The sequence below is a fragment of the Meleagris gallopavo genome, chromosome 28 (assembly GCF_905368555.1).
Source record: "Meleagris gallopavo chromosome 28, MGAL_WU_HG_1.1, whole genome shotgun sequence".
Taxonomy (NCBI): domain Eukaryota; kingdom Metazoa; phylum Chordata; class Aves; order Galliformes; family Phasianidae; genus Meleagris; species Meleagris gallopavo.
In genome coordinates, this window is record NC_139431.1 from 4,073,761 (window position 1) to 4,351,406 (window position 277,646).

At 50.6% G+C, this 277,646-nt stretch overlaps 13 protein-coding genes and 1 long non-coding RNA gene across 37 annotated transcripts; 5 read left to right on the plus strand and 9 right to left on the minus strand.

Moving 5' to 3' along the window:
* Window positions 1-9,735: 9,735 nt before the first annotated feature.
* Window positions 9,736-14,155, minus strand: FANCE (FA complementation group E). Of its 4 annotated transcripts, XM_085210301.1 has the most exons (12): window positions 13,659-14,155; window positions 13,325-13,518; window positions 12,444-13,056; window positions 12,009-12,104; window positions 11,699-11,758; window positions 11,481-11,624; window positions 11,273-11,396; window positions 10,557-10,632; window positions 10,416-10,482; window positions 10,219-10,344; window positions 10,050-10,138; window positions 9,736-9,972 (listed from the first exon to the last, which is right to left on the minus strand). In XM_085210301.1, exons 1-12 carry the CDS (start codon window positions 14,085-14,087, stop codon window positions 9,969-9,971), a joined length of 2,022 nt encoding a protein of 673 aa, XP_085066427.1. In that variant the 5' UTR covers window positions 14,088-14,155; the 3' UTR covers window positions 9,736-9,968. The 4 variants fall into 4 exon arrangements, with proteins under 4 accessions (XP_085066427.1, XP_010722658.1, XP_010722659.1 ...); XM_010724356.3 differs by having other exon boundaries at window positions 10,219-10,364; window positions 10,574-10,632; window positions 12,009-12,053; window positions 13,325-13,795; XM_010724357.3 differs by having other exon boundaries at window positions 12,009-12,053; window positions 13,325-13,795.
* Window positions 14,156-14,238: 83 nt separating this feature from the next.
* Window positions 14,239-17,147, minus strand: LOC104914541 (uncharacterized). The gene is made up of 7 exons (XM_085210306.1): window positions 16,232-17,147; window positions 15,882-16,147; window positions 15,563-15,648; window positions 15,263-15,483; window positions 14,775-14,885; window positions 14,573-14,705; window positions 14,239-14,499 (listed from the first exon to the last, which is right to left on the minus strand). The coding sequence occupies exons 1-7, from the start codon at window positions 16,342-16,344 to the stop codon at window positions 14,344-14,346; spliced, it is 1,086 nt and encodes a 361-aa protein (XP_085066432.1). The 5' UTR covers window positions 16,345-17,147; the 3' UTR covers window positions 14,239-14,343.
* A 112-nt stretch (window positions 17,148-17,259) lies between these two features.
* PPARD (peroxisome proliferator activated receptor delta) lies at window positions 17,260-35,439 on the minus strand. Of its 5 annotated transcripts, none has more exons than XM_019623314.3 (8): window positions 35,280-35,439; window positions 31,958-32,043; window positions 22,652-22,881; window positions 21,931-22,049; window positions 21,274-21,412; window positions 20,366-20,568; window positions 19,606-20,059; window positions 17,260-19,183 (listed from the first exon to the last, which is right to left on the minus strand). In XM_019623314.3, the coding sequence occupies exons 3-8, from the start codon at window positions 22,785-22,787 to the stop codon at window positions 18,936-18,938; spliced, it is 1,299 nt and encodes a 432-aa protein (XP_019478859.1). In that variant the 5' UTR covers window positions 22,788-22,881; window positions 31,958-32,043; window positions 35,280-35,439; the 3' UTR covers window positions 17,260-18,935. The 5 variants fall into 5 exon arrangements, with proteins under 5 accessions (XP_019478859.1, XP_010722654.1, XP_019478857.1 ...); XM_010724352.4 differs by having other exon boundaries at window positions 19,606-20,056; window positions 21,931-22,082; XM_019623312.3 differs by having other exon boundaries at window positions 21,931-22,082.
* Window positions 35,440-37,848: 2,409 nt separating this feature from the next.
* DEF6 (DEF6 guanine nucleotide exchange factor) lies at window positions 37,849-49,552 on the minus strand. The gene is made up of 11 exons (XM_003212963.5): window positions 49,082-49,552; window positions 45,084-45,224; window positions 43,494-43,679; window positions 41,351-41,578; window positions 41,041-41,187; window positions 40,805-40,913; window positions 40,428-40,726; window positions 39,849-40,015; window positions 39,452-39,650; window positions 38,800-38,890; window positions 37,849-38,660 (listed from the first exon to the last, which is right to left on the minus strand). Exons 1-11 carry the CDS (start codon window positions 49,175-49,177, stop codon window positions 38,446-38,448), a joined length of 1,878 nt encoding a protein of 625 aa, XP_003213011.3. The 5' UTR covers window positions 49,178-49,552; the 3' UTR covers window positions 37,849-38,445.
* A 982-nt stretch (window positions 49,553-50,534) lies between these two features.
* On the minus strand, window positions 50,535-59,610 carry ZNF76 (zinc finger protein 76). The gene is given in 12 exon segments (XM_085210292.1): window positions 50,535-51,415; window positions 51,760-51,873; window positions 51,983-52,064; window positions 52,066-52,124; window positions 52,974-53,114; window positions 54,023-54,202; window positions 55,484-55,600; window positions 56,161-56,348; window positions 56,500-56,568; window positions 57,309-57,389; window positions 58,988-59,145; window positions 59,383-59,610. Coding segments are annotated over 9 exon segments (1,005 nt in total). The 5' UTR covers window positions 56,519-56,568; window positions 57,309-57,389; window positions 58,988-59,145; window positions 59,383-59,610; the 3' UTR covers window positions 50,535-51,310.
* Window positions 59,611-59,623: 13 nt separating this feature from the next.
* RPL10A (ribosomal protein L10a) lies at window positions 59,624-63,299 on the plus strand. Its single transcript, XM_085210293.1, has 6 exons — window positions 59,624-59,699; window positions 59,924-59,998; window positions 60,073-60,153; window positions 60,472-60,620; window positions 61,629-61,801; window positions 63,098-63,299. The coding sequence occupies exons 1-6, from the start codon at window positions 59,695-59,697 to the stop codon at window positions 63,266-63,268; spliced, it is 654 nt and encodes a 217-aa protein (XP_085066419.1). The 5' UTR covers window positions 59,624-59,694; the 3' UTR covers window positions 63,269-63,299.
* An 875-nt stretch (window positions 63,300-64,174) lies between these two features.
* On the minus strand, window positions 64,175-94,698 carry SCUBE3 (signal peptide, CUB domain and EGF like domain containing 3). Of its 6 annotated transcripts, none has more exons than XM_085210287.1 (23): window positions 94,144-94,698; window positions 86,009-86,131; window positions 85,307-85,432; window positions 82,335-82,469; window positions 80,741-80,866; window positions 79,849-79,965; window positions 76,588-76,635; window positions 73,851-73,967; window positions 72,943-73,065; window positions 72,098-72,214; window positions 71,375-71,497; window positions 70,618-70,734; window positions 70,289-70,381; window positions 70,093-70,209; window positions 69,862-70,023; window positions 69,473-69,676; window positions 69,212-69,373; window positions 68,831-68,998; window positions 68,583-68,744; window positions 67,575-67,772; window positions 67,010-67,162; window positions 66,770-66,849; window positions 64,175-66,613 (listed from the first exon to the last, which is right to left on the minus strand). In XM_085210287.1, the coding sequence occupies exons 1-23, from the start codon at window positions 94,226-94,228 to the stop codon at window positions 66,464-66,466; spliced, it is 3,006 nt and encodes a 1,001-aa protein (XP_085066413.1). In that variant the 5' UTR covers window positions 94,229-94,698; the 3' UTR covers window positions 64,175-66,463. The 6 variants fall into 6 exon arrangements, with proteins under 6 accessions (XP_085066413.1, XP_085066414.1, XP_019478856.2 ...); XM_085210288.1 differs by having other exon boundaries at window positions 70,618-70,713; window positions 94,144-94,697; XM_019623311.3 differs by having other exon boundaries at window positions 70,618-70,752; window positions 94,144-94,697.
* Window positions 94,699-102,299: 7,601 nt separating this feature from the next.
* TCP11 (t-complex 11) lies at window positions 102,300-116,840 on the plus strand. Its single transcript, XM_085210153.1, has 9 exons — window positions 102,300-102,306; window positions 108,597-108,729; window positions 109,338-109,458; window positions 110,129-110,349; window positions 110,693-110,829; window positions 111,493-111,713; window positions 112,009-112,193; window positions 112,648-112,811; window positions 114,329-116,840. The coding sequence occupies exons 1-9, from the start codon at window positions 102,300-102,302 to the stop codon at window positions 114,559-114,561; spliced, it is 1,422 nt and encodes a 473-aa protein (XP_085066279.1). The 3' UTR covers window positions 114,562-116,840.
* Window positions 115,896-201,511, minus strand: ANKS1A (ankyrin repeat and sterile alpha motif domain containing 1A). 9 transcript variants are annotated; one of them, XR_014879969.1, is made up of 27 exons: window positions 201,238-201,511; window positions 181,579-181,659; window positions 180,689-180,845; window positions 178,894-178,956; window positions 173,174-173,470; window positions 172,526-172,601; window positions 172,136-172,237; window positions 170,755-170,850; window positions 170,454-170,650; window positions 168,509-168,598; window positions 164,666-164,783; window positions 157,659-158,236; window positions 145,316-145,382; window positions 137,036-137,142; window positions 128,728-128,826; window positions 128,432-128,584; window positions 127,672-127,779; window positions 125,474-125,638; window positions 125,046-125,171; window positions 124,768-124,839; window positions 124,292-124,378; window positions 123,798-123,935; window positions 123,142-123,312; window positions 122,632-122,730; window positions 121,887-121,984; window positions 121,652-121,778; window positions 115,896-119,016 (listed from the first exon to the last, which is right to left on the minus strand). XR_014879969.1 is itself a non-coding variant. In XM_085210722.1 (26 exons), the coding sequence occupies exons 1-26, from the start codon at window positions 201,453-201,455 to the stop codon at window positions 119,013-119,015; spliced, it is 3,567 nt and encodes a 1,188-aa protein (XP_085066848.1). In that variant the 5' UTR covers window positions 201,456-201,510; the 3' UTR covers window positions 115,896-119,012. The 9 variants fall into 9 exon arrangements, 7 of the variants coding, with proteins under 7 accessions (XP_085066848.1, XP_085066851.1, XP_085066847.1 ...); XR_014879970.1 differs by lacking the exon at window positions 122,632-122,730 and having other exon boundaries at window positions 201,238-201,509; XM_085210722.1 differs by lacking the exon at window positions 121,652-121,778 and having other exon boundaries at window positions 201,238-201,510.
* Window positions 201,512-202,058: 547 nt separating this feature from the next.
* TAF11 (TATA-box binding protein associated factor 11) lies at window positions 202,059-205,527 on the plus strand. Its single transcript, XM_085210285.1, has 5 exons — window positions 202,059-202,297; window positions 202,385-202,524; window positions 202,931-203,018; window positions 203,527-203,623; window positions 204,782-205,527. The coding sequence occupies exons 1-5, from the start codon at window positions 202,100-202,102 to the stop codon at window positions 204,910-204,912; spliced, it is 654 nt and encodes a 217-aa protein (XP_085066411.1). The 5' UTR covers window positions 202,059-202,099; the 3' UTR covers window positions 204,913-205,527.
* A 268-nt stretch (window positions 205,528-205,795) lies between these two features.
* Window positions 205,796-233,405, minus strand: BLTP3A (bridge-like lipid transfer protein family member 3A). Of its 3 annotated transcripts, XM_085210282.1 has the most exons (21): window positions 233,251-233,405; window positions 223,879-224,041; window positions 222,621-222,659; window positions 222,103-222,194; window positions 221,752-221,941; window positions 221,423-221,563; window positions 220,678-220,848; window positions 220,110-220,287; window positions 219,658-219,744; window positions 218,978-219,142; window positions 218,335-218,477; window positions 217,073-217,214; window positions 216,438-216,631; window positions 214,109-215,682; window positions 213,681-213,874; window positions 213,019-213,170; window positions 212,772-212,919; window positions 211,566-211,831; window positions 210,686-210,794; window positions 210,005-210,120; window positions 205,796-209,556 (listed from the first exon to the last, which is right to left on the minus strand). In XM_085210282.1, exons 1-21 carry the CDS (start codon window positions 233,292-233,294, stop codon window positions 209,431-209,433), a joined length of 4,434 nt encoding a protein of 1,477 aa, XP_085066408.1. In that variant the 5' UTR covers window positions 233,295-233,405; the 3' UTR covers window positions 205,796-209,430. The 3 variants fall into 3 exon arrangements, with proteins under 3 accessions (XP_085066408.1, XP_085066409.1, XP_085066410.1); XM_085210283.1 differs by lacking the exons at window positions 222,621-222,659; window positions 223,879-224,041; window positions 233,251-233,405 and having other exon boundaries at window positions 222,061-222,184; XM_085210284.1 differs by lacking the exons at window positions 205,796-209,556; window positions 210,005-210,120; window positions 210,686-210,794; window positions 211,566-211,831 and having other exon boundaries at window positions 212,773-212,919; window positions 213,700-213,874.
* LOC146542635 (uncharacterized) lies at window positions 224,036-233,213 on the plus strand. The gene is made up of 2 exons (XR_014879911.1): window positions 224,036-232,736; window positions 233,084-233,213. It is a non-coding gene; the product is annotated as an uncharacterized LOC146542635 (long non-coding RNA).
* A 4,240-nt stretch (window positions 233,406-237,645) lies between the features above and the next one.
* On the minus strand, window positions 237,646-241,685 carry SNRPC (small nuclear ribonucleoprotein polypeptide C). The gene is made up of 6 exons (XM_003212968.4): window positions 241,573-241,685; window positions 241,259-241,301; window positions 240,760-240,868; window positions 239,616-239,705; window positions 238,949-239,053; window positions 237,646-238,004 (listed from the first exon to the last, which is right to left on the minus strand). The coding sequence occupies exons 1-6, from the start codon at window positions 241,578-241,580 to the stop codon at window positions 237,880-237,882; spliced, it is 480 nt and encodes a 159-aa protein (XP_003213016.3). The 5' UTR covers window positions 241,581-241,685; the 3' UTR covers window positions 237,646-237,879.
* A 1,634-nt stretch (window positions 241,686-243,319) lies between these two features.
* Window positions 243,320-274,941, plus strand: ILRUN (inflammation and lipid regulator with UBA-like and NBR1-like domains). Of its 2 annotated transcripts, none has more exons than XM_085210155.1 (5): window positions 243,320-243,596; window positions 255,174-255,328; window positions 259,694-259,891; window positions 262,276-262,604; window positions 271,331-274,941. In XM_085210155.1, exons 1-5 carry the CDS (start codon window positions 243,439-243,441, stop codon window positions 271,364-271,366), a joined length of 876 nt encoding a protein of 291 aa, XP_085066281.1. In that variant the 5' UTR covers window positions 243,320-243,438; the 3' UTR covers window positions 271,367-274,941. The 2 variants fall into 2 exon arrangements, with proteins under 2 accessions (XP_085066281.1, XP_085066282.1); XM_085210156.1 differs by lacking the exon at window positions 243,320-243,596 and adding an exon at window positions 247,003-247,046.
* Window positions 274,942-277,646: the final 2,705 nt, after the last annotated feature.

The window sequence follows — 277,646 nt, forward strand, 5'->3', positions numbered from 1 at the left end:
TTTGGATGTAGATATTGAAACCAAAGGGAAGTTTACTTATTATGCTTGCAATATAAGGGAAATTGCTTGCTATGTGTCTTATAAAATAAAGAAGTTTCTTGCAAGGCTTAGCAATGAGCTCACATCTACCCTTTATGCACACGCACGCATAAGTGAAAACAATTTGGGCATAATAATCAGTTTCCTGCACCATGACTCAGTATCCTTTTAAACAGCTTAGTTCTTGCTCTTTCAGGTTTTGGTAGCACTTTGGTTCACAACAAAGGGCAAAGTTTTTGATGAATTAAAATGAGGGCCTCTCTGTTTGGTCCCTGTAACCAACAGGCATAACTAATCACCAGGTGACAGTTTTACGTACAGAAACATTTGGATCAGTATCTTCCAAATGTTCATCCCAGCTGTCATGAAGAAAGAAAAACGGTGTTGTCTTTTGCCGTCTGACATCTGGCTGCTTGTTGTCTTTCTTTTGAGTCATCCACTGATTTCCAGCAGGGAATCATCAGGCCGATGAAACTGTACAACAGAGGCGCTTTTGTACTCTAGAACATACAGCTCAACCTGTTTAGATAGCAACAAATAATTTGTACTAAGCAAAAGTCCCAATGGATGGTAAGATAGTATTTATTTTCTTCAGAAGTTGAAATAAATTTGAATTTCGCATCAATTTCCATCCCCTTAAAAGAAGATTCTTTGCTTTCTTACTTCTTAGGCATATGGGCTATTTTAATTTCATTAATAAAAGTGACATTTTTCTAGCTCTGTGTCTAAACTGACTAAACCAAATTCTGAATCTTGAGGGGGGGGGAGATCAAAAATAATTTCAGACTAGAGTTGGATGTCGTACAACACAGCAGCCAGAATCTTCCTGTTTGAGTTCAGGGTTTTAGTTTGGTCGGTCAGAGGAACTATGTGTGTAATTACTCACAATTACCAAGGGCTCCAATACTTCAGAAAGTTATTCTGGAAAGTCTTCTTCTAGGTGGGTTATCTGACATGGATGGAGCCTCTTTAGAATAGAGCTAGCATTAGGTGATTAACTAATAGCTGATCTCATGCTTTGGTAATAAGGAACTGGATTATTAAACATGGGCAGGTAGATAGAAGATGGAGAGAAAAGAAGTTTGTTTAGTTTCATCACTAGAACCGGTGCTGGCTATGACCAAATTAATATAACATCTTTCCCACTCTTAAGAATTTATGTTGCAACTCTTTAAAACACAGTCTGTCATGTTCTCTTTAAAATAAAGAAAAAAAAAAATTACTTTTTTTTTTTTTTTAAGAATTGTACATCTGGATAGATTTTCCATTTTTCAGATAACATGCAATGTCCCATGGAAGTCAAACTACAGAGTAGCACTGGTCCTTTTCTAAATGTTAGGTTTTGGATATTTATTTTTCCTCATATGTCCTTCTCTTGAACACTGCATGCAGTAATAATGGGCAGACCATCTTAACAGCAAAACTTCAGAACAACTAATGTTGTATTATGATCAGAGGCGTAAGAAAGGGACTGTTAAGTCAGCGAACACGAGGAAGGTAAGTGGGGAACTATTATTTCTCTTACTTTTGCCATGCAAGAAATGCAAGGTCTCATCTAAATCAACTAGTAGATGATTAAAACAAGGAAATGAAAGTATAAAATGTATTCCATTGACAGAGAGTACTGCAAAAGGTAAATGTAACAGCTGAGACAAAGAAGAGTTAGGGTAGTTCTTGGTGTATTAGGATAGTGTATGTTCTTGAGCACAGCTCACAGAAGAGAAAAAGCTCCATGGTTTTGTGACTGCGTTACTCTCTGCAAGCTGTGCTGCCCATCCATGCCAGAGAGGAATTCAGTCCAGTGTTGGTGTGGTTTTGGTTGTATTTTTCCAAATAACACGGAGCAGAATGAGATGAGTGAGCTCTTCCTCCTGTTACTATCAACTTCATAATAGAAAACTATATAAATCTCTTAAATAGCTGGTCAAACAACTGCTAACTGTTGGAGTCCCCCAAAATCTCTGCACCTACTTTGACAAACTGTGCTCCTTCATCTGACTCTGAAATAGCTACTTGGAAGAGATGCAGCACTTTCTAATCTAAGGTCCTTCATTTTCAGTTTGGCCATACGATGTGTCATCTCACCAGCCTGTGGTGGGACAGCTGGTTTGCAGTGAACTCGAAGATAAAGATAATTACAGCGTCTGCAATTTGTCCAATTCACTTTCTCTGATTTCCTGTTTGCTGGTGCTCAAAACAACAAGTGCATTCCATCATGAAAGGAATGAGCCTACTGACAGGGAATGAGATGGAGTGGAAAGCAGCTGTGCTGTTGTTACAAACAAACTTCGTTCCAAAAACTCACAGCATTGATTATACGTATCAGAGCAGTGATTCCATGTGCAAAAAAAAAAAGAAAAGAAAAATGAGAAGAGCAGCTTCCTACTTCTATAAACTAAGGATGCAACAGAACATGTCCCTTTGGTGCTTTGGATTCTCTCATTCAGGGTCTCAAATTGTAGCCTTAGGGATGCTTAGCAAAAGGGAACTTATACAAAGTAGGCAGGTTTTCACCTTATTTCCAAAACCACTGACTTTGAAGTTCAAAATCAAATAACTTTTTATTTATTAGCAACACACAGTGAGCCAGTGTTTAAAAATGGCATCTGGCTGTAGTCACCGCCTGTGCCCCAAACCATATTTTCAGCTGACAGTGAGCCATGATGCCCACTGATGGTAGGTGACCCATTTTTCTCCGTGCATTCAGTTTGACTTTCTCTCCTTCATGCTGATTCAGCCATCTGGTAATTGTATTATAGTGAGTTTCCTGATGTGAGATGTACGTATCCAGGAGCAGGGGAGATTGCTATGACTCTTTGGAAGTTTTGGACTGATTATAGAGTGCCAATTGCTTGTTTTTCCTTACACTTAGAAGCACAGTCCATGCTGCCAAATCAAAGTGAAGTTAGGGCAGCTGCTTCTGCAGGGACACTTGTTTTTAATCACTGTTTCTACTGTACTCAGGTCAAGGGACTCAAAGTAAAAAGGAAATGATCACAGGAAAACAGAGGTAAAATAATAAGTTACTTAATATCTCAACATTTACCCCAGTGCAGGATCTGTTTATTCCTGTGTCACTTCTGCATTTAAAAACAAATAAATAACACTAGCACAGTGTGTGATAATGAAAAGTGAGCATGAAGAAGCATGATACTTAGATGTCCTTTTCTACAAGCGAATGAAGGAAAAGACACTTCTAGTTACAGAGGTCTTTCAGAAGTATCTAATTAACCAAAGTTACTCTAATTGATTAGCTTGTACCAATGCTCTGTAAGCAAAACGTGCAGCAAACAACTCACTCTTCTCCCTTGATCCATGTAGCTCAATCTCGTCTCCTCTCATCTAAGACACCTCTTTCTCACATTTCTTCCACACTCCAATGAAAAGCATCTGAAATGTATAGAAACGTCAAGAAAGACTTTATATCAGGTTTGGTTTGCTCTGAAATTCTCCTTCATGCAAGGGAGAACAAAGAAACACCACTGGCAATGTCCTTGACAGTAATGTGGCAAGAAGCCTCACATTTACTTGTAGTGCTACAAAATACACCAAGTCCTTTAAAACTTCAAAATGCAACAGGAGTGTAAGCAAAGAGCTTCAGATACCTGTCTAACATCAGAGATGGGAGAACTGAAGAAGCTTCCTAAGACACATTCATCCTGATCACTTTGCCTTGGGCTCACTGAATCACAAGTTAATTTATGAAACCTTTTTCTTTTTTTTTTTTTTTTTTTTTTCATGCCAGAACCACCTTTTGTAATTAATTCTAGATGTAACTCTGGAAATATTCAGAAGCAGAAACGTGACCTATTGACAAACAGCTCTCATTTTGCATTGAAAGCTGTGATGATTTAGAGAATCGATCTTACACAGTATCTAACCTAATTAATTTTATGATGTGGATTCTGTAGTTTGAGGGCCATGTCACAGCTGGTTTGGAGCAGAAAGAAGTGGTTAACTTAGAACTATTACTTCTATAGCTGGGAGAACTGTTCTGTACCAATCTCACCAGAGCTTTGCATGGAAAACATCCTCAGTGCAGAACAGTGAAATGAAGCTATCAACACTGACCTTTAGGAACTAAAAAACTTCTGTGCCTCAGAGTGCCTCAAGAGTGTTTCTGTATGATGGACACTTGGATGCAGCCAGTGGCATCTGGACGTGTCACAACTGTGTATTTACTTTGTAATTACTGATAGAATAGCTACTTCAGATTGACACAGGCATTTGTGTACAGCCTGCAGAAAAGTTACTATGGGCAGCGTTCAGAAAAGTGCTCTTACACTGCTATTCAATGAGACTTGCATGCCTGCAAAATGTCACATTATCTTCCTGATTCCTTTTTGCCTTCTGTCATGAATGAGGCACTCTCCCCATTAGTCTCAATGAAGGCTTTGTTTTTGTCTTCAACACTTGGAACAAACTTTCTGGCCAGCAGAATGAAAATGGCTAACACAAAGGATATTTTTCTTCTCTAATTGCCATAAGACTGGGAATATTGCTTGCTGTCAGACTGAGCTGAGAGCCTATTGAAAAAGACAGGATAAACTGGCAAGCTTTTTCTCCGTAAGCCCTGAAGTGTGTGTCCTTATCTCTTGGAAACTGAGCTCTGTCAGGGAAGAGGACCATCTTAACGTTGTCATATTTAGCATTATAACCTATCACACTGATATCCTATATGGGATTACATGTTCAGAGATCGAGAAGACCTAATAGGGAAGTGCTAAACTCCCTGTTCCTGGTAGTTCAGACTCAGCAGAAAAACACACAAGGGACTCCCTGCAAACACCCCTCAAAAGCAGATTTTAATAAGAAAATAACATGGATGACTGTTCCTAGAGCCTATACTGATGTGCTGAGATGTCTAATTGTCTGCAGATGTGGTCCACATAGATAATAATGACCACTTAAAGAGGTTTCTTCTACTAACTTTGAGGCAGTACGGATTCAGCTTCAAAAAAGCTGCGCCTTTTGATGGTAAATAATCAGTCGTGAGAATACTGCCCGAAATTAATTTGTGGAGTAAAACTTGGTCACTTCAGGGGAAAAAAAAAAAAAAAAAAAAAAAAAAAGTAAAGGCAAAGGTCGTATGATTATTTGATGGATCTGCTATAAGATGTGGAACACGTTGCACAGGACTGCATCCACGCAGGTTTTGGGTATCCCCAGACGAGGCGCAACCTGCTTCGCTGTTCTGTCATCTTTATTCTGATAAAGAATAGCGCCTCATTGTGCTAACCGCTCTGCGCCGCAAGCCCGCAAATCTCTATGATATTTGGTCCTCCAGGCGGTAACACGCATGCGCACAGAAGTAGTATCTCTTCCGCACCCGAACCGCTCTGCGCTGCGAGTCCGCCAACGTCTACGGTCTTTGGACCTCCAACGCATGCACCCTCACACATTAGACTCGCTCCACTTCGCTCTGGCTGCTCATTGAGACAAACCTCCCACCCACAACTCCTGGCGTCCCTACCTCACCACTTCTACACCCACACTCACTTTCTCCACACGCTTCCACAACAAAAACACCGACAACGCCAATCCCCACACCCACCATCCTTTTCCCACCCCATCACACCACACTGTGGACCGCCCCTAATTGCGCACCCTGGTCACAAGCCACGTACTCTAAAGACAGGGCGAGAACTCACTAGTCCTATTAGCAGTTCCCGGTCTGTGTCCTCCATTAATTCCGTGCTGCCTCTCACACCTACACCCCCTACGTGCCCGAGCGAGTCCATAAACACGCCGTTTTAACTCACAGCTGCCTCCGCGCGGCCACTGATTGGCTCAGCGCATCGCTAATTTGCATATAACCGCTCTGCGCCTCGAGTCCGCCAACTTCTATGGTGTTTGAGCCTCCAGGAAGTAAGACGCATGTGCACAGAAAGCCGGAAGTCACTTGTCTAAATTCTAGCTGCTCTGCGCAGAGAAACCAACACTATGGTGACTGATCCTCCGGCAGTAGTGCGCATGCGCCAAAGCAAGCGGCACTTGCGTGGATTTACGCTCACTACTCAGACCGGGGGAGCAGTCAGCCTCACTGCTCCTATCGCGGCATCCGATTGGCTCAGCGCCGGGGCTGATTGACAGGTACCCGCCCCAGTTCCGCGCATGCGCACTAGCTCTAAGGCGCTCCCTGTTGCCTCATATTGACTACAATTTGGTACTGCAGGTGCTGCTCCGGGCTGAGGGTCTCACTTAGAGCGTGGATGGCAGAACCGTGCGGTGGGCTGAGTGCGACCTGTAGAACCCCGGGGGTCTCTGGGAGTACTCTATAAGCGAATTTGTTGTGGCAGAACAAAAGAGGCATCATTGCTGCAGGAAGCTTCATATATTGGATTAAAACGCTGAGATTCATTTTATACAATGCACTTTAGGGTGTGCTCGAGTCCACTGGGGTGTCATTGGAAGCCTCTAGGGCACAATGCGAGACTTCTACAGCATCCTAGTGGACACCGAGGAGCACTGGGAGTACTCTAGGGTTCCTCAGATTATGCTGGGGGCATTTTGGAGGCATCTAGGGCACACTTAGAAGCCTCTAGGATACCTCAGAACACATAGAGGAGCTCTGGAAGCACACTAATTTTTCTCCAAGCACACAGAGTGGCTCCTGGGAGGCCTGGAGGATGCTCTGAGAAGCATCTAGGGCAACCTGAAGCACAGTGAGGAGCCCTGGGAGAACTCACTGGACATCTCCAGGAATCCAGCAGGACAAGGGGAAATTATTTTAAGTTGAGGGAGGGAAGATTTAGGTTGGATGTCAGGGAGAAGTTCTTTACTATGAGACTGATGAGGTGCTGGAACAGCTGCCCAGAGAGGCTGTGGAAGCCCCGTCCATCCCTGGAGGTGTTTGAGGCCAGGTTGGATGGTATCCTGGGCAGCCTGGGCTGGTATTAAATGGGGCGGTTGGTGGTCCTGCATGTGGCAGAGGGTTGGAGATTCATGATCCTTGAGGTCTCTTCCAACCCTGGCCATTCCGTGAATCTTCCGCGGTGCCTGGAACACGCTGGGGACTCTTACTCGGGGCAGTGCCTGCAGTACCCACCGGCGTCCAGCAGGTGGCAGCAGAGAGCCGCGGCGCTGTCGGGAGGTGCGAGAGCCGCTCCGTGGCGTTTCCAGCAGCGCCCCGGAACCCGACTTTGCTGTCCGGCTGCTGGTTGCCCAAACAAGCAAGGACAAATGTTTATCCACTACATAGTGTGGCACAATATAGAGCTTCCAGAGCCCGTTACTGCGCTGTAGGGCGCCCTGCAGGCTGCCTGTCCTTTTCCTCTTGCCTTTCCCTCACTTTCCCCAGGTGCTCTCCTTGCTTTGCTTTATATTCCCATTGCCTTCCTCTACATTGCTCAGAAATTCCACTTTCTTCATGAATATAAATCCTAAAGCACTGCCATTCCATTAGAGTTATCCAGTTGGGTTGTATTGCATCACATTTTGCCTTGGATCTCACTCTAGGGCACCAGAGCATAGAAGCAGATTGTAATGTTGAGGTCTGATTGGGGGAAGGCAATTCTCTTGGTGGGGTCAGCATGGAGGGGCCAGAGCCCTAACCACAATAACCCCAACCCTAATGGAGCCCCAACCCCAAAGCAATACTAATCATAAGCCTAACAACCTTGAAGATAGCTGTAATAACCTCCCAAAGTAATTCTAATTCTTACCCCTAAACCCAGCACTAAAATTTTCTCTAATATTAATAACATGGCGAAGGCTGGCAAAGCTGAACAGAACCCAAGGGGACCTCAGCAAATCCCAGCACAGAGCAGCGAACCCAAATCCACTTGAAACTACTAGACAGAACAGGGAAATCCCCTCCTTACAATGAAAGAGGTAATTCTCTAGAGAAGAGGAAGCAGATAGGGAGCAGCTGTCGAGTATCCCATTAATCAACAGAACATTATAGACACCTCCATGTATTGCAGCCTAGGAAACATCTAACAATACTTCAGACTGTCAGTACCACCAGGAAATAAGACAAACAGCAGCCCAGCCTGGTTCTCCCTCATTCCAGGATAAGTTTCTACAAAGCCTGACTGATGCTCTATGGCACTTCCACCTCTTTTCTCTGCTCAGGCTGATTTTAAAGCTCCTGGGAGGGTCAAGCAGAGTCAAAACCACAGAACCAAGCAGCCTTCCCCCAGCACACCCTGCATTTCCAGGGTTTGCTTCCAGCCTCTCATGGTTTATCTTGCATGTACACCTCACAGGAACCCAGGGTACATGATAAGCTGCAGCCAATTGCAAAACCACAGCTAACAAGGCTCTTTGCAGAAACCAGCATCATGCTATTTCAGAGTTTCATTTCTTTGGCTGGCACTAAACATTAATGAACAAACTCGAAGCAGTAGCATGCTGCACATTTGTGGTTTAATTCCTCTTCTCCTTGCATGGATGCTGGTGTTCATGACTTTTTAAACAGCTGATGAAGTGCTTCATAAACAAAATGCACCATTGCAAACTCCAGTGGTGGTTATCCTCAGAAATCCACCTACACTCATCTTTTCAGTTCTCTGGTCAGAATGTGTCCAGCTCAGGTTTCCAGTGGGTGTTTTCATGGGTACAGAAGAGTAATCTGGGCACATTGATGCTATGGCGGTACTTTCTATTAGTCACAGAATTGTTAAAGTTGGAAAAGGCCTCTAAGGACATCAAGTCCAACCATCAACCCATCCCCACCATGCTGCTTACTGCACCCTGAGCACCTCACCAAAGGAAGGGCAATTATCACTCTTTGCAGTACAGGAACATGTCACAGAGAGGCTGCTCCCAAAATCCATGAAGACAAAAAAAAAAAAAAAAGAAAAGAAAAAAAGAATGAAAGAAAGGCTGATTTCAAGTTTACCTCAACCCCATTCTCCTGCGTCTCCCCTCATGAGCCAACAGGCTCCGACCTCCTGCACAGATCCCTGAGCTGTGCCAGCTCCTCACTGGTGCAGCCCCTCAAAGGACAGCAACTGGACAAAGTCCCTCAGCACAAAATATGCCAAATGTGGAAATAACACAGAGCCCAGCCTGGAAGAAGAGGGATTTGTAAATCCCAGCAGATCTGTAGACCCAGCAGTGCCCAGAAATGGGCTGAGCTGTTGGACAGGAAGGCTGATGTGCACAACCACTCGTGCCTTAAAAAATACAAACCCAATACAAAACTGTGATGGCCAATTAAGCCTCAACGAGAGCAGTCATTGTTGTAACAGCACAGACATGGACAAGGTTGGCCATCAGGTCTCACCTCTGCCTGGACGCCAACAGCAGGACAAGCTATGGGACCCAAGGCGGTGCATCTCACCCAAAACCACATTATCTGTGTGATGGAAATAAATAGTGTATCCCAGTTTGTAACCCCAAAGCCACTTTTGGCGTTACAATCACCTTTATGCCACAACTCCCCTCTCACAGGCGCTGCCTTCAGTCCTACAACTCCTGCCCCTCCCCAGCCGCCATCTTGGGCGCGGCAGAACCGGAAGGCAAGGGGGAGACGCCATCTTGATTGCTCGATTTGGCACTGCGAGAGGCGCCATCTTGAACGCTTGAATTGGCACAGCGGGAGAGGCCATCTTGAGAGTGGCAGAATAGGAACGGGGGCAGCCATTTTGAGTGTGGCATAGCGCGTGGGTGAGACTCCATCTTGAGTGTGGCAGAACCCGTTCCTCCCCACTCCTCCACTCCCCTCAAGTTTAAATGAGACAGACAAAGGAAGCTGGAAGCTTTTATCTGAGGAAATCGTTATCTGCACAGCTCTGCGCACCCAAATGGGAGGGTGCTGTGCAGCCACAGCCCAGCTCCCACACCCCCACAGCCCTCCCTAGCTTTTATTTTTTTTTTATTTTTTTATTCCCCAACCATGCATTGTGGTCCCATTGTGCTAGCAAGAGAAACACAGCCATCCTCCCCTCCATCCATGGAAGCCTCCAGCTCCTCCTCACTGCTCACCTGAAGGAGAAAAAAAAAGAGAAGAGAAATGAGAGATTTCCCAAGGAAGGGACAGCCCACCCAGCAGCAGGTCGCACCTGCCCAGCACCGCCTGCATGGATCTCCTCAGGGCTGCGTTGCTGCCATCCAGAGCTGCTGCCAGCCGGCTGCGGTGGGACGGGCTGAGCTGCAGGGAGAACAGATGTGGAACTGCAGAACAGGTTGAAGGGAGCCGTGAAGGGTCGGTGGCTGCAAGGCCACACTCACCTGGCTGCTGTACGTGGTCAGCACGGCTGTCACCAGCTTGGCGTAGCTCAGCGATGTGGCAAAGGCCGGAGCCTGCTGGCACAGGGTGAGCACCAGGAGTTCAAAGAGCTCGGAGGGCAGCGGCTCCTGCAAGAGAGCGGGGAGCACTGCAGGCCTTCAGCCCGGCGCTGCTGGAGCTGCACAGGATGCAGCCTCACCTGCCTGCCCAGCACCGCCAGCACCACCGGCAGCAGCTTCTCGGTCAGAGGGACTGCCAGCACCTGGCTGCAAAACACAGGAGATGTCTGTGCTGCTCACATGGCCTCGCTGGCTGCACACTGCAGCTCGTTGTCTCTCACCCCAACACCATTCTCACGTAGTCGGGCTCCAGGCACTCCTCTACGAGGTCACACACCAACTTGGTCTGCTCTGCGCCTGCAGGGGTAAAGCAGAGGCTGCCAAACCCACGTGGGTGTGCTGACCCTTCCTGCTGCCCCTCCGGCCAAAGGCATATCCCAGTCAGGACACCCAGAAATCAAGTGGTGCCTCCTTATGCTGTTTGGAGAACTCAGCATCCTTCATTCAGCTGCAAAAGCTGAACTGCCAACAGCTCCCAGCAGTGGGGGACGCTGCCCTGCTGAGGGTTTAGAATCATTAAAGTTGGAAAAGATCACTAAGATCAAGTTCAACCATCACTAGACCGTGTCCCCAAGTGCCACATCTCTGCATCTGTGCAGAGCAATGCCTCCCTTGGGCAGTTTCAGCACAGCATTAGGAACTGTCAGGAACCCCCAAGTCCATAGAGGGATGACAGCTTTCCTCCAAGAAAGCTGATGCTGGAAGCCAGTGTCACTTCCCTCCCTGTCAATATCAGGCATCCTTGCACTCCTCTCCCATCCCAGCTTAACTTGCTCAGACTCTACCAGCACTGTTGGTCCCTAACACACATTTAACATAATATAACATACATATAACATAAATGCCCTCAAAAAGACAGCACCCTGCAGTCAGGGCTTTCCCACAGCTCTCCCTTCAGCTGCCCCCTGCACCACCCACCCCTCCCGTCAGAGCACACCTTGCCCTGGCTCCTGCAGGATGGGAGCCACCAGGACCTGACAGAAGGGCTCTGAGTACTTGGAGCAGAATGAGGTGAGGGCAGCCATGAGGTGGCGGGAGGGTGGCTGTGCGAGGGACAGGACCTATGGGCAGAAAAGGCAGAAGTGAGGATGCAGAGAAGGAAACAGGGTGCACTCAGGCTGGAAAAGCTCTGCCAGAGCACTTACTCGTGTGAGGAAGAGCTGCTCAGCCAGAACAGCTGCACTGGCATAGCTGAGGTCAGGTGTGAGAGCCAGCAACCAGCTACAGAACTGCACCAGGAGCTGCTCTGAGCACGTGGAGAGCTGGAGGAAGGAGCACAGTCCCTCAAGCTGGGGACAGCAGAAAAGACACAGCTGTCAGGGGCAGCAGCAGCACCGCCAGCTGCGAGGATACCAGTTCTCACCTGGCTTGGAGAGCAGCTGTTGAGGATGTGCAGCTCAGGTGGGATGCTCTGCTCTGTGCGCTGCAGGGAAACACCATCCTTGGTTAATGCACCAATCAAACCAAGCCACAAAATGCTGCTCTAGGGCTTTTCTTCTCCCTACTGCCTCCCAGCCCGATCCACATGCTGTAGAGGAGGTGACACCGCTGGCCTGTTTTCTCCTGCCAGTCACCCTACAAAACCCATCTCCTCTCCCACTCCTTCTGGAGGCCCTGGGATGAGCCCATTCAGCCCATCTGCACCAAGGATGAAGGCAAAAGCAACCACTTACGTTGGCTTCTTGCAGCAGAAGCATTTTCAGCCTTGGCCCATGCATCTGGGGAAAGTGAGGTGAAAGAACAGAAGTCAGACTCTGAAAGTTCACCAGCTGAAAGAGGGGAGCAAAACCTTCAGGCGGGGAGCTGCTGGCTCAGTTTGCTTCCTGATTTCTAGGAGAAGCACTTTGAGAAGCAGCATCCTCAAGAGTCATAAGTCCCAAACTAGAGTCTCTCAGATGCCCATGCCATACACATAACAGCAGTCTGAAGGCACCCAGGAGACTTTTTCCACAGCAGGGAAGCTGCAAAGGTGTCCCCAGGAGACACAGGGATGCTGCAAGAACATCCCCCACCTTGCCACAAGGCAGGGAAAGCTTGGCAAAGGGCGTGCAGAGAGATAGCATGTAGGAGGATTGAAACTCAGAGAAAGCTGAAGCCCTCCCCAGTACCTGGATAAAGGACTGGACCTCCACTGCAACCTCCAGCCCCAAAATCTTCCTGGGTTCCTTGTCTGCATCCTGCTGGGGGCTTTCCAAGGCAGCCCCAGCCGGGCTCTGTGCGGATCCGTCCCCCGATGTCTCCCCAGGCACCTCTTCTCCCACCCCAGCTGTGCCATCCAGACCTCCCTGCAGCTCAAATATCGCATCCTCCAACAGTGGCCTCTTCCCCTCCCTCTCCTCACTCAGCTCCAGGCTTTCTTCCAGTGCCTTCTTGCGCTTCCCCCCTGGATGCACAGAACCAGCCGCATCCCCATCCTGTTTGCTGAAGCACCACTTCAGTTTTCTCCTCCCCTCTGCTTTGCTCTGGGCAATTTTCTGGCACAGACACTTGAGCTGCTGTTGGCAGGAAGCCGTCAGGGCAGGGGGAGGTGGAGAGGAACGCTCCTCTCCCCGCAGCAGCAGCACCCCCAGTGCGTGCACCCAGGGGTCCGGCTGGGGGTCCTGCCCTGCAGCATGCAGCAGCTGGTGGAGGCAGTCTGTGGGCACCATCGCTGCTACTGCATGCAGCAGGGAGAAGAGGTTCCTCTGGCAGAGGATGGGGAGCAGCAGCAGCCGTGGTTTGCTGGAAAAGGGGAGAAAAAAAAGAGGAGGCTGCATCACTGCAAAGCACTGCACAGCTCTTATGTGCTCTCCTGAGCTGCGGGGAGAGGAGTAATAGGGGGAGGACGTTGGAGAGAACAGCAAACACCTCCAGTAGGTTTTGCAGAAAAGCAGTGGGACCGTTATCACAGCATTACACATGGACCACTGCACCGACTGCACAGGAATTGGGAACTTGATGAACCCGACCTCCCACTGAGCCCCGAGTTTTGGGATCGCAGCTGACTCACACAGCCAGGGCTCCATCCGGCCCGTCCAGCGTGGGCTCCTCCGCACACAGCGCGCCCACAAAGCTCCGCCAGGGGAACGCGTGTCCCGGTCCTTCCTGGGCCTGCAGCCGTTGCAGCGCACGGAGGGCAGCCAGCGTCCCAGCGGGGCCGGAGGAGAGCGCGTGCAGCAGCAGGCGGCAGGGCTTGGCAAGGAGCTGCAGCCAGGGAAGCTCCATTTGCCCGCAGGGAAACAGGGAGCGGAGCAGCGCCTGCAGTGACCCGCTGGATGCTCCCAGAGCCCCGCAGCAGGGCTGGGGGGAAGTTATGGGGAGGACCCCCAGAAAGGCCGCGTTACCCGGCCGAGGGACACAGCTGCGCTATGGGGCACCTCCACACCCCGTCCTCCGGAGGCAGCCGCAGCTCCAGGCGGAACGCAGGGCGCTGCTCCCCTCCCTGCCCATCCGTGCTGGGGAAGATGAGGCGCTCGGAGCCCCCTGGAGCCGCGCGCGCCACTTCCGCACCCGGCCCGGCAAAAAAAAAAAAAAAAACACAAAAGCGCGCGCTGTATGCAAATGATCCCACGTGCCAAGTGCAAAGGAGCCCTTAAAGGCGAACGCGCACCGCTCGCGCCGACCCGCTCGGACGGGAGGTCTGAAGGCAGCGTCAGCGTGTGTTTTATTTCGTTATTCCCAGATTTCGCTAAAAACAGTTTAAAACCGCGCCCAAGGGCAGCCCGGCTCCCCATTCCTCTCAGCACTCTGTGCGTTAAAACCTCCCTCCCCATCCCGGTTTCTGCGGAGTCTCCCAGAGGTGCAACAGGAGGGGCTGAACCCCAGCGCCCCGCACTCCTCACCTCATCACCCGGCTCCACGGGCTCCAGCCAGCACGCAGCAGCCGGATCATCCCATTCCCCCACCCCACAGGTATCCCTCCCACCCCCATACCAAAGCCAGGAACAGCTCAAAGCATTTAAAGTGGATTAATTCCATTCCCGGAAGATGCTTCCTTGGAGCTAAGAGCACCCAGCAAGTACCCAGGGTTCAGTCTGAATCACTGCTGTCCTCAAAGAGCATCTCATGGCTATAACTTGTGTACAGCAACTCCAAGTCCAGCAGAGCGCTGGTGACAGCCCATTCAAGCAGGTGGAATTCATCTTCTTCCTCATCAGAGCTTTCCAAGGGAGAGGGGCTGCGCTCCTGCAGCACAGGACAGAGGGTGAGCCCCGGCCCCGCGGTGCCCCTACCCCAAATGATGCATTGCCCCACTCACAGCGTGCATCCTCAGGTGCTGCCGGCTGTGCCGCAGTGCTGGCCGCCCACTGGGCAGCTCGTGCAGGTAGATGCAGTCAGAGCCGAACGGGCAGCGGCCGCGGTTCCGGGTGAAGAATTTGCACCTGATTTGCCTGCAGGGTTCAAACAGCAGCTGTGAGCACTGCTGGAGCGCTGCAGAGCCCACGGTGCTGTGCACTCACCCTGTCCGTGCCTTGAACCTTTCGATGAGCTGCTGCTTCTCACCTCCATCTGAGAGCCAGAACTTGTGGGGGATGTAGTAGGTGGAGGTGAGCCGGCACTCTGGGCAGGCTCTGAGTGAATGTAATAGAACCATTAAGGTTGGAAGACCTCTGAGATCCTTAAGTCCAACGCCACCCCAACCCACCATGCCCACAGACTACATCCCTCAGTACCACATCTCGAACCCCTCCAGGGATGGTGACACCACCGCTCCCTGGGTATCCCGTGCCAATGCCTGACCATCTTCCTGGTAAGATTTTTTTCCTAATAGCCAACCTGAGATGGGTCCTAAAAAGCCCTGGCAGAGCTCAGTACCCACGTGGGAGCACCCAGCATCCTCATCCCATCCCCATCACAGCTCCCACTCTCAAGGAAAGACTTCAGAGCACGGAGCAGTGAGGCAGTGACCCCATCCCTGCACCGTCCCGTGTGTCCCTACAACACTCACTTGATGACCGTGTTTGGGAAGTCCCGGCTGCGTCTCCACGTGCGGATGCAGCCCAGACAGAAGGCGTGGTTGCAGTTGGGGAGGATCCCAAAGAGCCGCTCCTCCGGCAGCGCCTTCTCATAGACCCGCTCCATGCAAATACCGCACACCACGGCCTCACTGCGTGCCCTCAGATCTGCGACGGATACCGGAGCTGCGGCAGCACCGTGCTCTGTGGGATCCTGCGAACAGAGCAGCACAGCACTGCAGCCCATGGCCTCACACCTGAGGGTCAAGCGGGGTGACTGGGACTGAACCCACCTCCGAGCACTGAGCCCACGCTGTCTCCCTTGCTTTGCTGGGGGCTGGGGAACTGGGATCTGATCTCAGCCCCTTCAGGCGGGAGCCTGAGGACAGAGGAACTGTTAGAAAAGCACATGCCACCCCACCGTCGGGTCCAGCTGCCCACAGAACACAGGCTCAGCACTCAGTGCCCCCCTCCGTTACAAAGAGACCAGGAGAGTTTCCCACAGCCCCAGCATGGCTTTGGAGGGAAAAGATTTGGAACAAGGGCAGACACACGCAGGATGCTCCACAGCCACCCGCAGCCCTGCTGGTCCTGGGGCAGCCCGGCACCCACCTGCGGCAGTCCGAGCTCTCGCAGAGCCGAATCCTCCACGGACAGCCCATCCGGGGGGGTCACGGCGTGCGGGGATGTTCTCATGGCCATCCTCTTCCTCTACCCGTGGCAGTCCGAAGGCTGCCCGCGCTGTGCTGGGAGCAGAGCTGTGCCCCGCTTCCCACCGCCTCCGGACCACCGCCCCCGGCTCTGACCCCCCCCGGCGGGGGTGAGCCAGGCTGCGGCCGTTCACTGCGGGCGGCGGCTGCTCAGGGTCGTGCTGGGAGCTGGAGGAGCACGGGGACACACAAAGAGGAGTCACCCCCCCGCTGCCAGCCGCCTGCCCTCCCCGTCCCCATTCATTCACTCACTCGCAGCGCTCTCCCGGAGCCAGGGGAACCTTCGTGCCGTGTAAGAATCGGCAGCGCTGCCCAAACCTGCACGAACCGCGGGCAAAATTCCTGCAGAAAGGGAGAAACTCCATGGCCGGGGTGGCCCCAAAACGCAGGGATGGAGCATCATCCCCCGGCAGTGGCTTTCAGGGATGCGACCACGTTTTGTCCCCGGCGGAGCTCCCGACTCAGCCTTATCTCCCTGCTAATTGCAAGGCAAACGAAGCCCGAGGCTGAGCTGGAGGGGGAACCTGAACTGCACAACCCTGAGGTACCCCCCCAGCTCCCCATAGGGGGGCAGAAGGCAGCAGGGACTCCTCAACACGGGGCCCCCACCCTGGACCGAGCTGGGGCTCGGAGGAGAGCCGGGCGCTTTTCTGTTCACCCCAACGCTCTCCGGGGGAAACGCTGGGGGGCAGAGAAGGGAATTCTCAGAGGCACGACTCTGCCCTCCAACGGGGCTCTGCTCAAAGCCCGTTCTCCCCCCAAAGCCTTTCCAGCAGCCCCTCTCCCCGAGCCCTACCTGCACAGGGGTCTCACAGAGGCCCCCCGGCCCCGTAGTGCCCCCGGTGCCACCAGTGAGCCCGGCTCCATCTCCTCCGGCAGTGCAGAGGATGAAAGGTACCTCCGGGGCTTTTATGACCTTGGTGGGGTGGGCACACCCTCATCTTAACTGCGTTAACCCTTGCCCTGCTGTTCCTCATGCTGGTGGGAGGTGTGGGGGAGGTCTCTGTCCCCAAATTGCCATAAATCAGGCATGGGAAATGCAAAGGGATGCGGTGTAACTTCCCCTAGAGTACCTGAGCAGGTTCACTATGCTGGTTCACTTTAGATCTGGGGCAGGGAGCACTTAAATGAAGCTGAGACCACACTGACAACACGCTCCCACTGCCTTTTGGTCCCGTTGGAAATGCAGGATGCAGGCAGGAATGGAAATGCATCCCATCCCCTGTGCTGGAAACAACCCAAGTGCTCAACCCTGCACAGAAGGGCTGGGTGCTAAAAGGTGCTTAAATATTTAGTTCAGATTTATTTAAAGTCAAGTCAGTTTGCAGACACTATTTATATTATTAAAAACACTTGGAGGTTTGTACTTCTAGCAAAAATATACATTTCACTTTGAGGGTTGTTACACTGAAGGGAAGAGCAAAAAGTCCCCCAGGTGACCAACACAGGGGTCCATGTGCCCTGGGGGTGCCACCGAGCTCTGGGGGACAGTGGGGGCTTTGGGGACAGACCCCCATGCTGGGAGCAGCACACATCTCCGGTGCCTTCCCCAGAGGACTTCAAAGTGCTTTAGAAATGGTAACTCCTTAACAGCCCTGTGAGGTACGGCTGGGAGGTGAGGGTGGGGAAACTGAGGCACAGTGAGGAGGCAGAGGGCAGCAGCAGGTATGGGACTGCCAGCCCAGCAGCATGGAAGGGAAGGCCAGAACCCAAAGCTGTCCCCAAGCTCAGGGCATGGTGTGGAGCAGGGCAGGGGAAACTCCCAACCAGTTTGGGGTGAGCATCCCCCCCCCTTATGAATACTTGGTGTTTATATTGTGTTTTACAGCTGCAAAGCTCTTTGCAACCAGCGCACTGATCTTCATTTCCCCCTTCTGAGAAAAGGGCAGCCTGGCTTCTGTTCCTGCAGGGGGAAACTGAGGCACAGCCATAAGCAGAGGGGCGAATCCACGCACACTTTGGTGGTAGCAACACCAGGTTGGGGTGCAGTGATCTCCTGCACTCCCCAGTGCTGCTGTTCCCCTGTCAGGGCTGCTCTGCTGGTGCTGTGGATCACCAGATCTCTTCTGCAGAACCTTCCAGCCCGGGATGTGCTCCCTCCCCACAACCCCACAAATGCCCTGTCAGCACCCTGGGCTCTGTGGGCTGGCCGTAACTTTCCCCATGCTGGTGTTGCTGAAGGCTTTGCGTGCTCTGGTGCTTGCAAGGAGCTTGCACAGCCACCTCATCCCACACCTGCCCTGTGCAGACCTTTCTGGAACTCCTATCTGCTCAGAACTGCCTGGGGAAGCAAAAGGATTGTGGGCCTCTGCTCCAAAGGTGAATTCTTGAGTCAACCCCTTCCCTGCCCTCTTTGACACAGAGGTGCTAAGGGACAGGTTCCTCTGAAGTGGAGGCACTGGGAGCAGAGAGAGGGGGGTTGCAGCCAAGGCTCTTTGCTAGGACAGCCATACAGGTCTTCAAATATGCCAGCTTTTCCTTGGGGAAGAGAAATACTTCCTTTTGTGCCACTGTCCTAAACTTCACAGCTCAGGACTACATCTTTAGAGTGCAATATGATAAAGACACACCCTAAGTGCTGCTGCTGCCCATGAGGAAACCACACCACACTTGGGGCTCTGAACAACTGGAACAGCCCCCGCTAGCCCCAAGCTGCTGCAGGAATCCCCCGTCCATGCCATGCAAACCACCCAGCTGCTCTGGAGGCCCCACAGTAATGGAAACAGTAGCTTATGATTTGCCTTTGTAAATTCGTTAGTGTGTTAATGGAAGTCCCAAGCTACCAGGAGGTGACTGCAAAACCTTCTGGCACCTTGCCCTATGTACCGTACATTGGAGTCGTGTAGAAAAGAGTTTCCAGTAGAAGAAATGGAAGACATGGGGAAAGGTTTTCTTTGTTTTTGTACAAAGAGTCTCGCTTGGAATCCATGGCTTCATTCTCATAAATAAGAGGTCCTTAGTACATGTCCTTGTAGATCTCTTGTAGGAGCGGGTGCAGGGAGGTCTCTGTCTCTGTCTTCTTGATCTTCTGCACCAGCTGGGCGTGCTCTGTCACCAGCTGCCGCAGGTCAGCCATCTTCTGCAGCAGCTTGGGGAAGAGGTACTGGGCGTCCGGGTGGTTGGACTGCAGGTGGAACTCCAGCGCTCGGAGGATGTTGTCTTGGATCTCCTCCACCTGCTTCACGTTCATCAGGCCGGGACGGTCTGTAGGGAGGAAGCACGGTAGTTGGTGTTATGGTGTAGCCCATGCTGCTCGTGAAGGTATGGAGATAGGGAGTGGAACCCGCCCATAGTGACTCCAATCTGGTCAACCAGGAAAAGGGGGAAACTGCATGCCCTCAGACTGCATGTCCCACAGCAGCTGATGAGAAAGGGATGGTACTTTATCTAATCTTTGGGGTCAGATCTGTTCAGTTCTTCTCTCACCTTTCTAAGACTAGCAACCCATGGCATGGGGGTTAAACCAGATGAAACTTAAAGAGCTCTTCCAACATAAACCATTCTGTGATACTATGATAAGACACCCGTGGCTGATCTCTGCCAGCAAAGGCCCTGCTGAAGCACTGGTTAGCTGCAGCCTGGCCCCTCCAGTCCCCATACCCCTGTGGGATTCTGTATCTGCTCACCTCCGCACAGGATAATGGCAGCCACAAACAGAGACAGGTCGCTGTCATCCAGCTCCAGTGCATTGAACTTCACAGCAAACTCAAACTTGGGCTCCATGATCTCGTTGAAGGGCTTGCGCAAGCTACGCAGGAACTCGCGGGTCACAAAGCCATTCCCGTTGGCCACCAGCAGCCCATCCTTGTTCATGATAGAAGCCAGCATGGCAAAGATGGCCTCGTGCACCCCATATTTCAGCAGAGTCACTTGGTCATTCAAGTAGAGGCCTATGAAGCTGGGGATGCTCTTGGCGAACTCAGTAAGCTCCCGCACAGTTTCTACTGTGGTGCACTGGCAGCGGTAGAAGACGTGCACCCCAATCTCCTTGTAGGGGGGGATCCCATTCACCAGCTGTTTCCAGACCAGCCCCTTTTCTGCTTGCCACAGGGTGTCCATGTCATGGATCACAAAAGGCTGCTTGAAAAAGAAAAGAGTGGTCAGGAACTTGCTGCACTCATGCTCTGCCCAGGACACTCGTCTTTGCCTGTCCATTTGCTGCTCTCTCCTGCCAGTGCTAAGGGAGCACTGGCAAACAGCACCCACACACACATGCACAAGTCTGAGGAGAGGTGGGAATTTTCTCAGCAAGTAGCAAGACATGTAAAGACCACGTAGCTGGGAACTGCTGCACGTGCAGTAGTTATAGCAGGAGGAAGATGAGCCCAGAGAACAGCCCCCCACACAGGCTGCAGCCAGCCCTGCCTGCCACTGGAGGGAACTTACTGGGGTGCTGCTGGCCTTCCCGGTCAAGATACCTCTCGCTTTCTTTTTGGTCATGTTGAAGTTTTTCAGGTAGGCGTTGTAGATGTGCTTGGAGAAAGCTTTCAGGTCGGCCACCTGTGGGTTCTGGCAGCTTATCTCGCTCGCCGTCAGCCCCGCTACCAGCTTCCTCTTCTCTGCCTCTGGCATGCGGCCAAAGCGGATCGCTGCGAGGAGCAACACCAGAGAATCAGACAACACAGCCTCACATCTCCATCATATGGGCTCTACCACAAGCCCCGCTTCCCACATAAACACTTTGGCTGGGCCAGAAACAAGATGGTTCCACCTGAAGCTCAAAAATCCCAGCAAGCTGTGTGTCTAGTTCCCACTGGGCCAACACAAAAGGGAGAGCCATGTGCCAGCAGCCAGCCTGCATGGCAGGATGAAAAAGCCCATTCTGGTAAGGAAGAAATGGAAGACAAGGCCCAACGCCCTGCTGGGTTTGAAAGAAGCTGATTCCTTGGCAAAAAAAAGCCACAGTGTAATGCAAGCTATATATGGCCTCTCCAGGTGAATCACAGAACCATGGAACGGTTGGGTTAGAAGAGACCTTACAGCCCCCCCAGATCAGCCCTGCTGCAGGCTGGGACCCCCCACCAGCTCAGGCTGCCCAAGGCCCCTTCCTGGCCTCAGGCATCTCCAGGGTTGGGGCACCCACAACTTTGAGCAGCAGTGCCAGAGCCTTGCTGCCCTCTGAGTAAAGGATTTCTTCCTAACATCTAACCTAAATCTCTCCTCTTTTAGTTTAAAACTGTTTCCCCTTGTCCTATTACTACCTGCCTGTGAATCCTTGGGATGAAGAATTGCTCATGGGGCAGATGGACCCAGGGCACCTCACCAGCAGGCCCAGGAACAACAGTGACACTCACCATTATGTGACATGCCCAACGAGAGGCATTTCTGGAAGCGGCAGTACTGGCACTTATTCCGGTTCTTCTTCTGAATCTTGCAGCTTCTCTCACACTTTTCATATTCCAGCTTCATGCGGATCGTCCGGCGGAAGAAACCCTGCACAGAGTGGGATGAGGAGCAGGGGGACAAGGGAACAGCAGCGTTAGCACCCACACTTTAGGATCAGGCCAGTTTGTTATCCACAGCAGTTTCACAGAGGTTCATCCTCCACTGGGTGTTTTCAGCACAAACAGAGCCACAAGGAGTGGGAAAAGGGGTAGAGTGGGACTGGGTGTGTGATACTGCATGCAGCCAGCAGGGAGGGATGGAGGAACAGGCTGTGGGCCTCAGCCTGCAGGAAAGTCTGGCAGGGCCTCACTGCTAATGCCGTCCCGCTGGCATCTGGTGCGGGGGAAGGAATTTTAGAGGTGCGGCCAAGCTGTGGCCAGCGATCCCAGTGGGATAAACACGCAGCTCATGGCTGATCTGCAGCACAGACAGCATCTTTAAAAGCAAAGCCAAGGTCCCCATTGGGGTAGAAGGATTTGCTTTACAAAATAAAGCGTAACAAGCTAAGAAGTGGGACATGTTTGTCTGACCCAGGCTGAACCCCACGCTCCCCAGGGAGGACGCACCTTGCAGCCCTCGCAGGCGTGCACACCGTAGTGGAAGCCCGAGGCTTTGTCTCCACAGACTCTGCACTCCACGTTCAGTGCCCCCGAGGCCGTCTCCTCACAGCCCATCTGCAGTTGGTCTGACAGGGAGGGAGAGGAGCTCTGTGAAAGGTCTGCAAACACACAACAGAATCTGTCCTGAGCAGCACAGCGTTGCTCCCAACCCCACCAGAACCGGACTGATGAGGCATTTCCAGCCCTGCCTCCAGAGCTGTGTTTGGGTGGTTAACCTCTGAGATTAGGCACTGGCCACAGGCTGATGCCATGTATGGAGCCACAGTGCTGCCAGAAGCTAAAAGGCTCCACATAGTGTTGAGTTCGGAAGGACTCTGGAGCTTAATTTTAGGCAGTGAAACCTCTCCACAAGCTTTGCAAAGTAGCTAGCATAACTCATAAGATCAGTTTGCACTGAGGATTTCAAGAAGCAGACAAAGAATGATTCTCAGCACCCTGGGAGCCCTCCCCTCTTCAGTGTACACACTCTGGGGCACAGCCTTCCCCCCTTCCTGGCTCTATTTCCATCTCCCAAGCCACTGCCATCAGGTGTGTGGTGACTGCAGAGGAAGAAATAGATCCCTCCATGCTTTGGCCCTCAAGAATTATTGCATGAGCCCATTAGAAGCCCAGCTCCATTCATGTGCAGGCCCTTCTCTGTGACTGTGGGGGATGTGGCTCCACTCACCGGTGTAGCTGCTCGAGGGCAGTGAGCTTTCTGGTCCTACACTTGGGTCCGATGCTCCGCTGGGCACTGTCACTGCCTCTTCCTCTTCCTCCTCCTCTTCCCTGACCTCAGGTACTTCCTCCTGTAGTTGTTCCATAACTGATCACCCCTCAGTGCAAGGACTGCAATCCCTGTCATAGCTCTGGCATCATCTGCATCTATCCGAGATGGACCCTGCCAGTTGCACTAGCCTGCAGACAGAAGGAGAGGCATGTCAGTTCCATGGGCGCAGCCCCGCCATCCTGCTTTGCTTCGTGTCCTTATCCATGGAGACAAGCAGACCCTGGGTCTCCTTAAAGGCTGCTTTGCTGGAATCATGTTTAAAGCTCAGCAGACTGATCCCAGGACACCAACCAGCCCACATCCCACAACGCAGGGACCAGAGGCCGGACTCCCCACCCTGCAGATCCCACAGCAGAGGCGCTGCACTGGGCAACATCCCCTGCAGCCATCAGCACCCCGTGCTGTCACAGTGGCAGCCAAGGACGGGGGTTTGGCACAGCCAGGACTACCGGAAGGGTTCAGATAGCAAACACTGCAGCTGCCAGCACAGAGCTGAGCTCCACACTGTCCTCAGCCCAGTGGCTGCAGGGGGCACAAGCAGGGCTCTGGGTCTGCAAGCCCCAGCCCCACACTGGGAGAGTGACAGCTTCCTGCCAGCTCCTGCGCTCCCACTCCTTCCCGTTACAGCAGTGGTGTTTATTTTCACTCCTTGTGTTGTAACCAGCCCCGGCTCCTCTGCCAAAAGCCATTCAGCTGAGCGTGCTGCTGCTGCTCATACAGCTGCGGGGCTGTGCTCAGCCATGGGTCTGGCTGCACAACCCAGCCCATGTCCTAATCCGAGGTTTCCTGTGGGAGGATCAGTGTGGGCCCCTTCTCCCCGTGTTTCCTCTCCCTGTTTGTAGTCATCCATCCCATCCCTGCTGGGCTGGTGCTGTTCCCAGTGCCCAGCTCAGTGCCCACATCCCAGCCTCCAGATCTCAACCCCTGCACTGAGTCCTGCTGCAGCAATTAATGCCTGAAGCCTGTTCTACATAGAGTGCAGCCGTTTCCATAAAGGAGTTATTTTAAGGTAGAGAAACCAGATGCTCTATTTCCATCAAACAAGCCACTGACATCCAGCTTTCCCCAGGACAGCCCCAATTTGCAGACTCCAGTTAAACTGCTAGCATCTTCATGCACTAAAGTGTGCACCTTGCTTGCAGGGGACTTGCACAAGGGCAACCCATGAGCAAACTGGTCCTGGTGGCACAGGGCTCCCCGGGCTACTTCGCCCTCCTGCAGCATCCTCCCCTCCTCTGTTCCCAGCAACTGGCACTTGTGCTGCAGCCAGCTTCTTGGGAAGCTGTCAGCATTGAGCAAGGTCAGATCAACCAGCAGCAGCCGGTGCCAAGGGGAAGGACAAAACCTGCAGAGGGGAAGCTGAATGTCAGCATGCTGCAAAGCCAGCAGCCAGGCACCCCCAAGAGCCGGTGCCAGAACACAACCTGGGTTTGCTGCTCGCTTCTCCCCTGCGTACCAGGAGTTCAGAGCAGTGGGGACAGCACTGTGTCAAGGAACTGGGACTGTGGTGTTACCCACAGCTCTGTCGGGAGCAGCAAAGGGGCACAGGGCTTGCAGAAGTGCTGTGCTCCCTGCCTGTGCCTCCTGGGCAGCACTGAGCAACCATTCAGGGCTGTGTTGTCCTTGGCCTCCACTAGCGCAGTGGGGCACACACGCAGGCAGGAAAACCTATTTGCTGGAGATGGAGGATAACAAGCTGGATCTGTTTAAAGTCTATATATAAATAAATGCACGCACATCAGGAAAATGCTTTTTGTCTGGAACAGCAGTCAGTAGGGGAGGACGGCAGAAGGAGGTCTATGCAGGACCTTGCACTCCTGGGCAGCAGCAAGCTTTCCAGACCCACCAAAGCAACTCCAAGGCTGTGTTCAGAGTTGATCTAATTGCAGATGGCTGTGCAAACCCCAGGGGTGTGGGAGAATAGAGGGCAGGACACATCTGACAGCAACGGCGGACTCCAGCAGAGGTGTCCCATGTCAGCGAGGGCAGGACAAAGATATGTATCCCACCCATGGAGAGAGAAAAGCTTTTACCAGAAAGCTCTGAATGCATTGTTTTAATATCTTGCAGGCCAAGAGCAGAGGGAGCTGCGGGAGCTGTTTGCACACCTGCCTTTCCCTGAGCCCTTCCCCTGTTTTCCAAACAAGGGAAATAGAGAGAGGGGGAGGCATTAATTTCAGCCAAGCTTTCAGCAGATGAAAGGCAGCAGGGATTGTGCCCACACAGCAAGGTGCTGGGCATGGCCCTGTATTGCTGCAGGGGATGTGCAGACCCCAGACCCTCCGACTTTGGGAGTGGAGGCAGCAGCCAAACACAGAGACCTCCAAGCCCTTACTTGCTTTCAGCTGAAGGATTGAGTCGAGTGTAAAGAACAAGCCAGCACTGGCTTGATTAAAATCAGTGCAACAGCTTCTTTGACTCCATTTAGTGCTGGATTCTTCCGGCACATGCAGAGAGAACAGAGAACTATGCCACCTCCAGGATGCTTCATTCAGTCCCAGGCACTGGGGAGATCCCCTCCTGCCAGCCCCAACAAAGGCGTGCCTCTGAGGGCAGAAAGTTTTTGCAGAGGATCACACAGCAGCAGCCATGAGCACAAAGGGGACGTGCTGCCTCTCTGCAGGCCCCCTGGTTCAGAGTGGGGTGGCTGAGCTCCATCCCACTGAGAGGACAGAGGGACAGTGGGGGACCCTGCAAATCTCCAAGGGGTGACAGCAGGGAATGGCTGCGTGGAGGGCAGAGGATGCCCAAAGGATCCTTCTCATCTCCAGGAGCTCCTTCCCCACTTGATGCCTGCAGCCCAAGCATTTTATGGTGTGAGAAGTGCCCACTGCCCTGGGTGTGCAGGAGGACTGCAAGGGATGTGACAGAGCAGCCCAGTTCCTCATCACTACTACAGCACTGCACACTGCACACAGAGCACTGCACACCAGGAGCAGACGTGCATTCCTGCACAGGCACTGAGGGGCTGGCAGCCACCAAATTAAAACAAAGTGCTCATAATTAGAAGGACTTCATCTTTAAAGCAGAGGGTGTTTTGCTGAGGGTGAGCTCCAAAAAGAAGCAACCTCAGTGTGCTCACTGTGGTGGAGAGAACTCTCCCACCTCTATCCCCCTCACAATTGTTTCTTACACAGACAGGGTTGGAGGCAGCTCCATGTCCAGTCCCACCGCATGCTGCATTGTCACCACGTGTGTCTCCTCCTTGGAAGATGGAAGCTTCCAGGCAAAGGAAAGTGCCAGAAATGGCCCAGGCCTCCCGAGGGACAGCTCACAATGTCCACCTGCTCCAACAGTTGTTTGAGTTACCGTAAAGGAGGTCACAGGGAGCCATGAAAGGAAACCAATTCACCATGGAAGCACCTCGTTGTGCTCATTTGGACAAAAATATTAAAACAAATTCATCCAAATGCACATCCTGTTGATTGTGCATTCAGTACTGTACGGGAGCGTTTTCTCAGATGGAGTGCATACTGAATATACACACCAAAAACTGAACTGATTTCCATTAAAAAAAAACAAAACAAAACTGGTTGTCTCTTATTGGCCATTATTTGCAGACATCCCTTCGATTGTGTCACCACTTCCGAAATCTGATGATCAAATACCAGTTTCTGTTCCTCCTCCTTCACGTCATCTACTGCTAATAAAAGCCAAATAATAGCTAAGCAGATGCTGCAACACAGGAAAGGTAACCAAGTGCAGAAAACCAGGAGACGCAACCATTGAAAACATGTTTGTTTTTTGTTCCTGAAAGATCAGCACACCTCCTCATTAGCTAATGAGATCCCAGAAGCACTTTACTTAAGTGTTTCCTCCCTCACTCAGAAGCCTTGGCTGCAAGGCAGACTCCGTGCAGGAATAAACGACTGGAGCTGGAGAGGCAGAGAAAGCATCTCTGCCCCAACACCATGGATGTCCACTCCTTGTCCTTTCCTCCACTGCTGCTGCCTGCTTTTCACCAAGTATAACCCAGCCAGCTAAGCATCAGGTGCTGCCTGAGTTGCTATTACTGTGTTGCTGCTAATTACTCAACAACATGACAAAGGAGTACAGGAGATTCCCCTGCTTGCCTCAAGCAGCCTGGCTTGCCAGTGAATCACACATCAGCCACATGCTACAACTCATCCACTTCCTGGATACTGAGGAAGAGAAATAAGTCAAAGAGTTGTGAAACTCACTGGATTCTTCTCTTTTTGCATTACAGCTGTCCCCAAAACCAGGTCAATGCACTCCAAAAGGAACTTCCTGCTTTCTCACTAGTGCTGGGTTTTTTTGGAGGGCAGGACCTGCAGGAGGGGCTGCTCTTCCCTTTCAATTCACCTTTCAGAAGCTGCAAAGATACCTCTGGCTCCAGGAGCTCCAGGACATATCTGACATGCTGCAAAACCTGTAGATGGCACATACTGGATGAGTGTTCATGCTTCTGCAGAAATCATCCCTACACAGCTCACCTGCTTTCCAGAAAGAGGCTCCCTGCCTGCTTCAGCCTTGGAGCTCCACAGTTCCCTTTTGCAAAAGGGGTGGCAGTAGGATGGGCAGCAAAGAGCTGAACGCTCACCAGTTCTTATCCAAAGTTCTGCTTTGTGACCTGCAGCAAATCCTATCAACCCCCATACCTCCATTTCCTCCATCATCAAAAATAATAATAATTGAGTTTTGTAGTGCTTCCTTCCTTGTCCTTTCCTTGCTGCATTAGCTCACAGAGACGTCATGTTTTGGACCTCAATGCCAAGTGTCATTGTTTGTTCCCATATTATGGCTTTGGACACCTGTTCCCAGTCACGCTCGCAAGCCTCGCCTGCCCCAGGTCAGTACACCATGCTGCTCGTGACTGTCTCCTCTGGCTGCACATTCCCATATGAAATGTTTCCAGGATTACTTTCAGCAAGTAAACTGCCAAGTCTCACGCTGGAAACTGCCAACTGATGTTTTTGTTTTGCTGTCAACTCAGGACAGCCCAGAGTGGGCAGGGGATGTGTGTGGCTGAGTGATGGGACGAGGAGCACAGCCAGGAAACAAGCAGCTACCAGAAAGGTGACACCTTCTCAGTGCTGGAAACTGCATAGATGTGTTGTCATTTGAGAAGATCGTTAAGTCTGGTAATGAGAGAGGACCATCCCCAGTCACACTAGGGCACAGCAGAGGTGATGTGACCTGTCCTGTGATGCTGGGCAGTGCGTTGCCCGGCTGTCTGTGGGCATGTTGGCCGTGGGATGGCGTGCTGCTCTCAGCTTGGCTGCAGCATGCCTATACAAGCACTGCAAAACAAGCTTGCTCCACGCTGCATGAACAGGCTGCCAGGGAAGATGACTCTGCTGTCCTCTTGAGGCCGTGTGCTGCAGGAGGACAATGCTTTGGGCACACTGCATTGAGTTCAAACCGCTTCTAGTATTGGCAGAGACACAAGGCAGCTTGTGAGGCTGTGTGGTATCCTGACCCCACATGCCCACCCTGCTGTCAGTGGAGAGCCAGTGCCCAGCATCAGGCTTGCTTTTACATCCCTGCTTCCTCTCTGGAAGTGCCCAAGAAGCTGCCTGGAAACACTCTCCTTTACCATCCCAAAGGGAGATAAAGTCATCACTCCCTGAACCTCCAAGTTCTGCTGCACATTGCTCCAAGGTGCTGGCTTTGCTTACAGACCCTTGTCCACCGATCCACAGCAGGCCACGTGGAAGGATCTGGTTTCAAGAACACCAGTAATTATAGAACAGAGCTGACGGGAGGAGCTCACAGGAACAGCGAGGTTCCCAAGGCAAACAACAGGCACAAGCTCAGAACTGCACTTAAAGGGAAAACCAGGAAAGCAGTAAGTGCAGCAAGTTGCCACTGCAAACTCCAGAGTCAAGGAGCACTGTGAGAGCACTGGGTGACAGTGAGTGTGGCTGCCCTGCAGCAGCATTACTATCAGAACACGGCATGGTTTCCCTCAAAGCCTCTGTGTCACTGGGACACCAGTGAGTGTCCTCACAGGGCGATCAGCCCCTGGAAAAGCAACGGGAAAACAGAGAAACACAGCAGCAGGCCACTGCTCTGAGTCACTGGAGCCAAATGTGGCTGGAGTCAAGTACCCAGCAAGTCAGCAAGACCTAAAACCAGGCAGCCAGTACTCCCAAATCCAGGAAACCAGCCACAAAAATATTATCAAACCTTTCCGCAGTGACTGAGATCCCCTGTGCTAGAACTACCAGCCTGTAAGCTTGCTATGCTTACACTCGGACTCCCAGCAATGCACTACATATTTTGTAGACCGTAGCAAAATATCCTGAGCGCTCGGCATGCAGCCCTGATCCCAGGACACAGCTGACAGTGAGCGATTATGCCCAGGCACGGGTTCAGATGATTCAGCACAGCCTGGGAACGTCCGCACCGAAATGGTTGGAACAAATTGCCACGCTCACTTCATCTCCCCTTCAACCACAAAAAGGGAGAGAGAGAGAGAGAGCAAATCTGAGTTTGACTGCATCCAGAGAGCATTAAAATAACTTTGTTGCACAAAGTAGTTCAACACCCTCTCAGAGATCTGGAAGAGAGATGTTTCCTTACTATTTTTGGCTACGCTCTGTGTAGCAAGAGGGAGGAGCAGAAGTTTCTCTGTTTTCAGCCAGGATAGGATCAGTGACCCCTGCCAAGGAGAGGATCTCAGCATGCTCCTGACTGCTTGGACTTCTGCCTGGGCCCCTAGAGAACAAAACACTGTAGCAAAGCATCAGCACCTTTCATAATACCCTCACCTCTTGGGCACCACCGTGAGCCCAATACAGTGAGCTCCCCGGACCTCCAAGACCTCCCAGCTCCAACCCCACACTTATGCATGCACACCATCAGCTCTTTTCTGATGTCCCTAAGTCACGCAGAATAACCTCTCCTCATAGACATGAGAACCCACAGACTTTTTGCATCAGCCTCACAAGGTTGACAGCTTCCATGGTCCCACAGCTCTGGTAAAATCCATAAAAATCAGCATAGTGTTAAGAACAATTTTAGGTACTTTAAGGCATATTTCAGATTTGCATTTAAGATGAAATTGAGACTTGCATTAAAAACAAAAACATCAGACAGGATAGAGACTTGAGCACCACTGAAGTGATGCACCTGTTCCCTCTTTAGCCTGACAATACCTTTCCTAGAGAGACATTTACTACCAGCAGTATGATTCAGAGCAAAGTTTGTCTTAACAGATCACCAGGAAAACCCCAAAACTTCCCTATCAACTTAGATAAGAAAGGTCATCTGCCCTTATAAACCATCATATCCATTCCCTATCTCCATTTCATATGTCATTGGGTTGAACTTGCATGTTCTGTTTTTTCCTATGCAGTTCCAATTCACAGACGGGGGCAAACCAGAAAAACACAGCATGAGGGCACTGTTTCTGGTTAACACAAGCATCATCTGGCTGTTGCTATCCACAAGCCAGAAAGATGCCCTGGTAAGAACCCAGCAACAGGAGCAACGTGTTTCTGACTTGTGTTTTCATCTTGACACCTCTGTCAGGTCAGGATTCCCTGCAAACTGCAGCCTCAGATTTGCCTTTTGAGCAGGATCTGTTGGGGGGGGATCCCCAGGGTAGCACCCCAGCACATACCTGACCCCTTGTGATGTTCATGTTCACAAGCTCTTGAAGGACACAGACATGTGTCAGACAATGTGATTACAAAGTAATTTTAGAGCATTACTGGAAACTAAGACCCATCTCAAATCAGTTTTGCTCCATACAGTTCTCGCAGTCAGGCAGCAGTCCATTGAAAACCATTCGTTCCTGGATCTACAGGGTTCATGCTGGCATCAATTGCCATACTCTATGAAAAGTAACTTCCTAGGCATTCTGCCAATGCAAATGTGTTCTAGAGTATAAGATTAAAGAAATAAAATAGCTCTTCTACTGAAGAATCCCATTTGTACTCACTACATCTATAAAAATCATTTATCTTGACTTTGCCAGAGTCTCAAAAATTTCTGCAACAGTGAAAATTAGCATCTCTGAACAGTGATAATTCTAAAAAAAAAAAAAACCAAAAAACAAAAACCTTCTCTTCTCTGCAGCGCCTTACACAAAAGCATCTATGGAGCTTGACAGACCCATGGCAGCCAACACAAACCACAAAACAAGCCCACACCCCTGAAATTCCATAGTGAGGGCAAACCTCAGTGTGTTCCAGCAGCAAATAATCTCTTAGCCATAAGCACTCGAACAGCATCGCACCTGATTAAAAATCACTTGCCTGTCAGCTCCTGCTGCCTGAAGGAAGCCGTGAGCCCCTTACTGTGCCAATCTCTTAGTCTCCAAGACCACAGTAGACTTGCAGTTCATAATTGAGAAGCCACAGCAGAAACATTCCCCCAAACACAACAAGATGTACTGTACAAAAATACAGATTTGTCAACAGACAACACTCTTGAGAGAAGGAGACCATTAACATCAGCAAGCAATTCTGCACAACAATGCTTCCCTGATCAACACAGCCTCATGTGGCTCATTACAAAATCCTCTCCATACACTGCAAAGTTCCTTGGAAGTCCATGTTCCAAATGCCAGGACTGAGAGAGCAGAACAGTTGCATAAACTTGAAGAGACATTTTATAACTTAGCCCCATCTCCATCCAGCAGAATACATCAGATGTGCGCTGTGGCAGAAATAAACCCATCCCCTCAGCACAGACAGCAGCTACATGCAGGCGACCATCCTGAGGAACTTGAGCATCACCACGGGCAGGACTGGAGTCTGAGCCACGTCCTCTACTGCAGGGCTGAAACAGTAATAACCTGCTCAGTTTTGCCTGGGTAAGGCAGTCATGTAGTAATAGATGTTGTCAACATCGGTGCCAGATTGCGTGAGCGATAGGTAGGTGATCATCTACCTAAGTACAGTCCTCTCCAATTTAGAAGAGGCAACTTCAGTTGTAAAACCCATGAAATAACCAAAACTCTTATACTTCGAAAGCAGCTGTTGGCTCAGAGGAACATGGTTAGACCACAATACTTAAAGCACACGCCTCAGCAGAATCCAGAAAGATCACATTCAGAAACTGAGCAAAAAGTAAGGCACAGGATTTAGAATTAAGAAGCAACTTAAGAATGTCTCTGCTCACGGGGAGAAGTGAAACTTGCTGAAAGCTCTTCCTCGTCTCTTCCCTACCCCAAGTTTTAATAAAAATAAGCAGTGTGCTTTCACAGATCTGAAGGCAGAAGGGAAAAGTTACCTCTCCGCAGCTGTCCCTGCCTGCCCGCCGCTGAGAGCCGCCGTTCCGTTACCATGTCAGCATGGAGAGCTGGGGACCAAAGCGATCTGCAAGAGAACACAACACGGACTTCCACAGCTGTGCTGAAGGCCAGATATTTATGCCGCTGGGAGAACTGGGACAGATCCAGCGACGTCTCTGAAATTTAAACACACACTCCCTCTGCTGCGCGCCGCAGCCACTTGCTGGGGCGAGTTCCTCCCAGCCAGTACGTTGCCTTCCCCTTGTGCTGGCCACATTTGCAGCTCCATTACCCCCAGTTTTTGTGACCGCGTGCAAAGCTGATGTTAAAACACAGAGCTCATTGAAAAGGTCTGCTATGGCCATGAGGTGGTTTGCTTTCTTGACCTCCTTGGGAGGCTGCCTGAGAGTTACTGCAACTTTAATGGACCTCTCCAGTTCTTGAAACTTAAGGGTTTACCAGAGTTCACCCCTCTTGGTTTTCCTGATAATGTTGCAAATAACTGCAGGCACAGGAGAGCAGTAAGAGACCACTGCTGGGAAAAAAAAAAAAAAAGAAAAAAAAAGAGTCTTGGAGACTTTGAACGAGAGGACTTACAGAAAATACGCTCTATTTTTAGACACAGTTATGCAGACTAACTGGACTAACATTAAACAAAGATGCTGTGAACATGATGCTACTTGAACCTACCCTGACATTGCACAGGCTTAGCTGCTCCTCCCACCCTGATGGAAAAGCCCCGTTCTGCAGCACTGCCCCTTGCAGCAGCAGCAGGCTCCCGAGGCAGCCCAGCACTGATCCCACACCCACAGCCTGCTGCAATTGCTGGGCAGGGAGCAGATCTCACCTCAGGCTGCAGCCTCTCATGCACCTACCTCCCAGCTCCAACAGGCACCAGGAGTTACAGATACCCAGGACAACGCCAAGGAAGAAGCAAATCTGTCCCAACGCAACAATTTGTTGTGCTCTCGGAGAGGCTTACAGGTTGGGCATGGAGCAGGCTGATCAGCACCAGGCACATCTAGGGGAGGGCACGAATAATCCCTGTCCCTTGGAGGAGAGCGTCAGTCCCAACACAATCTCTCTTCCTTGCAGTGATGTAAAAGCAGAGATAATACAAAGATCAGCCCCTTCGAAGCAAGCAATTGCCCCTCCTCTGCAGGGAGAGGCTGTGGCACAGTGGTGCTGCACACATGCAGATGTCACCAAGGGAAGGGCACAGGTCCAGCAGCCAGCCCTCTGCTCCAGCAGGGCTGTCAAGCACCCACCACAGCTCCACGGTCACAGCAGAATGCTATGGCTGCAGCAGGCTTCAAATCCCACCCCAAAAACAGAAGGTGGTTTTTCCCACCAAACATCAAGACAATGTTCATTAACTTCCTGATGAGGAAAGCCAATAAAGTTATTACATCCCCACTGGCACATCAGGAACTGGCTTACTTCATTTCCACCAGCAGTAAAACCCATCCCCGACTCGGTAACAAAATTGACAGTGTTAACCAACACATGAATCATGTACAGAGTGCACGAATCACGCCCTGGGCTTGCCCCCAGCACAGGGCAGAGCGCTCACTGCTGCTGCCAGAGATCTGAGCATTAAGACTAAATCACCAGCTCACCTTGTGCGGCTCACAGGTAAGTGCCAGGGCATGCCCAGCACTGCGGGCACAATGCACTACTTGCACCAGCTCAGAAGGGTGCAGAGGGAGCTGCCAGCACATCGATCCCGAAAGCTTCCTCCTGCAGTTTTGGCTGATAAATCACAAGGAAAACTCACACCCAACATGTTTCTGTCAGCCAGGGAAAGGGATTCTCTGAAGGCAGCAAGGGAGTGTGCACATATGAGACTTCTGAGGAGAGCAAAAACTAGAAGTACAACATGGGCTGATGTACGAGGGTGACCAACTTGCACCTTCAGTCCTCCTGCACTGTAAATCTTCAGTCCCTCACACAGGGCTGTCCTAGCATGTGAGTGAGCACAAGGCCTCCTGGCCCAGCTGCTGGAGGCAAGAGGGCCGCCGCTGCCTGAAAGGAGGAAACCACACTGGGTTTGAAGTTCCCAGACACAATGCAGCTGATGACCAGCAGATGTTGTGAGCATCACTGCACAGGGTTGGTCTGCTCTCTGCTCCAAGCCACTGAGCCTCTCTGTGCCCTGATTTCCCATCCAGGGGCACTACAGCACAACACACCTACCTCATAAATATTTTGTGAGGCCTAATTCATTGCCTTGTGTAAATAAGCTGGAGTCCCATAAACAAATCAGGCAGTTAAGCATCATCTGTGGTGGAGTCAGCACACAGAAACCTTTGAAAGTATAATAAGGCCAGGAGGCATTTTGACCACAAAAAAATAGGAGAGGTCAAAACAGTTCAATGCAAAAGCAGGATCCTCGTTGCTTGTGATGACAGCCCTTGGAGGCGGCCAACAAAGAGGGAAAAAACACAACAGGTTGGAAATAAAAAACAAAAGAGGGAAGCGGGAGGTGAAAGAAAACCAAGTCTTGTTCAGAGGCCCTGCCACCTACTTCTGCACACTGCTTTACCTTTCACCTGGGACTTTTTACAAGTGCTTCTCAAGCTCGTTAAAAGCTCCAGTCCACCCAGTCAGCAGAGCTGGTGCCACCACAGGGCAGAGCCCGCCTGGGGGAGGGTGCAGCCCAGCAGGGACTGCCTGGTCTACAGCCAGCGTGGATAAAGGTGGCAGCCCTTTACCCTATCACTGCAGGAAATCACAGGGAGCAGCAGGAAGGATGGCACCCCTGCTTCCCTACCTCAGTGGCCAACAAAGCTGCCCTGGGGAAGGCCATCCACAGAATCACCAAGGTTGGAAAAGACCTTCAAGATCATCCAGTCCAACCATCCACCCATCACCAACAATCCTCACTAAACCACATCCCTCAACACAAAATCCAAATGTTCTTCAATCCCCATCCTTTTACTTCTCCTTCCTGCCCACACCCCAGCAGAGCACCTCAGGGGTCCCCTGAAGCCACACGCTTTAGGGACACGCCTGTCCCTAACCCCCAGCCTGGCCACCTCCCCACTGCAAGGAGCACCTGCACCTCATTAACGCCTTCAACCCACTGCCCCACCCCTAAAAAGCCCCCACCCCTCAGGAAGCCCTCAGCAAGCCGTCCCAGCCCCTCACGTAGCTCTCAGGATCCCCCCTTGGGCACACACCCCCCACCGACAGCCCCGCTCCCCTCGCCACCCTACAGCCCCCCAACCCCACGTGCTCACAGCACCCCACACCACAACCCTACTCCCCTCCGTGCTGCTCCTGTCCCACGTCCCCTCGCGACCCCCGCCCTGTTCTCACCTCCCGTGACGGCCCCGCTCCCGTCCCGCAGCTCTACCGCCACCGCCGCTGCTGCCCCCCGCAGCCTCACGTCACCGCGCCCGCCCTGACGCCACCGCATTCCCAGCGTCCCGCAGCCAATCGGAGCCGCCCGGAAGTGAGTACCGCGTCACCACGGCAACGGCCCAAGCCCGTTCCGCCCCTCTCTGTCGCACGGCGCCCCCTGGCGGGCTCAGGACGCATATCTCCTTCTCGCGTGAAGGCGCGGGGCATCATGGGAAATGTAGGCGCTGCCCGCGGGGCGCGCTAAATTAAGAGGGAGGGGTGGAGGCACAAAATGGCGGCGGCGTGGGACCCTGGCGTGCGGAGCTGTGGGGCTTCCCCTACGCTCCTCGGCACCTCTCTCTCGTTCTGCTTTTATACTGTGCTCAAAGGTCTTGGACTGGGCTGAGCTTACACCCTCATGCGTTGGGTAAACCACAGTGCTGGTTGATGGAATCAGTGGTGGTGTGTTTTAAAGCACAAGCCCCGATTCTGCTGAGGTTGATGATGCCCCTCATTAATGAGATGTAACCGCAATCAAAAACAGGCCTGGCACTGCTTTCAAGGAGTTACAGAGAGCCATACCGTCTTTCCTGAGCTTCTTCCAGACTAAATCCCAATTCCCTCAGCCACTTGTAAGATTTGTGCTCCAGACCCTTCACAGCCTTGCCCTTCTCTGGACGTGCTCCAGGGCTTTGATGTCTTTCTTGTAGTGAGGACCTCCTTGCAACCTTTCTGCGGGAGTTTATCCTTAGGGTGAGGTGCTGGTGCACACCCCCAACGCTGCACGCCCGCTGCTGACTCAAGCAGGTTGCTGCTCCTGAAGGATGGGACAGGCCTGGCTGCTCACAGTTTGGCAGCCGACCAAAGGCAATGCTGACCTTGGAGCCTGACGTTCCCTCCACGCCTGTCCTCGTAGCATTAATTTTGCTGCACAGGAACTAGGCTGTTCAGAGCAGAAGCGATGTTCTGATGAGTTGCTTTTAAAGAAAGTTGGTGCAGCCCTAAAACTGGTGAGAGGTGATGGCAGGGTCACCCTCGCATGCCTCCTAGGGTCATAGAGCCCTTCTGACAAAGCTGAGGTTGTGTGGAGGTGGCTCTTTTCCTCCTGGCATAGGTGTGGCATGGCACCAATCCCAACACCAATCAGGGAAAAGGTTGAGCTAATGGGCTGATGAAGGATGGTGCTGCCTCCCATCAGCACATTTCCACCCAGCCCATTTCCTTCCCAGCTGCACACTCCTGGTTCCTCCCTCTACCTGAGGTCTCATGGGGCTACAACTGCTGTGCTGGGGTTACCTGGGGAGCTGCAGGGATCAGTGCTACACCTTGACACAAGAAATGGTGTTGTACCCAGAGGTATGATGTGTTGTGAAGGTCCTGCTCTACCAGAAAGCATGTGGAGTGGAGAGACCCTGTGCTCACATGGGATGCTGGAGTGGCACATTGTCATATCAGAGCCAGGCAGAGACTCCACTGGAGACTGTGTAGGGTTGTCACGGCCGTACAGCACTGCTCAACATTCCAGCTCCTTACAATATCCCGCAGTACCCAGCACAGTGAGGAGGAGGAAGAGAGGTGACACATTTGACCTGCCACAGCCCCTGGCTGCCAGGACAGGTCCCCGAGGCCGTCACCACAAAAGCTGCAGCCACCCATGCCTCCTCCGTGGTGCGTGGGACTGGGGCACGGGGCCACTGGGCACCCCGACAGACACACAGAGCTGCTTTGTATGGGGGCAGCCACGTCATGCACATGGGCCTGCAAACACAGCCTCTCTGTGAAAATAACCATAAGAAAAGGGCACTGTAAAAACCAGGGGGAGGAAGAGCTCTGTGAGCAACCGCTCAAAGCCGCGCCAGTAGGAAATAGATTGCAATCTCCCTAACGAACTGCAGTTAAACTGCATCATGAGCTACTGTGAACCTCAGTTTGGTGCAGGGCTTGCTAACGGTGTGTTTTCAGAAGGGGCCTTATGGTTCTCAGTGCCCAGACAATAAAGTGCCCAAAGTCATAAACAGGACTGTATTTAACAGAGGGGCTTGAAAATGAAACTCCATATTTGTGGGGTTTTTGTGTGCAAGGAGGTTGGCCAGAAGACTTTCGGCTTTTGTTCTCATCTTTTAGGGAACAAATTAATTGAAGGAGGCAGGACGTCACTGAAGGGAGCTGACACAGCCACCTACTGCCAGAGCAGAACCAGCCCTGCTGCCTTGGGAATTCTTTCTACTGCCTTCTGCAGGCCTTGGACTGGACCTGAAGTGGGACTCTGAAAAGGGACTCCTGCAATTCAAGGGTGAGGACATTAGTCCAGAGCACGGTTCCCTTCCTATAAATTAATTATAAGGAAGTGCTGGCACTCCCAGAGGATACCCCTTGCAATTCATCATCTACAGACACTTCTCTGTCCCTCTTGGCCCTCCTAGACCAAACCACACTCCACTGGGTCAGTTTTCATTGGTTGGGCTCTTTTCTATGGTGGGAATCCAAACTGCACACTGCACACGAAGCAAATTGGGTTCCTGCAGGGCCACAGATGTGCAGGGAATAAGGTTTATGGGCCAGTGGCTCCAAAAGCTTTATTACTTCTTGGTTTATATTGACATCTATGTGACTCCAGTGACTTAACAACCACCTTCAGGGAAGCACGTGTAGTTAAGGACATATTGGTCCACCTGGTCATTGCCAAAAGTGCCCTTTGTGTAGGGGTAGTGAGAAGGCACCGCTCAGTCCCTAAAGCTGCCCTGGAGGCCCCTTTTGAGGACAACGTGTCCAAGGGCACAGTGGATGATGCTGCTGGCACAGCCAGTAGAAATCAAGGGGGAATGGCAGTCCTGGGCCACACAGTCCAGACCCACTGGTGGCATCTTAAGGCAGTGTTGAAACCAGCGTCTGGTGTGCAGGGAGCTGAATCCAGACCCCACACCTGGGCAGCCCAGAGGAGGAAATGGCCCTGCTGCGTTCTCCTGACGTTGGGCTGTCTGAGTTCTTGGCATGTTGTGGCTGCAGCATGGAGCACCTCTGCTCTACATGTAGTCAGTCACCTATAGGCTTGGTGCTGGTCTCTGCTGATCTCCAACCTGAGATGACCATGCTGACCAGGCCTGCTGGGCCCTGCAGCTCCCCGCTGGGCTCTGCCATCCTGCTACTGGTTGGAGGGCTCTGTGGCCATGGTGTCTGCATCTGAAGACGGCAGTGGGCTGCTGCTCCCGCCATTGCTCACGTTCTCTTTGCTGCTTTCCCTCATGGGGTCACTGCCTTTATCCTCTACTTTCTGCCTGAGTTTGAGGGAGGAATCTCTCCGGCACATGAGGGGTGGGTAGCCAGCAAAGCCTCCTCCACTCATGTTTGTACGTTTGTCTGGAAACAGATTAAAAAAACAAAAAAAACAAAAAAACAAAAAACTATTGTCTGTCTTCTCTGAGTATCCCAAAGAAGAGGACAGGGCAGGAGAACCAGCAGCAGCACTGAGCTGCTTGCCATGGGGAAAGTCTCCTACCTCCTGGCTCGATTGGATGCATCAGGCGGTTCATCTGCACGTTCCAGTGCTTGACGTTGGTGCTGGCCTGCCTCAGCTTCCGCTGGGCTGCCTGCAAAGAGACAGAGCAGAGTTGGACCCAGCATCACTGGCAGGAGTTTCTCTTCCCTGAACCCGGGCTGGAGGCTCCCTCTAAGATGGAGGTCTTCTGCGCCTCCTGCTCCCAGCCCTCCCTGCTCCACACGTCCCCAGGGCTGACATTGCTGCCCTCTTAGGGACACGCCAAGGGGCAACAAATCACCCTATGGCACCGCTCAGAAAAACCCAGAGCTGTGCAGTGAGGAAATGCCAGCACCCACCCATCAGCAGACTTCTCAAAATAGCATCTGCCAGTGCAGCAAACTGGAGTCAGAGCGGCCACAGCCTCTTCCCTGCTTCAGTGGCTTTGTGAGCTGATCACCAGACTGGCACAGCTCTGCAAACCTTCAGGAGCAAACCTCAGATCTCCTCTCCCCGCTGCAGCTGATGTAACCCTGAAGCCCAGCCTGGCTGCAGGAGGTTGTGTGACAGCAGGTCCCCAGGTTCTCTCCAGCATGGAAGTGACTCAGGGGAGGCCTGGAAAGTCCCCTGGGTCTTGCAGTGTGATAGGAAGAGGCACTATGGTGATGCTCACCATGACGTCTTGGTCCACCCGCTGCCTGTTCACTCTCACTTCTTCCAGCTGCTTCTGGGCTTCTTCCAGACACTTGTTCTTGTTCTCCATCTCCTGTTTGAGGACTTGCTTCTCCAGCTGAGTTTTGATGATGTATTCCTCCTGCTCCTCCTTCAGTTTCATCAGCTGCTTCAGCTTCTCCTCTTCCTCAGCCAATAGCCTGCCAAGAAAGCGCACAAGGTGAGGACATCCCTCTGCCACTTCATCCATCAGCTCCCCACATTCCTTCTGGCATCAGAAGCACGCTGGCTCCCCAGGGAGCAATTGAAGACAGCTAATCACCCTGGGGAGCATCTCTGACAGCCCTGCCCCTGGGAGGAGGGCCGGTGGAAAAGATGCAGGGAGGCTCTGCTCCTACCTGGCCTGTGCGTATCTCACGGACTCCTCGTCGTGCCGTGCTTTCACCTCCTGTTGCAGGGCCTCCTGGAGCCGCTCCTGCATCTCCTCCAGTTCCATGATGCGCTTACGCTGACGCTCAGCCTCCTCTTCCTTCAGGACCATCTCTGCCTGCATGGAGGCACGTGCCTGTGGCGGGGAGAGGAGCTGTCAGGGTGCCTGACATGCTACAGCCCATGGGGAGAGCTCCAGGGCAAGGCTGTTTCCCTGCTTAGAGGAACGCTTCTTGAGGAGCCAGCATCAGCTGCAAGAATGGAAATAGGCTCCCTAGGCAGCCCAGCAGTCTCTCAGCTTCGTGCACCCTCAAGCAGTTTGTCCGCATCTTGTTCCTTGGGTATCATGTGCTGACCCTCTGTCCCTTGTCCCCATGTCACACACCACTTGCATACCACCACCACCAGAGTTACCAGCAGTGTTATTGCAAGAGGAGAACATGCTCCTAAAAGCTCTGTCAACCCTCCCCAAGCTGACCAGGCCAAGGGACAGAGATGGGACAAGCAACGCAGCCCCACTGCAGGACCTGCTTTAGGTTTACCCCCACCTGCTCGGCTTCCCGCAGCTGGATCTCCAGGGTCCTTTGCATCTCCTCGTGCTGCTGCCTCCGCCTCTGCTCCTCCTCCTGCAGCAGTATCTCTGCCTGCCGCTGGGCCTCCTTCAGCAGCTCCAGCTCCTGCAGTTTCCGCTCCTTCTCCTCCTGGAGCTGCTTGAGCCGCTGTGTTTCCTCCTCCTTGGCCGCCTTGCGCTGCTCCCGTTGCTCGCGCTGCTCCCGTCGCTTCTGCTTCAGGTCTTTGTGCAGGGACTTCTTGCCTTCAGCCTGCAGTCGAATGGCAGTCTGGATGGCTGCAGAGGGAAAAGGAGGATGTCAGGAGGGACGTGGGATGCTGGGGACAGGGCACAGAGTGGGCATGGTGTACGAACCTAGCGTCCATTCCTGGCGCTGCCGGGTGTCAGAAGCACTCATCTCATACGTGCGGGATGAGGTCTTCACACAGAACATGCACCTCTTCCCATCCCGGTCAGGCAGCACCTACAGGGAGAGGACATGGGATGGCATCACTTCCATGTGGATGGGGGACAACCAGTGGGATGAGAACCAAGAAAAGCCTCCAGACGCATGTGGGAGGTGTTGCTCCTGCTGTGAGCCCAGGCTGTACCTCCACACAGCAGTGCTTGTCCAAGGTGATGCTCCCCTTCTTTTCCTTCCGTTCCTCACTCACGTAGTAGGACAAGGCACTGGGCTTTAGCATGAACCACCGCTCCGACCAGTTCCTCCTCAGCTGGCCCTTCTTCCAGAGGTAGCCCTGCACCCAGGAGACACAGGGTTCAAAAACGACGTGGGGGCAGGATGAGTGGTTGTGTAATGACATGGAAACCACATCCTTAACAACTGGGAGAAGACCAGAAACATCCCCCAGAGGGGGACCAGCTCTCTCAGCCATGCCCCAGGACACGTGGGCTCCTTGCCTGTTTGAGCACGTCCTCAATGACCTCTTGGTACACCTCCTCCACTGCCATGCTGATGGCTTCCTGCTCGATGCCCCGCAGGAGCCGCCCCGAGTTCACCATGTCCAGGAACTGCCAGACTGTCAGGCCGCCCTGCCCCTGTGGTTCCTGGGACAGGCAGTCGTCCAGCTCACAGGAATTCAGCTCCACATTCATGGCTGTGCAGATCTTCTTTAGCAAGTACTCCACCTGTGGAGACAGGGAGCTCAGCATCGTGGAGAAGTGAGAATCATCACATTACCACCGACTTGGACCAACAAAACCCATTCTGGAGGACCTAAAACCACATCCCTTTCCAGCCTGGAGATACAGGAACCTTATCACAAAGGTGTCACCGCTTGGGACGGTTGATGGAAATGGGCAAGCTTTTCCAGGCTCAGGACATTGATTTTGGGTCAGAGCTTGACCATCGCATGGAGGATTCTCCTTTTAATCAAAAGGCCTACACGCTTTTGGTTTGTTTGTCTAAAGAGAGAGAAGTCATGCTTTAGGTAGGACTTCCAAGCACTGCTGTCCCCACATAGAGCAGGGATCAGACCACAGCCCTGACCACAGCACTGCTCTGGTTTCCAACTGACCTCATAAAAAAGGAACAGGGAAGGGGTCCCTGCAAGGGAAGTGAACATCATTTCAAAACTATCAATTGCTGATAGTTTTGAATTGCTGATGATAACGTAGAATCATAGAACCATGGGATGGCTGGGTTGGAGGGAACCTTAAAGATCATAGAACCATAGAATGGTTGGGTTTGAAGGGCCTTTAAGGCCCCCTGCCATGGGCTGGGTGCCCCCACCAGCTCTGCTGCTCAGGACCCCATCCTCGGCCTTGGGCACTTCCAGGGATGGGGCATCACCACTTCCCTGGGCAGCCTGTGCCAGGGCCTTACCACCCTCACAGAAAACAATTTTTTCCTCGTATCTCATCTAAACATTTAGTTTAAAGCCACTTCCCTTTGTCCTATCTTCCCAACATAATGTTGGGACAACTTATTTTGGTATCCACAGAACTTGAGAGCAAGGAGGGCAGGTGACTGAGGTGTGACACAGCAATGTCCCCTACCCCAGTGGGATTTCCCTCTCTCCTCATCCATCTAGGGAGAGGATAATAATTCAACTTGTTTTATTTATTTTTTTTTTTTTCCTTTTTTTTTTTCAGTTCAGCTCAGCGAGTAGAAGGATGATTCATTTGGTCTGAGGAACAGGAAACACCTCTCCTAGGGCACAGGAAGTGCGGTTGCCTTTGTACATCTGCACACCACTGCACTTCTTTTCAGTTCTTGGTGCCTTTTCTTGTTTGTTGGGGTGTTTTGTTTTTTTTTTTCCATTTGTTTGCCTGTTGATGCTTTGGGGCTGCTCACCCATCTGAGCTCCATCCTCGATTGTTACAGTGGGACCTGGTGAGGCTGCTGTTGGCTATGGTGCTCCCCACCTCTACCAGCCAGCTCATGAGGCTTCCACGTGATCCCTGGACAAGGGAACGCCTCCTCCTCCAAATACTGCCTGGAATTTGGGGATTACCACCAGTGGCCCCAGGTGCTCGCACTTAATTCCCTGGGTATTGCTCAGGGGCTGAGCTCTTGGTGGCAGTGGCACAGATAGGGATAGCTGGATCTGCTCTGCCACTGCCTTTATGGGGAGAGATATGGGCTGAGCAACTCATCACCATCACAACAACAGATTTAAATTGTTCCTCATTATCTTTTGTTTCTCCCCACGAATATTAGGAGGAGCCCTCCAACACCATGCCAATGCAACTGCTGGGTGAGCTACAAGGGCTTCAGTAGCAGAGACAGATGGAGCTGAGCTTTGGATGCTCCTTGGTTGACAGTCTGAAGGTTGGCACAGTTGTTTCCCAGCTACCTAAATTCAACCATGGAGGAATGCTGTGGATCAGCACACACCACATCCTCCAAGACATCTTTCCTCTAGAGGCTTCAGCATCTCAGAGGGTTCCTCCAGTCACACCCACTCCATGGGCATGGCTGCTCCCCCCACCCCGAGGCACCACATCTTACAGGATGTGATGAGGCAGCTCAGGAAGGACGTGCTGGGTTGCGATAGTGGGACATGTCAGCCAAAGCGAGCCCAGGAGAGGCGGCTCCTACCTCATCTGGCACCATGATGAGAGGATATTTGTCTTCAGACAGAAAGTTGAAGAGACACCAGAGCTTGAAGGCATCCTGGTGGGATACAACGCTATTCCCGTTCCGGTCAGGCTTGTAATTTTTCTTCGCTGTCAAAGTCCAGCAGAGCTCATCAAAATTTTCTTTGACAAAAGCACCTTCCTCCACCTGCAGACAGGACCCAGGCTGGTGAATGTGCTGTAGGATTGTAAGGGGAAGGCTGCAGGGAGGGCAAAAGCTCCACACCGGAGGCCTCCTGTCCCTGCCAGCACTGCTGATTTGCACAAGTGGTGGGGCACTGGCATGTGGTGCCAGGACAATTCCTCAACACAGATCCCTTACACAGATGATTTTAGGCATGGCAACCAGTAGAGAAGGTGCTAGAGGCACCTGGGCATCACAACACACCATATGCCTGGTAGCTCAGCCAAGGGTGCTGCACATGTGGCACTCATCAATCATAGAATGCTTGGGTTGGAAGCGACCTTAAAGATCATAGAGCTATGGGATGGTTGGGTCGGAAGGGGTCTTAAAGATCATAGAACCATGAAATACTTGGGTTGGAAGCGACCTTAAAGACCATGAAGCCACAGGACGGATGGGTTGGAAGTGACCTTACAGCCCCCCGTGCCCCACTCATGATACGGGCTGGGTGCCTCCATTAGCTCAGGCTGCCCAGAGTCCCACCTATATCTATGGCCTTGGGCACCTCCAGGGATGGGACTGCAGAGCACCAGCAGAAAACATACCTCAAAGCATAGCCAACACCACTGGGCTTCCCCAAACCCATATGACAAATGTCTGGGTGGCTTTGGGTCACTTTCCTTATCCCATTTGAACGAAAACAGGAACTGAGGTTCGGTGAAGGAAGTGCTATGCCACAAGCAGGCAGCCCGAGAGGAAGGGATGATGCCTCCATTGGCCCTGCTGCCCGTCCACAGGTTTCAGAGGTCACCAAAAGCCTTCGTCACGTCTGTGCATGATGCATCACTGCTGTGCTGTGTCACTGGAAGGTGGGGATCAGACCCTTGGCCGTGTCTGGCCCAGCACTTTCCCAGCCATGCAGCAGCACGTGAGCAAACCACAGTCTGCAGCAGCAGAGCCGGAACAAAACCTCGGGGTGCTGGGTACCAGGAACAGCTGAGAGCCCCACTTACCAGGAAAAACCGCTTCCCCTCTCAGTCTGCCTATGGGATTTTATTAGTTTGACCAGAAGGCGGTTTAAAGGTCACCTCCCAAAGAACCACATGCAACGGTTTGGGCCACTCTGCAATGGGAGGAATGGGGTGTGCTGGGCTCCCTAATGCAGAGCCCTTTTGGGAGGCAGCAGGGAGGGAAGGGTTATGGCCCCCTGTGCTGGGCCCCAGTGTATTTAGAGCATGCAGTGGAAGAAAGCTGTCAGCCCTCACGTGCCTGGAGGAAACAAGCACTGAGCCGCACCGCATGAAACAAAGGTGCTTTTGAGCCACGGAAAAAGAGAGAAACCCCCTGAGCTTCCAACCTGTCCTCCTCCATCTCCTCCTTGCTCACCAAACCCCCTGCCCTGCAAACCAGGGGGGGGACATGGCTCACCTTGTCCAGGATGTATTTGTTGAGGTAGGGCATGTAGCCCTGGCTGGACACCGGCCCGTCGTCATCATCTCGGAAATGTTCCTCCAGTGCCACGGGGTCGTGGGGGATGCACAGCACCGTGTACAGGTTGTGGGACAGCACCTGGTGGGGCACGAGGGGGAGAGCAGGGTGAAGCCTTGGGATGGCATCCCCAAAAACCAGCCTTAAAAGTCAGCTGGAGACAGCCAAGAGCGAGGATTTTCTAATGTTCAATTCTTTCCTATGCTGGCACGTGGATAATTTTTTTTTTTTTTTTTTCAGACATTACAGAGCAAACAGGACATGCTTTGATCAAGATAAGCAGCCCCGAGCCAGGCTGCTTGGCAGCTGCTCTGGGCAATGTCTTAAAAAAAGAATGAATGCACCCAACCCGCTGCTGTGCTTAATGCTGTGCTGTAATGCTGTGCTGCTTTCTGCAAGCGTATCACCAGAAGACATAAAAACGAAAATAAGATAAAGTTTAAAACAAACGAAGATGAAATGTTGTTGGCAGGGAATGCGGCCAGCAGTGATCTGCACACACACCAACTCCAGAAACACCACAGGTACTGGGTTTAGAACAGATCCCCCCAAACAAAGCTCACTTTGCAGCACGTGAATTTTCCACATGTTGGGAATTTGGATGCTGTCACTATGCTTGAGCTGCCAGCAAGCAGGAGGTGCTCCACGGAGATGCCCAAGGTGGTACAACACGGCTTGGATGGACGGCTCGCATCAAAGCGATGGGGCTGGAGATTTCCTCCCAAAGGAGAGGAGCTGCCAGGGGCCGCACAGCTGGAGATGGTTCTTGCTCAACCGGATTTTCTTTCTCATTTTTCCCCTTCGGAGCGATGCTATCAGCAGGGCTCCACCCGGTGTGCAGACACCACGAGGGCTGTAGCCCCGAGCGCTGTGCTGCACCCTTTGGGGTTTGGCACTGCCCTAGGGGCTGCTGCGCAGGGGTGGGAGAGATGGAAACGCCCTAAGAATCCAGAACAAGAACAGGGAACCATAGCTATGCCCTCCCCTTTCCATGCAGGGCTCTCATCCACAGCCCTCAACGCTCCAAAGCCACTGTCCTGCTGAGCGCTGCCCCATGAGCCATAGGGATGCGCTGTGGGGATGAGCCCACCCAAGCATGCTGTGAGCCACAGGGGGGTCTCACGTGTGCACCCAGCCATGGCTGGCACCCTGAGCCCCCCATATGCTCCCACACACTGCAAAGCACGTTCTGCTTCTTGCTGGAACGCTCACTTAAATATTAAAAACAAGACAAGATGGGGAGGAAACCCCCAGCCAGGGATGCAGGATGCGTGAGGTCAGGGCTACCCCAACACTATGGGGACAGAGGAGGGAGGAAAACACCCCGCAGCCCTGACAGGGGAAAAATCTAGAGGGGCTGACAGGGGAAGGGATGCTCTGACCACTGAAGTGCAGCCCGCAGAGTGCTTTGGTGACGCTGCCTTTCTGCACTGCGCAGGGGTGGAGGGAGCAGCTGCGGTCAGCCCAGCACCACGAGCACCCTATATCCCTCCCCACCACCATGGGGGTGGAACACGTCACAGCACCAAGAATGGCAGCCTCTCATCTTCTCCCCCGTGGGAGATGCAGTGGGCGATGCCAAGACTGGGGGTGAACTTTGGGATCAGAGCTCAGCTCTGCGTAACGGGCACAAATCCCACATGGATGGGTTTCTGGCGTAGCACAGGGAGCTGTGCTGCTGCCTCAGTTTCTCCCCTTTGCTCAAAGCACAGCATCCCCAGAGGTGCTGCAGGGAGCCCAGCCCAGGCAGATGCTTCCAGAAACCTCTGCCAGCAGCGATAGAAATGTGAGCGGGGTCTGCATGCCCCCATGGTTCAAGCACAGCCCTATGGGCTCCCCCTCAGAGGAGATTTTCACCCAGCTGAGCTGCTCTCAGCCCTCTTGTTGGCCAAACTGTCAGCACCAGCCCGTGCCAAGAGCCCTTTGTGCATTCAACAAGCACAGGAGCTGCAGTCCAAGCCATGCGGCTCCATCCCGCCTGCCCCAGGGCATTGTAGCAGCCTGCACTGAGCCTGTCTGGTCCCCAGGGCACCCGCCATACCCAGAGACCTTCAGGATGGGGCTTCTGCCTCCCAAAAGGCACAGGATGTGCGCCCCAGTCCCTCCCCCCAACACACAGCCTTAGGACCACCATCTCCCAACCACGTTTTCTTGAGAAGCCAAGCCTGGAGTATGACCAAGCCCAGTTGGGACTGCCCCAAATTTGGGTTTTTCAAAGTTTTCCAGCAGCATTTCCAACCCCAAGCAGCGTGCAGCTTGTAGGCAGAGCTCATGGCAGCATCAGGAAGCGCAATGCTGGGAACAGAACACCCCACATCTCTCAGCTCATAGCACTTAACCACAAAACTGTCCTTCCTTCCTCTGCAGATACCCACCTATGTCACACAGATGTACACACACAGTTTCTCCCACAGAAGCAAGTATGTGTACAGCACCCAAGTAGTAGGAGTGCATGTAAAGAACTCAACTGCTGAACCCAACGTGGGGTGGGCAGCCCTAAATTCTACAGCAAGCAAAGACTGGCGATGATGGGCAATGGAAATGAGGGGTGGAAAGCTGCTGAGCTTTGAAACACAGTGGAACAAACACTGCTTGGGTGTTCCCAGCACCGTGTGGGTGTGCAGAGCCTCTCCTGCAGCCACATTCCCATTTCGGGCCGGGTGGGAGAACAGCGTGGGGTGAATCTGTGCTCAGCTCTGGATTAAGTCACCATGGGGATGCAGTGCTCAGCCTTTGCATGAGGGGCTCGCAGCTGCATGGGCTCTCTAGGAAACTGCTGTGAAACTCGGTGTCTTCATGAGCTCAGCACCACCATCCCGACACAGAGCTTGTGAGATGAGTGCTGCACGTGGTGACATCGGTGCTTTTGGAGCAAGGTGTGCTCCATTGGGGCAGGGATTCAGGCTCAGCACCTGTCCTTGGTTTGCTTTGGGATTTTCCTGGATTTCTTCAGCCATTTCTACACTTCCAGGTGTCTTAAAAAGAAAATGGCCCCACACAGCCCTCTGCTCTGAAAGCCTTCAAGAGGAACCCAGCCCCACTGGGGTCCTGCAGCCAGGCTACAGGGGGTGCCATGCAGGTCCCCAGCTCCCCATTATCTGCCCTGGGGGAAGCCCTTGAAAGCAGGAGGAAAAAAAGAGGAGAAGAGGTTTCTCTGTAGGGTTTCACAACGCATCTCCCAGGCTCCTGATGCAACACTTTACCGTGTTTTGCACGTTTCTAACTCAGGTCCCTTCTCTGCACTGCAGCCCCAAAACAGCACATCCATCCCCATGAGAACCGGGCCAAGACTTTAAGCAACCAAAAATAATTGCAGCGTTTGCAAAAGAAAAAAAAAAAATTAAAATAATTGCTGCCTGTTAGCGAAACCTGGTGGATTTCACCAGTCCTGGAGATGATAAATGAGCTTTATGAGTCTTTCTGAGGACGGACTGAGCTCAGAGCCTTCTAAAAGGTGCTGAGGGGATGGAGGGAAGGGGAGGTCGGCATTTTGGAGCAGAGATGTGTTACTGCTGGCCCTGAGCACAGAGCAGCCATCGTATTTAGAACCTTCTCCCTCCACCTTCCGACCCTGTGCTGCACAGGAAGAGGCACCATGGGTGCATCGGGGTGAGAAAACAGCCCGAGTTTGGGCTGATAGGTGGGCACAGACAGCATAAGAAACCAAAGCCACGAAAAAAGATCCAATTTCTCCCCCATTTTCACACTGAAAACAGATTTGAATGTTGATTCTTTGCTACTTTCCCCCCCTACGCACAGTTTTTAATGCTTAAAATGGAGGTGAGACACAGAAGGAGAACTTCAGGGCACCGCATGTGGCACAACAGCGCAGCCCTCCACCCCTCAGCACTGAACCTCTCCGGGACCCCACGGACTTGCAGAGCATCTCTGGAACCCCACAGCCTCCCCGAACCCCCCCGGCTCCCCCGGTTACTCACTTTGAGCTGAGATTTGGACACTTTGCCGCTCTTCTCCACATCCAGAGCGGTGAAGGCGTACCAAATGGACTTGAGCAGCTCAGCTCTCAGGTCCATGGCTACAAGCGGCGGTGACAGCGGCCGTTCTGTCAACGTTGTGAATCCGGTTTCAGGAAACCGATTGCACCGAGAGCCCCGAGCGGCTCCGGCCGTGCGCGGAGCAGCAGCGCCATCTGCGTGGGGCTGCGCTGCGCTCCGGGCACCGCTTTGCTCCCACCGCCGCCCCGCAGGAACCCAGAGATGGCGAGGAGCGCAGTGAGAGCGCACGGAGAAGGGATTGGCAGGGATTCGCGACCCTTTGCTGGTTCAGCTTCAGCGTTTGTGCGAAAGAAAAGTTTCCTCCTTGCCTAAAATAGCAGCTTCCTCTTCTTGGGGTGAGATGGAGAGCTTCCCTCCTCCCCCCCCCGCAGCAGCAGGGGCTGTTTGGAGAGGACGAGGCCCAAGGAAGGGGAGCAGGGCTGCAATGCGTTGCAGGTGGTGGGGGTGGTTTGACACGGCCCACCCGTCCCTTTTCCTCTGCAGAAGCGAACTTCCGAAGTACGTGGGGCAAATAAACACGTGATGGTTCGCAGCCTCTGCCGCTGCTCTGTGCCGGCTTTGCCCACGGACTCCTATGGGCTCAGGTGCTGCCGTTACCCCTGCTGGGCAGCGGATGCCAGCCTAGGTCTGTCCCGAGCAAAGAGACGCTCACAGATGTATTTTCTTGTAGTGAGTGGCATCATTCCCTAACCTGAAGTTTACAGGAGCCCTCAGAGGTGCCAAGCCCTGATGTGGGGCTCACAGCACTGCTTTTAAGTACCTGGGAAGCCACTTCTCACAGCCCTCAGCACAGTCCTGGGATGATCACAGCTTTGGGAGAGCACCTGGTCTGCACTGCCTTAACCCTGACATCTGCAAAATAATAGAAGCCAACTCACCCTGCCATCCCCTGCTGCTCCACAGCACTGGGTCTGCCAACACAGTTTGCTTTGAGAGTGGTATTAGATGGGAGAATTCCTGCCACACGCTCAGTGTGCATCCATGGGGACACTGGCTTCCAGCATCAGAACATTGCTGCCGTTCCACCACCCAGCCCAGGGCCACCCTCTGATTGGGCTTTATTGCTTTGCTGCCCACTTGCTTTTTAGACAGAGGATTTGGCAGAAATGGGGAACGCTGGACCATTTTTAGAGGGAGGGGACAGAAAGTGCCTCTCAAAAAAAATTCTGCATTCCTAGAGTTGAAATCTTTGTAGCGCCGTATCTGCTTCATTAGACCAGCAGTCTTGGAAATCTTAGGCATGAAGTAAACAGAAGATACTCTGCCATCTCCTCCAGACTAATGGGGTGGGGGGCTCCACAGACCAACACCTCAGGAGAGGGGGAAGGTAGAAAAGGGGAAAAAAACGTAGGAAGATAGGCCTGACAAAGCCAACAGTGGCAATTAGCCAAGGGAGAAAAACTGATTTACTAAATATGATATTGTAATGCAAGATAATACGATATAATACAATATAATTGGAATTGAGGGTAAGAAATCAAATAAAACTAGAAAGTGTGTCCAAAACCAAAGGCCTTACTCCAATGCTGAAGGCGAGACAGCCAGGGAGCATACACTGCAGAGATAAACAGTAAAAGGGGAGGTGTCTCGACCTGCAAACAGTTTTATCTTTCCCTCTAAATGGAAAATGGAAACAGAACAGTGAAAGTCTTCTAGGAGATGATCTTCTGAGATGTTCTCTGGGCGATGTTCTTCTCTTCTGAGAACCAGGTACCTGGAAATATCAGCAGTCCATGGAACAGGAACATTAACTTTAACTCCCAGCACACTACATGATATTACGATGTGGAATTCCGATAATTTAAATCATAAAACAATGACAAATGTCCACAGCAAGGGGCAGGAAAGCTGCTGCTCTGAGCCAAGGAAAACAGCAGAGCCTCCAGCAGAAGGTAGCAGCTGTCATAGACTCTGCTCATGGAGAGAAGAACCCTTCTGGCACGGTCACCCTGGCAGCCCAACACTGCCAGCACTGGCTCTCACCGCCTGTTTGCTGCACATCACAAGCCAGCTGCTCTCAGACTCCTTCCCTCACTCCTCTACTGCACATCTTCCACGTGCCTGCTGGCCCAGGTCCTGCAGATCCTGATGCACCCATGGAGGAACGGGCTCGGCTGCCTGCTCTTCCTGCCTGGGAGGCTCTGCAGGGTCTCAGCAGCCATTCTCGGCCATGGCTGTGTCCAGTGTTACAGGTTCATGCTGGATTGCTGCTGCCGTCATACTGATGGTGTTCTCCAGGCTCTGCTGCTCTTCAAGCTAGGGGAGAAAAGTCAGAGATAACATTGCCCTCCCAAAAAGTGTGCTCAGGAGGGTTGGCCTTGCCCCAGAGGACAGAGGTGTGAGGGACTGACTGGCAGCAGAGCAGCAAAGCAGAGAGACACTGCTGTGATGGGGAAAGGCTGCTTATGAAGGAACATTCTGCAACCCAAGCAGGGCATCCCTGTTCCCCTCCACACGCAAGGGATATGGGAGTTAAGGAGCAAGCAATCTAGGCAGGAGGAGATGCAAAGCAAGAGACTGAAGTCGGTGAGTAGGTGGGGATGTACACAGTGAAGGTGGCAGGAGCAATGCTCAGGCTTGCTCAGGGCGCCGTGTGGTACCTGCACTGCAATGTGGGCACCACTGGGGGTTGCCAACAATGCCACCTGCCGATGACAGAGGGATGCAATGGCTGACTCTTCAGACATGACTGGCCCAGAGGTGACTATGGTAACCTAGGAAAAGTTAAGACACAAGACAACTGTGTCATAAAAGAAAGTGGGATTCCCTCCCAGTAGGCAGTTCTTCTGCAGGGAAGAGGGAAGGCCTTGCTTCTGCCCATACCGGCTGTATCTCAGTGCTATCAGTGTTGATCACAGTCATGGTGTGCATGTCACCACCCACAAACTCTTCCTCGGGCACTGATTTGTATCACCACGCTGACTGCACTGCCCAGGGCCTGCAGGTCTTCCTGTGACAAGCTGATCTGGCAGGACAAAAACAGACGCTCTCATCAAGGCTGGCTTCTCAGGAAGCCTTATACAACACCTGATTTTAGCAAGAGAAAGGCTAAAATATTCTCTCCTCCCTCATAGAATCATAGAATTGTGCAAGACCTAAGGCACAGAGAACTCCAAGGACTTTGCCCAGGATCACAGACAGAATCAATGGAGCCCTCACAGATCCCTGGTCTCCAGCTCACTCCCTTCAACAAGACCTCCCTTTCCATTTAGCATCTTCTCTCTGGGCACAGCTCACGCAAGCAGCTCCTCATGCTAAGAGGAAACAAACCGCACTCCTGGCAGCTGCTTCCTCTGCCCCGAGCCACAGAAGGTCTTCTCAATCAGCAGACAGGCAGCTCGTGCAGGGAAGTATGTGCAAGAAAAGCACTGCTGTTTACAAACTACGGAAAAACAATCTCCAAATCCAGCCTGTGTCAGCAAAGAGTGGGAGCTGCTTTCTGACAGCTGTGCAGGAGGCGAGGGCTGGCAGGCGCAGCACATAAGCCCAGACAAATGCCTGCAAGACCCTGTCCAGCAAGGCAAGTGGTGACCAGAAGCCTGTGAGTTACCCTTCACATCAAGGCTGCAGCAGTGGGATAGGACTATAAGGGGGGAACCATCATGACAGACAGAGCCCCAGGGTCCCAGGGTCTGTTTTACACAGAAAAAAAAGCCTTATAGAGAAGACCAAGCTGAGATCCGGCCCCCGAGGGGACATCCTGTTTAGTGGCTTCAGGAAGTGCCTAAAGGGATGCAGAACAAGCTAGGGAGAGGCAGAACCTCACTTGGGTAACTGCTCTCCCTCAAGTACTGGAGGCTGTTAATGTTCATACCTGCTCTGTCTCATCCTGAGAGATAAGTGAGACCTGTGTAGGCATACCATCATCATATTCCTCCTCATCCTTGTCTTTCTCCATCTCTGATAGGAAAGCAACATGCTGCCTCTTCATGGGGGGAGCCTCCTTCAATAGCAACTAAGTCAGGGAAAGCAAAGAGTAAAATGGGAGAGAGCAGGAAAGTGCATATCTGACCCTGGGACCTGCCTGGTCATTGAAGGGCCAACAAAGAGGAGCAAAAGATCATAACAATAGCCCAGTGCTAGCGTGGAGAGAAGGACCTTTATCTCTCCCTGTACACAGCTGGATACAGTCCACTCTCAGCTGATGACATATAGCTAGGACCACAGGGAGAACTTTGCTCTTGGCTGTGACGTGAATCTGGGCTTTATGAGTGAGGTGGACAGCCACAACACCAATTCAGGTCTGAAGAAGGACAGCAGATGCAGACCCCTGCTCCCTTGCTGCCATCTGTCTCCCCTCTGCCACAGGGCATGACACACCGCAAGTGATGTGGAAGTGACTGCTCACCCTCCAGCTGCTGCTGGACTTCTTCGCTCTCCTCTGTGGCCTCCAGTTCTCTGCGGCCGCTGCACCTGTGTGGACCCAGCGTAGATTTCTGGCTGTAGGCCTTCCCACAGATCTTGCAGGAGTAGGGCCTGCTGCGTGTGTGCACCACCTGGTGCTTGTAGAGGCTGGAGTACTCTGTGAAGCACTTCCCACAGCCCGGCACAGGGCAGGCATATGGCTTCTCCCCTAGGGCAGAGGCCACAGTGCAGAGCTTAACCCACTCGGCCTCATCATGCCCTGCTAAGAGATTCCCTAACAAAAGAGAATAGCTGAAGGCAGACCACTGGAACGAGTGGAACAATCAGCCCAATAAAGCACTTCCTATTTCTTTTAATTACCTGGCTACCCTGAAACTGCAATGCCTGTCCCAGAAACGATCGTTTCAGTCCCGAAGATTTCCCAGCTGCCACACATCATCAGTGCAGGCAGCTGACTGGGGAGGAGCCGTCTGTCTTTTCACCCCCTTCCCTGCTTACCTGTGTGAATTCTTGTGTGGTTCTTGTAATTGGTGACGCTGGTGAAGCTCCTTCCACACATGGGCTCTGGACAGCTGTAGGGACGCTCGCCTGTGTGCGTTCGGATGTGAACCCTGAGGATGTGGGAGGTGGTAAAAGAGCGGTCGCAGTACTCAAACGGGCACTTGAAGGGATGCACCCCTGCAGTGACAGAGTAATGCTGGTGAGAGCCCTGCCAGACTGCAGCTCTCTGAGCTCCCCACACACCTCCACAGTATGACACCAATGAGATCTCAGGTCAGTCCCAACCAAATGCTCATTTCCCCCAGTAAAACCGGCATCCTTATCTCTTTCGCTGAGCTGTTAGCAACTGAGTTGAGGATCCCAAGTGCTTCTTCTGCTGCCCAGCTACTTCCATCTGACAACTTCAGCTCTTCCTTGCTTCACCCCAGATACAAGAGGCTGAAGCAGTACTTGATCTTGAAGCCCTCTCGATAGGCAGCTCAGTTCTCTTATAGTGCCACCTGTGTTTCTGTAGATCGCCAGAAGCTCTGAAGGCTTTGCTACATGAGTCTTCTGGGCACTTGAATGGTTTCTCACTAGTATGTATTTTCATGTGGGTCTTCTGCCCGTACGCTGCCCAGTAAAGAAACCACAAAATTAATTTTACAATGAGAAGGAACTAAGATTGCAAGCTGTGTAACAGCTCTCAGTGCGTGTCTGTCCTGTGTTCACAAAGCTGAAGGGGAAGAAATATCCAAAGAGCCTCACAACACCCCTGACTACTCAGTTTCTTCTTTTAACTTCTTTAAGCTGCCTGTAATCAGTTCAGTCCTGAGCAGCCTCCCGTATTGCAATTCCTTATCAGAAGGCGTTAAGAGCTGTGCTTATTGTGGTCTGCTGGAAAGAAGGGCTGATATTCTCAAGGTGATTTTGATAAGACTGAAGACAGAATTTTCACATGAGAGAAACTGTTAACTGTTGTAAATGTCTTCCCACAACTTGGGAAGTGACATGCATATGGCCAGTCACCTGTATGAGAACGTTCATGTACCTGGAATAGAAAGCATGGGTCCTCTACGGTCCATGACAAAGGGGTAAGGAAAACAGCATGGGGAAATGTAGCAGCTGGAGAGAATCCGAAGTTCTCTGCTGGATTTCGTATTGACCGGTTAACAAACCTGTCTCTTTCATGGGACAAAGCCTCTTCTCAATGATACATTCCCGTTTGATTTATTCCAAATTACGGATACTTTTTCCTGGCTCTTCAAGGTTAAAAGCACCTCCTTAAAGTCCTCAGAGAAAAACTTACTGCAGAATGATGTGTCAGTGCCAAAGGGCATCCTGACCTTTCCCCTGAAACACCTGACCTTTTCCAATGGAGCATTTCCTTCTTCCTTTGTATAGGAACACTCTGATCTGGCACTAGAACATGGGGGCATATTTGGTCTGCAGTCTGCAACTGCATGTTAGCTGCTTTACCTTCAGATGTTGGACAGTGGTGTAGATGCGACCACAGCCTGTGTACCCACAGCGGTGTGCTTTATGGGCAGCTCGTATCCTCTTCTCATTGCTGTGCACTTCCTGCTCCTGCAAATGCTGTCAAGCCAATGAGTGGAAATTAATTCAGACAGCCACCACAGCAGCTGCCACCAAAGCCCATTTGGATTATTTGTTTCCTTACCATACATACACAGTCCTTCAATTGTCCCCACAAAAGTGTTTTTCTACAAACACAGCTTGCACACTTATGGTGCAACACAGGTTACAGAACAGGGCTCTAGAAACCAGCATTTCCCATTCCTAGTTCACATTTCCTACCTTGGAAAAAATCTGAGCTGTATCATAGCAGCTCTGCTTTCTCAAATCTGTGCCTGCAGAGTAAAAGGCCCAGCACTCTGTGGGTACTGGGTAGGTGCTGCAGAAAGAACCTGCCACCATTCCAGGTCCTTGTCAGCCACCTGTCAGTGGTGACACCACAGAAGTCCTGACCAGCTTATCTTCCCAAAGTTGGCACTACTCTGTGTACTACTTTGTGCACTTCTAATTTGTACATAAGTGCAACTTAAAGGAGACAACTTAAACTCCAGGTCAAATGTGAAATACCACAGTCCCTCAGTGCTGCTGGAAGACCATTAAGGAAACAATTGCATCTTCACCTTGTTGGCATACTGCTTTAATGCATTAATGGTCCTGACATCAAAGGCATCGTCTTTCTCCTCTTGCCCAGTTTCTGCCTGCATTTCCATGATGGGGCTGTCAGGGAGCACGATGGCAGGAGAATGGCTGTTGGTGGTGGAGCCATCCTCTGGCTGGACAGACTCTGAAGTGCTGGAATCAAAACCTTCTGCAAGACAAATAGACAAAATCAAATGTAGAAGGGCTGCTGAGTGTAAACCACTCTTCACCTCCCCAGGCTACCTCCAGCCTTGGAAATCTGCAACACTTCAGCAGCTTTTGCCCCAGCTGCCAAGGAAAGAATGGGGAATATTCTTTACCTTTAGGTATGTAGGCCATACGCCTGTCTTCCAAAACTACTGGCTGTCCATCTTCAAAAGCTACAAAATCTGAAAGAAGGAGAAAAAAAATTCCAAGCACATTACTGGAAGACTCAGATGGGATGGAGGGGGTAGCACATTAGTTCCCGAGCACTGCAGTATTCATACCCAGAGAAGCACATGGGGCAGGGCTGCCTGCTTGTGTTGAAAGTCAACCACAACTATAGTTTTAAGACACCACCTGAGCCCCTCATCCCTAAACTTCAAGGTTTTTAATGTTTTGTGAATAATTTTATGGCACCTCTTTGGCTCTTTGAGGTAATGCTCACCACTTACATCATGTCTCAGATGTACAACCATGGTGACATGGCTTCCAACAATCCCTACCCTCCCTCTCAAAACATCTTCCCCCTCAAACATCTAATCCAGGAATAATATATTATCTTACAGTTCACAGAAACTCCTGTCCAACTGCTCCTAGGTGAAACAAAATTTGTTTGGGCTCTGCAGTTAGCAAAACCACAGCACACAGATTACTGGTCTCGCTTGTAGATTTGTTATCTATCGAACTCACAATATGTGTGAGGTGAAACATGTAACACGTTTTGCTTGCTGCACCAGCAAATTTAGCTTCTTGTCAAATTGCTAAGAACCCTGCAGGAAACCACATGTCCTTTGTTCTTGTTCATTCAGCTGGACAAGAAAACCCTACCTCAGATGGGCTCAGAGCTACAGCACAACTGTCAGGACACAGATGGTTTCAGTCACACCAGCACCCTTCTAAACAAAGGTGAATGCATGGTTCTCACCTTTCTGAACTATCACGGGATGGATGTACACTGTGTTTTCATCTTCAGTTTCAGTGACTTGCTCTTCAATTACCTTTTCTCCTGAAACAGTTAAAAAGAATGATGCTATTAGCACTGCCTCAAAGTCCACACTGGTCTAACGAGCTGTCCCCTTCCTTTGTTGCACCTTCTCAAGGAATATAGCCATGCAGAAGGCAGAACTGTCACTTGAATGTTGCTACTAATCAAGCTTTCCCTCAAACAGCCATAGAAGCACTTATCTTCCCAGAAAAGCTGGATCCTCCCTTTCCTAAACAGGAGGGTAAAAGGCAAAGAATCTCAGTTATCACTTGTTTACAATCACTTGTTTGAAACAGAAAGAACAAAGTGTGCAAAGTACTTTGGCTTTAAAATAGAAAGCAATTACACTTCTGCTGGAGAAAACTCAATTGGGAGCTTTTAATGGCACCAGCAGAGCCTGAAAATATATTTTCTTCTACATTGGTTTGGGATCAACACTTGAAAAAAAAGTTTTGGCTTGAAGAGAACTAAAGCATTACTCTCTTTGATGAGTTGTGAAAAGTGAACTCTTAAAAATAGCGAAAGTATGACTTACTCTGCAACAATATTTTAGTTACTTAATTATTTGATGCAGAGAGGACATCGCTCATCCTACTCAAAGTTAAATTGCTTTCAACTCATGCAAAGTGTTTGCTGGGAGAAGTCACAAAACGTAGTGGTTTTCAGCTTCACAAATTTAATAAACTTGCAGTGAGTTTACACAGAAAAGTAAGTGAAACATCAACGACCAGGAGATGGAACTCTTGCAAATCCCATTCTGTAGGCTGGGAGATAGCACACTGCTTTCCTTGGGAACAGCAGGCAATGAAGAAAGGAGCACACCCCTCAGCACACCCCAGAAAAAGGACAGGAATTTGGCACTGATATTGCATTTTAACCAACACTGAGCTCAGCAGCCTTTTGAGTGAGAAAAGCTTTATTGGGAACCAAACGCTACGCACTTCAGTGAGGTCAAACACAAACATTCTGCTTAGCTTCAGGGGAAGTTTTGGATACAGAACATACAGGGAACTCCATTTTTCCAGTCTGAACAGAACTTTCATTTTCTACTGCAACAGCTCTTCTATCTCCAAAGCTTTATTTCTGAAGCAGAGACGTTTTATTCATGGATGCATCCCCTTTGATAGGAAAGGCTGAGAGACCTGGGGCCGTTCAACCTGGAGAAGACGGAGAGGTGACCTCAATGTTTGCAAAGATCTTAAGTGCAGAAGTCAGATGGATAGGGCCAGGCTCTTTTCAGCAGTATGCAGCAACAGGACGAGGAGCAATGGGCAAAAACTGCAATACAGAAAGTTCCGTACAAACATGCGAAAGAACTTCTTCACTGGGAGGGCGATGGAGCACTGGAACAGGCTGTGAAGTCATCTTCTCTGCAGATGTTTTGAGACCTGCCTGGATGCTTTCCTGTGCAACCTGCTGTCAGGAACCTCCTTTAACAGAGACGTTGGACTCAATCTCCAGAGGCCCCTTCCAACCTCTCTGATTCCCGCAGTCTTCTATGCCAAGCTAAGACAGTCGCAAGCATCCTATACAAGATCCACGGCGATCTGCATGCCTATCTCCAACCTCATGGGGTTGTGAAGAGACTTTGAGACCTCACAGCCCAAAGACTCGGTTACCTTTGTCAGCCTGCTGCTCGGAGGCTGTTGTCCCATCGCTAAAGGTCGCTGCCTGCAAGCTCTCCGTCACGTCCTGGCAGCCTCACACACGACCCTCACTTTGCTGTGTGCTCCCAGCAAGGCGTGCAGCACGGCAAGCTGTCTTCTTTGCTACAGACCTTAAACAAAAGGAACAATCCCCCTTTCAATCCTTCCTCGAAGTCTGCATGCTTACTTCAGAACGCCGGCTGGAAGTCAATAAGGACAGCTCTGTGTCCACCTCCCGCAGGGGCGGCACAGCTCACTACCGGGCCGAGGGGAGGAGGAGCGGTCAGGCCCAGCCCGGCTCGGTGCAGCGCTCCCCGGGCCCGGCCGCTCCTCCCCGCTCTCCCTTCAGCCCCCCGCAAAGCACCGACCTGAACGGACCCTGCGAACCCGAGTCCGCCGCCTGCCCGCCGCGGCCCCGCAACCCGCATAGCGACATAACGCGCCGCCGCGCCTCAGCCGCTCCCCGCGCAATATCCAGGTTCCGGGGCCTCTTTCCGGAAGTGGGTTGTGGAGCGGCCGGGTTCAGGCACGCGAGCTCTCCCGGCTCCCTTCCGCCACTTCCTGACCTCACTGCCACACCGCGCCACTCCCAGCATGGCGCCGAGAAAGCTCGCGAGATCTCAGCCTTACTTATACCGCGCGGGTCGCCCCGCCCCGCCCTCTCCGCCTGAACCGCCGCCATGAGGTGGGTGCGGGAGCGCGGCGTTATCCATCGCCATCCGCGGCCCGGCCGCCGGGCAGGGCTTGGGTCACCGGGTCCGATGGTGGAGAGGGGTGGGCGGTGGGGGAGGGCGCGGATGGGGCTCGGGCCGGGCTGGGTTTTGGGGCGGACTGAGGTTCGGGCCCAGTCCCCGCTCCGCGGCCTGCGCCGGGCCCGCGCCTGAGCCTGTCTTATCTTTCCCCCCGCAGCAGCAAAGTGTCCCGCGACACGCTGTACGAGGCGGTGAAGGAGGTGCTGCAGGGCAGCAAGACCAAGAAGCGCAAGTACGAACCCTGCCCTGTGCCCGGCTGAGGCCTCGCGCCCCGTTGAGGGCCTTGACCTGGAGCTCTTCCCTCAGGTTTGTGGAGACGGTGGAGCTGCAGATCAGCCTGAAGAATTACGACCCGCAGAAAGACAAGCGATTCTCCGGCACCGTCAGGTTCGGCATCCTCTTGCTCACACCCAGCCTTCAGCCCGCGGCCCTCAGCCGAGGGCGGCGTCCCTGCTGCAGGCCGTGCTGCTGAACGCCCCGGGTAGTTCAGACCGTCGCCCCCGAGCGGGTGCGGCTGGACGGACCCCCACCCTGGGTCTTAAAACAAGAGGGGAGGTGTGGGGTGCTGCCCCCGCCGCCCTGCCCCAGAGGCAGGTTCTGAGCGTGGAGGAAGATGTGAGGAGCTGCGGTAAGGTATCTGCACGTGGGTCCCTCTGAGCTGCGTGGCATCCATGGCACACCGGGTAATTTGGGCTCTGTCTGCAGGCTGAAGTCGACCCCACGGCCCAAATTCTCTGTCTGCTTGCTGGGAGACCAGCAGCACTGCGATGAGGCCAAAGCAGTGGAAATCCCTCACATGGACATAGAGGCTCTGAAGAAGCTCAACAAAAATAAGAAGCTGGTGAAGAAGCTGGGTGAGTGGGGTGTGGGTCGGTCTCTGGGTGCCATGGCTGAACTTGTGACAGCACGTTTCCCCATGCTCACGTTCCCATGTCAGAATTAGCTGCAGAGAACAGAAAACTGATTACCCTTCAAGAGTACAATTCTGTCTAGGAGCTACCCAGCAAACCTTAGAGCCTCTTACAGTGTGGAATGCATGGCAGATCAGTGCAGTGATTGCCCCCTTCCAGGAGGAAGGGATACAGGAGAGCTGTTCAATCTCCCTAAGAAGTTATCTCCCTCCCTCAGTGTGCCAAAACTTTCAAGGAAAGGAAGTGCAACAAAGCCACGTAGAACTGGAGGTAAAACTTGCTCTAATCCTGCTATACTGCAGAATGGAGTTGTGTTATTTTTACTTATAGCAGATAAAACCTTTCCTTTCCTACAAAATGAAAGTCATTTTGATAAGTATCTTGAGCAGACAAGGAAAGCTTACCATTCAGTTCTTGGAAACATAGGAGGTTGGAAAACAATGTAGGATATGGTTACTGTAACCTAAGTCTCTCTCAGGTCTGTGGCATCATAGAATCATCATCATAGAATGGCCTGGGTTGAAAAGGACCACAATGATCACCTCATTTCAACCCCCTGCTATGTGCAGGGTCACCAGCCACCAAACCAGGCTGCCCAGAGCCACATCCAACCTGGCCTTGAATGCCTCTAGGGATGGGGCATCCAACACTCCTCACATATGCACAGAATACAGAAGGAGAATCCTAGCAGAGCTCCAAGCGTCCATAATGTGGCTGGATAAATGCTGTGCATTTCAGGGAAGTCCTCTGTGTAAAGTTATTGTCAGGATGTCAGGCTCGGAGTCCTGGCGGGTTTGCCTGGTGTGACAAGAATGGCTTATAATGCAGTATGAGGAAAAAGGCAGGGCTTTGGGAATGTGGAAATGCAGCAGTACTGTCTCACCTGAGCTGTTGGTTTCAAGCTCTGGGTTAGAGCTGAGAGTACTTCCTTACCTTCTTTTGTTCTCACAGCTAAGAAGTACGATGCCTTCCTGGCTTCAGAGTCCTTGATCAAGCAGATCCCTCGAATCCTGGGACCAGGTCTGAACAAAGCTGGCAAATTCCCTTCTCTCCTCACTCACAATGAGAACCTGGTGGCCAAGGTTGATGAGGTCAAATCTACCATCAAGTTTCAGATGAAGAAGGTAAAGAGCTCAGGGCTTCCAGTTGGCAGCTGCTCACCTGGGGGTGGTGGGTGGTCACTTGGTTGTGGCTGCGATCCCTGGTCTGGTCTGTAGGTGTCCCTCCAGTGTCTTCAGCAGCTCCTGGTGAGGAGCATCCAGCATTCTGCTGGGCAGCAGAGGAACGCGGTCACCAGAGCATTCAGCTGCTAACTGGAAAAGAACAATTGATCTGCGGTTAGAGGAGCTTAGAAAAGTGATTAGGAGATGATCCTGATTGAGCGCTGAGCACAATTGGTCATAATTAACACTTCCAGTAAGTGGGGGACATGTGCAGGGTGCGGCTCTGGAGCCAGGCGTGTCCCAGTGGGTTTGTGCATGCTGCTGTGCTTTGGCAGAAGCAAGTTTGGAACTTGACTCTGCAAGTGAACTTTGCAGCAGCTCTGTGGATGTCTGCGCCTGTCAAGAGATGTCAAGGCAAGCCAGCTCCCTAAAACCAAAATAACCCTGCTCAGGCGTTTTAATCTCGTGACAGTGGTCTAAATGTGACTCCTGGGTATTATTCAGAATTAGCAGCTCTGCTAGCTGAGGTGCATCCTCAGACTCCAGCTGATGTGAGCCTGAAGGCACAGCTGGAAGGACACAATAAATGCAATAGTTTGCAAATGCTTCAGCATTTAAAGTAACAGAGCTAATGATGTCCTGACGCTTCTCTTGTCAGTTTGCTCGTAAATCCTTTTGTCTTCAGCCTGTGGGGAACATTGACTTAGAAGCTCCTCTGCAAGGCTGGCAGGCAGAGGCTTGGCCTCTGTGTGTGTTATGTGCAGAAAGAAAGGGCTGGCGACTGGTGCCAAAACAAAAAGTGAAGCTGGCGCCATGCGTAGCAGTGAAGTTTGGAGCTGATGCTGTGCTGGGTTAGCAGTTTGCAGGAAACGTGCCAGCGCTGCCTGGTGAGTCAGGCATGGCATTAGTTACATGAGAGGTCTGCTCCTGCTTCCCTACCAGTTCAGAGCAGCGCTTTGCATGTCCCTCCCAGCTTCCCCAGCTTCAGGAGGTGGCTGCTTGCTGCCTTCAGTGAGCCGCCTTTGCACTCTGAGGAAGCCAGACCTGTGCCAGCTGTTACTCAGATTGCATCCAGATGCTGCCAGACATATTCCTGGGAGCCACGTGCCAGACACAGTGAGCTCTGTAGCAGCACTCTGCCACGGATAGGCTGGAGAAGTTAGATGCAGCGATGGACCATGGGGTGGTTTGATCCCTCGGTGCTCTGGGTTGTTCTGTCAGCCAGTGCATAGGTGACCGTGGTGTCCTTGTCCCCAGGTGCTCTGTCTGGCTGTGGCTGTTGGTCACGTGAAGATGACAGAGGATGAACTTGTCTACAACATCCACCTGGCCATCAACTTCCTGGTGTCCTTGCTGAAGAAGAACTGGCAGAACGTGCGTGCTTTGTATATCAAGAGCACCATGGGGAAGCCCCAGCGTCTGTACTAGCTGGGTGGCAATAAACTTTTAGGACATCTTACAGCTGTGTGGTTGCATTCCTCCAAAGCTTATTGGGCAAGACCTTCTGAAGAGCTGCTCGCTTCCTTACAGTGAGAAAGGTTTTGAATGCTGTTAAATTGAAAGCAGCGTGAATTCAGGGGAAGCATCAGCCTTAAATTTGCATTTGTGCTTCCTAAGTCACACAAGCTGATTTCTTGTGAAAAAGACAAGCTTGTCACCCTGCATTCAGAGCAGGAGGAGTGGGAAACGACTAAGTTAGCAGCTAGCACAAGCAAAATTGGGGTGGTTACCTCAAAACTAAGGAAGGGCTCAGTGCCCAAAACAGCTCCTGCACACAGTAGTCACATTACAGCACCAGGGCTCCCCAGCTCACCCTCAGAGGACTCCCTTACCTTCTGCCATCCCAGAAACAGCATCCTGCCAGCTCTCAGAGTGGGGGCTTATGGGGCACTCACATTTTATAGGATTCTGCTGCCCTTGCAGTGACCAATGGCTGGATCAGGGGCTGCACAGCAGCAGCTCATGAAGACTTGATGGGGCTTCCAGCTGTCTCCAGTTACATTAGGATTTGGAAGGTGCTGGGGGTAAGAGATGGGAGTTCCAGCTCAGCGAGGGGTTCCTCATTGGCTCTGCTTTGCTCTGCAGAGAAGTATGTAGTAGTTCCTGTTCAACTCAATGTTCTGGGCTAAAAAAGATATGTTGCATCTAATTAATGTATATAAATAAATGTATTGTGTAATGACTGCAGAGCCTATGGAAATCTGTAGGATTTAAGCTGGAAGAAAAGCTCTATGCCCTCAAAAAGAGCTTGTCTGAGCATCTGAAGAACAAAACAATGAAAACAGCTTTGGACCCCGCTGTTAGAAACCTTTTAAAACAAGCACCAGAGCCAGCTTCTGAAAGATCAACACAACACCAAGAAATTCCATTTAATAATTAAAAAAAGACAATACAAAATGCAAACATTTCTTTTTACAAAGTTCAGATACATTTTTTCTTTTTAATCAAGTGCAAATAACTTTATGAACTACATCTTTCTCATCAATCACTTTGCTGGAGATGGTAAGTCACGGCCTGCTGCAAAAGGCAGATATAAATATTCCAACATGAAAAAAAGAACACCCCCCCAAAAAATACACACAACAACCCTTATTTTTATGTTCACCTCCTTGAAACATTCAATACATCCCAGAGGTGGCTGATGGTTTTCAGCCCTTCAAACCTTTTCTGAGTCATCTGATGGGTGCAGGTAAAAGAAAGGGCTGCTTCTTTCTGGTGGGCTTTTCTGGGGGATTCTTTGAGGATACTGGTGGGAGGGGGAGGATGTGTCACCAGATCTCCTTGTCCTTTACAGGAGGACGTGCAGCCCAGCTCGCCTTCCAGCACAGCCCTGGGGGAGCAGAGGTGCCCAGCTGGGGGTGTGTGGCACCCAGGACATCCCCCAGTTCCCAGATCCACCCTCACAGGCTCAGAGCAGCAGCAGCAGCTCCGAAATTCAATCACAGAATTAAAGAGCTCCGCGTCGCACCGGGGCCACCACAGTGTGCATTTCTGGGCTGCCTTTTTCTTTTCTTTTTCCTTCTAAATACGAAAGACCCTTTTGGTGGTCATTGCTCTGCTGTGGCTGCCCCAGAGCGATTAAAAAAACACAACAAAAAACCAACCCTCCGAATCCCTACAACGGCTTTTGTGCATCAAAGCAGCTGCTCTCAGACACCAAACCGAGCGACAAACAGCTCAGCCCCCAGCTGCTTCCAGCCAGGCTGCGAGCCGGGCGGCAGGAAGGAGAAACCCACAGCTGTGATGAATCAGTGCAGCCTTTTCCAACCCCCCACATCTCGGGGACGCATCCCTGCACATTAGAACCCGTCCCAACAGAGCCCAGTTGTTGGGGTGAGAGAGCAGCACAGATCGAGGGGGGCATGGACCAACCCAGGGCTCTGCCTGGGCCATTGGGGGGATACATGGAGCAATTTCTCTCCCAGGATGGGAGGAGTGGGACGGAGCAGCACAAGCCAAGGAGCTCAACCAGCCTGAAACCGTACAGCACCGACCCTACCCAGCATTACAGACAGCCCCAGTAAAGGTGATGGACCCACTGTGAGTGGACAGAAGTGCCTTAAAACCCAGTAAAACTCACCCCATCATGGCCAAGCCCTGCTTTCCTGCAGAGGAGATGTGCAGCCTTCCACCAAAGCAGGTTGCTACAGGGAACACATGCAGCAGAAAAGGTTCCAAGGCCAGAAAACACCATTGCATTTGTCACCAGCAACCCAGGGCTGGGCTTGGTTTGTTGTTCTGTTGTTTTGTTCTTTTTTGTGACAGACACACATTCTCATTTCTCAGGCAGGTATAAATATTGTAGTTTCTAGTAGAAAAAAAACAAAAAAACCAAAAAACTTCCCTCTAAATAATATAAAGAAGACTCAAATGATTGCACTTAATACATATGAAAAAGGTAGAAAGGAGGATATCCTAGTGCACAAACGTTGACTCCTGCTCTTCACAAAGCTTGCTTTCTGTCGACGAGTTACTCTTTGGCAGAGCTTGGAAGGAAGTCTGGTTCCTTGGCACAAATGTCCGCGGGGGGGGGAAGAAGGCGCCCGGCTGAAGTCCTCCTTGGTCGCTCCATCTCTCCCATGCAGCCACACGTTGTTCTCCATGCCTTCCTCCAGTGCCAGGTGCCAGCACGGCTCTCCAGCAGGACGGCCACCAGTGCCACCGTGCTGTCCCATTCTGTCCTTTCTTTTTTCCTTACCGTGGTTATTTTTAACAAAGTAGGCATTACGGTTGGTTTCGTTTTCTTCCCCCCACCCCCAGGCTCCTCTGCAAAGCTGTGCTGATAGCTGAGCTCCGAGCGCTGCGCAAAACGCGGCGTCACCTCCGGTGCTGCCCTGGGATGGGGCAGGAGATGTGCCCTGGGGGGGCTGCTGGTGCCTGGATGGCATCAAGGGATGGGACAGAGCCGGCACAGAGGTGGGAAGGAAACGGATGGGGTGAAGAAGCTGCTGCAGAAGAGAGGAATGGCATCGCTGGGTGAGATCAAGGTGAGACCGGAGCTGTGTGTGGGACGGGAGGCGGCGGTCCTGCCGGAGCCAGGCAGGAGGAAGGAGGAAAACTGAAATAAGAAGAGAGGGAGGAGAGGGTTTCCTTGGTGGCCGGGCGGCCCGGGGTGTCAGGGCGCTATTTGTAGGGCCGCAGGAAGCTGGAGACTTTGGAGCGGAGCAGCTTGATGAAGGAGCGGGGCAGCATCTCCTTGTGCTTCTCCGTGTACTTGAAGTAGTTCTGGGGGTGTGCCAGCACGTCGAAGAACGCTTTGATCAGCTTCTTGTCCTGGAGTTAAGCAAAGCTGATGTCAGCCCCAATGCCGGGCACAGCACACAGCTGCTCCAGTCCCACAACACCCCCAGCACAGCTCCAAACCCGAGCCATGCACCGTGCTCACCCCAGCAGCACCAGGCGGTGGAGGTGATCAGGGGCAGTGCTCACCTTGAGGATCTCCTGGTGGTTTTCGGAGGCGTACAGCCTGCCGTCCCGCACGATGTCCTCCACCAGCTGCTCATAGTCCTCTGCAACAGCCAAGTGAGAAACCGGCTCGGGACATGCCTCCCCAAACCCAGAGTCCCAATCTCTGGCACCGAGCTCCCCAGTGCATGGGAGATGTGACCCGGGCTCCTGGGAGAGCAGAGCAGGCAGCACCAGGCTGGGATGCTGCGGCTCCATTCTTACCATCATAGGTGACATAGGGGATCTGGAAGCCCCGGGCGCTGTTGGCCTCGCTGGTTTTGAAGTTGATCCAGAGTTTGCGAGAGCGGGCGGTGAAGGCGATGGGTCTCTCATAGGTCTGGCACGTCTCATAGGTGGTGATGGAAGATGGGGAGGCTGTGGGGGAACAGCGAGGGACTGAGTGATGACCCCCACCTCACCGTGCTGGAATGCTTAAAGGGGACACCAGGGATGGGGCTCGTCTGCGGGCAGTGAGGCTGACCCCCCCAGTCCCTGTTTAATAGCAGGGACAGTGACATTCCCTCCTCGGAATGGAAGCACTTCCTTCCTTCCAAGGTTTTGCTGAAAAACTTCTAAACGGCCCTCATTCCATGCACATCCCTGCAAAGCAGCAAGGCAGCACAGCAGCAGCATGATGCTGACATCCCTCCAACAACCTTCCCATCGCATAAACCCACCCCACTGTCTCGCAAGGACCGGCCATTCCCCCTTGGCATTCATCAGCTCTGCTCTGCTCTGCTCTCCCCCAGCTCCTCCCATAAGCACCGCACCATGCTCTGTTACCTACAGTTTTTCCGCATCACCAAGACGTCCCCGCACTCATCCTCAGAGGGCAGGAAGATCTCTGGCACCACGATGAGGATCTTTCTCTTGGGCGGTGGGTTGATGTTCCACGTGCACTCGACGTTGGCAGGGTAATTCCCCGGGTAGTTGGGGGACTCGATGTAACCCGTGTACTCGCCCAGCTCGCCTCCACACTGGCGATCTGCAAGGCAGGAGAGGGACAGGTGGACTGGAAACTGGTGGTACAGAGAGATAAAAAACTGGTAGCACAGAGGAGACAGATGGGCTGGAAATCGATGGCAAAGGATTGGAAAATGTGGCACAGAGGGATTGGAAATTGGTGGCGTGGAAGGACTGGAAAATATGGCACAGAGGGACTGGAAGCTGGTGGCACAGAGAGATGGGAAACTGGTGGCACAGAGGGACTGGAAACGTGTGGCAGAGAGGGCACAGAAGGATTGAAAACTGTTGGCTCAGAAGGACTGGAAACTGATGGCAAAGAGAGTCAAGAAACTGGTGGCACAAAGCACACAGATGGACTGGAAACTGGTGGCACAGAGGGATGGGAAATTGGTGACACAGAGAGAAGAAACTGGTGACATAAATGACTGGAATCTGGTGGCGTAGAGGGCACAAAGGGATTGGAAATGTGGCACAGGCACTGGGACTGGAAACTAGTGGCACAGAGGGATGGGAAATTGGTGGCAGAGAAAGAAGAAACTGGCGGCATTAAGGATGCAAAAGGACTGGAAATGGGTATCACGGAGGGACTGGAAAATGTTGGCATGGAGGGACTGGAAACTGGTGGCACAGAGGGCTGGGAAACTGGTGTCAAAGGCACTGGGACTGCAGAGCTTTACGGGCTGGTGTGGGTGAGCTCTTTATCAGCACCACTCCATGCACGCCCAGCCGCACGAAGCACAGCAATGACCGACTACTATTTTGAGGGACCTGGGGGAGGTTCTGGGGAAGGAGCCCCACTCACACCGCTTCACACCCACTGCCCACCTACTTTTGCACTGGGACACGGAGGTGGAGCCGTCGAAGTCGGTGGTGGTGTTTCCAGGACAGGCGATGCAGTAGTTCTGCCTGAAGTCAGGCTGGTAGGTGCCCACGGCGCAGCGGATGCAGCGGTGGACGCTGGTGTTGTAGTAGTGCCCGGGTGAGCACTGGACTGGGGGAACAGAGAGCAAACAGAGCTCCGTCACCGCTGGCACAGCCCCAGTGGGTCCCTCCCGCCCTGCACCAAATGGGACATACCTTTGGTGTCACAGTCCTGGAAGGAGAGGGCTCCCTCGTGCCGGGTTGTCAGCCCCCCGCCGCAGGGGAAGCAGAGCGCCCGCCCCACCTCGGGCTGGTAGGAGCCACGTGGGCACGGCTGGCAGGGCTTGAAGCCGTCGGCGGAATGCTGCCCGGGGGGGCACTGACCTGTGGGCACAGCCATTGCTGGGAACAGTGCCCCGTGCCCGGCTCCCTGCCCCTCCAGCTGAACAAATGGGATGGGGGTCCTTCTAAATGCTGTTCCCTGGCCAAACGGGCAATTCTCGGAGGTGCTCAGCCTCTTCTAGATGGGGACTGATGGTGGAGCATCGGGGTTGGTGTGTGGATGTCCCCTCCCCTGTCCCCTCTGCTCCCCCCTACCTGTGCAGCCGGTGATGTTGGTGGCTCCCACGGGGCCGAACGCATCGCTGCGGGGACACAGGTCACAGGAGAGCTGCCCTTCCTTCTCCTGGTAGGTGCCAGAGGGGCAGGGGACGCACTGCTCCGTCTGCCCGTGGTAATAGGTTCCCTGCGAGCAGCTAACTGAGAGCCAGGGCTGGAGGTCAGTGGCATGCCGGGGGGCTGTCCCCAATGGGGGGGACACATGGGCTCCCATCCCAGGGCCTTGCACTGCTGCCTTACCACACTTGGTGCCCAGGCGCTGCTGGCCCGGCCCGCAGCTCTCCTGCCGTTCCGGGGCCACGCTCAGCTTCCTTGCCACCTCGTACTCCATCCCAGCGAAGCGCAGCAGGAACCGCTCCTGGTTGATGGATTTCTTCAGGGCTTTGATGGCCGATTTGAGCTTTTTCTCCACTTTCTGTCGCAGGCAGTGCAGGTTGCAGCTGGCTGGGTTTTGGGGGGGGGGAGAGAGGCAGAGAGAACAGCGATAAGAGAAGAGAGAAACCCAACAGGATTCTCTCCATCGTGCAGAGTGCTGCTGTGGGCTCTGCTGGATGCCCAGCCAGCACAGGATGAGGACCATCCCAGCTCTCCTTGCTGCATGGGGCACCACGGGATGCCGCCCAGCCCACCTGTGGTCTCCTCCGGTTTGATCTCTGCTTCGAACTCCAGTGTGATGCGCGTCACCTCCTTGCCGGAGGAGTTTCGAGCCCGGCGGCCCTTTCCCTTCTTGGATGAGTCACACTTGAGGTTGACAAAGGCCACCTGGCAGTCGGAGCAGGGTGCAGCACCGCCTGCACGCAGGGTGACAATCGGCACCCGTCCCTTTGTGGTGGGACGAGCATCCCCCCACCCCTGCTCACCCTGTGCTCCAGCCTTCCCCGCCTCGTCCTGCTTGCTCTTTGCCCGCGGGTGCAGGTGGCACTTGGCATCCTTGATCTTGAAGGAAGCCTTCTGCTTGATTGGGGCAGCGACAGTCTCTAAAAGAAAAGGCGGGTGCTGAACCCGTGGGTGAGGGGCAGCGCGGGGTCAGGGGGATGGGTGCCCACAGCCCCTTACCGAGGCACTGCTGGCTGCTGTTGGCTGCTCTGTGCTGGCTGCCCTGCCGCAGTACCGGCGTCCCGCAGCTCACCGTGTAGCTGCTGTCAGACTCTGTTGGAAGGAGGTGCAGGTGTCAGTGTGCTGCTGAGCCCCCGGTGCAGACACCCCGTCCTCCAGGAGCAGCCGTGCAGAGACCCCAGGGTGCAGCACCCAGCCCCGCACGACCCTGTGCTGCATGGACCCACCCCAGCAAAAACATCGCTCCTTTGCACCCTGAGGGCACTGCAGCTCTTCTGCCCCTGCTTTGGGCCACGCAGGGGATGGGGACCCTCCTGTCCCCCCTGTACCTGGCTGGAAACGAGCCTTGGAGGAGCAGGTGAGGGCACAGCTGTCCTTCTTGCCCGTCTTGTTGCAGGTGAGAGTGGCCCGTGGTGGAACTGAACCTGCCAGGCATTTCACCAGCTCTGAGGGACATGCACCGGCTGGTGGGGACAAGTGGGGACACCCATGGCTGGCACAGAGCAGGGGGTTCCACGGTGGAACCCACCCACCCAGTTGGGAGAAGGGTGCAGTGTGGGGATCCCAGAGCAGCATCTTAACCCTCTCTCCGCCCAAAGCTCCTTGTGCTGTGATTGCTGAGATTTCTGAATTTGGGGGGCAGAACTGCCCTTGGCTCTATCTGTCCCCAATGAAAGGGGTCAGTTGGGTATCAGAGCATGGCCAGGGCCATGAAAATTGTTTCTTTAGGGGCACAGCCAGTGCAAAAGCCCACAGCCAGCCCTAGGCATGGTCTAAGATGCAATGAGATGTTCCAGGGCAGGGGGAACAGGGCAACATCCATCCCATCCCATCCCATCCCATCCCATCCCATCCCATCCCATCCCATCCCATCCCATCCCATCCCATCCCATCCCATCCCATCCCATCCCACATGAGATGGACAAAGAGTCCCAGACCAAAGCAACTCATCCTGCAGCACCCTTCACTTGGACTCCCCAAATCCCAGTGCTCCACCCACTCCTGTCTTGCTCCTTACAGTCCCAGGTGATGGTTGGGGCCATGGCACCCCTGGGCTATGCTGGAGCAGGTCTGGACTGGACGTACCTATGCAGTCCTTTTTGTTCCAGTGCAGCTTGCAGCCAGCAGGACAGGTACACTGGTAGCTGCCAGGTGTGTTGATGCAGCCAAATTTGCAGCCCCCACGGTTGATGCTGCATTCATCAACATCTACGGAAACAGAGGGCAAAGTTGGGGGCAGCAGGACCCCCCAGCTCTGATACTGAACCATCTCGAGGATGTGATTTTGGACAGATAAATGGCACAAAGCACAGACACCAGCAGGTTCTTGCATCCCGGGGAGGCCGGGTTGGAGCACGCTGCTCCGGGAGCAATGGGGCACGTGTGGCACGAGTAAGGTCACCCCCCACTGCCACAACACACTCCTGCACCCCCTCCACATGTTTTATCTGCATCCTGGGGCGCTGCACGCCCCCGCCTCATGAAACTTAAATCAACCCCTTTTGATGTTCCCCTTCCCACCCCATCCCATCTTGCTGCCAACAACGCCGGGGATTTCTCTCCCTCTCTCCCTGCAGACAAGTTACAAATTGTTCCTGTTGCTGCGTTTGAAGTTGCAGACACCAATGTCTGGCTGTGTGTGCTCTCCCTGCACGGCCCCAGCATGGAGTGCACGGCGGGGACATGGGACACTGCCACCCAGACCTTGGGGACAGCCAGCCATGGGGCTGCCCCATTTCTGGGTGCCCTGAGTGCTCCCCGGGACCCAAACACTGTGGGGTTCCACTGCCAGCCCCCAGCCGGCCCTACCTCCGCAGTGGGTGAGCCCATACAGCGTGTAGCCCTTGTTGCAGAGGCACTGGAAACTCCCAGGGGTGTTGATGCAGAGGTGGTCGCAGGTCCGGTCGAAGGAGCACTCGTCGATATCTGGGGGGAGGTGAAAAAGCGAGGCGGGGAGGTGAGGATTGGCACACTCCTCCTTCTTGTGGTGCAAACTAGGGGGTGCACCAGGATGCTCTGGGACCCCAAGCCGGGATGCTCTAGGGCCGTGTCCCACCTTCTCTGCTCCAAACTCCTCGCATGTTCCATCAGCAACCAGAGGAGCCCGCCACCACCCCTCCCACCCCAAGCGCAGCCCCCAGATGTGCCAAACTGTGCCCTTGGTGCGGTGCCTCGGTGCTGCCCGGTGCACAGGGGGTGCTGCACAGGCAGGTCCTGCCTTGGGGCCGGTGCCAGCACTGTCTGTGCAGCCCTGCAGGGCACCTGGCTGGGGCTGGGCGGCCCTGCGTGCACAGGTGAGCCCGGCCCAGAGGGTTTGATCATCATTTCGTTGGCTTCATTAAGTTAATTGCCACGCTCGCATCAAGCTTGTAAGAGCGTAGAACCTGGATGGAGATGAAAGCGGTCGCAGCCCTGGAGCATCAGCACCCCTCCACCCCTTCGCTCCCAGACCCTGCAATTCTGGGGAGGCTGCAGCTGAGGCTGAGTGCTGCCCGTGGCTCTGAGGGGGGGGATTCCAATTCCCGTGGCCCCCAAATGGCCCAACAGCACCTGGGTGGGTGCTGAGCTGGAGGCACTCTGCCTGGAGAATCTACAGGAGAGGTTGGGACAGAGGGCAGGGAGAAGTGACAGCCGCATCCCTGCGCTGCCCTCACCTTGGCAGTTCCTCTCGTTGATGAGCAGTTTGTAGCCCTTCTTGCAGCTGCACTCGAAGCTGCCCACCGTGTTCCTGCAGATGTGGTCGCAGCCGCCGTTGTTGAGCCGGCACTCGTCGATGTCTGGGGAGGGGGTTGGGGGAGGACAGGGACACGCGTGCTGTGCTGCTCATCCCCAACCCTCCCAGCTCTGCTTTTATATTTTTTTTTATATTTTTTTCCCCTTTCCCAACTAATCGCACAATTTACTGCTTGGAAAGGACTTGTGAAATGGAAGGGCGGCAGGAAGAGGCGGCCGTCTGCCCATCTCCCCACCACCAGCGCTGGGGCCGGGACTTTCCCTTTGTTTCTGGCTGTAAACCGGCAATAAAACCCCCAGACACGGGGATATGGCTGCAGGTTATTGCTCTTTCCTGGAAGCTGTTGAATCAGAGGGGCAGCCCTGAAGAAATAACGAGGGGAGGGGGCTCCTGGGAGCAGCCAGCAGGTGGGCAGGCGGCTGCAGAGCCTTCTGGGGCTCTGCTTTCAAGCAGGGTCAAGTTCCTGAGCTGATGAATGATGCAGTGCAGGCACTGCCCCATCCAGCCCTGGGGTCACTGTGCCCCTGCATCCCCTGCATGGACAGACGCGGTGCTGATGCGTTCTGATGCCAAATGGGCATCTTAAAAAAAAAGCAGATGAGAGCTTGGTGCAGAATTTGGGATTGTCCCATCTCGGGAGGCAGCTGGGAAGCTCTGCAAACCTGGCTCAGGTGTGCTGCATCAGCACAGGACCCACGCACAGAGGTGGTCCTCCAGCTCCACCCGTGGATGCAAACACAAACCCGAGCAAACCTCATTGGTACACAGTGCTGAGCTACACCTGAGCCTTTCCTATGGGCACGAGTGATGGTCAGAGGGCACTCCTACCTTTGCAGGTCTTCCTGTCGGGCTGCAGCATGAAGCCCATGGGGCAGCTGCAGTGCACGCCGGTGGCCGCGTCGTGACACTTGCTGTCACAGCCCCCGTTGTTCACAGCACAGGTCTCTGTAGGGAGAAGGAAGGAGCACAGCAGGTGAGGGCCCACGATCCCTGCCCCACTGAAACACCTCTGGGTTTTTAATGCCTCCTGGTAAACGCACGCCCTCAAGCACAGAGAGGGGACCTAGTGGGTTCCAAGGGTGAAAAGTGAGCGCACGTGGCACATCCCTGCCTGCAGGCAGGGAAAAGCATCCAGGTTTCCTGCTGCCCTGTCCTCTGCACAGTCCTCCTGCCTTCCAGCATCCAGCACTTTAGAAGGGGCATCTGTCCCAGTGGGGGGACATGAGAGCAGAGACAGCCCCACCTGTCTGTCCCAGGGCAGTGCAGTAAGGACGGAGCAGTGCCAGGGAGGGGGGGTTTGCCACCATAAAACAAAGGACAAAACACTTCTGGACTCTTCAGGAGCCTCCATGAGGGCAGGGCTGCAGGCAGTGGGACACACACGGCGCTGTCAGCATTCGGGGGTGCAAGATGCACTCAGGTGCACAGCCCTCACCCCACATCAGTAGCATCCACCCACCCCACAGTGCTCTGTTTGCCCCACACACGTCCGTGCTGTCCTCACGTGTCACCAATGGGCACGCTGGCCCATCCGGCTGCCCAGGCTAATTTGGGAGATGCTTTGTAAAATTAGAACACACACGCACACACACATACACGCCAGCAGCATCAGTGGAAAAAAAAAGTCCCTTAAAAAAAATGCTAATTATTCCAGCATTATCAAAGTCAGCTGTTGCTGGTAAAAGCAGAAGGGGCACTAATTGAAACGAAGCGTTTTCAGCTTGACAGCTTCCCTGTGAGATCAATCTTCAATTTGGGTCCTAACCGCCAGAACAATGGTTTGAAGTGCATGAAGTTGTTCACAGAGGGTAATAAAGCCTTTCCCTTCGGAGGGCCAGGCAAGGGGTAAATGAGGCTTCAAGGAACCCGACATGAACATGCCTTGAAGAAATTCCTTGGAAAGAGCAAATCCCAGGTTCTGCTGCTCTTTGCATGGGGCCCAGTGACGGAACCGTGCAACCATTTGCTGCAGGGCGACGGAGCTGGGATCGTTCTGTGCTCGTCTTGCTGCTGCTATTTTTATGATGTCCCATAATAGGAGAACAAAGGGACCATTTCATGCAATTAATAGCCAGCACAATTACAAAACGTAATGGCAAGGGATGGATTTCTGCAGATATGAACCCTGCAGCCCCAGACCAGCAAAGAGCACAGGGCAGATAACACTGTACCAAGGGGAAGGGAAACTTCATGGAGGCTGCATTAAGAATTTAATTCAGCTCTGCTGCAGCAGCTTGGTCAGGGGGAGAGAGAGGAGTGGGTTAATGGTGTCATTGCTCAGAGTGAACCCCACTCTTTTGGAGCAACAGGAGCACAGCTCCCTTCTCCCCAGCCATCCATCCCCTTTGCACCGTCAGGGCTGAGCTTTGCAAAGAGTGCTTTGCACGGGATGCACAGGAGCCAACCCCGCAGGGACAGCACAGCAAAGCACTTTGTAAAACAGGGGGGGCACATCCCAGGACTGGCAGAAAGCTTTTGCAAGCAGAGCAGGGCTCTGGTGTAGCTGAAAGTGAAGGGACAGGGATGGGTGTTGTGGGACAGGAGCACTGCTCAGCAGTGCTGGCAGCTGCAAGCCAGCGTGAATCACCACACACACAGCGTTTGGTGAAGGCCCCCATCGCATGGGGAGGGAGAAGACAAAGCAGCTTACACACACACACACACACACACACACACGCTCCATCCTAACCTCACTGTGCCACAACAATGCCCCTGCAGTGTCCTCCTCTGTCACTGTCACCGGGTCCAGACGCGCCCCATGTGTGCCCCCGCGCTTCCACTGCTCTGGGTTTGCTTCCACCAGCAGCAGAAGGACATCAGCCCGCAGTGTTATGGAGAGAACCGTGGGGTGACCAGCTCAGCACAGAATTGAGGGTCCCCCTGGTGCTGCCTGCTGAAGGAGCCTGGGGAAGGCTCTGCAGAGCCCCCAAAGTGTGGGTGGGGCTCAGGGAAGGGGTCCTCTTGGAAGAGCCAGGGAGTGCTGCCATGTGTCACCAGGCTGGGGACCTGCAGTGACATCTGGGAGCAGGGTCACTGCAGGTGCTGCCAGCAGTCACCAGATGGGGAAGGGAAGAGAGGAGGGGATGTAGGGAGACACTGCAGGGAGAAAGCCCAGTCTGAGCAATGCCTGGTGCCCTGGTCTTGCAGCACAACTCCTGCAAATGCCCCTCGTAACTGCCCCACTGCAAGAGATGGCTCTGATCCCCAACAGGACAGAGCGGAGCACCGGGGCGGTTCTGAAGCACTGCTCCCACCCAACGCTCCCACCTTAGCCACAGCTGCAGAGATGGGCACAAAGAAACCATCACCCCCGGCCCAGACAAGGCGAGTGCCCAGCATCATGCAAGCACAGCCAGGGAGGGGTTTGCTGCTCTGTGCATCCCCAAAAGCGGAGCTGGTTGCAGCCCAAGGTTTGCTGGGGCGGCGTGCAGGCAGCAGCAGGGCCGGTTAGTGCTGGCAGCGCAGCCGTGCAAAGCAGGCATGCAGTTAGTCCAAAGCTCACCCCCCCAGTGAGCATCTCGAGGCGAGACCCCTTCACAGAGAAAGAGAGAACAAAAATATTTACCATTAGAAAACGTCTCAAGGATAACGTGTTGCTGGAAGTGTCTCTCCCCTGTTTGATATTATAAAAAAGTGATTTAGAAACAGTGTCCAGCAAGGAAGCTCGCTTGGTGTCACACGACAATGATTTTCCACTCCGCTGCCTCTCGAGCTTGGTGGAAACGGTCCCCCACCTCCCAGAAGGATCCAAACCCGAGGTCTGGGTCCTGTGCTATCCATCACACTGTCTGCATCACCCCCGGCCTCTCCGATCCCCACCGGTTCGGCGCTTTGCTCAAGCAGCAGGGCAGGCGCAGGAGAAAGCGAGCAACAAAGAGCATTAGTGCAGAGCCCGTTAGTCCCATGGAACGGTGCCTTGCTCTCAGCAGAGCAAAAATGAGCCCTCGCCAGGATAGGGGCAGGCAGGAGGGACTGAGCCCAACCTCAGTGAGCTTGGGCTGCACCCAAAGGGCCATCTGGGGAATGTTTTGGGAAGCCGTGGCACGGAGCTGAGGGCTGTCCTGCCTTATGCTGGGTGTTCTGGGGAGGGATGAGCACCTCCTGTGCAGGGATGGAGCCCCACAGCAAAGTACACGTGGATGGGGATGCTTGGGGCGCACGGAGCCGTTTGGGGATGACTGCATCCCTATTGGATGAGACACAACGCCGGGTCCGTGCAGGGGGAAGGAGGAGAAAAGGGGAAAAGGAGGAGGAAGCCCAGCCTGCCCCACAGGCACCCAACCCAAGGGCAGGGTTTCGCCAGCAAGGACTCAGGACCCCCAAGGCTCTGCAGTGCCAAGAAGGGACGTTGTCTCCGTGATCGGAGCAGCACGGTGAGCCCTTGGCCACCCACCTTGTGTGCCTGAGCCCCGTGTCACCCCCTCCCCAAAAAGCCCTCCTGGCCCAGGAGCTTTGCTTTTCCCAGCCCTGATCCGCTCCCTGGCGTCGCATCACCCATCAGAGGTGCGGCACAAATCGCCCAAACACAGCTCAGGAAATCTGCCATAAAACTGGAGCTGGATTTGTTTCCTTCTCCACCTAACTGCATTTCCTGCCCATCCACAGCTCCGGGCTCACCCCTCTGCACCCCAAACACCAAAAGGATGGGAGATGCACCGCCAGCATCAGTTTCACCCTACAAACTCCCAGAAAGCTGAAAAATCACAAAAGCCAAATCTGCACCTCCTCATGGGCACTGCACCCCGGGGCTGATCTGACCCAGGCTTTAATCCGGAGGGCGATTTGTTGCGCATTTGTTCTATTTTAAAGGCTGCTTTTAGAGCATCAACATAAATATCCGAGGTCACCGGCCTCCCCCCGCAGCTTCCATCCCCCCCCCCCCACCCCGACGCTGCAGACGCGTTGGGAGCCATTAGGGCTGGCCCCGCTCTGCTCCCAGGCATGTTCTTCATTATCCTCGTTTTTAAAAGCGGCAATAAAAAGCGGAAAAATGAAAAACACCGGCCGTGCTCTAATGAAACCGTCACTCAAAGGGGCTGCTCGCGCTTCCTGCCGCGTGGTGTGATCTGAAGGGAACCTGGACCAGGGGACGGCCCCAGCAACCCATCAAAAGCACCGCGTACAATTTCAAAGCCCGCAGCCCGGGGAGAGAGTTTGCGTTCCCCACGCTGGAAATTTTATTCCCCTTGAAATGATGAAATATTTCAGAGGAAATGGAGAAGGAGAGAGGGGAGGGGGCGGCTGTGGGAGTACTGGGGTTGTGGGGGGGGGAGCGGTGCTGTTTGCTGAGCCCTGGCTGTAAAACAAATGTGGGCAGTTATAAATATCCGAGCAGGTACCTCAGCCCCCACCTCGGCCATAAATCTGACCCCAAAGCACAATCCTGCAGTGTTCCTGCTACGGCTGGGAGTTAAGGGGGGGCTGGGACCCCTCCCAGGGCAATACGGCATAGAATGGGGCTGTCCCTGCAGAGCCATGTGGATTGAGACGCAGGGTCAGGGGGTTCAGAGCTGCCCCCAAAAATTTGCGGTCACAGTGCTTCATCTCCCTCAGGAAGGTGGGAGCAGAGAGAAGAACCTGCAAGGATGCAGCGGAGCTTATAGGAGGTGCCACCCTGAGAGATGCTGTGCACAGATTGGGGCAGAAAGGGGACATTTTGGCCAAGGCTCTCAGAAGGATGTGGGACTGCTGAAGCACAGAGATGCCCCTCTCACACCTGCAGCACCTGGGGCTCCACGCTGAGACCCTCCATCAAACAGAGCCCTGTGGAGCAGCACCCTGGTGCCCCATGCGCACAGAGAGGGGATGAGTGGGCTGCAAAATAACCCTGCCGAGCTGGGGTGGGATGCAGCAAGCAGGGAGAAGATGCCTGCAATGAGCAAGCCCCACTCAGCTTCCTGCTGCCCTAAGGACAAGGTACAGCACCACACAGAGCCAGCTGGGAGCGGGCAGGGGGCTCTGCTGGGGGCACAGTGCTGCAGGGGATGGACCCCGACCCCCAGTTCAGGTCAGAGCTTGGGGAGTGCAGAGCAGTCCCTGTGCCATGAGCAGCCCAAAGCTGGCTGCTGCCTCCAGTTGCTCTCACCCCTTTTCTTTTAATTATTTTGCAATAAGAACTGAAATGTCTGGAGCAATTTGTGGACTTAATCGCTCCCCAAATGCAACATTTTTTTAAATCAAATCAGCTGCAAGCAGCGCAAGCATCTGAAACCAGTAAAACTTCTATCTCTGTTTGATGTTTCCCAGTTTGAAAACACATACAGGAAAAGGACGGTTTTGGGGATGGTTGGGTTCTCGGGGTTGTTGGTTGCTTGTTATTATTTTTTCTTCTGCAAGACAATTGTTCCTGAGCTGAGAGCCCACGATGCCAAGTTGGGATGGAGCACATGCATCCAAATTGGTCCCCTCCAGCTTCCTCCCTGCTGCTATTGGATGGAGGTGGTGGCACCACGAGGACGGTGACAATCCCTGCTGTAAGGGACATCACCACCCCTTTCTCTCCTGCAGCACGAAGGCGGCTGGGGACCTCAGCACACTGAGTCACAACGCATTTGTCCCCACGTTCCCCCCCACCCAGAGCATCCCCAAAGCCACTCTCGCTCCCAATGGACCACTTTGTTCCATGCCTATGGGTGGTGACACAGCACCAAAACCTATGGATGCTCACAGCATCCCATATCAAGCTGCTCCAACCTCAGTCTAGAACTTCTGGCAGAAGGAACTGCCCCATCCCCAAAGCACTCCTTTACCCAAAGGCACATTGCTCAGGGACAAAGCAAGCGGCCCTGAGCCCCAGCGTGATCCCTCGTGGGGACCCTGCACCCACCTATGCAGGTGACGCCATCGGAGTGCAGCAAGAACTTGACGTGGCAGCCACACTTGGGACCCTGGTCTGTGTCATCACAGGTGTGCTGGCAGCCGCCGTTCCCGTAGTTGCACGTCACTGAGGGGAACAAATCACAGGGGTCACTATGGAGGAAACAACCCACAACCCCTCTTCTCCCCATGTCCCCCCTCCTTCCAGGCTGGGTGGCACAGAGCTCCTTGGGGAACCTCAGCCAGGTCCTAAGACACGTTCCTCCCTCTTAGATAATTTCTACAACCCTTTGGTTTTCCCAGCAGGGTCTTGGCAGATACAACCCCCTGGGTGGTTATGTGGATGGTTTTTTGGAGCAGATTTACTAAATGCCACCAGTAGACCTGGTGGAAGGGGACCCACTGACACAAGGGCACAGTGAGACCTCCAGGATGACTCAGGTGCTCCCCTGCCAGCCCTCCCAGGGTGTGCTTTGCCTTTAACTTGGAAGGAAAACAGCCCCATAGGATTAAAACTGTGTCTCATCAGCAATTTTAGCTGTTTGCTGCAAGACAGTGAGCAAGCAGCAAAATAAAAACAATTGCATAAAGACAGAAATATATATTTAATAGCCTGGCAGTGCCAGCAAGATTCTGGCAGGAGATCACACGGGCTGAGAGCACCCTGTGCCCCAGGGAGAGGATTCCTGCGCTCCCCCTGTGCCAATCACATTCCCTCTGCTCATCTTCCTCGTGGGAAAACAAAGCTGGTGTGACATGGATAGAGGGTGCTGCACACACAGTGCCAATTCAGGCTGCTCGTGATGGAATTAGGGCTTTGCAGCAGGGCTGGGGTGGGTCTGTGCCATTGGAACAAAGCCGCAGAGCGGGACTGGGCTCTCCATCCCTTATGCACTCCTTACGTTTGCAGTCACGTTGGTTCTTGGTGAGCTCAAAGCCCGGGCGGCACTCGCAGGCAATGCCCCCCTTGGGGGTCTCTCGGCAGATGTGGGCACAGCCGTGGTTCTTGTTCATGCAGTTCATTCCTTCTAAAGGAGAGAAGGAAGCAAAGAAAAGCTCCAGAAGGTCACCAGCACCGAAGATTTCTTTCCTGCTCCTCTCCACCCTCTGCGCCCGGCAGCACGGTGGGGGTGGAGGGATGGGGTTTGAGGCAGCTGGCTTTTGCTACAAAGGGAAGGTTTCTTTTGGATCTTATCAAAACTGATGGCTCTTTGTGCCAAGAGCTCCTGGCTCGGCAGCATTTCACTGCTGTGCATCTGCTTGAAGTGAGGAGGGAGAGAGGGGAAAAGAGAGAGCGCAAAAGAAACAGCAGAGGGAAAGGAGACAGTCTGCCAGGGTCAGAGAGAGGGAAGGAGAAGAGAGACACGGTGCTGGCAAGGACCCCAGGAGGAAGAAAGCAGCCGTAAGAGTGAGGTTTAGCTCTCTGATGCTGAATGCTTCCATCCTGGCAGTGCCTGAGCCAGGAGTAAAGTCAGGGCAACCAACACTCAGTCCCAAAGCACTCCCAGCTCCCCAAGTCCTGGGCTCACAACCCAGGGATCAGCTCCCACCCGCTCACCCCTTCTCTTCACTCCAAAACCTGAGTGAAGGGAGCATGCAGGCAACATCCACAGGGCTGACCTCGGGGTGCGGAACCCACACGGTCCTCCCAGCACTGACGATGCTCTGCAGATGCTCAGCTCAAAAATGGGCTCCAAAAGGCAGCACCTGTGTCCCTGCCTGCAGCGGGGCCACCCACGGCGGCACTGATCTCATCCCTGCCAGGCACGCACGTGGGATGGGGACACAGAAATGCCACTGAGCCATCCCAGCCTGGGCGAGATACCCCAGGGAGCAGAAGGGATCAGCACAGCTGGGAAGGAGGAAAGCGAAACCCATGCGGCCGTTTTGCCAAGCGGCAGAGATAAAAATCAGCAGAGATGCAAAAACAAAACAAAACAAAAAAAACCCTCTCTCTCATTTCCTCATATTTTGGCGAAGAGATCGCTCCAGACGGCAGCAATTTAGAGCTGATATTGAGACAGAAGGATCGGTGCTGCGCAAGACCTGGCAGGAAAGGATGCGTCTCGCAGAGCGGCGCGGGGAGCTCCGGGTACCTTTTGTTTAATAAAAGGCTCTGGCCATGGGATTAGCGTCCTCCGTTTGGTATTATTGAGCTCGATTAAGGGGCCTGCAAGGGTTTTGCTCTGGGATGTTTATTAGCCCTGCAGTGTCCTCTTGCAGTGCGCTCGTGCCAAGTTTGCTTTTAAATTCGCAGCGCTCCCAGCGCCGAGGGGGGTCAGGAAGCAGCACCAGAGCTGTGCACAGTGCAGGGCTGAGCATGGGAGTCCAGCAACCACTCCTGCAACAACCACCCACAGTCACCAGCAAAGCAAAAAGTGACACTGCTCCTTGTGACCGGATCTGAGCGATATATCTGAGGTTATCACACAGCCCCAAAGTGGGGTCCCACCCTGGAGGTGGGCAGTAAGGGGCCAGGGGGTGCCAAGCACTGACCTTCAGGGCGCTGGATGCACGTGTGCTGGTTGTCACTGAGGAAGAAGCCCTCCCGGCAGAAGCACTCATAGCTGCCCATCATGTTGACGCAGGTCTGCTGGCAGCCGCCGTTGCCCTCTGAGCACTCATCCAGGTCTGCAAAGGGAAGGAGATGGAGGTGAGAGTGGTTCTGCAGCACCGAATGGAGCGGGACGGGAACGTGCTGTGCAGCAAACAGTTTCTGCTTTGCATCCTTGGTCCCCCAGCTAGAAGAAAGGGCGATGCTGAGTGCTGCAGGGGATGAAGCCAAGGCACATCCAGGGGTGGATTTCAGAGGCCACACAGCTTCTGCAGGAGCAAAAAATGCGGCGGCCCCATTTTGCAGATGAGAACACCAACCCACAGAGAAAGGGGTTCTTCTCCTTGTCCCAGATCCCTGGGCAGACTGTGCCCCTCTGTCTGCTGCTGGTGGGGAAGCGCCTGGACTTCATTATGGGGAACCCTAGCCCAGAGCAGGGACAATTACTTCTAAGGAGACTCAAATCCCCTGCAGCATCCCGGCTTGGGAAGGAGGCAGAGATGAAAACCTCAGCCTGAGTGCTGCAGGATCGCTGCCACAGCCCCACATTGCTGTGTCCCTGTCCTCTGCGGGTGACAGCACTGGGAGCAGGGAGCCTTGTGCCAAAGAAAACCTCTGCAAACTCGAGCATCGCAGTGCTTGGGTGAAAGCAGAGCCCTGCAAAGAGCGGATGCTGGAAAAACTGCAAGAGCAGCACAGGGACAGAGCATGGAGGGGCACACAGCCTGACCGAACTCCTTGCTTTTGGGATGAATACACCCCGAGCACTGCACTGTGCTGCTGCAGCCCGGGGATGCTCAGAGCAGGGCTGAGCCCTGGCTGTGAGGTGGCACCGCCTGAGGCCACTGAGGACAAACCAGGACATCCCATGCAATGACAGAGGGCTCCCAGCTTCCCCCAGGGCTTGTCCCAGCCAAGCAGTGTCCTGCAGATGCCAGTAACTCTCCTCAAATCCCCTGTTTATAACAAGGGCTTAACGTCTTGCGACTTCTCCTTCAAGGTCTACACAAAAATGAGGAGGCAGCTGTTCCAAACCGAGGGCTGAAACGAGACTCCGCCGCTCTAATACCTGTTTTATTAAATGTAACAGAGGCAGGCAGGAGCCAGAAGGCCCCGTATCAGGACGAGGGCTTGAATTCCTGTCCTGGTTCAAAAGGTTACCCAAGGAGGGGATGCTCAGTAGCTGCTGCACACCCCAAGCCAGCAATGACCCATCAGCGCCTTGCAGGAACTGGACCTCTCCTGCAGCTCTCCCCGGGAAGCACCCGATGGCTGAGGGTTATTTGGTGCTTAGAGCACGGGCTCCTGGGTCCTCCTTTCCATTTGGGCACTTCTAAGCCTGGGCAGAACGTTTGCTTTGCTTTGCTTCTGCCTTCCAGTCAAATGGGGGTGGGAAAAGCATGCCTATGGTTGGGGTGGATGAGGGTAGGGAAAATCCCCTGGGGCTCATCCCTGCAGCCAGAGGAAAAAAAAAAAAAAAAGAAAAAGAAAAAGAAAAAAAAAAAGAGGGTATCAACATCGTCCTCTGTGGAATGGGCTCCAAAGGGTAAATTCATGCTGTTCTGGAAGCAAAGCAGCATGGATGAGATGCTTCATTGGGATGAGCTGTGGAAGGGCTGCAGGGATGCAGGGCTGCCCCGCGCCCACTGCTCCCCTCCCACCCCGCTCTGTAAACACATGACGTCTGCGGCTCGCCGAGCCCAGCTTCCCTTTCTTCTCCTTGGGCTCATCCTCCCCGGGGGGGGGAAGGCAGGGCCGCCCGCCTGCGCTCCCTCCAGCTGTGTAAATCTCCCTCTTCATCGAGGAGCCTGCAAAGTTCCCGGTGATGGCAGTTAATGCGAAGCGTATGTGTCCAGAATCCCTTTCCCCTCCTCCCTCTAATGATGAGCTCATTAATGACCTCGCTGCAGACACTAATTAGCAAATAGCACGCCGCAGTCCGGGGTGGGGGAGGTGGGCGGCCGGGTGCCCCTGCGGGCGCTGCGGAAGGAAGCGGGCGTTGGGATGCGGGCAGCGCGGCTGCACCGAGGATTCGGCCGTGCCGCAGCCGGATGGAGCGCGGGGCAGTGGAAGGATGCGCAGCTCTCCGTAGGCAGATGCTGGGTTTATCTTGGCCTCAGGATTATTTACCCAGTCCTTTCGCCGGCTCACATCTCCACCGTATTTGCTCTTAACTCATCTATTTTGGCAGGTGCAGGGCTGACCTCAAGCACGAGCGCCTAGGAGAGCCCTGCAGGCTGGTCCTGCCTCCGGCAGCACAGCAGCACGCGCCGCTTCCATCCATCGGCCCCAAACCTGGCAGTGGGGAAGGCCTCCAGTTCCACCTTACCCAAATATATGGATGATCCCCATCCAGTTCTGTCCCTGCACCCACAGCATCCCCATCGTGCAATGGCAAGCAATGCCATCCCCATCCCTGGAGAGCTGTCGCTTCACAAAACATCTCCAGTGCCTCTGCTGTCAGCAGCTCTCCCAGACACCACATCTGAAATACGCAACTTGCAGATAATCTGCTTTCAGCACCAGCAACATAACAGCCTGGAATGGAGGCTGAGAGCCCTCAGCTGCCGCTCCTTAGGGCAAGACAAACCAGTGGGATTGTGGCAGGTGCAAGGATGAGACTTGCAGGATGGAGCAAAGTGCACGAGGGTCTTGGCCCTCTACAAGCTCGGAGGGACAAAACAGGGCTGTGCCTGCTTTATCTGCATGCTAGCTTCACATTCACATGCAAACTGTTGGTGCTTGCACCCTCTTAAATCTCCTGGACTTGAGCTCTTTGCAGGCTGCCATTGCCTTGGTTTCTTGGCAAAAGCAAAGATGCTGAGGTCCATTTAAGCAGCAACTTCAGCTAGCAGCAAACCTTGGCACAACAAACCCTACAACAGAGCCAGCCCTGAGCCAGGCCAGCACTCACCCAGGCAGTTGTGGCCATCGTGTGCCAGGCGGAAGCCATCGTAGCAGGTGCAGCGGTAGTTCCCAGGGATGTTGACACACTCGTGGACGCAGCCTGCGTTGTCCTCCCGCTCACACTCATCCACATCTGCAGAGAAAGGAGGGCAGGGAGCTGCAGGGAGCATGGCACTGCTGTGTCCCCCAGTCCCAGCCTGGTACCTGCCCCAGCTCATGTGTCACCCTGTGGTCCCTGCTGCTTTAGTGACTGTCCTTCCTGGAGGAAAGCCCCCTCACAAACCTAGGAACCAATTGGGATTTCCTGAGGGCAGCATGTTTGTGTGCTATCTGAGCTGGGATCTTGCTTTTGTTCCATCATTATTTGTACTCCTCCCGATTCAGGAAGTTTTCTCCTGCCCAGTTCCTTCCTCCTTTCCCTGCTGCATTTGGACACATCATGCTTAAGCTTCTCATGTTTTACCTACTGACCTAATTCTGTAGCTTCTGGACTGCAAACCCCGAAGGAAGAAAGCCTGGATTTCTTGCAAACAAAGCCCAGGTGACCCTCCTGGGGCTGGAGCAGCACCACTCTTTGCAAACATGACTATTTGCAGAGCAGTATCACCACACCATGTTGGTTTGTGTCTAAGAAAAGGTTTGTAGTGGGCTGGGGTGGCTGAGCATCCTTCACTGGTGCTTGGGACTCATTGGAGCAGCACATCCTTACCTTTACAGTGCTTCCCATCACCGGTGTAGCCGGACTTGCAGATGCACTTGTAGGACTTGGGTGTGTTCTGGCAGATGGCATCAATGTGACAGCTGTCAGTACCCTCCACGCACTCATCCACATCTGCAAGGGGAGAGGAGGTGATGGGAGCAAGAAGTACACAGACCCATAGCAGCCATGCAGGCTTTCAAGCATCAAAACACAGAGTGGAGAGGAGGAAGGGAGGAATTCTGCTGCTTTGCTCCCAATCACTGCACCCAGCCCAGTGCAGCTGGTGATAGGTGTGCTCCAGAAAAGCATCACCTGTGCACCCTCTCTCCTTAAAGCTCCCCTGGGAGCCAGTGATCATTTCACACAGCTGAGGGAAGCAATGCTAGGACACCAGAAGACCAGGCTGGAACCAGCCCAGCTAGAGGTAAAAAGCCTCTGTCTCCAATTAGCAGCTTCCTGAGCCGTCCAGTCATCCAAATAATCGTCACTGCTTTCTATTCTTAGGCATGGAGGAATGTGCGCAAATTAACAGGGACCACAATAAATAAACCTGAGAGCAGGAACCAGGGAGAGAGAACTGGGAAAAACAACACAGCTTCCTCAGGAGCACAGCCAAAAGCACAGCTCCCAAAGGCCCAACACCTCTATGGGCACCCTCCATCCAAACGGGGATGTACTTCACAGCACCAGGGCATGGAGGGCATCATCACAGAGCTGTGGGATGGCTGGATTGAAAGGGACCTTAAGGATCATAGAACCATGGGATGGTTGGGTTGGAAAGGACTTTAAAGATCACAAAACCTTGGGGTGGTTGGGTTGCAAGGGACCTTAAAGATCATAGAACCATGGGATGGTTGGGTTGGAAGAGTCTTAAAAGATTGTAGAAACATGGAGTGGTTGGGTTGGAAGGGACCTTAAAGACCATAGAACCATGGGATGATTGGGCTGGAAGTGACTTCATGGCCCCCTAAGTCCCACCCCTGCTGTGGGCTGCGTGCCCCTCACCAGCTCAGGCTGCCCAGAGTCCCATCCATGGTCTTGGGCACCTCCAGGGTTGAGGCACCCATAGCTCTGAGCAGCAGTGCCAGAGCCTTGCTGCCCTCTGATAAAAAAATTCCTTCCTAACATTCAGGAGTAAATCTCCCCTTTTAATTTTAAATCATTTTCCCTTATCCTATCACTATCTCCTCTTTTAGTTTTAAATCATTTTCCCTTATCCTATCACTATCTGTCCATGTAAAAAGTCACTCTCCCTCCTATCTACAGGCTCCTGGCCAGAGCATAAGACTGCAGGCAACAACCTCAGCAACGCCCAAGGCAGGAGACACAGGGAGCAGAGGTTTTAATGGCACTGAAGAAATGGAGAAGCCTTAGGTGTGTGGGGTGGAGGCTGTGGTGTGTGGGCTGAGCATCATGCACAGGCTTGGGGACCTTCAGTGCATCCCACTCTGCCACATCCCATAGGACTTGGACCTCAAAAACCATGAGCCCAAGGCTGAGAAACTCCCAGCTGCCTTTAAAATCTGTCTCTCTGCAGTGCAAAGAATGCAGGCGCTCCGGGAGGTCCCTGAAGATGTGATGCATCCTGGCAAGCCAGCAGAGGGTGGGCAGCCCCAGAGGAACGCCGGGATGGAGGCCACGGCCACAGGAGCAAAGGGCTGAGCACTCTCCGGCCACCATGGGGTTTTTTTGCAGGGAGATGTGAGTCATCCTTGCACCAGGGAGGCAGCACGTGCTTGTGCATTGTATAAATATTTACAGCACGCATTCATATTTGTTGTTTGACATTAGCCATGGCCCGCGGCCACCACCGCCTCCCTCGGGCCATTAATCACGGGCTGGGGGTTGACCCACCGCGGTGGGAGAGCTGTGGGGTGGTGTGGGGACAGGCACCCGCTCTGCAACCCACAGGGACAGCCCTGGTGCCACCACAGGGTGAAGACCCCACTCTGTAGCCAATGCTGACCTCGGAGAGAGCCTCACTGCATCCATCCCCGCTGTCACCTCCCAGCCACGGCAAGGTGGGACAGGGATTGCTGTTGCTGGATGCCCCACTGGGCACCCATAGGCTCCAGGTGCCCACCTCAGCACTCCTGGTGCACGCAGCTCTCAAATCAAAGAGCTGTGTTTGGGATGTCCAACACTGCCCATTTGGCAGACTCAGTAGAAACCAAAGCCAACGCTGAATCACATTCAAACCCAAACTCATCGATCCCTATAGCTGGAGCCACTCACACTCACCAACATCCAGGTTGCACATGGCAGGACAGGGGCTGATGTTCTGCAGCTCCCAAATCTGCACTATGTGGGGCTCGTCAAATTACGACGGGTAACGGTCTTAACTGGCAGCAGGAGAGATTTAGGTTGGATATTAGGACAAATCTGTCACAGGGTGGTGATGCAGTGGCACAGCCTGCTCAGGGAGTGGTGGGGACACTGTCCATGGAAGGGCTCAGAACTGCAGAGATGTGGCACTGAGGGACGTGGTTATGGGCATGGAGATGGGATGGGGCTGGACTGGAGATCTTTGTGGTCTTTTCCAACCGTAATGATTCTGCAGTTCTATGAAATGTTGCAGATCTTTGAGTTTCAGGGGCACAGATGTGGGTGCAGCTCCTCTAGCATCTCTCATGCATGCAGAGGTCGTGCTTCCACTTTGCTCAGCAGCAGATGAGCAAAACCTCCCATCGCCGTTCTCTGAAAGCTCCCCAAACATGAAGCATCCATTGCACACCACAGAGTTGAAATTTTCCCAGCATTTTGCCAGAAATCGCACTTTTTTAGATTTTTTTTTTCTGTTTTTTTTTCCCCTTCTCTGCTCTCAAAGTCAACACAATGAACAATGCATGTTGTGATGCTGAAAACAATGCCGTGGCTTTCCCTCTCACACATGTATGGGTTTTTTTTCTATCTTTTTTTTTTTTCTTTTTTCCATTCTGTAACTTCAAAACTCCTCTAACTTTGGAAAGATTACACAGCAGCAAAAGTACAAAAGAAAACATTATAAATTTGCCACTCTGTAATTTTTCCAAAGCTGGAGACATTCTGAAAGGTTACAGGATTAGAAAACGAGGGAAAAAAGGATAAAAAAGTGTGTGTGTGTGGGAAGCATGAATAAATACCCTCCTGGCCACTCCAGGAACCATCCCCATCCTGGCAGGGATACTACCTTCGGAACACCGAAATCCTGGCTCTTAAGAAAGAGCATCTTTAAGAAACGATGGAGTAAAAATCAAGAAAAAAAAAAAAGCCTTCTGAAAAACCCAATTTTTGCATTCTTGTCAATGTAAGGAGCATTTCCCATGGAGCAACTTTGCTGTCGGGACGTGCTTTCCTGTGGGAGATTTCTCCTTCTGAAAATGCCTGTGGCACTGCTGCAGGTGCTTCCAGCAGCTGCAGAGATGCAAGGGATGAGATTTCCAAGCCAACAGGACGGGAGATTCAAGAAAAAGCAATGCCAATATTCCAACTCCATCCGCTGCCACAAAGCCCTCATTGGGGTTCATAGAATCGTAGAATTGTTTGAGTTGGAAGGGATCCTCAAAGACCATCCAATCCAACTCCCCTGTCTTGATACAGGACACCCACAACTCAATCAAGGTGCTCCAGGCCCTGTCCAGTCTGGCCATGGACGTCTCCATGGATGGGGACATCCACCACCTCTCTGGACAGCCTGTTCCAGTAGACCCACTGCCACTATTGTAAAAAACCTTTTCCATATATCAACCCAAATTTCCCCTCTTTTAGTTTGAAACCATTTACCCCTCATGGTATTACAAAATTACAGAATCACAGAATCTCCAAGGTTGGAAAAGATGTCCAAGATTCCTTAGTCCAACTGTCCACCTACCACCAGTGTTTCTCCATGACACCATGTCACTCAGTAGCACATCTAAAGGTTTCTTGAACACAAGAATTTCTTGATCCATGGGTCTGCCCCATGGCTCCAGATCTGGGAGGTCAAGTGCCAACCCCAGGCTAGGATTTGGGGTCAGCCCCTTCAATAATCCAAGCTGCCCTTTTTCAAACTCCAATGGGCGCACTGTGCCCCAAATCCCCCAGACTGAGGGGTTTTGCACAAGGCAGAACTGCAATGAAGACACAACGGCCCATCCAGAGATGTACGCAAGGGCACCCAGCTCCACCTCTGGATCCAGCCTCACTTTTGGGGCAAAGCAGCACTAATGAGAGCACATCGTGCACACTTGCCCCAACCTTTGCCCATGCCCTTGGGGTCAGCAGCACAACGCTGAGGCTCTGCCCACAGCACAGCCTTGGAGGAGGTGGCAGCGCCCGGCGTGATGTTTTTTATTCCGTTGTGGGTGGGATTTTCCAGCGCTCGCTGTTGGGCCCCGTTCCGCTCCAGCTGCAGCTTTATTCTCCATTTCAAAGGCAGCCGAAGAAGGCAGACGGTTGCAACGCCACTGCCATTTCGAGAGCTCCCAGGGGACGGCTGCCCCGGCACCGCAACGCGCCCATGGGGATGGAGTGCTCGGAGAGGGGACGGCGCTGGGTGCCCCGGGGCATCCACACCAATGGATGTGTGCACGGCTCCACGTGCCCTCACAGCCCCTGCTGGGCTCTCCCCTCACTTCCTCGTTAGAAATAATAATAGTAAAGATGCTTTCATCTGTAGGCAGACGGACTGAGTCAACGGAGATGAGCTAAGGTGGCAAAAACCCACCGGGAATTCCGAAACAAACAAAACCTTTTTCACTCTTCTCTCAGCGCTTCAGCGTTTCCTTTCAAATTGGTTTGATTCTTTGTTTTTCTATAGGCAGCCTGTCTGTATAGAGACACGTGTGTAGCTGTTGGCAGAGGCATGGAGTTTCCACTCGGCCTTAATGCCAAATTAAAGCGTTATAACTTCAGTAGCTCTTTTTACTGGGGTATTAATAACCACCTCAGACACCGCGGGGCACTTTATTAATCATTTGTTCGTGGGATGGGGTGGGCGCTGTGGGCACGTTGGCCAAAGATGCATCATCCAAACTGGGAATCCTAACTCAGGTGCTCGGGGATGGGATGGGCACGGGGGTGGGGATGGGAGATCAACTGTGGGCTGCGGTGTGCTATGCAGCAGTGATGCTGGAGGAGCACGGAAGGGGAGGGAAAAGCATGGGCATGAGCTACAGAGAGGGGTTGAGCAGCTCTCCCCATCCACCTGCACTTGGGTGGCTCTTTCAGGGACTGCTCCTGTTGCTCCTCCTGCTTATCGGCTGAGCAAGGCTCGCCTTCAGGAGCGTTTTGTGTTTGGGGAGCAACAATCATGGTGGGAAACAGCCTCTCCGAACCACAGCCGTGAGACAGAGCAAACTTTATTTGCCATCCCAGGCTTCTCCTGAAGCCTCTCGGGGGACTTATAACGCTGGAAGTGAAGGTTAAGGTTATTCATGCATACTTTTTTCCTAAATGGATTACTCCGGTGCGACCGTCTGCAAAGGAAAAAATTTATATAAAAATAAAAGAAAAAAAATAAAACTCCCGAGCCGCTTGGAGACAGCCATACATCTCTGCACTGGAAGACTCGAGGTGTCTGAATATTTATACTCCCGTTGGCAGTTACAAAAAAACTCTTCTTCCCTCCTTCCCACCCCCCTCCCCTTTTTAATCTAAGTATGGGCATGTCAGACGCCCTCAGTCAAAGATCTCCTTTGAACTGCTGTATGTTGAAATGTTTACAGTTTTACATTTCATATTTCAGAGGGGCGGAGGGGACAGGCACAACAGTCGCACACTGTGAATGCAGCAGAGAGAGGAAAGCAGAGGCCGAGGGGGAGGAGGTCCGGCAGAGATGGGAGGGGAATCCAACAGCATCTCCATGCTGCAGTTGGGAAATTTTGTACTCCTTACAAAATAACACATCCCCAGCAACGTGGGCTCTGCAGGTGCATCCCCACCAAAGCGAACTGAGCCCCTCGTGCAGGAGGTGCCAAGGCTGTGGAAGAGGCTGCAGCCTCTGTGGGATGTCTTTGTTTATGGGATGCTGCCAGAGAGGCAACGGGATAAGGATGCGCCCTTGTGCCTGTAGGTGAAGGGCTGGGTGCACAGCCCTGCTGAAAAACTGGGGGGCTGTGGGCACGGGGGAAGGAACACAGCAGCATCCAAGCATTGGGGCTGCCAGGAGCTTCTCCTGCCTTGCATGGGTTTGTATCACCACTTGAAAGCAGTCCCAGTCCTAACCGGACCCACCGAACCCAGCACACACCAGTCCTCCATTGGGCACCGTGCAGGGCTGAGCTGAGCCCCCTCCCTCAGAGCTTTGCAAGGTAACGCAGTGCCGTGAAGGAGCCCTGCTTGCATCACACCATTCTGCAGGAAAACCAACCCACCCTGCGTGGGACAGCTGATACAGGCGTGTGTGAGTGCTGCACGCCGTGCGTGGCACCGCATGGGGAAAGCACCAGGTGAGCTATCAGCATGGCAGCGCGGTGATGAGCACCATCCTTGGGCACCATCACCCCACAGCTTTCAGACCCATCCTCTCTCAGCACACCCTAGGCATGTGGCTTGCTGCTCGAGATCAACGTTGGAGCATGGAGAAAGCCAAGTGTTGTTGGGGGACACCCCAAACACCCCAAACCCACGTGTCCCTCAGCTTCCTCCCGCTGCCTCCTGAGCCCCAGTGGGGTCCAGGGATTCCTCCAGCCCTGCTCAGCTCAGCTCAACCTGGAGCTGGGAGCAGTACAGTATGGAGGAGCCTGCACTGCCCCGGGTGCGAAGCGGGCGGTGAGGATTTAGCTCACCTCTCTCCACCCCCTCTCCACCCCGCTCCTTCCCTGAAGGGATCTGTCAAGTCTCTGCACGATGGAATTTTACTTTGCTATTTTAATGCAATTCTGGCTCAGGCTTAAATGGAACTGGAAACCAAAAGGCCTTAATAAATAAATATTATGATAAGAAATGAAAGCAATGCATACACGAAAGATAATTTGGGGAGGGGGGGGGGTGGGAAACGAAGGCATTCCTTTCTGAGCTTAAATCGTGAAGCTTTACGCAGAGCTGGACGCCTTCTCAGCAAACCTTTGCCCTGGAAAATCTCCCCCATGCTTGTCCAGACCGAGAAGACTCCCATTGTTTTAGAACACTGAAGGCAGATAAGACAATAGCCTTGAAATTCCTCCTAACTTCGTCAGTGACAGGGCTCAGCTCGGCTAGTCCTATTGCCTGCACGAGGTCTTTAATTACACGCTGCGCTCCCATATTTCATTCACACGCTATTTAATCTCACCCTATGCACAAACATGCAGCTACTACAATAGCGGGAGCCAGAGCTGGGTTTGATAAACCCTGTGTCGATGGGACAAACAAAACAAAACACAGTGCAAACAACAGATCCTAACAGGATTGTGGTGAATGAGGGGAAAAAAGCCCCTTCGATCCGGTGGCATCGTGCACATAGGGCTGTGTGTGCTCGCGTGCGCGCGCACCCCGGTGCATAGAGAAAAATCCAAGCTAAATATAGAGGTGCTATAGAAAAGCCTAAGATATAGATAGCCCATATATAAAGCTATGTGTGTGCTGGGAGAAAGTCTGGCTAAAGCACGGGAGCGGAGAAGCAGAAACGCCTTAAGTTGATAGTGATGGGATGTGCCTCTCATTTGCAGGGACAGGAACACACGGAGCGTTTTTCAGCTCAGATCCATGAAGCTCTCTGCAGCACACTGCCCTGCTCGGGGGTATCACAGCATTTGGGGTGCAGTGTGTGTGGATGGAAAGCACACCAACGTGGTGCTCCCACCTTCCAGCCCCGCTGCGCCTTCCCCATCCCCGGAGCGCCCTCACCCACATGGCATCACCCCTCTGCACACAGGCGAAGCCCCACGACGGAAGAGCTTCCAAACTCCTTCGACCAGTGCAGTGATGGGTGAGCACCGATTTCCTGCCTCTGCACCCCCTGCCCGGAGATAAAGAATCCGAACACACGCAAAAAAACCCAACGACCCTAAATGCAGATCATTAAAGAGTTCACAGATAGACAACAATTAAAGGCAGCAGTGGGATATCTGCAAGCAGTGCTTAAAATCACCTCAACTAAGTTGTTACTGGTGCCCGTTTCACCAGCCTGGGTATAAAGCCCACATGTAACAGGAGGTCCGGCTGCCTGCACACACATCAAACAGATTTGGGAAGATTTCTCTTACCTTGACCGGCTTTATTTGCCAGCGTGATTCCAGAGTGGAGCAGAAGGGCAAGCGTGCACAATCCAGCAATCTGCAACGCTCCCATTGCAATCCCCGCCTGCCTGCAGGAGCGGGGGCAAGAAGGGGGATTTCTCGTGCTTTAAAGGAAACAAGAGGCTGAGCATGCAAAGGGAAGGCAAGAGAAGGAAGGGGCTCTCCTCTTGCTGTGTGTGAGACAGAAGGAGGGAAGGGAACCGAAATGATGGAAAAAGCTGCTCTGGGTTCAGTGTGGGGCTCTTGGTGTTGCTAAAGAGGAGAGAGTGAGGGAAGGAGACCTAGGGCAGTTGGAAGAAAGTGGACTCTATCGCCCTCTCCCTGGCGGCTGCTCTGATCCCTTCTCCTTCTTCTCCTTCTTCTTCTTTTTGCTAAATAATCCCAGCCAATTCCAGTTCTGCAAGAGAGCAGCAGCAGCGGCGGCGGCGATGAAGGGGGGAAGCAGGCGCCTTGCACTGGTGCTGGGGACCTGAGAAAGGGGAGTGGAAAGGAGAGCCCCATCCAAGCAACGCCCTTTTTCTCCCAGCCTTTCTTTCTTTCTATTTGGCTTTAGCTACTCCTTCCCGGCTCCCCCCTCGCACCCCCAGGCTGGGCTCTGCCTGCAGGAATTTACAGTCTGCTCTGGAGGAGCAGGGCCAGTAGCCATGGAGACTGCTTCCCTGGGAGCAGGGAGGTCAGGCGCAGACCATGGGTGATCAATGCATCAATGCAAAGCCCCCCGCAACCCCCAGACCCACCCCGCGCCTCGCAGCCCCTTGGCCCGTAGGGCTCAGGGTGGTGGTGGTGGGGAGAGGGGGAGGCATCCGCCGTGGGAGGGAAAGAAAAGGGGAAGGAGAAATAAAAGTAGAGGGGGGAAAAGGGGGAAAAAAAAGAAAAAAAAAAAAAACACAAGCACACAATAAAAGAAGGAGTTTGCAGATGCCGCGACCTGCGGCACGGGGGGCTCAGCGGCTGCGGGAATGGTCGGGCCGGTGGGAGAGCTCTGTGAGAGATGGGGAGGAGGACTGGGAATAAGGGGGAGGGAAGCACAGTGAGAAAAATGTGCTTTTCTGAGATATTTTGGGGGTTTTTGGGTTGTATGCAGGAGCCTCTTGCAGCCTGGCCCTGTACACAGGACCCCACATGGCCCTGCGCCTGCATTCCCTCCCCTGGCATCTGCATCCTAGGGGTGCAGAGGGGACCTGAGGCAGAGACCCCACCGTGCTGCACCCGTGGCCTCATGTGTTCCCTTTTGTCCTGGCAGACCTCAAAGATAAAAGAAAGGGGTCTGAAAACTACAGAGAATGCACAGCTAAGCCAAAGCGCCCGCTGCCATCCTGCCGGGAAAGGAGAGGGTGCCCAGCAGAGCAGGAAGGTGCTGAGGAGTCCCTGATTCTATTTGTGCTTTCCTTACAGAAACAAAAAATACATAACCCCTGGGTTGCCATCACGGCATGCAGGGCCCTGCTCTGGAGGAGGTCTGCAAGCCAAAGGCAGCAGCCAAGAGAAAGCTCACACGGTGCCATCGTGCCTCGCCTGGGTGCTGCCACCAGCAGGGTCTCCATGCAAAGTGTCCAGTCCTAAACCCACAGAGGAGCTGACCCCCACCAGAGCAGTGAGAAGACCATGGTCAGGTGCAGGGCAGATGCACAGAGATGAACAAGAAACCCAGCAGGGCAGCACTGCACCTATGGGATGGGCCCAACAATTTGCTGTGCTGAATCCAATCAGTGACGGACCCTCAGCCCCGCAGCATTGCCTGGGAAGAGGTGAAGAAGCAGCAATGATTATGAAAGCTATAGAAAATAGCATCATCTAGAGAAATATGAACACAGAGCTGTCACTGTTGGCATGCATTGGGAAGGGATCATGATGCACAAGCAGGAACTGGAAACTCCCTGCTCCTCTGTTCCAGATCCCCGCATCCCACCCCATCATCTTTTATCATCATAACCAGAGGAAAACTATACACTCCTTTTTTTCTTTTTTTTTTTTTTTTTCTAACCTGTCTTCTAAATCTGGAGCCCGATCTCAAGGCACGAGGGACAAGACCTTCAGCTATGTTGATTTATAACCGAGCTTCTAAATTACAGGTTTACGCATTAGTATAAACACCCATAAACCAGCCCTAAATACACAGTATCGTATATAATCAAAATGCCAAAACACCGGGCGGCCACGTGACAGCACGGGGGGAAGGATGGGCTCAGAGTGCCTCGGTGGGGCTGGCACCAGCCAAGTGATCCCAGTTAAACCAGTTCATTGTACTGGGAGTGGGTCTTGCCCTGAAAGAACCATTGGGAGCGAAGGGGCTGAGCCCCACGTATGGCTCATCCAATGGGGTTGGGACGGGCTGGTGTTGAGAAACTCCCTAAAAAGTCTGGATTTCTTCCCAAACTTTGCCACCTGGTTTCCACGGTTGGAAGAAAAGAACTGCTGCTGGAAAAGCCACGGATCCGTGCAGATGAAGATCCCCAGAATCACATGGGAAGGATGCAGGAAGGCTCATGAAAATCAGCCCCAGCGCTTGGGGTTCAACCAGCTCCTGCCACTGGGAGCCCTTCCAAGGCAACTGGGACAACTGGGCAAGGCGGAGAGCATGGCTGCTGTGGGACATGCACGTGTGTGTCTGGGAGGGGCAGGGCTCTCCTCCCCACCGCCTCCGCTCCCCGTGGAGCACTTCTGGGCAAAACCCATTTGCTTTGGCTTCACGTAGGGCCAGAAGATTCGGGTCCATTGTGCTGAGGCACTGAAGAGCCGGCGTGGAATTGTCGACCATGCTGAAATGGTTACATGGGGAGTAATGAAAATTTACTGCACCCTGCTCGGGTCGCCAGCCAAGAAATAAAAGCAAAAGATCACAACAGGCATTTTTTTAATTTGAGGCAAAATTAAAAAAAAGAAAGGATCCGCACTTAGAAAATAACAACCACATCCACAGATCAAAGCAGCTGTTCTCTTCTCATTCTGGGTTTTAAGAGATTTCTGCAGCTACGGGGATGTTTACACAGGGAGAGAGATACATACATTGTGCTGTCTTGATGCTGCCTCTCCCCCCTTCATCTGGCAAAACATTCCCTGGGAGGCAATATGAGGTCATTCTTAGACCCTGCGTTGTTTTCCTCAAGCTGCAAGCCTTCGGGGCAAGAGGCAATTCAGTTCCCATTAGCAAACACACATTTGCACTTGGAACCTTCCCATGCACATCTTGATGAGGAGCTTGGGGCTGGGGACAGGACCTGCCCTCACCAGCTCCTCATGGCACCCAGGGGGTCACCAAACCACAGGAAGGGGCTGTGAGGCAGGGGAGCTGCCTGGCACCTCCTGCAGCCCAGCCTCCCTGTTACCGTGGCTTCCACTGCTTTTATTACAAGTGGGGCTGCGTGGCTCTGAGGAGCGCTAATGGGCTGTAAAAGTCATTTTCCCCTCTGTCTTGTTGCCTCACGACTATTGGGAGCTTGCATCCTGCTCTAAAGCCCATGCAGAGATGGAGGCTGTGGGAAGGTGCCAATGGATGCTCCCTTTGTCTCCCTGCATCCTCCCACTGGTGCTCCATGGGCAGCACCAGTTTCTCCAAAGCCAAGTCTGGCTAATGATCCCCCCCATGCTATCAGTCTGAAACCAGACTTAGCACAAATGTAATGTCGCACACTATAAACGAGCCACATCTTCAGCACTGCCTGTGCATATTTGCACGATGATGGAGCCAGAAGGGATTTCTGAGGCTGTGCAAGAAACTGCTGTGAAGTAATAGTAGACACAAAGCTCCCATAAAGGACCTCAGCGCTTGCAGAACCAGCTGTTGAATCAGGTAGGGGCACTGTAGGAAGAAGAGGCCAACGGATTAAGCCGCGATGCTTAGAATACAGAGAGCCCGGGAGGACCAAAGTCACAGCCCTGCCATTGCCCTGCACTGAAGGGTGCTGGTGGTGCCCCCAGAAAGCAGCTGTCGTGATGTTCCAATGCCCCAGCGAGGGGTGTGATCTCCAATTGGGAACGGAATGGACTATTTTTAAAAACAGCAAGGAAAACACTTCGTTCCCAGCAAGGAGCTGACAGCTCAGCTCATCCCCGTTGCAAGCTCCTGGGCACAGCGCTCCTTTCCCCAGCCCACCATTTCATCACGGTGCCTCCAAGGGGACGAGAAGCACCAGGTCCAGCTATGTGACTGCCTGCCCTTCCCCGCCCCCCCAGTGATGCCTTTTTTCCAGTGTCGTAGGTCTTCCCAAAACGACGTCCTTGTTTGTCATTCCCCCCTTTGCAGCAGGAGAAGCTGACACACGCGGAGGTGAGGTGACTTACGCGGCGTCACCGGGAAGGTCGATGGCAGCGCCAGGAATAGCCCCGTTCCCAGCTAACCACTAACCACACTTATCCCAGAATAAGGGTCCCTTTTTCCAGCTGAATTTATAACAGCTTGCTAAGTGACATAAGCCCTTACAGAAATAGGCAGGCTTTTATTCCAGAATAATTACTGGGAAATCACACTACAGCATGCAGGGGGTGTAATTACACCGGTGTAGCTGCTGCTGGTGGATCGTACCCACGCACCGGCAGCTCCCTACAGCTTTTACCTTGTCCTGCTTTTCCATGAATCATAGAATCATTAAGGTTGGAAAAGACCGTGAAGGACCAACCATTGGCTCACCCCCTCCATGCCCTCTAACCACGTCCCTCAGTGCCACATCTTCACAGTTCTGAACCCCTCCAGGGTCCCCATCACCTCCCTGTGCCAATGCTGACCACTCTTTCCAAGGAGAAATCTCTCCTAATATCCAATCTGAACCTCCCCTGGTGCATCACCTACAGATCATCACCGGGCAGAAAGTGACAGATCGCTCCTTGGAGTTTTATTAATCATATTTCCCACTGAAGATACCCAACAACAGACCTTCCAGCTCCTGTAGCCAACAGCTGTCTTTTGTTACCCCAGATCGATTCAGCAACGTGCCGTGTCTGCTTCCAGTTCATCTCCAGCACAGCTTTGGAGCAGGTGTTTTATTTTAAACACATGTTTATGTCCCACCAGGTAAAATCCAGCTCAGAGTTCAGATTCTGCTGAACTGAGGCCTGAAAAGCATCTCTGACACGAGCTGTTAGAATACATCCTATTTAACGACCCTCAAAAGCAAACTGATGGCATTCATCAGGCGCTGATAGGTCCAGGTATCCATTGAGAGCACCACCTGCCAAGAGCAGAGCTCACTGCTCAGAGCATACCGCAGGAGGGCAGGGGTTAACTCGGCACCAGTGACACTGCTTTCACTCCGGGACCCAGATGCATGCGTTTAAAAGTAGCACTTCTCTCCTTAAAATAGTTTATGATTCTTAGTCGAGGATAAATCCAACGCCCCCGAGCAGAAGGAGACCTATTAATTCCTGAGTTTTTTCACGCTGTAGTAAAGCAGCGATTTTATTTGCCTGAGCTGTGTAAGATGTCAGTCATTTTCCCACTTGCATTTCCATGTACAATTTAACAAGGCATTAGTTTATTTCCAGAAGCCCCAGCCAGCCCCGAGCCAACCGCGTCAATATTTTGTCGCTGACACAAATGCCACCACCATTGGTGTGTTTTGGGGGGGCTTTATTCCTTTTTTTTATTCTCCTTTTTAAAGCAGTGTTCCTCTGCGATGATGTATGCACAGCTCTTAAAATACAGCTGGTGACACAAGCCATCCAGAGCAGCTTACCTGGGCGTAGAGGCATTGCTTTAAGGGGTGAAGAACACGACTGGAGGGCACTGACCTGACCAAAGGCATTTGCTAATTAATTCATTCTTCCAAGAGACTTAACTGCCTCTTGCTGTCAGAAACCAAGGCGAACCCGAGCCAAATGCAAAGCCTGTCGGAAAACACGGAGAGACCCTTGGTGCCTGCAGAGGACTTCAGAGCCGGGCTGCAGCGCTTCGGCTCCTGCTCTCCGGTGCCAGCAGCCAGGCTCTGAGCCAAGCCAAGGCTTCCCACTGCCCAACATCACTCCTCAGTGCTGATGCTGGGACTGGGGAGCACAGAGCCCAGGGTATGGAACAAGACGGGGTGTCCCCACCTTCCTCAACCACCTCCTGTGATGCTGTCTTGGGGTGTTTCTTCTACACTGGACACTGGAGCACTCCTGCACTCTGTTATCTTTGGCACACTCTCCTGAGAACTCTCTGAGGTTTCCTGGTCCAGTGGGAAGGCAGCACAGTGGGCCCATCCCCCTGCCTCAATATGGACACTACGCTTGTGCCCCAGGGCTCTCAATATCACCCTGAGCATTGAGCTGCATCCTCACCTCGCAGCACCAAAGCCGGGTGCTCTCAGCAGTGATACACTGCCTGCTGCCCTCCAGCCCTGCACACAGTCCAGGGCTGAGCAAACCCCAAGTCATCCCCCCCTTGTACCCCACACGAGCAAAGGGACGAGAGGAAATCAGAGACCAAACTTCCCCCAGCTGGGAAAGCCCTGCAGGATCCCCCCTGTGATCCTGCACCGGAGAACAGAGCGGCCTTAGTGTGTCAACAAGCCCTAAATACCCGAGGGCAGCTGGAAGTGAGATGCCATTATTATTATTATTATTTTTTAATTTAAAACGAACTTCTTAACCTACAGGAAAGTAAACGTTCTTCTAGGATGGCCAAGAAAACCACGCTGGGATTTTCCAAATGTGCATGACTGACTGTTTATGAGGAGAGGCTTCCAAACGCAGAAATAAATGGCTTGCTCTCAGCAGGTTTTCCTTTCTATATTTACCCTCACCTGAAATGAACATTATTGCACACTGCAACATTTATTCCCTCTGATCAGGGGAGCGGGCGAAGAAACGAACCAGCCGCAACACGTCAAATAAATTGTTAATCTGCTGTTTGCATTGGGGCCGGGGGAGGAGGGAGTCCCCAGGCCTGGGTCCCACGTACAACTTCCATGGCAGCTCCATAGAAGCACTGTGTTTTCCCCACTGCAGCACACAGCTGGGAGTTCTCTCTGAGTCCCCATTTCCCCTCGGGGTGTTTCTCAAGGAGGGAAGTTTCTACAGATCCATCCCAGAGACAGATCCCCAGGTGGTGTGAGTGGTCTTGCTGATACACAAAATGGCCACAGAACCCTACAAATTTCTTCAGACAAGAGGCTGAGCCTTTGCAAACTGCATCTTAACTCAAGGCTGACCACTCAGCTGTAAAATCTCTCCTAATCCCAGCCCTTGGGAGAGGAGAGGACGGGGAGATCAGCTGCTTCTGCAGGATGCTGTCCCCATCACATGGCTCCCTCGGTCACGCTCGCACCCACCACCACGTCCAAATCTGGGCTTGACCTCCCATTTACCTTGGAGTTCCCTACGGAATCATGCCAACCCCTGCAACATGCCAGCCCAGAGAAGGGCTCACACGGCCTTGGGGAAGCCTGGAGTTAATTCCCTCCCATAGCAGGGGAAGCTGCTCACTGACTTGGGCGCACAGGTGACAAGCCTGCAGTTCAGCAGCTGGGTTGAGAACAGCCTTGCTCTGTCTGCAGGGCTTGCATGCACTCAATGCAAGACAAAACCTTGTTTTTTTTGTTTCGTTTTGTGTTTTTTTCAGCTCAAACTTTTCACTTTTTGGAAAAGCCCATCCTTGTTAGGATAGCTTAGCAAGCCTTTCCCCAGCCAACCACTCTGAGAGCATTTGTGTTAATCCAGATTAACTAACATGAAGCAATTTAGATAAACCGCATTAAGCCAAAACACCTTTGAACTTTTTTTTTTTTGGATTGGAATCCCTGCCCGAACGCTGTGTGTGGTTCGGGCCTCCCCACACCGCGGCATTGCCGGAGCCGAGCTCTCCACCAAGCAAGAATTGAGTCAAGTCAGCAAATACAAAGATTATCCAAAGGCGCCGAGCCAGCGGCACTGCAGCAAACCGGTGCTTTGCCAAAAACACCCAAAACCATGTTCAGGAGCATAGAATCCTTAAGGCTGGAAAAGATCACCAAGTTCAACCATCTACCCGTTCCCACCACGCTCACTAAGACACGACCCCCAGTGCCACATCTCCATGTTTCTTGAACAAGCATCCAACAGGGCAAAGGAGCACGGCGAGCACCTCTTGGCACCAGGCTGACTATGTGACCACGAAGTAAAGCCCTCCAAGCCTCAGTTTACCCAGAGGTGACCTGTCCCCTGAGTACACGATGACGGGTCGGCTCGCAACGCGCTGACATCAGGCGCTGGCCACAGGAGGCTGGGCTGGGTGAGCAATGGTTTGCTGAAGGTGGCCAGATCCCACGGCCCGGACACGTGCGCCCAGACAGCAACAGCCCGCATGTATGGGGTGTCTCATGGAGATGGTCACGCTCTGGTTTAGCAGGAGGGAATTAATAGCTGCTCTAGTCATTGGTGAAACATGTAGCGCACCGCGGGCACGTACACACCTTCCACATCCATGCCAAAGCAGCAGAGGAAAGCCGCCAACCCAACCGGCTCCCAAACTGCAACCAGCAGCTACGGCAATCTCAACACCAAGACCAGAACTGTGCAGCCCAGCACTTCCATCTTCTCACCCGGATAAGACAGATGGTAACACTTCAGTGGCTTGCAGGGGAGCTACAAGCTCTTCAGGATCCAGCTGCCTGCCCACATATTCGCACCAGCATCCAGCACAGAAACAACCCTGACCTTGTCAGGCGCACCAGGAGCTCCTGCAAAGAACGCCTTCCTGCCTTGTGGGGGAGAGGGAAAACTCCTTTCTTTCCAGCTCTCCCCCCTACACCCTCCAAAAACACCTGCTTGCACTCTCTGCCCTCCACCCTGCTTGCTCTCCTCCTGGAAAAAGAACTCCTAGCAGAAACAAAGCCACAGCACATAGGGAACTCCCCCATTTTCTGCGAGCAAGAGCCCTAACGCCAGCGGGGCTTTGCATCTCCTGCTCGGACAGGGCTTGCTTTCTGCAGACGGAGCCGCAGCCCTGCTCAATGAGCTCCGCTCCCAGGTGATTTGGAGCAGGATACACCAGGAAGTTTGCTTTCGGCCGCCCCAGTCGGCGCGTGGGTGTGTAAACAGTGACCGACTTCACTGCAGGTTCGCCTCCTTTAAATGGGGACTTTCACATTCGTCAGACTTGAAAAAACAACGCCAACTTTTCAACAAAAAATCCATTTCCCCTTTCCATTGGCTGTGGCTGCTGCCAAAGGTATTTCTGTTTGAACGAGAGGGCCCTTCCCTCCTGCTGCCACCTTGCTGCACCCAGCAAAGCAAAAGCACAGGATGCTTCTGTGCTGAGTTTTGGGACATGCAGGGATGGCACACGGAGCCCTCTGATCTCCAGAGCTTGGATCAGAGGGAGCATAACTTGGGAAGTTATTAAAGGGTGAGTTGGAAATAACCATGCAGAGGCTGCTGCCTGACACTCACCCTGAAAACTCAAAATCCCCGTTTTCCCTGTTGTGATTTTGCCTAGATGGATGAGAAGAAGCGAATCAGAGAGATGGATGGCACTCATTAAAATGGCAGATTAAAAGCACCAATCTAACCTATCACCAGCACTTCTGAGGTCCTCTGCCTTGCCAGCGAGGGAAAGCCACCCAGGAATTGGATTCCCTTACAGGGAAATGCATTATAAATGCATTCTGCTATTACAGTTCATTTCATCAGTCACCAGGGAAAGAAAACCAACGCAGGGCTAATACATACACATTTAAATATACACTATTGCCTCTTCTGGGACCAGGACTTATAGACCTGGACTGCGCTCTGAAATGGGGGATGAGAGCAAATTGAAGTTATCAGCGAGCTGCACTGCTTTAATTTCTGACATAAACAGCATCTTGGCTTCTTTGCATGAAGCTGAAAGTCAGAAAGAGAAAGAAGTGGGATCACATGAAGCCAAACAGGGAGAACTGTGGGGAATTCCCAGACAGGATTTGGACCAGACTGCCCCCATCAAAAACCTCACTGGTTTTATTTCTCACAATCTTGCCTGTCTGCCAGCCCCTTCCTGGTGCTTAGAGCAAAGCAACAACCCCTTCAGCCTCCTTGAGCTCCCAGCATATCTGTAGCAACTCTTCGGGAGGAGCCCACTGTGTCAGTGATCCTGCACATGCAGCAGTCCTACATGCTGGACAAGCTCTATCTTTGAGTAAGAGGAAAAGGCTGTCTGCACACTGGGGTTTTCCCAGCTTCTTCCTTGGCAGCATCCAGCCCCAGGCCAAGGGCTGGTCGCTATCTGATGTCACTGCAGCATTGCCCAAGCAGAGCACTTTCCCCTTATTGCTTTTTGATGGGATAATTTTACAGCTCCCTGGGAGCCTGCGGAAATCAGCCAGTTTAAGGAGATCACTTTAACACAACCATGCACTGCAGATGCATAGAGGGACTGCCACGGGTTCAGGTTAGGGCTAGCCCCTCCTGGCATGGAGTTATTTACACAAACTCATCAGCTGAGCTGCATTAATTGTACCCTTAGCCTGCTGCAAACCCACAGCAATGGTGGCAGCTCCAACCCCTTTAAAACACGCACAGCCTATTCTCCATTGCAACTGCAGCGGGTGAGGAGAGCTGCAGCTTCATACAGCCCAGCTGTGAAGCTGTAACTAATTACATGTGGTAATTAGGTTGTCTGTCCCCACATAGTGTGCCAGTGCTGTGCCTTTCATCCTTTGCTTTTCTCCAGCCACAACACCCAGAACTCGTAAGCGTTTCAGAGACTTTGGAGGACAGAGCTGTTTTACAAGGGGTGGATCAAGGCTCCAGCTCCCAAACAGGCTGGTTCTCGTGCCTGTCCCACCATGGGTCCCCCAGACCTCCCATCCCACAGACCTGCAGTGCTCTGAGACCTCCCAGCTCCAGCCATCAACAGTGCAGGTGTCAGCCAGCGAGGGTTATCAGATGCCTGGGAAATAGGAGGAGCTGCAAGAGAGAAGAAAGGCAAACCTTTCATTAGAGCACAAGGAGCCTCATCACAGACTGGGCATTTTGCCCCACAGAAGATTTAATCCCAGCCCTGGTGGAGGATAGAGCAAAATGGGACATGATCACCCACTGCTTTCTGGGCTGGTCAGAAAGAAAACTGATTAAAAACAAACGAGAAAAGTTAGATGGAAGCACACTGCAGCTGCTGCAGACCCAGCAGCACTTTCTGGAGCCTCCCCAGGACTACACAGCCGGCTTTTTCATTTTATTCACTCTGACAGGTCTAAGGTTAATACCCTGGCAGTTGACAGCCACTAAGCCACAGCTTCGCACAGGCTTTTGGTATAAAAACAATCAGCCCTGTGCAGATGCTGTAACTCCCCCAGACTGTGGATGGCGGAGAAATTCCTGCCATTCCTCAGAGGGCAATGGGAACCGGCCACGGCCACTGCCTTTTGTTCAGCTGCAGCCTAAAAAGCCTCACAGAGCATTCGCAGCTTCCACCTATGAAAAACTGTGCAGAGGAGGTGATTGGGAAGGTCGTGCTGGTAATGCTTTGTTAAGGAAAGCTGCTGCACCTTGGAGGCAGTAGGCAGGGGCAGAAAGCAAAAGGTGAACCCGTGCTTGGCTCCCTTTTGCAGCAGCACAACACAATGAAAGGAGTGGGTGCAGAAAGAGCAGTAGCTTTTGGTTTCCTGGCCCCAGTGCATAAAATACTGACACTCCCAGTATCAGCAATGGGAGTGATGCTCTTTATTTTCATCACTGACATCAACAGTGGGGCTGAGTGCACCTTTGATGACACCAAGCTGTGTGGTGCAATCTGTCTGAGGGATGGGATGCCACCAGAGATGGGTGAGCATTGGGTCCAGGAGAACCTCATGAGGTTCAGCAAAGCCAAGTACAACGTCTGCATCTGGGTTGTGGGAACCCTGGAGCACAGCCCTGCCAAAAAGGACATGGAGGTGCTGGTGGGTGGCAGCTGGGCATGAGCCAGCACTGTGCCCTCACAGCACAGAAAGCCAGCTGTACCCTGAGTGCATCCAAAGCAGTGCTGCCAGCAGGGCCAGGGAGGGGATCTGCCCCTCTGCTCTGCACTGAGACCTCACCTAGAGCACTGCATTCAGACGGGGAGTCCTGAGCACAGGAGGGACGTGGGGCTGTTGGAGCACGTCCAGAGGAGGCCACAGAAGTGATCCCAGGGATGGGACACTGCCCTGCAAGGACAGGCTGAGAAAGAAGGGGACAGTCTATAGAGGATCTGTAGGGTAGGGCAAGGGGTCTCAAAGAGGGGAGGTTTAGGTTGGATATAAGGAAGGTTTTGCAGCCAGGTGAGGCACCGCACGGGCTGCAGAGGCGGTGATGCCGCATCTCCAGAGACCCCCAGGGGGCTGTGAGCACTGATGGAGCTGCGGGGTGCAGGGATGGCTTTTAGAGATCCCTCATAGCTCAGACGGTTCTAGCAGAAACACGCCTAGAAGGTGCAGGCTCTTAGGTTCTGCTGACAGCTTCTCACAAAGAGCACGGCGCTCCCGTCCGTTCACCCACCCACCACTCCCGCCCTTCTCCCTCCCACGAGGCGCTGAGTTCCACCCCCCCGTTCCCCTCCCTTTCCATGGTAGAGCCCCACCGCGCAGCGGGACCAGGGGCTGTGGGGCGGCCCTTCGGCGCAGAGCGGGGGGGGAATGCCCAGACAGCGAGGCCGAACCTGCGGAGCGTTGTCACCCCGCTTGGCGCTCCCCGCATTCTGGTGCCGGCTGAGGGCGATAATACGCGGATGGACGTGGGGCGGGCTCGGAATACATTGGTAGCGCTGCACGGATTCCCCCCCTGCCTCCCCCCTCCCGCCGCGCAGTGGTTTGACCCTGTTTGAAGTGAGGCGGGAAGAAGGCGGCGCGCGCCGCAGTGCCAACGGCCGCTCCGTGAGGGGAAGAAGCGCCGTGCCGCGCCACACAGCTAACCACCTCCTCTATGGCCGGCGCCGAGCAGCCCCCGTGACCGAATGATACTGAGGAGGCTGTGGGGACTCGGGAAAGCGGCGAGGAGCGGCCGTTGGGGCCTGGCTTGGGTACGGGGGGCCGTGTTGAGGTGGGCCCGGAGCCCCCGGGCGGCTCTGCGGGCTGGGAGGCGCCTTAGGCGGTGCTGGGCTCCTCCCCGGCCTGGCACCACCCGGGCGGGGGACCCGGCATCGCCCCGAGTGGTCACTAGGTGTCAGCCGCCCTCCGCTAAATTATCCCTGAGCATCACATCCAAACGGTTTTTAAACACATCCCTCCCTGGGGAGCCCGTTCCAGTGTTTAACAACCCTTTGTTTTTTTTCCTGATATCCAAACTAAACTTATCCTGGTGCAACCTGAGGCCATTTCTCATCCTATCACCAGTGAGAAGAGACCAATCCTGCTCTGCTGCAATCAGCTTTCAGGTATTGGAAGAGAGCAATAAGGTTTCCCCTCAGCCTTCTCTTCCCCAGACCAAACAGCCCCAGTTCCTTCAGTTGCTCCTTGTAGGCCATATTCTCCAAGCCCTTTATAAGCCTTGTTGTCCTCAGACCAGTTCCAGTGTACCTTCTGCCCTGAGGTGCCCAAAATTGAACACAGTACTCAAGGTGGAGCCTCACCAACGCTGAGTACAGGATCTGAGTCCTGCTCACCACACAATTTCTGATACAAAGGTACCTTCCAACCTGGGCTGTTCTGTGATTCTCATGTGCAGATGGAGCTTCCTGGGTTCTGTTATGAGCCCGGTGACCCCGGTCCTGTTGCTGGGCACCTCAGCAAACAGCCCAGCCCCCTGTCCTGTTCATATCCACCTCCAAGACATTTCATAAAATCACAGAATGGCCCAGGTTGGAAGGGACTTCAAGGATCATGAAGCTCCAACTCCCCTGCTGCATGCAGGGCCACCAATCTCCCCATTTAATACCAGCCCAGGCTGCCCAGGGCCCCATCCAGCCTGGCCTTGAATGCCTCCAGGGATGGACGGGGCATCCACAGCCTTTCTGGGCAGCTGTTCCAGCACCTCACCACTCTCATAGTAAAGAACTTCCCCCTGACATCTTCCCTCCTTCAACTTCCAACCATTTCCCCTGTCCTGCTATTATCTAACCTTGTAAAGAGTTGATTCCCCTCCTGTTTGTAGGCTCCTTTTAGGTTCTGGAAGGCTCCAATGAGATCACATTTGTACGTGTTGATCAGATCCCCTCTCAGCCTTCCCTTCCTCAGGCTGAACAGTCCCAGTGCTCTCAGCCTTTCCTCATCAGGGAGATGCTTCAGGCTCCACTCATCTTCATGGCCCTCTGCTGGGCTCTCTCCAGCTGTTCCCTGTCTGGCTTGAACTTGCCTTAACTCTGGGTGCAATGCTCCAGATGTGCCCTCTCCAGGGCTGAGTTGGGGAGGATAACCCTCACTCTGCTGGCAACACTCTTCCTAATGCAGCCCGGGATACCATTGGTCTTCATGGCCACAAGGGCACACTGCTAGCTCATGATCTCTTCTTGCTGTGTTCAGTACATGTAGGACCATAGATTGGTTTGAATTGTGAGGGACATTCATCTCATTCATTCTTATTCTGCTTTTCTGCAGCCAGCTCTCCACAAGTTCTCTCCACAAATGAGCTGCAAGAACTGAGTGATGAGGTCTTCAGACTCAGCACTGTACATGAAATTGTACTGAATGCTGACTTGGAAGTGCACATGGTCAACTTCCCCCCACACAGGTGTGTATGTATGTATATACCAATAAATACACATATTCAGGCTTGGCTTCTTTTTATCATGTCACAGAAAACATGTGAGAACATGGAAAGGAGGTGGGTTTGGCCTGAGTATAGAAACAAGAAGATAGTTCCTGGAACAAAACAAAGACTTGATTTATTCATCACTTCATTATTTACTAAGAAGTTCTTAAATACGATGAGTATCAGATGTGACTCACAATGAAAGAAATGGAGGCTTCAGCTCCAACTTTGACACAAAGCAAAACGTTCGGTGGACACCTCTCAAGTGTCTGCACATCAGTTAAGGATCTGTTTAAGTCACTGATGTTCTTTCTTTCCTGGAAAGATGAGCACTGGTTAAAAAAATGCTCTGTTGATCTTTTCTGAGGACTGTAAGAGTTTCTGTGGAAAATGCCACGTTCTTTCTAAACCACTATGAAGAGGGGCTAAGTGCAGTTACGAACAGAGGTGAGAATAATTCTCCATTTTAGAAGAATGAGAAATGTTGAGAGAGATTTCTATGAAAAAAAAAAGTCCAAAGCCCTGAACACAAATGAGAGGTTGTGTTTATCTGATGTTAACAGAAACCTCCCTCTCTTCTTTCTTAGCCTGGAAAATAGAGTGAAGGAGACATTGCACAAAGCCTTCTGGGACCGCCTGAAAAAACAGATCTCTGCTAGTCCTCCAGACTACACTCAGGCAATCCAACTGCTGCAGGAAATAAAAGAAGTCAGCTGATCCTGACACGGGGAGGACGGGTGCCTTAGAATTAGTCTTTCCTTGCGTCCAAATATTCCCATGTGAACAGCGTAAGAGGGATGAGAAAATAAGCTCCATTTAGTTTACAGGGAAACAGAACTTAAATAGCTGCACCTTCTAAAACCTGACTGAGAAGGAAACTCATTCTCTGGTCCCAGGTCTGTAAAACACTCTACCAAAATGACAAAAAGCCCATTTAACTGTTGATTTTAGTAATAACAAAAACCCCACAAACTGCAATTGTCTGTACAACTGCATCCCTTTAGGTGTGTGACAAACAGTACCTATTATGTAAGTGTACATTGTAATCTTTAAGAACATCGCTTAGAACTAAAAGAAAATAGTCTTAGCATGGCATGAAATCACATATGGTTTGCTTTCCCAGGCAGATAATTCCCTACTTTTTTTGCGGTACCTTTCGTGAGGTAAAGGAGATTTTGCAATATGTGAAACAGTGGCCAGACATTCTGAAATGAGTCATTAAAGATAAGCATTCCCTTAAAGCAATGGTGTGGCCCAGAATTTGTGTGCTGAGTCTCACCCAATTCAAGGCCAGCCTCGATTTCTGTTGTGCGATGCATTTCTGTTGGAGAACTGTCGTGTCCCCAGAACACAGCCAGAGTGCTGCTTCTTTGGGCAGGCTCTGTTATTACTGCTGCTGCCTCAGAACAGCCAGCTGCGAAGCCAAATTGAAGGGGTCCTGGACTTGGAGCTGATCAGGCAGGAGGCTGAGCATGGGGCTCTGGACATCCGCGGTCTCACCACGAGCATCCTTGGCACAATGGCAATGCTGTGTGCGCCTTTTCGAGATGAGGAAGTGCAAGGACTGCAAAGCCTCACGGACCCAGCTGAGCTTCTCAGGTGGGTGTTGCTTACTCCATCTTGCAGACCAGCAAAAGCATCAACAATAAAACATGGGGTTTAGAGAAAACTGCCCTGCAGTTGTATCTTTTTTTTTTTTTCCCTCCAGTATGTAGATATATTTGTGTTACCCAGCTGTTCCCAGACCATAGGAGAGTCTCCAGTGAAGTAAATCTAATTTTTCTAGTAATTTTAGACACCCCAATTAGACTGAGCAGCCTTTTGTCAGAAAATGGAATGAAGTCAGAGGATCTGAATTCCTCTTTCTCAGTATTCCAAAATGACCTCCAACTATAGCTTTTAATATCGTATTAAGCTTTCAAATCATTGTACCTCATCTCAGGGAGATCTTCCGGGTGCTGGACCTGATGAAAATGGATATGCTGAATTTTACCATCCAGAGCCTCCGTCCATACTTACAGGAATGCTACGTCCAGTACGAACAGGAGAAATTCCAGAAAATCTTAGATAAGCTTCCTAGTAAGTCAGTGGGGTAGAGGAGAGAAGAACTGTTACTTCTACAGGAGCTATTAAAGCACCAAGAAGGAACTTGAATATTCTAAAGCTGATGCTTTCATCACATGCTCAATAACTTGAGAGAAATACCTCTAAAAGCAAAAGGACTCTGGGGTCCCTTTCTCAGCCTCTTCACTACTATACTTTGCAGAAAAGAAGTTACTTAGTGTGCTTCAGTTTCTACATGCATTAGGCCTAATAGCTAACTCATGAAGAACTGTAAGATCTCTGAATTTTGAAGTGTTTTGAGGTCCACAGAGGATTCATCAAAACATTAGCACATGTATCTGAAGAGGAAAGCCAGTATTTGCTGTAGACCCCTCTTCTTTGTTAGGCCATAGAATATTTCTCTCTGGCTGCCTCACTCCCTTGTAAGATTTAATTAAAGGTGCTTTTCGAAGACTGAAATCCTCTATGCAACATAAAGCTCTCCAGGTCCCAGGCAAACCTTGCCGATAGGACATAAATACTGCATGGTAGAGGTGGGGTAACTCCCTCCCCACCGTCCCAGATGCACATCTCCTTCAGCCTGGAACATCATGTAGCCAGTTTTACTGACTTAGCCTGACCCTACCTGTTCTTGCAAACATCCTTTTTTGTTTCTTTGTTTTTTAAAACACATTGCAGATAGCCTGGATAACACAACAGAGTGGCTGCGAAGAGCAGCAGCAGCAGTGTCTGCATCCTCTTTGCAGTCTCCGTCCTGCCCTGCAGCCAGCAGCTCTTCTGATGCACGCTTCCAGGGAGCTGTCAGCAGTAGCTCAACTGTGCCTAGTGTCATGTCTGTGCTAAATCGAGGCTACATGGATCTGCTCTGTTGGGAGCCTGGACAAAGCGAATATCCTGAGGTAGGACAAGCACTGGGACATTTCTAGGGAAAAAGATGCAAAGATATACAAAACAAACAAGTGTACAGGTTCCGCTTCTACAGAAAGATCTGTCCCTTCTATGCCATTGGACAGGGTTTGTTCCCCAGGTGAAACAAGTTGGATTTATCACAAAACTAAACCTCCCTGCTGCCAATCAGCCTCCCTCCACTCAGCTTCATGGAGCTGTTACAGCTCTGCTCCATGGCTTGAGAATTGCTCTGTTATCACAGATGTTGTCTGTGTGCTCACAGGCTGGTGTGGTCTCTGTTCACAGACCTTGCTTCTGGATCAGGCTCGACTACAGGAAGTACAAGCACAAGTGAATCAGCTTACCATCATAGCTGCGGTCCTGCTAGTGACTAGTGGCGTGTGTGGAAACACCTTATTTGGCTCACCTGGGTTTATTGATAGGCTGAAACTGGTAACAAAGGTCCTCTTGGAAGGGCTGTCTTCTATCAGGTGGGTTATTTTATATTTTATTTTCCAGAAGGAGAAGAGTGAGGATGCAGGCACTGCTTGACTGTAGGATGAGCAACAGGAATCTCCTCTTGCAGCAGTAGAGGACCTGAGATCCAAGTAGCAGCCAGGCCTACTCCATGGAGTGAGGAAAGCCACAACTCCAGCCAGCATACTTAGCTGGGAGCTAACACTCTAGAGCCATTGTCCCTTCATGGTTAATTGGGAAAATCAGTAGTGCAGGGCTTTCACCTGTTTGCCAAAGAGCAGGGAAAGAAAGGAAGCTTAATTCACTTGTGTTAGGCACGACAGCTGTGGCTCAGCACTTGTTGTTATATGCTACCTGTCCCTGCTGAGGACAAAAGGGCTCATGGAGAGAATTCCTTGCTTGCAAGACCCCTTTCCCGAGAATGATTGGGAATACATGCTTGAGTGCATGTATTTTTGCATGATTTAGGTATGAAGAAGCTTTGCAAGACATCAGTGATCAAGTGCTCCAGGAAGTCAGCAGAACACTCTCACAGCTGGGTTACCCTGCTTTTGCCAGTGAGAAATGTACATCCCTGAAAGGCCAGATAAAAAGCATCGCTGACAAGGGCAACGCAGTCCGTCACATCATCGGTGAGTTCCTGAGCTTATGTCTAACTCAGCACTAAGTAAAGAGGTCTTCTACTCTTAGGCTTTGACCCTAGAATGTGCAGGACAAGTGTAAGATAGGTGACAGCAAAGCAAATTCCCTCCATTGTGCAGAACTACTGCAGAAGCAAGGAAGCTAGAAACTGCCCTGATTTTCCTATTCCACTCTGGCTCCCTAACAGTAATTGCTTTGAAAATCTCTTAAATCCTACTGTCCTCGCTAAAAGCTAAACAGGCCCAAGTGCAAGGTCTGTTACTAGGTGATGTGGCAATCTTCAGGCTAGGATGTAGAGTGAGAGCTTAATCACTGACTCAAGTAAAGCACCATGCTAAGATCCTTAAGTAATATTTATCCCTAGGGAGTGCACTGCATGGTATTCAGCTAACTAGCTTCCCCTATAATGCTACTCCATCAAAATATTTACTCAAATGATTTTGATGAAAGCTGATTATTTTGACCTTTTATTAGTACTCTGAAAGCTATAGCTCCACATCAGATTGCAGTGCCATGGGCAGATATTACACGACAGGAAAGATTATTTTCACATGCAAGACTTATCTTTTATCAGCTATGAAAATAAGGTGAAGCTCTTCCTGCCCAGTGTATCACGTTTCCTCCTCAGCCCACCCCAGTCTACCACATTACCTGGGTTTATTCCTTGCATGTCAGACAGAGCAGGCTATTTTGTTTTGAAGGAATTCAGGAAGCTGAATTAATAGCCTAATCCAACCTCGTTTGTACCACAGGCTGGGCAGTATGTGATGGCAATGACTCACTGATGGAGCAGCATTAGAAGCTACAGAGCCAGACAGTCTATCCCTTGCTGTGTCTAAAAATCAACATCTTGTCTGTACTCTTTGTCCACTATCAGCATTTCCCAAATACATACTTGAAACACAAGAACATCTGAGGTAGTTGGGTAGTTAATTTCAGCTCTGTGCTCCTCAGAGAGGCTTCCTGAATACTTTCAATTTTAAAATGCTGCTGTGTCAGTCCAGATAAATCCAGGCTCTGAAGTTCTATATTCCATTATGCTTCTAAGATGCCTAACACTTCAGTTCTGTTCAAAAACTCACAGAGTGGGCAAAAAAAAAAAAAAAAAAAAAAAAATCTATACTGTTGAGCTGCTCCACTTCATCATGGCCAAATTCATCAAACCTAATGTCTGCCAGCCCAGCACCCCAGCTACAGCCACTGTTAAAAGCAGCTGCCCAGGACAAAGTGAAAACAAGGCATGTGTATACATCATACTCACAAACATGATGCTTGGAGAGTAGTTTCACCCGTTCCTATCTGAATGCTGTCTCATCTTAGTACTTGGAAGAACACCACATTAATTCACTGTGTCCCCAAGTCCATCTAGAGCAGTGCAGGTCCATGGCACCCTGCAGCAGTGCAGCTGTCCTCAGCTCTGCTCCTGACTGCACAAGGAACCCTTTGCCTCAAAGCTGATGTTCTGCAGAAAGGCTGATTTCTGTTTTCCTACTCTTGCTCCTTACAGAGCAGCGGATTCACCTGTTCCTCAGCCTTTTTATTTCCCCCGATGGACAAAATTCTCAGAAAGATTTCCCAAAGGGTCTCGATGCCATTCAGGAAGAGCTGCAGGAAGTCGGGCACAGGTTCAGAAGTGTGACCTACCACAACAGGCAGGTGTTTGGCCCTTTCTACTCAGCAATTCTCAAGAAAGTGCTTTTCCCAGAGGCAGAACCAGATTCAGGAAGAGATTCTATGTGATCATCTTTACTATGTACCACACAGGAGGACAAAGGTGGAACACATTCTCCAACAATTTCTCAAATCATGCTTCAGCTTGTAAAAAAAAATCAGACAAACCCATCTAGGCAGGACAGCTGCTGGGAAGTGACTCTTAGCACGTCAATATCTGAATAAACCTCTCAACTGCAAAAGGCAACGGCTTTCTTGCCCCCCCAAAAAACTGCCACTATTTAGCAGGGAAGGAAATGGGAGGTGGAGGTTATAAAACTGCAATGAAATTTAAGGTTTTTTCTTTATTTTTTCCCTAATTCAAGGTGTTAATTCTGCGGTGGGTCTGTAGCCTGCTCTGCTGAAATGTTAGGCACAGCCCAGGGACACAGTTTGGATTTGATAAAGCCATGTGGTATTTAAGATCATTAAAACTGCTCAATATATTTCAGTGTTAGCTTGAAAACCTGACTTACTGAATTATTAGATGGAACATATGGTATAAATTTAGCAGCCCCCAATGTATTTAGTCTTTCACATCAGCCAGATTTTATTTGACACAAAACCCTGAACTTTAACCTGTATTTAAATGCCTGGATTTCTTGCTCTAATTTTATATAGTGAAAACGTCCTACTTCCTGGTATGCCAAAAATCTTTGCTGGTAAATACTGTATACAATGGCTGCCCAAACTGTTACATTTGTTACATGAATCGATGGCTGCTGTGCTGCAGAGCATTGGTTTGAGTGTTTATCATTGCTAAATCAGGGTCCTGACAATCCACCCTCAGTGGAACAGTCCTTGCAGATGTACGTTAAAAGGGGTTAACATCAGCTTTTCCTATGGACAAGCTGATAGGAGACCATCACTCTGTAGTAAGTCTATCTTTAAAGAACACACAGACGAGTTTTTATACATAAATTAGTCTGAAAAGAATTTTGTATTTGGGATCAGTATGATTAGCTGCAAAAAGAGCAGCCTCAGCCAAAGTGACTGCTGAGCAGCCAGCATTCTGCATCTAGCATGCCACACACGTTTGGATGGCACATATCCTGATTCTGCTGCCAAAGAATGACATCAGGCCTGTTCCCAACAGAACAGCATCCTGTGCTTTGCTTCCACAATACCAGCACATCAGCTCCGCGCAACGCTTTGACACTGTTGATGTTTTCTTGTTCCTTAGCTTTACAAAGCAAAACAACATATGTGCAGTGCAAGGCTGCACTCATTAAAGTTCACTGTGCTGCCCACCCTCACCCCTTCCTCTTACCTGCTTTGGCTGCTCAGGTCAGGCACGAGAAGAGCACTGCTCTGACACAGGAGGCTGCTGGGTCACACTTAGGTCACAGTGACAACAGGGCAAATGTGTGTCTAAGTCTGTTTATTAATTCAGTCTGTTCTAAGTTGTACAATTATGAAAACAACAAAACGACTGCTGGAAGCCCAGGAATATTTACAATCTCGCCTTGTTGTAGTGAGGTCAGTCTATGTTGTTGCACAGATTGGTTATGTTTGGTACCACAAGATGTTTAAAATTCAGACAAATTCGAACAGATTAACAATTGTATATACAGGAAATAAAAGCAAATTCAAGTATCAAAATACAGACAGATTAAATAACATTTGTATTACAAATCAGTCCCACTGTCATACATCACAATTAGCAAAAATGTCTACATTGCAAACTGAACTCGACTGTTCTCTGCCCTGTTAGGGAATCTCAGGTTATTCTTCCACGGGTAAGAAAAGTGTTTGAGCTAGATCTACTTCGTAAGAGCAGCACATTTACTTCCTTTTGAAAAAGAAAAAAAATTAAATTAAATTAAAATGCAGTAGGTAATGCCAATATGAAACCTAAAAGGGAGACTTTTTGCAACAAGACAGCGTTGCAAACTCTGTGCTCGCTCTAAAATAAAGATCTGATTGCATGGAAATGATGCAAGCAGAAGAAAGCCAGAGGAAGTTCTGCTGCTAGAAGCTTCTGAAGTGGGGTGGAAGGAGCATTAAAGCAATTAAACCCACATCAGTTGCACACAGAACAGTTGTTTGGAAGTACTATTTGGCATCTGGTCTGTGTCTCACAGCAGCCCTGTGATGGTACCTCACATTTCATTGGAGGCAAGTCCTGTACGGTGTCCTGTCTTCTCCCCAGGAGGGAAACAGGCACATACCCCACAAAAACTGCATCAGTTTTTTCTCCTAAAAAGAAAAATCCCAAAGCAACTTCAAACAGCTAAAATTAGCTTTTTTTTTTCTCCTTTCTTTTTCCCTTTTTTTTTTTTTTTTTTTTTTTTTTTGTAAATACAAAATTAAAAAGGATAAAGCAGCTTCAATTTGGAAAATAAAAACTCATCCCCTCATCTACTGAAAAAAAAAAAGACAAACACAGTTGATCTATCTTGAGTTCTCAGCCTGGACTCATGCCACGTCCAACTGGAAGTCTGTAAAACACAAAACCCAGGGCTGCACCGCCTGTCCCAGGCAGGCAGTGAGTGCATTTCGATTCTAACCAGCACCAGAAATGCAGAGCACTTTCCTCCAGATACCGTGAAACCCTGTGGGGAGGAAGAGCCAAAATACTGCGTAATGGATGGGCTAACAAAGCACTTGGAGTTGGTGACCCAGGATCAGTCTCCAGCATGCAAGTACCTCAAAAAAACCCCACTGACATGAAAGGGGAAGATGCACTGCCAAAACAACTGCTGTCTGTGAAGCGAGAAAGAGTATCTGGCTAAAGAACTGCTGGATCACTAAAGACAACCATGGAATTACACACAGGACTGGAAAGAACCACCAGGGTCACAACGTCCAGCCCCCTGAAGATTGGAGTCTTCATCACCACTTCACCTCCAAGCCAACCTTCGCAAAGCTCATGTACGTGTCAGAACAGAAGGGTGTCCCTCCTCCCAAGCAGAGGTTCAATTTGCAATCTCTCCAAAAAGACTTGTTGCCAACACACCAAATATTTACACTTACACCAGTATGAATTGCAACATACGCATAACAAGGAATGTTAGGTTTTCTAAATTCATCAATGTAAAAAAGAAAAATAATCTCCGCTTCCCCCTCCTCATCATGTACAGGTCTGTGCCCTTGGGATTATGGTTCACTTCTCTCCTAGTCCTACCAGCTAGGGAGACTAAATCCTGACATACAGCAGCAACGGGAGTTAAACAGACATTATTAGGGCATATCATCCTGGTAAAGCAGCAGGGCACCACATCCCCAACCACTGCAACCCTGTGGAGATCGTACCAAACTGCTGCGCTACGTTTTTTGCATCGGAAGAATTAAAAATCACAGCTCTCCTAACAGCCTTCCCTCCAGGGGAACAGTGCTGTGAAAACACATCGGCCACAGCCAAAACTGCTGCTAAATCCTGCTGTGATTCGAAGAGAAAGCAAGCAGACAGCACACCTCTGAGATGGCAGCGTTTGGGGCTGCTGAGGCCAGGCCATCCACGGGTCGATATGATTTATCCTTGGCTGTGGACTGTGTCAGTGGAATGCCCAAAATGTAACTCCTCTTTTGTTCGTCTTCCAAAATCGTTGCACTGATTAAATAGTGAGCTAGTATAAAAAAAAAAGTGCTAAATCACAATTGAATAAGCTTAAAAATTAAAAACGACACCCAACCCTTCAGGGCATAACTGCATTTAAAAAACAAGACAGGTGCACAAGAGGCTGGAGAAAGGACTCCTCTCCAGGTATTCAGTGCGTAAATGGGAAGAAGTTGTGTCCTTGCCATAGAAATGTCAAGTATTGCAATGCAACAGTTCTCTGTAGGGAAGCAAGCTTTGTACCATCAGTAAATACTTGGCCACAGCCACTCTGAGGTGAGAGATCCTTCGCAGACTTTTCCTTAAGTGATTTCCATTGGCTATAAAAGCATGGAGTGGCTTTGAAAAGAAAGGATGCAGACTTACCCTGCAAGGCTTCTCACACTGGAGGAAGTTATTTCCAAGAATTTGGCGTTTCTCTACTGTTCACCCAGAATTGAAGCAGATTTAAGTACCATAAGAGATGCACACACCGCTCCCACCAGTAAGACTTCCTTGTTGGACTGCGCAGATTCTCAGTAAATCATTTCTTTTTTTCCCCTCACCAAAAAAACAAAACAAAACAAAACAAAGAAAAAACCTGCAGTGCTACATTTAGACTGTGAACTGGATTTGCTCTGTATCATTTCACGTGTGAAAAAGAAACGGGTTGAAAGCAGTTTGTCTCAGACTAGAAAACGTGACATCGCTCGGCCTCGGAAGTCTCAACTTTCCTTTGCTAGAAATGGAGAGCTGCTTTTCTCAGCTGGTGGCTGGGATCCCTTTCCCCCTCTGCTTTGGGAGCCCTCACTGAGCAGTCATGCACACCCTCAGAGGCAGACACCAGTGCCAGATGGAGATGGTCTTCGTGTCAGCAGGCCACTGCTTCTTAGGTCTCTGCCCCGTTACTACATTTCCGTGGTAGGAGACAGCTGCCCGGAGCTCAGCTTTTCAGAGGCAAACAGAAAGGAAGATAATGGAATGAATGATTTCCGAGTCATACAAACACAAGTGCTGGGAAAGACGAGGCGTGCAGCCAGGAGATGAGACAACCGTGAGGGTTATGGACGCAGAGGAAGCTTTGCAGTTAGGCAGGGCTGCCTGCCACCCCGGCCGGGGTAGGGTCACCCTCAGGAAGGCACGTGCACCAGTGAGCCGGTGTCAGGAGGAACCGACAGATCCCAGCTGAAAGCAGGGGGAGTGCAGAGCTCAGACCCTCGAAGAGCAGGCATACGCCTGGGCAGCTGCACGGTAAATGCCAAACTACCATTGCTGTCACGAACTCGGCTCCCCTCCAAAGATATAAATGCCTCAGGGCACTCTTACAGCTTGGAAAGACTCTGAGCATCCAACCCAAACCCCGGAGCTCTGCAGACACTGCAGCATCCTGGGCATGGCAGTGTGACCACTGGCTCTGTGTTAAGGGCTTCCTGACACGTGAACTGCACGTACATGGCTGGGCTTTGCTTCCCTTGCTTTAAGGCAATCCCTCGAGTCCTCTCATTTGGATTCCTACCAGCCTGGCCCTTGTTTTGAAGTCAGTTTGCCGCTCAATGCCATTAAGCCACAAAGGATTTGAAAGATCAAACCCATTCCTGAGGAAGAGCTCAATAAAGATGTTGAAACATCTGATTTCACCACAGGGCTGGGGAACAGAAGCCCAAAGGCCCCGGTGGAACTTAGGAATGAGAAAAAGCACACCCAAGTAACAGGTGTCAGCAACTCAGGGTTGCTGGTCTGACTGTTTATTTCTGATGGCAACTGGTGATCACGAAGGGAGATTTGGGGTGAAATCTAAAAAACTATTTTGCAAGCAGAGAGTTACCAGAGCCCTGAGTGCACCGTGTCCCCACGTGGATGTGCACACAGCTGAGTGAGAAGTGCTGTCCCCTTATCTTCCCATCTCTAACATACACTCACCGTCACCCCCAGCTCACCAAATCTGGGTTGTGGGGGATGTGGCAGAGATGCAAAGCCCACGGTGAGGCACATCACTGAGCTACAGCTCACCTTCAGCTGCCCCATCTGCTCAGCCCCTCCCTGGGAAAGGTTTGGCAGCTGCTGCCCACAAGGAGCTGGGATGTGAGACAGCATCGCTCTGGGACTGAGAGCTCCATACTCTGTTGGAGAGCAAAGCGGAGCACAGTGGGTTTGCTGCCACTGTGTGGAAGTTGCAATGCTTTTCGCTAAAGGGTCCTCAAGCAGCTGTGGGGACAGAGAGAGCCTCACCCCCTGGGAGGTAGGTATGTGTGTCCCCATCCTGAAAATAAGGAAACTGAAGCAAAGAGAGGCTCAGTTGTTGGGACACACAGCAAGTTGGGGAGAAGCAGTACTGGGCTGGAGCCCTTTTTCCAGTGCTGGCAGCTACTGAACCACCCCCATCCTCCTCCTCTGCTTAATTTCTCAGCTTTGCAAATGCAAGAGAAGGAAGTGGGGACAGACCCAGGGTCACTCTGTGTGGGCAGTGGTGGGGTGAGGGGCATCACACAGCATTCCCAGAGCTGCCCAGCTCCACTCAGACTGTGCTGAATACCCTGCATCCCATGCAAACAATTTCCAGCCCATATCCTGGAATCAAAAGCAGCTTCTACCAAGATACACAGAAATGGGGACGTTCTCCCAGAGAAAAATGTGCACTTGGGAAAGAGCCAGGAAGGCCAAGGTGCCCGCTGACACATGGCCATTTCTAACCAAAATCCTTGCTCTCACGGATGAAAGGCAACAGATGTTTCAAGATCCCTATAGCTCTCATCGTGCAATGTTTTGTAGACTGAAAACAGGCTTTGGGTCAGAAGCAGACTGATTTCAATCACATCCCTCCCTTTGGCAAAAATGTGAAACCGCAGGAAACGCACTGAGCACAGCACAGCTCTGCCTGCTGCACCCCCTAACAGCACGGCTCAACCACTGCTCCTTCCCAGCACGGGGCCAGCAGCACGTGCCTTTCAGTGCTTAACCTCTTTGCAATCTGCAAAGTGAGAACCACACCCATAGCTCACAGTGGTCTGATGAGCAAGAACAGGAGGACTACGGGGGTAAGCCCTAAAAGGGACGGAAATGCATGCAGCCACACAGCTCCTGCAGGACACTCACGTCCCCAAGAAGGCACCGAGCTCACAGTGGGAACAGTGGCACCCAGCCCAAGGCTGTGCCCCCAGCAGAGCAGCTGTTCTGCTCCACGCTTCGAGGAGAGAGGCTGTGAGCAGGGACCCTGTGTGGAAATCTAGTGAAGGTGTTATTTGCAGACAGCATCACAGTGGTTAGTGTCGATTCAAGTGACAGTAAGGAGAGGGGTGACTTCACTGGAACAGTGTGCAGCCGTGGCTCAGTCGGGAAGTAGAGGAGCAAGAAGGAGGGAGCGCGTGCACCGCAGAGACAAGAGGTCTCCATCAGTCCAAGGATAAGAAGGTGAAATAGAAAAAAAAGGCCTGGGGGAGTGCCATGTCACCCCAGGGAGTCACAGTGCCAGAGCGAGGGGAAAGACGTGAAAATGGTGGGCAGCTTCCTGGCTCCGCGTCTCGGATGCCCCCAGCCTGCACCCCTCTGCACCTCCCACCTGATGGGGATCTAACAGCGTGTTACCCTTGTTTCCGAGTAAGGAGAATTCACAGTGTTCAGTAGTGATCAGGTACAAAAGCCGTTTAAGTCTACAGTCTCTTAAGTGCTGCTGCCTTTGACGTAGTGCCTACGCAGGGCTCAGTGCGAGCAGCTGGAGGAAGAGGGAGTTTAGAACAGCAGACAGATCAGATCGCAAAGGCACGGTTAGACTATAGGTGGACACGGGATTTGTTTGCTTTAGAAGATAGTGGTCTCATACTTAGTGCTGAGGGTCCGCTTGGAGTCCTGTTTGGGGTCCACGACCCACGAGACACTGGCATGAGACTGGGAATCTTGGTCCACTTCAGGGGGCTCCAGCTGGAAACGAAGGAGAGAAGAGTGCATTAGCTTACATGTGCCTGTGGGAGCCCGAATCTGGGGCAGAGCAAATGGGAACTCAGAGCACAGAGAGGCTGCTGATGCCCATCCCCAAACCATCTATGTGTGCAGGGCTGCAGCTCTCACTGCGGAGGCGTTTGAGTCCTTCACAGCTCCAACATTTCTAAGCATGTCGCCCTCAGCCCAGCACCCTGGGATGACTTCCTGAGCTAGGCCTGCAAGCCCCCATTACCATTAGCGACAGCTTCACCTCATTTCACAAACAAGCATGAAAAATTCAGCACTACAGAGACGGCACTACAAAAATAAGAGGAGAGGAGACGGCTTCTGGCAGGTGAGTTCTCTCTGATCAAGCAATGCTTTTTCATCCTGTCCTTCTCAATCAGGATCCCAGGGGAAGGTTAACGACACCAGGAAGAGCAGCACAGTTATCTGGGAGCTGCTGCTTTGCATTAGCAGCAGCTGGGAGCAGTGCATCCCTGGGGTTAATTTGAGCCCTGGGATGAGGTGGGGGAAGGCAGCAGCGAGGACACGGGGCCATGGTGGGAGGTGTGAGGAGTGGTGGCAGCCGGGGCAGCAGCCCAGGTCAGTTGGTGATGGAAGATGGCAGGAAGAAGGGTAAAGACCTTAGCTCCAGGACTAACAGACTGCAGCGGCAGGTAGGAGGGGCGGTGAGTTGTACAGGTGTGACAGTAACAACAGCGGGTGTCGGGAGGGAGCGGCACCTGAGCGGGGGGAGCAAGCAGAACACAGACAAAAGGAGACATTAAAGGAAAGCAATGGCTTATGCAGCAGTCCCTGCTCCTCAGCAGCTCCAAGTTAGGCTCTGTTTAGCTAAGCGGGCACTACCATACTGCAAACTGCAGGTTATCCACTATCTTTGCACGTGGAAACGGAGCTGGATCCAGCAGGGCACCCAACCCCCCAACCCAGGCTACATCCCCTCTGCTTGTCCTACCCCACAGGGGAAGCCCAGGCATGCAGCAAGCCTGCCAGCAAGCAGAGCCATGGGCACTGCAGCACCAGCAGTGCCTGATACTACAGGCCATGGGAACTTCTGCACCATGAAGGAGGAACTTTAAGCAAGTTGTGCCCAAGAGGAAGCCCAGCTGCAGCCCCCAGCTCCGTGTACGTACTGCGGATTTCCTCATGCCAGCTCGTGGTTTAGGCACCGGTTTGGAAGATTTTGTTTCGATCGTTTCTCCCGCTGCAGCACCCAGAGGTTTCGCTCTCTGGGCTTGGAGGGCCAGCTGGTAGGCGACCTCGAACGCCTGCCCCAGGGTGAGGATGATCTCGTACGTCAGGTTCTTCAGAGAGAATGCAGGGAACACAGAGCTGTTAGTGCACGGGAGCTGCCTCGCATCGCACAGAGCCCACGCGCTCAGCAGCCGGGACCACCTACGGGCTGCTCCAACCCGTCTGGCATTGTAAAGAGAAAGAGCCCAAATGTTTTGCAAAGCTGGTTCTGTCCAGGAATAAAAGCGAGCAATGCTGTCACACTCTCAGTGAATTAAAAGGCAGTTAGATCAGCCAATTACACTGCTCATAATTGAAAGCGTATCAGGGTTTTGTTCACGGAATATTCCCCAGGAGGGAAAATCTCCTGCTCTGGTTTATTCAGCACTGGAAATGGCAGTAATGAAGCCAGACAAATATTCTTTTTGACAACAAAGTTGCAAAGTAAATGCATTTTGAGCCAGGACTCCTAAAGGAATCTTTTAGGACAGAAATAGCAAAGAGAGACCCCTCACTGCAGCCCCAACACCCTCAACTGCAGCCCCATCCCACTCACCACATCCACGGTGCTGAAGACATGGCAGTAGTGGTGGCTGGTCTGCAGGTCCTTGGTGATGTAGGCGAACGTGCAGAGATCCTCAGGGTCCTGGGCAGCACAGGAGATGTTACGGATCTCATGCTCAGCAATGACATTCTGTAGGAGACAACCGCAAGTACTCATCACCCTTCTGGGGACAACAATACGCTCAGCAAATAACAGTGGTTCAAAATGTGTACTGGGGACAAGGAGCACAACAGAGACTGGCACGAGGGGTTTCTCCCAGCCAGGCCAGTCTCAGCTCTGTCCCATGGTAGGAACAAATGGCAACACAAGCAGCCCACCATTCAGACAGCCATTGTCACCCTGGTGCTCTCCCCATGGCTCCCAGCAGCTACACAGCACCTAGCCATGGCTTCTGGAGCTGCCAGATATGACCTGCAGCCCCTCAAGCAGGTGGCACTGCAGGCCATGTCCCTCCAGACACCGGTTTTGAGGCACTTCGGGCTCACCTTGTTAGAGGCATCGATGAACTTCACTCCCTTGTACGTGATTGACAGTATTATGGTCGGGATTTTCTTCATATGCTCTGTGGATTTCTTTAGAAACAAGAACATTCAGCTGTGAATCAGTGTTCCTTTCCTCACCACCCCCAGGCCTGCTAGTGGCCAGGAAAGACCCTCAGCCCTGTAACATCAGGCTTTTGGGGGTTCGGACCAGGAGGAAGAAAACCTGCTTCTAATGGAAGCAGACAGAAAGGGACAGGGACCTTGAAGTTAAACCTTTTATCCCAGAGAAAGCATCTGTTTTCTCACTGCACAGACATTCAAACTATAGGGCAAAGTGCTGGTGGGGGATCAGCTCAGTAGTGATAGTGGCTCCCTGTGCTGCCCTGTCTGCAGGGTGTGGGGAACTGCAGCTACACCAGCATCCCCTGTCCTGCCCCATGTCACCCACCACAGCTGTGACTGTCCCATGGGCTCCATACCCTCATCTTGGCACAGGCATCCTGCGTTGATTCTGTACCTCGGAGGTCCTTGATCAGCATGGAGCCCAGGTACTGTTTGGAAAAGGGGATGTGTTAGCACTGACAACCTGAAGGCTTCAGGCTGGAAACTTTCCAACCCCAAAGCAGCAACAACAACCCAACAGCTGTGGCAGCAGAGATACAAGTCACCCACGGAGCAGGGAGGACTGTGACACCTCCATGTGCAACACTCAGAGCCTCCTCCCCCTCCCCAGCTGCAGAAGCCAAAAGCCACTTACGTTGGCCTCGTATCCACAGGACTCAAAGATGAGCTTCTCTGGCTGGTGCTGCCAGTTTTGGACCGGTGCGTAGGGGGCAGCCAGGCTGGGAGGGCGCAGGGTCAACTTTGACTCCCGACGGTCCTCCTGGAAGGGGAAGGAACACAGGTGTGAAGCCACAGTGGGTCCTCACCAGGGTGCAGCAAAGATCTTAGCAGGGCTCTGTGGATTGATGCAACTGAGATTTGCAGTGGGCAGACCTCAAAGGGACTGGGAGGGGTGAAAGTGACCCCGCCGTGGATGTGCAAGTCACCATCTTTAAGGTGAGCCAGGCACAAGCGACCCGCTGGCATCAGCTCCTAGTTTTTGAAGCCTCAACTCCTCAATCAGGGGGTGATGCACTGAGCCACGCAGAGGGGCCCGCAGGATGCACAGCAGCACCCACTGACCTGTGCTTTGTAGCGCTCAACTTTGGAGTACGTCGCCAGCTCGCTGCCACGCTCGTGTTGCCTCTTCCCGGAGTCCCCGGAGGGCAGCAGGAGATCAGCAGATCTGCCCATGCAGGAGTCGTTCTGGCTCAGAGGTGACGACGTCTGGGACATCAAGTCCTGGCACTGGAACAGGCAGACACCAACAACCACCCTGGTTAGCTGGTGCCACCAAGAACCATCCTGGTTAGCCGGTGCCACGGCCCTGTGTGCACTGCGCTCCTCCGGCTCTGCCAGCCCTGCTCAGAGGCTGCTGCCACCCTCCAGCACCAGACACGGGATGCAGAGCTGATGAGGCAGTTGCTCAAGGTGTGAGGGAGGGAAGAAGTGGCCACACACAAACCCGTGCCTCTGCTTCTGGCTGGGATTAATTCTCCCTAGGAACACCAGGAGCTGGCATTGCACGCTGCTCCTCCCAACACCCAACAAAGGTGCAATAAGCTGAACTATCATGGTCAGCTCCCGCCCTGCAGCCTTCAGGCTCACTGCCTTCACTCACCTCATTTATTTCCCACTCAACGCCCCTGCTTTGCTCCAGGACCGTTTTGGGCAGGTGTCTGCCCTGCCCTGCCCTGTCTGAGGAGGGCAGCAGGCACGCAGGGAGTTCTGAGCACAACGGGCTCCGGTGCGTCGAGCTGCCCCTTCTGGAGCTGAGCACCCGGCTGCCCAGTGTCAGCTCAGCCCAGATGCCTGACAGCCGGGCTCCTCCCGCAGGCAACGCTCACTGCCTGGACGTGCCAAGCAGGCAACACACGGAGCTCACAGCTGCAGCACGCATTAGCCCTATTCAGCGGACTTGCTTAATTTGCCATTGACGTCCTTCCGCTCCCCAGCCAGAGCCGGGCGCTGGAACGCACCAGCTGCAGCACCAGGAAGCTTTGCAAATGGCCCATTCTCTTTTCCAGCTCCCCCCCTCCCAGCCAGTATATCAATCAGCAGAGGCTGCACAAAGAGCTCTTCTCCTCGCCATCGTTCTGCCTTCAGTCCCATCATCTCAAGAGGATGTTTGGGAGGAGCTGCCTCCCTCCCACCTGCGCTCTTGTGGTCGGAGCAGTGGGGTGAAGCTGCAGGCTTGTACCCTCCTGGCCCCCAAGCTCTGCGTGCAGCAGCACAAATCCTCACTTTTTTCCCCCAGATGGCAGCTTTGTAGGAAGAATGGCAATTCTGAGCACTTCCCTCTCAGCCAACCCCAGCACCAAGTGTCTGGCATCCTATGGCTCCCCGCGCCCCAAAATTCACCCTCTGCTTTGGCCGGAGTACATCAGTCCTGGGAAAGGGGAATATTTGCTGCTGTGTGGTTCAGCCAGAGCTCAGCAATGCTGTAATTTGTTGCATCTCTGCCCAAGTGCTCTGCAGTTGCAGCTGCGTGGAGATGAGGGGACTTTTCCTGCAACTGTGAGGTTTTTCTGATGTGGGCACTCATGATGTAAAGCAGCAGAGATGAGGAGGAAGCACACATGAAGTCAGTGCTGGCCGAGCCAGAGCCAGGCAAGCTGCAGATTGCCCGAGTTCTGCTTCACTGTGTTCAGAGTGGGAGCCCTGAGCTCTGCATCACCGCCAGCAGCAGCCAAGGTGGGAACTGCAGAACCATTCCTCCTCCACACACCAGATGTGCGACTGCCTCAACACTTCCAGCACTCTCTTCCCAGGCCACCAAGTATCTGAGAGCCAGCACTGACCCAAACTACCAGGTCAGTGTTCTAATAAGAAACAAGCTTTTTTCCTCTCTCTTTTTTTTTTTTTAAAAAAAAAAAAAGCAGTACCATTTTCAAAGGTCACTCTCAGCACTCATTACTCCCAACACCTACTTCCAAAGGACTTTTAACTTAAATATTGACATGGTAGGGTTTTTATCTTCCTTATTGATTTTGCTAGGCAGAATTTCCTGGGCACAAAAGAAGCAGAGTAATTCTGATTGTGCCCCACGCCCTGCTGGACACCCACCCTAAAGCCATCAGTACCTGCACTCTGCAGGGCTCTGCGTCCCCCAGGGGTGTCAGCTACTCAGCTACTAACTAGAAGGAGATGAGCGTACCCGAAAGACCTGGACTTCTTTTTGAATGAAAGGGGAGGACGTGGAGTCAACAGAGGCAGAACACAGCTACCACTGAATGCTCTGAACAGACACTGTGGGCAGCAGGGACACTGCATGGACTCACTCTCAGCTGTGAGAAGCGTGGTGGCTTTGCTGGGGGTTCCTCATAGGGCCGGTCAGCCAGCGAGGCGATGATCCTCTTCCGATGGCCCAACAGGTTCACCTTCAGCACCTGTGGGAGAGACAACGCTGAGAAAAAGAACTTGTGCCAGCGCAGGGGAGCTGCACAGTGGTTTGTGGAAGGCAGGACCTGCGGATCCTGGGGCATCATGGGGTCATTAAGGCTGGAAAAGACCTCTAAGTTCACCAAGTCCAACCCCAACACATCCCTACTATCCAGTGCCACATCTCCACGTTTCCTGAATCCCTCCAGGGATGGTGACCCACCATTCCCTGCAGTCTGTGTTGGTGCAGCACGGCTCTTTCAGGGAAGAAATGTTTCCTCATACCTAGCCTGCTCCTCCCCAGGTAGTGGCCCCATGTGAGGCCATCACCTCCTGTCCCATTGCTGTTAGCTGTGAGCAGAGGCCAACCCCCACCTCACCACAACCTCCCTTCAGGACATGAAGTCATCCTTGAGCTCCTCTTCTCCAGACTCAGCCATCCCAGCTCCCTCAGCTGCTCCCCATAAGACCCCACTGTGCTCCAGACCCCTCAGCTCTGTTGCCCATCTCTGGACATGAGGGGCCAAGAGGGACAGCTTCTCTGCCCTCTGCACAAAGCAAAGCATCCCCCTTCCAGCAGTCTGTTTGCATTTAGCATTGCTCCTTGCAGGGAATGCAGGCAGGACCCCGGCACTGTGGGGACAGGCAAACAACACTCACATTGACTATTTCAAGCTCCCAGAGGTTCTTCACAGTGTCAATAGAGCTGTAGCCGCTCGAGAGGAAGGACTGGATGTAATCCTGCAGCCCCAAGGAGTCGAGCCAGGCAGGGACGGACGGCTGGCTGTTCCCATCACAGCCCAGGGGCTTCAGCTACAAAAGCAGAAAGCAGAGAGGGGTTAAAGCCGCAGGGGGCAGGGATCCCAAAGCATACAGCGTCTGCAATTAACACCGTGCTCAGCCTTTTGCCTCCTCTGTCTCACAGCCATGCTGGGCAGTGCCCTGGCCCTGCTCACCTTTGGCAGGGAGCGAGCTGCCTGCAGGAGCTTCCGGCGGTGCTGCGGGTCTCCGATCCCAATGTCCCGAAGATCCTGGTCCTCCATGACATTACAGCCCTGAGGGGACAGGAAGGTGCATATGAGAGCGGAGCCCACACACAGGGCAGCAGCTGCCCCTCAGATCCCCTGCAGCCCCAGGGCTGCCTGGGAGGAGGAGGACAGGGACGGAGCTCAGCCCCACAGACCAACACGGGGCACAATGGAGCCATGCTACCAATGCGTGGCATGGCAGAGCGTGGCTGTATCCCAGCACAGCCCACTGCAGGCATCCTCATCCAGCCAGGGGGGTCTCAGGCCACCATTAAGGCAGTCTCTCCACCACCAATGCTTTGAATGCTGCCAACAAAGACACTCCTCAGCTGCCAGAGTAACACCCAGCCCTGCTCCATACACTGAGCCTATAAGGGGCATTGGGCTCTGCTCATCCTCCTTCCTGGGCCGCTGAGAAAACGCAATTTCTTTCCAGGAGAATACGTGAAAGTCACATTTCTCCTCCTCTCCCCACTTCTGGCGGCAGCCCACCCCAGAAGCACCACACACTGCTGCAGCCCACCTCACCCCCCTCCCACCGCCATACCTGGGCTGGGCTCAGCTCCCCACAGCTCTCAGCACTGCACCCAACGAGCTCAGCACCACACTGGGAGCCACCCGGATCCTCCCAGCACTGCCTCCCTCTGCTCCCAGGAGAGGATCAGGAGAAGGGCTGAGCTGGCAGCGCTCTGCTGCTCCACATTTTGGTTTTATAAGAGGAACCTCATTAAAGTCAGCTGCCGGGCACTATGCTGCTGCAAGGGCACGAGGAGCGGCCAGGGCTCCAGGAAGGGACTGAGCAGGACATGTACCTATCCTCTTCAAAGGGCAGCAAGTGTTTGGAATTCCTCCCCACGCTGCACTGTCTGTAGCTGCTCAGCACGTCCACCTCGCTCAGTCCCACCTGCTTTAAGTGCAGCATCAGAGCTCTGCCCCCAAAGAACCGCTGCTCCGCTGAGATAAGTGCCAGGAGAACCATAGAATTAACGCTGAGCTAAGAGCTGCCCGAAGCAATGGTGCTGCCCTCAGAGGCCAGACTGCAGAGAAACAATTATTTAGCAAATGACAGCAGCAAATTAAACCAGCGGGTGGCCGGGGAGCAGCAGAGTGCTGCATACACACGGTAGCCACCGGCCCCATGGAAGTCAGTGGGCACCACGCTGCCTCCATTCGCCCCTGCTGTGCCAGCGTGTCCCATGCCCTCTCCAGGCTGCCCCTTTCCAGTGCCCGGGGTGAGATACAGGCCCTTCTCCCACCTTTGACATCTCAAATCTGAGGAAAACTGCTAGCCATGCAGCGGGGCTCCAAGCTAGTTAAACACTCAGAATCACGGCTTCCTCTAGTGCTCCTTATTTTTATGTGTCACATTAAATTCCCTCAGTGCCAGTCTGCATTCTCAGGGTACTTAACAAGGATAGACAAAGCATAGCAGCTCTGAATACATCATTACAGCCCATTGTGCACGAGCTCTGCTCGGAGGAGCGTCCTTTAAACCCATCCGGATTTCATCTCCAATGAAAAAAAATAATAATCTGCCACTAAAATAGATAATTAAATGCAAACGCGCTGGGGATCTTTTAACCTTTGCCAGCAGAGCAGCTGAGCTTTGTTCTCAGGCTGTGTGCGTTTAACACGCCCTGCAGACAAAGCTGAGGTCCTCTGTGTGATGCTCCCTGCCTCCCAGCCAGGGTTTGGGTCAGTGCCATGCTCCCAAGGCTCACCTGCAGCACCAGGAGCCCCCTGAGCTGTTGGGTTTCAGCCACCAATCTCAGAGGGACAGCTGGGTTAGGAGGACTTTAGAAACGAGATCGTAAAACAAGGTGGTTTTTCTTGTGGGTTGGTTTTTACCAGCAGCCAAAGGTCCCCATGCCCAGGTTGGACATCACCTCCCCAGCACCATCGTCCTGGTCCCCAGAACCCAGGTCTGGGTCCTTCAAGGACAAACGCCTGCAGCAGAAGAGGAGGAGAGCTGTGAGGACCTCTCTGCTGCTAGCCCGATCCTCCCCGGCTCAGAAATGCCAATTGGAATCAAGAAAACTTTCTGAAGACAGAGTTGAGACTGTATTCGTTGTGACAAGTGCTGTACCTTGTGCAGGCTGCAGGCTGAGCCCAGCGCGGGGCGCACAGGGCCAGGGCTCTCCCTGCACTCCTCCCCATCCCACACCTCTCTGTTACACCCAGCTCCAACCTAGAAGAGATGGGATGGGATACGGCTCTGTGCCAACCTCAGTCTGGGTGCCAGGTTATCACAGAATGGTTGGGTTGGGAGGGACCTCAAAGATTATAGAACCATACAATGGGTGGGTTGGGAGGGACCTTAAAGATCATGGAGCCATGGGATGGTTGGGTTGGGAGGGACTTTAAAGATTGTAGATCCATGGGATGGTTGGGTTGAAAAGGCTCTTACAGCCCCCAGATCCCCACCCCAGCTATGGGCTGGGTGCCCTCCCAGATCAGGCTGCCCATCCAGCCTGGCCCCATCCAACAGTGCCCACCTGCTCGCCTGGTCCACCTGCAGAAAGCAGCTTTTGGAGCAGGGTTCTGCTCCAGGATATGGCGCTTCGCATCCTGCACTGTAATTAAGCAGCCTGCAAGACTCCAGGTTTCTCATTAAAGGAGAAAAGCACAGTCAGAGGGGTCACGCTGCATGACGCAGTGTGGGCTAGGTGACCCTAAAGAGGAGCATGCCAAAATCAGAGCCTGTGAAATCTGCCAGCATCTCTGCTCCAGCAGGGCACTCTGCGGGCGCTTAACTACCCAATTTTCAGATGCTTCTTCTTACTCAGAGCCTGGCTTCAGTCCATTCTCTCTTTCCAGCTAAGGAAGGGCCCAAGGCAAAGAAAGTTCTGTATAGGACACGCAGTCCTCCCCAGCCAGCAGCACAGCACAATGAATCCCAACCGACTCATAGCAGCACTGCCTTGTTACCAACCCACGTATTCCAGACAGAACTGTGGGGAAGATTGGGACCAGAACGTGTTTGCTATTAAAAGCAACAGATGCAAAACCCAAACACAGCTTTTCCAGACTAGCAAACATCCATAGCAGTGTCTTCAGCTGGACGAGCCAAAGCATCCATTTTTCTTAGATTAATGCACACAAAGCTTTTTCTTTTTTTCCCCTTCTCAGTAAATTCAAGGCAGCTTGTATCTTGTCAGGGATTTTGCTGCCACTGCTTTTGTTCTACATGAGCCTGGATGTGGGAGACAGAGCTGGAGACACAGCCTGAACAGGGATAACACACAGCCCGTCCCAAGACTCAACCCTACACCCTGAGCTCTCCTGGCTGGGTTAAATAAAAGGGCAGTGAGGGTGAGGGAAGGCAGCAAAACTGAGCTACAGTGAGGGCATTCTGGGAGCTGGCAGAGGCACTGCAGCTGGAAATGAGCTGCCCAAGAGCCCAGTGCTGGCTGAAACCAAGTGCCCTCCTTCCCTGCGCTGTTTGGGAGGTGCAGGTTTGGGCTCAGCCCCTTCAGAGCTCCAGGAGCTGTGCAGAGCTGCACTCGGAGCAAACACGTCCTGTTGGACAGGGCAAGAGCAGCTCATGCTGTGCTAACAGCCAAACCCATCGGCTTGTCCTGCGTTCCATCTGTACAAGCACACGGTTGGCACCGTGGGGCTTTTCACCCACAGCATCACAGCCAAGGCACCCAGAACTGCCCAGCAGCTCCAGCCCTGGGGTCAGCCAGCCCCGCTCCACAGCCCTACATCTCCCCCGACCCCACATCCAGCCCCCTCCCACCCCCACCTCAGAGCCAAGGGGGAAACAGCAGCGCTTGGCCAGAGGAACGTGTGTCTGCCAGCAGCCCTGCGGGTCGCCCTGCCCTCACTGGGGGCTGCTGCTTGAGGGAGCTCGGTGGAAACGAGGGGATGAGAAGCACTCAGTTTGCTGAGGGCAGACCGGTGAGCTCCCAGTGCTTCCCAAAGCAACAACTGCAGAAAGGGCTCCTATAAAAATCCTAGATTAGTGCACTGCATTTTTGTTTCATTTCTCCCCCCATGCACACACTACTGGCAGTGCAACAACCGAGGGAATCGGTCACGGTTGTCAAATCCGTGCAATTTTATTGAGAAGGGAAAAAAAATTAACCGCTCCTTTAATGGCTTTTTAAACGTTTACTGGGCCAGGAGCTACTCATGAATCACATGTAAGCATTCTCTAAACTGCCAGCCCTGCTTCACCCACTTTGCTCCCCAAAACCCCTCCAGAACCAGCAGGGAGTTCAGCCACAGAGTGAATACGTTCACACCTTCCAGAGATAAACTGAAAACCATCACAAAGACAAAGCAGGGCCCTCAGAGCTGCCCAGGGAGCATCTGAGACACACTGCAGAGCTGTCAGAGAATCCACTGCATTGAATGAACCCATTCCCACTTGGACATGTGGCAGAAATCCCTGCACGAGGGTCCTGTTCTGCTCTTAGGGGTGTTCATTCAGTCTGGGAAGCAGCAATGCAATGTATTTCCAGCACGCTGGTGGCAGTGATAAGCAAGAAACAATGCCACGTAATGGGGCTGCGAGCTCCCCAAGCTGTACAAATACCCCATTCTCCCAACACTGCCATAATTTGATCACTTCTCTCCGATTATGAAAAGAAATAAACACACACACAAAAAAGCAGAGGTGCCCAGGGCAGTGCATGAGAACAGATTTCCGCTTCTGATGCTGTCTGACTGAATCAGCATGAGCTGCTTTCCGCACCCTCTGTGGGAATCCAGGCTTGAACAATAACACAAAGCCACGAGAAGTGGCTGACATTCCTCTACCTGCTCCTCTGAATGAGAATGCCTTCGGACTGAGGAAAAAGTTCAGCAGCAGAGCCATCACAGGGCTGAGCGCTCAGCCTCCCAGGGGAGGGAAGGGCTTCTACAGGCATCTGGGCTTGATCTGCAGGATCCAACGGATCGCTGGCACCGCAGGGAACAGCACTTCCCTCCCTGTTTCTGCAGCCCCCAGGCAGGCAGTGCCCTCAGCACAGCGGTCCCAGCAGGGCACTGGGAAGCTCCACGCACCCCACGGCACAGCACTGCAGCTCCTGCTGCTCACAGCACATGGGAGCCCTCTTAGCTCACACTGCACTGACATTTTCCCTACTCTCTCACTCCCTCCCCCCCCCCAGTTCATTACCAGTCAAGGACAATTAAATCGATTTATAGTGTGTTTTCCTGGATGACACTGCTTGCTCGCTGCTGCAGCTTTGTGATCTGACCTTCTGTTTGCTCCTCCAGCAGGGGATGAGGCTGCGGTTCCCTGGAAGCCCTGGGCTGTGCTCCTCCACGCAGAGGGACAGGGCTCTCCCTGCATGGTTTTAGGGCACCCTTGGTTCATTTCCACCGCATGCAATTCTGCTGAGGACTCAGTGCTACTCACAAGGCTGCATTTTGGTAAGGACAGCAGGGCCATCGCTGGCAACTCGCAGCCAGCAGCTTTCACTCAGTTATGTTTGCACCAATAAATCCTTCCCCTCTAAGGAGGGCTTCAGCAAGCTGCAAAGCAGAGAAGATGAAGCACCACCTCCATTTTCTGGCCTTAAATCCCCAGCTGGCCAGGCAGGCCGCTCCCCAAACTAAAGCAGAAGTTTGGTGTCACAACCAGACCGCCCTGAGCAGCAGTGCAGGCAGTGAAGGTCACTCAGCAGCGATGGAGAGGAGGAGAGGAAGGAGCTGCTGCACAGAAACATCACAACAAAGCCACTGCAGGGGAATAGAAGAGCTCCAATCTGTAGACCATACTGTTCAGAAAGAACTTGGGTCTTCTATTAGAAAACGGAGCTCCTTCAATGCAGCCTGTTTCTTCCCTCTGTCAAGAAGCAAAACCACATTTTGTCTGCAACAAACGTCGCTTCTGTTCCTTCCCAGAAGCTCCAGCACCACATCAAACCAACGTCCCTGCAGTCCTGCTGCCTTGTGCCAGCAGTATCTACTCCAACTGCAGTCAATGCCCATCATGTTTACTCTGAGCCATTCCACGTTTGGCTGAATCCAGTCGGTGTCGCTGAGATGCTCTTGTGTGTCCATAGCAAACACTGCAGCACTCAGTTTTGTTTTACAGCCTTAACAGGAGTTTTACATCACAGAAGACTGATTGGGAAGCTGCCTTAAGAGTGGAACACAGCACAGCATCGGGAGGGCAGTGCTGCAAACCCAGCCCACCTGCAGCACCCAGGTGGCCAGGCAGGATGCACTCCTTGCATTGATGCATTAACACCAGTGGGTCCTTCCTCCTTACCCTGGTGCTGTTGGTTTGCTCCTCCCTGCTACTCACTTGCACTCACAGCCTCTGCAAGTTCCGAAAGTGGGAATATTCCTAACAAGAGCAGGCTGATGCTGCTCAGAATCAGTGGGTATTGCAAATAATGCTTGTGCTCACCCCAAATTCCCACCCACAGAGAGACAGCAGAGAGCTGCGTTGTGAGGAGTCAGTCCTGCTGCAGCCATTGCTGTCACCAAAGCAGCCCCAAACTGCAGCAGAACTCGAGGTTTGCTGCCAGGGGAAGCACTGACCTCATACAGCAGCTCATGGATAAGGTCCCAAAAACAGAAGGCAAACTCCCGCATCCTCCAGTGTTTGTCTCTTACAGCTTCGTGCTCCAAGGCCCTAACAGGGACTGATCCTTTCACAGAAACCAAGCCCAGGAAAACAACACCACTTAGTCTGAAATAATCATTCCTGACCAAAAGTGGCAGTTCATAAAGAAATTGTTATATTAAAAAGGAAAGGGATGGACAAACCGACACAGTGGGTGCTGGCAGCTGCATCCTTCAGCGCTCACAGCACCGGGCAGCTTTAATAATTCATCAGAGAGCATCAAAACCAGCATTAAAAACAAGCAGACGATTTGTTCCCTGCTTGTATGCAAAGGTTTTACTCCTGCAACATCAGACGCCGAAGGGGAGGAACATGACTGAGGGGATTTGGAAGAATTAAACTTCCATGCATTGGCTTCGAGTCCCGAGGACTGAGATAAAGGGATGCGAGAGGCAGATCTGACATGGGTGCCAAAGTAAAAAGGATAAACAGCAAAGAGGAACTCAGCCAGGGCTTGCAGGAAATCCTCAGTCAATGGTTTGACCCTTTAAAACGGAAAGGAATGAGCAAAGGAGAGCATCCCACCCCTGGAAGGAGCAGGAGCCCACCTCCTCGTGCTGAAATTGAGCGTATAAATGCAGTCCATGACTGAGCACTGCTACTCACAGCAAATGGGCACAGCCTCTAAGAACTGCTTCTGAACCCCCAGCTCCACTTCTCCAGGGCTAAAGGAAAGTTTCTTCCCTTTGTTACTCAACCCCTGCACTGAGAACTATCAGCAGGCTGGTGGGCAGAGCTGGTCGAGGGGAAAGGTGCTAATTGCTGCAGTGAGAGCAGCTAATTGCTGGCACAGTGAAAGCCAAAGTTCTGTCAGCTACTCGGGGAAGTATGGAGTGTTTCATTTCAACTCCCTGCGCCATCTCAGGGCATCTCAAGCCTTCCCTCCTTCCTCTGGCCGCCCCGTTCGCCTTCACCAGTCAATGGCTGCTGGTTTCCAACAGGGGGGAGCTCCCCACATCCCCTCATCCTCACCCCTCGGTGCTCTCACTGCCCCAGTGCCCCCAGCACAGCTCCAGACCACGTGCCCCCCCCAGACACCTCCTGTCTGTGCACCCACAGCACCAGAGATGCCCCCGCTCCCTTCCCAACACAGCCCCCAACGGCCCACGTCCAGCTTTAGCAATTCCTTTTGCAAACCCCAAAGGCGTTTCTTTCGGCCACACAGAAGGTGCTGCTCCCCACTCCTCACTGTCCCACACCAGGTTCTGAGCTCAGCACCACGGCCCTGTTTCTGCCCCACGATGTGAAACACGAGGCTGCTCTCATCCTTCGGTTTCAGAGCCAGCAGTGCCAAGGCAATCAGGTGCAGCTCACCAAGCCCTGCTGGCCCGCTCAGAGCGAGGATACCTCCAACAAGAGGTCTCCCACCCACGACATAGGCAGTTTGCTGCTTTCTTCACACACAAACAAACCTCAGTTCCAACTTCTCCAGCAAATCACATCGCAGGGATTTGAGGCGGTAGAATCAAATTTATATCCGAAACAACCGAACCAACGGTGCTGAGGGAGGAACCAACACAGCCCTCACATCCTCCTTCGGTCCAACCTTCTGCGCAGCCCCAGACCCACCCTGCTGGGCTGCAGAACCTGAAGCAGGGCTGACCCAGCATCCCGACATCGGCCCGTGGGTCCCAGCCCACCACTTACCAGGAAACGGACATCATCAAAGCCGTTCAAAAGCAGCTTACTCTCGTACTGCTGCAGGCCGATGGACTCCAGCCACTCCCCCACGCTCTGCTCCAGCATCCGAGAACCTGACGAGAGAGGAATCGGCAGACGCTTGAAAAGGGAAAAACTGTTAAGGCGGTAGCAGCGGCACTCTGAGGAAGACAGATGGCATTGCCACATCATAGTCATTACCATAAGGAAACTCAAAAAATTATGCTCAGAGTACAATCAGTGGGCTGGCAGACAATTCCTCGTGTGTGCACAGAGCATGGACGAGGAGCCTCCAGCACATCCAAAGGCTCGGGGTCTAATCGTATCCCAGTGAGCACTCAGAGGAAGGAACCCCGCGCCCGAGCAAAGCGTCCTGGGAGCAGGACATCATCACATGCAGCGCTTGCAGGGCTCGGGCAGCTCCTTGCCAGGCAAACACACAAAGCCCAACCCCACGGGGATGCTGGTGCTCTCCTTGGTTCATCAGAAGGGGCGGGAGGAGGGCGGCCAACTTCCAGCCCCGGCACTCCCCGCTGGGCACAACTGCGAGTGCTGCTCAGGATCGCACAGCACCGTGTGGCTCCTCTGCTCCACGCGGCTTTGGGTGCGCTGCGCTGCCCAGCGGGGCTGCAGGGAGGGCCAGGAGCATCGAGGGCACAAAGCAGCTAGAGAGAAAATGCATCTTCATGCAGCCGAGACACAGAACGCACACGGCGGAGGTTCAGGAAAGCAGCAGAAGCAGAGCAGAGCAGCTGTCCGCAGGAAGACATGCAAGACAAAGAAAGCACACAAACTGCAGCAGAAGATAAGAAGGGCTTTTACTTTTTTTCCCCAAGCAGTCCTGAAAGAGGCAAACCATGGTAAGGGCTTTTTCTCTCCATTAGTGCATTAGGAGGAGCAGAGGAGCGAGTGACCCCGAGCACAATCTGAGGGTCCCAACACAGTCGTGTCACCGCCTATCCGGACGCATGGCACCTGGGCTCGCTGCTCGTGCCAGCCTGGCAGAGCCCAGCTACACCTCCACGAGGGCTGACAGCCAGAAGGGCAGAGGAACCGGTGCACCCAGTGCTGCCAGCTGCCTGGTGCATGCTGCCGTTTGCCCTTCCTTCATGCTCTGCAGCTGAGCGTGGCTGCTGCATGTGAGCCCCTGACTCAGAGGGGCAGCAGCTCTGGAGAATGAGGCATTTCAGTTCCTTGCTTCCGAGCCACGGCCAAACAAAAAGAGACAAGAGCGAGCACACCCTCTGCTCCTCCTGCAGCAGCTCAAGTCCGAGATGTGCCTCAGCAGCTCCTGGCAGCCTTTGGTAAATGAGGATCTTCCCAACAGCCCGCAGCAGCTATACAGACAAGCTCTCCTTCCTTCACCCCGGGAAGAGAACCTGGGGACTTGTTACTCTCCTCTGGAGAAGCTTAAGAGATGACAAGAAAAGTTCAGAGATCTCCTTTTCATCAGGGCATTTGCTATGCAAGACAGCAGGATTTTCTTCAGTCTGCTTAGCACGTCTGTGATTCAAGGGTATATGCAAATAGAAAGATGACCAAGGAAAGAAAAAAAAAAACAACCAACACCGAGTTGCTTCCTTTGAAGCTTTAGGTCACCTGCAGCTGTGCGGAAGCCTCCCAGCCGTCCTTCCACCCCCGCCCACTGCAATGGCCGCACGGTGTGCAGCTCACAGCGCTGCCTGGGGCTCGGGATCCTGCTGCTCCGGGAGAGCCGGGGTCGGGAGAGCCGGCCAGCCCTCCTAGCACACACTGCAGCACGAGAGATGCGGAGATCATAAAGGGCTGCTGCCTTCCTCCCCTAACGCAGCCTGTGCAGAAGGGCAGCATTTGAACCTGGAATTGCCGTGCCCAGCCCTGGGCTCTCCATCCTTCCCTCCTGTGGGTCCTCCCGGCGCACCGGCGGCGATCGCGCGTCCTTGCAGAGCTGCAGCAGTGCTTTGTCTGAAGGCAGCCGGCTCCACGCTCGCAGTCCTGTCTGCTGCTCTCGCATCGCCTGTCCCTCCCTTCTCTCCATCCTCTTTTACCCCTCCCAGCTTTTCCATCCAGCAAGCAGCCTTCGCAGCAGAAGCCGCAGGAGAGGGGAGGGAGACGGCAGCTTTATCACCCTCCAGTGGAAATGACTGACTTCTCAGTGTTTGCTCGGTGACGGACTGCATGGCTCGTGTTTTCAAAGAAATGATGTTACAGGTCTGCTCTGACAGTTCCAAGTGATTTGTGGCTGCGTGAGGATTAATTTATTGAGGGGGAGGTGAGGAAACGGCTCGCTGCACACCACGCGTTTCTGGAGGCAGTCGGGGTATTGGCACGGGGGAACAAAACCACAGCAGCTCCTTTCCCTGAGCTCCTGAATTTGCTTTAAAAAAATATTATTTACTTCACTTCACCTTTCGTACACTCATAAACGTATTTCTGCCTTTAAAGGAGAAAACCTGCAGGAACGCCAAGCGCAGGCTTTCTGGTTTAGAAACCACTCCAAATGAAGGCAAAATGAATGGGGCTGTTTGGAAAGGGGAATGGAGGGGTTAACAAAGAAAAAGAGAACAGATGCCTTGGACGTCCCTGACTAAAGCCAGAAAAGTCCATGAGATGTGCATGTTCCGAGGATGACACGGGAGCAGATCACTGCCAGCCTCCGTGCCCCCCAGCAAGAGCCTGATCACAACTTCTGATTAAAATAAATGCTCATTCTCAGCCAACTCAGCTCCTTCCTTCTCCTCCCGCTCCAAATTTCAGGAATCCTGCCTTTAAAAGGTCATGGGGAATGCTGTGGAAGGGGAACAGTGGGCAGAACGTAGTCAGAAATAATTAAAAGTTGTAGAAAAAAGCAAGGCAAGCAATTCGGCTCCTCTCACAACGTTTCTCAGGTGACAAAGCACCCCTCAAAGAAAACAGCACAGGGACAGGGGCACGGTGGGCTCAAAGAGGTCCCTTTAAACCTGACTGTTTCCTCGAGGAAGGAATAAGCAGGGCATGCCTGATGGACAGCATCACCCCATGTGCCCACAAAGCACAACCTGGCGTGGTCTGAGGGCACCCAGCCAAGCTTCACCGGGAATAAAAGGCTGCAAAACCAAGCCAGCCTTGATAGAAGTGCTGTCCACACACACAGACAACATGTAGAAGAAGCAAGGCAGGCATTTGTTGCAACAGCTGGGGCTGATGAGAGGTGGAAGTCCTTAAACCTACAGATGGGGCTACGAGCTCAGGCAGTGCATGAGGCAAGAAGGATGAAGCCATTAGTGCTGTCAGATGCAAGAAATACAACTTTACTGGAACTAAAATCCATTAGCCAAATGCAGACTGCTAATATTTCTTCCTCTTTTGCCCAGCCAAACACCAGGCACATTTCTCACGTCTCAAGCCAAGTTCAGAGGTAACTCACCAAGCCCCAAAGGTAACTGCTGTCCATGCAGCACAGCTCCTGCCTGCATCAGGCCGATTCACAGAGCACAACCCACTCAGCTCCTCAATTCTGAGGACAGGAATGCTGCCTGATGAAGCCCAGCCAGCAGCACACAGGTTTCCTTGCCGAAGCCAGCAGCCCCTGTCCCACTGCCCCATGGCTGCAAGGAAGGAAGGGGTGAGCAGGAGCAGGTTGCTGGAGCTCAATAGAATGTGTGACTGCAAAACAGAGGTGCACAGAGACAGACTGAATGCAAACTTCTCTTCCCAGGTCAAAAAAGCCTTTAGGGTGGGGGTTAAGAACCCCTTAAGAGATGCTGTTCCTCGATCCTTTATCATCCCAGAAGCACTTACCAACACACATCTGATGAACCTCTTTCTCCCCTATCTACACCTCCCCACCATCAGGATTCTGCTGGAGAAATACCCTGAAGGGCTTCCTCACGTGCTCCAGCAGGAAATCAGAGGCTGAACCTGTCGGCCCAGATGATTGGGTTTACACAGCAAGGTTTGGGGATGGAGTGGTGGTTCTGTTATGCCGTTTTACAGAAGAGGAACCAGAGGTGCAGAAGTTTGCCTGGATTTGCAAGGGGCACAGCAGGACCAGGCCTTGTCCCAGCACCACTCCAAGGTCCCCTGCTTCTCCTAAATCCAAAGCAACTGTACGTGATAACCACTTGTATGCACAGACCCAAGCACACTGAGCTGCACAGCTACCAAACAAGGCACTGAGTCTCTACAGGCAAATCAGTGATCCCAGGCACAAAATGAGTCAGAAGCCCCAGTGTTCTCAAAACCCACCCAATTTTGGAGATGAGAGCACACTTGGGAAGCTTTCTGCACGTTAGCAAGGCGATCTGATCCATCAGAACAGCCCTTGCAAACTTCTGAGCAGCAAAAGCGAAACAACACCAGAAAAAGGAAGGGCTGGGCTGTGGGCAGTGCAGGATGGGCTCCAACCTCACAGCGAGGGGCTGGCAGAGCATCTCTGCATTCACTGTAATGGAAAGGAAAGCACGGCTGCAGATCTGCATGCAAGGCAGCCCTGAGCACGAGGCAGCTCAGCCCGTGGGGATATGCAGCACAAGGAGCAGGCAGCTCACGGCTCTGCCTGCTGCTGAGCCGGGTGTCCATTTTGCTGTGAACTCTGCACAGCAGCAGCTCTTGCTGAGGTGCAAAGCTCCTCCTCTCCCCTCCATGTCAGACCTCTTCACTAATGATATCGATCAATCACACGCGCCGCGACAGCTACAGCCCACGGTGGGGAGGGGAGAGGAGGGGGCTTGGCTGCACGCTGGGTGCTGAGCAGCTGCTGTTGGACTGGGCCAAACCCCACACACTGCATCGCACCCCTGCAAAGCCCTTTGGCCCTGGGAAACATAAAAGCCCTAATCAGTATTTAGGGCAGGCATGGGTTAACCCCCCGCTGCGGGCGCATGGGGGTCCCTCCTCACCAAAGCAAAAGCCCAAGTGACAAATGGATTGAGATTAGCTGTACTCAGCAGGCGTGAGCTGCATGTGCAATGTGTATTAGCATCTCATCAGTGGGAGCTGCTGCCCACTCGGAGCAGTTTGAGGTGAGAGATGCACGAGCACAGAGTCCCTGGTGGTGCAGCTCTCCTGTGTCCTCCATCACACCACAGGAAGACAAACAAGCCGAGTTCTGCTTTTGTCTTTGCTTCCGACTAAATGCAGAGAGAGGAATTCATTCGTCAAGAACAGGGGAAGCACCTCTGCTGCAGGCAGCCTCGCTTAGTGCACAGCAGTACCTCCAGCTGTGCTCGGAAAAGCCTGGCATCGCCCACATCTGCGAGCACAGCAGACTGACCCCATCAAAGAACTCAGCCAGCACAACAGCCACACCGACCTGCAGCTGGAACCTGCCCGGCCCTGCTGCAGCAGTGATGGCAAGGGAGATCCCACAGAGAGACCCAGGAGCATCTGGAGGAGGCTGTGGCCCCGGGCAGGCAGGGCAGCTCCTGGCTCCTCGCACGGTGCCACGTGGTTGGTGTCCCGTAGGACAGCTGTGCCACCACTGAGCTGCTCTCACTGACAAAAAGCATTTCCTAAGCCAACATCTTCAAGGCTCGGGTTGTCTGAAACCCTTGAGCAGTACATGATATTCAGTCCCCCTCGGTCCCCAGACAGCAAAGTTCACCAGCATCCATTTAATCAAGCTCTGCTCGCCGTGTCTCACTCCAAACAGCCATGTTTCAAAGGCTCCATTAAAGCCAAGCAATTATCTCCTCCTTTGAAGCCCAGCACTCACTCCGTACGTTGAGGACTCGCAGCTCCGCCTGCAGCAGCGGAAGGAACAAATTCATCACCCAGCTGCTGCTTTCCAGAGTGAAGCTGCATTTTCGGGAGAGAAGAATTAATCCTCAGGAGCACCTCAGCCATGTAGAAGTGCTGGGGAGAGATGGGCTGCTCTTCGTGGGACAGAGGCACATCCAGGGACGTCTGCACTGACATCAGAGCTCCATCAGTCCCACTTCCCCTTCCTATGCACTTTCCTCAAAAGAAAGAACAAGAACTATGGGATAAAAGCGTTGTCAACGTTGGGTGAGAGGGGATGGAAGCTCAGAAGGCTCCGGGTTGGCACACAGAGCCAGGACACACAATTAGGCCACTGAAGGAGGAAGATTTTTTTCAACCAACTTGGATCTGACAGCTGCTCTGCATCCTGAACCCAAACTCAGGGCAAGCAGCTCTATTCCCCATACCCCAACCTCCTCCACTTACAACATTTATGAAAATGAAAGCGTTTTAACCCAGGATCATCTCCCGATGCTGCATTGCGGAGATAAGAGTTATAACAGTTGCTGGAGGAGGATGCTGCTCTGTTTGAGGAAAATCAATGCACTCAATGACACCAGGATCCCTCCCTCACCTTGGCTCAAGGAAATTTCTAACAGCAAAGACAAAAGGCACAGCCCCATCATCTCATGCACCATTAATAAAACCAATACAGCCGCGTGCTTCAAGGTCATGGAAGCACAGAGGCAAGAGCTGCACCAAGAAGTGATGCGATGTCTTGTGTCTGTGTTGAAGCAATGACAGGGCATCTGGAGTTCCACAGATGGAAAGTTGGCAAAGAGGTCTTAAAATATTCCAGCAAAATTCCAGGAATGGGGGAGAAAATGACCCCAAAGCCCACGTTAACCCCAATCACAGGGCTGGTTTTGCTTCCCTCTGCGCTGACTTTTAAGACATTTGACTGCAATCAGGATATTTTTCTTCTCCGAATCCAACACAAAACTGTGCCATGCACTGTACAGATGACAGACCTCCTGATGGCTAATTTTAGTTGCTCCCTGGAGCAGCTCACTCAGGCTGGAGCACCCAGAGCTGCACTGCATGTGGCTGAGTGCCACGTCAGGCTGTGACCGAGCTGGGATGTGGATGTAAAAGCCACCTACTGCACCTTGCTGAGAGTCACCTCTGGGTGGCACCTGGGTACAGGCAGTATTGGAAGATTAAACACTCCTTCCCCTCTTGCTTGGCCTGAACACTGAAGAAGAAAGGGAAACGGACCCCTCCCCTTTGGGTTTGAGACTTGAAGACTAATCCACACAACAGATTCGGGACTCTTAAATACACAATAAGCTGCTGCAGATACCAAAAACTGCTGGCTGTAGTCACACCGACACAGCTCAAAGCACAGAACCCCATCCCATCCTCTAAACAAAAGCATTTTGTGAGCCTTACAGAACACAGCACGCGTGTGTGGAGGGCTGTCAAGTGTTCTGCTCACATTTGAAGGGACGGATCCATGCTTATGTAACAAAAATGAGCATCTTGCTGCTGCATTATGCATGTGAAACAAAAGCGAGCTTGTCGTGGGGCGGTGAGAGCAGCCAACAGGCAAACATGCAGCAGCTCCATTACAGAGCGACTGCTTAACGAAAGTTCTGTTGTTATCCACCAGAGAAAAGCAGAAACTCAAGGCAAACATATTTGGAGAGGCAGGAGAGAGATGGAAGTAATTGGTCCAACTTAGCAGCTCTGCTGAGAACAACAGTAACTAAAGAGGCTTGGCGATCAGTAGAGCTTTTTCTCCCCTGGGTGCAGGCTGGAGCCCTTACAACACCTCTCAGCTGCAAACTGAATCCTTTGGTACATGCAGAAGATCTGATCTCCCTCCTACACATCAAGCAAACACCAGTGGGGATGTGATCAGGTTGAAGGAGTGGGAAGGCAAGGGGCCGCACACCCTGGAGCTGACTTCATTGCTGCAGACTCACAGAATAGCACAGAACATGTCCCAGGCAGCTGACAGCACCCAGCCCTTCCCACCTACAGAGAAGGACTGCAAGGAGCTGCTCCAGCTCTTGGAAGCTGCCAACAAAAGGGAATCATAGAATCCTAGAATGGCCTGGGTTGAAAAGGAGCACGGTGCTCATCCAGTCCCAACCCCCTGCTGTGTGCAGGTCGCCAACCAGCAGCCCAGGCTGCCCAGAGCCACATCAGCCTGGCCTTGAATGCCTGCAGGGATGGGGCATCCAAACCTCCTTGGGCAACCTGTTCCAGTGCCTCACCACCCTCTGATGAGAAGGGAAGGAGAGATGTGCTCAGCTGTGCTGGAGCCATCCCTCTTGGAGCCAAGGTTGGGTCACAGCAGCCAGCACGTGGCTTTGCTCTGGGCAAAAACACAAAGACACACAAAGACACACAAAGACACACAAAGACACACAAAGACACACAAAGACACACAAAGACACACAAAGACACACAAAGACACACAAAGACACACAAAGACACACAAAGACACACAAAGACACACAAAGACACACAAAGACACACAAAGACACACAAAGACACACAAAGACACACAAAGACACACACACGAGCTGGGTACGCTACCTGAGATCCTCTGCTGCTCCTGGGAGAAGTCGATGCCTTCGCCAATGGAGCTCATGATTTTCTCAATCTGGAAATAAAACAAGAAGCACGTGCTGTGTTACTGACAGAGTGGAAAGGCGGTCCCAGGGTTTTCCCCACCACGTGGCAGCCAGAGGGATCCAGGGAAGGCCATTAAGGTACCTCTGAGCACAACGCTCTGCCTGGACAGCCCTTCTCATGGGTGGGTGACTCAGAAGGGATGCAGAGAAGCTGTGATGCTACAGATCCTTCCCTTCTGCACCTTGCCCGTGCCTGAAAACCATCAGCTGCAAGAAACCCATCCCTCTGGAGCATAAGCCTCAGGAGGAGAACGGGATCCCCAAAGCCCTCAGCTCTACCTTCAGGAGCACACAGCCTCCCTTGCATAGAAAGAGTTTGAAAAGAGATGAAGCTTGCAAAAGGGGGGCAAATGCCTCAGCTGCCCAGGAGAGGGAGCAGGAGACAATCCCATCCATCTCTGTGCAAACCAAGGGATGGAAGCAAAGCACGTGCAATTAAGACATGGCACAAACCACTGCCTGCAATGGTATCTTTAGATTTACAATTGGACATAAATCACTGCTTTTGCAAAAGACAAAGGAAACAAAGTTAAGGTTGTGCAAAAGTTGACAGTGGGAAACTGGCAGTGACAACCACCAGGTTAATGCTGCTAAGATGGAAGACCTGATAAATCACAGCTCAGTACATCAATTCTGAATTTTTAATAGTTGAAAGCCATGAACCAATTAAAGCCTAGTATTTTTCAGAGAGCAATGGGACCCCGGAGAGGCTCAGGTCTGCTCGCTTACCTCTGTCTCCAATCCATAACCAGGCAGAAAATAAAAACCCAAAGAGCCCCCAGAGAGACATTCCCAAGCAGAAACCTCCAGGCAGAGCACTCCTGCAAGGCTTGCTGCTGTACACAAAGCTGATGCACAGTCCGACGTAGAGGGCAACAAAATGAACCTCAGCTCTTATACAGCTTTTTCTTTCTGGTCTTTTTGAGGACAGCTTTGGGGATGGAGGCTGAGTTCTCCTGGACCCTCTGCTCCCCAGGTGCCAGTAGCAGCAGTGCAAGCTCAGGGCTGGACTCTGTTAGGGCTGGGCAAACAGCTCCCAGCCCATCTGCAGAGGCTCCTGCCAACCCACATCTCCAGTACAGCCCTTCTGGTGCAGCACACGCTGCCAAAGGGTCACTGATGGAGCAGCAGGGTGAGCGGTCAGAGCCCTGATTCCTGATGGAGAATGGATGTGATTGCCTGGAATGTGATGGCTTTTGCTTCCACGAGACAAATCATTCAGAACTTTCATCAGAAATCACAAGCTGCTTGTACAAGAAACGGGATTTGGAGCTCAAAGGATGCAGTAAGAAAGAATGAGGTCACGTAAGCAGCAAAAATATCCCAATTCCAAGCAGACAAAGGCGGCACTTAAGTGACAAGCATAACATGAAACACGTGCAGGGCGGCTCGGTTTGCAGTGCTCACATCACCAACCCCTCCTTCAGACACAAATGCCACGGCCGGTCATCATCCCATCACATCTGGCTATTTACGGTCCTGTGGCTGAATAAAATAAGGAAGTCCCAGAAATGCAGCTTTGAGAACTGCAGGAAAAAATAATCATCTTGTTTCTCAGCTCAACTTCAGGCCCTTCCATAAATCAACGACTTTGCAGCAACTCTAAGTGTGGGGTCAGCAAAACTGGAGCTGCTTCAGAGGAAATAACTGGATTTTGCTGAGTATTTCTTTGACTACAACCATGCCTGCTAACTCCTCCACTGGAGGCATTTGTGGCATTCACCTCTGCTCCATCAGCTCTGCTCCTCTCCACGAGCTCAGCTCTGAAGAGCTTTTCCAGTTCTCATTACTTGGGACGAAGCTCAAAGGACGCGTGAGGGATGCAGCAGCTATTGCTCGAGCCTGCAGATGACATCAAGTAACTGAAAATCATTGATTCCTGTATCTGCTTGTGGGGGAAGGTTACTGAGACAGCCAACCTGAGGGTCTCAATGCATGTTTTGCAGCCAGAACCACCTGCTTCAGTTGCTTTTGCCCCTTCAAGCAGCTCCCCAGCAAAGCCTTGAAATCTCACGGTGCCCTTATGTACCACCAGCACATAAAGACCATGAAATACTGGAGGAAAATACGGGGATGGTGCAGAATAAACCTCATCTCCAAATAAGACTGAGGGCTTCAGTACTGCCTGCTTTAGTCCTGGGCTGAGCCCAGGCTGTAGGAGATGCTGAAGCACTGCCCTCACCACGGGCTGACACCATGACAGATCTGCTTCCTTCCTTGCTTGTGGTTGTTTCCATAGCTGGATCCAAAGCACAGCTTCATTGTGGGTGCCAGGCCAAGCTCCCCTGGTGCAGTGACTGCTCTCCTTGCAGGGGTCAGTGCTTCCCAAGCTCTGACAGCTCTGTGCTGAAGACTTGCAGGTGCTCCTGCAGCACTAAAACGCCCACAAACGTTTCCTCAAAAGCAGGGGATTGCCCAGTGCTCTGTAAAGCTGAATGGCAGGGGAAGAATCACATGCCAGAGGATTATCTTTTGGGATCACCCTCTGCTAAACACTGGGTCCATCCAGAGACAGCCTGGGCGATGCAGAAGTGCTGCAACTCACAAAGCAATCCTGCTTCCCCCTCCCTTTGTGCCGTGATGCCCAATGCCAGCCCAGAAACCAGCTCCTGGTTGACCACCTGCATCTAGGTGCTAAGAATAAGCTGCAAAGATATAAAAACAGGGGAGGGACACATCCCTGCCCTCCACACCTGGTCCTCAGCTGCACTCTGTGGCACTGAGATGGGGATGGAAGAGAGGATACCTTGAAAACAGCATACACTAATGCTTCTTTAGGCTGCTCTTTCCCAGTGGTTAATTATTTAAATACAAAAATACCGTGTTTAAATATAGTGCTGCAGTTCAGACTTGGTTTTACCCTGAACGCTCAGTTCTAATTTGTTTTGGCTTAACCTGTTTTTTTCCACTCCAAACAGGTTGTGTGTTTTTCTTTCCCTCCTTTTGCATCCGCAGAAATAAAACCACAAGATCCGTTTGTGGGATATACACAACCATACACGTTACTCCTAATCTGGAGGGTGCAGCAGGATCTGCACTATGAAGTTCCTTTGGCCCGTGAGCCATAAGCAAAAGCCCTACAAGGAAAGGAGACAAAGCGTTGCAGAGCTAAAATGCTTTGGTAGAAAGGAAGGTCAGCAAACCCAAAAAACAAGAGGTGCAGTGCTGCAGGGAGGTTGTGTGCACTGATAGATTTGCACATTTGCTTAAGCCTTGCTGAAAAATAAAAATATCCTCAGAAAGGAGCTGGGTGCGGCTCAGCATCACCCTTGGGCTGGGAAGTGGTGAGGGCTTCCACGCAGGCAGGCAAGCAGCCACAAAAACATAGCAACTGGAACTGACTCCAAAACAGAGCTCTGTCTCAAAACAAACCACCCCGAGCAGCTGAGTTCTCATTAATGGGGGAAAGAGGCATTTGTTTGTAGAAGACCCATAGAAGCCAAGCTGGATGCTGGAGCTGGTCCTCCTGCAACCCCAGAGCCCTGCAAATATCTCCTCACCCCACAGCAGAAGGATGCAATGGTCAGGACGTGTGCAGGAGACAAAGTGCTGCCCCATAACATCCCCACTGGACAGCATTCTGCAGAGGTGCCACGCAGCACAGGGGGCAAAAACAATGCCATGCACCCAGCACTGATGCTATGGGGCTCTGCCCCCTGCCCTGATGGGTGGGAGCATGGGGTCTGTATTTGTCTGCCTTTCTTCCCTCCACTGAAGTTTGGAGCCAGCAAATCCATTGAGAGAGACAGAGGGTGGCTAACAAGTGCCAGGGGGCTTTTGTCACCAAAATAAAGCAGGGCTTCATGCAGTGGCAGCAGCCTGCAGCCCTTCATTTGCATGCAGGGAAAGGGAGTTCCATTCAGAAAGCACAACACTGAGCAGTGCTCCCTTAGTGTGGCTCTCACCCTGGTTTGGGGGCATCTGTGTGCTACAGGAGCTTTCTGGAAGGGGGGCAAATAAAAACAAACCCGCAGCAGAGAAGCCCTTACATTTACCACCCGTATAAAAGCACAAGTTTTGTGCTTGGTCTCCGCGTGCAGCATCAGTGATTCTCAAGGACACAGCAAGGTTGTCCTGGGATGAGAAGTGACACAGATGGGCATGTCAGCATCTGGGAAAGCAGCTTCTGCAGAGAGCTCCACAGCTCTGCTCCCGCAGATGGGCTCTGAGCAGAGCTTCCCCCCCAGCAGCCCCTCGGAAAATGGGCAAAGCCTGAACTGCTCTGCCCCCAGCAGAGCCCCACGGCCACACCACGAGCCCACAACAGCTCCAAGAGGGAACGTATGCCCCCCCAGTGCCCGTTTTTGCACACCAAACATCACCGTCACAACCCACGCACGCCTCAGTGCACAAAGGAGAGCACTTCTGATGCTTCTACCCTTCAAAAAAAACCCAGCATTCTGAGCTAACATCAGGGCACCAAGCAACTCCAACCAAGTGCTTCCCCTCTAAACCCCCGTAACAACTTCAGACTTGTTCTCAATCACAAATAAGCAGAACAAGATGCAATGGAGCTTTGCTCCCCTGCTACCATGGGGCACTGTCAGTGCCATCACTGCTGTACACACAGCACAGCAGGGGTCTCTTCCAAGCCCTGCTGCTGCCCCTCAGGCTCAGCTCCCCCCACCATGCACTTTCTTGTGCTGCACGCTGCTCCCCATCTCTTTCTGAGCTCTGCATACAAAAAGGAAAAACCTCACATGGGGTCAGGATTTTCTGCTTCCCTCGAGGCTCCTTCCCCAGTGGGCAGCTTCAAACCACTGTTCTGCAGCATCCCTGGGCAGGAGGAGATAAACACAGCATACAGCAGAGGAACACAGATACGGAGCAATAGAGTGATTCAGACCAAAGCCTGTAATGAAGTAAAGACGCACAGAAACAAATGGCTGCTATCTTCGGTATCACTGCACCATAATGACACCCCGCAGCAGAGGAATAATTAAGAATATATCAGGATTCCCATTATAAATCCTTATCATTAAGGAGTTCGTAACCTACGATACAAACTTGCCCAGGGTTAAACCTCAGCAGATGAGGCAGCAGCTCCACAAGTATATTTTATTCCCAAAAGCTCCTCCAGGTTGGGTTTAAGGGTTATCAGTATTAGAAATTCTGGCAGTTCCTACCAAGTGTCAAGGGTTAAGGCTTCATTATTTCTAAGCTCCTACAATGGAGAGACAGGGCACACTAAGCTTAAAATGGGAAGAAAATAGAACAAGCTGCTTCTCCAGCTTAAAAAAACCCCTTTGAGTACAACAAGAACACCCCTAATTGCAAAGCAACAAGCCTCCTTACAGCCTGACACAGCTGCTGTAAGAAATAAAAAGCAAACTAATAAGGATGCATTGGGGTCAGTGGACAACACTGGGCACGGGGCAGACAGTGGCAGAATCCTTCCTGCTCAGCACCACCAACTGTTGCGTGGATTTGCTGGTAAACAAGAGCTGGCTATTTGGGGGTTGCTGGGAGGAAAAGCAGTTTCATCAGGATTTAGGAATTTTATTATTATTTTTTTTTTAATTGCTGACTTATGAAATCATCTCTTGAGATGCTGCAAGCAGTCCGGGTGGATGGGGAGCTCAGCATGGAGCTGCTCCTTCCAGCAGCAGCTGCACCCTGAGCAGGGCAGGGCAACCAAGGGCTGAATGCAGCCTTTATGAGCACCTCAAAATGAACATCTGTTAATTGCCATCACCAACCTCAAGCCCAGTGCACGGCTACAGCATCTCTCAGGCTTCTGGTAAGGCAGTCATCGCGCCAGCCCAGCTCCTCCTGCTTCTTATTTCAAGCTGAGCAGACAGGTGGTGAAAAGCCCCCGCCAAGCCTTCCCCAGCAGCAACGTGAGATGAAGCCCATTGCACCTGATGTGCTGCTTCCCATTCAGCAGCCACACCTCGCAGCCTGCAGCCCAGCAAAGCCAGGCAACACAGCCCGAAACCTTCAGCATCATGGCAGTAATCGCAACAACAGCACAGATAACAACACAGGAGCCAAACCCCAGGGAAAGGCAGGAGGTGTTTTGCAAAGCCAACACGTTGCAGGCTCAAAATGAGGGCACTCGCAGGCAGCAGAGATCTGTGTGCAGACATTCATCTGGGAGACAATACAACAGGTGCTGCCTTAACGAGCAATTAGGTCCTGCCTGCTCCACTTTTCTCCTGCTGATGCAAAGAACAGATGATCCAAGGCACTTTCCCCCAGAAAAGTCTTTGGTTAATACATGATTGATACTATTAACTGCTGTTTCATCCCTGCTTGTGGAGGCAAGACTGCTCAGAGCCAGTCAGAAGCACAGAGTGGTTGGGTTGGAAGGGACCTCACAGTCCTGCAGGGCTTCTCTAGGAAAAGGCTCTGGGACAATTCCTGCTGGCTCCTCACTGCAAACGCAAGGAAGAGCTCACTGAGTTTGCTGTGCACTGCAGGATGTGCTGCAAGTGCTGCTCAGCAATAAATGCACAAATAAATGCACACATTTTCCAGCTCACTGTGGTCTCCAGGAAACTCCTTTGGGCCTGGATCAGGGATTGCTGCTTCACACCTATATCTTTGTCCAAACACCAGAGTTAGAAATCAAAGAATTCAGACCATGCATTTATATTTCACAACCAGTATATTTCACAGACCAGCAGTTTCAGAGCCCCTCCAGTATCTGTTATTTAAGTGCACAGCAAAGTTGGATGTCACCACGCCAAGAAAGATGATGGATGCCAATGAGACAACACGTGCTCAGGGAGGTGGGATGGCTGCATGCTGCTTATTGTCAACTCACCGTAGGAAAGGCAAAGACTGCTGAAGGATATTGAAGCAATTCAGATCCCCACAGCTGTGTTTCGTGGCCAAAGGCAAGGTGTTAAGTTCCTGCAGCACAGGTGGGCTGCTTTGGAAGGCTTCAGAAGGACTGCATACACACACACTGCTCTAAGAAGAACTTCTGAAGCGCTCTAAGATGCTCCATAAAGTGGAATAGAATATAAAGAAAGACTGAATAAGGAATGCTTGGGCTTTACATTTGCCCTTCAGAGCAGAACTGCAATCAACAAGGCTGCTGTGCAGGCTCTGTTTGGCTCAGAACGCTTCGTTCTCTCCTGGTTTACAGCAAACCCGAATTGTGAAAACACAAGTGTTCATAAAGGTAATGTGAGGGTGGAAGAAATCTTGCCAGTGGGGCAAAGGGAAATGTCCAGCACTGAGGATGATAAGAATTCCTGACCTTAGCACAGGAAAAAAGAGAGGAAACGTTGGGATCTGGAGACAATAGAATAATCAGCCTGTTAATTAAGACAACTGAGATCCTGAAGGACACATTTGTTTAGAACAGCAGAAGTCAGGATGAAAACACTGAGCGTATCACTTCTTTTCCCATAACCAAAGTATCACAAAACATTACAAAGGAGCAAAGGGAAACCTGGAAGGAGCCCTTAGGAGCACAGAGCCAGCTGGAGGCAGGGGATGGGGGCTGAGGAGCACAGCAAGGGCCCTGGGGCTGGGAACAGCCCACTGCCACAGCTCAAAGCCAAGGCAAGAGCTCAGCTTTAAACACCAGAATCCACAGGACACATCAAGTTTTTAGGCAGCACAGGCTGACAAGCAAGGATGGAAGGAGCCAGTACCATCCTCGGATGCTGCGGGACAGCTTGCAAGCTGCAGGTGGTGGGGGGCAAGGACGGGCTTAACATTTGGATTCCCCACCTGCAGCCGTCACCTGAAACCTCAGTATCTGATCCGCAGCATTGGCCATGCAGGAGCTGCTGCCCAGCAGGTGAGCTGAGAGCTTGTCAGAACAAGGAACCCCGAGCTCTTACAGGATGCAGTTTCACCAGGCACAAAATAGCAGCTCTCCCCCTGAATAGCAAAGGGGAAGATTTGCATTTCCTTTCAACATCAGTGTGCAGCTCTGAATTTCAACTTCTGAGTGTATTTTAAGGCAGTGGTGGGTTTGGCATCGAGAGCTTTCCTCAAAGTTTCACATCTCGATGCAAATATTTCTAATCCCCAACTCTAAGAGTGTAATTAAGGCAGTAATTCCACAGAGTGCTTAAGCAGCCAAGCAGCCCTGACAAGGTGAATGGAGCTCAAGCACTTCAAGCCACTTGAGCACAACCTCTACCATCGTGCTGCACAGCTCTTCAAAACCCATGGCAGAAAGCAATGGGGCTGTGCAGCTCACTCCTGTGGAACATTCAGCACAGGCTGCAATCGCTTGCAGGAGATGAGGATGGCTGTCCAGCGCCATAATTAGACACAAATTATTCATTAATTCATCAGCTAATCCACTTGGGGGGGGGTGGAAGGCATCAAAGTGGTGGACTGTGCGCTTCCTTTTTCTAAAAAAAGCTAAAAAAAAAAAAGCATGTTTTATTCAGCTCCCCCAGTTTCTTCTGAAGCAGGCTTAATCTCCTCCTGGAAGAGCTGCAGACACAGCAGCCACCTCACTTTGTGAAGCTGATGCTGGAACCCTCTGAGCCATTCACTGCAAATTCAGCAGTGGAGCTGCTCATTTGGTGGCAGAGAGCTGGAAGAGGCCACGTCTGGCCGTGGGGATCCAGGTCTGCAGCTCCTCAGCAGCACGCCCTGTGCTCTGCCCCCCAAAAGGCTTCCCAAACCATTTGTTTCACCGTTACCTCCAGTTCCATCCACCTCCAAACTCACAGCACCGTCTGTGCATCAGACAGGTCAGCTCAGCTCATCTCCTGGACAAACAGAGCCCAATTTATCTGCTATGTGTGTTCAGTGGCTGTCACTCGTCCTGCAAAAAGCACATTTCCCAAATACCTGAAATATTGCTTTTAGAAAGCTGACAGCACAGCAGGGGTGGGGAGCACAGCCCAGCTCCTCTCCAGCCATCGCTGCCCCCTGGGGCTGCTGTAGCAGCACTAATTGCTCTCACTGTCAGGAGCTGCTTCCCCAAGGAGCAGAGCAGTTTGCCGATGAGCTGCAGGGTTGGGCTCTCTCCTCCAGCACAGTCAAACTCAGCTGCTCGAGGAATAGGAGGATCCAAAACTGCAGCAGGAGAAAAGGAATCGTTCAGCACCTCAACCTGGCCAAAAGCCATCAGATCGTATGGGCCCGGAACAAAGCACGGCTGCTGTCCATCCCCCAGACTTCATTAAACTGCCAACAGAGGTTCATACCTGCCTTTCATCCAAGGAGGCTCGTGATGCTCAGGGGGAAAACAGCTCAGCCCATCTGGGCCCGAGCCCTGCCAGGTGTGCTCACCTGCAGCAGCACCTGCAAACGGACCTGGATGGATGCACAGAGCAGGCAGGCAGCAGGGCTGAGCCCCGCTTCTTCAGGAACACAAACAGTTTATTCTCCTATGCAAAATTCATGGTGAGTGATGCTGGGGCTGTGCGCTCATCTCACGGCTGCTCAATATTCATGAGCCACTTACACCAAACAAATTCATCACTTCAGCCCTCTGCCGAGTTCTGCAGGGCGCTGCTCTGCTGCTCCTCTCCCTGCCCTCACTTCCCAGGCAGCAGAAGGAGCAAGTTTTGATCCTCACCTCCTTCAGTCCCCCTCTGCTCCCTGGGCAATACAGCCCTGTTTGCTTTGCTGACCTCCATGCTTGCTTACAGCATCTGGGGGCCATGGTGTGTGCTCCTCTGCAGCACGCAGCTGGGCCAGGCCCTCGGAACTGCTCAGCAGGGAGCGGGGCAGAATGCTGCCAAGTGAATCACTCCTTCCCCAGCCCACCCTTCTGGCAAAGCTACACCACCTCCCACTTCCAACAAAGGGCATTGGCAGCGGGCGGCTGCAGGGCCGTGACCCTTCTGTCCGAGCAGCAGATCTCCCTGTGCACACTCACCCACGGCCCCGAGCGATGCCAGCTCTGCTTACAGATCCAGCCATGCACAGACACAACCGGGTCCCTCCCCTCGCCCCCATGCCCCAAGCAGACACACCTACTGCTGGCTGTGGGCAAAGCCCTTCCGTGCCCATTGCAGCTGCACATGGATCGCTTTCCTCCTGGGCTGCCTGCATAAAGGCTATTAAAAGGAACGGAATAACGCCTATAAATCTGCCATTGTTCCTCCCAACGCACAGGCAGAGTGGCTCAGTGAGGTTTTGTCAGCTGGGGAAATTCCGAGGCTGAGAGTCACGTTGGACTCAGGGCAGCTGCATTACCTCCATTCAGGGAACTAATTAAACTTCCAGCAACATCACTTCTGCTTATATTTAAATCTTAGTGCCGTCATTATGACTGGCCAGATCAGCCCCCTTCTACACATACAATCACTGCAAAAACAAAAACAACACCCAAATGTTCCCTGCAGGTGCGAGCCCAGCATTTCTCACCACCAGCCATAGGAGCCTTATGATATTCTATAGCAAGAAGTGGACTGGCCGTATGAATCACCAACCAGCAGCAGCTCCGTTTCATGCTATCCAAAAAACTGCTCTGCTTCACAAAATGTGCCCCTCCTGCTGACAGCATCACAGAGTGCAAGAGCTGCACGTGTACCAGGAGGCAGACAGAGACCCTGCACACTTCCGCATGGAGTCTAAAGGAGCAAAGCAAGCTAAAGGCAACGAATCACCAGCTACTGGCTTGTCTCGTTACGTTTAGCTTTGCAAAGTGTTTTCCAGTGGGATTCTTCACATCTCACAGATGGGGAAACTGAGGCAGAGACGAGGGAGTCTTGTCTGGAATCACTTGAGGAGGGCTGTGATAGCTAGGAGAGCCCAAGGCAAATCTAGCCACAGGGTGCTGCTCCAAAGCACCTCCACGAGGTGTTCAAATTACCTCAGAAGTGGGAAAACATGTAAAACCATCAGGTTTTGATCGTACAAATATTTTCACATTTGACCCGCTCCACTGCAGACAGATGGGAATTTTTCACATTCTTTCTAAATTTCCTCACCTAAACACGGCGCGGAGGAAAAGCAGATTTCCCTCCTGTGGCTCATTGGGCAGCACGGGCTGGGAGCCACGCTTTCTGTTTACAAGCAGGGAAGCAGATTTGCAGGCTCCCTTCTCCAAGCAGCGGAAGCACAGGCATGCTGAGCTCTGACCTCTGCTACCAGTAAAGCTGTGCAGCACTGCAAAGCCAGAGGCTCCTTTCCCTTTCAACATTTGCTGTAAACAGTTTGGTGAGGCATGAAAAGCACAGGGAAAGCTCTCTGCTCCTTTCAGATGTGCCTTCCGTTACAAAACCTTTCGCTAGCAGCTGCACTGCAACTAACCCAGCTAATTAGCAGCAAAGCCTCGGCAACCGGAACACCTGCAGAGGAAAATAGGTATTTAGAGACACACCAGGGAGAAAGCGCCCAGACTGAGGGACGGGCTCGTGCCGAGGAACGATTCCCACTCTTATCACTGTGGAATACCTCCATCTTCCACCACGTGTGATTTTATCTCTGGGTTGGGTCAGAGAGGCAGCCGAAGCACACGAGGGGCAGGCAGGAGGCACAGGCATCCCACGGGGCAGCCGTTCCCCTCTGCCACGAGCCCGGCACACACAGCCCTGACCCCCAGCACACGCCGGGGCCATCTATTTCCCCTCAGTGTACAAAGAGTGGTTCATGCGAGCTTATCTCTTCTGCAGCGCCGCCGCTCCACCAGCACAGAATCATCTCCAAAGAATGTTTCAGTAATGCTGCGGTGCTGGATTTCAGAGGGACACTTAATCTCGCCCGAGTGGTTCACCAGGGCCAACTTTCTGAGCATGAAATATTTAACTATCCATAGGTCTCCCGGACTACAATAAAGTGCCTTCTAACAAGCCTCCAAGATCACCACGTGAAGTAGGAGCTATTACATACATAAAACAGCTCAATTACTCTCTGCTCTCCAGCTCCGTGAACCCAGGATGCAGCTCACCCCCAGCAGCAGGGACCCAGGCACAAAACCTCTGCTCTGAATTCTGGGGGTCCAAAGGGGAAGGACTGGGAAGAGGGAGTCAACACAAATCCACGAGGATCGCTGTTATCAATACTCCCTCATTTTGGGGGTGCTAAACTTATCTGGCTTGCCCTGCATTTAAGTAACTTAAAACAACAAGACCTTTGAAAAGCCCCCAACTCCTTGCAGTTCTGCTTCTCCCCACCCCAATTAAGGTGTTAAATGCCAAAAGAGAGTTTTAACCGCTTGTAACTCGGCATTTCTTTCTGGCTGAGATGCGAATTAGTGAAGATAACGCGAACCACCCACGAGCCCCTCTGAAGGCCAACGCAGCAGAGAGGAGCTCACGCTGCACAGTTTCATCCCTGGCACAGCAGCACCCCAGCAAACTCAAACTCACCTCATCCCACTCCGAAGCAAAGGACGGCGACTTCTCCAACCTCTTCTTCCCAGTGCTGCAGTTGGAGAGCGATTCGCTCCGGCTCCCCATGGCATCGTCCTCTGTTGGGGAGCAGGTCAGGAGGTCGGAGTCTGATTTGGACAAGCTGCGGCTGAGCTTGAGCTCGGCTTTGGGTTTGCTCCCCGGGTGGGCTCTGCCCACAGCACCACCTCTGTCCCCCTCGTCCTCGGCACCGCCGGGGTGCTGGAGCACGTGGGGCGTGCCTACAGTTTCAGGATCCGCCCGGCTGACGTGAGCGTGTTGGACGGTTGCGTAGATTGCTTTCTGGTTTTGTTCTGGAGAGCCGGTCGGTGCTGATGCAGAGGCAGGTAAACCAGCATCCTCCAGCTGCATAGCAGGTGGGTGGCTCGCTGCTTCCACGCCTCCTTTCTCCGCGGAAGGAACGAGCCTGAAAGGGTCCTCGCTTATTTCACAGATGGGGGAAGAACCGTGAAGCAACCCCGAGAACTGCTCCGGAACCTGGATGTCCTGGGTGTCTGCAGAGTCCTGGCTGCGGCCACCGCTGCTCCTCCTGTGGTCTTCAGGGGGATGAAAGCAAAGGAAGAAAAAAAAAGTTTCAAAGATGGAAGAAGCTGCGAAATTCCAGCTCTCCCTCTGCCCTCCCTCAGCGAGGGAGGGAGAGATAAAGAGAGAACAGTTCCGTATTGTTCCGCGTACTCAACTTGTACCCAAAGTCGTGGCATTTATGAAATTCCAAACACTGGCCTGATTTATGCAATCTGGCAGCTCTCCGTGTTGTTTTATTCCTGTTAACACTAACTATCAGGCCTTGCTATATAAGGCTAAGACAAGTGCTAACTATATCCTGCAGAGAGAGCAAGCGAGGTAGGAGAAGCAGAGACGGAGCTCCTGGAACATCTGATGCATTTCCATAAAGGCCAAAGCGTTATTTAGAGCAGTGCTCCCTGCTCTTGGCACGAGCTGCAGGGTGGGAAAAACTTCTGGACTGCAATCAACCTGCAAGTTCCAAAAGCTGCTCCCCAAAAAAAACAATGCCTTCCTCCCTCGTGGTTTCCGAGTTTAACCTCTCCTCCTTACTCAGGGGAGAGAAATAAACAGTTTATGCAATAAAAAGCTCCATCAAAAAGGCTCTCTGCTGCAAGCTAAGCACTGAGCACTGAATGCTAATGCAGAAAGCTGTGTGCACCAGTGGCTGTCCCAGAAATGCGGCGCTGTTACTTGGTTACTGCTGTGCTAACATCCCCAATATCAGGTAAATCATCAATAATTGACCGGTCCCAATCGCCAGGTGTGTGCACCAGCACACATACTCACCTCAGCTAGGTTTTAGACACGTGCATCTGAACTGCAAAAGCAAAGGTTAGAAAAGCAAGGAAACACAGCTCGCAGGTCCTGGGATCCCCACCACCTGTTTGTGGTGGCCTGCAGATTTTAACCACTTCTATTTACTGCCACAAACACTTGGGTTGGAGAACAACTAAAAGCACACTGCAGCAGAGCAATAAAACAAAGCACCTCCATAACGTGACCATAAGGAGGGTATCTGGACATGGAGAGGAAACTCCTGGGTTTGCTGCTCTCAGTAGCTGGCAAAGGAACACTCATCTCACTGAGCGAGGCAAAGCGAACCAATCAATTTGGCTTATCTTTAACAAGAAGCAGCTATTAGCAACAATAGTGAAATTAAGCTCCTTCCCCTCAGCATCCTTTTTGCACTAAGCTTGACCAGCTCATTTCCAAGCACATCTGGTTTTGTGGTGCATCCCCACACCAGAAATGAGGCAGGAAGGGCCTGAATCAGCCATTCATCCTCGCACGCCATGCAGATCCCGGGGTCTCACGCGCCCTGCGAGCGCCAGCCAGTCCCTCACAGGCATCTGTTTACTCCACAGAAATGCAGAAAGCAGCTTGCTGGGCTGGCAGCTGAGTCAGGAACAGCAAAAGCCCGAGCAGAGGTTAACAGCCAGGGCAGTACGCTGGCAGACCTCGCTGCTCGCCGGCGTCAAGTGATGCTGGGGCTTATTTTGTTCCGGATCCTATGAGTTTGGGATTCCAGGACAGTGAAGTAGTTGTTGATCATCTTGCACGGATACATATCCCACACGTTCTGTGGCTGCAGCCACTGAGGGCAGGCGTCACTGCAAAGCCTCACCTGCACTGTGCCCAGCGTGGGCTGGGAGCGCCGGGAAGAAGTGAAGGTCAGGCTGTATTCGGTCGGTGTGCACACAGATCTGAGGTTGTAATGCTGGAGAGAAAGCTCAGAATAGATGGGACATGCTGTATATATAGCACAGGCTGGTGTAGGAAAGTTACAGATCCTGAAAGAGGGACTGGACACGGGCGCATTACCCTGTAATGGACTGGAAGGTATTGGATCCTTTACCAATTCAACAGCCCTCCCTCTTCTCCTCACCTCTCCCGTGTCCCAGCTTAACCTCCACTGCCATTCCTGCTGAATGCAGCGAGGCAGCTTAGGGCAGTTTGTGCCACGTGCTGGGTGCAGCCAGAACAAAGTGCTCCAGAGCTCACAAAGGGGCTCCTGTTGCACAGAAATCACAGCCGCCCATTCATCCTCGAGACGATGGAGACAGACTCTGAAATACAAGAGAGCTGCCAGGGAAGGAAGGGATGCAGCAAAGGGAACAGCACTTGCACAGAAGATGAGGAACGTCTTGAAAGAGACATCTCAGAGCCTGTAAGGCAGGCTGCCCCAAAAGCTGCAGGCAGAAGCTCACATGTAGGATGGAAGGAGTGACCTCACTTCTTTTTACCACTGAGGTGCACAGGGGGTTCTCCCCAGGTTTTACTTTTTGGGGTTTCAACTCAAGGTGCCCCAGGGTGACAGGAGAGGCCAGAGCCAGCGCTGGTCAGTGACCACAGGCCTTTTCAGGCTGTGTACATTTTCAGGGTAAGTTGCTTATGCAATTCAGCCAATGTGATCATGGCAAAAAGTTGAACAGTATTCCCTTTTAAAGTACACATTGAAACAGGGCAAGGAGAAAATAATATCTAAGGGCTGGGAAAGCAGAGAGAGCCCAGGTCCATCCATCTGTGGTACTCCATGGGATTTAGGTATTTATTATCTGCCTTTGAAAGCATCCCCATCCAGTTGCACCTTTTCACTCATAAAAAGGGAGTCGTCCTTAAATACGGATTTGTGCTCAAGTCCCTTGGCTGGTTTCACACCCAAGCACAGCTGACCGAGTTCTTCAGCCAGCTCCTGCTGCAGGATTCACCCACAGAAGGGTTTCCTTCAACTGCAAGTGGGCACCAGAGCGCATTTCCAGGCACAGACTGTCTGCTTCCCAGGAAGGATTCAATTACACGCTCCCCTGCCAGCAGCTTGATGATCCCAGATATGAAGCACTTCCCCAAACTCCTAACACCAAGCTGCAGCCACATTGCCTCCAGCAAGTTTGTTTCCCTATATATCATCAGGAGGGTTTGTTTCATGCCCCTGGATTAGGAGAATCAAGCTGTTATTGCAGCCGCCCTCTGCTTGAGCTTCCCAACCCTAGAATTTAGCAAGGACATATTCCAGTCTCTAATCTTCACCTACAAAAGGCTCTCTGTGCTACATCATGTAATTTGTCAGGTGGTGAGCATGCAAATCCAGCTCCTATGGCATAAAAGGCTGCAGCAGAGAGGAAAGCTGGCCTTTAGAGTACTACTTTAGAGGTGCAGAAATAACCTTCAACTGCAGTAAAATAGAAACACAAAGGTTCATTTACATAGTGAGGTACTGCACGTGAAATTCAGAAATGTATCTTCATCACCTCGGTTGTTTGAGACAAAATTTATCCTCCAAAAGCCACCGAAACTTGTGGTCATGTGTACCCCCCCCCCACTGCCCTTCAAGAAAGTGAAGGGAAGGAACGCTGTCCTTGTGTTACCCTGCATGGAAGCTTCTCAATACATTGTGACAACAGAAATGCAGGCTTGGATCAAAGACATGGAGAAAGGATCTGTCCTGCAGTGATGACAAAACCAAAGGAGAGCAGTCAGGCTTTGGTCCTACGTTACCATTCATCTCACAGCAAACCAAGAAGCTTCCATTCCTTCCAACCCTGGTTTGTAACAGCCCTGTGTGCCTGTGCATTCCCTATAGGGATGCCCACCCTACAGTAAAAATCCCTCTGAAGCACGTTTTGTCCTTTTGTGATTGGGTCAGTTCAGATATCTGGTTCAGAGAACTGCAATACATTCTGGCTGAACCAGCACAACCGCCGAGGAAAGCTCCAGCAGGAGGAAGGGTGAGCTGAGGACCTCGAGCTGGGCTTGCTATGGCAGCATGCCAGCAGGACCTCAACAAGCACCAATTGTTGATAACCACCATTAAGACCCATGCAGTCCTACCTGAGGCTGCTGACAGCACTGGCGGATGGCCCTCCTCACAAGCAAGACAGGCATCCACACTCAGAGGTGTTTTCTGCATTCATCCTCCTTCAGTCTCTCCCTACACGCAATAGGAGTTGTACAGTCTCCTCCCAATCAGTCCAGGCACAGTTCACCACTCTTGGCTTATTTTCAAGTCCTGTTACAAGGTCTGACAGCCCTGACTTCATGCGTGAGACTGCACGTAGTTTCCTTACCGAAGGAGATGGGAAAGCATTTGGCTCAAACCGCTTCTGATACTCTGCCCGAAACAATAAGCCAACTTTTCCTAATGCTCCAGCATGTGACAGCAAACTGCTGCAACATACACAAAAGGCAACCAGAGCAGGGCAGATAATGCCACATTCATCTGGTCACTGGACACAAGACAACTTGCAGCAAGGGGAACAAAGGCAGCTATCACATATGAAAGGCACCATTAAAAACAGCGTGCTTGCCACTCTGCCTGGCAGCTGCCCTCAAGAGCCCTTCTAACAGCACATCAGAGTCCTTCTCTTCTGACCAAAGGCTCCTCCAGAAGTCACCAAGCAATATCTAGAAGCACAGCCTCTCAGATCGAGGGCCAAGCAGCAATTCCAAGCCATGTCTCAGTCTGCTCTTTGTCCTGGAGCTGAGCTGCTGCCTTTGATACCCCAGGACCCCTCTGATCCAGAGGTGGAAAAATTCTCCAACACCTCTGTTTGGTCCGTAGTTCCTTGCTCAGCCCTTGCTTAACTTCTGCCAAAAAGACTCCACTACTTCCCAAACGTCCTCTCTCCCCACATCAGCACATACTCACATTTCAGACTCAGCTACATCTGCTTCCCCATGTCCTCCTAGCATCTGACCTCAGCTACTGCGAGAGCTGAACATTTGCTTTTGTGTAAGGCAGGAGATTTCAAAGCTGCTCCGCTCTTCCAGAGCAGTTAGGAAACATCCTGTGCAGAAAGAAACTACCTGTGGCTGCTGTGAGGGAGGAACAATACAGGAGGAAAGAAGGAAAAAAAGAAACAAAAGGAGTAACTACCAAACAGCTGCTTCATTTCCTACTGGGGTCACAAAACCTGAAGCAGGTGAAAGATGACATGGGGTCCTGCCAAAGATCTGCAGTTCCTGCAGAGCATGGACACTGCCACACGTGCAGCCATGCTGCAGGGAGCTCTGAGTTGCTTTGGAAAATGATCTGGAGAACAGACATAGAGGGTCACAATCATCTCTACATTCAGCACCACACGGAGAGCATTGGGAAATGCTCCTGCTGAGCTTCAGAAGTACACAAGGTGAGAAATACATTGGAGGGGCCCCTTTGGAGCAGCTCCTCACCTGCATCAGATCAAAGGCTCCTTCCTCTCACACTGGTTATAGCTCTCCTGTATTTAAGGAAGTGAACAAGTCCTAGAAAAAGAGAAAGCTCCTGCTGTTCCTTGGATTCCCCCACCACAACAGTGGAAAGGGTTCCTCACAAACACAGTTACGATGAGTCTTTGCTCACATTAAGCTGCATTTGGTAGCCACAGAATGGAGAAGAGGCAGCTCACGCTTGAATAATCAGCAGTAGCTGCACACTGGAAAGATCTCCTGAAAGATTCTGGTTCAATGGCTGTTGCCCAGGGACTATTCCCTAGCTGAGACCGCAGAGTGCCAACCTGAAAAGCATCTGAACTTTGCCTCGGGCAGCAAGTGGCTTTGGCAGACACTGATGGGAAAACAATGACCTCTTGTGCCACCCCATACAGGCCAAGAGTGCAGCAGGACTCAAGGAAGGAACACTATCATGCTGCAAGGGAAAGCAGAACTGAGAATGCTGCAGCTCTTACAGGGAGGTCAGAGAGGCACCACACCGACTCTGCGTGATCCCCAAAATGAGATGGGTTCCGGGTTTAGAGTCCAAACCAAATCCTTCCAAATTCCTGCTCAGAAGTTTTGAATAAAGCAAGGGATATTTCTGCTTCAAACAAATCTTTTGTTGTTGTTGAAGGGGAGCCAAAAAGCCCAGCAACAGCCAAGGTGTTCTCAAGTCCCTGCAAAGCACAGAAGTCCCTCTGGGACAAGAGAGCCAAAGTTCAGTACCTAACCTGGTCACACAGGGGATCTGCAGCCAGATCCAGAGAAAAGCTTGCTCTGTACATGTTTAGTTTCATCCTTTGTTAGTTTACATCTCCATTTAGCTTTAATACACAGCAGAGTGTTGTTTTTATTACCAGGACAGGCAGGCTGATCATCTGCTGATACAAACATGCAACACCAGCAGGTCTCCAAGCTCAGCTGGATGGAGAGCACGGCTCATTCAGTGCTTGCATTGCTTCATCTCACTCACAACAACACTGCACAGCCTTCCAACTCTGCCCTGACAGTGCACAGTATTCATTTATGTTCTAAGTTACCACTGTAGGTCCCTGCAAACTCTCAGCTGTCAAGAACAGCGGATTTGCTCTTCCTCTGTGTACATTTTGTACAGGAACGTTTAGATCTCTCCATTATAAAAGGGAAGATCACCAGGAAACAAAACAATTGCAATACAGAATCCAGACACCCCACCCCACAGTTTTTAATTGTTCCAAGTACTCTGCCCTCTGTGTTTTTGCTCAGTGCTTTTTGGGATGGTCACTTACCTTTTGTTTTTCTATCCACTGCCACTGGCTTTTTAGTTTCCGCTGTAAGCAACAGCTCGTAAGGGTGCTCCTCTTCCTCAGCTCCACTTCCTCTGCTCTTTCCTCGTGCAACAGTGGCCTAATGAAAAACAGCACAAGCAAAGCAGTGCTATTTATTCCTGCAAGGCCTCTTCATGCCATGGTTTAAGCAAGGAGTTGGCAGAGCCAACACCTTTGCAGTGCACTGTTATCCAAAACATTTTCTCAAAAAATAAAAATCCACGAAGCCCAAAAGACAGAAGATCCCCAAAGACCTTTATTTTCTGGTATTTGAGGCTGCTGACAGCTTTCTAGCACTGACCAACTGATTTACTACTGTGCAAGGTCTGCAGACAGTCCGGGGAGTGAGAAAAGAGCTGAGCACATTATTCCTGTTCAGCCCAACTCAGACTTGCTGTTGCTATTGGAATTTGCATCGTCATTGACTATTTAACTACTGGCCCTATTAGGATGTGGCTAGAGGGAAGAAAAAAAAAAATCCACAGCACAACATAAAATTAATCCCTGCCACCTTTTTGGAAATCAGATCTAGCATGCCTAACCTCAGGATGTACATCGTACCGAGGTCTAAAAGGGCCTCAGGCAACACTGCGTAAACTGAGTTGAACCTCAGGATGTACAGCAGTGATTGTGCTCATTTAAATCCCCCAAAGCCTCTGCTGAGAGCTTGTTTGTGACACTGGCAGAACCTGCACAGAGCTGCCCTGGAAAGTCACTGCCGTGTGCAGGGAGCGCTGTTACTGCAGGTCTGCCCCAACCCCACGGATCACCCAATGCCCTTTGGGAGCCACGTGTGCCATCCCAGTACCAGAGAGGTTCCAGGCACCCTGCCTGCCTGGCAGCTGCCTTTCAGCACCATCTCCTGGTCAGAGCTGGCTGCAGTCCCGTCCCACAGCCCCTGTGCCTCTAACAACTCGGGCAGCCACAGCAGGAGCAAATCAGAGCCAGAGAGTGAGCAATCCCTGCCTGCTGCCAGGACAGGGAAGGATTGGTTTGCACACAGCAGCCCCCGAGGAAGGCTCCTGCACTGCTCAGACTCCTGGAACTGCCCCTGTCTAGACAGCGGACTACGAGCTGCCTCCGATTTCTTCCCCCAGGAGGAAGCATCTCTTTCTTCAAGGGCAAATAGGTACCTACCTGGCTGCGACGAGCCAGGACACCTGGAAGCCTTTTAGGGAGGCTTAGAAAGACACAAAGTCCTGCATCCCCGCGTAAGCCCAGCTGGCTTTTAAATCAGCTTTGCAATGGGAGGAAGCAGGTCAGGCCCAAGGAAAGTATTTGTTCTCTCTGCTTTGAGACGAGCTGTCAGGCACACCAACTCCTTCTCAGGTGAAAGAGCTCATAATGAGCAAATTAAGGCAAAAGACTTCTGACCAGATGGTGGCACAAAAACATCAGACTGTAACAGTAGGTATCAGGCTCTCGCCAGAGATCTCGGAAAAATACTGCACAGCAGCAGCCTGGCAGAACAGTTGTAGCCTGGACCTCAAGCCAGGCATCAGTGTACTGCTAAGGCTCCTGCAGATGATGACTGCTGCACTGCCCTCGTTCAAATGCACTGAATGTATCTGCAGAAAGAAGCTTCCTTGCCACATGCAGTTCCCAGCTTTTGCTTTGTAAAGGTCAGTGTGTGCATCCATCGGCCTGACTACACTTCACTGTCTCCATTTCTCATCCTTCCAAAGCCTCAAATACAGTCTTAAGTTAAAACTGAATTAAAATAAAATCTGTTGTTTGCTGGAGAACTGTGCTTACTCTTCAGGTAATGCAACCAAGTAAGTAAGGAGATCATCAAGACTTTCACCTGATTCATTTTCTATTTATTTATACATATTGGTGAGAGTTCAAGAACCATCCACTATCACCAAAACCTAAAAATAAGCTGTTAGCAGTGAGCACGCCCTATAAACTGTACTTAATCCACAGCAGGGGACTTGGTGATTTTCAAAGGGTATTTCATTTCTCTCTCCTCCCCCCCAGCACTGCAGAGAGAACTGCTGAATGGTCACGGTGCCTTTTGCCTGCATTTCCTTTCTGGAGACGAGTAGCAAAGAAATGAAACTGAAGTTTAATTTGACAACACAGAACCTTTTTTCAGCCACGAACCCAGAAGGTTTCTGCTGATAGGAAAAAGAGGGCACTCAGGCACCTTCCAAACAATCAGCTCTTTTGCCTGTTTATACTTAACGCTTTTCCACAATGGAAGTTGAGTTTCTTGTTTATGCACATCTGCTTTGACTGATAGCCCTATCCTGGCAACGGAATAAAAGGACTACTTTTAAGAGCAGAGTTTGGCCCAACCCCAGAGCACTGGATGACTAAGTGCCCTGGCCCTAATGTGAGAACATGTTTTGAAGATGGGTGATCAGGATGCTGCTCTGAGAAGCTTACAGCAATCCCTAAGCTTATTCCTGTTGGTGCCTGCCCAACCTAGAGAGAACGTGTAAAAAAACCCAAAAAAAACCCAACCAATCAATTGCACCTAAACTGCCTTCTGGGTAGATCCGAAAGGTCACTGCCATGCAGCTACACTCACTGTGTGCACTTCTTATCAAGAAAATAAATCAAGATTTCCCTCGTGAGTCACTTTGTGCACAAGTAATTGGCAGCAGGACTTCCTTTAATGGCCCACATTTCCAAAGCCTTCAACGGCAGGGAAACACAGCAGGTGCTTTGTAATTAAATATGGCAAAGGAACTCAGCAGGAACAGCCAATGCATGCTTCTCTCACTCGTGTTTACTGCCATAAACAAGTCCTGCTTTTCAGTTGTACCATGACCTGCCAGCCAGCTCTCCTCTCTGGTTATCATATGCTGGAAAACAACAGCAGTGGAGTCCACAATTTGGCATCTCAGTTCTACTGTTTGTGTTCCACTCTGTATAAAGTCAGTTCTATTACAGCACATTGCATTTACTTCTATCCTGTGTAGACTTGACATACTTCAGAAAACAGATTGCATTTATGCCTCATAGGAACTTCAGCACATCAACACACGCAAAGCAAAGGATCTGCTGAACTGGAGTCTGCTCCAACAGCCAAAGGCAGCAGACACTTCATTAGTTTCACAAGCATCTCACTGAATTTGGAAAAGGAAATCCTCAAGATTTGTGTTTGCATTGACTTCCTGGGTGCCAACAGAGATTTCCAAGACATTTGTGGTTTCGTATCTTTACACTGAGTGCTCCCAGAGAGCCCTCACATCTGAGGTTCATAGGCTAGTGAATAAAAGGATGAGCCATAGGAAGCCCAGGAGCAAGAACACAGAATAAGAGAGCTCTAATCAAGAAGCAGCTCCCACACACACTGACCTCTGCAGAAGACAGCTTTAACACATGCTGGGCCAGAATCTTGGCTGAATTCAAGACCCTGAGCCCTGCTCACGTCAGTGGAACCAACGAGCCCACACATCCCCTGCACAGCTGGGAGCACGGAGGAAGCAGGAACTAACACTTGAGACTGAAGCCCAGAGGATGAAGAAGTATTCAGTGGGATCATCACAAGCGGGCAACAGTCCACATCCCAACGTGATTCAGAAAAATCTCTTCCTATGGGAGTTCCCAGCCAAGAATAGGAAAGCAAGGCTGAAGGTCAAAATAGAGGTGCCCTGGAAGAACCACACAAAGGAAGTTCCCATGGCAAGAGATAGCAGCAGTGCTGGAATAATAAAAAAAAAAACAAAACACTTCCCAACTCAATTTGCAAGGAAAGCAATATTACAATTGCTTCCACCCAAATCCAAATGATTACAGAGCTGGTCTTTGAGCCTTGTTTCTGCAAAGCAATCCAGCTGCAGCCTCACATACCTCACAGGAAGCACCATGGCCCATCTTCTCTGTGTGCTGCTCCTCTTCTTCATCAGGTGGTGGTTTAGCAGGGGGGGGTGGACGCTCTCTCTGCAGTTCAGAAGACCATTGTCAATCACTGTGTTCAAGTACATCCCCTTCTGCTTCCTGACACTACAGCCACACTGCTGGGAGCACAGCGTGCTGAGGACCTCCTCACATTAATTTGAGCAGAGCAGATGATGAATCCCAACAGCACAGAGCTCCCAGTGCTGCCTTCCCTCCCCGCTCCAGCAGGACACCAGTTTGGGCAGAGCCCTTTCTGTAGATGGACCAACTGCAGCACACTGCAGGGGCCACCACTGATCAGGCACACCTCTCATTTCTCTTCCAGAGCATTAACTGCACAACAGCTCAGACCCACGGGACCATCAACCATGCTGAGGTGGGAGGTGGTGTTGACACAGGTTTGTTTCATTAATTAAGCCAGTTCATTCAGATCCAGGCTGGCATCTCTACAGCAGAGCACTGCACAGATAAGATCAATAATGAACTCATTATGTGTAGAAAGGGACTACTCATTGTGCTGCTACTCACTTGTGTCTTAATGAAACAGTAACAGGAATAAGTGATTCCAGAAGCATCTCTCAGTGAAAAACTCTGGAGATCAAGGAGACAGCGCTGCTCTGCATTCCTCAAATATCCCAAGATTGCCTGCAGGCAGTTGGAGCTGCACTGTCTTGTGCTGCTGCAGAGCTAAAGACGTCTCAGCTCCTGCCCTGCAACAGCCCCATCTAATGGCTAATTGAAATAGAGCAGAGAAATGCTCATTGCAAACGGCTCGAGCAAGTTTTGGGACAAACTCCAGAAAGCTCCTAAAGCAACTCCCTCCTTCTCCCTGCTCACTGCAGTTCAGCCTCTCATCTTCTCTGATAGAGCTGAGCTTACTTCATCACATCAGCCCCTATCAACACAGGACAGTACACAGATGGATAAAAACCACTAAGAACCACTAAGATCTAGTTTAATAAACAGCACACTGCATCTTGTACTGCATTCACTGAACAAAACGTCCACCCCCTGAAAGTTTTGTTTCATTTCTACTACATTTGCAAATGGTGCAGGAAAGGGATGCGCCTCTTCACAGAGGGAGAGGAAGCATGGGTACAGTACGACCCACAGCTCAATTGGCCATTGCTGCTTTGCTCTTTGTCTGAAAATTCAGGTTGTTTTTGCACAGCCTTTTGTATGGAAACAAAGCCTGAAGCTGACACAACATGCTGTAAGGCCAGCTTCCCATCTGCCCCAGAGCAGCGTCACTATGATTGCTAAGGAGGCAGCAGATGCATCTAACAGAAGGTGAGGAAGACTTCTGTGGTGATAGTTCCAGGAGCTTTGTATTGCCTTGTAAAGCCTTGAGTACCCTCTACAGATCTCTGCAAATAATACAGAGAACACATTTCTGCTGCTAATTAGTTTACTGCAGGATACTCCTAAAGATGATTTCTCGAGAACCTTCTCTTGGGCAAAGCAAAAGGAAAATGCTACACAAAGGTTTCCAAAGCTTTTTCTAGGCAATAAGGTTGCCCTTCAGGTAAGGGTAATATTCTGACAAACCAAAACTCACAGAGAGCAGTATTCAACTGCCAGAAAACATAAGGGTGCAATGCTGGGTAAAACCAGGCACACCAAAATGACCGTGTGCCATGAGGAGTGGGGATATGGGTAACAGTCACCTATTTGTGTTGCCCTGTGTTGAAAGCGGCTGATGAGAAGAAATAAACTCAGTTCTAACACAGATGTGGGTAACGTGAACAGGCACAGAAAGCAGAGGTACCTGCCTGCTCTGAGCAATGTCAGGGATAGCTTTCAAGATTTCTTCAAGCTGAGGAATTGGCCCAGCCTGCTGCGCAACCACGGCAACAGAGAGAAGTTATCTTTCTAAGGCAAGCACACAGCTACATACAGGCCTGACTCCTGCCGCTTTAAGGCCAGCTGCTTCCACTTCCTTATTCACAGACTCTCTGTCTGAAGACCTCCCACTGGCAAGGCTGTCCAGGGAGTGACAGGACGTTGCATTGTACAAAGCTTCATATGGGCTCTCCTCTTCTGGGTTCGCATCAAAGTCTATGATCAGCTCTGTCACTGCTTTCTCCACATCACCTGTGAGAGGAAGAGAGGAAAGAAGAGCATCATTGGTGGTTTCCATCCTCTGAAGGTCAGTGTTGGCAGGAAGAGGAGTGGCTCCTGGGGTGCGTGGAACCTACCCTGAGGGATCCAGCACGCAGGGTCGGTGCTTGGAGCAAGCGGAGCTTGTGCTGTCTTCTCTGCAGCTTTGGCACTTTTCTTCCCAGTCGTGTAATCTGCAACGAGGAGGGGCAACAACAAGGATCAGTTTATGGCCATCTAGCTTTATCTTCACTTCAGCAGATGGGATTTTCTCCCTTGTTGATGGGAGACCAACTGTCAGCATTAAGTCTCCAAAAAAAATAACCAAAGGACATTACTGAAACTTGCAGCTCAGATCCTGAAATAGAACCAGTCGACCTCTTTAATCACATGCACAAGGTTAAGAAGGATCCTTTGAACTTTTACAGACGCTTTAATCAGAAAGCTGCAAAGCTCCTGGAGCAACATAACTTGAAGGAGCAGATGACTCGGTGCTCTGAGCACAGGCTGCAGCACTAAACAGATGCAGTCTGGTCTTCTGGGGTCATAAAGCAGCAGAGAAGCTACTTCTAGCTGCAGTCCCCAAACCACAGACCGAGTCAGAAATATTAAGCTTACATATATACATTATATTCAGACAGCACCATCTCACTTACAGGAGCAAACTAGCAGCATTTACCTGCAAGAGGTTCAGTTTTAAAGCCCATCTATGTCTTCAGTTTCAGTACAGAGACGACACCGACCCGCCTCACAGACAAAGCTTAATTAAAAGTCCACAAAGAGCTTTGAACCTGTAGAGCTCTCAAATGCTGAGCAGGAATAATACACATCAGTTGCACACACTTCTGATCTCTCCCCCCACAGCTGACAGGAAATTGAGATAATGTAATTACAAGGCAGGAGTTGAGCTAAGATGCCGCACTTCATTCCCTAATGTGGGCAGATACAAAGGGCCAAGATCCTTTCTAAACCACAAGTAATCAAGGTTCTTTTCTGGAAATCTCATCTGCAGAAATCCATGCCCAAGCTTCACAGCGAAGCGAGGAGTAGGAGGTGGGATCAGTGGGTGACTATTTGCCTACAGACACACAAAGCAGACTTAATCCAAAACCATATCTAAAGCTATTACTTTGCATTCTGCAAGCAGATTTAGACTACCCTTAATTTTAATTTACTTATAAAGCGAGTTAAACAAAGCTCAATTAAGCCCATTTAAATTGTAAAAGTGATGCCTCGCTCTTCCAGCAAAGAAGTTAATCCCCCTTAAATCCACTCCTGGAAGTCCTCCTGCCAACCCCTGCTCCAGAGACCATCCACCTGAGCAGTGCAGCATCGTTTCTTCCCACACCCTGAAGATCCTCACTGACTTGCAGCTCCTCTGCGTTCAACACTTTCCAGCACAAGAGACTCTCACCTTGTACCTGCAAGGCACAATTTGCACTCTAAACTCTTCCCTCCTGCCCCCACATTGCTGCTTACCTTCAATGAGAGCTGCTATGTGTTGACTTTTCTGAGAAGGAAGCTCTCTCACGATATCCAGAGCTGTCAGGCCTCTGTTATCCTTTATGTTCACATCAATACCTATAGCAGTAGGTACAGAGAAGGCAAAAGCAAGAACATTTTCAAACAAGCACAGATTTACATCTTTAATCAAGTCACAGCTTGCACATGTTCATCACTGGGTGGAGCTAAAAAATGCTCTGTAGAAGCAAACCTAAAGCCAAATGCCATGGGATAACCTCTCCTGTAACTCCCCCTGAGGAACAGCATTTTGGTAACTGATTGGAGAAAAGTGCTGTCACTAAAGAGGGGTTTCCTCAGCTTTAGGGCTCACCACGCTATTGTTTCAGAATGGGATCATTCTCTCACCTGCAGCCAGCAATATTTGTACCACATCTGTCTTGCCAAACAAAGCAGCTTCGTGCAAAGCACTGCCTTTTTCAGTCTGCAAATTAAATGAAAAATAGCATGAAGCTAGATGGGGGGGAGTGCTGATGGAGGAACTTTCAGAAGGTTACAGAAGCAATAAATACACTGCATCGTATACAAAGAGGACAAAGTTTAACATTATTACAACACTGAGAATTCGGAGCGGAAAATGGAGACTGCCTCTTTGCAAAGAGATGCAGGCTCAGAGTTAGCGACCAAGAGAAGGCTTTCTAAAGCTCAGAAGAAGGTCACGTGCTGGAAAGGAAATGGTTTGCTTCCACTCTACTGAGAGCTCACAGTTTTGCAGTGCAGAACAGTGTAGGCAGAGGAGCTTTTTTCCTCCCTCACTACGCATCTGTGGCTCTGTACCCAACTACCGAGCAAGCACTAAGCATGCACTGCACCAGGATTCCTCTGAGCAGCCTCCCAGAGGAACGAGCTGAACAAGCAGCCTACAGGAACCCAAAGCCAATCTCCCATACAGGATCCCTGGGGAGGACGAAGAGGAGGAGCCCTCCTCACCACAACCACGAGCTCCTCCGCCTCCCAGCAGCCAAGCAGCCCCTCACACACCCCCACCCCAGATACCTGATAGTTGCTATCCATGCCAGCATCCAGGAGGACGTGGACTACAGTTTTGTGACCGTTCCTCGCCGCCAAGTGCAGGGGAGTGTGTTTCTTTGTGTTGCAGCTTAAAAGATTGGGGTGAGCGTTCAGCAGCATCTTCACAACTTCCAGCCTCCCGTAGAGAGCAGCCAGGTCCAGGGGGGTCTCAAACTTGTTGTTACGCATGGTGGGGTCGGTGAGCTCCTCCAGGAGGACCTTCACCACCTCGGTGTGGCCGTACTGTGCGGCGCAGTGCAGTGCTGTCTCGTTGTCATTGTTCTGGGGGGGTCAGAAAGGCCAACGTGTCAGAATTGGGAATGCGGAGCTGCGCCGTGCCTCGCTCAAACCATTGAAGTTTAAATGCAAAAACAAGACAAAAAGCAGTCAGGAAGCAAAGAGCCCGGTTTGAACTGGAGCCTGGAGCAGTGCTTTCACCATGCCAGTACCAGGCACAGACATCCCCTGAGGAGCTCACCCAGTGACCCACCCAGCAAAGCTTCAAAACCATTCAGAACAGCTGAGCTTCGCTCAGATGTGAGGAATCTGCTCTGTGGGAATTGGTGCTCTAGATGGAGTAGCCTGTTTTCGGAGCATGGAAACCCAAAGGAAGAGCCCACACTAAAGCTTAAGGGATTGTCGTGCTGTATCTGGACGGCCATTAATTCCTCTGGCCCTTGGGAAAGCAGTCTGTTATTAGCTGGCAGCATCCCTTACTTTGGGGTGCCACCAAAATAAAAGACTGCAATACATGCCACACCAACTGCACCATGAACTCTATCTGCTGTCACTTGTCATCATTTCAGATTTAAACTTCAATTGTTTCAATCCTACTTATCCTAACAGCCTCTGCAGTTCTGAAGCTTGCAAGCTGGCCATTTTAGAGAAAGTGTGCATGCAGCTGCGTGCAGTTTGCAAATTAGGAGTTTAGCAAACAGTGCCACTGGGTTGTTCCACTAACAAGCCCTCATCATCATCAAGGTCTCAGGTCTACTGGAGGGAAGAAACATTGGAGCAGCACGTGAAAGCCAGACCCAACTAATGCATGCAGCGTTGGGCAGGTTACAATCAGCAAAGTGCTGAGATGAGCAACCCCACGTTTCATTTCCAGGTGCAAAATAGGAACATTGCCAGATTTAAGGGTCTTCTTTTTTTTTTTTTTCTTTTTTTTTTTTTTTTTTTTTTCCTCTTTCAAATTAAGTTCATCTCAAGCTTCCAGTTTCATTCCTGTGTAATTATACACAGAGAAGTTTCAGTTCAGGGACTAAAGGACTAAGTTAAGGGTGTAGATGTTTCTGCTATTAGTTGACCCCAAATAACTTCAGCACAAACGTACCACATTTAAACCTCAGCTGAGAGAACTCTGTCACTTTAAGAACAGTTCCCAACAGAACAAATTAATAACACAGTGTCTCAGCTAGAAAGTCTACTTTAGAAAATGAATTTGACCAGAACCTCCACTGATGCTTTGAGAGCAAAACCACCCTTTTTGTGGCTTTTTTTTTTAATACTACCCTGTAGGAGCGGTCAATATTTTGCACCATTTCACAAGCATGCTGCAGAGCTTGCTTTGCTGCACTTTAATCCTACGGATGCGTTAAGTCGTTCCAGGGATTGCAGGAGTCACAGCATGCAAATTCCCACTCCGTTTTATTCTGCTTTCACTGGACAGCCACGGGAAGGCAGAAGGGAAGCGAGACGTGGAGAGGCTGCGACCAGCATCAAAGCACAAAGGAAGGAGGCAGGACACAGCCACATGCAGAGAGAGATATTTTGGAAGGTAAGCAAAGCAGGGCATCACTGTTAGCACAGGAGGTCACAGACAAAGAACAGGCTCGATACTTGGAGAGGCAGAGGCAGCCATGGTGAAGGAACGCACATACATGTGGACAGAAGTTACTGGAGAATAAAGAAGTCTGCACATAAAATACACATACAGAGTGAGAAGGGGAGAGAATAGAGAGCTACAGAGATCACGCCTAACGCTCCTACAGTGCTGGTCTTGAGTTCATTTACACAGATGGGAGATCCTGTTATGTGCGGTGGGCAGGGAAAGGAACCTGGATGCTGTGAGCCCCCGGCCCAGCCAGACCAAGGCCACCAGCACTCCCCACAGCTGAAGGAAACAGGAGATACAGGAGATAGCCCCAGCCCTCCTGGAGCTGCAGCTGTGTGCCTACAGAGCCAAACGGGGGTGCACAGCTCTGCTTGTTCCACCACCAGCACTGCCCATCCTCCCCTGCCACCCAGACCATATCTGCCAAGGGTGCTTTAAAGCACTCTGCAACCCTGAACATCTGCTTGGCAGCTCCAAAACGGGCATACAGCTTCCTCTGATAGTACAGTGGTTGAAGTTTGCTGCAATTGAGTCTCATTTTCTCAGGGCACTGGTGCTCTGGACAAAATCCCACCCATAAAACCTGGATGAAATCCCCAGCCCGTCCTCCTGTAGCACAGCCACCAGGTGGTAAGATGCTTTGCACCATTACAGCAAGTCCTTCCCCACCACAGGAACTCCTGCTATTGCGTGAGTCTGCACTGCTCCCACTTTGGCTGAGCTTTGAGGAGCCCAAAATACCTGAACTGTTCCAGACAAAGGAGCGTGCCCCAACCCCAAGAGGAGCCTAACAACAAGCACAAGCACTCAGATGTATGCATTTATCTGAGATGGAAAAAGAAAATTCCTTCCCAGCAGCCAGAAGGCATGTGGATTCAAATTTCAAAACTTCTTAGGAAAAAAAACAGAGCACTCAATAGGACCCAGGGGCAGCACTCCTGCAGGAACCCAAGCACCCCCCTTAATTGCAGCCAGGAGTGGGAAGCTGGGCCTCGGCTGATGCCTGCCTGCAGACAACAAAATGGGAACAGGAGCAGGAATGCCTCCGCTTTCATATGGGTTCCATCACATTTCTCAAGCCCTGGTAATTAGGTATCACATACCATTGCCCTTATGCTCCTCATCACACGTTGTTGCAGAGCACCTCCAGCTCAGTCAAGAGCATCTGCACTCCTGCTCCCAACACACTGTAGGAGGGCTTCGATCTAAATCGCATCTTTCTTTCTTAAAGTAAGTGGAAAAGTTTTGTTTAAAGCTTTCTAGCCTGCAGAGGTTTGAACACTTACACCAAGGCAAACCATGGCATTGCTGCTCTGAGGTTTTGGAGGAGCTGTTGATGAATGCCAGGCAAAAATGGTTTGGTAGACACAACTCTGCCTTGGGGCGGGGAAAAGAATCACAGGATGGCTTGGGTTGGAAGGGACCTCAAGAACCACCAGGTTCCATCCCCCTCAGCCACAGGCAGGGCTGCCAGCTGCTTGATGCAGAACTAGATCAGATTGCAAGACCTCCACTCGTCCCTCACGGCTCTGCCCACAGCAGAGAGGGTTGAACAGGCTCCTTTGCTCCTACAGGTGCCTGCCAACGCCAAAACCAATTCAGAAGAAACGATCCCCATCTGTCCAACCAGCTCTCAGAAGCTCTGCAGGTGGCCGTGCTGCCCGGTTTCATTTGCAGGCTCCAGATGGCTTCCACTTCTCTCAGCACACCATTTAGATTTACAGCGCTTTAAACCCAATCTGCATGAATCATTTGCTGCCAATTAAGAAAGGCAAAGATAGATTGTGCAGTTTATTCCTCCTTGGGCTATGTGACAGCTTTTTCTACTCGGGCTCTGCTCAACTGGGTGGGGTGCTTCATCCCAATTAGAGAGCCCAATTCAAGATGGCAGGAGTCACAGGAACAAAGCTGCAGCTCCATCCCTTCACTTGGCTTCTACCATTTGTGTTTCAGAAGTCTCTATGGCCCATACAGATGCACTGGAAGGGCTATTTATTTAAAAGATATTGAAAAGGAAGAGGAACAAAAAGAAGCTTTTGGGAAAACGAGCTTCTGGCTCTCTTACCTCTTCCCGATCAGGGTAACAATTTAATCTGCAATCCAACCTTATAGAAACACTTTTCCCCTCTTCAAAATATCCTAAATGCTTGGAAAAAGGAGACATCTTGCTTTGATTCTATAGCAAATCCCATCCTGCGTGGGAGCTGAGAAGCTGAAAGCACCAGCCAAGCAAGAACTCCTTACTTTGCACTTGGACTTTCCTTGGCTCTCCCACCTGCAGCCAAGCTACTGAGAAAACATCAAGATGAGTATGTTAGGTACAGCTCTGCTTGGACTTCATCACACTTGGTCAGGAACCAGTGGTAAGCTGGTCACAACTTTGGATGGACCTAACGTGTGGTGTATGAGTCATTTCTCTCTCTCTCCTTATAAAACCAAAGCAAAGATTTCAAAGCCCCAGCCTTGCTTGCAAGAGTGCTACAGCCATCCTGAATACAGCCAAAAGAAAATTAATTTCAGATAGAATACTTAATAAACATTCCACAAGAAAGCTCGCCCAATTTGAGCTTTATATTCCTTCCTCACTCAAAAAATTTAATGCTAGCGTGTAAGGTTTCACTGTATTACTGACAGTAATTTGGAGAGCTCCCCTTCAGCCAGCTAAACTCAACTGGGATACGTTTCCACAAAGATATTTATTGCTGTAAAATTCCCAGCTGGATTTTTGTCCAAATCATAGATAAGGACAAGTTTCACGTAGGTATATTTTTGCTCCAAGAAGTACGTGCTAGAGTATCTCCTGAAATAGAAGCTACAAAAACAAACATCATTCCCAGTGGTTAGCAAGCTCAGGAATTTTGGATGTGTTTTTAAAGGTACTGCGGATCGAGCAGAATGAAAGTCCCAACTGAACTTTGAGAGAGAGATCTGCCATGGATGGCTGAGTCCCAGAGAGTTGGCTGGAAGCAAGCGCCTTGCGGAGGCTGACAGCAGAAGCATCCTGTGATAAAGCAGCAGCTATTATGCCATCACTGGTGTCTGCTGCTTCATTATAAATAGAAATGAGAAATGGTGGAGCGCCTGAGAAAACACCACCATCTGACAGACAGAACAAGTGACCCCAGGAACTTTCTGATCGGCTTCCTCGATTGCTCAGCTTCAGCGCATCGTAAGTGCTGACGTCGTGCCTCTTTGTAGTTCAAGAGCTAAAAGCAAAAGAGGGGCAAAACAGGCAGGAGAACAGGAACAGAAGACCAGGGCTGAAGGGTCAGACAACACAGACTTAACACCAAAAAAGAGACTGAAGCAATAAGCAGGACAGGGAGGGCTCAGGAAGGGAGGTATCAGCATTACTACCTTCCCTTCTCCCCACCACCACTGAAAGAATTAACCATCCATTCCAACACACACAGCATTATGCGTTTTGTAGGAGAAAAGGCATGAAATTCACTCCAAACAGCCCACAGAAAATGCATCCATGTTTAAGCAGGAAAAAAAAAAAATCCTTCTCTTTGCATTTATCAGCGACATTAGCACGTGAAACAATACCTAAAGCATTTGAGTTGAAATTACTTTACCTTTTGGAAGTCATCCAGCCAAATCAAGCAAACTGACCATCACCGTGAGTCCTACAAGGCTAAGCAATGAAGGAGCCCCCAGGAAAGTAAGGAAAAGCTTCCCTTAAATTATGTTTCTATAACTGCTTTGAAGAAAGAAACCCAGAGTAAATAAATGGTTGCATTTTACTTTTCCCCAAGCAGCTGCAAACTGAACAGGTATTATTGCAACTGGATGACATTGCACCTGGAAGCACGCGAGTGCAGCTTGGAGTAATGATGCAGTGAAATGCTGACAGCAAAGTACACACCTTGGCATTGATATATGGGTCAAAGGGGCCGTACTTTTTGAGTTCTTTGATCTCAAGAGCATTCTACAAAAAGGAAGAGGAAAAAGAACAAAAATGTGATAATGAAATGGGTGAGATTGAGCAACAAAGCAATGGGTGACTCCCAAGGGGTGGAAATGACAGAACACAGCGTCTTGTTCCAGTCAGAGCTATTAACAGCAGAAGCCATTCCAGCAGCTGATTCCTGTAACCTGAACCACTGTTTCTTTACAAGGCTCCAGACTCAGGCAGCACGGGTTATTCGACTGATTTTCATTGTTTAAAAGGATTCCTACTAAACAAACATTAATGAAACATTACCTGGGAGGATAACACTGGGCTTTTGCAACGGTTTCCCTTGCACCTGTCCTACTGTGCTCCCACTCAGGGCCCTCAGTCAGTTTTTATCAGATTGATTGTGAACAGTTTACTGCACTTCTCACTGTTTCGAAAGACTGAACTCCTGCAGCTGTGCCCAAAGACATTACTATGCACAGCTCCGAGCTAGAAAACTGTCCAAAACAGTAAAACACAGTTATTCCTGCTCAGTTGAGGAGTGGTGGTGATTAGCATTAGCACTGTGTTTTTTGTTTCATGATGCTTTAGAAGCAACCACTTAGCCTTGCAACAGCTGGTGCATCACATTAACTGCTGTACATTGAGGAACTGAATGCTCAGGCAGGAGAACTTTGTCCCCACAAAGCGTGGCTGGAAGCAGGACTGGGGCTCCTAACCCCAGCTCTGTGAAGAGAATTTTGTCCTCAGCTTCTGAAAAAGTATAGAGAGCAGATCAAAATTAAACAGCAGAAACTCACAGCTCTCAGATGGTCATTTCATCTCAGATGGATTCTGCTAAACCTGAGCTGGGAGTGTATGACCTCGTTATGAATTCACTTCTGTATGAATGCGTGTGTTTAACCTTATGGCACTAAGGCAGACAACCTTGTTTGGGTTTACTTGCCTCCAGCTGGATGAAAATCCCAGCAGGAAGGAGTTGGTTCACAAGGACACCGGGCACCCCTGCCCAGGGAGGGGACAACCAAAAGCCACTGCAGCTTTAACCTTCTCATGGGAATGTGTTACTGCACATCTGCCCAAGGCATGGTGCAGAACCACAGACGGGTCAGCATCAATGCTAAGCCAGCATCACTCAGTGAACCAGCTCCCTTATCCAAAGTCTTAAGCAAAAGAAATAGGTGGGACTTCCCACAATCCATATTTATTTTGTTTTTCCTTTTTCTGATTGGGAAAAAAATAAAAATTAAGCAAGGGATTTATCTGGGGTCACCATAGGCTGAAATTATGTCACCACTTACAAATTAGTTAACTGGAGCGAGTGCTAGAGACAAGCCAGGAGAGTAGCTAAGACAGCATGGCCAAACGAAGACTAAAAGCTGCTTTGATTAGTTCCCAAAAGAAGGGAGCCAACGTATCCTTGCACAGAACTAGAAAACTTCTCAGTTATCCAGCAACTGAAAGGAAAACCTGTGTTAGTTTCAGAAGCTCAGTATGAAAGCAGGAGACTACTTCCTAGGTGCAGAGGGGTTCTCAGTGTACATTTGTATCTCTCTCTATAGGTTAATGTATATACACCTCATTCATCAATACTGCTAGCTCAGAACAGGAGGAATTGCTTTAGGCATTGCCCTCCCCACCCCACTAGCAATTAACTCTGTAACAACTGCTGCCAGCTGGGGAGGGCCAGGAGTCAGTTCGAGGGGTCTTTCTTCATCCCAGAAAGTCACTTCAAAGGAATATTAGAGAAAAATAGGCAGACCTGCTCGTTCACTTTAGTATGCGAAGGTCCCTGGTGGATGAGGAGCTTCACTATGTCTGCATCTCCTTTCCAAGCTGCCAGGTGAAGGGGGTAGCAGCCCTTACAGTCTGCCACGTTGGTGAGCGCATCGTTCCTCAAGAGGACTTCCACCACATCCCTGCAAGAGAAGGAAATTTGGGTCTGTGAGGCATTCAGTCTCTGTCTCACATTCTTCACTGTTTTAAGAAAAGAAAAAAAACTCATCTGAAAAAAGTATTTCAGAGATCCTCTTGGAATGTGATTTTATAACATTCCTACTAACTGATGCCCAAAGAAAGAAATAAAAGAATGCTGAGATAAGTTCGGGGAAGATCTGTGTTATCTTCATTCTAACAGAGCTGAATAGGGACTGAAGTCACTGCACCAGCACAAGGAAGATGAATAAGGACTTCTATTCAACTTCTCAGTATCTGAAGTAGCAGTGAACAATACAGGATCTACCACAATGAAGACCAGAGTTATTTAAAAATGTAATAACACACAAAAGCAAATTTCAGGTGGTGCAGGCACAGCAACACACTGGACACCAGACAGACTGCAGAGGACTGTTACTGGAAAAGCCATCTTTAACGTCTTGTTATATCTTAACCAAATTGCTTGTAAATAAAAGGGTGGTTGAAAACTTCCACGTTCTGCCAAATTGTTGAAAAGACAGACAGACACAATGCAGCACAGAATACCTCTAAGCTTTGCTGCACTGGTGTTCTTTGCTTGTCCTGAAGATGGTGTAGTGTTGCACCATCGCCACATTTTCAGAGGCAACAGCATCAGAGTGGTGAATGCATGAACAAACTGCAGCTTGTAAAGCACAGAGCACCCCTTACGATCAAAGGCAGTATAAGATGACTCACTTATGACCATTCAAAGCAGCATGGTGCAGTGGTGTGTATCCAGTACTGTCAACGCAGTTCACATTTGGCCCTCTCCAGATGCTGCAAGACAGAAAACGTACAGGGAACACTTAGGCATACAGCAAACGGACAGACAGACTGCAAGAAAAGGCATCAGCAGAGCTCTCACGCTGAGATGGTTATGGGGCAGCTGTGGTTAGGGGCAGCAACACAGAGAACAGACAGCACAGTGTGGGTGAGTGTCACAGAGCACAGCTCGATCAGACATCCTGGGCTCTGAATCAGAGCTCCCATGTTCTCCAAGCAGATGTCTTGTAGCCAGACGTGCTCACCAAAAAAAACCATCCTCAGTGGAACACTCAGGTTAACCAGCAGATCAGACATCACTAACTCACACTAACTCTGAAGGAGTGTGGGGTTAGGGAATCCTTCTCCCCATACCAAGAGCTACCAGGGTGCAAGTCTGCAGCAGTGGGATGCAGAGCCCACTCCTGGTCACCAGCAAACACCCACACCGACTTCACGCTGCCCCAAAATCACTGCCAACAGTCCCTATGGAAGCAGGTGGTCCCCAAGCACTCCCCTTCTTTTTCAGAAGTCAAACTCAAGGACTGTAGTATTAATCTCCTCTCCAACCCCTCCAAGGTGTCCCATTTAGAATACTGGAGCAACACACAAGATGCCAGCGCTGCTCTTGGTCGAGCTCTCCGCATCACTGCTGCCCCAAGGAAGGGCACAAGAACCCAAAGCAACAATCTGCAATGAAAACAAACCTCTCACCTTCCCCAGACACACTTCACAACAACCCATCAGTCCATCCGTGTTGGACTGTTTTAAACTTTCTCTCTTCAAGACTTATATTTATAAGCCTGGACAATCACACTTCTCCTAACTGAGTACGTTTGACTCCTTCATTTTATTTTTTAACTCAGGGTAGGAATTAACAGCACCCACTAACCCCAGTGTAATTGCTTTTAAATAAAGTCACCCATTGCTTTTTACACAGTAGGTTTTGCTGATCATTTCATTTCCTCCCCAGCACGTAATCATCACAACTCATTGTTTGGGACGGAGCAGCCTGAGCAGTCACTGGGTTTTCTGCAATAACAGCCATTGCTACAGGGCTCCCAGCCAGAAAAACTCGAACACTGAAGTCTATAAAAGCAGCAGGAAAGGCACCAAACCAACAGGGGATGCCTTACAGACCAAGTGGAAGCACAGAAGTCACGCAGCATAGTTACACTCCAGCACATTTCAGGTGGGATTTGGGAAGCCTGTCCCAGCTGTGATGCTTGACCCAGCAACCCTACTGAAAGGCTTTGGAGTTCTGAGATGGCCACAAGCTGTCTTGGGAGGAGAAACAGCCCTGAGGGAAGCTTTATCTAAGAAGATAGGGAAGTAAGCCACAGAATCCAGTGTGCCAAGGAGCCAGGGGCATCTCTGTGCCCCACTCCCCATTCTGCACTTCAGAAGCAAACAGCAAATCTCCATACAAATGCAATGCATCACTTGAAGGGTGATGGATCACATTATAGCCTGAAGATATGAGACCCCAAAACCCAAAGGATGGAGCTCAAAAGGGCTTGTGCCTCGTCCAGCTGTGGCGGTCTTTAAGCACGCAGGGATCAGAGCCATTTTCAGACCCTGGTTTATTTTTGGCAGTGGGCTCATGAAGTCTGGTTGCCCAAGCAATTTACTGCTGGATTTAAAGCAGCAATTAATGGTTAAAACCAGTGTCAGAAGGCTTGGGTATCGTCAGGAGCAGGAACGGCTACTGGGGGCTCCAGTCCAAACTCCCAGCACAGCACAGCCTCCCTGCAAACAAAAGCACTCCCAGAAAACCTCCTTAGACATGGTCTGGTTCATGTGTTAGAGTGAAACACAGAACTCAAATAACTGGGAGAGAGATGCTGGAGCCCAAGCTGGAGCTGGCTCAGCAGCAAGGTCTGGGTACTGCAGGGATACGTCTGCTGGGAGCCCGTGTGTCCTTCCCTCCCTCCCACCTCACCCCCCGCCCTTTCATTCTCACTAATACAGAAAGCCTTCATCAAAGAAAAGTCAAATCAGAAAGTTCAGATGGGAAGGATTTAAGAAGACAACTATTTATACTTCAATATCAGGTCTACAGTAGAAGCCAGCAAGTTCACAGAATCATAGAATCCTTAGAGTTGGAAGGGACCCAGAGGGGCATCTAGTCCAAATCCCCTGCAATCAAAGTTCTCCTGCCTGCACACAAACCCAACCTTCCAACCCACTGCTATGGATGCAATGCACAGCCTACAATGAGACCCTGAGCCTCTCATTTTAGAGCTCAACACTCAGGAAAATAACTCCTACTACAGTCTGCATAAAGAGAGTTAGAGGGCATTAGAATGGGAACTTGACTTCTGGAAGACACTGCAGCTCCTGCAGAGCATGAAAACAGCCTGAGCTCAACGGAGAAAACATTCTGAGAACATATAGAGAGAAAACCTCCAACTAGAAGCAGTGTACAAACAACTCTTGTGGCATCCCTGCCTGAAGCAGAACAGATCTGCACTCCTTGCAGCCAAGCTGCCCTCAGGCTTGTTGGAAATGACATCACTCCTGCAGGCATCTCAGAGCTTTTGATAGAGAGATGAGAGCACCAAAGGACACTGCTCAGCCAGCCCCAGCTGGGGGCCTCTTCCTGGAGCAACACAGAAAGAGCAGCATCCAACTCACAGAACGACTGAAGCGTTTGAGTTGGAAGGGACCCCGAAAGGTCATCTCCCCTCCGAGTCACCGAGCTGAGCCCAGGGCCAGCATCCCCACCTACAGCGTGCTCCCTCCAATGGCTGCAGATGAGAAACGAAGAAAAATAGGTAAGTGTTGGTGCCTTGGTGCTGAGATCTGTGCTGCACCAGAAGCTTGAATTATTTCACCTGAACACAGCCACCTCCAGACCCGCTGCCCTGATTTTACGAATCATTCAAAACTGAGCAAGGTAAACATTGCCTTCAGCAAAAACAGACGAGAAGGAACAAAGCAGAGGAGATCCGAACACCAAAACCACTGCGATGCTCCTCGAGTGCTGCAAGACAGCGTGATGACTTGGAGAGCCACAAGGGTTTTGTTCCTGCTGTGTCACACCGCCCTGGGACAGGCTCTGCCTCCAGACCTCTGATTTCTCATTTATAAAATGCAAACACAGCACTGAGAGAAGCAGAGTATAAAATCCAAGCACTACGTACAGTGGGACGGGCAATTAAGACTGAATATGAAGGATATAAGAGGAGCTCTGAAAACTGCAAAATCTGTTCTGTTGGAACTAACTCTTGCACTCCGTTTCTCTTGCTCCATGATTCAGCAAATGCTGTAGCTTCTTAAAGAAAACTTCCTGTTTGCCAAAAGTGCTGAATAAAGTGCATCGCTTCAGGTCACCATAAAGAGTTCTTCTGAACAAGAGGATATTTGTCCTCTTGCTTATTTTCCACTTATTCCTTCCTAGAACTTTACTCACAAAGCTGTGCAGGGCAGCAAGCTGCAGCAAAGCCCAACGTAAAGAATAACTCCACTTTTTCAAGTGCAGTGATGGGTGAGGAGCAGATCTGCAGCCTCTGATCCGTGCTGCAGAGCACCTGGAGGTGTCTGCATACAGACAGAAGGCCTCTGCCACCCCAATGCCTTTACAAGCTCAGCACTCAGTACAAGACACGAGGACTGAGCCTGGAGACGTGGTTCAATGGCCCAGAGATGAATGGTGACCAGGGCAGTGAGGCTGGAGGCTGTGACTCCTCGTGCACGGCCCTGCAGGACATCACCCACACACACAGCTCTGTTCTTAATATCCACATGGCTGCTAAATTCTTGCAACCCTCCGTTGGTATTTCCTGCTCATAAACTGATGATACAAACAACTCGAATGCTTTGTGCAAGAATTCAAGTTGAGGGAGCGAGTGAAAGAAGCTGCTGATGCGGGCTGGAGGAGATTAAAGCAGCCTGGGCCAGGGGGAACGTGGCTGGAGCCCAGGCAATACTCCTCAGCCCCTCTTGGCAGGGTTAGCAGAGTCCCCAGTAAGCAGCATAGTTAGAGCACAGCAAGCAGAGCCCAAGTGGGACCTCAAGCTTAAGGAGGTCATCACACTTCTGCAGAAGTTTCTTTGCTGTGGAGAGCAGAGCTGGGATGACACCCTGGCTGCCCTCTTCCTGTGCTCTACGTGCACTGCCAGCCCTGCACACCTTCTGCATTCCCTTCTTTCTGTTCTGCAGATTCTTTCCCAGCTCTCCAGGCACACCAGCACCAATGCGGCTGCACTCAGCCCAGCTGCCAGGGGCCCATCATACAGCACCATCCAAAACCACACTTCGTGCAGCAGAGTTCACACTGGAAGCACAGTGGTTGAGAGCTTGGTGTTACCGTTTTACAGCTGCGGTATCACTTACACAAATAAATCAGACACGTTACAAAAGATGCGGGTGGCCATTCGCAGAGAATAATTACATCAAGCTTGCAGAGCATCCCAGCATTTTAAACTCGTACAGAGGTCTCACTCCACATTCCAGCCCTGCCCAGGAAGCCTTCGCTATATGCAAAATCCTCCCACTAACACCACTGCCTTCTTGGCTAAAATACAATTTCATATGCTTAAATGCAAGGGAGGAAGCTGACCCCACGTGCTTCTCAGGACCCAGGAAACCTCAAGGAGCCGTTGGGGGGAAGGCGATGCATAGAGCAGGCTGCACAGCCCTGGGAGAGCCAAAGGCCACCAGCTTTCACATGCAAAGCAACAGGGGAGTCAGAGCAGAGCGATGGCAAAAGTGCTGAGAAAAGCACGGAGAAATCCCCCACACTGAGAGCAGAAAGTTGCATTGGAAAAAAAAAAAAAAAAAAAATCACAATGGCGAGATGAATGGGGAAAAGATTCCAGAGCTCAAATAACGATGGGTAGATTAATTGCGGGCAGGTCAAAGAGCAGGACGGGATTCACAGGGCTGGTGGCCACAAATCTCCAGTTCTGGGCAGCAGGAGAGCATTGGCCCCGCTCATGGGAATGAACCCAACGGAGAGGACAGGGCTGCACAGCGTCAACCTGTTGCCTTAATGCTTCCTCGAGGATATAAGGAGACCCCACCGAAACACAGTTCTGCAAAGCAGGAATCTGCTCACCAACTAACACACAGGAATAGGAGAGCAACACCTGAAAAGAGAGAACACTGGGCTGTAAGCACCCCATTTTGAGATGCAAGAAGAAGGAAAGCGCCAGAGCGGACACAGGGATCCTGCTGGGATGGGAGCACCGTGCCATGGAGACACGGAGCAGAAGTTAAAGCTGCAGCTGAGACACGTGCATGGAATGCACAGCCACGGCCAAGCTCAGCCCTGCACCAACCCTGTGAGCTCCTTCCAACAGGGAAACGATGCCAACACCTCCGCAGCAGAGGCTGTTAAGGTGGGGATGACTCACTTCTTGCCATCAGCAAAGTCTTGATGGCGCAGCTCTGGGATTCACGTCGTGTCAGCAGTGCAAAGTGGGGCTGTGCTGCATGGCAGAGGTAACACAGCTGCTTGGCCATTCCCACAGCACCAATCCACACCTCACTGCGTGCTTTTGTGCTCTGCACAGCAGCATGGGCTTACAGCAGGCAATCTATCAGGGAACAACAACTGTGTTTCCAATTAGAGCAAGCAGGTGAGGGCACGCAGAGCGCACAGCTCGCTGCTGCTGGAGGTGCTTCCCCTGCACTAATTGCAGGTGGCTGCTTCCAGAAAATTCCTTCTTGCTGTACAAAAAGGAGTACAGTTTCCCAGTGCAGGGATTTCCTTGCACATAAAACAAATCTCGAGCACTGAACTCAGTGGGAGCCCGCCGAGAGCTTTACCTTGCAGCGCAAAAGGTGACGGCCCCACCTAAGAGCAGCCTCCTGATTTATGGATGTATTTCTGAGCAGGATTTATTTTGCAGCTGCATTTGGGTTGTTAGCAGACCTGGCAGAAGCTACGGAGCTCTTCTAACAGCTGCGTCCACAAATTTGAAGGAGGAACAGTTGAATGAAAGCATGAGATGAACATTTCCATCGCATCAAACAGGAAAACCCATGGATATTTAAATAAATCAATGACAGCAGCAGAGCAAGTCTCCCATCTCAACCAGGGCTCAGGTAGCAAAGAGCAGCTGAAAGGAGACAGCAGAGCCCTGTAACAGTATCACAGCAAAGAAAAACAGGGGGTTGGTTTTTAATGAGAGTGACTTTTTGATCCCTGACAAGCATCTGGAACTCTTCCCTTCCAAAATGTTGGCCCAAAGCAGGTTTGGCACATGAGAAAAACAACTTCCTTTGCAGCAAAATTGTCACAGCGCCCGGTTTCCAACATGGGATGTAAAGCTGAAGTTTCCCAAGAGATGAGAATCTGTGCATTGGGTGGGGGTGGGAACGAGTCTGACACCTCACTTAAGGCTCATGTTCATCCCTGCCTTTTCCTTTAGCAGAGTATTTTGAACACTACTAAGAGCACTAAACTGATACCAAACAGAGAGCTTAATCCTATTGCACTAAATGAGATAGGCAGGGAAGGATGTGTTAATACCTGCAAGCAAGGCAGCTGGCTGTAAGAAACAATACATGATGCCATGCACAGGTGGAGCCATGAACCTCTGTCCTCCTCACCTCCAGCACCACCACGAACAGCTTCCAGTCCTTCAGTGTCCTCTGAAAGCATCAGGGCTCACTCCTTAGCATTTGTCAGTTATTTGGCAATGGCAGCACTGCATGAGTGCAGCAAAGAAGCTAAAACGCTAAACATGAAGGGTTCAAAACCCAGTGCATTCCTCACATCCCACCAGATCCATCGGAGCCAACAAAGTTTAACAAGGTACACTTTCCTTCAAGTCAGCTGACCACAAACTCCACTATGTGACGACAGTGGACAGGGAAAAGCAGAGACCTCAGGATGATAGGAGGGCAGGACAGCTGTCAGGGACCAGGAGGACAGAGCCACACGGTACCACTGCTCTGCTCCAGAGCTCTGGGCTCTGCCAACACACGTGCTCTCACTGTGCCTAGCAGTGAAGGCAGAGCTGTTGATGAGGGATCTGAGAGCACAAGCTCTCAGAGCGATAGCAGCCATGCAAGGGATCAGCTCAGGAGCTGGAAGGGGCATCAGGAGGTTATTCTGGGCTGCAAGATTTGGCCTAATGGTGCAAGAACAGTCACAGCCACCACTAACCTCTGGGATGCAGGTCCTGTATGGTGACACAGGGGAAGGTCGGCATCGCTATAGAAAGCAGCCACCCAAGCTGAAACTCCCCGCTAAGAGGAGGGCAGCCCTACCCTTACAGATGGCTGCCGGCAGGGAAATGCATCTCTTTACACTTAATGTATGGGGGGTGGTGGACTGGGTCACCTCCCGCATTATGCGGCAGCAGCACACAGGATGGGTCACTCGTGCATGCTGCCCTCATCAAAGAATCCCTCCGAGCAGGAGGCAAAACAAATAGCTGCAGGGGAGGAAAAGCCAGGTCTGCTTGGAGTGCGTGTGCTGCCCTTTATTCTTAAAGCCATTACAGACACTCGCCCTGCAAGCTGCTCCCATTACCGAGTGTTTCCAGCTGATTACATGCAACCAAGCAGAGCTCGTGCACAAGGAGGCTCTGCATGCTAGCACTGATGGTGGAGGATTGGAGAGCCAGACCTCAACAGAGCTCTTCTTTTAAACATCATTTAAAAAAAATGTATTAACCAGCAAGACAAGGGAAGCCAAGCAGTCAGCACCTGCAGGGATGAGTGTCCAGGGCATGCAGCATGGGGAGCATCCCTCTGTGCACACAGTGCATGGGCAGCACTCTGCTGGGGAGAGACAAAGCACAAAGGGAAGGTAACAACAAAGTGTTGTCCCCACAGGTTCCTGCAGCCTTCACCTTTGAGGCTGACCCATATAACGCTTCCTGAGATGATAACACCCAGAAAAGATGAAGGGATTCCAGAAGAAAAGAGGAAATGCTCACTTAAAGCCATTAAAAAGGAAAGAGTTCGCACCCAGTATCCAATGCACACAAACGAATTTGAGATGCAGAGATCACTATTACCTTAATTGCATTTTCCAACTGGAACGCCTAAATTTGTCAGGAAGCAAACACTGCCTACCCAGTGCTCTGATGTAGGATTTTACCTGAAGCACTGACTTCAAAAGCTGCTTTTCTTTTCCTAAGGGGAGAAACTGACCTCTAAGGACAGCCAACATTTTGCAAAGCGCTCACAACTATTTTAATGAGATTTACTAAATACTGATTTTACAGTGAATCCTCTTTTGCACCCGATTGTTTTCAAAGAAAATGAACGAGAGAAAGCAAAACACTCCTGCACAAACTCAATAAACTGAGCAGCATTACAGATGTCACAAAACAGCCCGGAGCTGCCAATATCTCAGAACTGCAGCTGGAACCAGCAGCACTGTGAAGGTAAGCACTCCTTGCTCTTTGTTTGAAGCTGAACTCTACATTTGCTACAGTGGCGGAGAAGATGCAACTAAAGGGAGGAAAAGACAGTATTTAACTGTCCAGGGGCAGAAGATGGGGCTCTGAGCACCTGATGGAGCCGTGGGTGTCCCTGTGCAATGCAGGGAGTGGGACCAGATGGCTCTTAGAGGTCCCTTGCAACTCAAATGGTTCTGTGATTCTAACATGAGCAGAATACATCCAGAAGGTGCAGGCTCCCAGGCTCTGCTGACAATTTCTCACTAAGTGCCACATTTTCCCTCCATCCAGCACTTCCAGAGCACCAAAGCAAGCTGCCTGGGCAGCCACAATCCCTGATCAAAAGCACTGAGCAGCTCAGGCTGCAGTGCTGGGCTGCAGCTGGCAAACTCACACCATGTTCCCCTTTTCCTTCTGTGAGAGCTACAGAACCCCACAAGACACGACAGTCAACCAACAGAAATAGAGCAGCACGTCTCGAACTGTACACATCCACCTGCCCTGCCAACTTCTGACACAGACCCACAAAGGCTCTGAACGTAGAGCCAAAAGGAACTCGAGCAAGAAACACAGAGTGCATTTCATTCCCACCGCCTGTCACTGCCCTCATGCAGGGGAACTGATGCACCAATTAAGTGCCTTGGGTTGGCAGGACACATCACCCTCCGCTGTCTGCTCTGTGGAGCTGCTAGATGCTCGTTGTCAGATGAAATCAATGGGATTAGATCCAGCCAAAGTGACTGTTTATTTTTTCCCCAGCACCCACAGTGATCTCATCCCATACACAGCTCAGTGTGAGTTGGGATTTCTAGCAGGGAAGCTCGCATCTAGGAGGAAGGGTGATGTGCTGCACGCTATCCTTCCATGCACGGACTCTTCCATCTGCAGAGGGGCTCAGGTGGTCCCTGTGGCCACGGTGCCCTCCAGGCCACGCACAGCCACCTCTGTGTCACCTGCCAGCCTGCTCCTGCTGCCACAGCACAGGGAATTCCCTCTCAGACCACTGCTAATGCCTGACCTGGAGCAGATGAGAAACAGGTAAATAGGCCAAGTAAAGCAGAGAGACAGAATGAATTACTCCTGCCCTACATCAATTATAAAGCAAATGCAATTGGTTTGTACCAGTAACTACATCCAGAGTGCACTTCTGCCTTAGGGAGACTAAAAAAGAATTAGATGGGGGCTCACATACCATCCATTGCCCTGGTAACACTGCTGAGATCAGTGATGTGGGGGCTCTGAATCCAGGCTGGCACCGTGTGCTGGATTGTCTGGGCACGGAGGGAGGACAGACCTGCCTCAGGACAGACCCACAGGGCACCAATGTGAGCAGGGAGAAGCAGTAAGCCTCAGGGAAAAGCAAATCGTGCTCTGCTAGTGAAACCTGAACGCAACAGGATGGGAGAATGAGGCCCTCAAGGAAGGGAACACATGTCCAGGAGAGGACTGCCTGCAATGCTGGCACAAACGAGGCAGCTCCACACGGCTGCACTGACTGCAGATGAAATTCTTTCTCGATGAGCTTGTTAGCTGGTTAGGGGAATGACAGGACAAGAGAGAGCAATGGCAGAAAGGCAAACAGAAAAGTGACCTACAGCGGCTTCCAGGGAAAAACTGAGGACACGACGGACTGGGTCATGGTCACAGCACTGAGATAAGCTCCTGCTCAGTCCTGGCTTGCATCAAGCAAACACAGAAAGCATCAGCTTAAGACTCAGAGCACAGCAGTTTCTAAGGAAGCTTATGGAAACTGAGATGGCTGTTAAAGGGAACAGTTGTGCACTCGAGAAGCAGTTTTCTCTGTTAAATACAGTTCCCTCAGCCAGAAGCTGCATTTAGCAGCAGAGCCCTTCCCAGCCTCACATTCTTAATACACAATACAGATGTACATGCAAGCTGGACTATTAAACTGTAAACTGATGCAGAGGCATTGCCTCTAACAAGTTCAGGGACGCTGCAACTCAATCCCAGTGAATAACTGTATCTGAGCCATAGCAAGGCTCACACATACAGCTCCAAGGGTTCCAGAGCACCTCACGTTGCTTCAGCATCTCCCCATCACCAACGTGGACTGCCTTTGAGGTGGAGAACCACAGCCTCCTTTTTTCTCCTGACCCTCTCATAGTAGAAGCAGCACACAGCCACCTTGGAGCAGCACTGCAGACCATTACAATGCATCCCACGTTCCTGAAGAACTTGGAACAGAAAGCAAAAGCCAACCATGAGTAAGCTGGGGAGAACACTGAGCTCTTAACCACCTCACGCTCAGATAACATCAGCGAGCAAAAACCTCAAGTCCTGCAAAGTGGTTAAGGTCAGTGAAGAAGGATAAACAGCTTACCGTGTATTTACACACACACACAACTTAAACACAACATTTAACACTCAAATGTTTATTTTGAGATTCAAATTCCTCCTTTTTGCTAACCTGACCTCACGAGCCAACATCCACCCTCCACCTGTATCTGAAAAACAGGTCCCAGACGACAGGAACAAGCTTGGGTCAAGAGCTGCACATTCACAACGATGAGCCTGTAGGCACAGTAAGTCAAAGCAGAGGCTAAGAACAGTGCCTTGCCTCTTCCAAGTCATTCCAGAGGTGCATTTAATGATCTCTAGGCTTGAATCTGCTACAGCAAACCCTCTGTGAAGGCAGCACAGGCTCTATGGGACAGCAGGAGCAGGACTGGCCACCCCTCTGACTCGTTTCCAGCTTCAGAAGAAAGCAGGATGGGTTCTTTGCTGCAGCTCAGCTCTAGGCTGCCCAGATCAAAAAAGACAGGGATCTTCTGGAAGGAGCCCAGTGGAGGGCTACAAAGATAATGAAGGGCCTGGAGCATCTCCTGTGTGAGGAAGGGCTGAGTCACCTGGGTCTGTTCAGCCTGGGGAAAAGAAAACTGAGAGGGGATCTGATAAATGTTTTTATCTAAAGGGAGGTGGAAGGCAAATGGATGAGGCCAGGCTCTTCTCGGTGGTGTTTGGTGATAGGACAAAGAACGATGGCCTAAAACTTGAACACAGGAGAATAACTTCTTTATGGTAAGGGCGATGGAGTGCTGGAAAAGGCTGCCCAGGGATGGTGTGGGATCTCCTTCTATGGAGATATTCAAGACCCACCTGGATGCCTACCTGTGCAACCTGCTGTAGAGAACCTGCTTTAGCAAGGGAGTTGGACTCTATGATCTTGAGGCCCCCTCCAATCCCAGCACTCCTGTGATTCTGGGATTCCCACCCGTGGTCTCAGCCCAGGTGCTGGGTGGCACTCTGGAATCACATCCTCCAAATTCGGTATACCCAGCTCTAATCTTCTAAGTTTTTCTTGTTTCACCCTTTTTGTGAAATAATTCCTGTTGTTGTTAAAGGAAACATCCCCAAAACACTAGATCAAGCTCTAAGTACGCACACCTTCCAGATGCTGCAAGTTTTCAGCTGGTTTCAACTGAGTGGAGATGAGCCACAGAATTCAGACTCCAGCAGGCTGAGAGGACATGAGAGGAACGCAGTAATTTCACACTGCACAGAGGGAGTTACTAACAACACTCCAAGAGAACCAGAAGTCACCCCTGGGGGATGGCAGGATAAATCAAGGCCGCTCAAACATCTCTTATAGGACAGTCAACACTTCTTCGCTCTTAACTGAGCAAGAAGCCGTGGCTTGAAAAGCTCACTGGGTACTGGCAGACCAAAACCCAAATCCATGGCACCTGCACACCATATTTAAGTCATCCGATGGCCCTCATGATCCTTAAGGAGAACCAAGATTAGAACGCAAAGCTTTCAATCCTCCGGAGATCAAGGTTTTAATCAGAAACCTGTTGCTCCTTCCTAAAAGGAAAGGGAAAAGGCTCTGGTTTCCAGCAGCAAGGAGAGGGCTGTGGGCCCATCTGTGCACAGCACTAGCCGCCTTTAATCGGATTACATTCTAAAACCAGGCAATTTACTTGGTGATGCCAAACTTGAAAGGATTGCTCATCGTGTCTTAATTAGGATGAGGCAAAAGTCATTTCACCTAATTTCCAGCCCACTTCGAAATTAGATTTGAAGGCAACCTATGACATTTTCGGGCTTGTTTGGCGTAAGAGTCTGAAAACCAGCGGGCAATAGGATTAGATATAAATCTAATGAGATAATGTATTTACATATTATTTATGGCACTCACTTTCAGGCAGGGTTGTGTTCTTGCATCCTTAGTACGCAGCACTGCAGATACTTCCTTTTAGCTGGAAAAATCTTGAGGTCTATTCTTAAATTTAATTTCCCTTTAAAAGAAACCATGTGTTTAAATAACAAGGGGAGAGTGCTAATGTAATCAGGGTTTACCAAACTTAAACAACGTGAACTCAAACTCTCGCTTCCCTTAAGCAAAATAACACAGGCTCTCAGAGAGCTCTGCATTAGCCCTGCTTGCACACTCCTGCTTTAAAAGCAACTTCTGCAGTTCCCTTTACATCCAGCTACGTTCAGATATATACACTGATTTTAATCTGAAACACTCAACCAAGCAAGGTGGGATGTATCAAGTCAGGAATGCGCATGCACACGTGGTCTCTGCACTTGGCATCTTACTTGGGGCTTCCCAAACTTCTCACATGTTCATCTTTAGTAACCACTGGGGAAAAGAGCTGCGTGAGTGGTGCTGTAATGAGCCACAGCCTGCTCAAATCCTTGGTCCTTGCAAAAGTCAAGTCAAAATCCACCCAAATACACACACAGTATAGATGAAAAACAGGGCTTTACACTTGAGCACCTTAGCCAGCAGTGTTAGTGCTCCATGGGTTCTTCTTCCAGGACAAACACCTACAGAGAACTCTGCCCTGACATGAGGCATCCAGGTGAGTCCCACTCTTGGTTTGAGTTAAAGGGTATTCAAGAAAATTTAGTTCCAAAATTCATCTGGGCTTTTCAAAGTCCATCATCTCCCAGTCTGTGCAACAAAGGGGTGTCCTGACAAACCTGATCATTAAAGCAAGCCACTGCAGATGGGGATTCACTGCAGGACAGAGACATGAAGAACATTCAGGGACTGCTCTGCATTGAGGCACTGCCTTACTTTGCGCAGGACACGTCCCCAGTGGGGCTGGCAGCAAGCAGTCCTTGGGACACAGCCCAGAGAGAAGCTCGCCTGCACACACCTAGGCACTGCTTTCTTCCTGAGCACAGCTCACACCTTTCTGCCCTCCTGGCCTTTAATTAAGCATTTTACCCCTCCATTGCACTATCGAAGATCTTCCTTTGAAACGTCGTGCATCTGGGACTGGAGCTGTCAGCCAATTCCTGTTTTTCTCCTTTCTGCAGAGAGCAGCTGTATTAGCTTCTCCAGTCTGTTGCTATAGAAACAAATCAATCCTCAACAGTTTTATTTTTACCATTTTTCTGTGAAATAGGATTTCTCTCCTTTCCAAGCCTGAGCTGTACTCCAGAGCCAGCTCTTTGGGACGGGCACGGTGCCACCTCCACATCAGAAGAGCCTCACACCTGGGGGCAGTGCAAAGAGGAGACCACCCCCACCCCATCTAAAGGCACTTCCACGAGGATGCTTCACCTTGAGCTGATGGCTGCAGCGCTCCTGCAATGCTGCTGTCTCCAGGTGGCACAGGAGGATGACAGCCATGCTGGGGACACTCACCCATCGCTGCAGCCAGGAACCACAGCTCACCCATCCTCACTGCAGAGCAGCCTCCAGGAGCTTGTCTCATCCTCATCCAAGTGCAGCTGCCAGGGAATTTTCCCTTTTGGTCTGGGATGAATGCAGGTGTAATCCGTTATCTATGACCTCTGTTCTGCGTCCCATCTTTTACTTCTGTCTTTCACAGCCTGCTTGCTTTTCTTTCAGTCACCCTAAAACAATGCACTACATTAAAAACCACCACTGGATGAGCACTGTTTCTTGGCTCAGTTGCTGCTCATATATCAAATGCTGTTTCATACATTCATACATTTATAAAGCTGAGCTCTTTGCCAAGCAGCCTTGCTCCAGTGGCTCCACTCCCACAAACACACATTTGGGGATCACTTCACACAGAGCTGCTGTGGGACAACTGCTCTTGAAGCAGAAGAGGGCAAGGGGGGGAGCCTGCCCCTCCACACCTGCAGCTTTCCACCCCCCCTTGTATAGGATCTAGGAACAGGGCCATCACAAACGAAGCTGTTCTGCTGGGTCAGCCAGCTGGAGCGAGTTACTCTGGCACAGCCCCACAAATGCTCAAACATCCATTGGGGAACGAAAGCAGGAGAGGACAAGATCACTGCTGCACAAGCGTAGTCAGCCTTCAAGTCTCCTTGTTAGATGTCAAACCCCATTTCTTCAGCATTCAGCCCAACTCTGCACAGCTCCTGCCTTCAGAACACGCTGTGCTCTGGATGCACTTAGATGTGCAGTGATGTTCCCCCAGTTTCAGGCTTGCAGACTGGTGCAAGCCTACAGAAGTGTCAGCATCTCACTGCTCAGGCGTCTCCTGTTTGTTTACACATAGCTGTGGGATTCGTGCTGAAATTCCTGCACACAGCTCAACTGCAGGACAAGAAATTGGGGCATACACTAATCAAAGAGCTGGCAGGGGATCCCCCAGCCAACCTCTCAGCCAGCTGAAGCCTCGCAAACATCCCTTTGGCCAGCAAGGTAAATATGGACAAATCCTTCTGCACGAACACTGCTGAATGCAGCTGCTAACCCAGCATCACTACAGCCAACCCTCAAATCCTTGCGATGCAAATGTCAAGGCTGCATCTGGTGAAGGGAGCCATCAGCACCTGCTTGGTCCTCAAGCTTCTCTGGGGAGGCTCCAGCCAGCTTTTAAGCCAGTCCTGCTCAGGGCACAAAAAACACAAAGCCATGGAACAACCCGTATGTGAGCAGTGCAGGTTGAAGCTCCTGGAAGGGGTGTTACCCAGCAACGGGAGGCACTGGGAACTGTGCTCCATGCCCACCTGGATGCACTGCTCTCACATGGGGATGCTGCAGTGACAGAGCCTGAGCTGCCCGGCACTCCTTGTGCCACAGCACTGCCAGTGTGGCTGTCTGAGGTCATGCACTGAGCTGCTGGCATGGAACACACACCTCATCACAGAGCTGTGCTGACCAAAGCAGCAAATGAAGTGTTTCAAGGCTGCATTAGAAGATCACGCAGATGCAGAATGCTTCAGAGTCATTGCCAGTAATTGCAGCCCTCCTGAATTCCTTAGGAAGTGCTCTGGAAAGAACTTGCAACTTAAGACTTGGTGCACACCTAATGCCTGTGGTGCCCATGCTCTCAGCAATTCAGAGTGATCTGCCCTGCTTTGCTGTGTGCAAGGCAGGGTGAGGAGCAGGAGAGTTCAAAACTGGGTGAGATGCTGTTAATGACAGCCCTGAGAAAAGTGAAAACACAGCCACGGTGTCTGTTTGCTTCATAAGAACGCTCCAAGAGGAACTTCCTCTTGGTGAGGGAAGGGAAAGACAAGGAAACATTCTGTTGGCTCCTTTACACAGCCCCTGAAATTGGACCTTGGAACCAGGCGGCTGCTCCCCACCCCACATCACCCAGCACTGGGGCTGTGCCTCCTGGCTGCCAGCCCTGGGCATGCAGAGCCCAACAGCTGAACCCTGTGCTCTGCTCCGTGTGTCTCACCTCATTTTTCCTCAATACAGGACATCCCAGGCACCAGGAACTGCTCATGGAACAGATAACCCTCAGAAAGCATTCTGCAGTAAAGCACTAACAAACATCTTTAAGCCATCAAGTTGTGCAGGAGCAAATATAAAACCCCAAATACAAACCCCCACTTTTTAATTTAAGAAAAAATCATTTTTCCAATTTTAACCACACTTGGACTACTTGAAGCTACTTTAAGTGTTTAACCATTGTACCATGTCATTTCCTAACCCAAAGAAAATACTGGCCAGTAATAACTGCAGCAAATTGAGCGGAACACTTGCTGTGGCTTCAGTGAAGGCACAACCAGATCCTTCCCCATAACAGATGCATGCAGAACGCCCTAACTCCCTGCAAAGCCTGTTCCTGACAGACCTACAGGAGCTGACACAGCCCAGCAGCAGCCTCAGTTTCCCCTCTCACCAACAGAGATCCCGTCTTTTGACACTGGTTGGTAAAAAGAAGTTGCTTTTTCTGCAGGGTTCTGCTTTCCACTGGGGTGTGTTTTTCTACCAGATATTTTTAGCAATACGGAGCAGCACGTTTGCCCCCCTGGGGAAAGACTTCATCTTTAATTCCACCTCAGCGTTTCCTTCTCATTTGACTTCTCACAGTCTATCACATCTCGCTTCCTGCTTACCTGCACGACTCGTGATTGCAGTGGGAGGTCTCATGCTGTGATCGAAGCTGGGAGCCTCAGGCCCTGCTAAAGCTCACCTTGAAATCCCAACAAATGCAGCGATACAAAATTTTTTCCACTGAACACTGCTGGGGGCACCTTCTGTGCCTTTTGGACCAGCATTTGTTCTCTGTACAGAAGTGGCACCACATCCACAATGTTTGTCTGAGCAAACAGCTGCTTTGTATCCATCTCCAAACTGCGCTTCTGGGACAGCCAAGACTGAATGCAGAGAGCAGGCAGTGAGACTGCTGCAAAACAGGAACTGGAACATTATGCTAGCATTGGAGAGAGCAGGAACCAGCCGGGGAAGGAGCAGGTGAGCAGACTCACCCCTTCTAAGCACCTCCAAATCAAAGCTTTCTCATAACACATGCACAAAAGTCCCTCTGGGTAGTTACTTTGAGCTTTCTTCACTCACCAGCACTGGGAGTGTCTGTTACTTAGCCTCCAACCTCCACACTGCTCTCTGTTGGGACATTGCACTCTGGGGACAGCTGAGCTCAGGGTTGACCCATTGGCACCCACCACCTCCTCCCACATCACATCCCTTTCATTTCCCAACTTCTGGCTTTCCATCAAGTGTCAGGCAGACGGAATTTCGTATTCCCCATTTCCAAAGCCTTGAAGTTATTTAAAAGGAGGACAGCAGGGCAGAGCTGGCTGTAATTAAGCACCACCACACACCCTCCTCCCTGCCCCCAGGAGCAGAGCAGCTGAGGAACTCCTGACCCATGTTGGAGCTGCTCCCTGGCACCGATGGGGCTGCCATTATGGGGGTCTGCCATCATCTTTGGGTCTGGCATTGCTGCAGCCACACTGATTGCCAGACACCGACCACCTGCCCAGCCCACAGAGCAGCCCGGAATGCAGTGATGCATCCCCATAACACAAAGTCACCACCATGTGCTGTCGGGTGAGCGTGGCAGAGCTGTTACAACTAGAGGTTGATAACACTCATCGTGTGTATTTAACTCAGCTGACCCTCTCCACCTTATCTAAACAGCCCTTAAGTACATCCATCTTCTGGTGCAGACAAGCCTGAAGGTTTCCAAGCCAATTTCCCACTCAATTCAAGGGCTCGGCGTTTCTAGTATATTAAATGAGAAGAGAAATTTTGACCCAAGTGCAGATTTGCATTGCAGAGAAGCAGATGTATACACCAGGGAAACGTAAGCACTGGCAGCCACCGGGCTCTGTGCTCAGCTCAGAGTGCAACAGCAAATCTCTGATACAGTGATTGAAAAGTGGATCAAATCTGGCTACAAACAGGCAAGCTGTATCCTTTCAGACGCTCAGACCGCAGTGATGGCATCGCTCAGAAATGGGCTCAAATCCTCCCTTCCTACCCCCAAACAAACTACTCAGGGAACAGAACAGTGCTGGACCAGCAAAAAAGCTGCAACTCAAGAAATGCACCAGCAAGTGGCTTCCTTAGGAGATGCCAGGGGGGGAAAAAGAAAAAAAGAAGAAAACGCTAACAAACATCTAAAAGCTTCAAAACAGAGCGAATTACACAGCATGGTCCTTTAAATGCAAAAGCAAAGGAGCGTGCCCTCCTTCTGGGTGCCTGTGCAGCATGCAGCACAGCTGACCCTGAGCTGCCAGCCACTGTCAGGCTGAGCTGCGGCGAAGCAGCGTTGCTGCAAGCAATGGAAGTTATGGAGGTTGAGCACACATAGAGCACAGACAGTGAGAGGACACCTTGTTGAACACCCAGCTGCACATCTAACCTGCACATTCACCCACGACCGGAGGAAACCCATGCACAGTCACCAGCCCCTGCTGGCACACTGACCCAGAGTCCTCCTCCCCCAAACACACGTCTTCCCAGTTACACCAGTCTGCTGCAACCAACCACAACCAGCAGCGCCTGCAATCCTGCAGCAGCCTAGGGGAGCAGGCAGGGCCAAAGCCACCACAGGGCATCACCCAGCCCTGCTGCAATGCTCCCCAGCTTACAGCCTCACCTTGGGCCACAGAGCCCCAGGGGCTCTGCTCCCAGTCCCTGCAGCACCACCTCCTTGGTGCCATAGCTCAGGGCTGCCCCAACCTATGCTCACACACTCTACGTACCCCACAGTCCATGTGTCCCACCACAGGGCCTCATCCCATCCCCTTCACGCACTCCTTTCAACCCACATAGGCCCAAACCCCAGGGGCAGCAGCTCTTGGTTCCCCCTTCATTTACAGCACGGACACATCCATGTCCCACTGGGCTCCATCCCACGTCACAGGAGCTCAGACAGCCCCTGTCCCAAAGCCCTCCCACCCATACATTCCAACCCACAGCTTCCCCGTTCCACAATCCCTTTGTCACCCCCCAGCACACCAACAACCCACACCCCTGCGCCAGTCCCACAACCCCCAAAAGCCCAGCTCATGCTTACAAACCCACTAACCCCATACATCTTGTGTCCTCAACCCCGTAGCCCACCAACCCCACAATCCCTACCGGCCCCACAGTCCTACAACACCCCTACACCCACACCTCACCTCAAGCAGCACAGTCCTCAAAGTCTCCCAGCCCCATATGCACCCCAACTCTAAGATCTCTCCAGCCCACACACCTCCATTCCTTCTCCACAGCCCTACAGCACCCCAACCTTACGCACCCCACAACTCTAAGCTCCAATAAACCTCAATGCTCACCTCGAGACCCTAGGCACACTTAACACCCCACTACCTTCCCCACATCCCACCCCACAGCCCCAAACTCCCACCTCCTACCCCACAGCCCCGCAGTCCCTCAGCCCTCACCCCACACCGTAACAACCCTCCCACAGCCTCAAGCCCTGCGCTCACCTCTAAACACAGCTCAGCTGCCCCACGGGGCGCAGCTCCTCGGCAGAGCTCCCCAGGCCTGCAGCCCCACAGCCCTACAAAGCCTTCATCCCTCAGAGCCCCCCCGGCTCACCTCAGCAGACTGGACAGCGGGTGCCCCACACCACCACCTCCACCTCCTCCTCCACCGCCGCTTCCACCGCCTCCACCACCCCCGGAACCTCCACCACCACCTCCTCCGCTTCCCCCGGAACCGAAACCGGAGCTGAGGCGTTTTCCCGACAGCAGTTTCTCTACGGCGGGCAGGTTCCCGGTACGGGCGGCCTCCAGCAGCTCCTGCTCCTTCCCCATGGCCCGGCCCGGCCGCCGCCACCGCCTCCCGCCAGGCCACGCCCCGGAAGGATGCTCGGGAGGCGTGGCCTGCGGACATGTGGGCGTGGCTTGCGGGATCCGTTTGTCCTATTGCGAGTGGGCGTGGCCTAACGTATCCGGGCGTGGACTAATGTAGCTGGGCGTGGGCTACACTGAGTGGGCGTGGTCTGCACTGAGTGGGCGTGGCCTACTATCCCGCAGGCCCCGCCCCCAGCCGCGGCGCTCAGGAGGACTAGTGTGTTCATCCCCTTCTTTTTCATGCAGAAATGAAGCACATACAAAACACACCCCTGTAAAACGATGCATTAAACCCGTAACTTTAGCTACAGACGATGTAGATTTCCACCTTAAAGAGGTTAAAAACATTTCCGTGTGCAGTCGCGTCAAGCAGCCGTCTCCGCTTGAAGAGCTGCCTTCAGGTCGGAAACAGAAACCTGAAATTGCTTTTAGCTCTCGAAAGAGCTCTGGGGGGGGGGAGAGAAGGTTCCGTCCCCCCGCCGAGCTCAACTTCCGAAGGTCCCACGGCGCTCAGACCCATGGAAGTCCCGTTGCCATAACGACAGTGCCCCCCGTCGGCCGCCGTAGGGTGACGTCATCACTGCGCGACGGCGCGACGCGGGGCGATGGCGGAACCCGGAGAGCCGGGCCGGGAGGAGAGAGGAAGCGGCGCCGAGCGGGAGCCGTCACCCAACGCCTCATCCCCTACCGGGGGCAGCGCTGAGGCCGCGGAGGAACCGGCGGCCGCGGAGGGGGCGGCAGAGGGGAACGTGGGGGAGGCTGGAGGCGGCGGGGAGCTGAAGGTGGAGGCTGCGGATGGGGAGGTGAGGGCACGGCGCCGGGCTCGGCCGTGAGGGGCGGGGAGCGGGAAACGAACGGGGCCGCCGCCACAGCGCTGCGCTCTCGTGCAGGTGAGGAGCGCGGAGGGGGAGGCGCTGGACGGGGAGGACCTGAGCCTGCAGCCGTCGGCGGCCAAGAAGGTGAAGCTGGAGCTGAAGGAGAGGAAGGAGAAGAAGCACAAAGTGGACGAAGATGAGATCCAGAAGATGCAGTGAGAGCGCCCGGGGCGGGGGATTCTGTCAGGGTTGGAGGCGTTCGGTCCAAATGCGAGGCCCTCCTGAGGGGAATGGCTGTGTTGGGACACCACAGCCATCGGGTTTGGGTGCTGCTGTGCGGGGACAGGAGTTTGGTGTGGGATCCCTGTGGATCCCTTCCAACTTGGGATGTTCTGTGTCTGCAGCTCCTTCCCAGATCCCTCCAAGCTGCCTCACCATCTGCATTGCAAATCTTAGCACAACTGGAGTGCCGTTGTTTTCTCTCCAGCTCTTTTTTTATGCTGCAGGAGGCTGAGGATGGTTGTAATGCTCTGCAGGACCGTTTCAATGGTCTGAAGAGCTTCAGAATTGTGTCTGTTTTTTTTTTAAATCTCTGTAAGTGATTCATTCTCTCCCCTCCAGAATACTGGTCTCCTCCTTTTCTGAAGAACAGCTGAATCGCTATGAGATGTATCGCCGCTCTGCCTTCCCCAAAGCTGCTATCAAACGGGTATGACTTCAGTCATGCTTCAGCACAAAGCAAACGGGCTGAGCCTGGCCACGCTCCCAGCCCAGCCTCACACACATACATAAACTTATTACTATGGGGGACTCAGCAGTTCAGGACTGTGGGCACTCACGCCCTCCCCTCCAGCCACATCTCAGCCCTTGTGGCCGTCCCTACATCTGCTTATCTGATTATGTCCTACTCAGTGCGCCTGTGGGGCTTATGCAGTTTAAATAGAAGCTTATCTTAAATGAAAGTAGTTTTGGGGACAGTGATGCAACAGGTGTTAGTACAGATCTGTAGCTGAATAAAAGCAATCTAAAATTGCTACAGCTAGCATGTGCCCAAAGCTATAGGACCTTATTCCAAAGATCAGTTACTGCTGTTTCTGTTCATTTTGTTTACTGATGCTTGATATTTGGCAGGCTCCAATTACTAAATATAATTGGAAATATTTCACTGTTGCTGCGTGTACCTCATTTGACTGACTGCCTCTTCTTGGCTTGTGCAGCTGATCCAGTCCATCACGGGTACCTCTGTCTCTCAGAACGTGGTTATTGCCATGTCTGGCATTTCCAAGGTCTTCGTTGGGGAAGTGGTGGAGGAAGGTGAGCAAATCACATTATTGTTCAGTAAAAGGATAAGAATACAGAGAGAGTGCATTGTTTAAAGCAAAACAGAAAGACATGAGATAAAGCTGGACTTTTGTGGCTTCTTCTCCAGGTCTGCAGCTTGACACACTACCCTGCAGAGCCCTCCTGCTTTCAGCAGCAGAAAGCTACTGTGAAGGCTCAGGGGGAAGTGTGGCGTTGTCCATATTCCACTCTAATGCTGTTAATATAACTGCCCATAAACCAGTAGAGATCAGTGACTGCCTTCCTCCTTTTTTATCTTTTCTGCAGAAGATAACTTAGAAGTTCTTGCTCCTACGTGAATGGGCTGCAGTGCCAAAGCAAAGATCTAATTAATACTACTGTGGACAAATTCAGCTTAGAAGGAAAATGCGTTATTTAAGCCTCTTAACCTGCAAGATTCTTTGTTAATGCAGTGAGCTGAGATCTCCTTGGGATAGCCTGTGCAAGGCTGACCCAGCTGTGTCCGGGCTCACGGAGAGGAGGAAAAGATTCTTGTTTTTTGTGCCAACAACTTAGTACAGGCTTGTCACACAAAACACACGGCCTGGATATGCAGGAATTGCCATCAGCAAGGATGATGCAGCTTCTGGCACTTCTTCTGCTTTGGCTGTGTCTGAAGCTCTGTGTTGCCAGAGGCAGTCTGGATAAGCAGCTTCACTGCTGTACTTAATTGCTTCATGTCCTTGGCAGGAGACCTGAATGATACTTACCAGAAATGAAGAACAGGAACTGCCCATCAAGTCAGCTGTAGGCTGTTCCCTCCTATCACTGCTGCACACAAGCCCCAAAACATCACAAGCTAGGGGTGGTTTTAAGGTGTCAAGTTTAAGATGGTGAAGCCTTGTCAAGCTCTTGCATGAGTCTATTCCATAGCAGCTGGAATGTTGTTAAAAAGCAGCTGATTCTGAGCTGGTATTGATGCCCCAAGGACTGGTTTTTCTTCAGAGAAACACACAAAGCCATTTCATTCTTGTGTATAGATAAAACATGAGCTGTAAACCTTGAACAGTGTTACCTGCTGCCTTTATTACTGAAGTTCAACCAGTAGGAGACTTTTCAAATGTCTCTTGTTGGGAGAACAGCAGAGCTGAGCTGTCCTTGCTCATGTCAACTCTTGTTTCTTTTGTTTAGCGCTGGATGTGTGTGAGAAGTGGGGGGAGCTGCCACCTCTGCAGCCCAAACACATGCGGGAGGCTGTCAGGAGGCTCAAGTCACGAGGACAGATCCCAAATTCCAAATATAAAAAGATCATCTTCCACTGAAGTGTCCTGGGATCAGCAAAGAGAAGACAAGTTCAAACAAGCTTCGGTTGTGCACCGTACAGCAGTTGCAGCAGATATGAGACAGAAGCACTCACCCTCTCCTGTTTGCAGTCCTCTCCAAGGAGCCTTTACTCAAGCTCAATTCAACGTGGATTTTGGTAACTTCAAGCACGGAGGTTTATCTGGATTGCTTTCAGTTTACAAAACTACCATGAATGCTCTCAGCACGGCTCATGGGATAGAAGGGCAGGGAGAAATGCTGAAGCTGCAGTTGTCCCATTAAGCTCATCCCCATAGGAGAGGTTCCCTGCCAGCAGCCCACGAGCAGCACGTTGTGTACAGTCATTCATGTAGGCAACCATGGGGATGTTTCCTGCAGTAACTTCTGAAGGCCAGCTTGTCAGCTGGGTGCTGTGCGGGCTCGATTCCTGGCCTGGTGCCTCAGGGTCCTCTGATCCAGCAGCCTGGGAGAGGAACGTGCAACATCTTCAGTGTATTTACCCACCAGCATCGTACCTTCTGCTGGCACAGGTGTAGTGGTGTCTATGTACAGAAGTGTCTTTTTTTTGTACATTAAACTTGTTACTATATTCTTAGTCTCGCTGGAACAGCAAATACTAATTGTGTAATGGTGTTTGTGTGACTCAAAGCAGGGAGAGCGCTCTGCGATCTGTCTCAACCAACCCCAACATGTTCAAGAAGCTTCACGCCTCCGGCATGTATTGCTCCATTACCACGAGCCAGGGAACACATGCTGAAAGCTGATGCTTCTTAAGTCATCACTCGGCTGTTCCTCCAAAGGCAGCTGTTTGGAGCTGCCTAGAATTCATACAATGGGGAATGTGAGGAAGAAAAGGAGGGGGAAAAAAAGTGCACGAGCCCGTGAGGAGGTTAACAAGTTTAATTTTTTTTCATGGTTCACAGAACCAATAAATGCATGAGTGGAAATATACTGCAAAGTTCCAATACTGCCTAAAATTCAAGTTCAGACTTGTACATCACCCACCAGTACATACAGTAATCCCCTTTGAGCACACTTCTAACTAAATGTAAAAGATGCTGAGGCCACGTGCTTTTCCTAGGGTAACTGCCATGCAGTTACACAAAGGATTAAGTTGGCTCTCATAACGTAGAGCCCTTAAACCAAAGGCTCTAAAGAGTAAACTCTGCTAATCATCATCAGTGGAGTTCTTGTCCTCCCACACCTACATCTCATAGAAAGGAAGGGGATGGTGTTTTACAGTACTTCTCTTAGTAAAGCAGAAGACAGTGGAAGTGATTTAACTGTCACCCAGAACTGGGGCACTCGAGTTGCTGAAGCAAGAGATTTGCTGTCAACAGCTTGGGCCCAGCTCTGGTCTGTCTGCCCACGTGGAAAGAGAGGTAAGGAATTCTGTGACACTGCAAATAGGCACCACGTTGGAGAAAACCCCTTCTGCCCCATCCGCTCCCTATGCTGGCTGGAGATGAAGCTCTACTCAAACAAAAAGTCATGAAGTGTGAAAGAAAGGAACCTCCCATTTTCAAGCAGTTAGTGAATAAAAAGGAAGAATAGCAGTGCGTTCCACCTAAGGCAAGCGTTCTTGCATTTCTTGCTTCACACAGAAAGAGGAAAGCACAGAAGCATGTAGGTTGACCAAAAGTTCAACTTCTGCTTACGTGGGCTTTGTGCACTTCATAATGGTACTTACAGTGAGCTTTTGCATATAGGTTTGTTTCACAGCAAGTCTGGAGATACACAGAGACTTTGTTACCTCCTTCCTCTGTTACTCTGAGAACTGCTCACGAAAAGAGTTTTATTTCAGTATGGAAGATATCTTGCATTTCTGACCCCTGCTTTTACTTCTGGATTCTATGCACGAGGCAGTATTGGTGAAGGAAATGCCTGCTGATGCTTAGAAAGTTAAAGTGCATTTTCCTCTAGAGAACAGGCCTGACAGGCTGCTCCAGAACGTTGCTCCATCACATGCAGCAACGCAAACCCGAGTTGTGCACTGAGCTGGGGATGGGTCACAGAATGCACTCCAGAGAAAACAGCAAAGTTGTCTAACAGGAACCAGGAGGAGAGGGCTTTCCTGAGGAGGAGGGAAAGCAAACTTGTGAAAGGCACAGCACCAAACATCAGCTCCAGCCCTGCAGAGTGGACGGCGGGCACAGAGCCCTCTGCCAAAGGCAAACTCTCCTCCTTTCCTTTCATTTGTGCCCATTTGCTTCTAGTTTCCAGAAGGCAGGTCAGGCTCTCACTGCTGCTGTCACAGCTGATTGGAGGCACGGTCAGTTACAGCTTGGCAGGCAAACACTGCATTTCAGCAGCATGCTCTGCCCCGAGGCTGCTCAGACCCTGCATCCGAGCACAGCTCCCAGTGAACATTAGTCAGGCTACCTTCAGCATAATGGAATCAGACATCAAATCACGCTGATGATCTTAACAGTGACAGTAGACAATCAGCCTCTGTCTCTTACATACCCTCTTTTACAGAGGGTGAGCTAACAAACACAGCAAGGGACGCTCCCAGCTCTCCACAAACCACAGCCAGCAGCGCCTCTGCGCCCAACCCCGAGCTGCAAATATGTCCTTATTGCCCCTAGAGCTACAGGAGAGCTCAAATGATACCAGGAGTGTCTGTTAAAGTGTCTGTAAACTGCTCAGCAGCTCCAGAGCTGGGCAAAGGGACAAGTACATCAGAGCAAACTCAGCTCCTACATCACTGCTTTCTTTTGTGTAGCTCCCAGGCCTCAGCTACTCATGGCTTGTAAATCAGAGGCTGTTCCTTGCATAGCAAGCAGGATTAAAATCTTCTATTACTTTAGTTAATCTAATTACAACGAAGTAATGCTTACACACACACACACACACACACACACACACATATATTAAAAAAAAAAAAAAGAAAAACCCAATAGAAGAAAGTTTTGGGCACTGTGTGCCTTTACACAATCAGAAAATGCACCTGAAATCTGCTGAACTCCCATGAATTCTGCACACAGTACAGATGCTACATTTGATGGGGAGGGATGGGCACTCCCCCTGAACACAGATGGGGGTGAATGTTCCACCATGCTGTGCCAGAACAGCACAAGTTCTCTGTAACAGCTCTTCTCTCCACAACCAACTTCTGCCCCTCACGGCTGCCCTTCATTCAGCACGTAGTCTGTGCACCAGCACAGCAAAGAAACCACATACCCAGTTCCCTGTAGCAGTGGATTTGATCTTTGCACTTCATGAATTACATTTCCTTTCTTAGCTCTTAAAACAAATGCTTATTTCCTCTTTTACCAGGTTCCCATTTCTTTTTCCATCCACGCTTTCAGAGGCAGTTTCTTTACTAATTAGACCAATCCCCCATTCAACCACGCAGACTTCGAGCAAAGGTAAGAATACAGCGAATACAAACCCTGCTTATTTTCACCTCCACCCTCCAGTGAGCAGTTAGCAGTGTCAGCCTGCACCTAGGGGGCCCTGCTCAGCGCCCTTCTCCTGACCCACACACCAGAATCCCCGCTAAAAGACATCTAACACTGAACTTGAGCTCAGTGCTATTAAAAATACGTGGCCCTGGAGGAGTGCAGACAGTTATTTCTTGGTTTTTCCTCTCTCCACTGGTGAAACTTGGGAAACACAATGGTTTAAGGAAACCACGTGTCCAAAAGGAAACACAAAGGCCTCATTCCATGGTTCAGCCAACTTCCATCACCCCTATTCTTTGATTGTAAAATTAAAGACAGATTAAACAGCAGTTGGTAATGAAATAATGAATTCCTCTTTGCTTCTGCATCAATAAAGCCAAATGTTGCAGGATTGAGAGTGAATTAGATTAAGTCTAATACACCACCTCCTCTTTTTCCTAGAGGTGGAAAAAGAAACGTGAAAGAATTCCTCTTCTATCCTGGCTCCGTTCTTGAGGGGTTGATGAGCTGTAGCTCCCCTCCTCTACATGGGGAAATCCCTTCTGCATCTCCCACACCCCCTGACCTCAGTTTCTCTCTCTGTGTGACAATACACATGCTTCCACATCACAGCTCCGAGCCACATTTTCTGCCCTACCTATTCTCTGCCGCTCCTTGATGCGGTGAATTTAACTGCACTCCTTTTGCTGTGCCCAAAGGCACGGGCTGAAAAAAGCAGAAATCCTAACGCCGACCACCTCCAGGCAGAAGGGCTGAAAGCAGACTGTCTCTACCACCGTGTGGATGAAGAGCCACGGTGTCCCCACACCAACTTCAGACCTTTTGTTTGCAGACTGAGCACTGCCCTGGTTCAGTGGCAGGTGGTAGCACCATATTGCCAGGACAGAGGAAAGTGGCAGCACACGGGGAACTCCTCGTCGCTTCCGTGCTGCTCAGCCAAGCTCTGCCCTTTCTCCCTGTATGAAGAGTATTTTGCAATCACAGTTGGTTTCCACTCTTTGTGACAATCAGTTCTCCAGGAGGTTGACCTGTTTAGCAGCAATGTAATCAAACTCGCTGCCTTAGTGCTGGTGGTGGTCTCCACTCCTCCTGAGCAGCTGCAGCCTACTGTCAGAGCTCAAAGAGGGGATTGTATTTCCTAATTTCCTGCAGAAGGCGAGCCTTGTCCATGTTGGCTTCTGCAAGGGCTATTTTCGTGTTCTGAAGCTCTCTTTGCAACTCTGGCACTTCCTTTGACTACAAAAGACAGAGAAGAAAAAGAAAAACAAAGCAGGCGTTTAGAAAGGTAAGCAGCAGGGCAGATCTAACTACACTGATGCACGCACAAAGCTCACTGACAGCCACCCAGATTGATTTGCAAAATACTTCTAACTGGTGCCTGAGGACTTCCATACCTGTCACCAGAGCCACTCAGGCTGCCAGAGATGCATTTCTAACGTCTACTTTCTCTTAAGACTTCCTTTCACACTTCTAGCCGTAGGAGTAAGGCCTGCAGCGAGCTAGCTGATCCCTTAATACTCTGAATGCCTGTAAAAGGAGGTACAGACTGCTTTTGTGTGCACTCCCTATCTGCAACACACCACACCTACCAGTAAGTGCAAACAGATGCAGACAAAAGACTTCGTTTTCCAGCCTACTGCCAGCTATCTGGTTGTCTAGACAGCAGCAGGCAGCAGTGACTCACCTGCAGTCCACGTATCCCTCCTGCTGGTGCTGCCAAAACACTCTGTGCTGGGGCCTTCTGGTCCTGAAGGACTGACACAGGTTTTTCCAGTTTCGGTGAGCCTCCCCCTTGTGGAGCTGGAAAGAAGAAAAAAAAAAAGGCATGGAGATACTTATTTATTATTTATTTGACAGGATTCTTAGGACTAAAAGAAAAAACTTGGATGCTCTTTTTGTCTTAAACAAAAACAGGAAAAAAAAAAGATATATATCTTATCCCCATTTAAAAATGGAGAAGCTAAGCCAAGGGAAGATGCAGAAGTGTGTCGTGACTGTATGAGCTCAAGGAAACACCAGGCATGAATTCAGGCTGCCCGTTCACTGTTTTAGGTGTTAATGTGCTCTTCCTGAGGTATCAGTTTTTCTGTCCAAACAATACAACGAAAGCAGTGAGAAGCAGAGAGGTAGGAATGCCTGCAGCCAGCAATTAGCCCTGCAGAGCAGCCAAAGGCTGGCACTGAAGACAGAAGATTGTTTGCCCATTCTGGCAGAAGTGACTGCAAGAATCAGAATTAGGGACAGCACACACAGCAGAGTGCATCCTTCCCAGCAGCAAACATCACGTTTCAGCTCCAGCCTCTACAATCAGGCCCAGCTGAGCACAACCTCCCACAAGGCCTAGAGAAGAAAACACATTTCCGACCTGTTAGGTAGAAAACTCCATCATCTCTGCGCTTCACCAGGACGTGGTCTATTGCCAAGGTGATGGGAACAGGGCCAGGGGAGGTGGGGTATATCTGGGGGCTGTCATCCTGAAAAATTAAAACAACAGAAAAGACAGAAAAAAGGCATTAACTGCTGTGACAGCTCCGGCAAAGGGCTCCCCCTGCCCCCAGACTTCACAGGGGTAACATCACCAACTGGCAGCACTGCCAGAGCTCACCAAGGTCACCCACCATATGGAAAAGCCTGGCTTTATTTACACAGAGACTTAATTTGTGCAAAAAGGACTCGCAGGGATCACAGCACAGTTCTGCCATATCCATAACAAAGGCTGGGGAGAGGCCATCTCCCCTGAGATTATTCTCACAGTTGTCCTGATTCAAAAACCTATTAAAATGAAGCCAATACCTCTAAGTCTGGAGATTCTCACGTTGCTGTGGTTCCTGCTTGCCAGTGGAGCAAGCTTATTGCTTTCAGAAAAACAGTTCTGTCCCTCCTTTACATCAACCAGCTCTTACATAATGTGGTTTTTTTTCAGCCATAATTCTTTAAACGCTTACCAAAAAGGTCAAATAATTCTCATTTCGCACAAACACTTGGGAAAGAGGTATTTAATTCTCTTTCCCTTGAGTCAGCAAATAGATCATCAACAAAGCTGGGGAGAGAATCTGAATGTCAGGCTCCTGTTTCTCCACAATCTGAGCTTGTGTTACCATTTGCCCATTAGAAACAAAATAAAACACCATCAGGGAAACAAGACCTTTGCAGAAAGCCACAGCAATCCCACATCATCCTTTCCGAAGCAGAACACTGCAGGTGAGCCCTACTCAGGATCCCACCTCAGTTCCCTACGCACCCACCTTCAACGTGATTTTGGCATCCACGACTTCAATCTCCATGGGGATCACCTCTGGGATAACTTCATCCTCAAGGAAGGGGCCGAGGTTGGTAAGGAAGGACATGAAGAACTCTGCTGTGTAACTGCGGACCAGCATTTGAAGGAAGCCATTCTGAACAGCGAGTGGGGAATGCACAGCAGCATGAGGTCCTGCTTCAAGACGCAAGCACACTTCTGGCTGGGCCTGAGCAGCTTCAGGGCCTGAAGGCTTCTCCACGTCCGCATCTCCTAAAGCAGAAAGAATCAGGGAAGCACAGAATCATTAAGGTTGGAAAAGAGAGCTGAGGCTACAGTCCAACCCTCAGCCCGTCACCAAAATGCCCACTAAAGCACGACGCTGAAAGAGCTCACTGCAGGAGATGGGATGTGGTCAAAATAGGTCTCACAAGAAATCACAGAATCCTAGAATGGGGATGAAAAGGACCACAATGATCGTCTCATTTCAACCCCTGCTGTGTGCAGGTCACCAACCAGCAGCCCTGGCTGCCCAGAGCCACATCCAGCCTGGCCTTGAATGCCTGCAGGGATGGGGCATCCACAGCCTGCTTGGGCAACCTGTTCCCATAATAAAAAAGACCAGGTTTCAAAACGCTCGGAGTTCACATCACAGCAGCTGCCAGCAGAACCAGGCTCCTTAATCCCCCAGGCCCACCCACCTCTCTCACCATCTCAGCACTTTACAAAACCCGCCTTCATTTAGCATTTGCACAAACAGAACAGAAACTCTCAGCCTCTCAGAGCTGCTCACCACCACCCAACCTTCTGTTCGTCGTGCCCCCTCGTGGTTACAGGCAGCATGGATAAATAACAGTCCAACTTTGCATGTTTGCACTGAGAAGTTTTGGGTTGCAGCTGCTCCTGTGCTTCTCATTTGTTTGTTTCTTTAAAATTCAAATACATCAGTAGGGAAGTGCCCCAGCCCAGAAGGGTTATTCTCAGGGCAGGGATAATTTGGGGTTTCCTCAGGGAGCTTTATCCCTCTTTTCACTGATTTCATGCACTCCAGAAGAAATTTAAACATTTCCCATGAAGGATGAGAGTTTCACTGAGCTGGACACCACGCAGCTTGACTGTACAGGTACTTCAGCTTTGTGAACACTGAAGTTAGAATGGAAGATTCCTTGAGAGCAGCTGGCACACAACCCAACTGTAAAAGCCAGAACCTTACCCACATAGCCACGCAGGTATTGCCACATCCCAACATTGTTCAGCTGCTCTGGAACCACGTTCATGACTTGTAAAGCAACAGACAAATCATCACCTCGTGCCTCTATTGCACAGTTCACCTCGTTCATCTTCAGCAGAAGGACAGACACCTGAAACACAGAGAGCCAAGCTCAGCCAGTGGAACACAGCCACGTGGTTCACTTCAAGGTTCAGTTAGAGACAGTATCACAAAGGAACAAAGCTCTGACCAGCTGCAGGCTGGGCTCCTCGCTCTGTGAAGCCGAGCTGTTTATTTCAGGAGATGCTCCGCTCTCGTCCTCCGCCACCAGGTTTGCTCTGCTGCCTGCATTGCTGTGCACCTGGAGAAGATGCCCTGAAGGGAGAGGGTCCAGGCTGGGCTCTGAAATAGAAGTGGCAACAACAACAGCTCGATTCTTGTTTCTTTTTCTGGTTTTAAGCACTTCTGGTCTCAGCATCTGCCTTAATCTCACGACCTGAACCATCCTCCAGAGAATGCTTTCCAGTTCCCTGGATGAACCTAAACAATGTGCAGCTGAAGTGAAGAACACTCACTGCAATGCACAGCATACCCTACTTCCAACCACCCTTTATGAAACCCTCCCCAGAAGCCGTGGGACATTTGCCCACCTGCACTCTACTATGGGCAAATGACTCAGAACAGCACAGTAATGGTGCTGGGAAAACCCTCCCCACTCATTTATACTCTTCATCTCAAAAAAAAAAAAAAGCATCTACAAAAGCATTAAGAGCCACCGTGGGTGAAAATGCCCATCATCTTCAAAAAGAACGAGTGGCACAAGGAATCCTGTAAGAACACAGCATGAGCCAGAACACTGTTAACTGTTGTGAAATAGGAGAGGGGATGAGGACACAGCTGGACCCTGGTTACCAGAGTCTGTGAGCATTACAAAGCCATCGCTGCCATCGCTGTCCACTGACAGCCCATCCTCAGGACCACTCCCATCCACAGACGTGGTATCAAAGGAATGTTGGGATGCTGTCCTCTTCATGGAGAAGAAACGCATCCGGCTGCTGCCACCCCCTGGAGTCACTGCCCCCTCTTCTGCTTTGGGCACAGAATCCCTACAAAAAGAAAAAAACAAGGAAAAGGCCAAAGGCAATCAGCTTCGCATCAGCATTACACAGGTACTCCACTAAACTCTGCACGCTCGCAATGCAGGCTTTAGTCTACTTATATTATCCCCAGGAGATGAAGGTCTGACATCTCTCTGGTCCAAAGGGCACACAGAGAGAGGGAGCAGTCGGCCTATGTCTTCCCCCTTTCCCAGCAGCCTTGCAGGAGGATAGCTCACTCACTTGGCTGGGGGGAGAGAGAGCATTTTCTGCACAGTAGAGGTCATCTTCTCCCGGCTCAAGCTCAGAGCATCTTTTGTTATAGACATAGCTTCTTTGGTGAGGTCCATTGTAACATGCAGAGCTTCCTTGGTGGCATCCTTTGTGATATGCAGCGCACTAGACAGCTCCACCTCTAGGTTCTTCAAAGGGATGAGCTCTGCCTGGCCATTGAGAGCGGGACTTCCTCCTCCTGGGGGGCCGGCACTGGTTGAGGTTGGGCTAATGGGGAGGGCAGGAGGGCTCTGAGGATGGCTGGTAGGCTCCTCTGCTCCTTCTGCAACCAGGGCTTCCACAGCTTCACGTGCTTCCTCTATCAGACCTTTCTCCTCCATGCTCTTACTTGGTGGAGCTGTGCTCAGAGCTCCATCGCTTGCTGATTTTGGAAGCCTCTCCAGTGGCACACTGGTTGCACTGGTGCCTGTATTTTCAGCCTCATTGTCCTCTGGGACCTCTGTGGTACTGCACATTCCCTTTTCTGAACCGGCCTCAGATTTCTGCTCCTTCTCCTCAGCTGCCAGCTCCTTCTCTTCAGCTGCCAATCCCTCCTTGCTGTCTGAAGGTGAGAGCTCTGACTCTACCAGGCTCGTTGTATCTGAGTCGAGGGATTTGGGTTCCAAGCAGGAGCCTGGTGTGGGGTTCATGAGCAGGGCCACTTCAGCACTGTGGAACATAACTCCTACCGACGCAGACATGGGATCTAAAGGACACCCAGTCACCTCCTGGGTATCTTGGGTCAGCTGCTCCTGTAGTGTTTGCAGAACTTCTTTCATCCTGAGCAGCACCAGGTATTGGTAGTGGTTGAGACGAACTTTGACATGAACAGAGGAGGACAAAAGCACGTGGATATCAGCAGAGGCTTCCAGCTCTTTGTCATCTACTCCATCATTAAGTTCACACTCAGATTCTCCCAAGGCATCCATCGTCTCTGGGACCTTGTAGATGCTTTTCAGATCCTGGTCAGTTCTTGATCTTTGACAAACTCCGTGCTCTCTGGGAAGGTTCTCGTTCTTGGAGTGATTGCTAAAACTGGCAGAAGGCTTGATTTTCAAATCAGAGACAGATGGTGGCTGTCGTTTAGATATCTGAGCTTGCCCCCATCTCTTGGGAAGACAGGCCCAAACGGAAAGGGGAAACGGGTCAATAAAGCTAAGGGCTCTGCCCTTTGAGCTCTCAGCACCCTCAAAGTCCAGGGAGAGGTCAGTGAAATTCATAGACCACAGATCTTCAGAGGCAGAGGTTTTGCGCAATGGCTGAGGAAAACCTGAATGCTTCTGAGGTCTATCATCCACCTCGTAGGCGTGGCGCAAGAAAAGGGTATGGAGGAGGTTAAAATTGTCCTGGGATCGTGGGAAATGGGTGTAGCTGGAGTGGAAGAATTCTGAACCAGCAAATTTACGGAAGAGGCTCTGGAGGTCCTGGCAGCTGCAGGAGGGAGCATGGCGGGTGTTGGTGGCAGTCAGCTCTGACGTGTGAATGCAGAGTGCCTGCGGGCGATCCTGATGGGCAGCGACTTTCTTCTCCACAGGGATGCTGAGCTACAAAGAAAGAGAAAGATGTTTTTCACACAGAGGGTGGTGATGCACTGGAACAGGTTGTCCAAGGAGGTTGTGGACGCCCTGCAGGCATCCAAGGCCAGGCTGGATGTGGCTCTGGGCAGCCTGGGCTGCTGGTTGGTGACCTGCACACAGCAGGGGGTTGGAACTGGATGAGCACTGTGCTCCTTTGCAACCCAGGCCATTCTATGATTATGATATGATTATGATATGATATGATATGATAAGTAAAGCAGCAAGAGGGGAAATCAGCAGAACTCCATTCTGGCCATTTACACAGAAACTCGGCTGTGGAATATGTAAACAATTGAGAAGTCTTGGTCTCTACTAAAATCCCAAGAGCTGAACTAGATTCTCATTTGAGAAATGAAATAAAATTTACAAATCAGACACAAGGAAAATATCACCTAGAGCAGTCAGTGGCAAACGCCATAGGATGTCAATGCAACAGACACATGCCCATTGGGAATGGAATGGGAATCAAAGCAACTCCTGGTTATCTGACCCAGCAATTCCTCCTTGAAACTGCTTCCATAACTACTGACTTGTCCATCTGCTCTGAAGTAGAACTCAAATGCTTGTTTTAAGGCCCATAGATGAAAACAAAACCAACACAAGCAGTGGACAGAAGAAAGGTGGAGGTTTTGTTTGCTCATCCCAGACCCCAGCTATTCCCTGGTACTTCCAGCACAGAGAGGGAGAGGACGCTGCTGTGCAAAGGAGGAAAGGAATGGTACCTTCAGCTGGAAGCCATCCAGTCGAACATCAACATGCTCATCACGTTTGCCTGAGTCCTCCAGCTTGTAGATAGCTTTGAACTGCTCCAGGCTGCGATAAAGATCCAGACAGAAGAGGTTTATCCAGAGCATGCTTGCTGTATCCAGGGTCAGCGTCAGACCATTCAGCTGTACATACAGGTTTGGGCAAGGAACTAGAACAAAGCAGAATCAAATTCAGTACCTGCACTAAAACACCAAAGCACAGGGCTTTACCATCCACCTCAAGACAGACCTCGTGGTGAAAGAGAAAAGCTGAGAGAAGCAGCAGAGCAGTGAGGAGTTCCAGCTCTCCCACCAGGGCAGCTGCAGAGCGCTCAGAGCTCCCTGGGGTCCCAGAACCCCAAGCTTTAACCAAAGCAGGTCCTTCAATGTGCTCTTGGGCTCATTATTTTTCGAGTACAGCATTTCCTCCACATTTTGCACCAGGTAAACCCTACACCATTTTCTCAATAATAATTTAGACAGGCAAACATCAGGGAACTGAATGGACAGTGACATCCAGAGAAGCTTCAAAACAGTCAACACACCTAAAGAATTAAAACACTGATTTTTGAAGGAACTTATGAAAGAAGGTGCTAACCTTGGTGTATTACCTGGAAAGTCTTGATTGTCTGGGAAGTAATATTCTGTGAATTCAATGTGGATTGCAGAGACCTGATCAGGCAGGTTGAGGAATTTTCTACTACACGAAAGCAGGGTGGAAGGTTTCTTACTGTGCTGGCCAGCTGTGGAAACCTGAAAACATAAATGGCATGCAGTTGAACATAACCTGCTTGTGGCAAAAGAAAGCATCCCAGTAACCCTGCAGCCTCCTACACTCAGTGTGTCTCATTTACACATCAAACACACTCTGCTTTCCAGTAATGATTCAACTTTCCCCTACCAGCTAATACTGTCAACTCCTCTCCTTCGAGGGAATTCATCTCTTTGCATTCACATATATTCTTCCAGTATTTAAAAGGGGATTACAAATAGGAGGGCAATCAACTTTTTACAAGAGTAAACAGTGATAGGACAGGGGGGAATGGTTTTAAGCTCAAGGAGGGAAGATTTAGGTTGGGTGTCAGGGGGAAGTTCTTCATAGAGAGAGCAGTGAGGTGCTGAACAGCTGCCCAGAGAGGCTGTGGATGCCCCGTCCATCCCTGGAGGTGTTCAAGGCCAGGTTGGATGGAGGCCTGGGCAGCCTGGGCTGGTGCCAGATCTGGAGGTTGGTGGCCCTGCTTGTGGGGGTTGGAACTTGATGATCCTTGGGGCCTCTTCCAACCCAAGGCATTCTATGATTCTATGACTTATATCCCATATCACTGCTATTACGAACCAGAACAATCAGATCTAGGTGATGTGAATAAACAGAACTGAATCCCATCGTAACTTTCTTCAGTATAAACAGCATGTCAGTAAGTGCATGACACCATCTGGTACAGATCATGCTCTCACAAAGGGTACAGGGTGTATGGATGTAGGGCTGACCCACTCTAGTGATCCTTTCTGTGCTGGGTCAGAAAGCACGAGGGCAGATATGTTCCTCCTCTGTCAAAAATCCACATCTTCACCAACTTCTCAAATACACGAAATCTGTTATCCTGGGTTTGACATGAACTCAAAGAGTGCAGAAACTCTGTGGCTCTTCGTGCAATTTCCTCTGCACGTGACAACGACCAGCACTCCATGCTTGTTTTATTTTGTTTACTGTGCACAAGCAGCACAATAAGGACACTCAGCTTCCTTGGTTGTGGAGGGTTGACGGGACTGGATTAAGCGAGATTTGTGCCATTTATTTACACCACAGCCAATTAAATTTCCTTCTTCACAAAAACCTGACGTGGGTGTCCCCAGGCACTGCTCAGACCCCCACCTGGTGAACATCCAAGTCGTCCACACGCAGCAGCACGCAGCTGGAGCGCAGGCGGTGCCAGGGAGGGTGCCGGAGTTGGGGCAGACTGCAGGGAGCTCCACGGCCCTTCTCCAAGGGGCTCTTATGAGGACTCAACGACGTGTCTGCGGGGATGTGAAAGCAGAAGGGTTTTACTCAACTCCTTTGTAGTGGACGTCGCCGCCAGCTCCAACACAGACGTGCTTACAGAGCAGAAATAACAGCCCCAGAATTAGAAACAGATGGGCACAGCCAGGCAGGAAAAAAAAGCCAACACTCAGGAAAGACACTGTGAAGGATCAGCGTGATCTGCACCAACAGAAGTTCTTCAGCTACACTTCAGCCACCTTCTGCTGCTCAGGCTATTTCATTTACTCATTATATATTCACTCAAAGAGGATAAAAATAAGCTAGGTCTGTCCATTCTTGCTGCAGTATTGTTCCAATATAAAACCCCTTAACTATGGGTTAACCCAACTATGCCGTTAAATTTATGATTTTTGGTGTGCTGTGCGATTCTGAACAACAGATCAAGCTGCTAAGAAAGGGAACTAGAGATGTTGCCGGATGGAGAACAACTGTTACCACCTCCAGCTTTATCAGGAGTTTAATCCAACATCATTACCTGCTTTCTTTTTGAAGGGAGAAAGTGGAGTCTTGGCAAAGGCAGCATCCATTTCTTCATAATGCTTCTCAACCTTGCTCTGAAATTCACTGACCAACCTTTTTGCCCATTGTCCCCGTGTCTCCATTGCCTCACTGTACCTCACCCAATGCTTGCAGGCATCTCCTGCATTAAAGTAAACATACCAGCTTTAAAATTAGGCTCCTGCATACTCACAACTCTCTTGTTCCCCTTAAACCAAAATCAATCTGTAAAGCATCCCCCTTGATTGATATCACACTCTGTTGCTATCCCTGCCTGTGTTTCAAACACCAGCACTGGGAAGAATGCCAGTGTGACACTTTTCCTTGCTTCCTCAGTTAACCAACAAACAGATTTGCTCCTGAGATACAACCCTTTCTCATTGATGAGCTCAGAATCAGATCCCGAGCTTAAGAAACCAAAAAGAAATTCAAAGTTTCAACTTTATGGTTTTATGGCAAGCAGTAACTCGCTCCTTTCTTTGCACTCTGCCAACAACCTGTCAATCTTCCATCAAGAGGTAAATCAGATTAATCCCGGCCACGAGGATTTAAGATCCAGGTCCTTTGTGTAGCTCTTTCTTCTTGCCCTGCCTGAAGCCTCACAGCATCACCATTCTTCAAGTTCTTTTTTCAAGCTGGAAGGACACATCCCCTTACCTGCCCTATGGAAAGGATAATAGTCAAAAGCCATCCTCCTAAAGGTCAGCTGCATGGCACCTCCCAGCATCCCATGCTTCAAAGCGCCTGTGAGAAATGGAACAAAGAAAGCTATGATCAGCTCTGCAATACAAGCCCTGACTCAGGATAATTCAGAACAATGCTGCTCTGATTGCCATCACTGTTACCATGGCTGGTATCTGCTTCTAAAGAGCTCTATCAGAATCTCATCCTCGGTGAGGAAAAGGGCAATTGAACGTAACGAGGCAACAGTTTATACCACAAGAACCAGATCTAGAATCTCAAATCCCAAATCACAAGACCCCACTGCTTTCCAGGCTCCCATTAATTACACTTCTCACGACACCAATCAGGAGAGTTTCCGGAGGAAAATCCTCCTTCGAGAAAGAAAAGGACTGGCTATTTTTTTCCTCCTGATGCTGCTCTCTTACCTGACTCTCGAGTGTGGCTGTCGTCACAGATGTGCAGATCCAGGCGTGAGATGAGGAGGTGGTAGGATGATTCTTTCATGTCATGTTTATCGAAGTACTGACCAATGCTGGTTGCATTTGGGCTGACTCCAAATGGTTGAGACCAGGACTGCTGGGTACTGGGAGCTGGTGGTGTGATCTATTAGGAAACAACAAGCTTGGTAAGAGCTCATCTTGGAAGATATTCTGAGATCAAAAGGGAAAAGTATTCCTTATGATCCCTCCATGTAACCTCTGGCACAGCCCTCCTTCCCCAGAGCTTCCACTACCAGTGATCCTCCTCTTCCCCCTCTAGAAACACTGTTTGTCCTCTGCCCTACGTATTTATTGTATGGCATTCATCAATCAGTTACTTAGAACAGGTTTTGGGGGAAAAACATAAAAACAAGTGCTAAGGGATGTTCCAAGCTACTGCTTAGAACTGCTGCTTTAAGGCTCTCGCAGACTATGCTATGTGTAAACCAAAGAACAAAGGAGCAAAAATACAACAGCTCTCTCCATCTTTTCCTCTTCCCTATGGCTCACTCACCTGCACGGAGTCTGGTGCCAAGCTCTTCCTCTGCTGAGCAGACTTCTCCATGGCTTCACTCAGAGACTCTGCGTATTTCATCATTGCTTTCAGCTGAGAGTCTGTCAGCACCCAGAGAAGGTCGTCAAGGAGAAACATCAGCTTTGATGCCATCACATTGCAATCTTTGGTCTGAAAACAGCAAGAAGGTGTCAAGGACTAAGAGCTGCTCACTTTACACTCTCCTCAGAATACACAGAAGCTGTAGCACGAAGTAGAGATGCTGCTCTGAAAATCATCTGAGAGAGAAGGTAACTCATCTGGTGGATGCCCACACTGCTCTCATCTGAGAAGGAAAGGAGTCCAAGCCACCTTCTCTTTGGAAGGGAAATTGATTGCTGGCCATTTAAGACAGAAAAACAAGAGATGACAATTTTTTGCAACTTCTCATCACATCCACTCATCATCACATTTCTGCTGACAGCTAAAAGCAAAGCTAGCAGCCTTCCAGCTCCCAATAAGGAGATGACAGATCTCCTTGGGACGAGAAAACAGATTTTAAGACTTGCTCCACACACATTATTCTCCCCTGGGAAATAAACTGCTTTGACATTTGGTTAGAACACAGCTGTTTCCAACAGAAAGCAGAGCAATACATCAGGCTCAGTACTTGTGAAGGAAATGAAGCATGGCTGAGGGACGTGGGAAGAAATGCGCATCATCACTGCAGAGAATGCATCCTCCAAGGGATGGGTGAAACACTCACCCTTCTCTTGAGAGAGATCTGTATCCTCCCCTGGTTCGTAATGAGTCTCAGAGGAGTAGTAACAGGATCATGATCACCATTGTCAGTTGCATCTGCTTCAATGCGGAGTGTCTGCCAGGTGAGTTCTTTGAATGTCAAAACCTACCCAGAAAGAGGAAAATAGGGAAAAGCTGAGATTTGCATCAGCTGCCAGGATTAAGCTAAACCCTTTAAGGACACAGAAGGAAACAAGGGTGCAGGGAACCGTCCAACATTTTTTCTTTCCTCTGCAGTCCCTATACACCAACAGGGATGGAGCCCAGCTCAGGCAACATCCGAAGGCTCTTTACCTCCCCTCTCTGTGGATCAGTGATGCGGGTGAGCCGCAGGTCGCTCTGCTGCCAGTTGGGGTTGACGCTGTAGCCTTGAAGCTGCCACAGCTCAAAAGAAGCATGAAAGGCCTTGGAGTGAATCTTGATGGTGATGGAATTGACAACAATAAACATCCCCTCCACCACCTTTTCAGCAAAGCCGTATTCACTGCAAAGAGAAGATCCTGTAAGTCATCAGGGAGAGACTGCGGTACGTATGGAACCACCAAAACCAGAACCCCCAGAGGTCAGTGGTTAATTTTCGAGAAGAACAGCCCATACCCATACCCCAGCATGGCAGAAAGAAGCCATGGGACTCAGGGGTCTGACCTCTGGCCGGCTGCAAGCGCAATGGGAGACTGTCCATTGGGTGGCCGAGGCTCTTCGCACGTCCGCATCTCTACCTCCACTTTGTCCAGGTACTGGGAAGACAAAACACAGGAGCAGTAAATACAAGACCAAGGCTCAAGGTCAGCCTTACACCCGTAGGTCTGAGACTCTAGGGCTGGTAAACCCAGCTGTGCCATCTCACATCCCCCAGTCTCGTGCTAAAGTTCTCACACCTTCAGTGCCAGAATGGTTGGGTGATGTGAATCTCCAGAAGTGGGGGAAAACAAACAGCAAAAAGCAGGCAACTGGACTTCACCAAGAGCTGAGCCCAGCTCCATCCTGCAGGGAAATGGGAATCCCATAGGAGGTCACCCAACTTCTAACAGAGCTGCTCTCAGAATTCCCCCTCCCCCCGCACTCTAGAGGCCTGGAGGCTTCAGGATGGCAATGGAGCATGCACTTCAGTTTCCTTTCAGAGAATTAGGAAGAGAAGGAACGAACAAGAGAAGGAACTTTACCAAGCAGATTGGGTGCGTCTTCAGTTTTGTCCACTGGATCTGAAACAATAAAGGTAAGATTACAAGAGCCACCTTTGCACTCTTAAAAAGTTAGGATATTGCAGGGAACCACGTGAGCTCAAAGTTCTGCTCTGAGAAACGACCATTATGACATTCCATCATCTCTAAATCCAGGTCAAACAGGCTCAGAAAGGGAGCCCAGCCCAGCTTTTGCATCTCGTATGTCATCGTGAGTAAGAGGTGCTCAGTAGGTCAGATTCAGATTCCTCCCCTTCCTTTGTAGAAAATGCTGCCATTGCTGAAAGTCAGGTCACCCTTTTGAAGACTCCATACAAACCCAAATGATCCTATTTGATTTTCCTTACTTACTCTGCAGTTCTTGTACAAGGGAGGACAAATGTTTGGTGCTATATTAAGCAAATTTGACTCTAAAAACAGATAGAACAGATCCGATGAGTAAGACAGACTCGTTTTCATTCTCCTTTGGCAGAGTAGAACCACCATAGCAAGTCTCCTCTATACACTAAAAAACTGTGCGTTCAAGTAATGCAGCTATGGTTAGTACCAGCTGAGATTAAACAGTCTGGCATTTCACATCAACTGAAAAAAAAATCAATTTTGTGCTCTAAAAAGCACAAGGAGGAAAATTTCTAAGAGGGGTCAGAGTGCAAAAGTGCAACTGTCCATGCATGCCCAGCTTCAGCCATTATGCAGACAAACAGCCAATGGTGGCTGAATGAGTGCAGGCTGCACTGCTTCTCACGTGTGCCATTCACAGAATTCTTAAGAGCTGCCTTTTCAACAATGAAGACTTCAGCTCAATTTGTTTTATGGTGCCTCACAGCATCATCAGGCTTTTAGATAACAGCACTGCATTTGTCTCTGCTTCCTATTCCCGGTGGAGGTCTGTGTTGATTCCTTAGCATTAAAAAAACAAGCCACTGGGGATGAGGGAAGACACAGAGAACTGCTCAGCGATCAAAATAAGAGTTAATGGGGGAAATGGTGAAACAGAAAGGGCTGTAAAACCCCAAAGTGCTTGGGGGTAATGAGCAGGGAGTCATTCTTCACCATTTCTTCTAAAGAACAGTACCAGGTCATCAACTAAAATTAATACATGCAGGCTTGAGAGCAGCAAAAGCAAGCATGCAGTTAAGCTGTGAGGCTCTTTGCCACAGCACGCTCTGGATGTTAAGTAAAGGGTGAATTAAATGGAGGGTGTGGAACCCAGGGACACGACCACAGCCCCCCTGCTCACCCTGATGGATGCCTTGTTGCAGTAGACCCGGGTGATAGCAAGCCAGGTGGGCAGCTCCAGCACATTCTGCAGCACCTCCTCATCCAGCTCCAGGTTGGTCAGCTGCCCCTGCCCCTTCAGGGTGCTCAGGTTGATTTTGTCCGGAGAGAGATTCTTGGTAAACCTGCAAGAGAGGAAAGAAGAGACTCTAAAAACAAGGCCGAGCAGAGCTGCTGAGACCCACAGAGCCTTTCAGAAGGGTGTGTTAAGTGAAAAGAATCTGCTTTCTTCTTTGTTAAAGCATTCTGACATCTTTAGGCCCAAGGCAAGTTGGTTTTTCCAAAAAAAAAAAAAAAAAAAAAAAACCCACCCAAAAAATCCCTTTGCATTTTGACATTTGAAGGGACTTTATTTATTTTTTCTTTTTAAATCAAATTCAAGGAACTGAAAATTCCATCTAAAGCCCCGGAAAGGCAGAATTCAGCAGAACTGCCTTAGGACAGAAACAAACCCAAGCCAAAGCCAAACCACAGATAGGGAGAACAACTTTGCTCCCCCTACGACTGCCAAAGCAGTGATGAAGTGCTTTACTACCCAGATTTTTCTAGGTAATGAGGACAGAGGAAAGGAAAAGACCGTCATAAATTATTTTTATTGCTGTCTCTTTAAACAGCAGCCTTGCAAGCTCTCTGGTCAGCAGGTCCATTGCAACCCAACCTTCAGCCCAAACTCCCATCCTCCCCATTGGCATCCATCACCCTGCTCCCTCTGCTCCAGTTTCTCCTCCCAGGGGTTTATTCTTGCATATATTCTGCTATCTCCCTTCTGGGCCTGAGATTTAAGTGCGACAGATGGAACGATTCCAGCAGGGCTGGTCAAGAGCAGCACGCCCTGTTGCAAACCTGAAAACCTCTGACATCATTAAAAGCACCACGGACCCATCACACTGCAGCCCCAAGACTTCTTGCCAGCTGATTGACTCACTGCTGCAGCCAGAGCTCATTTCATAGCATCACAGAATGGCCTGGGTTGAAAAGGACCACAACGATCATCTCCTTTCAACCCCCTGCTATGTGCAGGGTCGCCAGCCACCAGACCAGGCCGCCCAGATTCCTCTGTGCTAACACCCATTCTAATTCAGCACGGCGCTCCAGAAAGCAGAAGAAAGGCCCTATTGTCAGCACAAGCAGGATGAGGCTCTCAGCCCCGCGTCTCCATCCTCTCTCCTCTCCCAGCACCACCGTGTGCTGCCATTCCCTGGGAAAGGCTCACGGGGCACCGTGCACAAAGTGCAGGCAGTGCTGAGGGGAGCAGAGGGGAGGAGGGCGCAGAGCACTGCTGCTGGGATGGCAGTGGGTGCAGCCATGGGGCTGTGCTACCAACCTGCCTGAGTTGTCTGCCAGCCCAGGGCTTCCTGCAAGAAAAGTGCCCTTCTAAACCCAGCATTTCGTTAACACAGATGGTGAGGTGCTGATGTTAGGACACAGCACTGTGAATCCACCCACTGCTGCCTCCATCCCACCTCCACAGCGTGGCCTCCTGCTGCTGCAGAACCACAGGCAGACTCTGCTGATGTAACACCGCCCTGAGCCACAGGTGCTGCTGATGCCAGCATCCCAGGGAAGCTGACGGGTTTGCTATGAGCACGTCGCTCCCTTTGACCTCCTGCTTAAGCACACGCGGGCAGGAGGCCAAGATCAACACAGCATCCCAGCCCTGCACAAAAAAAACCCATCATGCTGGGTGGGAAGGAGACACAGCGATGCGCTGGGAGCTGTGAGGTTGGTGCTGAGTCCTGATGTACAAACCCAGGCACTGCATTACACTGAATACCTCCAGAGGCAATCTGCTTTGCCTTGGCGAAGCAGCCCTGCTGAAAGCTGCTGTAATCATGCTCACTCAAGACTGGGTTTGAGAATAAAGCAATCCCAGTGAGGAAAGCACATGGCAGGGCTGCGTGGGGAGCTGCAGCTGTCTGACATCCTCATCCCAGGCTGGGCACTGCAGGAAGAAAAACACGTCTCAGCAGAGAACTGCTTTACTCAGTGCATATGTGTGCCAAAAATAAGCCTGGGTGTGCTGGGGAAGGAGGGTGACGCTGTGACATCGGACACTGCAAGAGGGAGCGGTGTGAAACACGACCAGCCTGAAACAAACGTCTGTTCTTCTGCAGGAAAAGGCTGCAGAAATCCTGTGAGCAGACGAGGAGAGCAGCAGAGGCACCGTGGATGGAAGCACCCTCAGCTGTGAGACACTTTGATGCATCCAATGCACGTTAGTGGGGAATACAGAAGGAAAGTGATGCATGCCTGCAAATTTGGAGCTGACAGATGCCAAATTGAAAAGAACTGCTTTGGTCAGTGCCAGGGGAAGGACAGAGCTGTGAGAGCAGACGATTTGAGCTGCTTGTTGGCAGGCTTGCTGCATTCGTACTCATCAGCAGTAACATTTTTGGCAGCACGGATTGCTGGCCTAGAGAAGAATGAATGAAAACGGTGACTATTAGGAAAACGGGCCGTGTGGGATAGTTGCTTTTTTTTCCCCCTAACTCTGGAAGAAGTCATGCAGCACTAAGCCAGTGAACTCACGGGACAGCACTTCTTTTGAGCCTGCTCACATTACCATGACAAAAGTCAACGCAGAAAATCCTTTCCCACCCTTGACAGAGCTGTCCTGCAGACTCACAAGGCCATTTTGCAGCTGTGTACACAAGCACAAATGCATGCCCTCCCATGCCATGAGTGACAGCCTCTTTTCTGGCAGCATCTGCTGGCCAGCAGCTGACAGCCAACCCAGCATCCCAGTCACCTGCACCCATGGAAAGCCTTCAGGTGACTGATGTGCAGTTAGGATGACAGCAAATATCAGCTAGGAGCTTCTAACAGCTGTAACCAGGGGAGCCCTGCTGGCCAAGACTCCTTCTTATGCCAGTGGTTTACAGAGATTTCCCTGCTGCCCGCTCTCCCCTGTCTGTGATAATGTGGGCATTACAGTTTGCAATCAGCAGACACACAGCTGTGAACTGTGCCATCCCAGTTTCTTGGCAAAATGAAGGCTTTGCTCTTTCCTAAGCAGTAATGCCACCCAGATGAGTGAATCCTGAGCAGCTCCTTGGGACCCAGCTGAAAAGCACCGTGCTTTTTACAGGAACCCTCGGCCTTTGGGATTCCCCCACTGCACGCTGTAGGTGGGCACAGGAATGTTCCTCTGTTTGCTGCATCATCAGCCTGAGCACAAGGACAAGAAATGATGCCACTCCTGCATGACCGACTGCCCCATTCACCAGCTGGAAGATCCAGAGGCTGCAAACCCACTGACTGCAAGAAGGAGTTTGGCCAACCTTACAGCTGGCCTTAAGCCAGGCTGTACCCATAAATAAAACATCTACGTCCACACCTGTAGCTGCCTGCCACGCTGCATCCAACCACACACACAGATAAAAAACCTCCCCTTGGAGCCACCCCCCACACACAGACCCTCCCATCAGCACATCTTCTGCCTCAGACCTCGTTTGCAATTACCCACTGATCACCTCCCTTTGCACACAACCAGCACCCACACGACAAAACACTCATTCCTATTAATATCCTCGTTACTATGGTTATTATATGCAAGAACTAGTTAGCAGGACAGCAGTGACCTCGGTTTTATTTAGTGCCACGCATCATCCATCAGCAGGTCAGAATAACCCACAGTGGTTGGCACCAGTGCAGATGGAAAAATACAGTGAAAATCCCTGTGTCAGGGCAGTTCCCTCCATGCTGACTCTTGTGAGCCACGGAGGTCATTCTTACATGGAGATAAAGTCATGAGTGGCAAAAGGAAAGGTCAGGGAGTGCTGAGTATGGGGGCTTTCAAGGAAGACAACAGCAGAAGCTCTGACTGCAAAACACGTCTGGGAATGAACTGAAAGATAACTCTGGAGGAAATAAAACTGGGCAAGTGATCAGAACTTCTAAAAAAAGGGAGGAAAACTGCTGCCTTGGAGGCACGTGGGAAGAAGAAGAAAAGCCTTTTCAGGAAGCAAAACCACGTAAGTAGGTTTTGTACAACCCCAGAGCCATCTGCCTGGTCACAGTGCCACCCAACACTGAGAGATGCAGATCTGCAGCCAAGGAAGAGAAGTGAGCAGAAAATGAGAAGAAAATGAGACTGACTGAGGCACGGCGTTGTATGTATGTGGTATGGCCTCTATACCAAACCCATCAACCTGATTGGTATAAAGGCATTTAGGATTGAAGGAGGTTTGATTGTTAGCAAACAAACTGTTGAGACGATGGAAAGCATCACATCCTATGGAAACCAACCTATGGAAACCATCCTATGGAAACCATCCTATAGAAACCAATCTATGGAAACCATCCTATGGCAACCATCCTATGGAAACCAACCTATGGAAACCATCCTATGGAAACCATCCTATGGAAACCATCCTATGGAAACCAACCTATGGAAATAATCCTATGGAAACCAACCCATGGAAACCAACCCATGGAAACCATCCTGGGTGATGTAGGCTGGCTGGCAGGCAGCAATGTTTGGTTCCACCACAAGAAACCTGATGAGCTGACCCTATTCCATCTGCAGAACCAGCACCACAGCTGTCTGCTCCTTATCAGGTGAACTCAGTGCATTCTGCCTGACAATTTCAAGGCAGCAGCACTACATAAACCGAACATTTTGTCTTTCCAAGCACCAACTGTTCTGATAAAGGGCCAGACCGCTCAGCAGCCCAAATCCAAGGGCAAACGCACTCCCACCACAAAATGCCCAAAGCAATTCCTTATCAGCTCTCTCAGCTCCCAGAGCAGCGTTCTCTGCTGCCATGCAATGCAATGCAACCACAGCCAACGGACTTAGAAATTCAAGTCAAAGTGAAGCTCCTGAGGACGACCCACGTTTCCAAGCAGATGAAAGAGACTGCAGCATTTCCCACGGCTTCCTCCCCGCTCACAGACCCAGAAGCACTCTGAAAACCAGAAAGTGACTGCACCCCACGTCAGGGGGATTCCTTACAGTGCTGCCACCTCCTTTGGTGCTTGGAGGTTGGTGAAGCAAAGCACAGGTTAACCTGCACGGGACAGAGGCAGGGATGCTGGCAGGGTGGAACAGCACCGAGCAGAGGGTTGGTTTTGCTATTTCCAGTTCATTGGCTGGGAGCTCGGGGAGGTTTAAATGGCGCTGCCATGAAGTCTGGATCACGAAACCTCTGCAGCTGCCAGGGAATTTCCCAGGACTGACCCTCAAGCGAGCAACAGCACACAAAGGAAAGCGAGGAAGAAGTGCATAAGCAAACACAGCATTCCCACTCCCTTGTGCTGGGCAGGAGCCCCGCTGCTCAGATTATTCATCTTGTGACCTGAGCTGCGTTTTTCTTTCCCAATGGCAGGAAATCCGAAGTGATGACATAATTCAGAGTCGGCTGAGCAGCAATGGGCTGAAGGAGCCCCAGAGAAATGAAACGCAGCGAGGAGAGCTGCTGTGAGCACACTGCTTGGTCTGCAAGCACCGGCAGCACGAGGAGGTTGCACTGCATCACTGCAATGCTCCACCAAGCCCAGCTGCTGCAGGAAGATGCATGCAGCCTGAGCAATGGTAGTGCAACTTCTTTTTGCATTAGCAAGAGCCTATTTAGCATTCTAGAAAGAGCACGTGTTGCTCCCTTTTGCTGAGGGGAAGCAGCAAACACCTTGCAGCAGCAGCTGATGTATGTTTCATCGAACAACAATTTGGTAAAGCGCAGCCCAGCAGCCATGGTTGGCATTAGAGATTACTTTCTGCGAAAGATAAATGTCACATCCTGTCATGCGTATGCTCTCCCTCCCCACCCCTGTTTGAACAAGGAATTAGTAGCTGTATTAAGTAACTGCAATACCTCAGGCGTTTGACTCTGCATACAGAGTTCCTCAATATTTAAATTTAAACAAAAAGCCACGAAAAGGTACGAGTGAGATAAGAAAACTTCCCTTAAAGGGCTGAGTTCAGATGGCATCCAGCAAGGCACTGGGTCACACGGAGCCCATGCAGCAGTGCAGGCCTGGGGAGACCTCACCTCAAATACTGGGCTCAGGTCCCTGCAGGAAGGATGCTCAGATGAAGAGCAGTGAGGTTGGTGAAGAGATGAGAAAGATGCATGAGTGTGGGGAGAAAGGGGAGGAGGGGAGAGCCCAGCAACGCACTGCCACCAGGCAGGAGGCTCAGCAACGAGGTGACCCATCTCCTTCCTCGGGTGACAAGTGATAGGACACGAGGAAAAGGTCTCAAGTGGCACCAGGAGAGGTTTAGATTAGAATCAGGAAAAATTTCTCTAGAGAGGACAGCCAAATGTTGGAAGGGGCAGCACGGGGAGGTGGTGGACACTCCATCCCTGGTGGCGTTTGGAAATGTGTGGATGTGGCACTGAGGGACACAGTTTGGTGATGAGACCTAAGGATCTTGAAGGACTTTTCCAGCTTAGATGATGCTGTGATTCCATTACCTGGCTGAACAGAATGCACTGAAAAGCAGGAACAGAATGCTCTGCAGATGGGAGAGTAATGGCTGTTTTAACATCAGTTTTTAATCGCTGGCAGCTTTGTGCTTTCACTTAATTCCCAGCTACTTTAGGGCAATTATGGTCTTCTGCAGGAGAGATTTCCCTGATTTCTGAAGGAGAACACGAAAGCAGCTCCAGCTGAAACTGTATTGTTGGTGCCAATTGCAGAAGGGACCTCCAGAGGACCCCTCCCTGGGACACCCAAATCATTTTGTGGTCTGCAGATCTCATCAGCCCACTCCCAGATGTGACCCCCTTGCTTTTCCCCCTACCCACCACGCTCTTTGCATTTCTGGCAGTTAATTTAGAATCAAAGTCAGGAAATTGGAAGAAACTCAGAGGGTTCTTGCACCCCGGATAGTGGCAGCAGGCCCTTCTAAAGCACAGGATTTCCAACACGTTGTTCTCAGTGAAAATCCACTGCTTTGGTTGTCACTGCAAAGCCACAGCTGCAGTTCAGTATTTGAGCACACAAAGGACAAGAAACGAGAAGCAAACAGACCTGAGACCTCCCAGAGAGGCAGTGCAGGTGAAGCAGAAGCAGCCCTTGCTCAGAAAGGGCAGTAAGAAGTGGATTTTTAAGGCCAGGAAGGGATTCTGAGATTCTCAGACCCATGTTATTTCATAACAGCACACAGCAGCCTTATTCATCCGTGGCTAAGGCACTGCAACACCCACATACTGCTAAACTGATCTGGAAGAAGAAACTAAGGATACGCTGCAGGCTTATGTGCCAGCAGGGGCTTTATGTGCTGCAAAGGTTACATGCAGCTGCAAACAGAAGTGGGAGAGGCAAAGCAGTCCTGTCATGGCCCAAAGCACCGTGAGCTGGAGGTGCTGTGCTCAGATGCACTCTGGTTTATGAGCGTCACGTGAAAGAAATGTCATTCCTCCTGGCTGCCTATCTGACCTACATTTGCACTCATCAAAGTATTACTTTGTGTAGATGGTACTCAATTGTTTTGTTTTCTAGGATATTTTTTTAGTTCTGCTCCTAAAACTTCTTTCATTGATCCCCAAAGGTGCAGCACAGCTCTGCAGCTTCTTCCATGCCTCATCTTCCTCTGTGCAGCAGCTGCGTGGAGCAGCAAGTGACAGTGGGTGGCAGGGTGGATGGCTGTGCTGCCCTGCACCAGCAGACACAGCTCAGCTCCAGCCTTCATCGGGATGCTCATGGAGCCCAAACCCTTCATTCAGCAGCTTCCAAAGGTGGAGAAGGAGGAAAACAAAGCAGCCAAGAGGAACGAAGCAGTGATGACAGAGAAACCCCTGCCTTCCCCACATCCCAGCTCACACACAGCCGCTCTGCCACCAGTAGGGAAACTCAGCCTCACAGATCCCTGCAAGCAGCCCCAGGGATCCCATCGGACACTGCTGTGATTCACTCAGTCTGAACAGTGGTGTGAAAGGGCTCCTTCATATTTCCCTCATCTCTCTGCCTCTCTGATCCCTTCCTTGCAAATCTGCAGAGATAGAAGGAACAAAAGCGTGCTCCACATATAACACAAGGAACAAGGAATTGCTTCATATGCAAATGGAAAGCTGGAAGTAAAGGCAGGTTAACCATTGAGTGGTGAAATTCTTCCAGGCAAATGAGCACAGCAGAAAGAAAAACCCAAAGTGTGAAGCAGAGGTATCTGCAGCAAACAGAACTGGAATGGAAAAGCATCCTCTTTTTAATACAATATCGGTGTTCAAAACACGTTGCTGCAAAGTATCTGCAACATTTAAGTGAGAATGAGGCAGGATCAGACCAAGCACCCACAAATACGTGCTTAAACTCCAGGCAAAGCAGCACGGAGGAATAACGCTCAGCTCCGCTCCAGCCTGTAGGAGCTGCTGCTCTCATCCTCTTCTCCTTGCTGGCAACCTGAAGGTCGGGAGGCTGACCCATCACAGATCCATCACAGATCCATCAGTGCCATGCTTTGAGATGGAACAGCACAAGAATCCTGACCGTCTGCGATGTCAGATGAGCAGAAATTCATCTGAATGCAGCAAAGCCAGCTGCAGGCCCTCCTGCACACAGCACTGAGCAGCGCTGAGCCCAAACCAATGCAGATGGCACCTCGTGGAGCTCAATTCAAGTCTGCAGGGATTCCTCCCAGGATCTCAGTGCAGCTCCAAGGAGGGGACTCCCAGTTTTAATCCTCACTCCAGCACTGATCCCTCGGAATGCTGGGTCAGTCGCTATGATCTCGTGCCCCTCAATTTACATCTGAGTCTCTCTGCCAGAGGCACAGAGCGACTTCAGCACCGGCAGCTCAGAAGTGATCCCAGGGATGGGACACGGCCCTGCAAGGACAGCTGAGAGCTGAGAAAGAAGGGGACAGAGGACGGCAGGGTCTGTGTGACAGGGGTAGGACAAGGGGTCTCAAAGAGGGGAGGTTTAGGTTGGATATAAGGAAGGTTTTGCAGCCAGGTGAGGCACCGCACGGGCTGCAGAGGCGGCGATGCCGCATCTCCAGAGACCCCCAGGGGGCTGTGAGCACTGATGGAGCTGCGGGGTGCAGGGATGGCTTTTAGAGATCCCTTCCGACCCCAGCGGTCCTGCAGCTGCTCAAAGCGCTGCGCAAACCCTGCCGCTCCGCACCTCCGCAGGGAAACTGAGGCAGAGGAACCAGCCAAGGTCAGCGCAGAGCCAAAATAAAAAGCCGCCATTCCCACGGAGCTTTCTGCTCTCTCCTCCAGCCTCACCGACACAAGCAGCCCCTGAACGCAGCGCATCCCGCAGCTCCGGGACGGCCGAACCCCCCCGGGACAAACAGCACGGCCATCGGGACGGACGGACCTCGTGCCCCCCCCCCCCAACACACACAAACACATCCCACCCCCACGGGGCTCCGCGGATGCCTCACCGGGACAGGTGCTTCAGGATCTGTTTCTTGATGATGGCGGCCATGCCGCGCCGGGGGGGTCGGGGGGGCCGGGAGGGGCGGGGGGTTCAGCGCTGCGGCCGTCGGTCCCCCATCGCCGCTCCTCCGCCGCTCCGCTCCGCCCCGCCGCTCCCGTCCGCCCTCTGGCGGCCCCGCGCGGCCCCGTCCCGCTGTCTGCCCGAAGGGGCGGCACCGCGGGTGGAAAAAACGCTTCTGGAGCCGTTCCCGTACAGCGCGGAATCGTTACGGTCTGGAAATAGCGCTGAGATCTTCGCACCCCCCCACCCCGCCCCGCGCCCCACTGACCGCGTCCCTCAGTGCCACATCCCGCATTTCCCGAACTCTTCCAGGTGCAGGAATGGAAGGTTGTTTGGATACTAAAAAGGGGGAATTGGTTGAAGAAGTGGAGCACAGCGTGTTTGTATTTTGTAACTTGTCCTTAGAAATATGACGTGAAAAGGTAGAAATACCATCTATGTTAGTATCATGCTTTAGAAATATTGTTGCTGAATAACGTGATTAATTCTTGCTTGCAAAATGCAATAGTTTTTAAGTGTTGCAAATAGTATAGGCGCAGTATTATGGACTAGAAGGCATGTTGTAGAGCTGTTCTGTTTGGATAAGAGACCCTCAGCAAAAGGAAAACAGACTTAACAAACATCAAAGCAGGCAGGCCTGCACACAAGGCTGGGTTGCCTTGCTCTGAGGGTAGGTTGGGATGCAACAGGCAGGCATCAGGATACTGCCCTCTGTCCTCCTTCCGAGCTTATCTGTAAGCAAGGACGAGCAGATGTCCAGAAACAGCGACCGAGTGTTGAGTGAGCAAATGTGAGAAGTTAACTAATTAGCAATACATGTTTAGCTAGCAAAAATGGATGTTTAGCCAGTATCCGTATGTTTAGTTGAGCGTCGGGAAGATTGTGAGCCTGAAGCACTCAGCCAGTGAGGAACCAGGGCAGAAGGAGATCAGCACTGAGTAATAGTGCATATAAGTTGTAACGTTGTTTTCTGGGTGCTCTCCTGCTTGCAGGAAGCCCGCCATTACAATTGTGAATAAAATCTGCTTCATCAGAGATACCGTCCTGATACATCATTTGGATATTTCCAACACAGGGACGGTGACCCACTGCCCCCAGCAGCCCGTGCCACTGCAGCACCACTCTGAAGAGTGACCATCCCCAACCCCCAGCCTGCCCCTCCCCTGGTGCCATGTGAGGCCATCACCTCCCGTCCCATCGCTGTTAGCTGGGAGCAGAGGCCGACCCCCACCTCACCACCACCTCCATTCAGGATATGAGGTCCCCCCTGAGCTCCTCTTCTCCAGACTCAGCAGCTCCCTCATAGCTCCGTGCCCACCTGCAGCACCCCGAGGTCTTCGTTGCAAGGAGGGGCTCAGAACACAGTGCTGAGGACAGGTGGTCACCTCCTGCTCCTGCTGGCTGCTGACACGACCAGGCTGCCATCATGTTCTCAGCCACCCAGGCACACAGCAGGCTCACGTTCAGCCGGCTGTCAGCTGACACCTCCAAACCCTTCTCCTCTGCACAGCTTTCCAGTCACTGCCCCAGTGTAGCTCTGCATGGAGCTGCTCTCATCGAAGTGCAGGATGTGGCACTCGCACCCCTTTGGCCTCAGCCCAGCACTGCAGTCTGTCCAGGTCCCTCTGCAGGGCCTTCCTCCCCCCAGGCACATCAGTGCTTCCTCCCAGCCCGGTGCCATCTGCAGACTTACAGAGGGTGCCTGTGTCCAGATGGAGGCTGGTAATGAGAGGCGTCCCCCAGGGTCTGACCTGGGACCGGTGCTCTTTAACATCTTCACCAGTGAAGATGTTAATGGAATGGAGTGTGCTCTCAGCAAGTTTGCTGATGACACCAAGAGTGGTGCAATTGACAAGGTGGAAGGAAGGGATGCCATTCAGACGGACCTCAACAGACTTGAAAGGTGGGCCTGGGTGAACCTAATGATGTTCAGTACAGCAGTATGCAAGGTTTGGTACTTGGGCCAGAGGAATCCCAGGCTTTTGTACAGACTGAAGGAGCAGCACTTGAGAGCAGCCCTGCAGAGAAGGACCTGGGGGTCCTGGTGGAGGAAAAGCTGAACATGAGCCAGCAGTGTGTGATTACAGCTCGGAAAGCAAATGGGATCCTGGGCTCCATCAGCAGAGGGGTGGCCAGCAGGGACAGGGAGGTGATCGTCCCCCTCTGCTCTGCTCTTGTGAGGCCCCACCTGCAGTGCTGTGTCCAGGCCTGGAGCCCCCAGTACAAGAAAGACAGGGAGCTGTTGGAGAGGGTCCAGAGGAGCCACAAAGATGAGCAGGGGGCTGCAGCACCTCCCTACAAAGACAGGCTGAGGGAGCTGGGCTTGTTCAGCCTGGAGAAAAAAGGCTGCGGGGTGACCTCAGTGCAGCCTTCAGTACCTAAAGGGAGCCTACAGACAGGAGGGGAGTCAGCTCTTGGAAAGGGGAGATAACAGCAGGACAAGGGGAAATGGTTGGAAGTTGAGGGAGAGAAGATTGAGGTTGGATGTCAGGGGGAAGTTCTTTACTATGAGAGTGGTGAGGTGCTGGAACAGCTGCCCAGAGAGGCTGTGGATGCCCCGTCCATCCCTGGAGGTGTTCAAGGCCAGGTTGGATGGGGCCCTGGGCAGCCTGGGCTGGTATGAAATGTGGAGGTTGGTGGCCCTGCATGTGGCAGGGGGTTGGAGCTTCATGACCCTTGAGGTCCCTTCCAACCCGGGCCATTCTGTGATTCTGTGGTGCACTCAATCCCCTCATCCAGATCATCAATAAAGATATTGAACAGAACAGACACCAGTACCTACCCAAGGAACACCACTGCTGACCAGGCACCAGCTGGATTTAACTCCATCCAACACTCTCCAGACCCAGCATCCAGCCAGTTCTGGACCCAGCAAAGACACCCATCTAAGCCTGTGGCACCCAGCAGCACAAGGGGAGCTCCCTATGGGGTCCAGCAGCTCCAGTTCAGCCACATCACCCCATTATCAGCAGCACTGGGAGCAGGGCACAGCCAGCAGCACCCAGGGCTGTCACAGAGCTTCAGGCAGCTCTCAGCTCTGCCTTTATTAGCACACTAATTGCTCACACTGCTGGAGGTGCAGGGAAAAGCCCTGAGCAGCTTCACACCTCATTCTGTATGAGCTATCTCAGGACAGCCAAAACCAGCCTTTAAGAAGCAGTGCTGAGTCCTGAAAGTGTTCAGCATAAAACAATTGCTGGAATTAAAAAAAAAAAAAAAAATCATCTTAGTTGGAGCAGTTTTTGTGCTCCTTCATTTATGCTGCATTGCTCCTTGATGGACGACAGCAAGTTACATTTCACATGCTGGGGGATTTCATATTGTGCTACAAGGGAGTGCTTTGCTTCCAAGGCTGTGCTGAACAAAGAAATCCTTCATAAACGATTGTGTTGTTCTTCAAATAACGCACTGGAGCATTAAACTGATCAGTCAGTCCTTTACCAAGGAAGCCACGTGCTTTGTACTTGGCTGGAATTATTTTAATCTGATAGTACGCAGCCACCCAACGTGCTTTATAGACTTGAAGGCATGAAAAATGCCTTCCTAAAATACCACCTCATATCAGTGATTCAACTCAGAAAAGGAGCCCTTGCAGAACTGCTGACCAAACGCTTCCCTGCAAGATAACTCCCACTCTTTCATGTTAGATACAAATATGCCAAGAATGAGTTGGAAAATTCCACCTATATAAACAGACGACAACCAGTATGCACAGAGCAGGTGGTTATGCAAACAGAATAAATTCTTTTGATTCAGTTGGAACTGTACGCCTGCATTAAGCACATGAAAAACACAAAGCCCTTTCCACAAACAGAGGGGCTTTGGTAATTGTCTTTAACCCCACATTCCTTCTCTGAAGAAGAAAAGTGGGCATTACCACTGCTGACTCCACAGTTCTGATAATTTAAGGACACGTGTCCACACAAACGCCTCAGCAGCAAATTAAAAATACACTTGTGAGTGGCAAAGCAATGACTTACAGTACCTTACTGTAAGAAGTGAGCTGTTAACAGCATCTCTTTGCTTCTCACAAGAAAGAACCAAGATTTTATTAAACTCACCCTGTTTTGTTAGGACTTAACACCGACGAACGTTAGTTTCCCCAGCTAGGGAGATCACTGCAGACCTTTTTGACATCACTTTTTTAAACTAAAACCATGCACGCTTGTTTTGAAACAAGAATTTCTAGTTAAAGACAGCAGGTAGTTATACCTCTCTCTAGGGGTATGATGTGGAAGCAGACAAAAGAAACCTTAAAAAGCAAAGTGCAGTACAAGTGGAGAGGGTGCAATGAAGAGTGACGTCCTGCCAGGAAGAAAATCACAGTAGGGTTCAGGTGTTCCATACATAAACCAGCTTCAATGTTTTATTTCAACAGGGAAAACAAACCAAAAACCAGAGCAGTTACAAAAGCATCACTCCAGTGCGCATCTAAGTCAAACAGTCTGCAATCTGAAATAAGAGCAGATCTCATCTACACACTGCTTTCATATAAAACCCTTGGGGTGTAGGACTACGGCATTTTAGCACATGGAAGAGCATAATATGAAAAGAACCAGAGGACTCCAGGTCTTTATCTGTCTGGACGGGTCATCCCTGGCCGGGTTGGCACCATCATGGGTCTCGAGGGTGGCCTCATCATTGGGGGCCCTGGCATCATTGGCATGTGTCCTCCCATTGGGGGCCTCATCCCTGGAGCTGTGAGAGGAAAGAGAAGACATCAGAGGAAAGCCCTCAGGATCAGCAGCTGCAGGGAAAGCGCAGATTTTCTCCCCAGACCCCAGAGAGCTTTCATTTTTTAAGTGTGTAAATCTGGATCCAGAACATGGGTGGGATGGATTACGGTTCCCTGAAGGATATTAGAAATTAGTAGAGGAAGAGTCACATTTCTGAGTTATGTGTCTGCCTTTGACAATATTACTGAAAAAATTATTTCAGCTACTCCTAAGAGATGCCAGCTCCATCACTGAGTTGGAAAGCTCAGTTGGAATAAAGTGCTGCAAAATCCTCCAATTAAGGCTGTTTGAATAAGGCCTGGTGTACTTCTTACAGGAACAGCATTGCCAAAGGACATCAGGTGCTTTACCAAAAAGCAGTGAGAGAATGCTTTCGGTGCAGCTCCTCCATTTATTGCCCAGCAGCCACTGTGCTGCCCAGTGTCACAGACCACGCACATATTCTGTGCTTCAGAGAAACACTTAAAGGACATTATCTACCAGAAATGCAATAACTGCAAATACACTTCACTGCTTTTGGTGTGCATGTGTGTATTCCCTTAGATTTGCTCCAGTAACTGATTCAGTAAATGTCCTCTGAGAATTCTTCAAATGCCAGTAAGCAGAATAAGACATTTCAGTTCACCTCTTTGAGGTAAATTGCTTCTCTGGAAAGCATTACTTTAGGGCATTTTAAACAATAAACTTCATCTACTGCTGAAGAGCATCTCTTGTGCAAAGATGAGAGCACTGCAATCATAAAACTGCTAAGTAATTAAAGCCTGTGCTGTAGGACTAGAGGTAGAAGAACTGCCATTTACCAAAGCAATAATTTCAGCAGGACTCGTAAGTGCTTTCAATAAGCAGCAAAGGACAGAGTAGAACAGGCTGACAACTGCAATCACAGAGAATTGTTTTCCCACTTACCAGGTCCAACTGGCATCATTCCTGGCGGGGGTGGGCCCATCATTGGCATCATTGGTGGGCCACCCATGTGAGGGGCCGGCATCATGCCAGGCCGTGGGGGACCAGCTGGACACACACAGATCAGTTACATCCTTTATCATCAACGTGCAATTTCAAATAGTTATTAACCTTCACAGGAAACTTTAGTAATTAAGATAACTTTAATTGTTTTACAACTGCCTGCCTTCGTTTTCAGTTTCAGCTTTGACTTCAGGTGCCAGATAGAGAAGCAAGGAATAGCCTAGCTATTATTTCCAACTTGGCATATTTAATGCAAGCAACTGCCACAGCTAGACTCTGCACATAAAAGGATCTCAACAGTTTGCCAGTCACGGTGCAGAACAAGGTTATCAATCTTACATCATTATACAAAAAAAGCCACCGTGCTGGAAGTTTTCATGAGGTTATCTACACAGCAGCTATCAAGTAATGAGGGAGCACACGATTCTCTTGGTGTGCTCAGCATTACTAAGGCAAAACAACCTGAAGATCTTGCAGTGCACTCTCTTACATTTCAATATTCACAAGTCAACGCTTCCTTGCTCGATTCCAAGCTAAGAAGACTTTTCTTGACAAGGAAACACAGAACGCTGCTAAAGAGGTCTGCAGCCCAAAAGTAGAGACTTACGGATGCTGGGAGGTGGTGGGATCATGGCTCCTCCAGGAGGTGGTGCTGAGAAAGGTGTCGGTGGAATTTTCCCTTGCTGAAATGCAGCCGCTACATTGGGGGGGAAAAAAAAAAGAAAAAAAAAGAGAAAGAATCCCAGAAGAAAACACAGTTACTAAGCAGAGGAAGCTCCTGCCTCAACGCTCCTTCTCACGGCGAGCATTCAGAACATACTTAACGTCGTGTTGCACACTCATTTGTTCTTACTCTGGAACAAATCCCTGGTTTACACTGCTTGTCAAGATGGAAGCACCTGATATTCTTGAAGACAGTTATTACAGTAATTACTCCAGCTGAGACTAGAGAGCTCCGTGATGAATTTCACACACCTAGCTGTAGTAGATAGCAGAGAAAATATGTCACATGATTTGCAGCTGTAACTTTTCACCTAGGATCATTAGATTAATCCATGTTATCTTGAAAAAAGGCAGGTGACAAAAAGCATGGAAAATATCTAGTGTGAAAGGGAAAAGAAGAAATTCAAGAGACTGGAATTGATCAAAAAGAAGGCAAAAGATGTGACAGCTGGAAGCATCTAAAGAAGAAAGGTGTCATAAGGTTAATTTGGCACTTTTATTTATCCCATTCAGACTGAAAAGAATTTGTATTAGGGGGACAGCTTAGAGGAAGAGAACCCCCAGCACTGACAAAGGAAACTTTAGTCAAGCCTACAGTAGGAAGGGAGGAAAACAAACAAAAAAAAAAAAAACAAGAACACTTTCACTATCAAAAAACTGCCCCTTGGCCCTAAGGGTGTTAGTTTACAACTCAGCAGCCTGAGATAGAAAGTCTAAATCCCTGACCACAGGCACAGCTACGTGCCATGCCACCTCGTATGACATTATGAGCAGTGCTAAAGGTGGGTGTAAATACAACCACCCCAGAAACACTAAAACTTTAACTGCTGCAGGGCCCATCACACAGGGCTCTGTGTCATGTGAAGATCATGCTGGGATGAGTTGAGATTCTAAGTCACATTCTCATTTGTGTTTCACAGAATAACCAGGGAAGTTATGCTGAATCAGCACAGAAAAAAAGGAAGGAAAGCACTTAAAGACAGAAGCAAAAGCAAAGCACACCAAGATCACAAAAGGATTCGTCTTACTTGTTTTATCAATCAGGCTCTGAGCTTGTTCCTCCATCCATTTCTGATAGTAGTCTTTCACATTCTCTTTGTGCTTTCGGCCACTGCAGTGAGTTTTTCTCACGGAGGGCTGAGAAAGATCACATAAACCTAAAGCTCACAAAACATCACGTAACACCACAATTTCTAGAAACTTTGATACAGCTATCTCCTTTGCAAGCACAGAACAGATTGTTTTTTGTGTACAGGGAGAGGAAAGGTGCTGCACAACACCCTTGTATATAACTACCAGGACTGAGACTCAAGTTTAAGCACGAAGCCATGCTAATGCTGAGCCAGCTGCCTCCTACTAATATAACATCAGAGTTGTTGAGTACTTCTGACACAACCATTCCTCCTCTTTCTTTCTTTTTGCTCTGACAAACAAGCAGAACATCCCAGCATTTCAAACAACTTGTTTTACTCCGTGCAAGTTTCGCTTTGGTGCAGTCAGAACCAAAGACGAAGGCTCAGTACTCACCGAATCATGAGTGAGGTACGTGTCACAATAGTCACAGTAAAACCTGGCAGGGGAAAAGGACCCGTTAGCGACTCAGGCCAGCACCTCGCGCTGTGGCTGTTACAGCACAGCCTCCACAGCCGCAGCACAGCGGCTCTCAGCGCTCCGCACCGCCGGGACCCACCCTCCATCTTCCCACGCTGCCAGAGAGCGGAACCAACGCGAGCCCGGAACCCTCCCGCCACCGAACCAGGTGGCTTCGAGCCCTAACGGCCCCCAGAAGCCCACAGCCCCTCCCGAGGCCGTCCTGCCTTCCTGCCCGGAGCCGCGCTCACTTGGGCATGGTGCTCCCCGCGCGCCGCCGCCAGGAGGTGACGCAATCAGACGGCGACACTGCAGCTCCTTCCGCCACGTGACCCCGGCAGGCCCACAGGATGCTCGGCGCGCTCTCGACAGTGGCGCGAGAGGGACAAATGAAGCAGCGCGGCTGCCTTCGCGTTTCCTCAGCGCTTGGAGCAGCGGGCTCCCCGGCTCTGCCCGTATCCATATCTGTGCTTGTATCACTAAACCACAGGATCAGGAAATGACCCGAGCTGGGAGGGACCCGCAGGGTCCAACCCCATCTCCGGACAGCACCACCCAAACCCAAACTCGATGGCTGAGAGCAGATTCCCAATGCCCCCTGAGCTCTGGCAACTTGGGGCTGTGCCCACGGCCCTGGGGAGCTGTGCCAGTACCACGGGTGAGGTTCCCAGGCAGTGATGCGGTCCTGGCACTGTGCCTAGAGTAGCTGTGAGTGCCCCATCCCTGGGGTTGCTCAAGACTGGGCTGGATGGAGATCTGGACATCCTGATCTGGTGGGGAGCACTCAGACCATGGCAGGGGAGTTGGGGCTGAATGGTATTTAAACTCCTTTCCATCACAGAGCCATCTGTGATTTAAAGCCCCTTCTTCCACAAAGCCATCACAGAGCCTTCAATCACAGAGCCATTCTACGATCCTGTGGTTAAACCTGGGGCTTTCCAGACACCATGGGGGCAGGCAGGCGCTTGGCACGGCCACATGGACACAGCCCTGCCACAGCAGTTTGTATCAGCATCACAGATCACAAGACGCAGCATGTAACATGGGCAGTGACAGCACGGCCCTGCTGGCTAGGGCTGCAGGGACAGGGGCAGCACTACTTATTAAGTCTTACAGCAAAGAACGAGCACTGCAAGATGATATGCTCTATTTATTTTGCTTGTAATCCCACTGTTTGTTTTTCTGTGCAGTCCCCACACTGACCCCCACTCCCCCGTACAGCCGCTACTCATTTCTACCCACGCACCCAAACACAAGGGTGGCACTGCAGGGCAAAACCGCCCTGCACAGCACTGCAAAGCCCTCAGCTGGGCCTGCGTTTAGGAGAACACCTTTTGTAGCATAGCATGCTTACGCTAAAGCCCAGCATGTCTTAAACAATGTCAGAAATGAAGGTATAACGGCTTGTGCTCGCTGTGTTCTATCAGTGCTGAGGGATGGTCAGGGCCTGTGTTAGAGACATCCCTTAGGTTTCCCACGTGAGACTCTGAGGTCAGGGCTCAGTGCACGGTACTGCCCCTATAAAAATGGAAACTTCAACAAAAAGCGACCTTTTGAGGGGAATTCAGGCAAAAAACAGCACTCTGAGGAAAATTCCAGGCCCAAAGGCGCACTGCCGCCCTGCCGTCCCAGCAGCCCTTGCGCCGCCCCACAGAGCCCGGTGACGTCACACAGCCCGTCCGCACGTGACTGATTTGCATACATAAACACGCGGCTCGCCTCCCGCGCCGCCTCCATATATGGGAACGCGCGGCTGGGGGTTTATGCAAATCGCCTTCCTTTCCATCGCTCTCATTGGCCCGCGCTGCGCCCTCGCGTCACGCCAGGCGTACGCCACGCTCTCATTTGCATCCGCTCCCCGCTCGCCCTTGCGGTTCTCCTTCCGCAACAGAACAGTTCCGTACAGAACGCGGGAAGCGCCGGCGCAGTGACGTCACAAGCGCGTGCGCCGGGGCGGAGCGGCGCATGCGCGGTGCCGTTAGCGCCTGGCGTCGCCCGCGCCCCCTCCCCTCCCCCCCGCCCCCCGCCGTGCCCGCGCTCCCCCCTCGCCCCCATGCGGCGCTGAGGCGGCGGCGGCGGCAGCGGGGCGACCCCGGGGCGGCGGGGTCCGCTTCGCCATGGAGGGCATGGACGTGGATTTGGACGCGGAGCTGATGCAGAAGTTCAGCTGTTTGGGTACTACCGACAAGGACGTGCTGATCGGCGAGTTCCAGAGGCTCCTCGGTTTCCAGCTTAGCCCGGCCGGCTGCGCTTTCTTCCTCGACATGACCAACTGGTGAGGGGCCGGGGGCTGGGGGTCGACGGCCTGGGGAGGCCTCGGCCCCGGGTTGGGGTTGAGGGGGCAGGGAGAGGCCTCGGGAGCGGTGCGGGCTGCAGGCCCCGCTGGGGGAAGGCGGCGGGCCGGGCTGCTGCCGGCGAGGGGGGAGAAGGGCTGTTAATGGAGATTAATGGGGGGGATTTGGGGCTGGGGTGGCCTTAAAGGGGCATTTCTGGGCGAGGCTGCGTGCGGCCGGGTGGAGGAAAGAAGGCTGACGGAGGGTTGTGAAGCTCCGCGGTCTCTGCTCGCACACGGGGCTAGCCGAGCCTCTTCCTTGTTGTTTTTTTTTGACTTTATGAAGGCGCTTTGTGGAAAGCAGAAGTGCAGGTATTGGGGGAGGCTGCAGCTGGGGAGAAAATGTGAGAAAACGGAAAGCGAGGAGTGAGAGTGGTGTGGGGAAACCCGGCGGTTGTCAGAGCGCGGTGGGGTTGCTGCCGTCTGAGATGTGGGGTTTCCTCGTTGTTGCTTCTTGCGCCTTTAAACCCACCTCTGGTAGCGGTCCTGGTGAGCTGGCTCACGTTTGGGTTAGTGCCCGTCTTGTTGTTTACATCCCGTCCCTGCAAAGGATGCAGGGAGGTGAAGCGCCTTGTTTCAGAAATTATTAACTGCAGATACTGAGGCGAACTCTGCTTTACCCATTTTACCCATTAACAGCATAAAATGAACTCCAGAAACTTCCAGTTTGAAACTGGGAGTCTGAGTTGGAAGTCTGGATAGCAACAGTTGGGAACAAAACAAAACTTGCGTGGAGTTGTTGAACTAATAAACAATAATATGACAAAGCAGTCAACTTTGTCTTTTCACTTCTTTCTCCTTTCCTACAGCCCTATAGTAAATATTGCAAATCTGCATCTGCAGAGGGAGTAGGGGAATAACAAATAATACCATTGCAAGCTGATGTGATGTAAAATAAGGCCTCTTCTCCAGAGGAGTTCAGGAGTTTGCTTTGGAGAAGTGGTGCAGGGCAAGAAATGCTTTCTGCCTCATTCATGTGGTCTTGATAATATGAGTAACGCTACCTGTGCTACATGTGACACTGCTGGTGTGGTGTGGGTTTTTTGTTGTTGCTGTTCTGTGATGTTCCTGGGGAGAGGAAACTCCAGCAGAAGCTGGAAAGTGACTGGTGGGGTTACTGTGTATAACCACGGCCTTCTTGGTTTGTGCTGAAGTGCTGCTTTCTTTTGTAGGAGTGAAGTAACAGTAGCTTATGTAGCCCTGGAGCCCTTTTTGTTAAAGATTATATATTTGATTACAGTTGAAGAATCATGGAATCACCAGGGTTAGAAAAGGCCTCCACGATCACTTTGTCCAACCAACCACTGAACCACGTCCCTCAGTCCCACATCCCAGCATTTCTTGAGCACCTCCAGGGATGGTCTTCAGTGATCAGAATGACTTGGATTTCACGACTCCAGCAGCAAAAATTTGATAGCATAATTTTTTTTTTTTAATTAGGATTAGTTAATTAGCCCTGTTGGATGGAGGTGTGCGTGTGTAAAAAAGGGAAATCTTTTAACTTGGTGTAACATAGGCAGCAGTATGGGAGGATCAGCTGGGGCTGCGTGGTGATGGCTCATGCAGTGGACTTGCAGGCTGTGAGGTGTAGCCTTTCAGCAGCCCAAGCTCAGGCCAGCCATGCTGACAGGTGCTGCTGGTTCTCCTCGGGTGTCTGTGCCAGGATGCTGCTTCCCTGAGCTATGGGTACTGTACAGCTTCTGTCCCATTCCCAGCTCCCACCTCGCTGCAATGGCAGCCTGAATGCACCAATTCCGTTCTCTGCTGTTGCAAAAACTTCAACCAAGCCACATTCCCCTTCTCAGGATGCACCTTTCCTTTGTGATGTTGAAGGACTACATGGAAGTCAGTGCTGTAATCCACTCTAGCCAAGGTGATGTTAGGCAGTGGCACAACAGGAGATTTCGTGGTGTAGAACTAGGGTCTGAATCTTCTATCACCATTCTGTCCTGCAAATAATTCCTCTCAATGAGACCATCAAATCACTTTTTTTTTTTTTTTTTTTTTTTTGCTAAAGCTGCAGCACTTCAGTGATATTTCCTCATTCTCTGTGTCAGAATTAATTCTGGTGTGCAGGAAATGGTGAGGAGGTCACAGCAGGGCTAAGGGCACTTGTTTGGTGACTGAGCTCTCTTATTAGATACGTTCATAGAGGCTAATTGGAAAAAAAAAACAACTTTTTTCATAAATGTGGCAGCCTGCTCTTTGATAATGATACAGTCAGCAGGCCTGAAGCTACTTCCTTGTTGTAGGCCTTTGAGATGGTGCTGCGTGTAATCTGAGCTGTAATGTGTTTTGAAATAATATTTCCAGTGTATTCATTAGGAATTGCATTTAACACTTAAAACAAATCAGCAGTTCTGCTGGGAGAGGTGAGTTATGTTAGCACTGCTTTTCTCAGATCACTCGGGCAAAAGAGTGGTTTGGTGATGGTGAAGAAACACAGAGGAGCCTTTAAAAGTGTGCCCACCTCTCCAGCTCACCTGGAGTCACTCTGTGCTCCCCAAGTATTTTTCAGGCTTAGGACAGTGCAAGAAACTGCCAGCTGACTTTATTGGCGGTGCTGCAGAAATGCTCCAGGTGAATGCATGCATCTGTAGTTTGAGTCTGCTCTTTGATCTTCAAGAAAGACAGGTTAAATGGTTTGAGTTGTCTCTTTCCCTGTTGTTTATTAAACACTTTCCTAGAGCTGTGCCTCTTTGGAATTACACCCTGAATTCTGACTGTGGGCTGTTCTGACTTCTTGTCTTTCTGCACATGCCCTCTCACGGGTCCTGGTTCTAATAGAGCAGCAAGCACGGCTCCCTGTTGTCATTATTTACTGTTCAAAGTCCTGGAGTTTGGGTGAAAGCTTGAACTTTGGCTTTTGGTGTAAAACTAAAAGTGAACTTTTCCAACAGATGCTTTGGCACCGAAGTATTCCTTCTTCAGGAGGAGAACAGAGGCTGAGGGTGTTTTGCTGCCATTGCAACTGGGATGAAAACCCACCCTGCCTGGAACAGCACACACCATCCCCCTGCAGGCAGTGATGTGCCACAGGTTGCCCAAGCAGGCTGTGGATGCCCCATCCCTGCAGGCATTCAAGGCCAGGCTGGATGTGGCTCTGGGCAGCCTGGGCTGCTGGTTGGTGACCTGCACACAGCAGGGGGTTGGCACTGGATGAGCACTGTGCTCCTTTTCAACCCAGGCCATCCTGTGTGTGCTGAGGTGAAGCTGTAGGTGCTGACTGCAGCTCCCTGCACTGAGGCTGGGAACATGTCTGAGCCTGCACAGCTCGGTGTGTCTCACTCTTCCTACATCAGAAACTCCTTTTGGGAAGTTATTTTCTTAAAATTTGGGCTTGTTTTATGTCAGTCAGCACTGAATGAATCTGCACTTGAATACCTGCTCAAGGTATGGGTCCCAGAGTCTCAGGGTAGGTGGGACCAGGGTGTTTGGAAGTGTTCTTAAATGGCAGCTTAGCCCTGGTCATCAGCACTAAGGATTGGTGTGAGTATACGAGCAGAGGAGGCTTTGCACAGCACGTGTGTATGGTTGGTTTTATAATTGTCAATACTCAGTAAAGATCCATTTCTTAAAAGACGTTGGATTCTTTCCAAGCTGGTATTGTGAAAAGGAAGAGGGAATTTCATTTGCTGGCTGCTATACCAAATTAGAGGGTGAGAGGTTGCCGAGTAAAACTTGGAGCTTCTTCAATTCCCTGGGAAAGTGAATTAATTTGATTTGATGTATCTGGTGGTGCTGGATTGAACATCCTTTGTGCAGCACAGTTGGCTGCGAAGGGATTCCTAATTTGGAAGGTTTATTTTTGTGTGCATATTCCAATGATTTCCAAGTAATGTTTGTTTACATTTCCATTTTTGTTGGGAAAGCTGAGTTCTATTAGTCTGCTAGGTGTGATGCTGCACTTAACGGTGGAGTGCCAGATATTGATGGTTTGCATTATGTTTAAAAAACAAAACAAAAAAAGCCCAGCATTTTATTGTTGCTGCAAGTCCTCATCTTTTTTGATCTGGCTTCTAGTGGCAAAAGTCTCTTCAGGGCCCTCTTTAAGGTAGATCTCTTCTGGGGGTCCCCTCTTTCTTGTCTTTATTCTGGGAAGAACTTGCAGCTGTAAGCTGGTTTCATCTGCTGTCATATTTCTGTGGTTTGGTTGATGCTACAGAGCTCTAATCTGTGTTCTGTTGATTGCAGGGAAAAGGTTGAATATTGACTTGTAACAAAATTAAAATTGCCTTAAATTGTTGTTTTTATCCCCCTGGGTTGGCTGTTCGGATGCTCAGTGTTGAATGAACCACCTGTATTGCTCAGAAGTGGGAGTGCTTGACTGCAAGTCTCAAGGCATGTTTGAGCTAGTGATGGGTTTGTAATTGCTTTTGGTCTGACTTCGGGTGCTTCTGCTTTCTAGTAAAGATGTTAGGAATCCTTCCCTCAGGAAACCTCAGATCTGTGGATGGAAGCATGTGTGAACATTTGAGATGGAGTGCTGGAGTGTTGCTCAGATCCTCCAAGTACATTTAGGTGAAACATTGGGGCATAATTTCACATAATCAATCGACCATCACAGGCGATTTGCACACGATGCATTTCCCCCAATGAGTAGCCCCACAGTACCCCTGCTCTTGATATCCAGGCTGTGCTTCTTTTATTTGATGAACACCTGCATTCAGGTTAACAGATTCGACTGCTTTGCTGAGCTCTTCAGGCACATGGCGAGAAGAGCTTGGGGTTGAAAAGCTGCAGCTCAGGTACAAGCAGGTCACCAGGTGTTGTCCAAAGCTCTTCAGCTCCTCCCAGCTTAACGTAGCCAGGTTTTTTGGTTTTTGTGCTTGCTGTATTTAAAAGGCTTACTGGTACAATGTGCAATCATCTTTTATTTGAGCCTCCAAATAGTTATGTTCCCAAGATCTATGGGGTGAGACTGTGTAGGAAGCAGCTGTAAGGATGTGTGAAGCCAGGCTGCCCTGAAGCTTGTCAGCACTACCAGGACACGAGGTGGAATTTGTATCCTTCACTGCATCTGCCCCTGCACCAACCAACCTTTGATCATCTGGCTGTTTCAAAGGCCACTTGCAGTGATTACATCACGGTTCCCTGTGTGTTTGGTCTGGAGGAGAGGGTCTCCAGACCTGGGAGCTAATTTGGGTTTGTGCTGCTCTGAGCACCTGTTGGGGAGGTGATGGGGAGAAGTCATAGAACTTTGCTTCTCTTCTTCCTATATCAGATGGTTGAGGTGGAAAACAAGAAGTCTCTGTTCCTGATGGAGCTCAGTACTTAGCAAGTGTTTGAAGTTTTAATCCACTGGTCTGATTAATGCTTGCAGGTGGTGGCCAGCTGAAGGGAATGCAGTGAGAAGTGTGATGCACCTGGTTTTAAAAGATCATTTGGCTTCTGATGACGTTAAAGAGGAGGAAGGATGGAGGTTTGAACTCTGGTGGTGTTACTCTGAAGCAACAGTTGGACTCTGCAGTCCTTACAGGCACGAAAGACAGCAGAAAACAGATCTAACAACTCTTCTCCAGAACAGCTCAAACATTTGACCTGAGTATTTGAGCAAAAATACTTCAACTATAGCGTTTAACTGCAGAATATATTGCAGTGGAGTTGTGCTGTGCACCTCGGGACAGGACTTTGAAAATGGGGTGATGTGGGATGGAGCTGCAGTCAGCCAGGAGCAGCAGAAGGAGCTGGGTGCAATGTAACGGTCGGCCAGCCGGACTGCTTTACACGCCTGAACTTGTTCTCAGGCAGTTTCTGTAGCTTAATCCCCCTTTGCTTTAGTGCAGACAATTATAGATTGGTGACATGGTTTATGCTGAGGAATTAGCAGTTCCAGAATCTCCTGGTGCAAGCAGAGAGCAGCTTCTGCAGGGACATTCCCAAAATGTTTCAGCCCAGACTGAAAGCTCCTGACTGCCTGCTTCTGGGGGCTCAGCTGCTGGGGATGGGGGCTTAAAACAGAACCTGGCATTGATTCTGTCAGCCAGACTGCTTGCTGCTGCGAGGCGGGGTGCAGTGCTCAGCTGGGAGCAGGGACCGTGATAACGGCCGGCTGGTTGTGTTTGTATCTAAAAGCCTGATAAGGGGAAGTGACTGCTGGTGGGTTGGAGAGCCTGAGAAGGGTGTGCCTCCGCCGTGGCCTAGGTTTCTCCTCCTGCTATCTCTGCACACTGCAGCCTAGCTGCTGATCACAACAGGTTTCTGTGGACTTCCTGGAACATCCCACTTGTATTTTGGAACTGGCTGTTTTCAGCTGAAAGAGTGAAATGTTTTTCTGTGGCTTCGTATAAAGAAAATACATAAGCTCTGAATTAGCTGGCTTTTTCTCCCTTCTAATTTCAGTTCAAAGCTTTCAGCTTCCCTCCTTTTGGGTAATCTGACATCTTAAGTTTCTCAGCCTCATGGTTTAGTGTAGGAGAGATCAAGACTGAAGATAATGGAAATACAAATTTGGCTTTCAGAAGTGGTGTTCATTGAAAGCTAATCATTTCCAGACCTTCAAAATGTCATGGGACTTTTTCCCCCTAAATTGCCATGTGTCATCTCTACCGAAAACCTTTGAAGCCAAGTGCAGGTAAAAGTGCCTTTCCTGGGGTGTGATGGTTCTGTCTCCCCTTCAGCTTTCTCTAATGCTTCAAGGTGCTTCCTGCTGCAGAAGCTCTTTTGGTCAATCCGGTTCCAAAGAAGATATGAAGAGGCAAAAGGAGCGGCCTGAGGATTGCCTCATCGGTTTATGTTTTTAGTCTCTTCCACCTGTACTGTGTAAAGATCCATTATTGAGAGGAAGAAATGATCCATCTGTTGCATCACTTCTCTTGCACGTTTGGTTTTTAACCACAGATGCCTCGGTGGGTATTACGGTGCTGCACTGCATGTTGCATTTAGGCAACGAGAGCAAGAGCTGTAAAGTTTGACGATTCAGTAATGGAAAGAGTACAAAGCCTCCTACACAGAGCCGTATGTTACTGAGATGTCATTGTGCTCCTGTCTCATTTAGCCTCTGTGTCACGTCTTTCTAGGAGATAACCCCTGAGCTGCTTGGGCACGGCAGGCATTCTGCCACATGTGAGTGCTGAGGCCATGCAGCTGCCTGGCTTTGAACTGGGAGCTGCTCAGAGGAAGAGAAATGTAACCTGGAGTTCACTTCATTGCAGCCATCTGCAAACGAATCCGTTTGTCAAAGTGCTTTCTACTCGACTTAATAATGTCCTCAAGTTGCTGTCTGTGTCTGATCTAAGTGCTGCATGCGGTGTGAGATCTGAAGTTGAAGGCTAAATTGGCATTGCACTGGAAAGGTAACCTTTGTTTTTTTCCTGACAGCCCAGGAGAATCAGTGCTGGAAGAACGTTGGCTTTCTATGGCTGGCGAAGGGCGCCAGGAGCCCATAGGAGCAAAGTCTGCATGCAGTGTTTGAGGACGTGTGGCTGTCTTAATCTGACTTGGATTCATCAAAGACTTTAAAAGAAAACTTCTAGATTCCTGCAATACTTACAGTTAGAATTTTAACTATCGAGTCGTTGCTTTCTACTGTAACTGTTACTTTGGAGTAACAGTTACTCCAAACTCCAAAGAATTACTGGTAATTCTTGTGTCAACAAGTGCTTCAGAGCATCAGCCTGCGGTTAACAGGGGTGTTTTCCCATAGCTCGCATCCCTAAGCTGCTGGGTTGAAAATCAAACCCAAATACGATTCCCTGCGTCTGCTCTGCTTTGCTCGAGGCCGATGTGAGTCTCAGTGCCACGGTTTCTTCCTTCTCGTAATGAGGAATCGGATTCAATTAAAAGCAAAAAAATCACTTCCAATTACCCGTACATTGCTCTTCCCTTGCCCAGCCATTCGGCTGTATGGAGAGTGCTCTGGTTTTCGAATTGATTTGGAAGAGTTCCTTTTATTTTTGAATTCTGCGCGGTGACCTAGTTAATTGGGAGTAATTACTGTCTAAATATATTGGTTTAACATAACAAAAGGCTGTCTGGAAGAAACATGGGAAGGGAGAGAATGGCTCGAGATAAACCGCCTCTTCGCAAACACTTAAGAGTTGTTAAGGGACATCTCCAGAGCTATTAGCAGGGAAGGTTTTAACTTCTATTGTAATTTAGCTCCTGAGACCTGAAACCAAACGGCGGAGCAGAAAATGGACTTGAAAAGGAACACTTTCTCCCGTTGTGTGGGAGAAAGCACTGCGCTGGAACACACTTGCTACCTGAGACGTGATGCCTTTGGAGAGGAAGGAGCAGGGCGCTGGAGCTGGGTTTGGTTGATGATAGGAAGCTACAATTTGCTGCCTTCTCCCCCCTCTCAGGACTGAAACAGAGCTTTGCTTTGGTGGTAAGAAGGCTCACGTTGTTGCTGTGTGATTTCTGATTGCAGGAGGCCGAGGTAAAACCCTGCCAGACCTGCTCTGTGAGCATGGCAGAGCCCTGCTGCCCTCCTGGAAGGGCCCAATTGCTTCATGTGGGAGAGCATGACACCTTGGAGGGCTGTGCTGAGAAAGAGACAGAAATATGGCCATCCCTGTAATTAGGATAGATCAGTCATGTAAATTGCACAGGCTGGGCCGGGCATGCTCATCTTACAGCTCCAAAGTAGTTTGGTTTATGATAGTAATTGATATCACATGGCAGGGAGCAAAGGGGGTAAGTGTGGTGCAAGTCACACCTGGGAGTGAAAGCAGGCTGGCATTAATGTGTAAGCAGAAGCTTTCAAATGATAACTCCTTCCTCTTCAGTTTTAACTCCTCATTCCCCTCCCGGGAGGATCTGCAGTTTTATCTGGGGCACGAGGGTAAAGACCTAATAATAACAGCAAATATATATAGGCAAACTTCAGGGAGTCGTGTCTGTGACCTCAAAGTCTCCTTAGCAGCATTTCTTTGTAAAGCCCACGAATACTGTGCTTACAGTAGAAAGACAGCAGTATTCAGTCCTACAAATGATGCTCAGTCTGGAGAATGAGTGAGTAATCAGGCTGAGCATTTTACAGCGGTGACCTCTGGACGTGGCCCTCAAGCAAAGGGCTGCATTCACACTGATACCTGAGTTTTCTTGCTCGGAAAGAGCAGAAACAAAGCCAGCAGTGATAGGTTGCTTTCTTTGCTGGTTGTGTAAGCAGAGAGCATGACTAAAATGTGAGCGCTGACTGTCTGCAGTGCCGTCCGGCCGCTCAGTGGCATCTCTTCGGGCTGCCTGTGCTGAAGAACTTCAGTCAGATTTGCTTTGTCATCCTGACTTTGGCTCTTGCAACTTTCGATTTCTCCTCCGTTTCTGGAAGCTTCCTTTTAGTTCTCCATACAAAGGCCATTGTGTGTTGGAACGCACCCAAGTGTTCACCCCCAACCCAAACCGGCTGCACGCTGATCAGAACAGTGGGAGCGGGGAGGTGGCTTTGTGATGTGTGATCACAGAAGGCTGGCAAATCTGTTTTTTAGCGTGTACTCTTCTTGAGTTAAAAGCTAACTGTATGCTGCGAGGACTGGAGTTGTTTCCCAATGGCAAAGCAAGCAATGAAATATGACACAGGGAGGGGAAGAAAGTTGGCAGGGAGCCGATGTGCACAAATAGCCCACTACCTTTGAAGCATATTTACAGCCAAGCAAACAAAACATGATGCAGGCTGCCTTACAACGGATTACAGCAGCAACCTTCCCCTTGGAACTTTTATTTTCTCTTTCTTAATGTCAAGAAAATGTCATTTCTACTGATTCCAGCACTGCAGCATGCAGTATGGTACGTCTGAGTGGATTAGGAAGAGAAAGAGCTGTATTGCTGGCTGTTAGCCTTCTTACAATACCTTTTGCGTTGGATTGCTGTAATGCAGGAAGAAATCAAAGTGAAAACTGAACTCTAGGCTGTAGTGTTGGCTGGTTGAGTGAACAGGAGTCTCCTGGCACAGCCCTTCTGCGAGTTATGTAAATCTGGTGTGGTGTATCAGCAACAGGCGGCCGGTGATGTAAAACGGAGCATTTGTCTCTATTTATTGGCTAATGTGGCACGCACCCTTCCTGCAGCATTGGACTGAGCTGTCTGTTTAAATATAGCCCTGACACTCCTAAGTAGAAAATGCCTCAGGCTGAATAATGACTGCTGGTCTGAAATGCAGAGTTGTAAATGTGGGAGTCCTACAGCAGGGCGCCTCTGGGTTCCCGTGTGAGCAGCAACCAGTGATGCTTCTCTCCCATGCACTTCTGATTTTACTCCATGTCTCCCTATTACTTTTTTTTTTCCTTGAACACTGTAGGAATTGAACAGGAGGCAGTTTCTTTGCTCACCGTTTCAAGGCTCTTTCCAGCTGGCAGGCAGTCCAGAAAACCCAGTGTTTGCTTTTTCTCAGGGTCATGCTGCAAATGTTTTTCTTGTTTTCGCCTTGGCTTTCTGGCTCTGGTTTAGACACATGACACTCCACCAAACAATACTAACTTGCAGTAAATCACCATTCCCATCTAGTGCAGCTTCTCTTATGTGTCTTTAGTTTTAGGTGGTGATTCCTGGTTCTGGAAGGTTTTCTTGTCTTGCTTAAAAAAAAAAAAAAAAAAAAAAAAAAAAAACCAGAGTAGCTCTGTAATTACAAATAAGAAAGCAATTGCTTTGTCCACTGCTTCTGGAGAGATTTTACTCATCTCCATTCTCACAGCACTTACTCACAACGTGTAAATTAGGGCCACAACCTCCCAGACATGCGTAAACAGAGGAATTACATGCCTTGCCAAAACACTTACATAATGGCACAGTAGTATATCGTGGAATGGCAGCTGAGACTCATGGATCCTCTTCCTGTTTGACTGTTCCTCTTTTCAGATTAATTACTGTTTGAGTTTCAGCTAAACCGTGACCATGAATCAATAGCATTTGTGGCTTTCTGAATGTCTGTAATGCATCACAGACTTGCACTGCTATTTGTTTTTATTCAGGAAGAATGCTTGTCTCAATGGTTTAAGTTCCTTTGAGCCATGACTATCAGAGACACCTAATGATTAATAAATAGTCTTAGAGTGCTCAGCACTCTTATGACCGTATGTTTCAAAAGCAGCAAAGCTTGAGTTATTTTCTGTAGCTGCTGATTCTCTTTAGCCTTCAGAATTATCAAAGTGTGTTCATTCCGTGGTCTTTTGGACCTTTCACACCAAAATAAAACAGAATTTGAGTTGTCTTGAAATTAGCCCAGGAAACAAGGCCAGTAAGGAAGCAGCTCTGTTTACACGTGGTGCACAACACTTAACCTCACTGTCTTTTCAGCTTATTGTCAGGTCTTGAGAGAGAGCTAATGACTCAAAGGCCTTATAGACTCTTAAGTATCAAAGAAAATGAGAATCGGGCTGGAAATGTTGCCCTGAAGTAGTGTCTGTGGAAAGTAAAATGCTGTATGTTGAATTTGGATAGCTTGGAAAATCCAAGTGTGATAATGGTGGAAGCTTTAGGAAAGTGCAAGCAGCAGAGCTGATATAATCTGGATAATATCTATACTTAATTGTCAGAACCCGACCCTCCTGTGCTTAAGATTATAAGCTGCTTTTTGCTTTCTAGGAATCTACAAGCAGCCATTGGAGCCTATTATGATTTTGAGAGTCCAAACATCAACGTACCCTCCATGTCCTTTGTTGAAGATGTCACCATAGGTGAAGGAGAGTCCATCCCTCCTGACACTCAGTTTACAAAAACATGGAGGATACAAAACACAGGTAAGTCTATCTGACTCGAGCAAAACCCATGTAATGTGTATTATGTGATAGGGTGGCAGACCTAATGGAAGAGAGATTGCTTAAGGCAGTAGGTTCACCTGCACCTGCCTTGGAATGAAGCCACGCTGCTGCTGAAGGAGGTCGCCTGCTGCCCTGTCTGCATTCCCTTCCTACGTCAGCACTTCAGGTTTTGTGGCTGGATGTGGAGCTCTTCTTCCTCCTGTCATCACAGAAACAAAAGCTCTAGGAAACTTTTGGAGGAAGAGGCATATAAATAGAAAATGAAGTGCTTCTCTTGTTTTGCTTTTTGTAAGGGAAGTTAAATCTGAAAATAGGTTGAGGATCCTTAAGTAGAATTATGTTCACTTGACAAATGGAGTACACCTTCAAGTCAGTGAAGAGAGAGATCCCTTCAAACCTTGAAGCCTTTCAGCTCTGGCCTATGTACGTTACCACTACGTTTTATTACTCTTTTTCTGCTTGCCTGCCATTTGGTGGTTGGGCTCTCAGTATTAACGTTCTCTGTGGATGCAGTGATACCACAGTCTGAGAAGAGGTAGCTGTGTGGCAGGCACCCTTTTTAATGCACTTTTGGCAGAATGGCTTTTTCATGCTTCAGGAGAATGCAGAGGTGGAGAGAGCAAATTCCTGTATGAAATAAATCAAAGCAGTGGCTGCAATCTGGGAAGTGAGACTGGGCAAAACTGCTTAATCTTTAGGGATGTAGTCAGAGAGATCTGAGGATGCAAAGGGGAATACCTTGTCTTTGACTGTTGCAATGACAGGATGTTGCATGAATGTTTAACCTGTGTGTCTGAATTTAATTGACCTGCTTGCACTTTTGTGAGGAAGAATGATAGCATGACAAGATGTAATACCATGAATCATCACGAGTAACATACAGCTGTGCAAGTGTCTTTACTTGAAAATGACTGCAGTACTCAGTGCTGTATGGATTTGTGCCAAATACTGAAGTGTAACAAAGACTAAAACCCTATTAAAAATCTAAGAATTTAATCAGGATATTGGAGGTGAGAAGTGTGCATGTGAGAACACTGATTTATAAGCATCATATTCTAAAAGAAGGATTTAGTTTCAATTTTTTTCTGCCTTTTTTTTGATTTAGTGAAATAGAAGGGTAGCTTGACAGAGACAAGAACTTGCTTGAACTCTTGTAATGTGCAAAATTGACTGGAAAAGTTTTATAACTGTCTCAAGTCTTAAAATGTAGTAAGATCTTGTTTCTCCACTGTTAGTATCTTAAATTGTGTGAGTTATGACTGCACCCCCTACATAGCTCCTTTCAGTCTCCTCCTTCTCTTGTTCTTCTGATGTATTCTTTCCTGAATGCAAATTCAGCCTTAATTTAACATCCTTGTTCAAGCTGTTTTTCACTGTTTGTGATGTGTTTGACCTTCTGAAATCCATGGGCCCGCTGAAACGGGGAAAAGAAGTTCATCTTGACTCACGAGCTCCTGGCGAGGCCAAAATTTGTTTTGGCTTCTGTGTGGGTTAAAGCCCAACTTGTTAAAAGTACATCTGTGCTCGAATACTGGTGCTGGAGGCCAAATCTTGTTAGAACCATGCTGTTGAGGCATGTTTTAGTTAAATGCACCTCCACATACTGTGTTGTGACTACAGTTTAAAGCAGAACCAGGGCATATTAAAACCATTTTGAGGTTAAACTAAGATATAATATCAAAAGACTACGGTGTTTCTAGATAATATCTGCTTGTTAGGCAGATAACTGAAGTAAAGCCAAGGTTTTTAACAGCTCTACAGGAGCCCTTGATTAAATGATTTCAGTCCTAGAACAAGAAATACCTGAGGCATGTGTCACCCCAGCACTTGGTGTCTGACGAGTATGACAAGCACAGCTCTGGGAGACTCTCAGTTTTAGGCACGATAGCAATAAGCCAGGTTCAGTCAGGTTTTTGTGTTATTAAAAGCTAATATCCTGTTCAGATATCTTCCAGGATAGTGCTTGGCTTGTCTGCTCAAAGACAAAGACGTATAATAGAAGCAGTGCTAAAAGACCAGCAGAATTTAAAAGTTGTATTTCTTTTTCCCACTCTGCCCCCAGCTGCTGCTGGCTCTGCGTGCAGGACAGTTACTGCAATTCATCATCTCCTGACAGATGAGTGTACTGAAATAGAATGACATAATCATCTTCATCAGTGACCTGGATGGAGGGTCAGAGTCCACCCTCAGCAAGTTTGCTGATGATACAGAGCTGGGAGGAGTGGCTGGCACAGTGGAAGGCTGTGCTGCCATTCAGTGAGACTGGATGGACTGGAGAGCTGGGCAGAGAGCAACCTGATGAGGTTCCACAAAAACAAGTGTAAGGTCTTGCACCTGGGGATCGGTACAGGGACTGGGGACAGCCCTGCTGGGGTGGAGCAGTGAGCCCACAGTGTGCTCTTGTGGTCAAGAAGGCCAATGATATCCTGGGCTGCATTGTACAGAGTATGGCTAGCAGGTCAAAGGAGGTGATCCTCCCCCTCTGCTGTGCCCTGGTGAGGTCACATCTGGAGTGCTGTGTCTAGTTCTGGGCTCCCCAGTTCTAAAAAAGGTAAGAGATCTCCTAGAAAGAGCCCAGAGGAGGGTGACAAAGATGTTCAAAGGGTATGGAGCATCTCCTGTGTGACGAAGGGCTGGGATCCCTGTTCCTTCTGGAGGAGAGAAGGCTGAGGGGGGATCTCATCACTATTTCTAAACATCTAAAATGCAGGAGTCACGTTGATGGGTGTGGACTCTCTTTAGTGGTGAGCAGCAGTAGAACAAGGGGCATCGAGCTGAAGTTCCATACTGATGCAAGGAAAAACTTCTGTGCTCTCAGAGTGACGGAGTGCTGGAACAGATTGTCCAGAGAGGTTGAGGAGTCTCCTGTATGACCTGCTGTAGTGAACCTGCTATAGCAGGGAGCTTGGACTCGATCTCTAGAGGCCCTTTCCAGCTCCTACAATTCTATGATTGATTCTTTTTATGGGGTTTATTAATTGCAGCATTCTAGGCATCTTTGATCCTTAACTGATAAAAGCCACACTGTTTAAACTAAACCCTATTGCTGGGCTGCTAACCTTGTCAGAGGGGACTTCATACTTGACACCCCCATGCCTTAGTCTGAGATCAGCTAATCACTCAGCTTTTCTCTTTCAATTACCTCCCTATCTCTGCAGTGTTTCCAATTGTAGCAGTGTGGTTTCCACTTTGAATATCCAATTTTATTAGCTCACATCTTTATTTCCTTGCTAGATGGAGAGTTCCATAAATAAGGATTCTACCAAAAAGCTATTCCTTGCCATGTTTTCACTGAAGCATCCACAGGGATTAAATTAGCAGACAAACTGTTTTGCATCCTTTGCAGGATGCTCTTGGAGGTAACCTGAGGTCAGATCAGCATCCACCACTCTGGCCTCAGAATAGACTTTGAGTGGTTCCAAGCTTCTTGGTGGTTCCTTCAATTAACTGTTTCCTACAACCTTAGCCAAGCAGAAGGTGTTCTCAAAGTCTTTGGCCTGCCACAAATTGGAGAAGAAGCAAAAGAAAATTCTGCTAAGCTTTGTTTGTTTGTTTGTTTGCCTCGGTACTTGTTATCTTTGGAGGAAATGGCCGTGTTTGCATGCAGTAACTGCTTTCTGAATCTTTCCAGATTGCCAGGTCGCACTGTCACTCCCAGTATCTCCAGTCTAAACACTGTTCTCCATAAATAAATCATATGCTCGCAATCATTTCCACCATTTTGCAGGGCTGAGAGAAGAGTTGGTGCAAGAAGGGGTGCAAATCCTTTTAAAAAACAGTACTAGCTCTTCAATTGTAATTCAGAGTATGAGTTTCTCTCGAGACTAACAGGCTGAAAAAGGAGTGAATGCCTGAAAGAAAATGTTTCCAGCACTTTGAGATAATAACATACATTTTGATGTTGAAAACCTCAGGAGCTACATGTAGGGAGGCAGAAATGAGGAAAAGAAAAATGTCTCACCTCTTTGTCTGTAGTATGAAGTGAACGTCAGTTATGTTGATTCTTTTTTTTCTATTGCAGCTGTTGCACTGTGACTCTGAGGATTTTCCTGCATAAAGAAGAGCTGAGATTATTTCAATAGAAATGTGATTTTGCCTGAAAAAACTGTATTCTTCTGTATCCACTGCTGGCTGTGATAATTATATCTCACACACACACACACACACACACACACACACACACACACACACACACACACACACACATATCTTGGTATTCCTTTAACTGTTCAACAATTGCTCAACTGTTTTAATAAGTGTTTCACCCAATCTCATAAAAATGGACACAACACCTTTTCCTGGTGCACTGTTGCTAATTTCTTTTTTTCCTCTGCTTAATCCCAGGGACAGAGGTATGGCCTCCAGGAGTTTGTCTGAAGTACGTTGGGGGAGACCAGTTTGGCCATGTAAACATGGTAATGGTCAGGTCCCTGGAGCCCCAGGAGATTGCAGATGTCAGCGTTCAGATGTGCAGCCCCAGCACAGCAGGAATGTATCAGGGACAGTGGCGAATGTGCACTGCCACAGGACTGTATTACGGAGGTGAGTGATGCCTTTGCTGGCACTTCTTCATGATATTCCCATCATAAACAGAAAGGGTGCTCCTGTTCCCCTGCAGACACTTCCCTGATAACAGTGATAATCTACCCATAATCTTTGTGTGATTTATTGGAATTGCTGTTGGCATGACACTGTGCTGTGCAAAGATAACCAAACTAACAGTTGTGGACCGACCTTGGTTTCCATATTGAAAATGTTGTGCTCTGCTGGTCTGGTGGGCAGTGCTCACTGCAGTTAGATCTGAAAGACAGAATGCTTGCCTTCAGTAGTGAGCTTTGACTAAAAGCAGAAAGGTAGAGAGATCTGCCAGCTCTGAGACTAAATATAGAAAGCAGAGAAAGCATCAAGTGAGCTGCCTGTTGTCTTGGTCAGCACAGAGCTGTTTTCTAAACATTGGAACAAAGCTCTTAAAAACAAAGGAGCTGGTAGAGTTCTCCTTGAGGCTCTTACCCTGTCAGAATTCTTTCAAGTTTTTCAGTGCTGATCATTACAAACTACATACAAACATAACATCTAAATGGTGTAAACCCAATCTGACAAGTTTAGGAAAAGTTTTAATAGATAAACTTGGTAAACATCTACTGTAAACTGGTTTTCTGTGTTTAAAAATCACTTTTGGATAATTTTGTACAATGCCTTGGGCTGAGCCACTAGCATCTTCATTCATTTAGAGTCTTGTAGTCATTTTTAGCCAGCTGTAGTTTATACAGAGAACAGCTTTGTGTCTGTTTTGGCAGTTGGGAGTGTCCCAAGTACACGGGTTTTGAGTGAGAGATGTTAGCACTGCGAGTCAAAAATAACTCTTTGCTCCATTTCTTTGGCAGAATTGTCAGCAGGAGCAAGGCTCTGCTGTGTTGCAAGTGGATGTAACTTGTCCTTGAAGTGTTTGCATAAATTAGGTTGGAAGCTAGAAAGGCCTGTTCAACTTGCATTGCCTGCCACCAGCCTGTGTGTTTATTAATCCAAGGCTTTCCTACATGCCAACAAACAAACAGCTTAAGATCTCACTAAATTTCCCCAAATTGCACACTTTGTAAGAAAACCACCTGCTAATTAAAATCTTATTGGCAAGAAAGCTTAGAGCTGCCTTTGCTTAATGCTTATTTCCTGAGCTCAGGTCCAGCAGGAAGGTGAGACCCTGGGCTGCTGTGCCTGCTGGCTGGGTTTTGGTCAGGCCTGCACCAGGGAGAGCCAGAAGTGCAGTGTGGGATTTGGGTGCTGGCAGCGTGCTGTGCTCCTTGAGCAGCTGGGCTTGTGTAGGGTGGTATCTCACTGTCATTAATTGGGTTACAAAATGCAAGCTAACGAGCTGCCTTGCACGTGGTGAGTGACTGGGAGGGGTGTTTCAGTGCATGAAAGCAGTTTGTGAAGGCGGTGGTGGTAAAACTGCACAGAGGTAACTGCTGTCTCCCTCCCCACACCATTGGTGACAGCACAGAAGACCCCCTTGTAGGCTGGCACTGTGGGAAAGCTGGAGCCTGAATGACGTGTCACTTGAGGTCCTGGTATTAGATCAGCTGAGATTAGGTATTGCTGTTGTTAATTTTGTAGCTCCGTGCAGCAAAACAGAACTGGAGCACATTTAATGGAGAGATGGGGGAAAAAAAAAAAAAAGCAGTAGAATTGAATTTGGATATGTACCAAGAAATGGGTTTATGTGAATATGCCATAGTGTTTGCATGGAGTACAAATGAATTGGTAGGTAGAAAAACAATCTTATCTGTGTACAAAAGGCACACATTATGTAAGACCTTGTGTATATTCTTATGCTAACCAGTAGTTTGCAAACTTGTGTAACAGTTTACCAGTCTAGATAGGTGTCCACCTGCTGGAGACATCTTGGAACTAGAATAGAGATAAATTAATGTGAGCTGCAATAAATCTAGTTATTTTCCAAACAACCCTTCTTGGTGTGTATGGTTTTTAAGAGCCAAACCTTCTAATGCTGAAAAAAAAAAAAAAAAAATAAATTTTCTTTACCATCAGAGCAGGTTGGCAGTGATTCTGTCTGGTTCTTGTTTCAGTCCTGCTGTGTAATCTTGATTAAAGTCACTTGCAGTTTTCTTTTTTCAGTGCATCCTGTTGGTAAAGTGAAGTATGGAGTTCCAGGCTGTCATGTCACCTTGTTTTTTTGTATGACCTACCTGGTTCCTTTAAGTTCAGTAAAACTGCCTTGGGTTTCTTGAAAGTTACGACTTGATTAGTGCCTAACCACTACTTCTGATGCTCCATGAAATGTGTTAAAAGCGATCCATCTTTTTTCCTACTATATAGAGTGAATTCATGTCCTGTTTGTTTTTTTTCCTTCTCTCCCCATCTCCATAATCTCCATCCAGAATGACCCAAGTGTCTTTCCTTTTCCTCAGATGTCATCTGGGTGATCCTCAGTGTGGAAGTTGGAGGACTTCTAGGAGTAACACAGCAGCTGTCATCCTTTGAAACGGAGTTCAACACACAACCGCACCGCAAGGTAGAAGGAAACTTTAACCCATTCGCCTCTCCACAGAAGAACAGGCAACCAGATGAAAACAACCTAAAAGACCCTGGGGGTTCTGAGCTAGGCACAATCAGCAAAAACACGTGGGGGCCTGCTCCTGACCAAATTGAACAAGATCAGAATGGACTGTCACAAAACTCTGTAAATCTCTCCCCCAGCAGTCACTCGAACAACTTGTCGGTAGTGACATACAGTAAGGTAGGTGCCCTGGGAGAACAGGAGAATGGGTAGGTGATGAGACTGTGATGTATGTAATAGTTCTTCATTACAAACTGCAAAGCCCTTCCCTTCTGCTTCTGCCAGACCTGCTAAGGAAGGTTTTGAATTTGACTGTCCGACTCTGCCAACTCCTCATGTTATATTAAAATACTTTTGCCTCTAATAGACTCTACCAGATCCACCTTTTCTTTTTGTTTTTGCTTCGAGTCCTTCTTAAAGTTTATATAATCTTGTCTGGGTGCTGTAACTATCAGTGGCTGGAGCCTATTCCAGCTGCATGTGCAAATAAGTCAAAATATCTCTCAAGATGTGTTCCTGAGTTTTACATAATTAAAAAGAGAAAAAATAACCACACCTCCAAAACTTGATATTAACCAGATGACTTGTTGCTTTTTTTTTTTAACTGGTGTGGAGAGACTGCAGAGCTCAGTGTTTTGATCCCAGAAGCTATCTGTCAGGAACAGTCAGAGGACTATTATTGTGTCCTTGTCTTGTTTATAATTGTAGGTGACTTTTAAATTATCTTTACTTTAAACCTCTCTCAAAAGCTTGCTTGGTGGATGCTATAAGAGTCTGAGTGATATTTTGACTTTTTATTTGCTTGTGTGTGAAAAATGAATTGCAGGATTATTTACAATTCAGAATCCACCTGTTAATGCAGCCAGTATGTGTAGGTGTGTACTGTCTTATGTCAAACTAGTTTGATTTTTAAAATCCTTCAAAAATGCTTTACTGTACTTTAAGCAGGCTGTGTAGGACAATAACACTTGGTTGCTGAATGACTTAATAAAGCCCTAATGTTAGTTCACCTACAGCACTTTAGTTCCTAACTGGATGAACTCCCTGTCCTCTACCAGTGGATCATATTTTAGTGTCCTACTTTGCACCAGGGCTATGCATTTTTTTAACTGATGGCATGCATGAGAATAACTATCTGACAGGCTACAAATCCTCCTTTTTGTCTTTTGCACCTCGAAGATCAATTTTTAATAAGCTCTGTTGGCTTCTGCTTCAGGATTTTCACTCACTAGAGCTGAAATGGATGGCTTTGAAAATAAGTAAAAATAAAGTCTTTCATCTATCAGCTCAAATAGAACCTGGGTTAACAGCGACTGAAGGTCACTGCTGTTGAAGAGTTGCTGGATGGCAGTGAAAACTTTCACAGCAGGGTTTGCTGGATGGATGGACTGTTGTCTGTCTTAGCAGAGGCATCCATGAGTTTCTTTGCATAAACTTCACCTCAGGAGCCTTGGGTGGAGGGTGCTGCCCTGCTGTTGTTTGTTGTACATTTCCCAGCAAAGTTTGGTGGGGAGGGGGATGGAAATATGAGTTAAGTTACAGCTTTGAAATGCTGGAATTGCCTAAACCTTTCACAACTTAAATATGAGGTTAGATTTAGATGGGTGAACTCCCTTCTGTTTTGGTGTCAGCTTTAGACTGGAGGTAACTTTTTTTTAAAATCTTTTTCCCCCCTTGCCTGTATTTTCAGTGCAGCACTTGGCAATTGCTTTGTAGTTGATTTGCACTTGCAGGTGGATAGATGTGGAACTGCTAAGAGATGCACTTCAGAGAAAGCTCCTGCACAGAAATCCTGGAAATGGGGTTTTGGCAGTAATGTGGCCTTTGATTATTATTATTTTTTTCACTAGGTCTCTCCCTATGGAAAATTCCTTGCCCTTCCTACTGAAATTAAGGTGACGTGAGTGCCAGGAGGCTGGGTGTATCAACAGGCTCTCTTGGCTGAGGAATAGTAGAATATTTTGGCTTTTCTAAGGAAGAATACAGGAGTAAGAAACGTGCCTATTTGAGGTGCAGAGGACGTAGCATATGCCAGTTATACTGCAGAGAAGAAAAGCCAGGGAAGAGACTGAGGCTCTACAAAGATGCTCTCGCTAAATTTAAGAGAACTGGTCTAGCTAGTAACCCAAAGTTCATGAACATTACTCTTATGGGATGAGTCATTGTAACCTAACCCCAGACGTAGGGTAGGTGGCCTTCCTTCTCTTCTTGTTCCTCCTTTTATTCACAGCATGTGGGTGGTTTTGGGGTAGATCTGAGGTAAGTCTTGTTTCTTGCTTTCTTTTAGAAGGGACGACTTCTGGAAAGAGGATGGGCTGTGTAAGAGGTTCATTGATCTATTTTTTTTTAATTGAGGTCTTTGTCTCTCGCAGTGTTTTCTGTTTGTGACGTAATACAAGTTAGCTTTTGTTTTGGAAGTAATTATTAAGGGTAGGTGTGAAGATGAGTCTTGTTCCAGACATGCCCTTTCTGTCCAAGGCAAGAAGCATTATGCCACAGATTTCATACTCACCTTGGTACAGTACCTGTGGTACAACACTGCCTGGAGTGAACAGATCTCAGTAGCTTTGGCATCCTAGGTATTTGGTCTCATCTTAGACTGTCAGCTGAACACATTTGCCTTCCCTGGTTTAGGTTTTGCACTGCTGTGTGCCTCCTTTCTTCCAGAAAGATTTGAAGCTTTCAGGAAGATTTTTTTTTTTCCCTAATGTAATGTAATGTGTGAGCAGCTGAGGCTCACCTTAAGTGGATAAGGGCTTGTTGAGGTGATGTTAGAAGTATTAAGCCACCTGATCAGCAGGAGGTGTGCAGCTATCTCTGGGAAAAAGCTCTGTCTCATAGCCTGCTTCAGCTGGCCCACTTCCCTCTCCTCCCTAGAGCCTGGACCTGGACTGCTGATTGAATGGGAGAAGGAGAACTATGACATTTAGAGCCATTGTCTTGTGACAGAGTAATGATGTGAGAGGCTTGATTTCAAGATCTGGAAACAAAGGTTACCGTGGGTTGGCTGTCTAGATGCTTGGATATAGGATACCTGAATCTTACTTAACTTGGGCAGAACCTCTAATATTTTTATTTCCTTTCACACCCCCAGATAGTGGATTGAATTCCTAGTCATGTTTAGCACACCATCTGGTGAGATACAGTAAAGGGGGAGGTTTAAGGTTCAGTTAAGGCCTTGTCTTGTATTTAAAAGGGTTATAAGCCCTTAATATTTCTCAGATTGGTGTGGAGGTTTCCCCTCTGCAGAGAGACTGTGAAGGATCCCAGCCACACAGCTGCATGAGAGCATGAAATCCTGGAGATGAAACGAGCTGTTTCTGGTGGCTGCAGTTGTAAAACATGCTAGAAGTTGCCAGACCTTGTCTGCATTAGTTCTCGCTCTGGTGCAGCTGAGCAGGTGTGACTTGTCCTCTAAAATTCCCCAGTGGAGCCAGGATCTCTGTGATGCTGATGTGCCATCTGCTGCTGAATGAGACTGGTGTATGAATGTTCCACACATGGAAACATTCAGAGAGCTTTTCTCCAGCAGCACAAAGCACGTGGTGCAGATGCTGTGCTCAGTGAAACAAACTTTCCTGGGGAGATAAAAGACTGTTCTGTAAGCAGATAAGATGAAACCTGTGACACAGTTGAAAGAAACTGAGTGTGGTCTTTATTCCTGCTGTACTATATGCCTTCCCTGGGTCCATCTTGCTCACCTTCTGAAATGATCTGCTGGAAGGTAGATCAGGGTCTGTGTTCAGGGCATTGCTTGAAGCATGTTGTTATCTCTATTCCCAGTGGAGTTTTTTGCATGTTCTTAGAATCAGACGTGCTTTAAGTGCAGGATAGGATGCTTATCTCAGGGTAGGGATGAGCTGTATTAGAATCCAGATATACCCATGCATGGGTATTTTATTCTCCTCTTTGGCATCGCTTTCTCTCTGTATTCTCAAGAGAGATGAGGCGAATATAGTTTCCTTCTATTTACTTGCTCCTGTCTCATAGCAACACTGTGGAGGTCACTGCTGCTCTCTTGTGACAGTCTTTTACATTAAAAGCACAAGATGCAGTCTTCTAGAGCCTGGGGAATTAGAGTTAAATTCCTAAACGAAGAAAAGAAATGTACAGATTGAATGTCTAAACGAAGATTTGAAGTGGATAGCCATATACTGACACTCATATTGTATTTGTCACTTACATGAAAAAAGTATATAAATCCGTTGCTGAGTTTAGTTGCCTGCCCATGTGAATTGAGGTATTGCTGCTTTCTTTGTAGTGCAGAAAACTGCACGTGGAAGTTCAGACCTGCAACGATTCGCCCATACAAAACAAGTTGCATTGTCACTGCCGTTGCAAAAGGCATTCTACAAGTTGTCTGATGCTAATCTGTTCTGTTCATTGCTCATGCTGTTCTTAAAAGGTGATGTAATACAAGCATATTTGGAGTTCAGAGTGCCACCTTATTTCCCTTGCTGTATTTATGCTCCCCATCATCATCATTCTGTGTGCAGCTGAACTCTGATCTGTGCTAAATTGCAGTTTTATATAGCTAGGGGAAACCAAACCTCGCTCTGCCCTGAGAGCCTTCTCACTGACTTCCCCTCTCCAAGTCTAAAAGCTGCTGCTGCTCCTGGAAGTATGCTTCTTCCAAACCAGGGCACTCTGATTGGCATGTTTCTGGAGAACCTCTGTCAACTTCAGATAGTTTCCAGTGGAAAAAAAAAATCCTGTTTGGGTACCAAACTATATTTGTAGGTAAGGAAGATGCCTCAGAAATGTGTTTACTTCCATGTAGACAAGAAGCTCCTTCTATTCTGGTGTCTGGGCTTTAAATTGGACTGGTTAACACATGGCTAAATTGATTCAGAGCAAAAAGGGGAGAATACTGGACTTGAAACTACTGGAGCTAGTCCTTGACAGCCACACTGCTGCACAGCACATGCAGGTTAAATTGGTGTTGCATGAGCTGGTTTGTTTATCTGGTGAAAGACTAACATGTTTGGGTGCTGCATGTTAGCTCATCCATGAAAACAAACAGTCCTGTGCTTTTGGCCTGTGGGAAATGTGGTACAGTGCAATTTTAGCTTAACTGTGCTCCATTGCAAGCCACCAGTTTCCCTGCTTTTTATCTCTGCGGACTAAAAGCACGCTGTTGATTAAGTTACAGGAGCAAAGTTGTTGCATGGTAACTTAATCATGTAGCTGAGCCCTCGTGTCCTTCGTCAGCTCTGTACATCTCCACTGGCCCTGTAGTGCTTGGCAGCTGTGCATCAAACTCCTGTCTCTCTTTGAGTGTACCTCGTATTGATCTTGACTCAGTTACAAAGGTGAAATAAAGATAGCTATTTGAAAGCCTGTGTTGTGATGGTTTATGAAAGATTAACTTAATCTTGGTTTCATTTCAGTGCTAACTAAAAAGGCTCTGCGTTTTCACAAGTCTGTTTGAAAAGGGAGTTGAATGATTCTCCTGTTTATTTCCTCACATCCAGGTGCTGTGGGTGTGAATGTGGAGGCTCTGCTGTGCTTGTCTGGCCTTTCTTCTAGCACAAACCCATAGCATTTACTGAGCATAGCATCTAACTGTCCCAATCTCAATTCCCTTTTAGACAATAAAGCCAAATGATTACTTATAACAATTTTAATGTACAATCTGCTTGAAAAAACAGGGTCCTCTGTGCTCGTGTATTTGTCTTAATAGCCAGCATGCTTTCACCAGCAAGTTAGCAGTTACCTCTGTGGAAGACACTGGGAGAACTGAAAGTAAATTTGCAAAGCTGCAGCTGAGCTTTTCATAAAAACAGCCACCTCATTGTGAGAATAGAAGGGAATTCACCAAAAATAGTGTGAAACACTCAGCTAAAATATCTTGGGAAAACTGCGTTGGCATGCAGAATTATTTTTGCATGTTTATGGTGTGAAATCTTGCATACAAGGGATAATTATTCTTGGAAATGTCCTACAGTGGAGGTTGGTATTTGCATTGCAGCAGTAACTGCAGGCTTTATGTACGAGGATGCTGTTCTCACTGTTCACCGAATAAAAGTAATGAGGAACAAATGTTCTGCAAAGAGCTTGCACCTTACTGAGGAAGAGGAAAGTATTCTTCCTTCACAGAAGGGGGTGAGGGTTTCTTGCTGAAGGATATCACAGGAAGGATATGCTCATAAAAACACCTGAAGATTGCTGTTCCTTTCCTGACATGTTGCTGTCTATTCCCACCCAAGTCCCCAGGTTTTAACAGGAACCGAAAAGCACAGAGCTTAATGAACTGCTTTAGGATGCAGAGATATGCTTTTAGAATCATTAGGTTTTTCTTTTCTTTTTTTTTCCCCCCCCCCGGAAATATCCAGAATTTGAACAAATGCTTCCTGCCATCAGTGCGAGGTTAAAACAGATTATTTCCTTCCATGCAGGAGGGCTGTTAGGTCTGATGCCAAACCAAGTCAACACTGCCTTTAAGAAACAAGTCTTTTAACTCTTTGTAACTTCTCATATGTCCTAATAAATCTCATAGGTAAGTGAAACTCCACCAGGAGCTCCTCAGATGCAGTGTTGCATTATGGTGATCCCATGACCAAAGATTTTGGGCTCTTTCTTTGTGATGAAATTCACTGCATGAAGAGAAATTATCCTCAGTCAGGTTCTGAGGCTGCCCTTAGCACTGCTGCAACAGGGAGACGAGCTCAGCTGGAGATGTCAGCCTGTCGAGTGCAATGCAGCAGGCAGCACCAAGCTTTGTGTGCTCAGCAATCTAACACTCTAAAGATGAGCAAAACCCTGTTTTTAGTTAACACATTGTTAGCATAATAGTTTAACTTTAAATTACATGCTATGTAATATGTTATTTGGAATTCCAGAGGCTTTCCCTGAAAACAAGGTTAATATCCACTGTGCTGGGGCTGCCTCTGCCTACAGAAAGGCTGATGAACTCTTCCCATGTCTGACTGAAGCAAAGCAGCCTGTGCTATGTGCTAATTAATTGTGTTAATTCTTCCATGCCATGAGGTGATGCGGGACTCTTGGTTGCGAATAAAAAAGGGTTTTGCCCATGCTAAATGCAGGTGATGGGCTCTGCTGTGCAGCAGGCAGCACCCAGCAGAGGGAGCAGGCAGCAGTTATGGAGAGAGAACCGTGGGGCTGGGGAGAGCTTGCAATCACTGCCTGCAAACAGAGCATTCTGTGCAGGCACTTGTAAGGTGAAGCAAGTCCTGGCAAATGTCTGTGCAGGTAATCAGCAAATCCTGCCTTCCGTCTGTAGGTACAGCAGCTGAGTCCCTTTGAGCTGAGGCTGTTGATGATGGGTGTTTTTAATGCTGTTTTCGTTCCCTGTCCTTTGGTTTGTGTGCACGTCTGTGTGCCTGTTCACGGTATTTTAATGCAGTTTCCCTTCTGCTCCTCCTCCTGTTGATAGCAGTGATGGTATTTTTGTACATGCTATCTCATACTGTTAGTGGGAGCTCCTGCTTTCAGAGGGGAGCTGTTGTGGACTCTGTTGGGTGTTATCTCCTAAAGATAACACAGACTGGGGATGCAGTGTGTTCCTAGGGCTGAGGTGTGCTTGTTTCCCACCACTCATGCACATTTCCCTCTGCAAACAGCAATTTCCAGCTGTCTGCTTTCTATCCCGTATTTCCCAATTAGTTTGTAAGATGTCCTGTTTAATTGCTAATCCTCTTTGAGCTGAACTTTGAGAGCTGCTGGTAGATGCTTCATTTGACCGTTGCCATGCATTTTGCCATCTCATATATCCTAATGAATTAACTTTTTTCTCACTAGCTGTAGCAAAATAATTGGCTTCTGATAGCACTTGCTTTGTAACAGACACCCAGCGGAGCTCTCGAACTTTTGCAGTGGATCTCAAGGCAGTGCAGTTGGTGCTTGCTTTATGTGAGTCACGTTAAAGGCTCGTTGTTTCGTGGCAAGGTTGTAGGGAGCTGCAGCAGAACATGCAGGAAATAATGTTTCTTTTGAGATTTTTCCTGTTAAAGGTGAAATGGTGAAAACTCGAAGTCAGAGCTTCTCTGAAAGACAGAGGATGGCTTTGTGCTAATTGAGCTGTCTTAGCAGCAAGCCAGCCAGGGCATGGCCTGAAGAAACAAAGCTTCCAGCTCTGAAAGTGAAATATAAGCTTTTCCTCCCTCCTCTCACTTCTGAGCTGGATGTATACCTGGATCTTATGGGAGGGTTTGGCGTGGCTCTGACCTTCATCACTGTGACAAACTTGATCTGTGGGGTGTGAGATCCATTGCCTGCAGCTCATTGCTTTCCTCAGCTCTCCAGTGGCTCATCAGGAACAATGGGAATTACAGAAAGGAGTTCCTGCTAACTGGAGACTTGTCCTTAGATCTGTCAGGCTGCTCACTTCAGAATGTAAATGAGGAGACGGTGGCTTCCCTAGAAAGCTTTTAATTTTTTGCTTAAATGTTGTGGCTGACTTGAAAAAAACGTGTATCGTTCAGAATTGCATGTGATGAACGTGGGTTTCAAAATGCTGCTTTTTCTTAAGTAGGCCCTTCCATCAGTTATGGCCTTACTGTTTGCTGTAACCTTTAGAATAGACTTGTGAGACTGCAGCTGTCGGCCGTGCAAGGACAGCAGCATCTACAAATGGCTTTTGCTCTGGTGTAGAAGCTGTCAGTAGTTTTTTATTTGGCCCTGCAGCACCTGAGAAGCGTTTTGCCTGGCTGTTAGCTGGCCTAGATAACACCTGAAAGAGGTAAGTGGGTGGCAGCTGTGTGTGGGGAGAGCAGCTCCTTTCTGAGCTTTGGTAAGGCTGCACAGCTGGGGCTGTTGCTTTGATGGGTGAAGGGTTGCATCCAACGTAGCAGCACTGGGATGGGATGGTCGTTATTTGTAGGCGTGCACTGAGCGCTTCTGTTTCTTGCCTGTTGAAATTGATCATGTCTCCAACTTTCTTTCAGGGTTTCCACGGTCCTTATCCCTTCGGACAGTCTTAAAACACAAACACAAAAAACGGGTATCGGCAAGAGGAGAATTTAACAAAGAACTGACTTTTGGGGGAAGGGAGAGGGGGATTCACGTGGCAAACAGACACAGCGTGGACCCCCCTTCTCTGCCTCCACGTTCTGGATAAAGAAGAAAAAAAAAAAAATCAAAAGCCCAATAACTTAAGACTGTTTCCGGAGGAAAGATCTCAGTATGCATGTGTGAATGCTGAATTTCAGGAGTGTTGTTTAATGCTATGAGAAGGAACCTGTACCAACACCGTGATTTTTTTTTTTTTAAGAAGTCATTCTCACACAATAATTAGGTAGCTTGAGGAGTTTAAGAGAGAAAATGAAATGAAAAAGCCATCTTTTTAAAAGATTTTGCCTACGGAGCGGTTGTAGTTTGAGCAAATGTTTAATTTGTTTCTTTCCTGTTCATATTTTTTTAAATAAGGGACAGCGTGCATTTTTGTGGAACTGTCATGTTTTGCTTGTTACCCAATGGACATTTGCTTGGCATCTTCTGGGGGTTTGTGCAGTGACTTCTTTGTGTTGGATGTGTTTTAATGGCAGGCTGGGTCTGTACCCAGCTCAGCGTTTTTAATTTCACCTTCTGATTTTATTTACCCACTTCTTAATCCTTTTTGTGTCTTTATTTTTTTCCTTTTGGTTTGAGTGTTGCTGTCAGTTGCCCTGCTGAGGACCAGGTCTCAGCATCACAGTTGAAGAGAGGGACTCTGGGACTGGGTTAGGATAACAGGAGGGCTCGTTTCCCTTCCTCTTGTACATGAAGTGCTCGTATACACAACCATATTGATAAGAAACAGATCTATTAAAGTTCCAGAGCTGTCCTCTGTGGTTAGCATTTTGAGATACCTTTTTTTGTTAACTCTTGATGTACAATAGCTGTGCCTAGAGCAACCAAGCAGGTGTATTGGTCCTGTGCCAAGAGGAAACTATTTTTCTGTAGCTGTAATTCACTCGATGGTAGTCGCGAAGCTCTGCGAGTCACGTCCTTGTTAGTTTTGAATCTCCCATCTCTCTCATACAGTATGAGCTTGAATTCCTTTCTCCTGTTACGAAGCGTTAGCTTAGAGGCCAATTCTTTGCATTTTTGAATGTAGAGCAAGAGGTAGAATCAGCAGCTGGGTTCCGCTTGTCGCCTTGCCTTCATTCGCCTTGATCATCCTGGCTTGTATGGCTTTGAGGCTCTCACCTTTTAACGGGCTCTCCAGGGCTTGTTGCCAGGGGAGGACTTGTTCCTCTAAAGATACGGGTTGCTCTGTTGTTCCTCCAGCGTATCTTCATGCAGTCACTGATCGGAAAGCCCGGTGTGAAGGCGGGGGGGGGCGGCCTTGTGGGTTCCTGAGGGGCTGTGTGCCCACAGGTCCTTCTGCAGGGGCACTGCCTTACCAGGAGACCTGCAGGCCAGAAGAGCCGGCTGCCAAAGATACGATGATATGCAAATACCCCACGAGCTCCTGCCCAACCTTCCTGGTGCAGACTCCTTTCAGAGCAGAGCGCAGGCTTGCTGCTGCATGCTGTGTGGCGTTTTCTTGATTTGTTTTGAAGGGGGGATCAGTTTGCATTGTAGCTGCCAATCAGAGCATACAGCTGCTGCTTGTGGAGGACGGGGGGTCTTCTCTGGATCCAGCAGAGGAAGAATTGGACCTTTGGGAGCGTGTGTGGTTTGCTGAACAGACCTGGGTCTATGTCAGCAGCTTGCTGGAGCTGGGTAGGTGGTACAGATTCAGACTGAATGTGCCCATGGAAGGTAGTGCTGCACTGCTTGGTGCCGCTGCAGTGTTTTGTTCTTGTCCCGTTACATCTTTCTGCCCTGATGAAGTTGTGTTCTCTTGGCATTCAGTCGAGGGAGCAGTTTGCATTGCTGCATTGTAGCTTGGGAAGGGGATTCTTCCTCTGCTCCTTCCTTTCTGAGCAGGTGGTGAATGTGCCAAGCTCTGAAGGCATGAACTTGACCATCACATCTACAATACTGCCACTGCCCTTCTGAAAGCATCTAAAACACGGCAGACTGCTGTTTGTCCAGATGATGAGGTGATTCCTTATCTTTATTAGCACCCTTTGTCAGCTGTGTAATGGAAGGGGGCAGGGGAAGGAAATTAGACCTCGGTGTCATACAGCAGCTGGTGCTGCAACCTTTGCCTTGTGTCAGCTGGGAGACCCTTGAGCCTCAGATCCCCCCCACTTCAGCTTTCTGCTCCCAGGCACGTCTGCTCTTCGTGTAGAGAATGGCTGCCACGCTTGTGTTCCCGTGCTAAGAATGAATCTTCCTTTTCTTGAGAAAAGCTTGCATGATGCACCCCAAGTAGTCCTGTGCTTTCCCACTCAGAAGGCATACTTGTTCGGCACAGATCTGGATTCTCTCCTGAGTGTTTTCAGTCCACGGCGTCCTTGTGGCCAGAGTTGCTTACTCCAGGGTGTGCAGAAAGGCAGGGCCAGAGCTGAGGTGCTGCTGAAACCTGCAGCCTCGTGCTGCTCACAGTGCAGCTGTTCCCTGGGGAGCTGAGCAGAAGCACTCGTCTGTGGGAATGACCTCTGAAAATGATGGAGCAGAGCTGCAGGTGCTTTGGAAGTCAGGGCTGCAACCCTTGCTGTGACAGTGGGAGAACGTTGAAATTAGAGGTTGCTCTGCCTCTGGGTTTTTCCTCTTGTAAGAACTGTTTCTCTGAGGCCAAAGGTGGTTTTATCTCCTCTGGTTCCTTGAAATGCAGTGATACGGCCAGCCCTCAAATTGCTCTTGCTGTCAGCTTTCCTGATCTTCAATAGAGAGGTCTGAGATACTCAGGTGCTGTGGGGGGATCCGTATCGATTTCTCTAGGGCTGATGCATTCAAACTCGTGGAGACTGGAACACCAGACAGGTGAAACCAGTGGCATGGTTTGTCACGACTGCTGGGTTGTGCTGTGCTGCAGCTCACAGGAGCCAGTCGAGGGGGGTTACGACGTAGAGCTCAGGCTTGTGAGAAATAAGAGGAAACCACTGGGAGGCTGCATCACCCCAACGGGGCTGGCACCCACCAGTACAGAAGGATGCAGTGACGGAGGCTGCAGCTCCGATCTCTGATTAACACCCATCTGTCCTGAGCAGGAGAAAGAGATGTTCCTCACCCACTGCCCCTCCAAAAAGAAGAAATGCTGCGATACATCTCCGCTCTCTAAAGTCAGATCCCTGTGTTGGTCCGTGCACCCTCTGCGAGCCCAGGGAAAGTCAGAGCCCAGTGGAGGTGGGAGTCCAGCCCCAAAGTGTTCGTGCTCTGCTGGGGGTGGGCTGTGCTGAGCTGCAGCATGGGGACAAAGCTGTGTGGGCTGGAGAGCAGCCGGAGCCTGCAGGGCTGGGAATGCACGCTGTCCCACGTCTGGGTTTCTGTTGTGTGTTTAATTTCTTTTCTTGTGTGAGTGAGTGGGTGGTTCTGCAGCCTGTCTATTCTCTCTGGGGGGAGTGCATGTGTAGAACAGGATGGTGTGTTGCCTCATTGAGTCTGGGAGAAGTCCTACGATAGCACATTGGGGGTAAAAAAAAAAAATAAAAATAAAAAGGAAGCTTTTTCCTTAATGTATAAATGAATATTTGTATGATTAAATTAACACAGAAAAAAATGTTCTGTGGCCGTTGAGAGTTTTATTGAAGCTGGAAAAAAAAACTTCTGAATCTGTCATCTTACAGTTAAACGTGCCCTTCTTTCTCCTGTCCCCAGGATTTTACTGAGACACACACTCAATTCTCTCTCTGCCTTTCCTCAACTCGCTTTAAAAAGAAGAAATTCAGTGTGTGCTGAGCTAGTCAGACTTCCCAGCCTGGGTAAAGGTGTGATGGGTGGCTGAGGTCCGTTTTTGGTGAAAGGTGATGGGGGAGGAGAGCCTGTGAAGGATGGGCGGCTGTCCTGGGGGCTCCCATTCCTGAGGTTCCCGTTGGGCTGCACTGGGTACGCAGCGCAGGCGCCCGGGGTGGGAAATGCTGGGGGAGGAGCGCTAAGGGAGGCTGTCTGGTGTCCCCATGGATCAGGATGAGGGCATGTGAAGGTCCTCGGAGGCACGTGCGCTGTCACTTGGGCTGGTGGCATTTCCCAAGCCAGGCCTTGCTGCTCAGGGCACCCAGCCGAAACATTTGCCTATATAAACTATATTCTGGAGCAGCTTAGGTAAAGCTGATCTCTTGCTTACATGTGACTTTGTTACTAATCCTTGCAAGAAACCTCAGTGTGTGTGTGCTGGGTTTGCTTTTTAACATTTGAATACGTGCCTGGAGCTTTCATGTGCTGTTTAAGCTTGACTGAAAGCCTCACAGGGAACAGACATCCTGCTATCTGTGCCTATGGGTATTTATTTTGCACCACGAAAAGAATGCACCCCTTGAGCTCTGGGTGCTCACAGGTGGCTTTAAAACAAGTCTATGTTTGGATAGGTTGGGATGCCTCCCCTTCTTTCCCCCCACCAAACTTTTCATTGACTGCTTATTTGCTTGAAAGAATCTGTTTGTCTTTAGGGTTGCAACCTGTCAGAAGTTCACCAGAACAGGACAGTGTGATCACACCTCCCTCCTAATGCTGTCTCCCAAGCAGGCGAGTCCCTTTTCACACAAAGGGTGGTGAGGCACTGGAACAGGTTGCCCAAGCAGGCTGTGGATGCCCCATCCCTGCAGGCATTCAGGGCCAGGCTGGATGTGGCTCTGGGCAGCCTGGGCTGCTGGTTGGTGACCTGCACACAGCAGGGGGTTGGGACTGGATGAGCGCTGTGCTCCTTTGCAACCCAGGCCATTCTGTGATACCTGCTGCCATTGCTACAGTGGAGGTCATCTCACTGCTGTGGCTGCTGCACTGGGAAATCCTGCATCATCCCTGGTCCTTTGTGCACATGTGGCTCTGGTGGTATTTTTGCCCCCCAGGCACTTTCCGTGTGCGGAACCAGCTTTTGGTGGAGGTTTTCTTTGGCAGCTTGCTGTAAGCTGTAATTTGTGCGCCCAGCCCGTGCGTTAATGGGAAATGGCCAGTTAGGCAGAAATGATTAAAGGGCACTTAATCTCAAACATATCCCATTCATAAAACAGCTGAGTAAAAGCATGCACTGGAAATCAAGTGCAGCAGCAGATGGCACGCAGGTAAGCAGCAGCATTGTTTGCTCCACCAAATATTATGGGATCAGGGCTGGCTTAAGAGCTTGGTGTGTTCCCTTATTTTGTTTACATCTTCATCTGCAGTAGTGAAATCTCCACGATACCTGGGCCTGGACTGGAGTAGGTGCCAGCAGAGGGAGCTGAGTGTGTTCCTCATCTGCAGCCTTCGTGGTGGGATGCTGCTCTCCCAGCCCTTGGGATTTGCTGATGATGGTGCCGTGTCCCCAGATGCTTCTGGAGCAGATGCCAGCCCTGCTCCTGGGCTGGGGAGGTGGTCACACGTTTCTGGGTGTCTCTGTGCTGCTCCCACCACGCCATGGAGTGGCACAGTGTCACTCAGCCTGCTACTGCCCTCATGGAGGTGACCTGCTGGGGAGGAAGCTGAGCAGAGCTGGGATACCTTATGGGCAGAGATGTCCATCGGTGGGGATGTAGTCCCCAAACACCCACATCTGTGTGCTGCTGGAGCCCCAAAGCAGGAGGTGGAGCTGTGCTGGGGCAGGAGGACAGAAGACCCGGCCCTGGGGACATGGAGTTGTCCTCACCCTGGCAGAAGGGAGCACGACCCAAGCTGTGCACTGCTGGCTGGGACTTGAAGAGCTCCGTGCAGGGGAACGAAGGAGAACCTCACACTTCTTGTTATCTAATCTGCCCCTTTTTCCCTCCTTGTTGTTTACCATGCTGAAGTTTCCTCAATTAATTCTGACAGCTGCAGGCTGGGCTGTGATGTCAGCCCATGGTGGCAAAGCCCAGAAGCCTGGAGAGGCATCAGATGTGACCCTGGGGGTGACCCCGTCTGGCTCTAAGGACACGATGGGTTCTCCCTGACCTCCCCGTGGTGTACAGTGAGGATGTGATGTCCCTGAGCCTGGCTGCCCAGAGGGACGTGGTGGCACCTCCAGTGTCCCCAAATCTCCTGCTCATATCCGTCCACTTCCATGGTGCGTGGTGGGTCAGGGTGGAGAGAGAAGGGTGGCATCTCCCATTGGAAATCCCACTTTGTCCATCTCAAGGCAAGGAGGTGATGGGGAGTATGGTGTCCCACCAAACGTGGGGTGGCTGCACCTCTGGCCCATCTGCTCCACTGGGGACATCACAGCACTCTGCCAGGAGTTGGGGAGCTTTCAAAGACCTCCAGGAGGAATCCCAGCACTTT

Excerpts from the sequence above, each read along its gene's own strand:
- BLTP3A (XM_085210282.1), bottom strand. The coding sequence starts at position 233,294 with ATGGCCGCCATCATCAAGAAACAGATCCTGAAGCACCTGTCCCG. Across the intron at positions 222,195-222,620 it reads AGACGCACCCAATCTGCTTG|TACCTGGACAAAGTGGAGGT; the intron begins GTAAAGTTCCTT and ends TTGTCTTCCCAG. Across the intron at positions 221,942-222,102 it reads GCGCTTGCAGCCGGCCAGAG|TGAATACGGCTTTGCTGAAA; the intron begins GTCAGACCCCTG and ends TTCTCTTTGCAG.
- FANCE (XM_085210301.1), bottom strand. The coding sequence starts at position 14,087 with ATGGGGAGGGAGGTTTTAACGCACAGAGTGCTGAGAGGAATGGGGAGC. Across the intron at positions 11,625-11,698 it reads ACAGCTGCTCTCCAAGCCAG|CTTGAGGGACTGTGCTCCTT; the intron begins GTGAGAACTGGT and ends TGCTGTCCCCAG. Across the intron at positions 10,139-10,218 it reads TGACCACGTACAGCAGCCAG|CTCAGCCCGTCCCACCGCAG; the intron begins GTGAGTGTGGCC and ends TTCTCCCTGCAG.
- TAF11 (XM_085210285.1), top strand. The coding sequence starts at position 202,100 with ATGGCGGAACCCGGAGAGCCGGGCCGGGAGGAGAGAGGAAGCGGCGCC. Across the intron at positions 202,298-202,384 it reads TGGAGGCTGCGGATGGGGAG|GTGAGGAGCGCGGAGGGGGA; the intron begins GTGAGGGCACGG and ends GCTCTCGTGCAG. Across the intron at positions 203,019-203,526 it reads CCAAAGCTGCTATCAAACGG|CTGATCCAGTCCATCACGGG; the intron begins GTATGACTTCAG and ends TGGCTTGTGCAG.
- TCP11 (XM_085210153.1), top strand. Across the intron at positions 110,830-111,492 it reads AATCTTAGATAAGCTTCCTA|ATAGCCTGGATAACACAACA; the intron begins GTAAGTCAGTGG and ends AACACATTGCAG. Across the intron at positions 111,714-112,008 it reads GACAAAGCGAATATCCTGAG|ACCTTGCTTCTGGATCAGGC; the intron begins GTAGGACAAGCA and ends CTCTGTTCACAG.
- SNRPC (XM_003212968.4), bottom strand. Across the intron at positions 239,054-239,615 it reads CCCACCACCTCCCAGCATCC|CTGGTCCCCCACGGCCTGGC; the intron begins GTAAGTCTCTAC and ends GTGTGTGTCCAG. Across the intron at positions 238,005-238,948 it reads AATGATGCCAGTTGGACCTG|CTCCAGGGATGAGGCCCCCA; the intron begins GTAAGTGGGAAA and ends TTCCTCTCACAG.
- SCUBE3 (XM_019623311.3), bottom strand. The coding sequence starts at position 94,228 with ATGGGAGCGTTGCAGATTGCTGGATTGTGCACGCTTGCCCTTCTGCTC. Across the intron at positions 76,636-79,848 it reads CGATGGCGTCACCTGCATAG|GGGAGAGACACTTCCAGCAA; the intron begins GTGGGTGCAGGG and ends AATATCAAACAG. Across the intron at positions 70,382-70,617 it reads CAAGGCTCGTTTCCAGCCAG|AGTCTGACAGCAGCTACACG; the intron begins GTACAGGGGGGA and ends TCCTTCCAACAG.
- LOC104914541 (XM_085210306.1), bottom strand. The coding sequence starts at position 16,344 with ATGGAGTTTCTCCCTTTCTGCAGGAATTTTGCCCGCGGTTCGTGCAGG. Across the intron at positions 15,484-15,562 it reads CGTGGGCTCAGTGCTCGGAG|GATCCCACAGAGCACGGTGC; the intron begins GTGGGTTCAGTC and ends CTCTGTTCGCAG. Across the intron at positions 14,886-15,262 it reads TTCCCAAACACGGTCATCAA|AGCCTGCCCAGAGTGCCGGC; the intron begins GTGAGTGTTGTA and ends ACATTCACTCAG.
- PPARD (XM_019623312.3), bottom strand. The coding sequence starts at position 22,787 with ATGGAACAACTACAGGAGGAAGTACCTGAGGTCAGGGAAGAGGAGGAG. Across the intron at positions 20,569-21,273 it reads GTTGGGCATGTCACATAATG|CGATCCGCTTTGGCCGCATG; the intron begins GTGAGTGTCACT and ends TGCTCCTCGCAG. Across the intron at positions 20,060-20,365 it reads GGAAGGCCAGCAGCACCCCA|CAGCCTTTTGTGATCCATGA; the intron begins GTAAGTTCCCTC and ends TTCTTTTTCAAG.
- RPL10A (XM_085210293.1), top strand. Across the intron at positions 60,154-60,471 it reads CGATTCTCCGGCACCGTCAG|GCTGAAGTCGACCCCACGGC; the intron begins GTTCGGCATCCT and ends CTCTGTCTGCAG. Across the intron at positions 61,802-63,097 it reads TCAAGTTTCAGATGAAGAAG|GTGCTCTGTCTGGCTGTGGC; the intron begins GTAAAGAGCTCA and ends CCTTGTCCCCAG.
- DEF6 (XM_003212963.5), bottom strand. The coding sequence starts at position 49,177 with ATGGACCTGAGAGCTGAGCTGCTCAAGTCCATTTGGTACGCCTTCACC. Across the intron at positions 43,680-45,083 it reads ACAAATACATCCTGGACAAG|GTGGAGGAAGGTGCTTTTGT; the intron begins GTGAGCCATGTC and ends TCCTGTCTGCAG. Across the intron at positions 39,651-39,848 it reads GTGAGATACGCACAGGCCAG|GCTATTGGCTGAGGAAGAGG; the intron begins GTAGGAGCAGAG and ends CTTTCTTGGCAG.
- ANKS1A (XM_085210721.1), bottom strand. The coding sequence starts at position 201,455 with ATGGGGAAGGAGCAGGAGCTGCTGGAGGCCGCCCGTACCGGGAACCTG. Across the intron at positions 172,238-172,525 it reads ACAAATATTGCTGGCTGCAG|GTATTGATGTGAACATAAAG; the intron begins GTGAGAGAATGA and ends CTACTGCTATAG. Across the intron at positions 122,731-123,141 it reads CTGGCATGAGGAAATCCGCA|GTGCCGCTCCCTCCCGACAC; the intron begins GTACGTACACGG and ends CCCCCCGCTCAG.
- ILRUN (XM_085210155.1), top strand. The coding sequence starts at position 243,439 with ATGGAGGGCATGGACGTGGATTTGGACGCGGAGCTGATGCAGAAGTTC. Across the intron at positions 243,597-255,173 it reads TTCCTCGACATGACCAACTG|GAATCTACAAGCAGCCATTG; the intron begins GTGAGGGGCCGG and ends TTTGCTTTCTAG. Across the intron at positions 255,329-259,693 it reads ATGGAGGATACAAAACACAG|GGACAGAGGTATGGCCTCCA; the intron begins GTAAGTCTATCT and ends GCTTAATCCCAG.